The sequence below is a fragment of the Anomaloglossus baeobatrachus genome, chromosome 6, assembly GCF_048569485.1.
Source record: "Anomaloglossus baeobatrachus isolate aAnoBae1 chromosome 6, aAnoBae1.hap1, whole genome shotgun sequence".
NCBI lineage: Eukaryota > Metazoa > Chordata > Amphibia > Anura > Aromobatidae > Anomaloglossus > Anomaloglossus baeobatrachus.
The window spans coordinates 258,461,836-258,701,300 of record NC_134358.1 but is presented as its reverse complement, the minus strand read 5'-3'; the positions used below and the strand labels follow the sequence as shown (position 1 = coordinate 258,701,300).

At 47.7% G+C, this 239,465-nt stretch overlaps 2 protein-coding genes and 3 long non-coding RNA genes across 5 annotated transcripts; 3 read left to right on the top strand and 2 right to left on the bottom strand.

The window, feature by feature from the left end:
• Positions 1-20,383: 20,383 nt before the first annotated feature.
• LOC142243182 (ovalbumin-related protein Y-like) lies at positions 20,384-128,943 on the top strand. Its single transcript, XM_075314823.1, has 7 exons — positions 20,384-20,466; positions 22,126-22,301; positions 82,697-82,831; positions 106,639-106,756; positions 110,684-110,823; positions 111,639-111,797; positions 128,426-128,943. Exons 2-7 carry the CDS (start codon positions 22,134-22,136, stop codon positions 128,828-128,830), a joined length of 1,125 nt encoding a protein of 374 aa, XP_075170938.1. The 5' UTR covers positions 20,384-20,466; positions 22,126-22,133; the 3' UTR covers positions 128,831-128,943.
• A 4,008-nt stretch (positions 128,944-132,951) lies between these two features.
• Positions 132,952-133,411, bottom strand: LOC142243184 (uncharacterized). The gene is made up of 3 exons (XR_012724312.1): positions 133,306-133,411; positions 133,091-133,191; positions 132,952-132,993 (listed from the first exon to the last, which is right to left on the bottom strand). It is a non-coding gene; the product is annotated as an uncharacterized LOC142243184 (long non-coding RNA).
• Positions 133,412-133,557: 146 nt separating this feature from the next.
• Positions 133,558-134,503, bottom strand: LOC142243186 (uncharacterized). The gene is made up of 4 exons (XR_012724314.1): positions 134,288-134,503; positions 133,859-133,928; positions 133,670-133,764; positions 133,558-133,578 (listed from the first exon to the last, which is right to left on the bottom strand). It is a non-coding gene; the product is annotated as an uncharacterized LOC142243186 (long non-coding RNA).
• Positions 134,504-135,312: 809 nt separating this feature from the next.
• Positions 135,313-135,770, top strand: LOC142243185 (uncharacterized). Its single transcript, XR_012724313.1, has 3 exons — positions 135,313-135,416; positions 135,531-135,631; positions 135,729-135,770. It is a non-coding gene; the product is annotated as an uncharacterized LOC142243185 (long non-coding RNA).
• A 14,476-nt stretch (positions 135,771-150,246) lies between these two features.
• On the top strand, positions 150,247-233,406 carry LOC142243181 (serpin B4-like). The gene is made up of 8 exons (XM_075314822.1): positions 150,247-150,302; positions 182,682-182,868; positions 185,011-185,094; positions 188,547-188,666; positions 219,043-219,154; positions 221,069-221,211; positions 228,643-228,798; positions 232,637-233,406. The coding sequence occupies exons 2-8, from the start codon at positions 182,701-182,703 to the stop codon at positions 233,036-233,038; spliced, it is 1,185 nt and encodes a 394-aa protein (XP_075170937.1). The 5' UTR covers positions 150,247-150,302; positions 182,682-182,700; the 3' UTR covers positions 233,039-233,406.
• The last annotated feature ends 6,059 nt before the right edge of the window (positions 233,407-239,465 follow it).

Here is a 239,465-nt window from a genome sequence, read left to right as displayed (position 1 = left end):
CCTGTTTGAAGGTGAACCTAGGCCCCAGTGTCAAGTCATCTGCAGCCTAAAGGATTGCCCTGTATTTAGCTCCATCCACCCTGCCATTAAGTCTGACTAATTTCCCTGTCTCAGCTGAAAAAAATCATCCCCATAGCATGATACTGCCACCACCATGTTTACTGATTGGGATGTTGCTTTCAGTGTGAAGTGCAGGGTTATTTTTCTGCCTCATGGCATTTTCCATTTAGCCCCCAAAGTTCTACTTTGCTCCTATCTGACAAGAGCACCTTTTTACAAATGCTAGCTAGCTGTGTCCCCGACATGGCTTTTTGCAAACTGCAAATGGGACTTGTTATGGCTTACTTTCAAAAATTACTCTCATCTTGCTGCACTTCCATAAAGACCAGATTTGTGGAGTATTCTCCTAATAGTTGTCCTGTGGACAGATTCTTCAACCTCAGCCGTGGATCTCTGCAGCTCCTCCAGAGTGACTATGAGCCTCCAGGCTGTCCTCTCTTCTTGCTTTGAATGTCAATTTAGGTGGACGGCCGTGTCTTGGTAGGTTTGCAGTTGTGCTCTACTCCTTCCATTTCTGATGGATTGAATAGTGCTTCATGAGATGATCAGAGGTTGGGCTATTTTATTTTAAACCCTGCTTTACTGTTTTGCACAACTGTCTGCGGTGTTCCTTGGTTTGCATGATGCTGTTTGATCCCGAATGTTATCAAACAAACCTTTGAGGCCTTCACAGAACAACAGAAATTATACTGATAACAAACTACATAGTTAAACTCAATTTACTAATTAGATGATTTCTGGATGTAATTGATCACCCAGGATTTTGTTTAGACGTATCAGATTACACGGAGCTGAATACAAATGCACGTCACAATTTTCTGATTGATATTTTTAAAATATAAAAAAACCTTACAATCATAGAATGGAATGATAGAGTTGGAATGGACCTCAAGGGCCATCAGGGCCAACCCCCTGCGAGTGCAGGTTTTCCTAAATCATCCCAGCTATATGTTTATGCAGCTTCTGCTGGAAGATTTCTGTCACACTGTACTCTAAGATGTACAATAGCAGTACAGCGCAGTAATGTGGGACAGAGAGGATTCCTGAAACTACCTGAGAAGGTAGTTAGCTGGTGAACCACTAGGGGGCGTTAGAGTGGAGAAAACGTATGAGCAGAGAATCCCTAGCAGAGCTAATACTAGTCAAGCCCCCCAGATGGCAATAGAATCGTCAAAGCCGTGTCATAACATGAGGTCTTGTAAATACACAGGGGCAAAGTCTAAACATAGTCAGAGGGAAGCAAACAGTTAGTATCCGGGAAATCAGAACTCAGAAGCGAGGGAGAATGGGACGACAAGACAGAATCAATGTAAACAGATAAGGTACGAACAGGGAGACAGCAGGAGAGACACTGACAAGACGGAAACAGAGCAGAGAACAGAAGAGGTTAACAACAGGTCAGGTGAAGACGGAGGTCAGGCGGGGGGCAGGGCAGACAACAGGTCACTCACAAGCAGAACACAGCAGAGACAGAAATATCACTGGCGTAGTCCCAGAGAAACAGTGCCCTAATAAAGCAGCCTGACCTCCAGAACGAGGCAGGAAGGATAAACCCCTAACGTGACCTGTATCAGAAGTGAAAATAAAAAAAAGGCTCAGCTGCAGCTGAGCCAGGAGTGAATCATGACAATTTCCATTGATGGAAATCTCACCCCCTCCCGTGGTAGCCTGTTCCACTCCCGTACTGCTCTCACTGTCAAAGGTTTTCCTAATGTCAAATCTATATCTCCTTCCTTTTAGTTTCATCCCATTACTTCTTATACTTCCTTGTGCTAATGAGAATAGGGTGGTCCCCTCTGCACTGCGACTTCCTTTCAGATATTTGTAGACCTCTATTAAGTCTCCTCTCAGCCTTATCTTTTGCAAACTAAACATTCCTAGTTCTTTTAGCTAGTCTTCATATGACATAGTTTGCAGACCTTCTAACATATTGGTTGTGCTTCTCTAGACTTGCTGCAGTATATTGATATCTTTCTTGAATTGGGGTCCCCAGAACTGTACACAGTATTCCAGGTGGGGTCTGACCAGGGCAGAGTAATAGGGAATAATTATCTCTCTTGATGTAGATTCAATACTTATCTTGATACATACCAGAATTTTGTTGGTCTTTTTAGCTGCAGAACCAAACTGTTAGCTCATATTGAGTCTTTGATCTACTTGTCATGGTTCCGATTTGTATTGCATGTTGTGTGCCATGACGTGCTGTTATGCTTCTCTGTGCAGAGCTTTTTGCCTTCAGATGCTTGGCTGTTTTGAACTCTTGTGTATGGGTTGCTTCTCTGCACTGGGTCTGTTGCTGGTGCTAGTAAGAGCTTGTTTACATGCTCCTCATTCCTGGTAATTGCTCTGCTTTATCAGGGAGCATTCTCATCTGGAACAATGCCAGTTGTATTGCCTGGTTCAGCAGGAAGTCCTTTCAGCTCCTGTTGTGTCTGGTTCTGATCTTGGATACTCATCCCTGGACTGTTACTGACTCCGCTTTGCCCACCCCCCTGACCTTGTCATTACCTACTGGCTTCTGACAGCGGACCTCCTCCTGACCTTGTCTTTGCCTGCTTCCTGTACCTCATAGATACTCTCCTGGTATCCTCACCATTGGTCTGTATATTGACCTGCTCTTTGTGTGTTGTCATGTCCTCCTGGTTTCTGATCCTGGCCTGTCTGACTTTCTCACTGCTCACTCTGTACACTAGTGATTCCAACGTCAATTAGTGACAAACCTCATGCTACATATAGTGTCCAGTATTCCATCCAGCGCCACCTAGTGGCTAGTATCACTACTCCGTGGTGTCAAGCATCACACTACAATTATGCTCAAGTCCTTTTACCCTGTTCTATTGCTTACTTCTATTCCTCCCATGCTATATATGTTTTTTACATTTCTTTTACCCAGATGTATGACTTTCCATTTATTCCTGTTAAACACCATTCTGTTCACCTTTGCCCATTGTTCGAGAATGTCTAAATCTTTTGAAAACGCATTTCCTTTACACCTCACAAGTACTTGCTGATTAGTGTTGGTGAATCACATAAAATCCCAATAAAATACATTTATATTTGAATTAGTAATGTAAAAAAAATGTGAAAAAGTTCACAGGGTTTGCATACTATTTTCATATATTATTGCATGTGTATATCTCCTTGAGTTGTCTTAAAGACCCATTAGATATTTCAAGAGTAAATTATTTATTAAATTGCATCATCAATATAAAATTCAGTAAGTAGAAAGTGTGAGTTATATGTGCTTGTAGATAACCACTTAAAATGGTATTTCTCAAGTAGCTCTCTAGATTGAACTTTGCTACAGTGAAAGGTGTAATGGCAAAATTGTGCAAGTAAACTAAATCAGACAGGAGTGGCTAACAACTGTTCAATAGTCTGTGACTATTAGATTTAGGAAAATTGACTTAAGGTATGTGCATTGATTGTTTCTTTTAAGCTGATCCACTCTAAAATCCACCTAGAAAACACTAAAAGAATGAACATATGAACAGCAAGTCATTTTTTGATAGAAATGCATATGCACTTGAAAACACATATCTTCAGTAAAGCCTATAATCTGTAATTTTACTACCACCAAAGCAAGACCAAGCCTCCGACCTACCTTCTCCTTCCTCAATACACTGTAGATTGTAAGCCCATCAGGGTAGGGTTCTCCACCACTCTACTAGTCTATCACTGTTAGTTTATTTTCTATGATTTGTTTACTGTGTTTAATCTTCTAATATATAAAGCTGTATGTATGTGTGTGTGTGTGTGTGTGTGTGTGTGTGTGTGTCCACTAAAGGAATCCGCACCGTCGCATTTACAATCACAAAATTTTGCACAGACACCCCATGTGACTCAGGGAATGTCACAGACTATGTTGAGAGGGGAAAATTTAACCCCGCGCTTTACAGTTATGCGGGCGTCACACGAGACGAGCTATCGCGCAATGCATCATCGGGGTCACGGTTTTCGTGACGCACATCCGGCATCGCTTGCGACGCCGTTTCGTGTGACACCTCCAAGCAACGCAGAATCGCTCACAAATTGTGAGTTGTGTACTCGTCCCTTTTTTTAAAAAAATTGTTTATTTTTAACAGCGCCGGTTGTTCATCGTACCTGGAGCAGCACACATCGCTCTGTGTGACACCCCGGGAATGATGAACACAGCTTACCTGCGTCCCGCGGCTCCCGCCAGCAATGCGGAAGGAAAGAGGTGGGCGGGATCTTTACGTCCCGCTCATCTCCGCCCCTCCGCTTCTATTGGCCAGTCGCTGTGTGATGTCGCTGTGACACCGAACGTCCCTTCCCCTTCAGGAAGTGGATATTCGCCGCCCACAGCGAGGTCGCTCAGCAGGTAAGTACGTGTGATGGGGGTTTAACGACTTTGTGCGCCACAGGCAACTAATTGCCCGTGACACACAAACAACGGGGGCAGGTACGATCGCTCGTGCAATCGCATGATAGATCATACCATGTGAAGCCCGCATTACTCTCCATAAAACATGCCTCCATTAAAGTCAATGGAGCTGTGAGCTATTAGGTTATTAATAGAAGCTGTGATTGGTTGCTATAGGAACAAAATAAATTGTTAGTATAAGAAGTTTATGTGTGAGGTAATAAAGATGTCTGTAGGGAGATGGATAGAGAGACGGAAAGAGACAGTCAGACATAGGCACAGACACAGTAAGGGGCAGACAGGTAAAGAGACAGAGAGAGAGTCAGACAGTCAAAGAGACAGAGGCAGACAGACACAGACAGGGAAAAAGACAGGCACAGGCAGACAGGGAAAGAGACAGACAGAGAAACAGACAGGGAAAGAGAGACAGGTGGAGAGACAGAGACAGGGAAAAAGACCGACACGGAAAGAGACAGACAGGGAAAGAGACAAAAACAGGGAAAGAGACAGAAACAAGGAAAAAGACAGGGAAAGAGACAGAGACAAGGGAACAGACAGGGAAAGAGACAGAGACAAGGAAAGAGACAAGGAAAGAGACAAGGAAAGAGACAAGGAAAGAGACAGGGAAAGAGACAGATGGGGAAAGAGACAGACCTGTAACGAGACAGACCTCTAACGAGACAGACCTTTAATGAGACAGAAGAAAAACAAAAAGCCAGCACTAAATGTGCACTTCAGCACTAAAAATTCCAAACTGTACTTATTATAAAAATTTTGAGATTTTTGGCAAAAAATTGCAATTTCTTGAGCTGCCTCGCCACGTCACGGCAAATCTCATTTGAGGCAGTCCTACACTAAAATATTTTTATAAAATGTGCCATACGGCCTCACATATGAATAGTAGAACTGCTCTTAGCAGCAGTCACCTGGTCTATTTCAATCCCGTACCAATGACTGAGTCATGGCTGTGGGCGGGACAGGTCCAAGCAAATGCTGCATGAAGTAAATAGCCTGTGGACAAAGCCTGATGACAATGTGAACAGTCACCAACCGCTAAAATCTAGACAGATGGAATACATCCCAAATTCTTATTTTACTTTTTTGGATTTCAAAACCTAAACATCCGAGCTGACCACTAAAGGCCTGATAGTGCCAGCATAGCACTGGCTTTAGGTTATATAGGAAAATTCTGGTGATTGGTTCCCTTTAAGACTCGCTTTAGAATGTAGAAGTATGGTCTGCTACGCCCCAGCCGGCAGTGTTCAGCAAGGTGGATGCCAGTTAGAGAAACTGCCTACTAGTTGTGACAACACAATCTATGGATAATCTTGCTAGTTAAAGTTCATCCAACATGTTTTCGAGATTGTGTCCTCCAACGTCAGGGATGATTGTTAGCTGGCCAAGTCTTGGACCAGTGGTTTGTCAATGAAAAGTAAGTATTTTCAATTCATAAATGCAAACAGCATAATTTTACTATTTAATCCATGGGTTTAATGTATTACATTATGTGATAGAATGTAAGCTTGCAAGAACAGAGCTCTTTCCTGTACTAGCCTGTCATTGTTGGTTTATTCACTGTATTTTATATTTGTATTTTGGATGTATTCACTTCTCATGTAATGAATGGTGCTTTAAAACTAAGTAAATAAAATAATATTAATTCTAATAATAAACTGATGACAAATTCCAACCATTAAATTAAATTAATTCCAACCCTATTGGAAATTCATTATAAATATCGGTACACAGTACTCTCTCACATTTATTGCATCAAAGCATTGCTAACCCAAGAAAATTCTGACAATTGTTTACAAAATGATATATTATGTCTACAATCCGAGTTATACCTACAGTGACCAAAGTTAAAGGATTCATCTGACAGTTTTTTTGTTTTTATTTTACTATCGTGTTATTTACTGATCTGCTGGTTGTTACAAACTATCTACCTAATCTGTTGTGAGCCCATCTTTCCTAGCTCAGAGCTGTCATGTAACCACTCCTGCCAAGGATTTTTCTACTCCTGTGCTATAACATCGACACAGCAGGAGCTTATCTTCCGCTTTACTCTGTTTATGGGAATCACTACCAACATCATCTTGATTGATTGACAGTAAGGGGTACTTTGCACACTACGACATCGCAGGTGCGATGTCGGTGGGGTCATGTCGAAAGTGACGCACTTCCGGCGTCGCTCTCAACATCGTAGTGTGTAAATCTTAGATGATACGATTAACGAGCGCAAAAGCGTCGTAATCGTATCATCGGTGTAGCGTCGGCAAAAACCATAATTACCTTGCTGCGACGGTCCGATGTTGTTCCTCGTTCCTGTGGCTGCACACATCGCTGTGTGTGAAGTCGCAGGAGCGAGGAACATCTCCTACCTGCGTCCCGGCCGGCTATGCGGAAGGAAGTAGGTGGGCAGGATGTTTACATCCTGCTCATCTCCGCCCCTCCGCAGCTATTGGCCGCCTGCTGTGTGACGTCGCTGTGATGCCGCACGACCCGCCCCCTTAGGAAGGAGGCAGATCACCGGCCAGATCGACGTCACAGGGCAGGTGAGTGCATGTGAAGCTGGTGTAGTGATAATGTTCGCTACGCCAGCTATCACCATGATGTCGCAACTGCGACGGGGGCGGGGACTATCGCACTCGGCATCGCAGCATCGGCTTGCGATGTCGCAGTGTGCAAAGTACCCCTAAGGGTGCTGAGTTAGTGCCTAGTACATCGCTGCTCTAACGTACAGAGTGAGAGACTGCTGCTAGTTACATTAATGCCCTGAAGTCTGGGACTTGAATGCTGTACCAGTAAAATTAGTGAGTGATGATGGTGGAGTTAAAGGTATATACATTTACAATAAAATGTATTTTAAACCATAACATGTGTCTTGTTTGTCCATCACTTCTATTATTGTCAATTGAATGCTTTACAAACTATCCCAGGAGTGTATGCATGTGTGTTTGTATGTATGTGTGAAACGAAGTTTGGCTCAAAACTGTAATGGCGGCATCAGATGCTGTTCTCGTTACAGATTCTGACACTCTATACTATAGTTTCTCTGGTTCTTCTGAGTTGCACAGGCACACTCAAGCGTCAACCAGCTGTGTGCTCATTAATGGTCAGGCTAGCAAGAGTTAATCTCTGCTAGCCTGCTGGTTATCTCTAGGATCACATTTTGTTGGAAATCTATCACAGTTTCTCCCTGCTTTTATTTGATGGTGGAATCTGTCTTCCCATGCCAACTATAGTTTCTGCTAAACCAGTCCATGTGCTGTGTGTTTTAGTTTGCTGGTGTTTATACTGCGTGCTGCTTAGGGTGTTGTGGAATTCTCTTGTCATGTCGTTGTTTTCTCCCTGATCATATTTTCCTCCTTATCACTTGTTGTCTAATACCTCTGTGTGGGCTTGCTGTGTGGTTGAGTTTTTGTTTTCCCAGTTTGTCTATTTCCATGGATTTAATCACTTCTGTCCTGGCCCTCTCCTGGAGAGGAGGAGGGGGGTATTAGATCATCGCTGACCAGAAGCAGGACCAGGAAAGGGGACACAGACATCCTCACCTTTAGAGTTATCTCTGGGAACAGGGATAGTTAGGGCTCCCCTAGCTAGAGGGCCAGTCTAGGAGCCCTGGTGCCCTGTTATCTCCATACCACCCATGATAGTATACAGTGGAACCTTGGATTAAGAGTAACTTGGTTTGAGAGCAATTTGCTAGACAAGCAAAGCTTTTTACAAATTTGTAACTTGGTTTAAGAGCAATGCTTTGCAAGAAGACCAAATAATCACCATGCACACGTCCAGTTCTGTCCTTTCACCACCCTCTGACCTGCTCTGGAGGTAACTTTCTGTACATATGTACTGTATATGTGACGCCCTGGACTAGCCAGGTAGTCACAGACATAACAACACACACCCCCTCCCATGGATAGTAACACCAGTCAGACAAAAACCCTTGTTGCCTCCCTCCAGGGTCTGATGTCCACACCAGGTGGGGCGGAGCCAGGCGGTTGGCCCCACCCACCAAGGAGTTCACAGGCCTGGAGGCGGGAAAAGTGTCAGATTCGTTTTGGAGGTGAAAGTGTAAGGTGTAGAAACTGTCGGCCCCTACCCAGACACAAACAGAAAGGTTGGCAGACGGTGGTGGCTGTCTGCAGGAGTTAGTGGAACTCTGCAGAGCCATAGGACCGGGGTTGGGCGTTGGCCCGCCGGTACCAAACCGGGGAGTGGAGTGAAGCTAAGCACACAGGCAGGGCCATCGGACCCCAACTAGGCTTGGAGCCGCCGACAACAGTCAAATCCAAGTGTGACAGGAACCCCAGGGGTTTCCCAACAACCAAGACCCGACAGAAGGCAACAGTCCACACTGTGAGGATATACAGCCACCGCCATAGGCTAGAGATCCAAGGGCCAGCACCTGCGGGCAAAACGGGCTTCTTCAGTACCAATACACCGGGGAGCAGACTACCGGTGGGCAACCACAGGAGTCAGAACATTCTATTCTAACAAGGTGCAGGGAAAGGCAGCCACCATCACATTGTCCGGGGAGAGCACAAAACACTGCAGCTGGCTGCGGGACCCGTCCATCCAGCCGTTTGGTTTACCAGAGACTCTGTCATTGACTGCCTGAGTAAGTACACCAGTGCCATCCGGCACCGCACCGTGCTGCCCCTGCAACCCAGCCATCCAGCCTCCCCGTATCACCATCCGGGCCCCGGGATCACCAACCCCTACCCACAGAGGGGACAACATCCTAGCTGCTCTCTACCATCGCTCCCGGGATCCCCGTCACCAGCAGCGGTGGTGCCCATAATCACCACGACCCGTGGGTGGCGTCACAAACTATCTCCCAAAACAAACCACCCCCTTTTTACTCGTGGACGAGGAGCGCTGCTCGAGTCCCCGGGTCCAGCCCACCACTCGAGCCACCGAGCAGCAGCAGAAGCCCCGGACCCGAGTGTGGTGAGCGCGCCCCTCCGCCCGCGACATATACAGTGTACCTTTGTACAGTACAGTATATACTATATAGCATGTCTATCAATTTGCATTTATGGATATATATAGTATTGTACTTTCTTTCGACTAACCAGTACAGCACATTGCTTGTACTGTACGTCCCGCACACCAACAATTACAGTAACTGTTACAATTATTGTAAGCTAAAGTGCAGTTTAATTTGCTTTATGTTTTTTACTGTACAGTATTTTGTATTAGTAAAGTGTAATAATTTTATGAATACAGTATATTATATTGTATTACTGTAATAAGACTGTATAAATACACTAAATATGTTTGAGTTGTGGAACGAATTGTCTGTTTCAATCATTTCCTATGGAAAAATTCGCTTTGATATAAGAGTAACTTGGTTTAAGAGCACAGTGCTGGAACCAATTATGCTCGTAATCCAAGGTTCCACTGTATATATAAACACACATACATGTTTGGTCTGTGTATATGCAAATTGTCTCTTCATGGAGGAAGTAGAAGAACTCCAGTGCTATCTATTAGAAGTATAATCAACGGTGAATAGAAAAGGGTTAAAAGCTCCATGCTGCTATATGAGTGAAGTCAAGGAACAGATGAAAATGATGCCTAAATTTTGATTTAATGTCCACAAGTTTCAGTGCCGTCTAGGCTCCATCTTCAGGACAAATCATATCTATGTATACTTATTGGAAGTAGCAATCCTAAAAGTCAAAAGTGACCCTTTAACGACCCTTATCATATGACTTAGGATTTATGCCAGATCAGGCTCCATAGGTGACTCTCAGTCAGCTACAAACCCAAAATTGTGAGGAATTCCATACCTATTGCTGATCGAGGGTGACAAGCATGAGAAATTCCGGGTCTGCCACTGACCAGCAGTGACCTATAGAGTCTCGTTCTGAGAACGTTCTCAGAACGAGACTCTATAGGTCACTCTCAGACAGCTACAGACCTGGAATTTCTCACATTTGTGAGAAATTCCATACCTATCGCTGATCGGGAGTGACGCGCATGAGAAATTCTGGGCCTGCCACTGACTAGGAGTGACCGATGGAGCCTTGTTCTGAGACTTTAGTTACAAATATGATTTACTGTTATGGGAAATAAGTTAGCAGTTTTGCAAATCTGTATGTGGGTTAGTGGGAGGAGCTACTAGCAGGCGGCCTAGTGCAAAATAAGTTCTCTGAATGTTTTATTGATGGTATATTTTTATTTGGTTAAAGGGTGTAAAAATTAAAAAAATAATGTTTAATTGATATTAATTAGAATGTTTTTTTTTTAAAAACTTTACTTACTTGGAGTTTCCAAGCCATACATTTTTTAGATTTAACTATATGCATTGAAAACGGACAAATTTTATCCGAGCTACACAGGAAACCTACTGACAGGAACTGTAATATTCTTATCTCCAGTTACCATTTATCAGTAGGGCTGAATAATACAAAAGAATGGCACTTTATGAAGGTGAAAATAAACTTCATAACTATTGAGAACTTTCAAATAGAAGCATGTAATTTATTACAAAAAAAAAAAAAATATACAAAAAGGCTATGAAGAAAGAAGCTTACTAAAAATCCAAAAATAGCAAAACAATCCAGAAATTGTTACATACTGTAGTAACCAGCGAGTGGTTATTCTAACTGGCAACCAGTTTGCAAAATGTCACCGAACAGGGCGCAGGAGACCATAGTTCTACACTCTGAAGTATGACTTTAGAACACAATGATTATATCTTCCCAAGCGATCCTTATCCAGCTTCCTGAACAACATTGTGGTGAGTGTAAGGGGTGCTTCACACATAGCGACAGCGACAACGACGTCGCTGTTACGTCACCATTTTCTGTGACGTAGCAGCGACCTTGTAAGTCATTGTTATGATCGCTGCTTAGCTGTCAAACACAGCGACACAGCAGCGATCATAACATCGCTACATGTGCAGAGAGCAGGGAGCCGCGCACACTGCTTAGCGCTGGCTCCTTGCTCTCCTAGCTACAGTACACATCGGGTTAATCACCTGATGTGTACTGCAGCTACATGTGCAGAGAGCAGGAGCTGGCAGCACAGGCAGCATGAGAGCTGCGGAGGCTGGTAACTAAGGTAAATATCGGGTAACCACCTTGGTTACCCGATGTTTACCCTGGTTACAGCTTACCGCAGCTGCCTGATGCCGGCTCCTGCTCCCTGCTCGCTTCATTTCGTCGCTCTATCTCGCTGTCACACACAGCGATGTGTGCGTCACAGCGGGAGAGCGCCTTTGAAGAAAATGAACCAGGGCTGTGTGTAACGAGCAGCGATCTCGCAGCAGGGGCCAGATCGCTGCTCAGTGTCACACACAGCGAGATCGCTAATGAGGTCACTGTTGCGTCACCAAAACCGTGGCCTATCAGCGATTTCGGTAGCGATTTCGCTGTGTGTGAAGCACCCCTAACTATAAGGAGTACACCTTCCGATTCCATTCTCTCTAAAGTACTTTGACAAAGTAGGAACAATACAGCCTTATTGCAGCTATTTATCTATGTCTAGCTTTTTACAATCAGCAGCAAATTTTAGGTTATGTCAGATATTGCATCCAGTTTTTGCACCGTACCCCGCTTTTAAGATATATATATAAGCATTAAGCACACTTGTAATGTTAATAGGGCGGCACCGTGGCTCAGTGGTTAGCACTGTAGTCTTGCAGCACTGGGGTCCTGGGTTGAAATCCCACCAAGGACACCATCTGCAAGGAGTTTGTATGTACTCCCCGTGTTTGCATGGGTTTCGTCTGGGTTCTCCGGTTTCCTCCCACACTCCAAAGATATACAGATAGGGATTTTAGATTGTGAGCCCCAATGGGGACAGTGTTGCCAATGTATGTAAAGCACTGTGGAATTAATAGCGCTATATAAATGAATAAAATTATTATTATGTGTCCTAAACTACTGTTAAACAGACATGTTGAAACTTTTCATGCGTAACACATTGTGTATTCTATAAACTTGGCTAAGAATGCAAATAAAATAATAACAGGTCATGCAATATAGCGTGCTGTCGGGTACTCCTATTAAAGAGGATCATTAGTTGAGATACTGAATATTAGTTTTACACTAGTTGCGTTTGATCCAGTTTACGCTAGATTTACTTGTGCAATAAAAAGTACACACCTCACTCTCTTATTAAGTGACAGGACGTTTTTAGAGGTCCTGCCCATCTGATAGTCCCATTGAAACTATTACTAAATTATTTTTTGTCCTCAAGGGCATATAGTGATTGCATTTGCTATTGCTCAGGAATAATAAATGGGCACTTCAAGTTTTATTTGCTCTAAACACAAAACAAATCTCGGTGAGATTTTTGAAGTTGTGTACATTGCAGTACATAGTCAGTTTTAAGGCCCCATACATATTAGATTAACGTTGGCCAAACGCCAATATCAACGGGTTTGGACAACAATCAAATGTGTATGGGGGTCTCTGGCCAGTTGATTGTCAGTGAAGATGTTGACTCCCTTCTTTCTAAGGGAGCGGTTAATTCGGCATCACAGCGACGTCACTAAATGGCCGCTCAATCAAAGCGGAGGGGCAGAGATGAGCAGGATATAACATGCCGCCCACCTCCTTCCTTCCTCATTCCCGGCGGCCGCAGGTAAGGTGAGGTTCCTCATTCCTGCGGTGTCACACGCAGCGATGTGTGCTGCCGCAGGAACAAGGAACAACATCGTAGAAGCAGCAGCAACGATAATTGGGAAGAGGGGGGCCTGTCACCGATGAGCGATTTTGAACGTTTTTGCGACAATTCAAAATCGTTCATAGGTGTCACACACAACGACATCGCTAAAGCGGACGGATGTGCGTCACAAATTCCGTGACCCCAATGAGATCGCTTGAGAAATATCGTAGCGTGTAAAGCCATCCTAAGTTCACATGTCCAGTAATCAGCTGTTAGAATTGATCTAGCAGTAATCCGTTGGCATAAAAGTTGTTGAAATACAACTTTCTTGTCAGTTTTGAAAAAAATCATTTTTACAGGATCCGTTTTTTTAACATGGAAGTCTATGGAAGATGGAACCACTACGGTAATTTATTGCTATTTAGCCATTATTTTCTCTTGCATTTGTAAGGGATCTGATTTTCTTCTTATTGAATCAGTTTCAATTGGAAGATAAATAGCAATCAGCTTTCCATAGACTCATATGTTAAAAAAACAGATACTGTAAAAATCAATTGTAGTTTTCCTTCTCCTTTCATCATTCTTTACCACTCCTTTTTCTGTCACGGTTACATTCCTTCAAATAGCTTCTTCCTTCTGCCACCCAATTTCTCTTCTTCATCCCTCCCTTTCTGTTACTCCTTTTTCTTTCATTCTTGTCTATTACATTATTTTGCACTTTTAACCACTATACAATAATGCTATTTTTTTCTTATTACATATTATAGCAATATGATTCTTCTACTATTCTTTATGTCATATCACTTTTACATTAACATTAAGTCTTACATTTGAATTTATATATATAAGGAAAAAGAGAGCCCTCAAAGAGTGAGAAGCTGGGAGTAGTAGCTCCCGGAAAGCGAGACCCTAGATCAGGAGCAGGTTTTGCCGTCCTGGTAATTAACCTGGGAGGGAGAGTCTCTTTATGAACTTCCCTAAGAGCTCAGAGATTGAAGGCATCAGCACAATGCGGGGGATAGGGTTTTTCCAGAAAAGCAACCCAACTGAAATCCCAAGTGCCAGCCATCAAGAGCACAGCTGCCATACACACAGGTAGCGGGACCCCAACAGTTTCACACCAAGGGGCCACAACAGACACTAACAATTGTGCACAGAGGCAAAGGTCCGGGCTATCAAACGACACCTGCGGGAGCGGACACCTGGACGGGCTCCTCTATAGTGACTGTGATGCACAGAGACTCTGATTTATCTACAGTGTGAGTGTCTGCTTTATAATCTCCATCCTGCGCCACGACTACCGACAGTGAGTACTCTGTTCCCCTGCACCCCGTGCTCCCAATTATCCCACCAACCATCCCAGAGGCTGGGGCCTTCCCTACCTGCGGAGGGACCGACACCTTGCTGCCCCACACCATCTGCCCCAGTACTCCCTCCAGCAGCGGCGGTACTCCCATTACCGCAACCCGCAGGTGGCATCACAAACTTCTCCCCTGTAAATATCCCCTTTTCAAGAATCGGAGTGTTAGCCGAACCTGGGTCCGCACCCCTCGAGCCACGAGCATTTCGGATCCGAGCACTCCGGTCTGCGCCGGGGCGGCACAGATACTCTTGTGACGCCCTGGACTAGCCAGGTAGTCACAGATAGCGTCTCGCATAACACCAGTCCCCTCACTAGGTAACACAAGCCGACCACATTAAACCCTAGTCACCTCCCTCAGGGCTTGATGGGCACACCAGGGGGTGTGCCCAGGTGGTTGGACACGCCCACCTAGGAGTTCAGAGAGCCTGAGGCAGGAAACACAGTTCAGTTCAGTTTTTGTAGTGGAGTTGAGTGGAGGCAGGCCTGTGCCCAGGTCTGCAGCAGTCTGACAGGTGTCTGAGTTGGAGCCCGGGCACCTTTGGCTAGGAGGCCTCAGCCTGCAGGAGTCGGGAAGATGGCTCGGTGGAACCGTGGTGGACTGGGACAGGGTAGTGGCCCACCAGTACCGACCCGGGGAACTGACTGGAAACCAGAGCACAAAGGGGGTACTGAGACCCTGAAGCTAGGTCCAGAAGCTACTGGGGACTAGCTAATTAACTGATTGAGGCTAGGACTTTAGGTCCTTTCCCACCCAAAGTCCCGACTGAAGACAACAGCCCAACGAGGGGGATAGAAAGCCACAGGCAGAGAGATCCCACGGGCCAGCGTCTGCGGGCAAAGGGCTCTTCTGACATCCACAAAGGCGGGGAGCAGACTCCTGACACTGAAGCGCAGGCAGCCCAACGATACACAACACGGTGCAGGAGAAAGGCAGAGACCACCAACCGGGTGGGGGACCAGACGCAACCGACTGCGGGCACCAACCACCATCATCTTGGTTTACCAGAGACTTGTGTGTGTTACTAATCGTGAGTACAACAGTGCCCCCCGGCCGCACATCTCCCTGCACCGCCCATCACACAAAACCCAACGGGTCCCGGGGCCACCATTCCTACCCACCGAGGGGTTAACATCTTGTGATGCAACATCTCTCCCGGGTGCCCAGTAACCGCAGCGGTGGTGTCCACCTTCACCACAACTCGTGGGTGGCGTCATGAACTTAAAACACGGCTCCGGCCGTACACTTACGTCCCCTTAAAGCGCCAGTCCCCCTTCAGATCGAAGTGGACCACGGGGCCCCTGTGTCCGGAGACGTTCGAGCCACCACCCAGCGAGTCCAGACCCGAGCGGCTCGGTTGCAGCCTAGCGCAGAGCGGTACACTCTCGTAACATACTAATAGCAGCCTTGACTTCACAGTCATGTTTCTAGCTTTCCAGGCACTCACTAACCACATCAAATGGCATATTGACTAAATATTTATTGTTGACCGAGTCTGCAAAACAATCATAAGTGTCCTTCTAGACTACAACCACACTCTGTCTGGCTGCTCAGTTATCTTCCCCAGAGTCAGAATTCAAACTTCTGTGGTCTCAGTGCTTTGCCATTAAAAAAATCAATCATTCACATGACTCTTAGGGGTACTTTGCACACTACGACATCGCAGGTGCGATGTCGGTGGGGTTATTTCGAAAGTGACACACTTCCACATCGTAGTGTGTAAATTCTAGATGATACGATTAACAAGCGCAAAAGCGTCGTAATCGTATCATCGGTATAGCGTCGGCGAAAACCATAATTACCTTGCTGCGACGGTCCAATGTTGTTCCTCGTTCCTGCGGCTGCACACATCACTGTGTGTGAAGTCGCAGGAGCGAGGAACATCTCCTACCTGCGTCCCGGCCGCCAATGCGGAAGGAAGGAGGTGGGCGGGATGTTTACATCCTGCTCATCTACGCCCCTCCGCTGCTATTGGCCGCCTGCCGTGTGACATCGCTGTGACGCTGCATGACCCGCCCCCTTAGGAAGGAGGCGGATCGCCGGCCAGATCGATGTCGCAGGGCAGGTGAGTGCATGTGAAGCTGGCGTAGCGAAAATGTTCGCTACGCCAGCTATCACCATGATATCGCAGCTGCAACGGGGGTGGGGACTATTGCATTCGGCATCGTAGCATCGGCTTGCGATGTCGCAGCGTGCAAAGTACCCCTTAGTCAATCAGGTTCTACTCTGAGGTATGTTTAGCAAAGGAGAAAACCGTCGACCAGCTATAAATCTCTAGGTGAACCATATCCAGAAATGAACTGCGTTTAAATAACACAGGATAAAGCACAGCAATATTGAAAGGCGTAGTACTCTAATGGAAACATGCCTAACTGGCTTAAGTTGCAGGCTACTCAAGGAAATTCTTCATGTTTACATAACTTAGAGACATCAGCAGATATTTTATAATTTAAATTAGCTGAGTTTGCCAAATTTTCCCAATAATTTGATGGGCAGCAAATAAATTTCTCAGAAAATGCACTTGGGGGAGACAAGAGAGAACACTGCTGACCACAAGAGCTTTTACTCCACAGAAGAGAGAAAGAGAGGATCCTGCTGACCATTAGCGCTTATGTCGCGGGCGGGGAGGAGGGTGTCGGCACACTACGCTCACCCCCTTCTGCTCGGGTCCGGCGGCCGCTGCTCAGTGGTGGCTCGAGCTGTAGGCCGGATCCCGGGGGTTTCTCGAGCGGCACTCCTCGCCCGTGAGTGAAAGGGGGGTTGTTGGGTGTGGGGATGATTATTGTCCGTGACGCCACCCACGGTTGTGGTGATTTCACCACCGCTGCTCAATACGGGGATCCCGGGGATGGTGATGCGGAGCAGCCGGGTGTTGTGTTGCCCCTCCGTGGGCAGGGGTTGGTGATCCCGGGGCCCGGTGAAGGTTTGTGAGGTGCGGGACCTGATGGGCGCAGGGACGCGGGGGCAGCGCTGTGCCATGCGGCACTGTGGTACTCACTCAGCCTGAGACGTGGACACAGTTTGTACGGTAAACCAAACGGCTGGTAGGACTGTCCCACAGACGGCTGCACCTGCACTCCCGGTAGGTGACGGTGATGTCCCTCTTCCTTGCACCTATGGTTGACTTGTGGTAGCGGTGGATTCCCTCCGGTTACCCGCTCCCCGACTACAATCTGGGCCGGAGGAGCTCTACACTTTGCCCGCAGGCGCTGGCCCTGAGAAACTGGTGCCGTGGCGGTGGCGGTGTCTCTCCGATTCGGGTTGGGCTGTTGCCTTCAATCGGGACTTGGTTGTTGGGGGATCTACGTCCCCTTCACTGATGGATTCGGCAAATTTGGCGACTCCTAGCCTTGCCGGGGTCCGAGAGGCCCCTGCCCTGGTGCTGACTGTCCTTCGAAACACTGCTCCAGACCACCGGGCACACAGCCAACGGGGTCCTTCCAGGAACTTCCAAACGGTCCCCCTCCAGACAGTCACCGCCGTCGCTGACCTTGCTGATCTGGCCCTACACAAAGCTGGGTCCTTCAGGCTTTCTTTCTTTACTGTCACTTTACTTGCTTTCCTCCTTTTCCACTTTTCTACTTTCACTTCTTGTTTACTCCTCCACTTAGCTCCTCACTCCTGCTCCTCCCTGAGCTATCTCCTGACTGCACTCTAGCCCTGCCTGGGCTCATCTGCCTGGTTTCTCCCGCCTCCAGAGCTGTGACCTCCTTGGTGGGCGGAGCCAACCGCCTGGCCCACCCCCTGGTGTGAATCATCAGCCTCTGGAGGAAGGCAACAAGGATTTGTAGTTTAGCTGTGATGTGCCTACCTGGAGTGTGGGGTGTGGTGGTGTTGTGACCTGTGACCCCTGGCTTGCCCAGGGCGTCACACTTATGTGACGCCCTGGTAAAACCAGGTAGTCACAAAAGTAGTCCACCCTCCTTGATTACAACACAAAACTCACACCCAGGTACAACACACAGCCAGTAAAGCCTAGCCACCCCCCATGATAATAGGGACACACCAGTGGGCAGGAACAGGTGGATGGGAGCACCCACCTAGGGGTCCTGAGGTGTCCTGGGAGGGAACAAGACAGTCAAGTCAAGTTGAGTGGAGGAGAGCAAAGAGTGTAGTCAAACAGTTGGAGTGAAGTGGAGTGAGGGGTTGGGGCCCCTGGACTACCGGACTAGGTGGCAGACGGCAAGAAGGACCATAGGCGATGGAGATCTGGTCACAGGAGACCTTAAGTGGACCAGGGCAGGGTTGTAGCCCGCCAGTGCTGACAGTGGAAATCCGGTACAGAGGCCGTGCACAGTCGGGGTACCTGGACCCTAGGACGAGGACGGTTGCAAGCCCCCTTGTTAATTGACCAGCTGGGGACAAGGTTTCAAGCCTTGTTCCACAGAAGCCCACAGAGCGAAACAGAAGCCCAACGCGGGGGATAGGTTGTCCGTCAGAACCCACTTAGATCCCAAGGGTCAGATTTCGCGGGCCACAGCTCCCAAACATACACAGTACCGGGAATGGACTTCCCCGTTCCATGCAGAGTTGTCCCAGAGAAGACACAGACACTGCATGCAGGAGGAAAGGACCCCTGTTTGCTACACCCGGGTGTGGGACCCGAATACACCCGCCAGAGGTGACTGGTCACTGGCAACTTGGTTTACCACTGGACTTTGTGTGTGATTCTTTGAACTGTGAGTACACCTTTGATCCCGGGCCAACCCGGCACATCACCTCCAGCAGAAATTACTCCCGTGTACCTGGCCACGGGACTACACCTCCCCATACCCATGGAGGGGATCCCACCTGGCTGCCCCACTCAATCAGCCCTAGGCATCCCATCACCAGGCAGCGGAGGTGCTACCAAACCTCACCGCAACCCACAGGTGGTGTCACCAACAAATCAATCCCCTGTAAATACCCCCTTCCTACGGTTGTGAGGACGGACAGGGATGTTTACATTGCGCTCATCTCCGCCCCTCCGCTCCTATTGGCCGCCTGCCGTGTGACATCGCAGTGATGCCGCACGACCCGCCCCCTTAATAAGGAGGCGGTTCGCCGGCCAGATCGACGTCGCAGGGCAGGTGAGTCCATGTGAAGCTGCCATAGCGATAATGTTCGCTACGCCAGCAATCACAAGATATCGCTGCTGCGACAGGGGCGGGGACTATTGTGCTCGGCATCGCAAGCATCGGCTTGCAATGTCGTTGTGTGCAAAGTGCCCCTAAGTTGGGGCACCAGTTAGATCATAATAATGAAGTAGAGTATTTAAATGGCAGAGTTACAATTTAATCTGTGGTATTTACAAGGTCCTCACTGCTTCAATGCGCGTTTCGTTTCTCTTCGTCAAGAGATGCCTAACTGTTGCCCCAACTAAGTGTAATACAGTTATAGTACCTCTAGGGGGCATTTGATATAAGTATGTTCATTGTGTCTGACAATTAACTTAGTACATTTTTATGATATTGTACTGACAAATCAGGAATTAATTATGTACAACCAGCTCTGAGTATTTTGATACAAATTTGATTTTGGTATATTATGTACATGACCTTTTATTTCCAGCAACACTTGTCTTTTGTAGCCATTCAAACATTTTTGTTTTATAATTTTAAATGAATTATTTACTAAAACTTTTTAGGTTTTTAATATACTCCACTTTTGTGAATTAATTATATTCCTGTAGCTATGAACAAATGTGAGTTAATTGAGAAATTTAGGTGATGCTAAAAAAAATAAATAGCATTTTAGGGGTGCTTTTTTGAACAGCTCTGAAACTACTGTGTGCATGCTATTTGTGGCACTTATTAAGCAGAAATTCTCCCCAAGAGTTAACTGTCACCATTAGTTTCTAAGCCAATGTAAAATGTGTTACATAATTGAGGGCAGGACGTTGTAAATGAATAAGACATGTGAGATTTCTCTTGTGTAAACCTACCCATATATTGCCAAACCCTAAAGAGCACCACGGTCAGTAAGAGTGGCTCAGGCTTCAAGTGTCACTTACTTCGTTGAATCCAAGACTTCTGCTACACATTTGATACCCACAATGTAAGTATGAGCATACTTCTCTGCTTTTATTTTAATTTCTATTCTAGAACACAGATTGATTTCTTGGGGTTGTGTACAATTTTTTACAATTTTTCACTTGCTCTGTCTTGAGCCAAAATGTTGCCACCTGTTCACATGGGCTAATAAATACACTAGGTTTTTGCATGAAATCTGATATTAGGTGCTGACCACTTTTTTAAAAAAATTTTTTAGATAGAATGGAAAAGCAAATACCGTATATATTTTATTAGCAATATGTACAATCTATTACCGCCATAAACACTTGTCTAATGTTCTCATCAAAACTTGCTGCTAAATTTATTCTAACACCTTAATGAGCTACAAGTTTTGACAGAGCAAGATATAATTGTTGAATTTGTTGAAATGATTTATTTAGATACAGGCATAATAATAATTGCAATTAAGTTATGTTATAATTTTTTACACACATATATATACACACACAGTATATATATATGGTCTAATACAAGTTTTGGATAGAAATGTTTTTGCAATTTTTTGATTTTTCCCTTTTAGATATTCTCTATTTGTATGAGCTCATTTTCACTTCCAATTTTTGCATACGAGTGCTATCCATATTTTTCAATTTGTATCTTTGATAGTCTCTAGGGCCATTCCCATGTCAGTGATTTTGCACAGACCATGCAGTCTATGGAAAATCACAAAGAGATGTCTGACTTTGATCCGAGTGATCAAAATTGGAATGCAAGTCTATGGGGCACTTTGCACACTACGACATCGCAGGTGCGATGTCGGTGGGGTCAAATTGAAAGTGACGCACATCCGGCGTCGCAGGCGATATCATAGTGTGTAAAGCCTTTTTGATACGATTAACGAGCGCAAAATCGTCGTAATCGTATCATCGGTGTAGTGTTGGTCATTTCCATAATTTGGAAATGACCGATGTTACGATGTTGTTCCTCGTTCCTGCAGGAGCGAGGAACATCTCCTACCTGTGGCCTGCGGCTCACGCCAGCTATGCGGAAGGAAGGAGGTGGGTGGGATGTTTACGTCCCGCTCATCTCCGCCCCTCCGCTTATATTGGCCGCCTGCCTTGTGACGTCGCTATGACGCCGCACGACCCGCCCCCTTAATAAGGAGGCCGGTCACCGGCCAGAGCGACGTCGCAGGGCAGGTGAGTGCATGTGAAGCTGCCGTAGTGATAATATTCGCTACGGCAGCTATCACTAGATATCGCACCTGCGATGGGGGCGGGGACTATCGCGCTCGGCATCGCAAGCATCGGCTTGCGATGTCGCAGTGTGCAAAGTGCCCCTATGGGTCCATGAACAAATGGGACCGCACTTGGATGAGTACAGTCTCATTTTCACGGACTGATAAAATGGAGAAACTTTTTTTTTACCCATATATGAGAAAAAGGGATGATACTCGGACTAATTAAGGATTGTACAAAAAGACATTACTACACATCTTGGAGTTCTCTTCTACAGCTCCCTCAGCACAAGACTTAAAGACTTGACACTTTTAAATACTGTGTTCCTTCTTTCATTCCTTCATTGATGTGTTTGAGATCACCTCTTTACCAGGTGTTTCTTTCTTGCTATGTTTGATTTCACTGAAATCATCATTACCATTTAGTTACAAAATATATAAGCCCTACGTCTCATTTTTTTTTAGATAACATCATGTCTACTCTAGAGGATGTTGTTGCTGCAAATAATTATTTTACCGCGGAGCTAGCAGAAAAAATGAGCAGTGATGAGAATATTGTGATGTCCCCCCTTAGCATGCTAACTGCTCTAGCATTGGTTTGTCTTGCAGCCAAAGGTAGAACTGAAAACCAAATGAAGAAGGTAAACATTTTTGCAAAAATGCTGTGAATATTTTAGAATTCTACGAAGTTGCTATGGAAGATTGGGTATTGATGACATTTTTAAATACAGTGTTTATCCATATGGTATATATATATATATTATATTTATATACTGTATATATACATATATATATACAGTATATATATACATATACGGTATATATATACTGCTCAAAAAATAAAGGGAACACTAAAATACCATTGTGTTGTGTGTTGTTTAAGTGTTCCCTTTATTTTTGTGAGCAGTATATACCGTGTGTGTATATATATATATATATATATATATATATATATATACTTACTATATATATATTTAGTCTGTATGATTTAAAAAGCATTTCTGCAATCCGTTTTTTGTTGTCATATCTACTGACATGCTTTGTACATTTTTTAATTGCCTTATTGTGTGAAAAATTGAAAAGATATCATGTTTTTCCAAATCGGTATACTGCATTTTTCAGACAATAAAAAGCACTTGACTATAAGGCCCACCCAGGTTTTAGTGGAGGAAAATAGAAAAAATTTGGAGCAAAAAATGTGGTCATCGCGCACTGTTATGGGGTGGTGGTCTGCTGCTGATATTGTTATGGTTGTAATTTTCCCTAATTCTGGACTAATGTGCCACATCCTGTGCCCCTTTTTAGCATATATGTCCCTCATCCAGGTATATATGTTTCTCATCCTTGACCCCTTCCTGGTCTATATGTCCCTCATCCTTTATTTATGTTCCTGATCCTGGGCAGCTACCTCTTATATATGTCCCCCATCCTCGGCCTCTTCCTTGTTTATATGTCCCTCATCCTGGACCCCTTCCTGGAATATATGTCCCCTATATAGGTATATATGTTCCCCAGCATGGTATATATGTTCCCCATCCCGACATATATGTCCCCATCCAGATATGCATGTCCCTCATCTTGGTGTATATATGTCTCTCATCCTGATATATATGTTCCCAATCCTGGGCCCCTTCCTGGTATATATGTTTACCATCCTGGTATAAATGTCTCTCATCCAGGAATATACAGTTAGGTCCAGAAATATTTGGACAGTGACACAATTTTCGCGAGTTGGGCTCTGCATGCCACCACATTGGATTTGAAATGAAACCTCTACAACAGAATTCAAGTGCAGATTGTAACGTTTAATTTGAAGGTTTGAACAAAAATATCTGATAGAAATTGTAGGAATTGTACACATTTCTTTACAAACACTCCACATTTTAGGAGGTCAAAAGTAATTGGACAAATAAACCAAACCCAAACAAAATATTTTTATTTTCAATATTTTGTTGCGAATCCTATGGAGGCAATCACTGCCTTAAGTCTGGAACTCATGGACATCACCAAATGCTGGGTTTCCTCCTTCTTAATGCTTTGCCAGGCCTTTACAGCCGCAGCCTTCAGGTCTTGCTTGTTTGTGGGTCTTTCCGTCTTAAGTCTGGATTTGAGCAAGTGAAATGCATGCTCAATTGGGTTAAGATCTGGTGATTGACTTGGCCATTGCAGAATGTTCCACTTTTTTGCACTCATGAACTCCTGGGTAGCTTTGACTGTATGCTTGGGGTCATTGTCCATCTGTACTATGAAGCGCCGTCTGATCAACTTTGCGGCATTTGGCTGAATCTGGGCTGAAAGTATATCCCGGTACACTTCAGAATTCATCCGGCTACTCTTGTCTGCTGTTATGTCATCAATAACACAAGTGACCCAGTGCCATTTAAAGCCATGCATGCCCATACCATCACGTTGCCTCCACAATGTTTTACAGAGGATGTGGTGTGCCTTGGATCATGTGCCGTTCCCTTTGTTCTCCAAACTTTTTTCTTCCCATCATTCTGGTACAGGTTGATCTTTGTCTCATCTGTCCATAGAATACTTTTCCAGAACTGAGCTGGCTTCATGAGGTGTTTTTCAGCAAATTTAACTCTGGCCTGTCTATTTTTGGAATTGATGAATGGTTTGCATCTAGATGTGAACCCTTTGTATTTACTTTCATGGAGTCTTCTCTTTACTGTTGACTTAGAGACAGATACACCTACTTCACTGAGAGTGTTCTGGACTTCAGTTGATGTTGTGAACGGGTTCTTCTTCACCAAAGAAAGTATGCGGCGATCATCCACCACTGTTGTCATCCGTGGACGCCCAGGCCTTTTTGAGTTCCCAAGCTCACCAGTCAATTCCTTTTTTCTCAGAATGTACCCGACTGTTGATTTTGCTACTCCAAGCATGTCTGCTATCTCTCTGATGGATTTTTTCTTTTTTTTCAGCCTCAGGATGTTCTGCTTCACCTCAATTGAGAGTTCCTTAGACCGCATGTTGTCTGGTCACAGCAACAGCTTCCAAATGCAAAACCACACACCTGTAATCAACCCCAGACCTTTTAACTACTTCATTGATTACAGGTTAACAAGGGAGACACCTACAGAGTTAATTGCAGCCCTTAGAGTCCCTTGTCCAATTACTTTTGGTCCCTTGAAAAAGAGGAGGCTATGCATTACAGAGCTATGATTCCTAAACCCTTTCTCCGATTTGGATGTGAAAACTCTCATATTGCAGCTGGGAGTGTGCACTTTCAGCTCATATTATATATATATAATTGTATTTCTGAACATGTTTTTGTAAACAGCTAAAATAACAAAACTTGTGTCACTGTCCAAATATTTCTGGACCTAACTATATGTGTCCCATCATGAGCCAATCCTGGTATAAATGCCTCCCGTTATGCCGCACACGTAAAAAAATAAACAATTCTACTCACCTTCCCTCTACTTCCCAGGCATACAGAGCATGACATCAGTGATATGCACCTCCAGTCAAAGGCACACCGAAAGCAAGAGCAGCGTCGCTGCTGAAGGAAGCAGGCAGCCTGAGGAACAGTGAATATTAATTTCTTCATTAAAGGGAAAAGAAAAATCACTGCTATCCTTGCCCATAATCCTGCCGATCTCTTGGCATCAGCATCAGCGATAGTAAATGACTGTGAAGATTTTTACTACCACTAACTTTGGTGCCAAAAGGTGGGTGGGATTATCTGCATTGGGAGCAGTGAATTTTCATTTCCCATTAACGGGGAAATGAATATTCACTGCTCCAAATGCCGCAAGCTTCTTGCAATGGCAACTCTACTCCTACCTCTTGTGACCCTGCTCCACTGCCGCTGCTGCTCCCTATCACAGCAAGCCAGGTACATTTGGACTATAAGACACACCGCCATTTTCCTTATAAATTTGGGGGGGGGAGGAAAGGTGAATCTTATAGTTCGAAGAAATAAGGACATACATTAAGATAATGGTTGTTGCACATTGAAAGGTGACTTTGTTCAGATTGGTCTTAATACCCTTATCTGTGGATAATTAATTAATCTGAGCAGAACTGACTCTTCCTACATGTATCCCAAATTGTAAACTATATAGAAGAAAAACTGCCTAAGCATCATGCCATTTCACTGCCTACTCTCTAGTGGGGTAGGGTAATGGGTAGGGTGACAATGACAAATTCCAAGATGGGTGAATCCGATAATGTAAACTGGTATACAAAGACATGAAGAACATTCTGATTTTTGCTATGAATTTAAATAAAAATCAAGGCTGAATGAATGTTTTTTTTTGTGATACAGATACATTCTCTTCCCCTTCTTAACCAAGGGTAGAAGCATTGAGAAAAACCAACATAGACTCAATTCAAAATAATATAAAAATAGTTTACATTTTATTGAACAAAATAAATTAAAAACATACAGTGGATGTGCTTATGTGGCACCCTTGAGGCTTCAGTCGCCACAGGGTACTGCACCTTGGCCGAGGTGTCGTCATCATCCTAGGTACGGAGGAGGTCATTCACAGGTATGCACAATAAAGCACACAAGACTCTCAGTTAGCAGCTCTTCACCGGGACATGTGTGAGGTGGCATATTAATGCTAAAGATAGCCACCACTGGTGATGGCACCCTTTTCCGGCTTACCTGGGGGTGGAGTATAGTGAGTGGGAGGAGGGTGTGTCTAGAAAGTAGTGAGTCAGCCAGTTTCACACAGGCAGGCAGACAGTCTGAGGAGAGAGAAGGAAGCAGAGCTGCAGGAGAAAGGTCCTGGGGATGGGAGGCTGGAGGAATTTGTCCCAGGACCAGGAGTGAGTAAAAAAGAAGGAGAACAGAGGAGGACACGGAGAGGACAAGACTTGTGGTCGGGAGCTGCTGCAGTTCAACCCAGGTGACAGATAGAAAGTAGTCCTAGGGCCATGGGAAGTGCATGAGCCACCCACGGGACCCATTCCACGGACAGCTGACAGAAGTGGAAGGACTAGGCCGCATTCGAGGACTCAGTCCCTAGGCTAGAGAAGAATAATATAACTTCGCTAGTAACACAGAGGGTATTGCAAGTGCCTCAGGCTAACATCTGCACACATCCGGTGAAAAGGTGACCACATAGGGCCAAGAGACAAAGCTTTAAGCCACCCAACAGGGTCCGCGGACACCGGCTCAGGGCACTGTGTGCGTAGGCGCAGGACAGGCGGGAGAAAGTCAGCGCGGAGAGACAACCAGGGAGAGAACACAGCAGGGTGCACTGGCCTTGACCTCCGAACCGGGATCAGCTGGAGCCCATCACAGCAGAGCGCGGCACTCTGAGAGTGGCGTACGACCGGACATATGCTGCTGAGAACATCTGAGTGAGTAAAAGAACCTTGCCTGCATCCCTGTGTCGTCCTATTATTCGCCTCCAACCCTGCACCGCTATCTACTACTACTTTGAACATCCGAAGCTAAGCTCTGCTTGTGGAGAGCTGAACCAATCAAGCTGTGCTACCAACTGCCCCAGGGAATACCTCACACAGCGGCAGCCCCTAAATTGGCCGCAAACCACAGGTGGCTTCACAAATACAAACTCTACTCCCCCTGTAAATAACCCCCCCCCCCCAACTTTATTGACACTGCCAAGGTCACGGAACCGGGCCTGGCCGCTGTGACATCCCACCCCCTACACCGGCCCGGTGACGAGTAACCCCCCCCAGACCCCGCGGATGCGTCACTTACAGCTGAGGATAATTGATGTTTTGAATATGAAGAGCAATATTGTGACAATAAAGGAGTGTGTAAAAAATAGAGAAATAGAATGGCGACAAATAAAAGGTGTAATATGCCACTCTACTAGTCATTCAATATTCATCTGTTTAATTTACCATCCTTGTTGTGCATTTTTACTTATGAGACTACTCTATCACATATAGTAGAGCAGTCTCATAAATCTAATATATCTTTAAAGCTGAGTGTATGTTTGTGTGTTTTGTGTGTCCGCTAAAGGAATCCACACCGTCGCAATTACAATCACGAAATTTTGCACAGACACTCCATGGGACTCAGGGAACATCATAGACTATGTTTGGGCGGGAAAATTTAACCCTGCGATTTACAGTTACTCTCCAAAAATCCTGCCTCTATTAAACTGAATGGAGGTGGGAGCTACAAATATAAATAGCAACTGTCAGTGGTTGCTATAGAAACAAAATAAACTGTTAGTATAAGAAGATTGTGTGTGAGGTAATAAGATGTCGGTGGGGAGACGGATAGAGAGAGAGAGACAGAAAAAGACAGACAGACAGACAAACACAGACAGAGACAGATGGGGAAAGAGACAGACCTAGAAAGAGACAGCCATGGAAAGAGACAGCCCTGGAAAGAGACAGTATGTAAGAAAAAGTTTTTTTCAGCTCACCTGTCCCCTACTCCGCATGTACAACAGGATGTTCGCAGTTTGCCGGCTAGTCCACACCGGTATGACAGGTGTGAGAGAGGAACAAATTTGAACTCGGCACCAATTCCATAAAAAAATCTTTGGTCCTTTATTGAAAAAATATTTTCTTAAAATTCCATCCAGATACTCACAGTACAGGAGTGACTGACAGGGTAAACTTTACGCGTTTCGGACTAAATATATAAAATTTATACTATAAATATATATATAGTACAGACCAAAAGTTTGGACACACCTTCTCATTCAAAGGGTTTTCTTTATTTTCATGACTAAAAATTGTAGATTCACATTGAAGGCATCAAAACTATAAATTAAAACATGTGGAATGAAATACTTAAAAAAGTGTGAAACAACTGAAAATATGTCTTATATTCTAGGTTCTTCAAAGTAGCCACCTTTTGCTTTCATTACTACTTTGCACACTCTTGACATTCTCTTGATGAGCTTCAAGAGGTAGTCACCGGAAATGGTTTTCCAACAGTCTTGAAGGAGTTCCTAGAGATGCTTAGCACTTGTTGGCCATTTTGCCTTCACTCTGCGGTCCAGCTCACCCCAAACCATCTCGAGTGGGTTCAGGTCTGGTGACTGTGGAGACCAGGTCATGTGGCGTAGCATCCCATCACTCTCCTTCTTAGTCAAATAGCCCTTACACAGCCTGCAGGTGTGTTTGGGGTCATTGTCCTGTTGAAAAATAAATGTTGGTCCAACTAAACGCAAACCGGATGGAATAGCATGCCACTGCAAGATGCTGTGGTAGGCTTCCTGGTTCTGTATGCCTTCAATTTTGAATAAATCCCCAACAGTGTCAGCAGCAAAGCACCCCCACACCATCACACCTCCTCCTCCATGCTTCATGGTGGGAACCAGACATGTAGAGTCCATCCGTTCACCTTTTCTACAAAGACACGGTGGTTGGATCTGAAGATCTCAAATTTGGACTCATCAGACCAAAGCACAGATTTCCACTGGTCTAATGTCTATTCCTTGGTTCTTTAGCCCAAACAAGTCTCTTCTGCTTGTTGCCTGTCCTTAGCAGTGGTTTCCTAGCAGCTATTTTACCATGAAGGCCTGCTGTACAAAGTCTCTTCTTAATAGTTGTTCTAGAGATGAGAAGGTGTGTCCAAACTTTCGGTCTGTACTGTATATACAGTATATATATAATATGTCATTTATTTACAATATTGTCTAAATAGTTGTACATTTTTCGTGCTATATACTGTTGATTAATATTCCAATATATCTATTGTAAGTCTTTAATCACCCAGAAATGTAATATGCCCCATTTCCCCCTTCTATTTCCACTGAGTCTACCAACTATTTGTGTCCTATATACAGTATACGATACACATACCCCGATACTTGTCACTAGAGATGAGCGAACCGGTCCCGGTTCGGCTCGAGTTCGGTTCGCCGAACGGAGGTCTCGTTCGAGTTCGGTTCGTCGAACGTTCGACGAACCGAACTCGAACCACATAGAAAACAATGGCAGGCAATCACAAACACATAAAAACACCTAGAAAACACCCTCAAAGGTGTCCAAAAGGTGACAAACAACTCACAACACAACACAAACACATGGGAAAGTGACAAGGACATATACTCATGCGAAAACAAAAGAGCTGGACAAGGAAAAAGAGGAGGAGACACAGATATATGAGTATATGCAAGGAAACATCGATGCCATTACTGTGCAACTTGAGCTCTGCTCATTTTAGGCTTCCAATCTGGATAAATTGCCTGAGCTTGCCACGTACGCCTTGTGGATCTTGTAGTGTCCTGCAGCCAGCGTTCTCTCGGAACCTTTCTTCAGTGCTGCTGCGGTCTGCTGGCAGATAACCACACGCGTCTGTCCACTGACAATGTGGACATGGCTCTCAGAGGACTTTTCTTCCCATGGGTCAGCCAGGGGATGCGAAAGGCATGCGTATTTTTGAGAGTGCTTCATGCAAAGCATCTTTTTCATTTTGAAAAGGGGGATCAACTGATGCCAGTCAAGTGGGGTGTGTGTGGCCCAATTAGTGGCAACGAGGGAGACTGTGGTTGGAGTCCCCTCGCTTTTGAAAAAAGAACCAAGATGAACAAGTCATGGCTCCCAGAGGACTTTTCTTCCCCTGGGTCATCCAGGGGAGGTGAAAGGCATGCGTATTTTTGAGAGTGCTTCATGCAAAGCATCTTTTTCATTTTGAAAAGGGGGGTCAACTGATGCCAGTCAAGTGGGGTGTGTGTGGCCCAATTAGTGGCAACGAGGGAGACTGTGGTTGGAGTCCCCTCGCTGTGTTTCTAAAAGAACCAAGATGAACAAGTCATGGCTCTCAGAGGACTTTTCTTTCCCTGGGTCATCCAGGGGAGGTGAAAGGCATGCGTATTTTTGAGAGTGCTTCATGCAAAGCATCTTTTTCATTTTGAAAAGGGGGGTCAACTGATGCCAGTCAAGTGGGGTGTGTGTGGCCCAATTAGTGGCAACAAGGGAGACTGTGGTTGGAGTCCCCTCGCTTTTGAAAAAAGAACCAAGATGAACAAGTCATGGCTCTCAGAGGACTTTCTTCCCCTGGGTCATCCAGGGGAGGTGAAAGGCATGCGTATTTTTGAGAGTGCTTCATGCAAAGCATCTTTTTCATTTTGAAAAGGGGGGTCAACTGATGCCAGTCAAGTGGGGTGTGTGTGGCCCAATTAGTGGCAACGAGGGAGACTGTGGTTGGAGTCCCCTCGCTGTGTTTCTAAAAGAACCAAGACGAACAAGTCATGGCTCTCAGAGGACTTTTCTTCCCCTGGGTCATCCAGGGGAGGTAAAAGGCGTGCGTATTTTTGAGAGTGCTTCATGCAAAGCATCTTTTTCATTTTGAAAAGGGGGGTCAACTGATGCCAGTCAAGTGGGGTGTGTGTGGCCCAATTAGTGGCAACGAGGGAGACTGTGGTTGGAGTCCCCTCGCTGTGTTTCTAAAAGAACCAAGATGAACAAGTCATGGCTCTCAGAGGACTTTTCTTTCCCTGGGTCATCCAGGGGAGGTGAAAGGCATGCGTATTTTTGAGAGTGCTTCATGCAAAGCATCTTTTTCATTTTGAAAAGGGGGGTCAACTGATGCCAGTCAAGTGGGGTGTGTGTGGCCCAATTAGTGGCAACAAGGGAGACTGTGGTTGGAGTCCCCTCGCTTTTGAAAAAAGAACCAAGATGAACAAGTCATGGCTCTCAGAGGACTTTCTTCCCCTGGGTCATCCAGGGGAGGTGAAAGGCATGCGTATTTTTGAGAGTGCTTCATGCAAAGCATCTTTTTCATTTTGAAAAGGGGGGTCAACTGATGCCAGTCAAGTGGGGTGTGTGTGGCCCAATTAGTGGCAACGAGGGAGACTGTGGTTGGAGTCCCCTCGCTGTGTTTCTAAAAGAACCAAGATGAACAAGTCATGGCTCTCAGAGGACTTTTCTTCCCCTGGGTCATCCAGGGGAGGTAAAAGGCGTGCGTATTTTTGAGAGTGCTTCATGCAAAGCATCTTTTTCATTTTGAAAAGGGGGGTCAACTGATGCCAGTCAAGTGGGGTGTGTGTGGCCCAATTAGTGGCAACGAGGGAGACTGTGGTTGGAGTCCCCTCGTTGTGTTTCTAAAAGAACCAATATGAACAAGTCATGGCTCTCAGAGGACTTTTCTTCCCCTGGGTCATCCAGGGGAGGTGAAAGGCATGCGCATTTTTGAGAGTGCTTCATGCAAAGCATCTTTTTCATTTTGAAAAGGGGGGTCAACTGATGCCAGTCAAGTGGGGTGTGTGTGGCCCAATTAGTGGCAACGAGGGAGACTGTGGTTGGAGTCCCCTCGCTTTTGAAAAAAGAACCAAGATGAACAAGTCATGGCTCCCAGAGGACTTTTCTTCCCCTGGGTCATCCAGGGGAGGTGAAAGGCATGCGTATTTTTGAGAGTGCTTCATGCAAAGCATCTTTTTCATTTTGAAAAGGGGGGTCAACTGATGCCAGTCAAGTGGGGTGTGCGTGGCCCAATTAGTGGCAACGAGGGAGACTGTGGTTGGAGTCCCCTCGCTGTGTTTCTAAAAGAACCAAGATGAACAAGTCATGGCTCTCAGAGGACTTTTCTTTCCCTGGGTCATCCAGGGGAGGTGAAAGGCATGCGTATTTTTGAGAGTGCTTCATGCAAAGCATCTTTTTCATTTTGAAAAGGGGGGTCAACTGATGCCAGTCAAGTGGGGTGTGTGTGGCCCAATTAGTGGAAACGAGGGAGACTGTGGTTGGAGTCCCCTCGCTGTGTTTTACATGATTTTCGAAGGGCATGACATGCCTAAGAGGTTGAGTTTCAGCATCTGCAACTTGTTGGCTACAGAAAGGCTGCCTTTACACCCTTTTGAGACCAAGTATTTTCGAGACCTTATGCCCATTGCAGTGCCCCAAGAGCCGATGGCCAGTCGCCACTCCTTCTCCAAGAAAGCCGTGCCCGCGCTACCACAGCAGGTCGCACACAACATCACCGATTCCTTGAGAAACTCTATGTGTGACAGGGTGCATTTCACCACAGATACTTGGACCAGTAAGCATGGACAGGGGAGTTACATGTTGCTGACTGGGCACTGGGTAACTATGGTGAGAGATGGATAAGGGTTTGCTGTACAAGTCTTGCCGTCCCCACGAGTTATGTGTCAATCCTTCCTCTGTATGTACAAGTTCCTCCACTGCTTCTGCCTCCTCAACCTCGTGTGGGTCCTCCACCTCGGCCCAAACCCTGTGTGGTCAGGCCACCCTTCCTTGTAACTGCGCCCAAGGAATCCCACACACCTCCTTACTATGCTGGCAGCAGAGCTCAACAGCATGATGCGGTCGACTCTTTACTTAGAAATGTCTGGGAAATGTGAGTCACACCGCTGATGAGTTGTGGACGGTAAGCTCTGGAGAGTGAGACCGAGTTTCATCAATGGTTGTCTCCACTCAACCAGCAGCCAGGGAAGGCCGGGTGCGACAATGATGCAAACCAGTCTGCGACCCTTCTTCAGGGCAATGTGACACACGTGCCTTGTATGGCTCACGTGTTGAACCTGGTTGTCCAGCAATTTTTAAAACACTATCCCGGCCTACATGGCCTTCTGCAGAGGGCACGGTGTAACGCCTGCCTGGATCGACACACTCAGATGGGCTGTAAAGGATAGGCTAGAGGGAAGCCACTCACCAAGCTGGACCCCCAGAACCCTGAAACCCTTTAACCCTTATACAGTGATTTGGAATTACACAGGGCCCAAGTTGATCAATACCTGTGGAAGGCTGCAGTTCCAGAGAATGTTTCTGCCCTTTACCATCTGTTTCTCCCCTCCTTTCAATTTGTATATCATTATTGTGAATCTCTGCACTTGCACTTTAAAATTCTATTTAATAAAACTCATGAACTTTTTTCAGCAATTTTGCTCGTGTTCTCCTTTTTTGAAATGCTCTTTGAGCTGCTGTGAACCTGGGGTGGCTCCTCCACCTGGTTCATATTTCTTCTATGCCTCCTGTGGAATGTATGATAGTTCCAGAGAATAGTAGTCATGCAGGGTCAAAACATTAATTGAGGAAGAGGAACAGAATGGGATGGCCAGGACTTAATCAGAAAACAAGCAGAGGTGAAATGCGGATCGGCCAACAAGGTACATAAACAGCAAGCAGGAAAAGTAGTCAGGTAACAAGCACACAAAATCATAAAACTGAACTGGGGGTAACAGTAACAAGAGGTTCATAGCTTTGTCTGGCAGTGGTCTGCAGACAGGAGGGGCCTAAAAAAGGGTGTGGTGTATTCCCATTGGTTGTAGCTGAATGATGGTACTTCATCTGTGAGATACCCACCACCTGCATTCAGCCTGTAGTTCTGCATCTGTCAAGGTAACGCAGCCCAGTGGGTGAGCATAACCTGCGTCCACTTGCACCGCTGGCATCGACTCCTTTGCCATCATCAGCACTATGCACGAAAGGAACACGTTGTCACCTGGCGACCGGAGTACAAATTGATTGAGTGGACTACGTTGGTGACTTAACAGCCGTGTGCGGCAATGATGCAAACCTGTCTGCGGCCCCTCGTCAGGGCAATGTGACACATGTGCCTTGTATGGCTCATGTGTTGAATCTGATTCTCCAGCAATTTTTAAAATACCATCCCGGCCTACATGGCCTTGTGCAGCGGGCACGCTGCTATGTGCTCACTTTCATCCTTCGCACCCAGCAGCTCAACAACTTTCATCGCTCCGGAAGTCTTAGGGTCTGGCGGTTAAACGCCTAAAATGCGATGTTCCGACACGCAGGAATTGGAATCTGCACATGTTGCAGCGTCTGTGGCAGCACCGCAGAGCCCTGCTGAAATACGGTATGACGTATACCCTGGGCTAACTTGATCCAGAGGTGGTGCAGATCACGCTGTTGGAGTGGTGTCAGATCAAGGACCCATGCACCCTTCTACACAGTTTACAAATGTCGATGAAGATGTTTAGCACTGGCGATGCCATTCTCAGCGTGACAATTCTGGTCATCTACAAGATGGAGCACACTGTAAGCATTATTCGGAGTCAGGTGTTGGTCCAAGAGGAAGGGGAGGAAGTACAGGAGGAGTCATATGCAGAAGGGATAATAAGATCTACAAGGTCCAGACGGTGAGCGGCACCTAGGCGGAAGTCAAGGGACGCTGGGGAAGAGGGATTAACAAGGGCACATAGTATCAGCAAAAATTGTTGAGGAAGGTGCAGGAGCCCATGAAGAAATGGAGGACGAACTGGCGATGGGCATGGAAGACTCAGCAGATGAGTGAGAGCTTGCTCACATTTCGGTTGTGCGAGGTTGGGGGGAGAGGGCAGAGGAAGGAGGCACGATTCTCACGTCTCTGCCACCAACACACCAAGGACTTGGTCCTCCTGGATGCACAAGACACATGAGCGCCTTCTTGCTGCACTACCTACAACAGGACCCTCGGATTGTACGAATTCGAAGTAATGCTAACTACTGGGTTGCCACACTGTTAGATCCCAGGTACAAGACAAAATTTGGCGAAATAATTCCTGCTATAGAAAGGGACGCACGTATACAGGAGTATCTGCAGAAGGTGGTACGCAATCTTAGATCTGCTTTTCCACTAAACACCAGTGCTGCACAGAGTGAATCTCAACGCTTTGTCATGGATAGGAGGAAATGGTCTTTTACTTGTCCACATCTGAGGGACCGAGGGCTGGCTGCTGTGCTGAGATGGCGTTGAGTACGGTGTCCCTGCAGAGTTGCACTTTTGGTCATATACAAAATGAGTTGAAAAAGGACAGATGCTGGTGGAAAGGGGAACAGGTGTGTTGGAAAGGGGAAAAAAGTTTTTGTCCGTGGGTTTGGTGGTTAAGCAAAAGTAACATTTGCTGAAGAAACACCATCTGTTACGGTGGGACTGGCAGATTTGGATAAGGTGGTATATACTATGTTACCGCTATATAACGAAAATTAATAAGAAAAGAAAGAGAAAGGTATATATCCTCATCAGCAGTCAGTGTCCACCGTGCTCCCAGATGGAAAAGGAGAGATTGGCAACTGGAAGGTTAGGTGGAGGATACAGAGCTGTGTGGCTATGAAACTAATAGTAGCCTGAACCGAGTTAGACGCCACTCGGATCTGGAGACTGGGAGCCCTGTTAGCGTCACAGGGTCAACACGCCCACCCAGCCCAGGAACTCCCTGTTAACATCACAAGGGCCATTGAGTACGCTGACCGTGTGCATTGGGGCCACACCTGTGGACAGCAGGCGCATCAGCAGCAGCAGGCCTGTTAATGCCACTGGGCTGCACAAGCAGGACTGGTAGGACAGGAGCTGGTCTTAACCGTTCTGCGTTACCAACTGTGGTGGCGGCCTGCATTGACGCCCTATCACTGCCTACCTCTGGCCTAAAGCCGCAATGGGTTCAACACATGGAGGTGTGCTCTTTCGGAGCATAATAAAAGACTGCGCACCTCCTTGTTGGCTCCAGCCCCTTTTATAACCTGGGTCCGCTCCAAACCAGGGTGGACCACAATGTACCTCCTGGAGACAAAAGCAGAGTGACACATCATGAGTGGCATAACTAGCGTCCTATTTGGAACCGCAACTTCAATAATGACCTCATGGCTGCCACGACACAAATACCTCACCAGTCATCGTCTGACCATCAATAATGAGGTGACAAGTCATAGGGGCGGGCCTCTGCAAACCATTTGGGAGTGGCCTGGCCACATCGTCAGGACACCTGATGCCCTGTGGTGTATATGGGCCCCCCACATCAGGGGCAGGGCCAAAGAGTTCATTATCGGACCTAGTCTCTGATGCAGTAAGTGTCTGAGCATGCTCAGTAGCATGAAATACAGTCTCTGAAAAAAGACTATCAGCTTTAGCATGGTGTCTAGGCACAAAACAGGACTTAGACCCGGCACAGAGTGCAAGTACCTGTGCAAAGAGGCTTTTCGCACTAAGTGTGGGAGCATGCGCTGTATCCCGAAATGAAGACTTAGCCTCAGGAATGGCACAGTCAGGCTGAGCATACTCACTAGGCGAAACACTGTAGTTAGGCTGCGGATGGGGTAAATCGGCACACGCATGTGCACTAGCTGCCTCTCCACACTTAGACATGGAGGAGAAATTGCTCTTCGGGTGTGGACTTGGAGATGCTGTCTATGAACAGAAGGAAAAGCTAAAGGTGTGTGTTACAGCAAGGAGCCACCGCGGAAACACTTCGCTCAATTGTGAGGGGAGTCATTTTTGGAGTTTGGTGAGAAGTACCGTAACGCCAGTGAGCAGCATCCTGTGCCACAGACCAACATTCTTACGGTGCTGTCTATACTGCTTACCGTGAGAGGAGCGTAAAGTCTGTATTTCTGGCAACTGGACATCACAGTACCCGGGTACGGTAGGCTGTGCCCAGACAATAATGCGGGCACGCAACACTTTGTTTTATTAGCAAAACACATATCTGTTCTGGGTAGGCCGACTATTTATAGACAATAAGACTTGCTGCCTCTGCACTGTCAAATTGTCACGTACACTTTAAATCATAGAGGGACAGCGACACATGTTTGCATTGACTGTTGATTTTCAAGATTTCCATGACTGTGTTGCAGAGCTGTGTGGTTTGCATTCACACTGTTATCATCTGCCTTATCTGTGAGGCTTTAGCTAACAAGGGTATTCAGGGGGGGTAATGTGTTTTGTCTATGTTTACATAGATAACTGGGAAGCTCTTGTGATGCGCCACTGGTAAGTCGTGTTCGCACACACACACACACACACACACACACACACACGCACAAACACACAATTACTGCTACACAGAGGGATTAGCAGGTAGTAGGCAACAGAATAGATTGTTCAATTATTTAAATTGTATGCATGGTTCTTATTGTTTGTTTTGGTAAAGTTAAACAATCATTTATCAACCCAACTGACTAGAGTCCTTTTCCTGTTGCCTGGTTTTGCTGCATACTGGGAAGCCCACCCTGTACACGACTTAAAGTGAAGCATAAGTCGCAATGTGAATTTCACTGTGCTACAATGCGGCCTAGCGTGCCTGTGCAACCACCGCCTGCCCCATCAAGTGTATCTGCGTGCTCTTCATCCTCTGTGACTGGGGACAGCAGTCTCACATGGTTTTTCACACTGAACTTCCACCCCTTTACACGCAACAGGGAGTGTGATTGGCAGGTCATCACTTGTTTTGGAAGTGGAAACAGATGGTATTGTTGAGCTGTCAGACATCGAGAAAACCAATATTGGATGCAGGTTACATTATATCCACACCTGCACCTTCGTCACAGATTGCCTGGACTACCTGCATTTAATAATTGCATTCCAGAAATGGAAATGAGTGTAGAATGCACATGTGTTGTACATTGCTTGGCAGCAAAGGAACACTAACTTAGTATGACAGACAATTTTAGGAAGGCAGAAAAAGAGTCAGCTCTTTGGGCAAATTAAATAGCGTGGCAAAAGTGGACAGGTGGGTACAGTGGCTGTGTTCTGTGGGTATCAGGACAGTAAAGGAAGCCTCATTTTCTATCCCTCCGAATGATCAAATGCAGCAAGGAATTCCCAGAGTTTGCTATAAAATTAGCGTAGCAAAATGTGCATGAGGGTGTCATGCAGAGGTGCTGCAAATAGATTTGCACCAGTGGGACACTAATGAAATACAACAGCCACTTCTTGTATGCCACTAAATGGCAGCTTTTTTTGCTATCATTAAAGCTTATTAAAAACAGAGCAGGAGGGTGTCATGCAGAGGTGCTAGAAATAGCTTGGCACCAGTGGGACAATAATGAAATACAACAGCCAGTTCTTGTATGCCACTAAATGGCAGCTTTTTTTGCTATTATTATAGCTTATTAAAAACAGAGCAGGAGGGTGTCATGCAGAGGTGCTAGAAATAGCTTGGCACCAGTGGGACACTAATGAAATACAACAGCCAGTTCTTGTATGCCACTAAATGGCAGCTTTTTTTGCTATCATTATAGCTTATTAAAAACAGAGCAGGAGGGTGTCATGCAGAGGTGCTAGAAATAGCTTGGCACCAGTGGGACAATAATGAAATACAACAGCCAGTTCTTGTATGCCACTAAATGGCAGCTTTTTTTGCTATCATTATAGCTTATTAAAAACAGAGCAGGAGGGTGTCATGCAGAGGTGCTAGAAATAGCTTGGCACCAGTGGGACAATAATGAAATACAACAGCCAGTTCTTGTATGCCACTAAATGGCAGCATTTTTTGCTATTATTATAGCTTATTAAAAACAGAGCAGGAGGGTGTCATGCAGAGGTGCTAGAAATAGCTTGGCACCAGTGGGACACTAATGAAATACAACAGCCAGTTCTTGTATGCCACTAAATGGCAGCTTTTTTTGCTATCATTATAGCTTATTAAAAACAGAGCAGGTGGGTGTCATGCAGAGGTGCTAGAAATAGCTTGGCACCAGTGGGACAATAATGAAATACAACAGCCAGTTCTTGTATGCCACTAAATGGCAGCTTTTTTTGCTATCATTATAGCTTATTAAAAACAGAGCAGGAGGGTGTCATGCAGAGGTGCTAGAAATAGCTTGGCACCAGTGGGACAATAATGGAATACAACAGCCAGTTCTTGTATGCCACTAAATGGCAGCATTTTTTGCTATTATTATAGCATATTAAAAACAGAGCAGGAGGGTGTCATGCAGAGGTGCTAGAAATAGCTTGGCACCAGTGGGACACTAATGGAAGTCCAACAGCCACTTCTTGTATGCCACTAAATGACAGCATTTTTTGCTATTATTATAGCTTATTAAAAACAGAGCAGGAGGGTGTCATGCAGAGGTGCTAGAAATAGCTTGGCACCAGTGGGGCACTATTGGAAGTCCAACAGCCACTTTTAGGATGCCACTAAGTTCACTCAGTGTTTGCTAGTATAATGGCTTAGTAACAATGAGTTTGAGTGTGCAATGCAGGCAGACGTGCTGCAAATATCTTTGCACTAGTGGGACAATACAGAAGTCCAACAGCCACTTTTAGGATGCCACTAAGTTCACTCAGTGTTTGCTAGTATAATGGCTTAGTAACAATGAGTTTGAGTGTGCAATGCAGGCAGACGTGCTGCAAATATCTTTGCACTAGTGGGACAATACAGAAGTCCAACAGCCACGTTTAGGATGCCAACATGTTGACTCAGTGTTTGCTAGTATAATGGCTTAGTAACAATGAGCTTGAGTGTGCAAAGGGCAGGAGGGTACAGTGGCAGGTTTGTGGGTCTTGTTAGAGGAAAGGAAGCCTGTCTTTTTATACCTCCTAATGGGGAAATGCAGCGAGGAAATGCCTGACCTTAGCTACACAGACGCTGTCATCTTGTGTAGCTGTTAAACTCTGTTTTCACGGCCCTGACTGTCACCTATGGCTCTGACCCTGCCAGTATTAGCCCTTAAAAGGACTAATAGAAACTTCTATCCCTATTCTGTACAGCGCTGTGTATAGAGCGTACACAGCAGTATCGGAGATAGGAGCTGCGCCAGCGGTGACTGACACCAAGCTGGTCTTTTTGCTGCTAGAACCGTTCTCGAGCGTATCTAGAACTATCGAGCTTTAGCAAAAAGCTCGAGTTCTAGTTCGATCTAGAACAGCCCCCAAAATCACTCGAGCCGCGAACTGGAGAACCTCGAACCGCGAACCGCGCTCAACTCTACTTGTCACCCATCTATATATACTGTGTTTTTCATATAGAATTATTGAGTTCCTACAGACTATTGTTATCTAGCCCAGTGCTTTTTTGTGGTGGTACGGTGTACCGGAAAATCTGAAGCATGCCTCTGGCTCTGTCCACATGGCTAATTTGTAAACTAAACAAATTAGCCATGTGGAGCAGAGGCACAAGCCAGAGGCGTCTCTAGGGGGAGCTGGCGGGGCGCTGTCGGGCTGCCTGATGCGGCGGTGTGGGAATCTGCTGGGGTGGGAGCCGCTATTCTCTGAGCGTGGCTGTCACTCTGACAGCCGCACTCATAGAAAGTGCAGCGAGCAGCTCCCACTGCTCAATTGTCCTTGTATCTGTCAGACGCAAGGACAATTAAAGCAATGATCCCTGGTGCTGACTTCCGGGTCAGCACGACGGCTTTCATGTGATCAGGTCAGCTGATCAGAGTGCTGACCCGGAAGCCAGCGCTGCAGCGCAGAGGCGGCAGAGAAACGCTGATAAGTGCTCCACTGAGGAGCTGAAGAAGACACGGAGGAGAAACATTATGGGGTAAGAGGGGAGTATTTAAGAAACAGTATGGGGGAGAGAGGGTGGGGGAGGGAACTATCTGTGGACACACTATGGGGGGGCAGAGGGTGGGGAATGGGAACCATCTGTGGAAACACTTTGGGGGGGGCAGAGGATGGGGAGGGAGCAATATCTATATACACAGTATGGGGGGGAGATGGTGGGGGAGGGAACTATCTGTGGATAGAGTATGGTGGGAAGAGAGAATGGGGAGGGGGAAGTATCTTTGGACATAGTATGGGGAGAGAGAGGATGAGGTTCATGCATGGGGAGAGAGAGGATGAGGTTTCATGCATGGGGACAGAGAGGATGAGGGGGTGATTCATGGGGACAGAGAGGATGAGGGGTCATGCATGGGCACAGAGCGGATGAGGGGTCATGCATGGGGACAGAGAGGATGAGGGGTGATGCATGGAACAGAAGATGAGGGGTGATGCATGTGGACAGAGAGGATGTGGAGCGAACTGGAAAGAAATTTTGAGGACACAGAATAAAGAGTGACATGGAATGAGGAGCAAGTGGGCAGGATGGGGAGTGAGGGGAAAAGTATATGGACACACAGGAGGTAGTGAGGAGACAGTAAGGGATGAGAAGAATGTGAGGGGCACAGAATAAAAACTGGGTAGTGGAGGGGGTGGTATGGAGAGGTGGCAGAATGGGAGGACAGTGTGAGGTTATAGCAAGGAGGTGATGAGGGCACAGTATAAAGACTGTGCAGTATAAGGGGACACAGTGTAAAGGACACTGTAAACAGTAGGCTCAGTTTGGAAAGAGGGAATATGGAGGGCATGTACCATAAGAGGGACAGTGTGGGTCATATTTTGTGCAGAGAATACTGTGAGGGGCAATTATTTATTCTGGGGCACAGTGTAGGGCAGATATTTTTAAGTAAAAGTATTATAATCATTCTGCTATTTTTAGGGGCATTGTGTCGGGATGTGCTGCAGAAGACCGGAGAAGATGAAAATGTGCAGAGACGAGATGTGAATGTGAAAACTCATCATTGCGTCAGGACAAGATGAAGAATAGAAAGAAATGACTAAAGACAACATCATCTATAAGGTACCTGAATGTAAATATTTATTTGTGATACTGACAATGTCTTATCATTAGGCCTTGGTCCCACTTGCGCATTGCTTCTGATGTGAGCACAATGGGACCCCCACTGATGAGCTGATTATGGTGCAGGTGGCCGGAAATGCTTATTTCTGGATCTGCTCAGTCCTCTGATAGTGTCTGCGGCCGGGTACTGCACATCCACCTCATTGATTTTAATAGGAGACTGCTGCCACTATCACAAGACGGAGCAGATCCAGAACTGAGCACTTACGGCCACCTGCCACCACCGACACCTAGAGTAGGGAATTGACGGGGTTGCCAGGTGCCGGACCCCGACAAGCCAGACATTGGTGACCTATCCTAAGGAAAGGTCATTAATGTTAAAGTAGTGGACAATCTCTTTAATAAAGTCTTGTGCCGTCTGACAAGTTAAGGGTTACTATGTTTTTATTTATGTTGTTAGGAGCATTAAAGGGGTTGTCCAAATTTGTGATGAGTCTGCAGTCGATCCTTGTGTCACTCTGTGACTGCAGCCTTCTGAATTCTCACAATGTGCACACTGCATGCTGTCAGGATTCCCTGGTGCCGGCGGTGAGAGTGGGAGGTTATGAAGCTGCAAGTATGTGATTTACATAGATGTGGTCACATGCTGAACAGACAAGCTCAATGAAAATGAATCGACAGAGGCTGGAACATGAAATCAGAATGTGGCCACAAGTATACAACCCTCATACTTGTGCTCACATGATCGTCAATTCTCTCCACTGGCAGCGCCCCCCCCCCCCGCTCCTCAATGTCGGCCGGCGGCGCCTGACAGCAGCCCCCCTCAGAGGTGCGTACCAGCAAATATTTTTTTACAAAAAAAGCACTGATCTAACCAATTAGATTATTGTCATGCGTGGGGGTGATATGCAGTGTCTTTTAGCCCCTACACATGGTGTGTATTGTGGCATCGAAAGAGTTCAATTTTGGTCTCATCTGACCAGATTATATTGTCTCAGTATTTCACAGGTTGTCTAAATGTTGTTGAGCAAACTTTAAATGCGCTTGAACATGCTGTTTGTTCAGCAATGGAGATTTGCGTGCTTACAGGCCATGGAGCTTGAGTACTTTATTTTCATGAACTTGTAGTAACATATATGGGAAACTAGGGACTATTTCAAGACAAACACTCCTGACCCAACCAGTTCCTGTGCAGACTACTGTAAGGTTCCTAGCTAAGCAGTCCCTAGAAGCCCCTGTGCAGCCTGGAATATTAATAATAACAGGACCAGTAGATAACAACTATGACCTGGCTTCCTAATTGGTTGTCGAGTGTTCCTCGTACCTACATAGGAATTGGAGGAAAAGCGACTGCACTCTAACCTTGAAACAGGAATGCGTGCAGGATCCCTGAATGAGAAAACAAAACAAAACAAACATGAAAACAAAGTGAAAAAGTGAGGTATTACTACTGGAAAGAATTGCCTTCTACCTCCTAGCAATAAAAAGCAGAAAGGAGTAGGGCAGCTAGAAAAACAAGACATAATTAACAGCCAATCTCAATCATATTGGCAGAAATACATAGCTAGTATGGCCATAACTCTAAGTAGAATCCATGAAGCATATCACCTGCAGGAAAGATCAGCCAGTGGAAGGTTGAAATAGCCGCACGGAAAAAATGTTAGGGTAAACAAAATTAACAATTGAAAAAACATCTGTTGATCCAAAGCTATGAAACCAGGACAAAAGATAATGAGAAGCCAAAAAGCCATGGAACCCATAGGGTGGAGGGGCGACATGACTAGAGGGAAGGGAAGGAGTGATGGGGTTAAATAGGGATAGGGAGTGGAGGATTTTGTAGGATACAGAAGTGTGGATTGGAGAGAAGGAGGAGTCACAGGAGGAAGAGGGAGGGGGAATACGAGGGTATATAAGGAGAGGGGGGGGTGTCATACCTCCCTCTGTGACTTCCGGACGAAGAGTGATCCACTGGTCCACCATGGCAGATCTGGCGTCTCTGGAGCGGATGATCCGTGCAGCGATGGTGGTGCACGGGGCTCAGGCAGTGCAGTTGTGATGCCCCTGGACTAGTCAGGGCATCACAGGGTACTGCACCCTCTTTATTCTTAGTGCAGGACTCAACTTCTCTTGGATCTGGGTTCCCAACCTATAGTACTGCCTCTATCAGCATCCAAAAATCACAATCACACCTCACACTACACCATGTCAGACACACCAGTGGGGTTCTGGAATAGGGCCGCCCATCTAGGAGTCAGACAGACTGGTGGGAGGGGTCAGAGTAGTCGGCTCCAGGGGAGCAAGGTGACAGGAGGTCGAAGAGTTGGCTCCAGGGGAGCAAAGGGAGAGGAAGTGTAGGAGTAGCTCTCAAAAGGAGAGGAAACTGGGAGTTGGAGCTCCCAGGGAAGCTGAGCCAAAGGTTGAGTTGCAGATGGTGGTCTTGGCCCGGAGGAGTCGGAGACCCGGTCACGGGATATTGGGACTGGGTGTCTGGACCTAGTCTTGGAGGACGGTCAGCAGCTCGAGTTCAATAGCTGATCCTGGACCAAAACCACGGCGGGGTACTGGACCCTAGGTCGGGGAGTAGCTTCAAGCAACCCGGCAATTAACCTGCAGAGGATAGTGACTTTATGGACTGTCCCCACGAAGCTCAGAGATCAGGGGCACTAGCGCAACGAGGGGGATAGGGCTTTCAAACCCAAGCAACCCACTGAAATCCCAAGCATGAGCCCTTGAGAGCACAGCTCCATTACCCATAGTAGGGAGCGGGGCCCGGACAGCTTTATGCCTACGGGCCACTTGGACACTTCTAAAATTGTGCACGGAGGCAGGCTCCAGAGCATCAGGCAGTACTTTAGGGGACGGATACCCGGATGGGCTCCCACAAGAGGGCAGCGGCACCAAGAGACTTGGTTTACCTTGTTGTTAGAGTCTGCTTTTCATCACCGATGCTGTCTGAGTGAGTGCTTGGTCATTCCCTGCTTCCAGCAAGCTTGCGCTCCCCTGCACCCCACCATCCAGAGTCCCGGGCTTTCCCTACCTGGGGAGAGAAATGTCATCTGGCTGCCCCCCTTCCATTTCTCCCCGAGCACTCCCATTGGCAGCGGCGGTAGTCTCCGTTACCGCACACCACGGGTGGCATCATGAACTATATCTCCCCCTGTAAATAACCCACATTCTATTTGAAGTGGCTGAAAGCCCCCGGATCCAGAGACCCTCGAGCCACGAGTAACTACCCCCCAGATCCGAGTGGTTCGACTGCTGCAGGGGTGGCACACAGTCACACATACGGGCTGCTGGGCTCACCCGTTGGCACCATTTCCTCGCCCCCCTTGCAGTCGTGGGCGGCAGTCCAGGCCCCCCTGCAGGTACTCTCCAGGAGCAGGGGGGCAAGGAGGAGAAGTGATTGCCCCCTAGGGACCCTCTGTGGCAGGGCAGGCACCCGTAGCTTCAGGGTCTTGCTCTGGCCGCCTGGAGGAATCTCAGCCGCGGCCGCAGCGGCCGAGAAGATGGTGTGTCCAGTCCGAGGCCTACGTGCGGTCTGGGGCCTCGGGCTGGAGTTCGGAGGACAGCAGCGATTCCCGGCCGGGAGTGCACTCAGCAGGAGATGGAGGCCAGCGATACTCCCCGTGGTCGGCAGGGGGGCCGGGGGCTAAAGCCAGTGGGGTGAGCGGTGCCACTGCAGGAGCGCAGGTGTCTGGTGGTCCGGCTATGGATGCCCGGTAAGTGACAATGAGAGGGAGTGACAGGAGGAGGCTTGCGTCTCCTGACAGGCAGCTCAGATCCGTTGTGCAGTGCCTGGCAGCAGCAGTTTCCCCCCGAGGGGGAGGTCCCGGCAAGGGGAAGCTGATGTCAGCCCCAGGAGGCAGGAAGCTGTGGCGGTTCCGGGATGGAGCTATACTCGGCGTGGCATGGCGGACGGGACCCGCTGTGGTCGGCAAGAGGGGAATGTACCAGAAGAGAGCAAGGTCCGTGGGGACTACCAGCGAGGGAGAGTGGCCTCACGGGGTGTCGCCTCATGGGAAGAGGCAAGCCCTGGATGGCAGCGCCCGCACAGTTGCTCCGGAGAGTGGCCGTGGCAGAGGTTGCGCCTCAGCTACGGCTGCTCTAACCGGCCCGGAGCAAGATGGACCCAGTGAAGAAGAGGGACTCCTAACTTCTGGAGAAGATTCGGATGAGGAGATGGCGTAGGACGGCGTGGTTCCTATCCCAATGTCTTCTGAGTCGCGGTTGGGTGAGATAAATGTTGATTCAGGCTTGTTGGCACCAGTGGCGGCGCGGGTTGATAATGTTGAGGGGGTGGCTGTGGGTACTACAGCACCAGAGGGGATGGTAGTTTTGAGTCAGTTATTGTTTTGTTGCGACGTTTAGTGGCTGTTAGCATGGCTGCGGGGGAGATGTGAGCTCCGATGGGTGTGTGGATGGGAGCAGCGATGGCTGGTGCAGGAGCGGCGAGCATTGAGAGGGCGCTTGAGGTTGCAGTATCGGGTGACACAGTGGTGGCGGCGATTGGTGAGAAGGATAAGGAGATGGAAAAGGAAGATGAGGTGGTGCGTCTTGATGACAGGGCCAAGAGTGAGGTGTATTTTTGCTTTGAGGGTCCATTGGGGGCGCATCTTAAGAAGGAAGTGAGGGATAAGATTTGGAAATGGGAGTACGTGGAAATTTTTTCGTTGCTGCCTCTGGAAAAGTTTAATTTAGATAAAGTTAAGCCAAGTGATTCTAAAAAGGAAAGGGAGGAGAAGGAAAAGCGCCAGTACAGGCTTATTCCTCGGACATTCGTGAATTGGCTGCAGGCATATGCGATTTTAGCTAGTTTGATTGGGGAGAAAGAACCAGAGCATTGATCGTCATTGTCATTGTTCGGGTATATGGACGCGATTGGGGAGGCTCATAGGACTTATAGTGGTTTAGCCTGGTTGCAGTATGATGAGCAATTTGGGCAGAGGAAGGCTTTGAGGGCTGGCATGCGATGGGATCATAAGGACATATCCCTATGGATGCGGTTGATGGCGGCTCCTAGTCAGCCCTGTCGTAGGGGGGCAGGGGATCAGGAGTCGGTACCTCGGCGAATCAGAAGAAAAGATTTTGTTGGCAATTTAATGAAGGGCAGTGCAAATTTGGAGCTGCATGCCATTTTAAACATGAGTGTTCAGGCTGCGGAGGGGGACATAATCTGCCAACTATTTCAAGAAAGGGAGAGGAAAGGTTTGGGACGGGGATGGAAAAAGGGAAGACGGCAGTGAAGGTACAGGCGATGGTGTCATTTATAAATAGGTACCGATATAGTGCAGTGGCACCCCTTTTGTTGTCTGGGTTTTCCCGCTGTTTTCGAATCCCGTTGGTTGCTGGTTCATCTTTGCCGCCTTATTGGAATCTGTGCTCTGCGAGGGAGCACCCTGAAGTTGTCAGTGAGAAATTGAACAAAAAAGTAGAATTGGGCAGGATGGGCAGTCCGTTTAAGGTACCGCCATGTCAAAGTTTGGTTGTTTCTCCGTTAGGTGTGGTGCCAAAAAAGGAGCCGAATAAATTTAGGCTTATACAGTACATCAGTTGTCCTATCCAGAGGGTTCATCGGTGAATGATGGTATTGTACCCGAATTGTCGGCGGTGTATTATGTTCGTTTGTTAGGGCGTTGGACTTGGTTAGGGTGGCTGGTCAGGGAGCGTTGATGGCGAAAGCTGATGTGGAGGCGGCATTTAGTTTGTTGCCGGTTCATCCGGATAATCAGCATTTATTGGGTTGTTTGTGGAACGGGAGCATTTTGTTGATCAATGTTTGCCTATGGGTTGTTCAATTTCTTGTTCGTATTTTGAAGCCTTTAGTTCACTTGTTGAGTGGGATGTTTCTGGGTTGATATTGATCATTCATTACTTCGATGATTTCGTCTGTGTTGGTTCGGCGGGCACGATGATTTGTGTGGGATAGTTGTTTTCATTGTTGAAAGTTGTGGAATGCATTTGGCGCAGGACAAGACGGAGGGTCCGGCGACAGTGATGTGGTTTTAGGGATCAAAATCGGTTCAATGGCTTTGGAGTGTAGGCTTCCTGTGGAGAAGATTTTGGATTTGAGGGCCGTGGTATCGGCGGTAAGGTCAGCAAAAAAAGTGTGGCTTAAGGTGGTGCAGTCTTTGTTAGGGAAGCTGAATTTTGCATGCAGAATCATGCCGATGGGACATGTTTTTGCTAGGCGGTTGACGACGGCCATGGCAGGAGTGAAGTCAACGGCTCATTTTGTGCGTGTCATGAGGGAGATTAAGGAGGATCTCTTGGTTTGGGATGTTTTCTTGCGCAAATTTAATGTTCGAGCTTTTTGGATGGATAAAGTTGTGCCCAATGGGGCGCTGTAGCTGTATACGCATGCGGCTAGGTCAGTGGGTTTTGGTGCGATTTTTAAGAGTCATTGGTGTGCGGGGAGTTGGCCCAAAAAGTGGCAGAAGGGCGGTTTTGTGAAAAACTTGGCCTTGCTGAAGTTGTTTCTGATTGTTGTGGCGGTAGAGCTGTGGGGTCAGGAGTTTTCTGGGCGAAAGGTTTGCTTTCATTGTGACAATCAGGCGGTGGTACAAGCGATCAACAGTTTGTCAGCAAAATGTGGGCCTGTGGTTGCTTATTTGCGGCATCTGGTGCTAAAATGTTTGCAGCTGAATAATCACATGGTGGCTAAACATGTACCGGGGTTGAAAACGGGGTGGCTGATGCTTTGTCTCATCTTCAGTTTCACAGGTTCCGGGCTTTAGTACCGTGGGCAGACGAGGTCAGAGCAGTGTGTCCTGAGAGCTTGTGGAGTCTGGTGAGGCAGTAATTGCGGGCCTGATCAGATATTCAGTGAACGAGGTGACTTGGTGCCAGTATACCAGTGTATGGGTTGAATAGCAGGCGCTGTTGGGAGCAATGTTTACAGATGGGCAGGAGCATCATTTGGTGGCGTTGCTGGCATTTGTGGGTAACGATTTCGTTGCTGGTCGGTCAGCATCGGCAGTGGCGCATAGGATGGTGGCAGTGGCTTTTTGGTTGAAGGTTAAGGGCAAGCAGGATGTCTTCAAGGATTTCCGAGTGCGGCAGGCCTTTAAGGGTTTCACAAGGGAGCAAGTGACAGGGATACAAGCTGGCCGATATCTTTTGTATTGCTACAGCGGTTGGTGGGTCGCTTGCGGTTGATATGTGTGTCAGAGTATGAGCAGATTCCGTTCAAGATGGCTTTTGTGTTAATATTTTACTGGGCTATTCGAATCGGGGAGTTGGTTAGCCCGTCTAGGGTCAAAGGTGGCGGTTTGTTTTTGGAGGATGTGGCAGTAGTGAAGGAGAGGGTTGAATGTCGCCTTCGACGTTTTAAGACGGACCAGGTGGGTCGAGGAAGGTTGATGGTTATGTATGCAATTTCGGGAGATGGTTTTTGTCCTGGTGCGTGTGGTTGCAAGTTTTTGGATGCCCGGGGGGGCTGCCTGGGTCCATTATTATGCTAATCAGAAAGGTCCGTGGAGCCTCTGTTAGAAGTCTTGACACAGAAAATAGCCAGATATCCCTCCGGGAAGGACCAAGCCAAGGAGTGGCTCTTTTTATGGAGACCACCATAACCACCATATTAAGTGGCCCTTTTAGTCAATATCCAACTCTTTGACGAGTTTTAAGATATGACAAGGGAAATACCAAGGCCAGGTATCCATCCAGAGACAGCTGTTTCAGGGTATTGCCCCTCATCAGTGTGGAGTAGGATTCTGGCTAAGTGGGAGCAATGCCTAGTAGACCAGCAAGACAAAACAATCACTGATCTCGGGAAGACCAGCCAGAGAAAACACTGCCGGCAGCCTTCCAAGGTGCTCAACACAGTGAAATCCTAGGTGCATTGCCCCCTGGGAAGAATGCTAATCAAAAAAGGTCCGTGGAGCCTCTGTTAGGAGTCTCAACACAGAAAATAGCCAGATATCCCTCCGAGAAGGACTTAGCCAAGGAGTGGCTTTTTTAAGGAGACCACCATAACCACCATATTAAGTGGCCCTTTTAGTCAATATCCAACTCTTTGACGAGTTTTAAGATATGACAAGGGAAATACCAAGGCCAGGTATCCATCCACAGACAGCTCTTTCGGGGTATTGCCCCTCATCAGTGTGGAGTAGGATTCTGGCTAGGTGGGGCAATGCCTAGTAGACCAGCAAGACAAAACAACGGGTCCGTTATTATATCATGGGAATGGTTCCTTTTTGTTGGCAGTGCTGCGGAACTGCTTGCGGCAAGCGGGTGAGCGGCCGGAGGAATATGGGTCGCACTCCTTTAGAATTGAAGCGGGCACCGAGGCCTCCCGGTGGGGGCTTGGCGATGAGGTAGTGAGACAGATTGGAAGGTGGGAGTCCTCTCATTTCCGTCGGTATGTTCGGCTCCAGTTGTTATCCCAGTAAGGGACGGCGGGGGTAAGGAGGTTATGGGGGATGTGGCTGTTGGAATTTGTTAAGGGTAGTTGGCTTAGTAATTTGGTATTTCATCATAACTTGCTTCTGTTTTATTGTAGAGGTGTGCCTAATTTGGATATTAGGTCATTTGTTCGTGTTTTGGGGGCCCTTCGGGCCGATGCACGTCCGGACGGTCGTCAACTGGGTCTGGACAGGTCGGTGGCATCGGTCAAGTGGACTGGCGTGCGCATAATGGCATGGAGCAGGGTATTGCTTGAATTTGTGTACTATTGCACAGTGGACAGACCCCCTAATGTGGTAGTGCTACATGTGGGAGGTAATGATTTAGGAGTCCGGGCGTCTCGGGATCTGATACGTGACATTAAGGTTGATTTGTTGCATTTATGGAGGGCGTATTTGGGTTTAATTGTGGTGTGGTCCGACATTGTGGCCTGGTTGGTGTGGAGAGAGGCTCGATCTGTGCACTGGCTCAATCGAGTCAGGGCGAAGGTGAACAAGGTGGTGGCTCAATTTGTAAAAAGAAATGGGGGTATTGCGGTGAGGCACTTGGATTTAGAGATATCGAGTTGGCAATACCGGAGTGGTGACGGGGTGCACCCTAATGACCCAGCGTAAATAATAGGTATTAAAGTCTGCGGTGGCCAATTTGAATCAAGTCGCATGCAGTCCGTGTATTATTTACAAGTGGTTAATGGTGGGGTAACACATGGCATCACAACTGGAGAATCCTTCCTCAATGGTAATGTGGCTCAAAGGAGAAACAAGCAAATCACACAACACAGGCTTGCTTTTTCGAATCCCAAGGTATGACAATTACTTATCATTTTCTTTCAAACAATTGCATTTGTTGACTCTAGGTCAAGAAAGCCATGGAACCCTTAGGGTGGAGGGGTGACATAACTAGAGGGAAGGGAAGGAGTTATGGGGTTAATCCTAGAACGCATACCTGGGGCCTCGCAGGCCTGCTAGGTTACTTGTTTTCTATGGTAGATTTCTATGGTTGTGCGTTCTAGGGTTAAATAGGGATAGGGAGTGGAGGATTTTTGATTTTTGTAGGATACAGAAAAGTGGATTGGAGAGAAGGAGAAGTCCCAGGAGGAAGAGGGGGGGCATATGAGGGTATATAAGGGGAGGGGGGGTGTCATACCCTGTGACTTCCAGATGAAGAGTGATCCCCGCCCACCCACTTTCCCTTGTGAAATGAGTACAGTGTGGTGTATATACAGTATATACAGTGCCTACAAGTAGTATTCAACCCCCTGCAGATTTAGCAGGTTTGATAAGATGCAAATAAGTTAGAGCCTGCAAACTTCAAACAAGAGCAGGATTTATTAACAGATGCATAAATCTTACAAACCAACAAGTTATGTTGCTCAGTTAAATTTTAATAAATTTTCAACATAAAAGTGTGGGTCAATTATTATTCAACCCCTAGGTTTAATATTTTGTGGAATAACCCTTGTTTGCAATTACAGCTAATAATCGTCTTTTATAAGACCTGATCAGGCCGGCACAGGTCTCTGGAGTTATCTTGGCCCACTCCTCCATACAGATCTTCTCCAAGTTATCTAGGTTCTTTGGGTGTCTCATGTGGACTTTAATCTTGAGCTCCTTCCACAAGTTTTCAATTGGGTTAAGGTCAGGAGACTGACTAGGCCACTGCAACACCTTGATTTTTTCCCTCTTGAACCAGGCCTTGGTTTTCTTGGCTGTGTGCTTTGGGTCGTTGTCTTGTTGGAAGATGAAATGACGACCCATCTTAAGATCCTTGATGGAGGAGCGGAAGTTCTTGGCCAAAATCTCCAGGTAGGCCGTGTTATCCATCTTCCCATGGATGCGGACCAGATGGCCAGGCCCCTTGGCTGAGAAACAGCCCCACAGCATAATGCTGCCACCACCATGCTTGACTGTAGGGATGGTATTCTTGGGGTCGTATGCAGTGCCATCCAGTCTCCAAACGTCACGTGTGTGGTTGGCACCAAAGATCTCGATCTTGGTCTCATCAGACCAGAGAACCTTGAACCAGTCTGTCTCAGAGTCCTCCAAGTGATCATGAGCAAACTGTAGATGAGCCTTGACATGACGCTTTGAAAGTAAAGGTACCTTACGGGCTCGTCTGGAACGGAGACCATTGCGGTGGAGTACGTTGCTTATGGTATTGACTGAAACCAATGTCCCCACTGCCATGAGCTCCTTCCTTGCTGTCCTTGGGTTAGCCTTGACTCTTCGGACAAGCCTGGCCTCGGCATGGGTGGAAACTTTCAAAGGCTTTCCAGGCCGTGGAAGGCTAACAGTAGTTCCATAAGCCTTCCACTTCCGGATGATGCTCCCAACAGTGGAGACAGGTAGGCCCAACTCCTTGGAAAGGGTTTTGTACCCCATGCCAGCCTTTTGACCCTCCACGATCTTGTCTCTGATGGCCTTGGAATGCTCCTTTGTCTTTCCCATGTTGACCAAGTATGAGTGCTGTTCACAAGTTTGGGGAGGGTCTTAATTGTCAGAAAAGGCTGGAAAAAGAGATAATTAATCCAAACATGTGAAGCTCAGTGTTCTTTGTGCCTGAAATACTTCTTAATACTTTAGGGGAACCAAACAGAATTCTTGTGGTTTGAGGGGTTGAATAATAAATGACCCTCTGAATAAACTTTTCACAATTTAAAAAAAAAAAAAAAGAAATACCATTCTTTTTTGCTGCAGTGCATTTCACACTTCCAGGCTGATCTACAGTCCAAATGTCACAATGCCAAGTTAATTCCGAATGTGTAAACCTGCTAAATCTGCAGGGGGTTGAATACTACTTGTAGGCACTGTGTATATATATATATATATATATATATATATATATATATATATATATATATAAAAAGAGAGAGTAAAGCGGGCTTTACACGCTACAATATATTGTGAGGTAGCGTGGTCGGCTGCGTGGCAGAAGACACGGGATCCAGGCACCAATGGTCACAGCACACGGTTTATTGCACAAACAAAGTCCAAAACAGCACACAACACGTTCCGGAATGTCCTCCTCCTGGACCAACAAGCCAGGTTCCAGAAATGGCTCACATGTGTTTCTTTGGCAGAAACTCAGGGAGTTGTGTTCACTCCCTCACACTAGGGCCCACGCCCATGTTCTTGTTTCCTTTTAACCCTCCTTTCAGCCTGCAGGGAAACAGCATTAACCCTGGAGTGGAGTTGCTTTCTATACATGGAGGGAGCACAACCGGGGCGAGACGTACCGGCCGTCATAGACAACCCCGGTCACAGTCTCACAATATCTAACGATGTGTCAGCGGGGTCACGTCGTAAGTGACGCACATTCGGTATCGTAAGTAAGTATTATAGCGTGTAAAACCTACGTGCGATTGCGATTGATCGAAAAAACGTTCATCGCATACACGTCGTTCAATTGCTAAAAATTTAACGTGAGGTTCTTCAATGTTCCCGAGGTAGCACACATCGCAGTGTGTGACACCCCGGGAACGATGAACAGATCTTACCTGTGTCCCGCGGCTCCCAGCCGGCTATGCGGAAGGAAGGAGGTGGGCGGGATGTTTACGTCCCGCACATCTCCGCCCCTCCGCTTCTATTGGCCGGCTGCCATGTGACGTCGATGTGACGCTAAATGTCCCTCCCACTCCAGGAAGTGGACGTTCGCCGCCCACATCGAGGTCGTATGGAAGGTAAGTACGTGTGATGGGAAAGAATCGTTTGTGTGACACGTTCAACAAATTGCACGTGCCGCACATACGATGGGGGCGGGTACGATCGCATACGATATCGTATGCTTAATCGTAATGTGTAAAGGAGGCTTTAGAATTGTAGTGGCAGATGGTTGAGTGATGAGAAAGATGTTCTGTTGTTGTTGGTTGCGAAATGGGAATATCTGGTTTGGTGGTTTGTTTCTTGTCACAGCAGCGGGGGGGTAGGTCTGGTCCAGAGGTGGTTTGAAGGGATTGGTAACTGGACCGAGAGACACTGTCTTGGTATGGTAGCTCCGGGTTCCAGAAAGTTGCAGGCACAAGGTTCTGCAAAAGTTAGGGGTATTAATCCGTGAGGGATTAATACGTCATCTCTGGATCGGTGTTTTGCGGCCATGGATATTGGGGTAAGAACTGTTTTTTTGGACTGGGCCTACCCAGGGTTATACAGTGTGTCCACACAAATCTTGTCCACCGCAATTAACTTGAGAACGGCGGAAGCTATAGGCATAGAAGTGGTTTCTAGGTATAGTAAAGTAGCCATGCGTTACGCAATGAAACCACCTATAGCGCCACCTGGTGGAATAGAAGAAGTGGTGTCTAGGTATAGTATAGGTAAAGTAGCCATGCACTATGCAATGAAACCACCTATAGCGCCACCTGGTGGAAAACAACGGAGTTAGCATTTTTATTTCGAAAACGGAACGAGATAGAGAAAAAAAGGGAATTACAAAGTTGTAGGGCATCATCAATTCAATACGAATCGACACAGAAATGCTATGATTAGAATGTGTAAAACTCACAAGGCTGTGGACGTGAAGTGATACCTCATGGAGACCTTCCTACAAGTCATTGGGTATGGTGGCTGCGTATCACCTACCATATTGCACAACGTGCATCAAGATACAGTATGCTGTCCAGAGTCCAGATGTGCATTGCAGCTGACGGTGGCCACTTTGAGCATCAAAGTTAAATGAGCGCCATATGCGCGACCAGCATTCAATGTTTTTGGGGGATCATGGGTTTCATATCATAGCATTTCTGTATGCAAGGTGTCGATTCATATTGAATTGATGATGCCCTACAACTTTCTAATTCACTTTTTTTCTCTATCTTGTTCTGTTTTCGAGATAAAAATGCTAACTACGTTGCTTTCCACCAGGTGGCGCTATAGGTGGTTTCATTGCATAGTGCATGGCTACTTTACCTATACTATACCTAGACACCACTTCTATGCCTGTAGCTGCCGCCGTTCTCAAGTTAATGGCGGTGGACAGGATATGGGTGCACACACTGTATATACTGTATTGATATTATTGTGTTATCTATTATTATTTGTTGGGGTAGCCCGTTGGATGGCGCCCCCTTGTGTTAGAGTGTAAATAATAGGTAATAAAGGCTGCTGTGGCTAATTTGAATCAAGTCGCATGCTGTCCGTGTGTTATTTAAAAGTAGTTAATGGTGGGGTAACACAGGTATCACAACTGGAGAATCCTTCCTCAATGGTAATGTGGCTCAAAGGAGAAAGAAGCAAATCACACAACACAGGCTTGCTTTTTCGAATCCCAAGGTACGACAATCATTTATCATTTTCTTTCAAACAATTGCATCTGTTGACTCTAGCTCTTTCTGTAGTTCTCCACAGGTGGTTCTTGGCTCTTAAGGGGGCTTTACAAGTTGCGACATCGGTAACGATATATCGTCGGGGTCACATCGTTAGTGACGCACTTCTGGCGCTGTTACCGACATTGCAGCATGTTAACACTAGGAGCAACGATCACCGATCGCAAAAACGTCAAAAATCGTTGATCGGTGACACGTCGCTCTTTCCATAATATTGTTAAAGCTGCTGGTAACATGTTGTTTGTCGTTCCTGCAGCACCACACATCGCTATGTGTGACACCGCAGGAACGAAAAACATCTCCTTACCTGCGTCCCCCGGCAATGCGGAAGGAAGGAGGTCTGCGGTATGTTATGTCCCGCTCATCTCCGTCCCTCCGCTTCTATTGGCCGGCCGCTTAGTGATGTCGCAGTGACGTCACTGTGATGCCGAACGCACCTCCCCCTTCAAGGAGGGATTGTTCGGCAGTCACAGCGACGTTGCCGACCAGGTATCTGCGTGTGAAGCTGTCGTAGCGATAATGTTCGCTGACAAGTGGGCCTGGCACATACAGTGCACAGATAGCAGCGCACATGGGGCGGGGATGAGTACAGAATGTGTGAAAGGTGTGGGGGAGGTAGAAAAGGGGTGGGGGCTGCATCGCAATATACCTGGTCGGCAGTAGGATGGCAACATGACGTCGGCTGTGATGCCCATTGACAAGGTCCTGCCCCTGTTGACGTGACATCACAGGAAGCAGCAAAATCCCGGCAGAAGCAGTCACATGACCACTTGCTTGCAGTTGCTATCTACCCACCTGCCCCTATGTAGCCCAATAGTGAAATAACAAAAAATAAGCAAAATAATCCATATAAGCCCTTTAATTATTAGGACTGGCATGGGATTTCAGCAGCATTATGAGAGTATTGGTGAGGTGAATATACCGTACTTTATGGTTTTATTGTGGACAAAAATTTAGTAGTGAACAATCCATCTAAGGTGTGATGAATTTATCATGCTGACTGCCTTTCTTTAAAAGTTTTGTAATGCTCACCGCCAGAGTTGGTACTGGGTTGAGAAAAAGGGGACCCTACCCTTTCTTGGGGTTAATACTAGGACTGTGGCAGCTAACCCCAATGGCAGGGGCGGAAACAGGAGCAGACAGGGCTGAGTCTTACGTGTAGACAGGGACCACCAGGGTAGCTTGAGGCAGACAGCACAGGTAGACCGGGTAGGCAGAGTCACTAGCACCAATAAGGCATGACTGACAGCCAAAGTCACTAACACCAACAGGGCAGGACGGGTAGGCAGTCACTAGCAAGGCTGGAAATTCTGGGATAGTAGAGGGAGAGAACATGGCCAGGATGAACAGGCCAAATCATTAGCAATTCTGAGACCTCCGGCATGACAGAGGCAGAGGACATGGATAGGACATACAGGCAGAGTCACTAGCAAGACAGATAGCATGACCAGGACAGATACAGTCACTAGTACCAACAGAGGAGGACGACCTGGAACCAGTTTCCAACAGGGCAGGATGGGCTGGAACCAGGTACAGGCAGGACAGGATGGACTGGACCCAGGTATGGGCAAGACAGGACTGGAACCAGGTGCCAACAAAGCAGGACAGGCTGCAACCAGGGACAGGCAGGGCATGATGGAATGGACCCAGGTATAGGCAGCACAGGACTGGAACCAGTCACCAACAGGGCAGGATAGTCTGGAACCAGGTACAGGCAGGACAGGACAGACGGCACCCAGGTATGGGGAAACAGGACTGGAACCAGGTGACAACAGGGCAGGATGGGCTGGAACCAGGGACAGGCAGGGCAGGACGGACTGGACCCAAGTATGGGCAGCACAGGACTGGAACTAGGTACAGGCAGGACAAGATGGACTGGACCCAGGTACAAGCAGGACAGGATGAACTGGGACTAGTGTGAGAGTGCCTTAAAGTGAACCTGTCATCAGAAATTTAGCTATAAAGCTAAAAGTTCCCCCCTCTGCAGCTCCTGGGCTGCATTCTAGGAAGCTTCCTATAGTTTTTGTGGCCCCTTTTATTCCAAAATAAATACTTTACAAACTTGTACCTTTTCGTATGCAAATTTCTTAAATCTTCCATGGGGGTGGGCTGCCTGATGTACGTTGCTGTCCTCCTGCCGATTTACGCCGCCCCCGAACGCTGAATTTCAAACTTCAGGACGCCGCCCCTGGGCGCCCGTGGTCCCGTGCATGCGCTGTGCTACTGTAGCGGTGCCGTGCACTGCGTGCACGTGTGTCCGCTGGTGACGCTTTTGCGCGGGCACCGACTGCTCCGTCCGCTCCTCCCATCTATTTCCTGCTGCTGAGCAGGATGGGAAGGAGGTGACTTCGGGTCATCTGGCCAGAGAGCGTTTGTTCAGAACGCTGGAGGAACAGGGGAAAGTGCGGTCACGAGGTTATGGGCGGCACTTGCTGATGACACTCACAGCGCCGCCCATAACCTCATGCCCGCGCAAAGTGTCACTAGCGGTCACACGTGCACACAGTGCACGGCACCGCTACAGTAGCACAGCGCATGCGCGGGACCACGGGCGCCCAAGGGCGGTGTCCTGAGGTTTGAAATTCAGTGTTCGGGGGCGGCGTAAATCGGCAGGAGGACAGCAACGTACATCAGGCAGCCCGCCCCCATGGAAGATTTAAGAAATTTGCATACGAAAAGGTACAAGTTTGTAAAGTATTTATTTTGGAATAAAAGGGGCCACAAAAACTATAGGAAGCTTCCTAGAATGCAGCCCAGGAGCTGCAGAGGGGGGAACATTTAGCTTTATAGCTAAATTTCTGATGACAGGTTCCCTTTAAGTACCCAGTGACTCTCAGCGACAGGCTGTGAGGCACTTCCTAGGAGTGGTGTGCTGGCTGTTTAAGAGGAGGACCATAGTGCGCGCACGCCCTAGGAGCACTCCTGGAGGACCTGTGACGTGCACACAGGCTCCAGGAGAGGGAGGCAGAAAGAAGAAAAGTGGGAACCCGCGGGGATGCCACGTAGCGTGGAAAGAGCAGGCCACGGGGGTGAGTCAGAGTGCATCCCTGCAAGAGGGGAGAGTGAGGAGTGCAGGGATGCAGCGTTACAAGGTTAGTCTGTCACCTAAAATGTGTTTTCTAAATATCTATCTTTACACCCAAACCACATTTATAATTTGCTTTTTTACAATATACCTTGCACTTCTCCGTATCTAGCAAATCACTATATTTGGCTTTTTTTACTACATTTCTGGTGATGTTTCATTTGCGAGGTGTATTAAATGGGATTTCACAAGAGGCTGAAGCTGCCCTCACTCCTCACAGCATACATTGCTTCTCCTAAAGCAGGACATTGCCAGGAAGCAGTGCTTCAGTTATTTACTACATATGCTGGACGTCTCCCTCTGAAGATGTCCTGGATCTATGATGATAGACACTGTGATAGATGTTATGTGAATTTTTGGCATATCAGTGCATATTGTTAAAAAAAATTCAAACAAACAAGAGAGGCTTTGTCAATACGAAATATAAAGGTTATGGCTCTTGGAATGCTATACCCTAAAGGCTTAAGATTAATTCACAATATTTGTATGAACATGTATAGTGATGGGGCTCAGGCACCCTAGTCTGAGACTGAGGCAGCTCAATTGTATACTTGATTATAGGCATGGTTGGTAGTTTGGGTTGCTCCCAATCTTGGGTGCTAAAGGACCCTCATTGGTTACTGCGTATAGCAGAACTCTACATTGCATTAGCATTTTCACATCACCAATTGTATATGTCGCGGGCGGGGAGGCCGCCGCCGCTGCTGCGCTCTCGCTAACGCTCGGGTCCGGCGCTGCTACGACTGCTGCTCGGTAGCTCGAGCGGTGGGCTGGATCTGGGGACTCGAGCGGCGCTCCTCGCCCGTGAGTGAAAGGGGTGATTGGTTTGGGGGAATTAGTCCATGACGCCACCCACGGGTCGTGGTGAAGATGGATGTCGCGGGCGGAGGAGGGGAAGCTGCGCTCACCCACTGCTCAGGTCCGGCTGCTCTGCTGCTGCTGCTCGGTGATGGCTCGAGCGGTGGGCCGGATCCCAGGGACTCGAGCGTCGTTCCTCGCCCGTGAGTGAAAGGGGGGGTGGTTTGGTTTAGGGATATTGTCCTTGACGCCACCCACGGTTGTGGTGAGGTTGTGACACCACCGCTGCTCTGGACGGGGATCCCGGGAGCAGTGACAGGGAGCAGCTTGGATGTTGGTTCTCCCCTCCGTGGGTAGGGGGGTTGTCCCAGGGCCCGGTGAGGGGTAGGGATGGATGGCAGGCGGGTTACGGGGCCTGGTGAGGTGCAGGGTCGCGGGGGCAGCGCTGTGCCGCACGGCACGGAGGTACTCACTCAACCAATGATGAATGCAAAGTCTCCAGTAAAACAAATGGCTGGATGGACGGGTCCCACAGACGGCTGCGGTAGTTCTCCCGGTAGGTTGATGGTGACTGCCTCAAGAGGGACCCACTCAAGAGGTTTGCCGTGACGTGGCAGTGGGCTTAATACAATCTGATCAGAATGGTAACAAAAGAACCTCATGTTCTATTTAATTTTTTGCCTAGCGGCTTTAGATCATTGTATTTTTGGGATGTGCGATCCATGTCTTTTTCTTCATAGTGTGTTATACAACATTCTATCCCTCTCTTTTTTTGCTTGGATCTGCACTCTCCCCATTTGGCACAGGTGATTTTAATCAGCAGGAGACTGCAAGAGGGGTCAGCCTTCTTTTTGCTCCCAGTCCACATATGGGAGCCAGTGGGAGGTGAGTGCACAGCTCCTCTCACTGTGTGCTGGTGCTGTGTGGTGGCTGCTGTTGTGGTGGTGTCTTGTCAGTGGGGCGGCGCGGCCTGGAGCCTTGGGGGCTTCGCCTTGCAGCATGGGTGCTGGGAGGCACCAGGTCGCCCGCCCTGCTGGCGCTTTGTCGCTGCAGCGGTGGTCAGTGCACAGTGCCGCACAAAAAGGTCAGGTTAGGGACCCACTCAAGAGGTTTGCCGTGACGTGGCAGTGGGCTTAATACAATCTGATCAGAATGGTAACAAAAGAACCTCATGTTCTATTTAATTTTTTGCCTAGCGGCTTTAGATCATTGTATTTTTGGGATGTGCGATCCATGTCTTTTTCTTCATAGTGTGTTAAGAAAGGTACAAAGTCCTCGGTAAACCAAACGGCTGGATGGACGGGTCCCGCAGCCGGCTGCAGTGTCTCTCCCCGGACAGGTGATGGCGGCTGTCTTTCCCTGCACCTTGATGTTATCTTTCTGATTACTATGGATTCCCAACGGTAGTCCGCTCCCCAGTGTATGGGTACCGGAGGAGCCCGTTTGCCCGCAGGCGCTGGCCCTTGGGTCTCTAGCCTTAGGCAGTAGCTGTATACCCTCACGGTGTGGGCGGTTGCCTTCAATCGGGACTTTTGCTGTTGTGAAACCCCTGGGGTTCCAGTCTCATTCGGATCTGACTATTGTCGGCGGCTCCAAGCTTGGTCAGGGTCCGATGGCCCTGCCTGTGTGTGCTGGCTTCACTTCGCTCCCCGGTCGGCACCGGCGGGCCGTCGCCCGTCCCCGGTCCTACGGTTCCGCGTTGCTCCACCACTCCTGCAGACAGCCACCACCGTCTGCCAACCTTGCTGTCACTGCCTGGGCCACAAACCCAGACACCCAAGTGCTTGCTCCTCTCACTTCCACCTCCTGGACTAAAACTGTCACTTTTCCCGTCTCCAGGCCTGTGAACTCCTCGGTGGGTGGAGCCAACCACTTGACTCCGCCCTACCTGGTGTGGACATCAGACCCTGGAGGGAGGCAACAAGGATTTTTGTTTGGCTGTTGTCCCTGTCTAGTGGGGGTGGGGTGTTTGTGTGTTATCGGTGATGACCTGGCTAGGCCAGGGTGCCACATATACATCAATATTGTACAGTAAAATGTAAATGATTAAATACAGTATGTTTTGCTAATAATGACAATGTATCCATAAAAACCGAATGCTACATAGATGATCTGCATTTTTTTGCACACCCATAGACTTGTACATACACTTGGGGCGGCTTTGCACATTGCAACATCGCACGTGCGATGTCGGTGGGGTCAAATCGAAAGTGACGCACATCCGGCGTCACTTTCGACATCGTTGTGTGTAAATCCTAGATGATACGATTAACAAGCGCAAAAGCGTCTTTATCGTATCATCGTTGCAGGCTCCGACTTTTTCATAATTACGCTGCTACGACAGGTACGATAGCGCGATCAGCTGAGCTGTCACTGAGGTTACTCGCGGCCACCGCTGAATACAGCTGATCGCGCTATTCCCTTTATTAGCTACGTGGAGCTGACAGGAGAGTGTCTTCTGCAGCTCCGGTCACCTTCATGCAGCAGAGCTGGAAGCGACGCTGGACCATCCTGGAGTACGCCGGACATGGAGGGCTTTTTCGGGCTTATTAAATTGGTGAACAAGGCAATTTGTTAGTGTTTTTTTTTCTAATAAAGGATTGTTCGGGTGTGTGTGTTTATTTACTGCAATTTACAGATTAATCATGGAAGGTATCTCGGGGAGACGCCTGACATGATTAATCTAGGACTTATTGGCAGCTATGGGCTGCCAAAAACTCCTTATTACCCCGATTTGCCAACGCACCAGGGCAAATCGGGAAGAGCCGGGTACAGTCCCAGAACTGTTGCATCTAATGTATGCGGCAATTCTGGGTGACTGCTGACTGATATTGTTAGGCTGGGGGGCTCCCCATAACGTGGGGCTCCCCATCCTGAGAATACCAGCCTTCAGCCGTATGGCTTTATCTGGCTGGTATTAAAATTGCGGGGGACCGCACGCCGTTTTTTTAAATTATTTATTTATTTATTTAATTTAATGCACAGTATAGACACGCCCACCGGCTGCTGTGATTGGGTGCAATAAGACACATGTCACTCAGCGTGGGGGGCGTGTCTGACTGCAACCAATCACAGGCGCCTGTGGGTGGGGAAAGCAGGGAATATGAGATTGATTAATGAGCGGCCGGCATATTCAAAGTAATTGTTGCCGCGTATTCTCTGCACAGCTGTTCCTCGCCGCGCTGGTGATCGGGGAGCGGTAAGTATGAGAGAGGGCTTCTCACTTCAGTCACTCGGGGGATTAGCGGTCACTGGTGAATCCTTCACAGGTGACCGCTAATCAGTACGCGGCACACAGACAGAGCCGCGGCATGACAATGAAGTCGGGTGAAGTTCACCCGAGTTCATTCTCATCGCGCAACTCTGTCTGCTGTCAGCCGACATGTATCAACAACATTGTGCAACACACAAACGGACATTCCACATGGACATTCCACGTACACATACACGGGCATTTTACACACAAACATGGACATTTTACACATACACACGGCTCGCATACGCCATCACACAGATGCCATACGTACCGGAGAAACGCCCCAAAAAAACGAAACACGGATCCGAAAAATGGATCGTGTCACACGGACGTTTTTTTTGCGGAAGTGTGTTTTAGGCCTTAGAGACATAGTTAGGATACACATCATACTGACAGTCTCTTTGAAACTCACACAGAGTTTTATTTGGCACACAGCCTTCGTTGAGTGAAACCGTCAGGAGAGACAAGCCACTTGATTTATGCGTTCCTGTTCTGCTGCCGCTGTTCTATGAGATCTTTTATTTGTCCAGCCCTTGCCCTGGGTAATAGCCTTCCAGCAGCTGAATTTGACTTCTACTGTTCTCATTACTTATTTATCTTTATGGTGAGTGTGTTCCAAGCACGACCCTGAACGGCCCTCTAGCTTTCGATCAGTACAATGATTTGCCGGTGGTGCTCTACCCTGATGTCCCACCGATCCTAGGATGCTCTCTAATAGAGATGAGCCACCACCCTAGTGTTCGTGTTCGGTTCGTCGAACTTGGGGTGTGTTTGTTGACCGTTTTCTGAATGTTTGTCGAAACACTTTCGAACACCGTCGAACACCATTGAAAACAATGGCAGCCAAACACAAACACATACAAACAGATAGAAAACACCTTCTAAGGTGTCCAAAAGCCGACAAACTACTCAGAAGACACAACAAACACATGGAAAAGTGACAAGTACATATACTCATGCGAAAAGAAAAGAGCTGGATGAGTAAAAGGAGGAGGAGACACAGATAGGCATGTCATGCCCTTCTAAAATCATGTAAAACACAGCAAGGGGACTCCAACAAGAGTCTCCATTTTTTCCAAAAATTTGGGCACAGACACCACTTAAGTGGCATCAATTGTCCCACAGTTGCAAACTTAAAATGGTTATTTTCATGAAGCACATTCAAAAATCCACAAGCCTTTAGTCTCCCCAGGATGACATAGGGATAGAAAAGTCCTTGCGGATCCATGACCTGTTCATCTTGATGAATGTTAGTCTCTCCACATTGTCACTGGACAGACGCATGCGCTTATCTGTCAGCACACCACCAGCAGCACTGAAGACATGTTCCAAGAGAACGCTGGCTGTGGGACACGACAAGATCTCCAAGGCGTAAGTGGCGAGCTCAGGCCATTTTTCCATTTTGGAATCCCAAAATGAGCAAGGCTCCAGTTGCACAGTCATGGCATCGATCTTCCCTTGGAGATACTCTTGTGAGATTCACTCTGTGCACCACTGGTGTTTAGTGGACAAACCTATCTAAGATTCTGCAACATCTTCTGCTGATTCTCCTGCATATGTGCGTCCCTTTCTATGGCAGGAATTATTTTGCCAAATTTTGTCTTGTACCGGGGATCTAAGGCGGGCTTTGCACACTACAATATCGCAGGTGCAATGTCGGTGGGGTCAAATCGAAAGTGACGCATATCCGGCGTCGCAGTCGATATCGTAGTGTGCAAATCCTTTTTGATACGATTAACGAGCACAAAAGCATCGTGATCGTATCATCGGTGTAGGGTCCGACATTTTCATAATGCCGTTGCAGCGACGGTACGATGTTGTTCCTCGTTCCTGCGGCAGCACACATCGCTGTGTGTGAAGCCGCAGGAACGAGGAACATCTCCTACCTGCATCCCGGCTGCAATGCGAAGGAAGGAGGTGTGCGGGATGTTTACATCCTGTTCATCTCCGCCCCTCCTCTGCTATTGGCCGTCTGCCGTGTGACGTCGCTGTGAAGCCGCACGACCTGCCCCCTTAGGAAGGAGGTGGGTCGCCGGCCAGAGCGATGTCACAGGGCAGGTGAGTGCATGTGAAGCTGGCGTAGCGATAATGTTCGCTACGCCAGCAATCACAAGATATCGCTACTGCGACGAGGGCGGGTACTATCGCGCTCGGCATCGCAGCGTGCAAAGTACCCCTAAGAGTGTGGCAACCCAGTAGTCAGCATTACTTCAAATTCTGACAATTCGAGGGCCATGTTGTAGGTAGTGCAGCAACAAGGCGCACAGGTGTCTTGCGCATCCAGGAGGACCAAGTCCTTGTTGTGTTGGTGGCGGCGAGGTGAGAATCATGCTTCCTTCCTCTGCCCTCTCCCCCCAACCTCGCACAACAGAAACGTGATCAAGGTCTCCCTCATCTGCTGAGTGTTCCATGCCCATCGCCAGTTCGTCCTCCATTTCTTCCTGGGCTCTTGCACCTTCCTCAACAGTTTGACTGCTACTATGCGCCCTTGTTAATCCCTCTCCCCCATCGTCCCATGCCTGCCGCCTTGGTGCTGTTGACCGTCTGGACCTTGGAGATCTTTGTTATCCCTTCCGCATATGACTCCTCCTGTACTTCCTCCCCTTCCACTTGTCCCACCACCTGACTCCGAATACTGTTTAGACTGTGCTCCAGCATGTAGATGACCATAATAGTCATGCTGATAATGGCATCTTCAGCGCTAAACATCTTTGTCGCCATTTCAAAACTGTGCAGAAGGGTGCATAGGTCCTTGATCTGAGACCACTCCAGCACCGTGATCTGCCCCACCTCTGGATCTTGTTGGCCCAGGTTATACGTCATAACGTATTGCAGCAGGGCTCGGCAGTGCTGCCACAGTCGCTGCAAAATGTGAGAAGTCGAATTCCAGCATGTCGGCACATCACATTTCAGCCGGTGAACCGGCGGGCCGAAAGACTTCTGGAGCGATGCAAGTCGTTGAGCTGCGGGGTGTGAACGGCGGAGGTGAGCACACAGCGACCGTGCTGTCGGCAGAAGCCCATCTAGGCTGGGATAGTTGGTTAAAAATTGCTGGACAACCAGGTTCAACACGTGAGACTTACAAGGCACGTGTGTCACATTGCCCCGGCGAAGGGCCGCACCCAGGGTTGCACCATTGTCGCACACGGCCTTCCCTGACTGCAGGTTGAGTGGAGACAACCATTGCTGAAACTCAGTCTCCAGAGCTGACCACAATTCGTCAGCTGTGTGACTCACATTTCCCAGACATTTCAACGTAAAGACCGCCTGATGCCGTTGAGCTCTGCTGCCAGCATAGTAAGGAGGTGTGAAGGATTCCTTGTGCGCAGTTACAATGCGGGTGGCCTAACTAGACAGGCTTTGGGTGGAGGTGGAGGACCCAGACGATGTGGAAGAGGCAGAAGCAGTTGAGGAACTTCTACATACAGAGGATTGACGCACAACTCGTGGGGATAGCAAGACTTGTGCAGCAGACCCTTCTCCATCTCTCACCATAGTTACCCAGTGCCCAGTCAGCGAGATGTAAAGCCCCTGTCCATGCTTACTGCTCCAAGTATCTGTGGTGAAATGCACCCTGTCACACACAGAGTTTCTCAAGGAAGCGGTGATGTTGTGTGCAACATGCTGGTGTAGCGCAGGCACACCTTTCTTGGAGAAGTAGTGGCGACTGGGCATCTGGTACACTGCAACGGACATAAGGTCTCGATAATCCTTTGTGTCCACCAGGCGGAAAGGCAGCATTTCTGTAGCCAACAGCTTGCAGATGCTGAAAGTCAAACTCTTTGCTTTTTCATGGCTAGGAGGTAATGGTCTTTTACTTGTCCATATCTGAGGGACCGAGGGCTGGCTGCTGTGCTGAGACGGCATTGAGTAGGGTGTCCCTGGCAAACTGCTGGTCTGTGAGGAAAGTGCAGGCGGAGACATAATGTTGCCTTCGTCCAAAGGTGGTACTCTTGATGTCTGAGAGAGCTCAACACCAGCAGCTGTTTCCACTTCCAAAACAACTGACAACCTGCCAATCACACTGTCTGTTGTGGGTAAAGAGGTGAAAGGTCTGCGTCCAAGAGCATGTGTGACTGCTGTCCCCACAGTCACAGAGGATGAAGAGCACATGGATGCACTTGAAGGGGCAGACGGTGGTTGGCCCGCTCCGCTATGCTGCATTGTAGCACAGTGAGCTTCCCACTGTGACTTATTCTTCATATCCATGTGATGGTTCATGGACGAAGTGCTCAAACTAATGCATTTTTGTCCTCTACTTAGAGATTGGAGACAAATCTTACAGATGACATGAGTTGGGTGATTCTTTGCGATGTCAAAAAAGGACCAGGCTAGGTAAGGCTTAGAGTCCATGCGACCTGCAGAGCCACCACGACTTCTGCTCAGAGCCAGAGTTGTAGCTGAGGATGCAGTTGTTGACATGCTTCCAGTACTCTGTCTCTGTCCAGGAAGGCGCAACCTAACCTCATCGTCAATAGCATCCTCCTCCACCTCCTCTGCTGACCTCATCAACTGCCTGACTGTGGGTTGACAGTAAGTGGGATCTACAACCTCAACATCACCCCTCTTCCTCAGAGCCAACCTCTTCCTGCCCTGACCGAATAGTTAAGTTGTCATTTCAATCAGGTATCTGAGTCTCATCATCATCAGCATGTTCCTCATTGTCTCCACCAAGAGAGTTACAGTTTGGGAATGAGGGCCAATGAAAGATGCCCTTGCTTGTCTGGCAAAAATCCACTTTGCTGTGTGTGTGCCTCTGATTGGCTGACAGCCTGGCCCGCCCCACTGTACACGCGATTAGGAAAAAAAAAAGGTGATCGCCATTCTTTCAGCACTCAGCAGCACTGATCTACTCCCGTCCCCCCCCGCACACTATACGCTGACTTTTGATAATATCATTATTAACAGTGACTGACAGTATTACAGTGAAAAGCCAGCTAGTAACTAGCTACGCTTTTGGTGATCGAACCGTTATCGAACGGTAACTCGAACGGTCGAACGTGAAGCAAATCGTTCAAGTTCGTTGAACAACTCAAATATCACCCAAAACAACTTGAATTTGAAATTGGCGAACGCTTTGATTCGAACATCGCTCATCTCTAGTTAAGAGGTGTAAGGTGTGCATCAAAAAGCATGTGTGACTGCTGTCCCCACAGTCACAGAGGATGAAGAGCACACGGATGCACTTGAAGGGGAAGACGGTGGTTGGCCCGCCTGGCTAGGCCGCATTGTAGCACAGTGAGCTTCCCTCTGCGACTTATGTTTCATATCCATGTGACGGTTCATGGACAAAGTACTGAAACTATTGAGTTTTTGGCCTCTATTTAGAGATTGGTGAGAAATCTTACAGATGACATGAGTTGGGTGATTCTTTGCGATGTCAAAAAAGGCCCAGGCTAGGCAAGGCTTAGAGCCCATGTGACCTGCAGAGCCACCACGACTTCTGCTCAATGCCAGAGTTGTGGCTGAGGATGCAGTTGTTGACGTGCTTCCAGTACTCCGTCTCTGTCCAGGAAGGCGCAACCTAACCTCATCGTCAATAGCATCCTCCTCCACCTCCTCTGCTGACCTCATCAACTGCCTGACTGTGGGTTGACAGTAAGTGGGATCTACAACCTCAACATCACCCCTCTTCCTCAGAGCCAAACTCTTCCTGCCCTGACCGAATAGTTAAGTTGTCATTTCAATCAGGTATCTGAGTCTCATCATCATCAGCATGTTCCTCATTGTCTCCACCAAGAGGAGTTACAGTTTGGGAATGAGGGTCTACATTATGCTCAGAACCTTCTTCATCTGGGCCTGAATCTGACTCACAAAGCTTCTGGGCATCAGTGCAGATCATTTCCTTGTCTGGACTCACTGCAGCTTTGGAGCAGACCTCTGATTCCCAGGCTATAGTGTGACTGAACAGCTTTGCAGACTCAACCATCTCAATTACCCCATACTCTGCAGGGCAGGTGGAGACTTGAGAGCTGGTAGAAAGCAAGTGCGATTGGGGTGACAACTCAGAGGACTGGAGTCTTTGGCATGTTGAAGTTGAGGTGGAGGAGAGGCCACTTGATGGAGCACTTGAGATGCATTCAAGCATCTGCTGTTTTTGTGCCTCATCTACCTTTGGTAGCAATGGTCGTTTCCGTAAGAAAGGGAGCATATCAGATTGTCCACGGAAAGTAGTAGACATCTTACTTTGGCTGGAAGATGGTCTTTCTTCAGCAGATGTTACTGTTGCTTTACCACCTACTCCACAGACACAAACTTTGTTTCCCTTTCCAACACGCCTGTTCCCCTTTCTACCAGCATCTGGCCTTTTGCCACTCATTTTGTTTGTGAAGAAATTGGACACTGTAGTAGTATAGTATAGTAGAAATGGAGAGGTGGTGTAGAATGCAGAGGTGGTATAGCTTTCTTGTCAGCAGAGGAACATCACTGACTATCCCAGACAATGATACTATGTCCCAAAGAATTGCCTGCACTTCATCACATGATATCATAGGGATATAAAAATGAACAAAACAGGGTACAAGGACGTGCACATGTTAAAACTGCAAACTGCAGGGGGGGTGTCTGAATAAACAGCGTCTGATGGAAAAGTTTCATATAGCACTAATAGTGATCACAACTCTCCATTGATGGAATATCAATCCTTATGTCAATATGTAAGCATATCAATCACATGAGGGATCAGTTGTAAACATAGCACATGAACAATCAGAAAATGAAATATAGAGTTTCCAATATCAACTACATAGATGCAAGTGACCAATTCCCACATTTCAAGTGACTGCAGCAGAAGCACATAGACATATTAGATACTTGCTGACAGACCACTAAGGTACCGAAGTCTGTCATGCATGGAGGAGTGCGGAGCCACCCAGGGCCAGATACAGGTATAATAACCTACCCAGGTGTCACCTCAGACACCGTGCAGACACACCACCCTGCACCTCGACGCGTTTTGCTACCGCTTCGTCGGGAGGTGCAGGTGTGATGTGTGAGGCTGCTTTTTAACGCAGGCAAGTAAAACGTACCGTCCTATGGCGGCGCGCTCCGGTGATCAGATGTCCAACCTCCTCTGCGACCGGCGTCCAGGAAACCCGTGTGCGCATGCGCATACACTCGGCACCTGATAGGACGCCGGGCAGAGAGGAGGAGAGGAGATCAGACCGCCGTGCGCGCACAGGACAGAAGACAAAAACCGCCATTTTTGAAAAGGTATGCAAAGAGGGCAAACATGCCATTACTATAATAAGGAAAATAGACAGTAATATTTCATTATATTCTCTTCGCAGGGATGAAATACTTTTAGAATTCTCAAATCAGGCCGGATCATCTTCTATATAGTAGATTGTTATACTTTTCCATATGTCCAGGAAAACAGACAGCCATATCTAAAAAATACATTAAAATATAATATTAAAACATGTGGTAAACAGCAGGCAGCCAAAGATCCAACACTGGTAGGTCACTGACTATCACAGACACTGATACTATGCCCCAAAGAATTGCCTGGACTAGCTGCAGTTAAAAATTGTTTAGCAGAAATAGAGAGGTGGTGTAGCTTTCTTGACAGCAGTGGTACGTCACTGACTATCACAGACATTGATACTATGCCCCAAAGAATTGCCTGCACTTTTTGCAGTTAAAAATCGTGTAGCAGAAATGGAGAGGTGGTGTAGCTTTCTTAACAGCAGTGGTACGTCACTGACTATTACAGACACTGATACTATGCCCCAAAGAATTGGCTGCACTTTTTGCAGTTAAAAATTGTGTAGCAGAAATGGAGAGGCTGTGTAGCTTTCTTGACAGCAGTGGTACGTCACTGACTATCACAGACACTTATACTATGCCCCAAAGAATTGCCTGCACTTTTTGCAGTTAAAAATTGTGTAGCAGAAATGGAGAGGTAGTGTAGCTTTCTTGACAGCAGTGGTACGTCACTTACTATCACAGACACTGATACTATGCCCCAAAGAATTGCCTGAGCTGATTTAAACAGTCGCTGTGAAAAACCCTTGCACAGCGCTGGCACAGACCTCCCAGAAAAAATGGCTATGAACTGCTCTAATCTAGCCCTGAAAAGGGCTGAAATTACAACTAGTCCATACTCCCTAAACCGATGTCTCGATTGCACTTTATAGCATCCACAGCAGCAGCAGTGGGAGCGGTGACTGACACACACCCGCAACACTGAGATAATGGCGGCGATGGTGAAAATGTTCGGGTCTTATAGGGCAATGACATGTGACATGCGCAGCCAATGAAACATGCCCTTGCTTGTCTGGCAAAAATCCACTTTGCTGTGTGTGTGCCTCTGATTGGCTGACAGCCTGGCCCGCCCCACTGTACGCGCGGTTAGGAAAAAAAAAAGGTGATCGCCATTCTTTCAGCACTCAGCAGCACTGATCTAATCCCGTCCCCCCCGCACACTATACGCTGACTTTTGATAATATCATTATTAACAGTGACTGACAGTATTACAGTGAAAAGCCAGCTAGTAACTAGCTACGCTTTTGGTGATCGAACCGTTATCGAACGGTAACTCGAACGGTCGAACGTGAAGCAAATCGTTCAAATTCGTTGAACAACTCAAATATCACCCAAAACAACTTGAATTTGAAATTGGCGAACGCTTTGATTCGAACATCGCTCATCTCTAGTTAAGAGGTGTAAGGTGTGCGTCCAAAAGCATGTGTGACTGCTGTCCCCACAGTCACAGAGGATGAAGAGCGCACGGATGCACTTGAAGGGGAAGACGGTGGTTGGCCCACCTGGCTAGGCCACATTGTAGCACAGTGAGCTTCCCTCTGCGACTTATGTTTCATATCCATGTGACGGTTCATGGACAAAGTACTGAAACTATTGAGTTTTTGGCCTCTATTTAGAGATTGGTGAGAAATCTTACAGATGACATGAGTTGGGTGATTCTTTGCGATGTCAAAAAAGGCCCAGGCTAGGCAAGGCTTAGAGCCCATGTGACCTGCAGAGCCACCACGACTTCTGCTCAGTGCCAGAGTTGTGGCTGAGGATGCAGTTGTTGACGTGCCTCCAGTACTCTGTCTCTGTCCAGAAAGGCACAACCTAACCTCGTCGTCGCTACCATCCTCCTCTACCTCCTCTGCTGACCTCATTAACTGGCTGACTGTGGGTTGACAGTAAGTGGGATCTCCAACCTCATCATCACACTGTGTGTTCTCACGTCCCTCGTCCTCAGAGCCAACCTCTTCCTGCCCTGACTGAATAGTTAAGTTGTCATTCCAATCAGGTATCTGAGTCTCATTAGCATGTTCCTCATTGTCTCCAAGAGGAGTTACAGTTTGGGAATGAGGGTCTACATTATGCTCAGAACCTTCTTCATCTGGGCCTGAATCCGACTCACAAAGCTTCTGGGCATCAGTGCAGATCATTTTCTTGTCTGGACTCACTGCAGCTTTAGGGCAGACCTCTGATTCCCAGGCTATAGTGTGACTGAACAGCTCTGCAGACTCCACCATCTCTGGCTGGAGACTTGAGAGCTGGTAGGAAGCAAGTGCAATTGGGGTGACACCTCAGAGAACTGGAGTATTTGGGATGTTGAAGTTGAGGTGGAGGAGAAGCCACTTGATGGAGCACTTGAGATCCATTCAAGCACCTGCTCTTTTTGTGCCACATCTACATTTGGTAGCGATGGTCATGTCCGTAAGAAAGGGATCATATCAGATTGTCCAAGGAAAGAAGTAGACATCTTACTTTGGCTGGAAGATGGTCTTTCTTCAGCAGATGTTACTGTTGCTTTACCACCTACCCAACCGACACAAACTTTTTTTTCCCTTTCCAACACGCCTGTTCCCCTTTCCACCAGCATCTGGCCTTTTGCCACTCATTTTGTATGTGAACAAATTGGCAACTCTGCAGTTGTTGGCAAAAAAAATTAGGATGGAAATCGAGCAGAGCTGAGTAGCCGAACAGTGGTACTAGGTCCAAAGTATTGCCTGGGCTAGCTGCAGTAAAAAATCGGCTACTGGATAGACAGGCGGTGTAGCTTACTTTACAGCTGGGCTACACCGCTGACTACCAGACACTGCTACTATGCCCAAGGGATTGCTTGGGCTAGCTGCAGTAAAAAATTCGCTACTGGATAGACAGGCGATGTAGCTTATTTTACAGCTGGGCTACAACACTGACTACCAGACACTGCTACTATGCCCAAGGGATTCCCTTGGCTAGCTGCAGTAAAAAATTGGCTGCTGGATAGACAGGCGGTGTAGCTTACTTTACAGCTGGGCTACACCGCTGACTACCAGACACTGCTACTATGCCCAAGGGATTCCCTGGGCTAGCTGCAGTAAAAAAATTGGCTACTGGATAGACAGGCGGTATAGCTTTCTTCACAGAAGTGCTACACTACCTGCCCAAAAGGATTGCCTGAGCTAGATTTGGCCAGATGCTGGGAAAAACACTTGCACAGCACTGGCACAGATCTGCCTGGCAAAAATTGCTCTAACCTAGCCCTCAAAAGGGCTGAAATTACAACTAGTCCCTCCCTACTCCCTAAACCTATCTCTCTAATATTATTACACTTTATAGCGCCCACAGCAGCAGTAGCGGTGACTGACACACAACTGCAGCACTGAGTAATGGCGGAGATGGGGAAAATGGCCAGGTCTTATAGGGCAAGGACATGTGACATGCACAGCCAATGAAACATGCCCTTGCTTGTCTGGCAAAAATCCACTGTGTGCCTGTGATTGGCTGACAGCCTGGTCCGCCCCACTGTACGCGCGGTTAGGAAAAAAAAAAAGGTGATCGCCATTCTTTCAGCACTCAGCAGCACTGATCTAATCCCGTCCCCCCCACACACTATACACTGAATTTGGATATTATTATTAACATTGAATGACAGTATTACTGTGAAAAGCCAGTTACGCTTTTGGTGATCGAACCGTTATCGAATATAAATTCAAACTGTCGAAATTGAAGCTAATTCGAACGACTCGAACATCGCCTAAAACAGGTCGAATTTGAGATTGGCGGAGTGTTCGATTCGAACACTACTCATCTCTACTCTCTAACCCTATTATCCTTCTGAGTCTTAAGGCCGCTTTACACACAACGGACATCGCTAACGAGATGTCATTGGGGTCACGTAATTCGTGACGCACATCTGGCATCATTAGCGACATCGTTGCTGTGAAACGTACGAACGATCGCTAACGATCAAAAATACTCACCTTATCATTGATCGTTGACACGTTCTAATTCCAAATATCATTGCTGGTGCTGGATGCAGGTTGTTTGTCGTTCCTGAGGCAGCACACATCGCTACGTGTGACACCCCGGGAATGACGAACAACACCGTACCTGCATCCTCTGGCAACGAGGTGGGCGTCACATTCTTTCGGCTGCTCTCCGCCCCTCCGCTTCTATTGGACGGCTGCCGTGTGATGTCGATGTGACGCCGCACGAACCGCCCCCTTAGAAAGGAGGTGGTTCGCCGGCCACAGCGACGTCGCTAGGCAGGTAAGTCTGTGTGACGGGGACTAAAGAGATTGTGCACCATGGGCAGCGATTTGCCCGTGACGCACAAACGATGGGGGCGGGTGCTTTCACGAGCGACATCGCTAGCGATGTTACTGCGTGTAAAGCCCCCTTAAGGCTCTGAACACAAGAGAAGATTCCTTCCAGTTCCCGGACAGGCCGAGCTACAAGGCCCCAACCGTACTCCTAGAACCACTCTGCAGAACTCTTTACTTCCAAGCTTGTATGGTTACCAACTCTCTGTCGTTCCTCCCTCTGTCCTCTCAGTTTCCCAGGTTACCAAAACATCAATCTACCACTACACCCCCACCTGCACACTGGGTCCCTAGGTTACACTAAATTTTACCTTACAACATTACACATTATCCATATATTCTATATGCTCGGACTGCCTTGACATGGTATGTAATATAATACAATATTTCCCAGTAATAAATCCTTTACATGAGATACAGTAGGGTAAAACATACAGATATACACTTAAAGGGTATATTTACATATAAGTACAAAGCACAGAATGCACTCAGTAGGAGTGGGGCAATCTGACCAGCTTTTACACTAGGATTAGGCTATGTTCACACAGTGCATCTTTTCTAATCCCAAAGATGCAGCATCTTTGGCCCCCAAAAAATGCACAAAAAACGCACCCGTGGCAAAAACGCATTAAAAAACGCATGAATTTTTTATGTGTTTTGATGCATTTTTACTGCAATTTGCCCAATGTTTTTTTTAAAGCCTGCTTTACACCTTACAATTAAGCATACGATATCGTATGCGATGTGACCCGCCCCATCGTATGTGAGGCACACAAACAATTATTTCCCGTCACACGTACTTACCTACCATACGACCTCGATGTGGGCGGCGAACATCCACTTCCTGGAGTGGGAGGGACATTAGGCATCACAGCGACGTCACGCGGCAGCCGGCCAATAGAAGCGGATGGGCAGAGATGAGCGGGATGTAAACATCCCGCCCACCTCCTTCCTTCCGCATTGCCGGCGGGAGCCGCGGGACGCAGGTAAGCTGTGTTCATCGTTCCCGTGGTGTCACATACAGCGTTGTGTGCTACCCTCGGGAACATTGAACAACCAAACGTTCAATTTTTAGTAATTGAACGACGTGCATGCGATCAACGTTTTAACGTTCAATCGCAATTGCACAGAGGTTTCACACATTACAATGTAACTAACGATACCGGATGTGCGTCACTTACGAAGTGACCCCGCCGACACATCGTTAGATAAATTGTAGCGTGTAAAGCCCGCTTAAGTCAAATCTATTGACTGGAAGGGCTCAAAAACGCTGGAAAAATGAAAAACAAATTGACATGCTGCATCTTCAAAAATGTAGCCAAGGTGCAGCCAACAAAAGATGCCCAGTGTGGACAGCAAAATAGAAATCTCATAGACTTTGCTAGGAGAAGGAAATGCATGCATTTAGGTGCATCTTTGTAACCGCAAAAACGCACCAAAAACGCAATAAAAGATGCACTGTGTGAACTTAGCCTAAGCCCCATTGTCTAATTGTGCCGCCCCCGTGGCCAGCAGTCGCCGCTGCCGCTCGGGCCCGGGCTTTCAGGGAGTGGTGGCTCGAGGGTCCCCGGACCCAGGGGATCCTGCGGACACTCTGAATGAAAAGGTGGGGGGTTGGAAGTATATGTACGGCTGGGCCATATTAGAGTTCGTGACACCACCACGGTATGTGGTGAGGTTGGACACCACCGCTGCTGTGACAGGGCACCTGGGGGAGATGTTGTGCAGCAAGTTGTTAACCCCTCCGTGGGCAGGAATGATGGCCCCGGGACCCGGTGGGCATTGGTGCAGAGAGATGGGCGACCACAGGGTGCTGGTGTACTCACTATTGAAGGAAACACACGAGTCTCTGTAAACCAAAATGATGGTGGTCGGTGCCTGCAGCCGGCTGCGTTCTGGTCCCCCACCAGGCTGGTGATCTCTGTCTTTCTCCCGCACCTTTGTGAACATTGGGCTACCTGAGCCTGCAACTTCAGGAGTCCGCTCCCGGCTTGTGACGACCTAGGGAGCCCTTGCCCACAGATGCTGGCCCGTGGGATCCCTGAGTCGTGGCGTTGGTCTTTTATCCCTTCTCGGTGGGCTGTTGTCTTCTTTTGGGACTTTGGGTGCGACAGGACCTAGAGTCCTGGCCTCAAATAGTTAATTAACTAGTACCCAGTAGTTTCTGGACCTAGCTTCAGGGTCTGAATACCCCCCTTTGTGCTCCGGTTTCCGGGTCGGTTCCCCGAATCGGTACCGACGGGCTGCAACCCTGTCCCAGTCCACCTCGGTTCCACCTAGCCGTCTTCCCGGCTCCTGCAGACGAGACCACCGTCTGCCTCCTAGCCAAAGGTACCAGGGCTCCTACCCTGGCACCTGTCAGTTTGCTTCAGGCCTGCCACACACAGGCCTTAACTCCACTCCTGAACTCCAAACTAAACTAACTACTTTCTCCTGCCTCAGGCTATCAGGACTCCTTGGTGGGCGTCTTCCAATCGCCTGGTTCCTCCCCCTGGTGTGCCCATCAGCCCTGAGGGAGGTGACTAGGGTGTATATGGTCGGCTGTGTGTTACCTTGTGAGGGACAGGTGTAGTGCGGGGCCCTATTTGTGACTACCTGGCCCGGCCAGGGCGTCACATAATCGCCATTTACTGTTACAATATACAATGTAATTTCATACCCGATAATGATCTATTACTAAATATAAACATGTCCTGCCACATCTCTGACTTAATAATTTTCCTTAAAAAGTAAACTTGCCAGAAAGACTTGCTCAATTCCAAATATAACTGGATTTTGAAAGGACAACAGGGTTTAACGTTATCACACCCAGAGCCACACAGTCACATAGATCATTTATATAAAATGTATATATTAATATATGAATCAGTGTAACATGCTGCTGAGAAAAGCTATGTTCACACTAGTGTCATGGCCTCCTTATGGAAAGTGAACAATGCTCTCCATTGATTGAATGCTTTGTGCCAGGTTTTGAAAATATTGATAGCCATATTATGGCTGCATTCAGCACTACTCTTGAAGTGAAAAGTATGACTATTCAGCTAAAACCTCTGGATGCATATGTGAACAAAGTATAAAATCAATATGTACAGTGAATGTAAAAAGTCTACACAACCCTGTCAAAATGCCAGGAGTTTGTCATATAAAAAATGTGTTCATAGCATAAAAATCTTCAGTTTATTCTAATTGTCTCTCCAGGAAAGGAGACAAGCTAGAACGCAGCGCCACCTATTGGAAGTAGCGATCCTAAAAGTTAAATGTGGATTTTTAACAATCCTTTGCAAATGATTTAGGGCGCCTTTGCACACTACGACATCGCAGGTGCGATGTCGGAGGGGTCAAATCGAAAATGACACACATCCGGCATCACTTGCGATGTCGTAGTGTGTAAAATCTTTTTGATACGATGAATGAGCGCAAAAGCGTCGTTATCGTATCATCGGTGTATTCTCCGACATTTCCATAATGCCGGTGCAGCAACAGGTACGATGTTGTTCCTCGTTCCTGCGGCAGCACACATCGCTGTGTGTAAAGCCGCAGGAGCGAGGAACATCTCCTACCTGCCTCCCGGCTGCAATGAGAAGGAAAGAGGTGGGCGGGATGTTTACATCATGCTCATCTCCGCCCCTCCACCGCTATTGGCCGCCTGCCGTGTGACGTCGCTATGACGCCGCACGACCTGCCCCCTTAGGAAGGAGGCGGGTCGCCGGCCAGAGCGACGGTCGCAGGGCAGGTGAGTGCATGTGAAGCTGGCGTAGCGATAATTTTCGCTACGCCAGCTATCACAAGATATCGTACCTGCGACGGGGGCGGGGACTATCACACTCGACATTGCAGCATCGGCTTGCGATGTCGTAATGTGCAAAGCCCACCTTAGGATATATGCAAGATCAGAATCCCAATTTGCAGACGCGGTGTTTCGGGGTGCTTGCCCCTCGTCAGTGCAAAGTATGGGGTGTGTGATCTGGCTCATGAGAAGCTTTGTGGGGACCATGGGGGAACACTATTCTCCTTTAAGGAGACTTTGCAATCCAGTCTGGCTGCCAGTAAGGGGACTTATAGCTGCCATGCCCCTCTGGGAAATATTCAAATTGTCTCTCCAGGAAAGGAGACAAACTCTAGCACAGCACCACCTATTGGAAGTAGCGATCCTAAAAGTCAAATGTGGATTTTTAACAATCCTTTGCATATGACTTAGGGGTACTTTGCACGCTGCAACATTGCTAGCCGATGCTAGCGATGCCGAGCGCGATAGTATCCGCCCCCGTCGCACATGTGATATCTTGTGATAGCTGCCGTAGCGAACATTATCGCTACGGCAGCCTCACATGCACTTACCTGCCCTGCGACGTCGCCCTGGCCGGCGAACCGCCTCCTTCCTAAGGGTGCGGGTCGTGCGGCGTCACAGCGATGTCACACGGCAGACGGCCAATAGAAGCGGAGGGGCGGAGATGAGCGGGACGTAAACATCCCGCCCACCTCCTTCCTTCCGCATAGCCGGTGGAGGCAGGTAAGGAGATCTTACTCGCTCCTGCGGCTTCACACACAGCGATGTGTGCTGCCGCAGGAACGAGGAACAACATCGTAACAGCGGTTGATCCGACATTATGGAAATGACCGACGCTACACAGATCGCCGATTTACGACGCTTTTCCGATCGTTTATCGGTGCATCCAGGCTTTACATGTTGCGACATCGTTACTGGTGCCGGATGTGCGTCACTTTCGATTTGACCCTGACGATATCGCAGTAGCGATGTCACAGCGTGCAAAGTACCCCTTAAGATATATGCCAGATCAGAATCCCAATTTGCAGACACTAGGCATCCTTATAACCATTTTAACAGCGTCCAGGGGTCTTATTCCTTACGAATAAGTAAACAGCGCCACCCCACCAGTGGAAATCCCGCAGGTGACCGCTGTATATGATTTTGGAACCGATCAGGACCCAAAAACCTTTTAAATATCACTGTCATCGCAACAACGGTATTTAAGGGGTTAAATGGGGGTTTAAAGACCCCCTTTGAAAGGACATTACACGGTACATGGCTGCCATGTTACTGTGGAGTCATCTGATGACCCCAGAGTACAGTGGCCTGTAAGATCCAGCTATAAGCTAAACCTTACAGGCTGTGTCAGTAAGTCACTGACACAGATATCATGTGCTTCTGTAGTCCCACAGTGGGACTAAGTGAAAAACATAAAAAATGAGCTAAATAAAATGTGGAAAAAAGAAACCTAAAACAAGCGCACAGAAATCACGGAAATCTGTTTTGCCACTAAAAATGCAACTTTGGTGGTCAAACAAAAATAAACAAAGAAACATACACATAATTGGTATCACCACATTTATAACAATCCGATCTATAAAACTGTCAAGTTCTTTATTTTGTATGGTGAATACCATAAAAAAAGAAAACACCCCCAAAATGGCATTTTATCATTATACTGATACACAAAAAAGTGCATAAAAAGCAATCAAAAAGGCATATGTAAAAAAAAGTAGATATAAAAACCGCCAAACAAGCCCTGATATGGCTCATTTGTAAAAAAATAAAAATAGTTTCAACTCTCAGAATATAGCGATGCAAAAACAAATTCATATTTGTAAAATATTAATGTTAGTGTGTAAAAGAAGCAAAACCTAAAAAAGCTATATAAGTCTGGTATCGCTATAAGGCTAATGCCACATGAGTGTATGGCATCTGATGTGAGAGCACTAGATGCGATATGCTAATGATCATCAGCTCCCGCTCTTCCCTGAGGAAGTCACACGAAACACGTGTTGGGACTTGTCCCCATGTGTGTCCACATGCGACCTACTTGACTTTGGTAAGCTCCCTAGCATCGGTACCCTGTGCTGTTGTGATACCTTTTGCTCACAGGATTTTTAGCATGTAGACTTCTGACCTTGTTCAGTTTATGTACTAAAGCGTTTTCCTGCTAATCCATCCCAAGTGTATGCTTGGTTTTACCACTCAGCACTTTTTCTACCGGGGAGCTATTTGGTATACTGTTTTGCATATGGCCCCACATGGGGATTCTTTCACCTATCCTTGTCAAATTCCTGTCCTTTATGTATTGATAATTTTTATATCCCATGTACTTGTTGTCTAATAAATATCTATGTTCACTATAGAGCGTTTTTATTGCCATTTTTTGACCATGGGATATATGGATATCTAGGCAAATCTAAAGACTTCTGTCTCTCTTTGTGTGCTTCTGCTGCGAGAGTGACCCAAGTGTCATTATACTGTTAGGCGATCAGCTGCAGAGGAGAAAGAGGGATTAATTTCTCAATCTCCTCTATTGTCTCCCTGATGCGTATATCGCACTGCACTCCGCTGTCATCCAAGTGCAGTCCGATGTTTCACTCACACCCATAGACTTGTATGGATGTGAGTGAAATGTCTCTAGCTGACACACACAGCATGCTGCAATTGTTTTCTTGGTCCGATTAGGACTGAGAGAAAAAATTGCAGATCAGAATGGCCCCATAGAGTAACATTGGTCCAAGTGGAATGCAATTTTTTATCTCATTCCACTCGTCCGATTTTACTCGCCGTGTGTCCTAGACCTAACTATATTGACTCAAAGAACAAAGCAGTCTTCTCACTTTTACCAGACAGTAAACCACCCACAGATTAACTTCAATGCCCCTGCACGCAGTGTTCAGCAGTGACATGCTGCATGCAGGTGAGAATTAAAGGGCAGGCAGTCAGGAAAGTGTGACTACCAACTCGAGCACTGCAGTCGCCGACACTCAGTCCGGAGGCCGCAGGATACATCACTGCCCCTGCTGACGGCGAGTCCAGGGCCCCGAAACGTGCTCAGGTGCGCTTGGTGCTGATGCCGGCTCTGATTTGAAACTTCAAGTAAAGTTCCAATGTTGACAAGAAATTCTGAAGTGTCTGTGTATTTGTATAAGAAAGGGAACAATTATCCAGAGTCTGCCTGGTGGCCGAGGCGCGGACTAGAAACCCAGACCTGCACAGCAGCCGAGGCTAGACCTCACCTGCAACCACTAAGGCCCTACGCTGCCCCTCCAAAATACTCACAGAACATGCTGTGGTAGATAAATAATTGAAGACTCCATATGGTTTAATGTACCTTCATCTCTTTGATTTGATACCCTCATCTCTGTATTTTATAAATAAACTAGCTGTAGTACCCGGGCGTTGCCCGGGATAGTAACTGTCTCTCTGTCTCTCTCCCAGTCTCTGTCTGTGTGTCGCTGTCTGTCTGTCTCGCTGTCTGTCTCTTTCCTTGTCCGTCTGTTTCTATCTCTCTGTCTGTATTTGCATCAGTCTATCTGTCTCAACCTCTGTATCTGTCTGTGTCTCTCTCTCTCTTTGTCTTTTTGGCAGGCTGTCTTTTTGCCCGGCTGTCTCTTTGCCCGGCTGTCTCTTTGCCCGGCTGTTTGTTTCTAGGTCTGTCTCTTTCCTTGTCTGTCTCTTTCCTTGTCTGTCTCTTTCCAGGGCTGTCTCTTTTCAGGGCTGTCTCTTTCCCCAGCTGTCTCTTTCAAGGTCTGTCTCTTTCCAGGTCTGTCTCTTTGCCCATCTGTCTCTTTGGGCATTTGTCTCTTTGCCCAGCTGTCTCTTTGCCCGGCTATCTCTTTGCCCGGTTGCCTCTTTTCAGAGCTGTCTCTTTCCCGTCTGTCTCTTTGCCCTTCTGTCTCTTTGCCCGTCTGCCTCTTTTCCCGTCTGTCTCTTTGCCAGGTCTGTCTCTTTGCCCGTCTGTCTCTTTGCCAGTCTGTCTCTTTTCCAGTCTGTCTCTTTGCCCGGTCTGTCTCTTTCCAGGTCTGTCTCTTTGGGCATTTGTCTATTTGCCTGGCTGTCTCTTTGCCCGGCTGTCTCTTTGCCCGGCTGTCTCTTTGCCCGTCTGTCTCTTTCCAGGGCTGTCTCTTTGCCCGGCTGTCTCTGTCTGTGTCTCTGTCTCTCTCTATCCGTCTCACCACCGACATCTTTTTACCTCACACATAAGCTTCGTATACTAACAGTTTATTTTGTTCCTATAGCAACCACTAACAGGTGCTATTTATAGCCTGCAGCTCCCAGCTCCATTCAGTTTAATGGCTGCAGGATTTTTACAGAGTAACTGGAAAGCACGGGGTTAAATTTTCCCGCCCAAACATAGTCTATGACGTTCCCTGAGTCACATGGGGCGTCTGTGCAAAATTTTGTGATTGTAAATGCGACGGTGCAAATTCCTTTAGCGGACATACATACATACACACATACATACATACACTGAGCTTTATATATTAGATATATGCTAAATATATGCTTTTTAGTTCAAAATGTCTAAACTGTTGACATAAACTACATATGGGCATTTACCGAAAAAATTCTCCTTCAAATAAAACACATACATAAAGTCATGAATATTCATTTGCTGAAATAAAAATTATGAATGGTTTCTTTTCTAGGTTCTTCACTTTGAAAGCTGTTCTGATATACATTCTGGATTTAAAGAGCTGCTATCTACAATAACTGAGTCGGAGGAGTATATACTTAATATCGACAGTACGCTCTTTGTTGAAGAAACATTTCAAATATCTGAAGTAAGGTAGCTCTTAATTAAAAAATATATGTACTATATATACAAACAGGTGAACAGAACCTACTACTCCTAACAGTAATAAATTATATAAAGTAGACACACAGTACATTTATTTATTATTAGAGGATCTGTCACTTGTTCCAAAAATTAAGTTAAATACCTTTATAAATATCCCTTAGATACCTTGATTCCATTCCTATTTTCCATTACTCACTTTCAAAGATATTCACATTTGTTGCTATGAGAGTTCAGTTTGTGAAATCTCTACTTACAGAAAAAATGGTGGTCTCATCAGAGTCTTCTCTGAGGTGTGTGCTTTCACTCCTTGCTACCATGTGATGCCCTGGACCCCAGGGGGTCACAGAATAGCATCACACACATACACACCACCTTCCCTGGTAAGAAACACCCGTCAAACAAAACCCTTGGTCTGATGTCCACACCAGGTGGGGCAGAGCCAGGTGGTTGGCCCCACCCACCGAGGAGTTCACAGGCCTGGAGGCGGGAAAAGCAGTCAGTCTAGAGAGAGTAGTCAAGTGGAGGAGTTGAAGTGGAAGTGGAGACTGTGTGTGTCTGGGTTGGAGCCCAGGCACCGACAGCAAGGTCGGCAGACGGTGGTGGCCGTCTGTAGGAGTTAGTGGACATCTGTGGAACCGTAGGACCGGGGTCGGGCGGTGGCCCGCCGCTACCGAACCGGGGAGCGGATTGAACCAATCCAAACCCCCAATCGGGGCCCCGGGACCAACCGTCCCTACCCACGGAGGGGCCAACACCTCAGCTGCTCCCCGCCATTGCTCCCGGGAACCCCCATCACCAGCAGCGGTAGTGCCCACCATCACCACGACCCATGGGTGGCGTCACAACCGACATCCCACCACCAAACCTCCCCTTTTCACTCGTGGGCGAGGAGGCGCTGCTCGAGCCCCGGGACCAGCCCCGTGCTTGAGCCACCGAGGAGCAGAATCACCGGACCCGAGCGCCAGCGAATCCCCCAAGGCGAGCGGCGTTCCCCAAAACCCCTCTCCACCCACGACAAATTGGCGTCACGAACAGGATCCTACCCATCTACTTACTAGTAGAAGTGCGCCTTGCAGTCCCTGCCGGCGGTGTCCGGCCAAAAATGTTGAAAGTCCGCCATCTTGGGCGTGAAAAGTTCCCGCTCGAGTCGTCTTCCCCGAGCAGGGGAGGTGCGAAGAGTGAAGCCCCGCCCCCTGAAGAAGGTGCCTCATGTAACCGAAGAGATAGGAAGCGGGGACGCCAGGACTCTGCACCCGTATTGTTCCTGGAGGCCGAGCAGGCAAGATGTCCATTCCCTCAAGCAGGCCCACGCCCGGAACAGTGGGGTGGGTGGAAGCCCGGGTGGCGCAATTAAGCCACAGGCTGCAAGTCCGGCTCCAGCTCCTCGTGCAAGAATGGGAGGCTGGAATGGTGGAAGTGGTGGCGGCCGTATGGGCCCGTGAGGCGGAGGCAGAATTGGAGGAGCGGGTGAGTGACGAGTGACCCGGAGGGACCGGTCGCTGCGGCTGAGGGGCCCGGCCTGCCCTCACTCACCCTGCTGTGTCCCCCACCGCCCGTGTCGGTCATCACCGCCCCGCCAGCCGGCCCATTGCTCCCGAACCCGGCAATAGATGACATCATCCCCGCCCGCAAAGATCCGTCTGGAGACGCTGCCCGTGAATGACAGCTTGCCCGGTCAGCACCGATCCTACTCCCTTGGAAGGTGCCCGCCATCAAACTCAGGGGCGGCCACGCCCGAAGAGGCCCCGGCAGTCCGCCCGGCCAGCACGGAGGTGGGCGCCGGCCCGTCTAAGGCCCGAAAGGTAAGGCTGATCACCCCCAAGCTCCAGGCCTCGGCTGAGGCTGCGGTGGGTTGCCGCTGCAGGGCAGCAAGACAGGCCGCGTCACAGCGGTGCTCCCCGACCCAGGTGGTGCTAGTCATGGCCAGCACAGGGGAGTGCCTGCTGGGCCCAACCCCCGCACAAAAAAAGCCGCCATTCTGGGAGCGGCAGCCAAATCCGATGGGTCAGGAGATAGAGGCCCGGCAGAAGGAAAAGGCTGCAACACTGGCGCGCACTATTGAGGCGAAGGACGCCCTCTGAAAGGGCCCCCCTGAAGCCCGGGGCCCGACCTACGAAGGCCAGGTCTGGCAGTTCTGCCCCCGCCGTAGATGGGGGTTCATTTATGAGCCAAGCCTGGAAGTCGAGGCCTTCTTCTCCAGGAGGGATGTGCACAGCCAGTTGCCCCTGGGACATACGGAACATGACCTACGCGCTGGTGAGTTAGTCACGTATACCTGCCACTATGGGGAGAGAGGCTGGTTCGCCCTAGACGTCCAGAGAAGGGTGAGCCGCAGCGGTCTCGAGCGGCCCCAGTCTCCTCCCCCGCCATACAGTCCCGAGGTTGAGCTAGAGGAGGAGTATGACGACGGCGACCTCAAATGATCAGCAAAAGACCAGGAGTCCCCGTTGGGACCCACAGTTTGGTAGCCCGTTGGCTACGAAGAATTTGGCCCCCGTTGGGACCTTAAGTCACATGTCTCTTTAAATACCCATGCCACATGAGAAACTACTCATGAACACGGCCGAGAACTCGCAGGTCACCCACGGACTAGTAGGTTTGTAAATAATTGTGGGCAGGAGTCCCGTTGACCGCCTCCGGAGAGGCAGGTTGGAGGAGGGACCCGCAGCAGAGCAGGCTGGGGTCCGGTCACCACCAGGACCGGTGACCATCCTCCGGGGTCAGGGGTCTCCCTGGACGTGGGGTCCCCTGATTGACAGTCGGGTGTGAGATACTGTACCTGTTCCCGCTTGGGCACCCTGAACCAGGTTCTGTTTTCCGGACTGGGGAAAAGGGGTGCTGCCCGTTTCTTAGGAGCAGCATCAAGGTTTAGGTTGTTTGGGTGGGGAAGCAGAAAAAAATGGGATCAATCCATTATTATTAAAAATGTTTTTTATTATTCATGTTTGCAACGTTTAAGTGACATGCCTCCCGTAAGGGAAGATTTGAAATGCATACCATTTGTTTTTTATATTTTTCAGAAAAATAAAAACCGGTGGTGGACGGGCAGCCCAAGGCCGGTCTGCGTTTTACCAAGGGGGAGTGTGACGCCCTGGACCCCAGGGGGTCACAGAATAACATCACACACATACACACCCCCTTCCCTGGTAGGAAACACCCGTCAAACAAAACCCTTGTTGCCCCCTCCAGGGTCTGATGTCCACACCAGGTGGGGCGGAGCCAGGCGGTTGGCCCCACCCACCGAGGAGTTCACAGGCCTGGAGGCGGGAAAAGCAGTCAGTCTAGAGAGAGTGGTCAAGTGGAGGAGTTGAAGTGGAAGTGGAGACTGTGTGTGTCTGGGTTGGAGCCCAGGCACCGACAGCAAGGTCGGCAGACGGTGGTGGCCGTCTGCAGGAGTTAGTGGACGTCTGCGGAACCGTAGGACCGGGGTCGGGCGGTGGCCCGCCGCTACCGAACCGGGGAGCGGATTGAAGCTAAGCACCAAGGCAGGGTACTCAGACTCTGACTAGGCTCCGAAGCCGCCGTAACGGTCAAATTCTCTGATTGCGGTCTGGACCTCAGGGGTTCATTCCCACCCAAGTCCCGTCAGAAGGCAACAGCCCAACCCGTCCAGATAAGAGCCACCGCCAACGGCCAGAGATCCAAGGGCCAGCGCCTGCAGGTAAAACGGGCTCTCCCGACACGTACAAGCCGGGGAGCGGACCACCCGTGGGAATCCATAGAGGTCAAACACTTACACACAGGTGCAGGGAAAGACAGCCGCCATCAACCCGTCCGGGGAGAGTGAAGACGCCGCAGCCGACTGCGGGCCCCGTCCATCCAGCCGTTTGGTTTACCAGAGACTCTGTTATTGACTACCTGAGTGACTACACCAGTGCCATCCAGCACAGCGCTGCACCGTATCGCTGCCCCGCTGCCGCGCTGCCTCCCCTCGTCGGCTCCTGCACCTAGCCCCTACCCACCAACATCCATCCAACCAATCCAAACCCCCAACCGGGGCCCCGGGACCAACAATCCCTATCCACGGAGGGGCCAACATCTCAGCTGCTCCCCGCCATCGCTCCCAGGAACCCCCGTCACCAGCAGCGGTGGTGCCCACTATCACCACAACCCCGTGGGTGGTGGCACAACTGACATCCTACCATCAAGCCTCCCCCTTTTCACTCGTGGGCGAGGAGGTGCTGCTCGAGCCACCGGGTCCGGCCCCGTGCTTGAGCCACCGAGGAGCAGAAGCACCGGACCCGAGCGCCAGAGATCCCCCAAGCGAGCGGCATTCCCAAAACCCCTCTCCGCCCGCGACAATCACATGCTGCCAATCACAGCTTATGACATGCCCGCCCCAAGGCCGTGGGACTCAGAACCCGGCTGGACTAGTCCAGGGACGTCAGCGGTGGTGGGGTCCGGTTCCGTGACCCTGGCAGTGTCTTTTGGTGTAAATAATAAAGAGGGTTTTAAATAAAAGAAAATAAAAATAAAAGAGTTTTGTCGACTACGCCACTTGCGGTTTGCGGCCAGGTTATTTGGGGCCGCCGCTGCAGGTTTCTGTTGGAGCTGATGGAGTGATGCAGCCTGGATTGTTAGAGCCCTCCGCAAGCAGGGACAGGCCCCAACAGTGAATGATGGGGGTTGTAGTGGGAAAACAGTCTATGTGGGTGCACATCATCAAGGAAACAGTCCACACCAGTGTTGTGGTTTAACTTGCCTTGTTTACTTTGCTGTGATGGTACCTGAACCCACGGGTGCAGGTCCCAGGTGTATCCGCTCCCCTTGTTCCCCGTGCCAGCTGTGACCTGGGATCGCTGACCTCCGTGCACACTTGTTGTTGATGGGCTCCCGTGGCCTAGAGCTACTTGTGAACCCCTCTGTTTCTCTTGGTCCTATTGCAGGCAGCCTGGACTGTTTAAGGGGTTCAGTCCCCGGTCCCCTCTTTGCTGCTGACGCCCCAGACTCTTTTGGTGGTGAAGAACCCTGGAAATTCCTTCACCTGGCAGAATTGACAATGTCCATAAAGGGTCTCACTGTCCTAGGTATCTGCACCCTGCCTTGTGCTGAGGTCTGTGACCTTGGTTCTGTCCTTCTGTGCCGCCCCTTCAGCGGTCGAACCGCTCTGATCGGGGGTCGCTGTGGCTCGAGTGTCTCCGGACCCGGGGGCTCATGGACACTTCAAATGAAAAGGGGATATTTATAGGGGATAAAGGTTTGTGACGCCACCCATGGTTCACGGTAAGGGGAGTACCTCCGCTGCCGATGGGAGTACCCGGGGGAGATGGAGTGGGGCAGCCAGATGACGTTCCCTCCACGGGTAGGGGAGGCCTCTAGACTTTGGGTGATGGAGGTGGTGTAGGGGAGCTTGGTGCAGATTGGAAGCAGGGGAGGACAGTGTACTCACTCAGGCAATGTTGGTAGTGATGCGACCGCAAAGCAGACTCTGACACAAAAGTAAACCAAGTCTGGATGCCGCTGCCACTTCAGGGGAGCCCGTCCGGGACTCCGCTCCCTTTGGTATTGCTGATGATCTGCACCTTGCCTCCATGCACTGTATTTTAGTGTTCACTTTGACCCCTATGCTTGAAGCTGTCAGGGTCCCGCTCCCCACTGTTAAGTAGTGAAGCTGTGCTCTCGATGGCTGATGTGACGACATGGACTCTCATGGGTTAAAGTTTCTTAACATTCAGCCAGACGTATTGTTCTTTTGTGCTAACCCATGTTTGCTAAACTATTGTTAGGGACCAGACCCTTCGGAGCATTCATTGTATTGTAGTTGTGTATTGCTAATGTGATTACCTTAGTAGCCATTGTCTAGTCTGTGACTTGCAAACTCCATGTAGATAGCTTCAGTCTTTCTATGCAGACCATTTAAATGAACATTATCCATGCAGCTTGAGATTCATCCAATGGGAGAGGCGATCTTGTCCAACCAATCGATGAGGACGCAGTGTATCCAAGTGGAAGGCTGTGGCTATAAAAAGGGACTTCTTTAAGCCACCAGGTTGTTGTTGGTTGCTGATGGATCCAGTCTAAGCTCTCAGGAGCTGACTAGAGGATCAGGATATCTTATGGCTTCAATCTAGGGACTCCGGTTCCGGTTGGAGACCATATCCACAGCCTAGGGATTTCGACTCCGGCTGCCAGGATTGTAACATCATACCAGGACTACCTAAGGAGGACACTCAGGTTGGGACAGTTCAGTCACCTGGTACAGACTTTGCAGACCTCACACAGCTTCCTAAATCTGACATTATTCCTTTCTCGGTGGGTGCCCACCAAAAGTGGGGTGCTGCTGGATTAGAGTAAATAGCCCTGAAACCTCTGAGGCATTGCCTGTTACATTTGTGTGTTTTGCTGGTTATGTGTTATGTGCCGTTAATTGTTTGGGGATCCAATAAAGTCTAATTATTCTGGTTCCCTCACCCTGTGTTTTCTGAGTAGTGTTACGCCCACGGTTAAGGAGGCCGGCGTTCAGTTGGGATGAGCCCTGAGCCACGCTGTCTTTCTAGAGGCGGTGGGTTTCAGTGGACGAGAGCACCCATTGAGCCCCGTGTCTCCACAGCTGACACTTGGGATTTCTGGTGGGTCACATAAGTTGGAAAGCCCTATCCCCCTCTTTGTGTTGATGCCTTCAATCTCTGAGCTCTTGGGGAAAGTTCATAAAGAGTCTTTCCTCCACAGGTTAATTATCAGGTTGCATGAAGCTACTTCCTGATCTAGGGTCCAATACCCTGCCGTGCTCGGTACCGGATCGGTTACTAGGTACTCTGGTGCCCGCCGTTCTCCCAAACTAAGCCTGGCACCCTTCTCCAGTACCCTGCGACCGGGTCTCCAACTCCTTCGGTCCCAAACCACTATCTGCAACCTAGCCAAAAGTCCCCAGGGAGCTGCTACTCCCAACTCCTCACTCTTTGGGAGCTACTACTTGACTGACTAAGCTTTGCTCTCCACTTCCTCTCTCTGACTTCCTCCCTCCTACCAGTCTGCCTGACCCCTAGGCAAGTGGCCCTTTTCCAGCTAGACCACCCACTGGTGTGCCTGACAGGGTGTGGTGCGAGGTGTGACTAGGATTTGCATGCTGATGGAGCAATACCAAAAGTTAGGATTCCAGAACCATGGGGGGGTTGAGTCCTGCACCAGAAGTGAAAGCGGTGCAGTACCCTGTGACACCCTGATTAGTTCAGGGGCGTCACATTCCCCCTTGGTTAAACATAGCTCGTCCCTGAGCTACAGGACACCCAGAGGTTTGTTTTGTTTTTAACTGAAAAAGAAAAAAGTAAAATTTTTAGCTTAACAATTTCTCCTCCCACACAGGAGAGGCACATCACTTAAACGTTGCATAAAAACTCTCAGAGTTCACATTGATAAGAACCATGGGAACGCTACCGATTGTAGCGGTCGTTGGTGGCTCATCCTACTCTATCCCTATCCCCCGGTTCCTTGTGACGGCATTGAAGTCTTGGAGGTTTAAAATACGACTCTGGTGGGCGCACGAGGTGCAACTATATACAATAGCACAAGTTCGTGCTGGCTGCTGCCAGTCCCGCAGCCATGGTCCATGTTAATTAGCAACAAGATGAAACAGGGTTCATGCACTAAATCAGGTGAGGTACTCAGGTAATTGGCATTTGGTAATTAATCAACATTTTTCAACATTTCACATCAACATTAGCAGCATTGAAACTTTAACTTTATACATGGGGTAGCCGGATTCCGCTACCATTACTGCCCATAATTTACTGCAGAGGCCGGCATGGCTTTCCCATCTAGTAGGACAAGCCTCTTTACCTCCAGGGCATACCATCCCCGCTCACCGCAGTAGAAGACCACTTCTCCTGGCTCCAGGTCACAACCTAGGTGCCCTCTAGGGAGGTGCTCCTCCACATCCCTCCATGAAATGAATACCCCAGCCATCAGGCCCGCTTCCGTAATAAACCCCCGTCCTTTAACGGGGTCAAATCGCTCTACTAGGCCACGGTACCGTGGCACTCTGACCCGGTAGGTGGCGTTCCTCAGGTGCTGTTTCTCTTTGTTAATGCGGGCAGCTATCTCCCACCGTTGCTGTTCTCTGGTGGTGATCTCTAGATGCAGTCGTTGCTGCTCTCTTTCCCAGTAGGGGGCGTCGGCGTCTGGTCTCGCCTCCCTTACAGGTACTGGTTGCAAATGGACTACTGTGGCTCTGGCGGCCACCGGGATGCCGCGCGGCGGTGGATCTGGCATCTCCACAGGCTTCGCCTCCGCTGTGGTGGGTACAGAAACCGGCTGGTCCGCAGCCGGGATTGCAGAGTCCGGGTGCTCCATACCGGGGTACGGGCCAGGTGATGTGGCCAGGTCTGGTTGGGCCGTTGCTGGGACTAGATGCGCCGTGGCCTTGTCTGGTCTGGCCGGTGGTGAGGCTGGAGGCATTGCAGCCTGCGCTCTGTAAACTGGGGCTGGAGGTTCCGCTGCCGGTATTGGGGGGTAGCGGCTCGGTGTCCGCCGAGGGCGAAGGTGGCGGTGGTTGGGTGCTTGCGGTGGCCGGGGGCAGACTGGATCCCGCAGCTGGGTAGGCCAGGTCAACCGGGACTAGGTAGCTGCTTATGTGCCGCCCCCGTGCTAGCAGCTAGCGCTGCTCGAGTCCAAACCTTCAGGGGTGGTGGCTCGAGGGTCTCTGGACCCGGGGGTCTCGCGGACACGCCGAATAAAAGGGGGGACGTATATGAACGGGCTGGGCCGTATTAAGTTTGTGACGCCACCCACGGTGCGTGGTGAGTTGGGACACCACCGCTGCAGTTATGGGGCACCCAGGGGAGATGTTGTGCAGCAAGTTGTTAACCCCTCTTTGGGCAGGGATGGTGGCCCCGGGACCCGGTGGCTGAAGTGCAGGGGGATAATGACCGCAAGGTGGTGCTGGTGTACTCACTGTTAGTAAAACACACAAGTCTCTGGTAAACTAAGGTGATGATGGCCGGGGCCGCGGCCGGTTGCATTCAGGGTCCCCCACCCGGCTGGTGGTCTCTATCTCTGTCCTCTGCACTATTTTAAGTAGAAATGACTTCCAAGTCTGAAACGTAGGAGTCCACTCCCAGCTGGATGTGGCCTAAGGAGCCGTGCCCGCAGACGCTGGCCCATGGGATCTATGGGCCCTGGCGGTGACCTCTTATCCCTAATCGGTGGGCTGTTGTCTTCTATGAGGGACTTTGGGTGGGACAGGACCTCTAGTCCTGGCCTTAATTGGTTAATTAGCCAGTCTGCTTGTTTCTGGTTTCTGGCTTCAGGGTCCGAGTACCCCCCTTGTGCTACGGTTTCCGGGTCGGTTCCCCGTGTTGGAACCGGTGGGCCACTACCCTGTCCCGGTCCACCTCAGTTCCACCGAGCCGTCTTCCCGTCTCCTGCTGATGGAGACCAGCCCCTACCCTGGTACCGTTCAACTTGACCTCCCTTGCTGGAGCCGCACACAGCTCCCGCACACCTCCTCTCAACTAGAACTACAGACAAGAACTCTTTGTTTTCTCACCCTGGGCTGTCTAGACCTCTAGGTGGGCCTGCACCAACCGCCTGGTCACGCCCACTGGTGTGTCTATCTTTCCCTAAGGGGGGTGAGTAGGGTTTCAGGTCGGCTGTATGTTGCCTAGTGTGGGAACGGTGCAATGCAGGGGCCTAACTGTGATTACCTGGGTTCTCCAGGGCATCACACTTACCCGCTCCACGCGTGGGACCTCCATCTCACGGGCCTACACCGCCATAGCCAGGCTCCTCATCTCTTACCTCCAATGGTCCAGGATGTAGAGGAACTGCGTCCACATCTTCCTGCAGAGCTGCTCGGTCTCTTGTTCAATCCAGGTCGCGGTCCCAGGAGCAGCGCGCTCTGGTGACCAGTCCCTTTCTACCGCCATCTTGCCTCTGCGGTGCCCAGGAACTTTATGTGCAGAGTCCTGGTGTCCCTGCTCCACTTCCGCTGCTACATCCCGTTACGCCCCTTGGTTTTCGGTAGCCAGCAATCCAGCTTCCGGCTGCACTCTCTCGACAAGGGGCGGAGCTTCAGTTTCGCGCTCTTTTGGTCGGGAAGATGGCATTTTGGCGCCAAAGATGATGGAAAATGGCGGGAATGGAATTTTGACACCGCAGCTTGGATTTTCAAGGCGCACGTCACCCAGGTTGGTGGGCCCAGTCCGAATCCTGATCATGAAGCCAGAGGTTTGAGGTATGCCGCCTCTGCAGTGGTCGAACTGCTCGGACCCAGGGATTGCTGTGGCTCGAGGCTCTCTGGACCCGGGGGCTCATGGCCACTTCAAATGAAAAGGGGGTATTTATATGGGATAAGAGTTTGTGACGCCACTTGTGGTTTGCGGTAAGGGGAGTACCGCCGCTGCCGATGGGAGTATTTGGGGGAGATGGAGTGGGGCACCCAGATGACGTTCCCTCCATGGGTAGGGGAGGCCCCAGGACTCTGGATGATGGAGGTGGTGTAGGGGAGCGTGGTGCAGATTGGAAGCAGGGGATGACAGCGTACTCACTCAAGCAGTGTTGGTAGTGATGCGACCGCAAAGCAGACTCTGACACACCAAGTCTCTTGGTGCCGCTGCCACTTCAGGGGAGCTCGTCCGGGACTCCGCTCCCTTTGGTATTGCTGATGATCTGCACCTTGCCTCCATGCACTGTATTTTAGTGTTCGTTGTGAGCCCTATGCTTGAAGCTGTCGGGGTCCCGCTCCCCACTGTTAAGTAGTGAAGCTGTGCTCTCGACGGCTGACACTTGGGATGTCAGTGGGCCGTATAAGCTGGAAAGCCCTATCCCCCTCTTTGTGTCAATGCCTTCGAACACTGAGATCTTGGGGAAAGTTCATAAAGAGATTTTCCACCACAGGTTAATTATCAGGTTGCATGAAGCTACTCCCTGATCTAGGGTCCAGTACCCCGCTGTGCTCGGTACCGATTCGGTTACTAGGTACTCCGGTGCCCGCCGTTCTTCCAAATTAAGCCTGGCACCCTTCTCCAGTACCCTGTGACCAGGTCTCCGACTCCTTCGGCCCCAGACCACTGTCTGCAAAATAGCCAAAAGTCCCCAGGGAACTCCAACTCCTAGCTCCTCACTCTTTGGGAGCTACTACTACTCTTCTCCAGGGAGCTGCTACTCCCAGCTCCTCACTCTTTGGGAGCTACAATTTGACTGACTAAGCTTTGCTCTCCACTTCCTCTCTCTGACTTCCTCCCTCCCACCTGTCTGCCTGACCCGCAGGCAAGTGACCCTTTTCCAGCTAGACCACCCACTGGTGTGCCTGACAGGGTGTGGTGCGAGGTGTGACTAGGATTTGCATGCTGATGGAGCAATACCAAAAGTTAGGATCCCAGAACCATGGGGGGTTGAGTCCTGCATCAGAAGTGAAAGGGGATGCAGTACCCTGTGACACCCTGACTAGTTCAGGGGCATCACACTTCCACGGACACGCTGCGGTTCCTGGAGTCTCATACTTTCACAGGGGCCCACAGGTCCTGGAATTCCCAGTTCCTCACCTCACGGTCCTCTTTCCTTATTACAGCACTCCGTTCTCAATGCAGGTCTTTTCTGTCTTTCCACTGTCACTTCAGTCCTTCTCTACTCCACCAACTTTCTCGTTAGACTTCTCCTCACAGCCTCTCCTCACCGACTTCCTAACCGACTCTACACCCCTTCCTCCCGCCTTTTCCAACTGACCACTGGCCCCTCCCCCTCACTGGATCTCTCCCTACAGGCAGGGTGGTACTATCCAAACAGTTTCCTCCCATTTTACCTGTTACTAGGCAGTCTCCCAGTCTGGTGTTGGGGTTGTGTGTGTGGCCTGAAGGTGCTGGTGTGTTTGCTCTGGCACAGATATTCCGGGGTTTAGATTCCCACGGGTTACATTTGTGGCACCTGGTACCTCAGGGGTGCTACACTTAGTAGCATCTGAGACTGGTAGATCAGTTCCTGAGCAGTGATTGTCAGCATCTAGGAGGGAGGGATGAGAGTATACACCACAAGAAAAGACTAAAAAAATGTTCTAATGGACTGCAAGTGGAGATTTCACATACTGTGCTCAAAAAGTAACAAATGCAGATATCTCTACAGTGGAGTGACGCAGAGGAAAACTGATAAGAGCAGCAAGATCAGAGGAACTCAGGGATTTTTACAAGGTTTTTAACTCACTTTTCTAAGCAAGTGACAGTTCCTCTTTAAGAGTATAAGGCTCTGTTCACGCTTTTTTTTTTTTTTGTTTTTTGTTTTCCTTCAGTATTTCCATTATTTTTGATCCAATGATATGACTATATAATGTTATACAGTCTGGTAAAAGACTTGTGAACAAAACATAAAACATGCAAAGAAATAGTAAATGTAAAATGTAAATTAATAGTTAAAAATAACATGCATTTTACACAAAAAATATACACTGTTTAGTTAAATTAAAGCTCTACCTTTTACAATGTGAGTGGCTGCAAAACTGATTTGTTCTGTTACAAACCAAATACATTTCAATTTTAGAGCTATATACTATATATCCAGTTGACAGTTTGACATATATTTTATTCCCTGCTGTTTTCCTTTGTTACCAAAATCTTAAAGTTGACCTGTCAGGTAATCAAAGTTGCATGAAGAATAAATTAAGGAAAGGCAGCATGATTGCCAATATATGTTTTACTCTGAAATGCTCCAATACTGTAAAAAAAAAAACAGTTTTAAAAGCTGCAGGGACCAAGGAGAATAGTCTTCTTGGTGGGACCCCACTATCTTCTCCCTGCTTGGCTTTGCTAGATTGGTTTATCTTTGTTGCCTGGTCTCCTGCGGTATGTGGACGAGGTTGTGCTTCCTATCAGGGCTGGCCTTAGCCTGAATGTCGCCCTGTGCAAAACTGCCCTTTGGTGCCCCCCTACTGATTTTTTACCCAGTTTCCCAGGAATCAAACGAGGACAGGAGGCCATTTTTTTATATCCTAAGAAAATTGATCTCTTCAAATGTATAATAAATTACAAAATTGTGCTGGAGAATCTACACCTCAAATCCACCACGTCTGATCTCGTTTTTTCAGAGGTCTTCCGATTTCAACCATTTATGCCGTATCCATGGATATTACACCCCACCCCAGCTCCGACTTCACCCCTCAAGCCCTCCACACTCACCACCTGTTACGGGGGGCTGTCTGATATTAAAACCTAAAGGAATATCAGACAGTCAGGGTCCACCGTGCAAAGACTCTGCTGCAGTCTATGGCAGAGTGCAATACCTCTGTTAAACTCACAGAGGAATATAATTAGTAAATAAGGTAATTCCTCCCTTAGTTGGAGGGTGTGTGGAATGATCTCTGTTAATGATCACAGAGACAAAAGCAGTGAGTGTGAAATGGCACCTACCTAGGTCCGCTCTTCTAGTGGTGCAAAAGAGACGGACAGCAGCGTAAGCTGCACAAAGCTCCTACCTGCGTTCGCTCCACTAGTGTGTGAGGACACGAACCACTAGATATGGCACCTGCCTAGGTCCGCTCTTCTAGTGGTGCAAAAGAGACGGACAGCAGCATAAGCCGCACAAAGCTCCTACCTCTGTTCGCTCCCCTAGTGTGCGAGGATACGAACAACTGCCAGACGCAGTATATGGAACGTTACCCTAGCGGCAACGTCCACCTACGAGTAGAATCACAAGGCCCAGCCGGACCATGTGCCTCAGGCACCTGCCTATGTCCGCTCCACTAAAAGGTAAGGATACGGACTCCAGCCGAAGCTGTAAGGTATAAGAATGCTACCCTTCCGGTAGCGCTCACCTAACATAGACAGAGAGATGCCTAGAGGGACGTGCACAGGGCGTCTACCCTCATGCATGAACCAAGAGGACTGAACGCCGGGCAGCGTGCGTCAGGGTCTTATATAGACTTTGTGCCTCATCCAAGATGGAGGACACCAGAGCCAATCCGCTGCCAGAACGACAGGAATGACATCACGCTGGCCTATCACCGAGCAAAGCGTCACAAGCACATGACCAGCGACCAATCGGCATAGAAGGTGTCAGAGACATGTGACCACGTGTCACAAGCACATGACCAGCGACCAATCGGCATAGAAGGTGTCAGAGACATGTGACCACATGTCACAAGCACATGACCAGCGGCCAATCAGCTTAGAAGGTGTCAGAGACATGTGACCTCGTGTCAGCGATTATGTCACCCGCACATGTGCAATGGCTCCAAGAAAGGACTTAGTCTCCAGCGCTTGCACATGTGCAGTAGCAAGAAATCCGAAGATAGTCCCCAGAGCCACAGCAACCGTAACAGTACCTCCCCCTCAAGGACCCCCCTCCCGGCGACGCAGGTAATCGGCAACTAAGTCGGGAGCATGGACAGCCTCCTCAGGCTCCCAAGAGCGATGTTCCGGGCCGTAGCCCTCCCAATCTATCAAGAAGAACCTGCGCCCTCTAACCATCTTAGAACCAACTATGGCTCGTACCTCATAGCTAGAGCGAGAGGAATCAGAGGCAGGAGAGTGCACTTCACGAGCGTGAGGTAAAATAGCCGGCTTTAGCAGTGAAACATGGAATTTGTCATGGATCCTAAGATGGACGGGTAACTTCAATTGGTAGACTACAGGATTTACCTGTTGAAGAACCTCATAAGGACCCAGGAAGCGAGGAGCAAATTTGACAGAGCTCACTCTAAGTTTCACGTGTTTTGCAGAGAGCCACACAAAGTCCCATGGAGAAAAAACAGGAGCCGGGCGACGAAACCGATCGGACACCGTCTTCATACGGTCCTTAGCTGCTTGGATCGACTCTTGAGTCCGATCCCAAACCTCTCTGGCATTAGTTGCCCAGTCGGCCACAAGAGGAGGAGGTGCAGCAGCGGGAAACGGTACCGGTACCCTAGGGTGTTGCCCATTATTGAGTATGAACGGTGTCTGCCCAGTGGCCTCAGCCAGCGAATTGTTAAGGGCAAATTCTGCCCAGGGTAGGAGGGAGGACCAGTTGTCGTGGTTCTCAGCAACAAAGTGTCGAAGGTATATAATCATGGATTGATTGGTACGCTCAACCAAACCATTGGTCTCCGGATGGTATGCCGAAGAGAGATTCAATTCAATTTGCAGAAGGCTACAAAGATCTCGCCAGAAACGAGAAGCAAATTGCGGGCCTCTATCACAAATGATACGATCTGGCATCCCGTGAAGACTAAAGACATGCTAGAGGAATAGTTTGGCTAGTACCCTGGAAGATGGGATTCTCGATAACGGTACGAGATGAACCATCCGGGAGAAATGGTCCGTAATGACCCACACAAATCTATGTCCCTGTGAACACGGAAGATCACCCACAAAGTCCATGTCTACCACCTCCCATGGTCTATCTGGCACTGGTAAAGGATGCAAGAGCCCAGCCGGTCTCTGCCGTAACGGGCGGTTGCGAGCACACGAGTAGCAGGAACCGACATATCTCTTGATGTGGCTGGCTAAGTGTGGCCACCAATACCACCTCTCGAGTAACTCTCGTGTCCGTCTAATACCAAAATGCCCACCCACCTTTGAGGTGTGGGCCCACGACAGTATATCATTCTGTCGATCCGGCGGAACAAAGGTCTTGCCCGGTGGGATTTGGTCTAACGTCAAAGGGGAGAGCGTATGAAAAACCCTGGAGGGAAGAATAAGACGAGGTTCGTCAATCTGTTCCTGGGTAGAAACCATAGAGCGAGACAGGGCATCTGCCTTGTTATTCTTACTCCCAGACAGATAGTTGATGGAGAAGTGAAAGCGGGAGAAAAACAAGGACCAGCGGGCTTGGCGAGGATTCAGACGCTGAGCGGTTTGTAAGTACGTCAGATTCTTATGGTCTGTATAGACCTGGAAAGGATGTTTCGCTCCTTCCAGCAAGTGACGCCACCTCCTCCAAGGCTAGTCTCAGGGCAAGCAGTTCCCTATCCCCAATAGTATAGTTTCTCTCTGCTGGTGAAAAGGTTTTAGCAAAGAAGAAACACGGCCTTTTTCTACCTGCACCGTTCTTTTGATACAAGACCGCACCAGCACCCACTGAAGAGGCATCAACCTCCAAGAGGAAGGGCTTATTCTCATCGGGTCTTTGAAGAACGGGAGCAGTTGAAAAGTGTCTTTTTACTGCCTCAAAAGCCTGGGATGTCTCAGTAGACCAGACGTTTGGACTAGCACCTTTTGTTAGTCAAGGCCACCAAAGGGGCCACCAAAGTAGAGAAATGGGGTATGAACTGCCTGTAATAATTTATGAATCCTAGGAAGCGTTGCACTGCCTTCAAGGAATGAGGTTCGGACCATTCCAGGACAGCAGAGAGCTTCGCAGGATCCATAGCCAGACCCTCTTGTGAGATAATGTAACCCAAAAAAGGCAACGATGACTGCTTGAATACACATTTTTCGAGTTTAGCAAACAATGAGTGCTCCCTTAAACGGGAAAGGACACGAACGACATCCTGACGATGAGTCTCTAGATCAGGAGAAAAAATCAGGATGTCGTCCAGATACACCACGACGGAGGATAACAGTAAATCCCTGAACACATCGTTTACGAAGTCCTGAAATACTGCGGGTGCATTACATAAACCAAAAGGCATGACGAGGTAGTCATAGTGACCGTCTCGGGTGTTAAAACCGGTCTTCCATTCGTCACCCTCTCGAATTCGTACCAAGTTATACGCACCCCGCAGATCTAACTTCGTAAAAACCTGAGCTCCCCTCAGTCTGTCAAAGAGCTCCGAAATTAAAGGTAACGGGTATTTGTTCTTTATTGTGATTGCGTTGAGACCCCTGTAATCTATGCAGGGACGCAAATCACCCTCTTTCTTCCGAACAAAGAAAAACCCAGCTCCCGCGGGAGAGACAGACTTCCGTATGAACCCCTTCTCTAAACTCTCTCTTATATAGGTCGACATGGCCTCTGACTCAGGTATTGACAGGGGGTAAACCCTGCCCTTAGGTGGAACTGAACCTGGGATAAGGTCTATGGCGCAGTCATATGGCCTATGGGGTGGAAGAACCTCAGCACCCTGTTTGGAGAACACGTCAGCGAAATCCAAATAGGGTGTAGGTATGGGAGAGAGATCAGTTGATGCAACCGCAACGACCTTAGGTGGTAAGGGAAGACATCGGGATTGACATTTCGAACCCCAACTAATAATGCTGTCGGACTCCCAGTCAATTAGAGGAGCATGAGTCCGAAGCCATGGGAGACCCAGAAGTACGTCGTCTATACCCTCAGGTAAAACAAGAAAAGAAATCTCCTCTATGTGACCCTGAGACAGGGAAAGGCGCAAGGGAACTGTCCTCAATGTAATGGAGTCAGATAACATAGTCCCATTAACAACACGGACAGGAATAGGCGCCTCTAACATTATAGAGGGAATTTTGTGTCTCTTTACAAATCCTGAAGACACAAAAGTCCCGTCAGCTCCGGAATCCACAAAAGCCATAATAGGCCATGTATTCTCAGAGAATGAGAGCTGACCTGGGATACTACACTTAGAGGGTGCAGAAGGCGTCTCTAGTAACCCCCCTCTAATGGTTACTAGGCCTGGGAGTTTCCCTGACGGTTAGGACACTTATTAGCATAGTGCCCAGCCTGACGACATACGTAACATATAGGAGGACCAGACTTGCATAGTGTGGAGGACGTATGACCTAACTCCATAGGAGTGGGAGATGGTTCAGATGCTGAGGAAGATGGTAGTTGACCCTCAACAACTGGAATAGCCCGATGCTTAGGGCGTGAGGAAGAGACCTCGAGTCTATGTTCCCTATGTCGTACGCCGATCCTCGTTGCTACTGTGATCAAGTCCTCCAGAGAAGCAGGGACCTCACGAGTAGCAAGAGCATCCTTGACATAGCCTGCCAACCCTCTCCAGAAGATAGGAATCAACACCTTCTCTGGCCAATCTAGTTCTGCCACCAGAGTTCTAAAAGCAATGGCATAAGAACTAGTGGATAACAAACCCTGAGATAGATCTAACAGTCTCAGGGCCGCATCATGGGTAACCTGCGGACGCATGAATACCGCCTTAAGAGCATCAAGAAAGTCTTGATGTCTCAGAGTAACCACATCAGAGCGCTCCCATAGGGGAGTCGCCCATTCTAAGGCTTTGTCCTGAAGTAAGGAGTTGATAAAGCCTACTCTGGACCTCTCCGTAGAGAAGCGAGAAGAGTTGACCTCTAGGTGTATCTGACACTGACTAATGAAACCACGACATGATCTGGCATCGCCAGAATATCTGTTTGGCAGAGCAAGTCGAGGATCATGTGCAGATGTCACCATGGTCTGAGGTTTATCCTCTATACTCTTGAGCCGCGACTCAAGTACTTGTATGTAACGGTGTAACTGCTGATATTCTGCCATAACTGCCAGACCCTTGGTTCAGTCCTAATGTTACGGGGGGCTGTCTGATATTAAAACCTAAAGGAATATCAGACAGTCAGGGTCCACCGTGCAAAGACTCTGCTGCAGACTATGGCAGAGTGCAATACCTCTGTTAAACTCACAGATGAATATAATTAGTAAATAAGGTAATTCCTCCCTTACTTGGAGGGTGTGTGGAATGATCTCTGTTAATGATCACAGAGACAAAAGCAGTGAGTGTGAAATGGCACCTACCTAGGTCCGCTCTTCTAGTGGTGCAAAAGAGACGGACAGCAGCGTAAGCCGCACAAAGCTCCTACCTGCGTTCGCTCCACTAGTGTGCGAGGACACATTATCCTCTGTATAATATCCCACCACACACTGCTCCTCTGTTTAGTATACCTCACACACTGTTTATCAATATAATAGCCCCCACACACTGTTCCTCTGTATAATATCCTCCCACACACACACTACTCCTCTGTATAATATCCTCCCACACACTGCTCCTCTGTATAATATCTCCCCACAAACACTGCTCCTCAATATATCCCCCTCCACACACAGCTCCTCTGTATAATGTCCCCACACGTACACTGCTCCTCTGTAAATACCAACACACAATGCCCATTTGTATAATATCCCACACACTGCTCTTCTGTGTAGCATCCTCCACACACACATACACTGCCCCTCTATATATCCCCCACACACTGCAACTCTGTAAAATATACACACACACCATGACCCTCTGTGTAATATCCCTTATGTACGCTGCCCCTTTGTACACTATCCCCCACACAAGCTGCCCCTCTTTCTATATCCTCAACACACACACAATGCTCCTCTGTATATCACCCCACACACACTACCCCTATGTATACTATCCCCCCACACACATTGTCTCTCTGTATAATATCCTCCTAGTATATATGTCCAAATCCTGGTATATATGTCTGCATCCTGGGCTCTTACTGGTATGCATGTCCCCATTCTGGTTTATTGTTCCCTTCCTAGCATAAATGTCCTCTTCCAGGTATATATGTCCCCATCCAGGGACCCTCCTGGTATGCATGTCCCCATCCCAGTTTATTTGTCCCTATCCTGGTATATATGTCCAATCCTGGGTACCTCCTGGTATGCATATCCCACTCCTGGGCACATTCTGGTATATATGTTCTCATCCTGGTTTCTGTCCCCTTCTTGGTATATATGTCCTCCTTCTGGTATATATGTTCCCATCCTGGTTTATTTGTCCCTTTCCCAGCATAAATATCCACATCCTAGGCTCCTCCTGATGTATATATATTCCCCTCCTGGGCACATTCTGGTATATATGTCCCCATCCTGGTTTTTGTCCCCTTCCTGGTATATATCTGCTCCTTCTTGTGTATATGTGCCTTTCCTGGGTCTCTCCTAGTATATTTGTCTACTGCAAAAAGAAAAAAAAACAAACATTTTACTCACCCTCCCCAGCTCCCACGTCCTGCAACGTCCTCTCTGAGCAGCGATGCATTTCCACACATACAGCTAAAGCAAGGCAGGGGCTGCAGTCAACGAGTGCCCCCACGACTGGAACAGCGCCCCCCCACCACCCGCGGCTGGAGTCAGTGCCCCCCTGCCCCACGCGGCTTGAGTCAACGGCCCCCCGCCCCCAGCGGCTTGAGTCAGCGCCCCCCGCAGCTGGATTCACAACCTCACCCCCTGCCCGTGGAGTCAGTGGCACCCCCCCACCACCTGTGGCTTCAGTCAGTGGCCACCTTCACCCCCCGCGGCTGGAGTCAGCGGCTCCCATCGCGGCTGGAGTCAGCGGCCACCACGACCCCCCGCGGCTGGAGTCAGCATCCACCGGCCCCTGGAGTCAGTGGCTCCCCCCCACCACCCACGGTTGGAGTCAACGGCCCCCCCACCATCCGCGGCTTGAGTCAGCGGCCCCACCACCCCCCGCAGCTAGAGTACGCACCCCCCTGCCCCTGGAGTCAGTGGCTCCCCCCACCACCCGCGGTTGGAGTTAGGGGCCACCACCACCCCCTGTGGCTGGAGTCAGCACCCCCCTGCCCCTGGAGTCAGTGGCTCCCCCCCACCACCCACGGTTGGAGTCAGCGCCCCCCCACCATCTGCGGTTGGAGTCAGCAGCCACCCCACCACCCACGTCTGGAGTCAGTGGCCGCCCCCGCCCCTGGAGTCAGCGCCCCCCCGTGGCTGGAGTCAGCGCACCCCCGCAGCTTGAGTCAGCGGCCCCCCACCATCCGTGGCTTGAGTCAGCGGCCCCACCACCCCCCGCAGCTGGAGTACGCACCCCCCCTGCCCCTGGAGTCAGTGGCTCCCCCCACCACCCGCGGCTGGAGTTAGGGGCCACCACCACCCCCTGTGGCTGGAGTCAGCACCCCCCTGCCCCTGGAGTCAGTGGCTCCCCCCCACCACCCGCGGTTGGAGTCAGTGGCCACCCCACCACCCACGTCTGGAGTCAGTGGCCGCCCCCCACCCCTGGAGTCAGCGCCCCTCCGTGGCTGGAGTCAGCGCCCCCCCACCCCCCACAGCTTGAGTCAGCAGCCCCCCCCCACCCACCGCGGCTCGAGTCAACACCCCCCCGCCCCTGGAGTCAGTGGCTCACCCCCACCACCCGTGGCTGGAGTTAGCGGCCACCCCTACCCCCTGCGGCTGGAGTCAGCGGCCACCACCACCCCCCGCAGCTGTAGTCAGCACCCCCCTATCCCGGGAGTCAGTGGCTCCCCCCATCACCCTCGGCTTCAGTCAGCGGTCCCCCCCACAACCCGTGGCTTGAGTCAGCGGCCCCTTCATCCCCGCGGCTCGAGTCAGCACCCCCCTGCCCCTGGAGTCAGTGGCTCACCCCCACCACCCGCGGCTGGAGTTAGCACAGCCACCCCTACCCCCCGCGGCTGGAGTCAGCGGCCACCACCACCCCCCGCGGCTGGAGTCAGCACCCCCCCATCCCTGGAGTCAGTGGCTCCCCCCATCACCCTCGGCTTCAATCAGCGGCCCCCCCACAACCCGTGGCTGGAGTCAGCGGCCCCCCCACCAACAGCGGCTGGAGTCAGCGCCCCCCCGCCCCCCGCAGCTGGAGTCAGAGGCCCTCCCGCCCCCTGCAGCTGGAGTCAGAGGCCCCCCCGCCCCCTGCGGCTCGAGTCATCACCCTCCCCGCCCCCCGTGGCTGGAGTCAGCGCCCCCCGCTTCCCACGGCTGGAGTCAGCGGGTCCCCCACCACCCCCGGCAATCTTCAGCTCATAGAGCGCCTACCTCTCCCTGCTAGATGCCGCGCGCTCGCCAGCTTCGTGTTGCCCACAGCACTGTGATGAGGTGCAGAGTGATGACCTCATCACATTGGGCTGCGGGAGGACGCACCACCTTTCTGCTCTGCTGCATTAGCAGTGCCTCCCCCACCACATGGCTAATTTGCATGCAATGCCCTAGAAGGACTTTGCATGCACCTTAGTCATGTGCAGACTGCAGTTGTGGCTGAAGCGTTACCGCTGGATCCCTCTGCTGCAGCTGTGACTGGGGCTCGGTGAAGATGGTCGGCCTGGCTGGCCAGGGGCTACATAAAGCTAAGTAATTAACCGGCTAAGTAAGTAACCGGCGGCGGTTACAGTAAAGACACAGTGCTGGGACTGGAGGAGCCAGGCAATTTACAACTTCTTACCTCTCTGCTGCGCCCCCCCTGAAGCATGGCCGTCGGCGCCCTGTGCGACCGCACAACTCGCACATGCCTAAAGCCGGCCATGCTTCCTATTACTAGATTATAATAGCATTCCTACATTAAACCATTAATGAGTAAAACCCTGTCAGTTGGATAGCTGTGGACAGACATAATGCTATTGGGTGGGTTAGTGAGAACATAAGGACAAGCCTGTTTTGGTGGAGAGAACTGTGACAGTCATGAAAAAAGCAAAGGAGCAACTCTGGGCGTGAGGCCCCCTTCACACGTCAGTGATTCTAGTATGCATGTGCTTTTTTTTTTATACGTACCAGAATCACTGACATACGCAGACACATTATAATCAATGGGTCTGCTCACACATCAGTGATTTTTCACTGAATGTGTCTCCATGCAGCGTACACCCGTGGCCGTCATTCTGCAAGGAGACAAGTCAGTTTTTTTCTGGCATCACTGATGACCCACGGACCACACTATGGTGAGATCCGTGTGTGATCCGTAAAACACGTGCCAGAAAATCACAGACATATTAAATATTAAATATTTTCAACTTACCTTGCCTGCGATTCTCTCTGTAGCCTCCGCTCTCGGCAGCTCCTGCCCGGCTCATGAGTATTCATGAGAGCAGGAATAGCCGACCCGGAAGTAGCTGCTGAGAACGGTGGGCGGACGCTGGAGAGCCGAGGAATTCAGCACCATGGACAGCAGTAGTGAAGGCAGGTGAGTAATGTCCATATGCAATCATGGATCACGGATTGCACATAGACAGCCCACGTGTGCCATGAATCATGGAACACGGAGGGACATAGGCGTGTTTTACATGTCAGTGAAGAACGTCAGAGTTTTTTCACTGATGTGTGAAACGGGCGTTAATGAAACATACCAGTATGTAGAGAGTTTTCAATGTAGTCAAAGAAAAGCAAGCCTGTAGGAAAGCTCTGTATCCCAATCCGAGTACAGTGACATACTCCGAGAGCTCCAACAATGGAGTCAAGTATCACATGGAGGCTAAGTTCATATGAAAGTATAATAAAATCCTCTGTTCATATTCATCTAGAAAAAATGAATATTTTTTATATGTACTGTCATCCATATGCCATCTATATGCATTCCAATCCGTAAATATAATTTACAAAATCAAAAACAGTTTCTTACGATAATAATGGCAATGTAGCCATAACAATTAAAAAATATACAGTTGATCTGTATCGAGTCCATTTTGTTTCCTTGCAAACCCACAGACTTAAATAGGCTAGAGCCAGAGCTGGTCTACAGACTAAGGAACCCTAATACATGCTTCATAAATTAAGCACTGGCGCCCTAGTTAAATTTCTCTCCAAAAAGTGGGCTGGCCTTGAGCTACAGGTTAAATAAGTAAATTTGCTGGTACCCTGGTGCTGATAACCTGGTGAGCGGATGCCATGCTGTTGGTTTGATGCTGTGGCTATACATTGTATATTCTAATGTTGAATGCCACATTTTGTTAAAATTCATAATGGCAGTGTGCAGTAAAATAAACTATCAAACGTATGGCTTTTTTTCTGGTAAATATGAAGTAGCTGTTTGTTTGCAAAAAGAAAGAGGCAATCAGCAATATTCTTGCAAATTGCACTTTTACTGCCACTAGCAGTCATTGCACTGGTAATACTGAGAGTGAAAGGATGTGGCTAATGCAAGAGAAAAATAGCAACCAGGTTAATTAACTTTAAGCTGTACAGTAAGAGGAAAATATGTATAAAAATGATTATTTATGTTCATGGTATAATTATTATTTTTTATTATTATTATTATTATTATTTTTATAGGAATTCATCAATGTTTCTAAAATATACTACAACTCAAAACCAGAAATAGTTGACTTTAAAAGTAATCCAAGAGGTGCATGGGAATATATAGTTAATTACCTGAAAGGAAAGACTGAAGGTAAGGCATAAAATCCTGTCTGATGCTATATAAATGAATATACGGTACTTTGAATTGCTTTACTGTTAGCATTTAAAAGGGAACATGACTGTAAGATAGACATTGATGCACTAATTACATGGCTGCATGCCTCTTTTACAAAACATTATATGGGACTTGTGCCCAGTATATACTGATACTCAAAAATAGTAACACTGCAGATTGCCAAATTACTGAAATATTCCAAGCACCTTAATTGGAGTACTTCAGATAATCCTAGGTTTACCATTTTATTACTTTATTGGCCACATTACCAACTCTTAAGACCCACAGTGTTACATTTGTGTTGTTGTTTTTATGATTTACATTATAGGATGATATCCTCTTCATAGTACTTCTCCAATAGTTATACCTTTAGAAACAAAATTGGTATTTATGCAAAAAATGGGAAATAAACCTTAAAGGGAACCTCTCACCTTGGAAAACCCTATTTAACTACAGATATAACGTTATAGGGGCTATCCATAACTTATAATTTTTTCCTATTGGGCTAAGAAATTACATGCAGTTATTTGCTAACTAACAGTCTGTTCTGCCCTGTGACAATCTGAGCTGACCACTCCGATGGGGATTCTCCTTCTTTTGGTGACTTCACATCAACAAAGCAGCATCTTCTCTTTGGCTATGCTCTGTTGACGGGGCATTACTGCTGATGTAATACTGATAGATAGCTGTTTGTGTACCGGCACCGTAACAGCAGCCGAGCCGCTCGGATGCAGAACCACGGTGGCTCGAGGGGTCTCCGGACCCGTGGGGCCCACACGGACACTCGAATAAAAAAGGAGGGAGGAGTATATACACAGGATTAGGAAAGTTCGTGACGCCACCCACAGTGCGTGTTAAGTTAGGGTACCACCGCTGCTGTTGGGGATGCCCGGTGGTGATAGTGTGGCAGCAAGGTATTTTAACCCCTCCGTGGGTAGAAGGTGTTTGCCCCGGGAGCCCGGTGATGGTGATGTAGGGGTGCCGTTGGGGTAGGAAAAGGATCTTTTCAGTGTACTCAGTCCAGAAATAATCACACCGACAGCTTGTAAACCAGAGTTCTTAGCACCACCGCAGCTGAGAGGGAGCACGCTTGGGTCCATGCCCTTGGTGTTGCAGTTGGTCTGTGACCCTCTCCTTGGCACCTGTGTTTCCTTCTTTGGACCCAAAAGCCTGAAACTTTTCGGGTCCCGCTCACCTGTATGGCTAATGGAGTGAGCTTGCTCTCAGGGTTTACGTGTAGGATTTCTTTGAACTGTATAGGGAAAGTCCTATCCCATCGGTGCGCTAGTACCCTGATTTTGGAGCGGGTTGGGGATGACACTTGAAGTCTTCACCCCCGTCGGGTTAATTGCCAGGACACGTGAAACTACTTCCTGGCCTAGGGTCCACGTACCCCGTTGTGCCCTGGACCCTGCGCGGTGATAGCTCAAGTCCCTCCCCAGCAGTCTGTGCCCCCTGACATTATCCCCTGCAGCCTCAAAAGACATTTTTTCCCATTTTGAAGGAGTGAGATGCCTAGACTGGGAAAAACTATGTACTAAGTGCTAGGACTGAAAAACATTTACCCATGCTGGGTATACATCTATATTTGTAAGAGAATTGTAGAAGTAGGCGCCAAATATACATCTTGAAAACATTATGAAGGAAGACATTAAGAGCAATGGCTGTGCAATGGCATAAGGTGAAGGAGAAGGAAGAAAAGAAAAAGAAGAAACCATGTGCCTTACACCATTTTTTAGGTGGAAGGGGTGCATGGAAATACAATATAAAAAAGGAACATTTCAATTGGCTTTAGGTTCCGCTGCTGTCATCCACTGTGGTTGGGGATTCTGGACCAATCCAGGCCTTGTTCATGTTGATAATAATTAGCCTGTCATCATTTTCAGTTGACAGGTAGATGTGCCTACCAGTTATTATGCCCCTGGCAACACTAAAAAAACCACTCTGTCAAAATGCTAACATCAGGGCAAGCCATCACCTCCAAGGTGTAGAGGGACCGTTCATGCCACATGTCCAGCTTAGATACCCAATGGTTGTATGGCACAGAGGAATAATGAAAGATGCTGGTTCAGTCAGCTATGCACTCCTTCACCACCTTCTAAAATGTTTCCCTCCTTTTCAAGGAACTATGACCTCTGTCTCTAGGCAGCCTTGTCAGATGTGAAATGTTTTACAAATTGTTCTACTAGAGCCTTCTGATATTGCACCATTTTATTAGCCCTCTCTGCCACATGACCGAGAGATGGAAAGTTCTTCTTGTAGAATGGGTCAAGAAAGGTGAACAACCAGTAATTAGTGTTGGCCAAAATGTGTATAACGCGATGGTCATGGGAAAAGCAGCGAGACATAGAGTCAGCCATGTGTGCCAGACTCCCAACAGGCAATACTTACCTGTACCCACCAGGAGGATGATTTTCCATCTCCTCCTCCCTCTCCTCCTCCTCTTCAGCCCATCCACACTGAACAGATGGGATGAAGCTGGTGTCAGTAGTACCGTCTGTAGTGTAGGTAACCATTTCCTGTTCCTCATCCACCTCCTCCACCTCAGTCTCCTCCTCCTCATTATCAGAAAGTCCACTCTGAAAATATGAAATGAGGCTGAGGTAGGGTAGTATCACCCTGTGTATTTTCTTACTCCATTTCCTCCTGGTCCACATGCAAAGCTTCCTCTTTATTTGTCCGCAGCAGGCATTTAAGTAGACACAGAAGCGGGATGATTACACTAATTATGGCATCATCACTACTCGGCATCTTGGTTGATTCCTCAAAGTTTTGTGGAACTTCAAAGATGCTAGACATCCCTTGCCACTCGTCAGTTCCAATATGAGGACAGGCATGTTGTAGCTAGCATTCAACTACTGCCCTTTGCTGCTCCCAAAGCCTTGCCAAAATTTGTAGGGTGGAGTTCCAGCACGTGAGCATGTTGCACACCAGTCAGTAAGATGGCACTTGCATGCACTGATGCAGCACTGCCAGACTGGCAATAGCTGTAACTGACTTGCAAAAATGGGCATACCTTCACAAGCAGCTTAGGCAAATCTGGGTAGGTTTTTTCGAGACCGCTGACCCACTAAGTTTAGCTTGTGGGCCAGACATGGTATATGTGAGAGCTTGCCAAGCTTCAGAGCCGCCACAGATATGGCCATATCACACACAACCATGCCTGGTTGTAGGTTCAGCGACAAGAGCCCTGTGATATATTGTGATAGCTTTCCACAACTCTGTGTGCTGCTTTTCACCTAAATAAATTAGTTTCAGCTGAGCCTGTTGCCACTTCACTGAGGCAGTACTGCAATGCTTACAGCTTGCAACTGGTATGGACAACGTGCTCTGAGTTGACAATTGCTATATGGAAGTTGAGGAGGAGGCGGTGCAAGAACTGGTGTATGAGGTGGAGGAAACCCTGATGGGACTAAGGCCCAAAGTCCTCTGCGTCAGTAGCACGTGGGCAATCCTAGAGTCTGACTCGGTCCCGACTTCCATAAGGTTCACCCAGTGTGCCGTCAAGGAAATGTAGCATTCCTGGCCACAAGCAAAGGTGTAATGACAGGTGCAGGATGAGAGGCATCTGTGTCTGCGTCCTGGACAGGGGACTGGCAAGCACATATCACTGATTGTGTACCCAGGCGTTCAGCCCACTTAGTTGAGTGCTTTAATGACATGTGTCTAAATATGCTGGTGGGGGTCACACTGCTAGTGTTCAGGTCCCTGGTAATCTTGGTATGGCACAGGTTGAAAATTACCATTCTTTTCTGTCCACATTTTCTTAAAAAAAAGTGCCAGACTAGGGAACATCTAACCCTTGGCTTGAGAACTTGCTACGTGTGGGTACTATGGTGAACAGTAAACCGCCTTCTGTATTACATGTAAGAGGCATAAACTATATGCATGTTTTCTTTTTAGGTACATTTCAAACCTTTCCTGACAATTCCATTAATAATGATACAAAGCTTATAGTTATTAATACAGCTTATTTATCAGCCAACTGGACACAGAGCTTTCCGTGGGTCAAAACTGAGAATGAATCATTTACTCTGAGCACTGTGAGTAATATCCGATAATATCTGTAAACTGCACCTGTTTCAATGGGGACACACTGTATATTCTGCTGTTGGAGGAAAGTACAGAAGGGGAAATTGTATCAATTCAACTATATTTTTGTATTTTCAGTATTTTTTTAACTCTCAGATTTCAGACTTTTCTATAATCTTAAAGAGGACCAACTACCAGGACTGTCTGAAATATAGGCAAATAAAGTTTGTGAAATGCACTGTTATTTGATGAGAGGTGCAATGAAATATCTAATAGGTGGTGTGGTTTTGCTCATTATTCCCGCCCCTGTCTGCTGCCTGTACTTCCTCCCCCTGTCCTTCTTCCCTCCCTCCTCCCCTCTAAAAACAGAGACAGGGGGAGGAAGGACAGGCAGGCAGACGGGGGCAGGAATAACTATCAAAACCCGTCCCACCTATTAGATATTCTGTAGCTGCTATCAATCAAATAACAATGCATTTCACAAATTTACTTGCCTGTATTTCAGAAAGTATACATCCGATCTCACAACTAAAGGTATGTATAGAATCAGCATGATAGCTCCAGTATAGCACTGGCTTTAGGTTATATATGAAAATCCTGGTGATTGGTTCTCTTTAACCGGTTAACCTATTTGTAGAGAAGTAAAGTCTTCTAAACAAACACTCAAGTAAAATATACAGACAGAACTGAAAAAAGAAACAAGTGTCTCTACTATATTTATTAATACAATAAAAATTCCTTTTTTATACTTTTGAACTTATGACAGAACCTGACAGTGTACTGTAAATATACTCTATATTCACCTGTCTATATCTATCCCTTTTAGAATGAAACAGTGTATACACAGCTGATGTGTGTAGAAGGCAGTTTTAACATCCGTGAAATAAAGGATGAAATGCTAAGCATTATTGAGCTTCCATATGGAAAAAATAAAAATCTGCGTATGTATGTCATACTACCAGATACTTACGATGGTATAGAAAAGGTAAGCGAATATATGATGTATCAATATGAAACCACTGACAGATAAAGTGCATATCATTGATTATTTGGTTGAATGCGGCTCGCTACCATTTCTCAGAGCTGAATGTGGCTCACAACTGTCTCTCAGAGTTGAATGTAGCTCACGACCATCTCTCAGACCTGAATATGGCTCGCAACTGTCTCTCAAACCGGATTGTGGCTTTCACAGTAAGGGGTACTTTACATGCTGCGACATCGCTGCCGAAATATCGTAGGGGTCACGTCGTTAGTGATGCACATCCGGCGCCGGTAGCGACATCGTAGCGTGTAATACAAATGAGCGACTATCAACGAGCGCAAAAAGGTGAAAAATCGTTGCTCGTTGACACGTCGTTCATTTCCATAATATCGGTGCTACTGCATGTACGATGTTGTTTGTCGTTCCTGCGGCATGTGACGCTGCTGGAACGACAAACATCTCCTTAACTCTGGCAATGAGAGAGAAAGCAGGTGGGCGGCATGTTCCAGCCGCTCATCTCCTCCCCTCCTTTTCTATTGGGCGGCGATTCAGTGACGCTGCTGTGACGTCGCTGTGATGCTGAATGAACTGCCCCCTTAGAAAGGAGGCGGTTCGCCGGTCACAGCGATGTCGCAGAACAGGTATGTGCGTGTAAAGCTGCCGTAGCAATAATGGTTGCTACGGCAGCTATCACCACATATCGCATGTGCGGCGGGGGCGGGTGCTATCGCGCTCGACATCGCTAGCAATCGCTACAATGTCGCAGCGTGTAAAGCCCGCCTTATACTGGTTGGGAACCACTGGGTTAGACTATGCCCAAAACTGTAAGGGGTACAAGCCGATGCTGCGATGCCGAGCGCGATAGTCCCCGCCCCCGTCGCAGCTGCGATATCCTTGTGATAGATGCCGTAGCAAACATTATCGCTACGGCAGCTTCACATGGACTCACCCGCCCTGCGACGTCGCTCTGGCCGGCGACCCGCCTCCTTATTAAGGGGGCGGGTCGTGCGGCGTCACTGCGACGTCACACGGCAGGCGGCCAATAGGAGCGGAGGGGCGGAGATGAGCGGGAAGTAAACATCCCGCCCACCTCCTTCCTTCCGCATATCCTACGGAAGCCGCGGTGATGCCGGTAGGAGATGTTCCTCGCTCCTGCGACTTCACACACAGCGATGTGTGCTGCTGCAGGAGCGAGGAACAACATAGGACCGTCGCGTCAACATAATTATGGATTACGCCGACGCTGCACCGATGATACGATTGCGACGCTTTTGCGCTCGTTAATCGTATCATCTAGGCTTTACACACTACGATGTTGCCTGCGATGCCGGATGTGCGTCACTTTCAATTTGACCCCACCGACATCGCACCTGCAATATCGTAGTGTGCAAAGTACCCCTAAGTCTCATGTGATATTCCTTGCATGCTGTCATTAGCACTTACAAAAAGGGGTTCAAGGAAGGAGAACTTATGAAGAAGTGACAGGGTCATGGCACCCAAGGCTCAGTGAAGCACAGGAAAATCAAAGGCAACTGTTTCTGATATAATCCCATAGAAATTCTGTTGTAGCACAAATTGAAAAATGTAATGCAGGTTATGATAAAAAGGTGTCAACACACAGCATATTACAGCCTGCTATATATGGGTCGGTGTATGTGCAGACTGGTCAGTGTGCCCATGTTTATCCTGAAAAGCAAAATTACAACAATGTTTTGAATTTTTGACTTTCAGGCTCCATATCTCACTATCCGCTATATCTTTCAGCGTGAGACTGCCTTCATTTTAAAGACAATCATCTTGACTATCTCATACATAAATTGAATTTCAACTATTTAGCATATTTGTTACTGTAGCATTGTTACTGTTTTGCTTCTAAAAATCTAAATTTAAATTTTTTATTATTTTGTTAGCATTTTGTAAATCCACCTTTGGCTCTTAGGCTATGTGCGCACGTAGCGATTGTCCCTGCAGAAATTTCAGCAGCGATTTGAACAGCACATGTGCGCTTCAAATCGCTGCAGAAAGAGTCTGTAATGAAAAAAAAAAAAGCCGATTTCATGTGCTCTGCCTGCAGCCCCTCCCATAGACAGAGCGGGGTCTGCATGCAGAGCGCATGAAAGAAGTGACATGTCACTTCTTAGAACGCGCACTTCGGGCAGCAGCCGAAGCGCTGCGCTCTAATACGCCACATGCGCACGGCTCCTGCATAATCTTCATAGATTATGCTGGGGACGCAGGATGCATACAGTTACGCTGCGGTGCAGATCGCAGCGTAACTGCATGCAAATACGCAATGTGCGCACATAGCCTAAACACTGCTTGAATCTTTCTGGGCATACTCTCGATCAGATTTAAGCATGTTTTGACCCAAATCTTATCTCAGGTCTCTTCTACATGTTCCCAATGTTGGTGCATATTAGTCAACACACTTAATTATGTATACAGCTTTTTTTTTTTATCTCTACCAACAAGTGTGCGATTGGGTTGAGGTCAGGGGACTGTGGGGGCCAATCCAGCACCTCTACTTCATTGTCATTAAACCATTCCATTGCCAATCTTTACATATGCTTAAGCTGGGTTCACACTAAGCGACAGCGACAACGACGTCGCTGTTACGTCACCATTTTCGGTGACATAACAGCGACCTTGTAAGTCGCTGTTATGATCGCTGCTTAGCTGTCAAACACAGCAGAAGCAGCGATCATAATGTCGCTGTGCTACATGTGCAGAGAGCAGGGAGCCGCGCTTAGCGCTGGCTCCTTGCTCTCCTAGGTACAGTACACATCGGGTTAATTAACCCGATGTGTGCTGCAGCTACATGTCACAGTGCAGAGAGCAGGGAGCCGCGCGCACTGCTTAGCGCTGGCTCCTTGCTCTCCTTGCTACAGTATACATCGGGTTAATTACCCGATGTGTGCTGCAGCCACATGTGCACAGAGCAGGAGCCGGCACTGGCAGCAAGAGCGGAGGCTGGTAACGAAGGTAAATATCGGGTAACCAGGGAAAGGTCTTCCCTTGGTTACCCGATGTTTACGCTGGTTACAGCTTACCGCAGCTGCCAGTGCCGGCTCCTGCTCGCTTCATTTCGTCGCTCTCTCGCTGTCACACACAGCGATGTGTGTGTCACAGCGGGAGAGTGACGACCAAAAAATGAAGCTGGACATTCAGCAACGACCGGCGACCTCACAGCAGGGGCCAGGTCATTGCTGGATGTCACCCACGGGACGTCGCTGCAACGTCACAGTAAATGGTGACGTAGCAGCGACGTCGTTGTCGTTGTCGCTGTGTGTGACACCAGCTTTAGGATCATTGTCCTGCTGGAACACTATGTTGTCCTTTTCATACCCATTGTACTTGAGTGTACAAAGCAACTCATCTTGTAGGATAATTACTCACATAGTCTATTGACTTTCATCTTATCTCTTCAGATAACCCATTTCCAATCTTCTACTGTTCACTTTTAAATGCCTTTTATGACAATATTGGAGTCGAGGCTTCTTCACTTTTTTTCAGGCCACCATTCCAGACTTAAGTAACGTGTGTTGCATGGTACTTGCATGGACATCTGTGATCTCACTATTTTGAAGCATAGGAGCTACCTTTACTGCCATGTTTCTTGCACCAGAAAGGATAGCCTGGATGTCCACCTGTTGGCTTTTAAATAGCTGGCCAAACTTAATTTCATATTCTTCCAACTGTCATAGCACTCACATGATGCAGTTTGGCAATTTTCTTGGCCAAGAAACCACTATCGATGAGCTGGATGAAGCTGTTTCTCATTTCTTGGGAAATCTTCTTCATGGCTGCTCAAATCGAACCAGTATCATTTCACTCGGGTATCAACCGAACAACACACTGAGTTCTTAGGGAATGTGAGAACATGTTGTAATTTAAAGTATACAGAAAAAAAAAGATTTTTCAAACCCCAGGAGCAAAAAAGTAACAATGCAGTGACATGACCATAATCTGCATAACTAATGATATGCTATATAGTTGCAAGTCAAATTTATGTGATAGCCAAGATGATTGTCTATAAAATTAAAGTAGTTTCACATACAAAGCAGTAGTCAATGGTGAAAGATATACTGACAGAACGCCTTTTAGTCCATGCTCCTGGCAAGATCTAGCAGGCCACCATAGCTGGCAAACCCAGAAGTCATTGTTTAACGTCCGGTTGCCATGACTTCCCTCAACAGTCTGCCATGTAATTGTGTAATTAGGTGGCAGATGGAGCCCTCTTCCACTCCTAGCTTTCTATATGCTGCAATCACTATTGATTGCAACATTTAGGCAGTTAAACAAAGAGAACCTGACAGCAGAAATTTCGCCCAAAACCTAAAAGATTCCAACTCTGCAGCTCCTGGGCTGCATTTTAGCAAGGGTCTGTTATTATTGTACCCCCTGTGAGACCAAAATAAAGACTTTATAAAGTCTTACCTTTTCGTATGGCAATCTTTTTTTATAATCACGAGGGCGGGCTTTCTGGCGTCCATTATTCTCCCTCCTGGTCCTTATTGCTGTCCCCCATCACTCCTTTGCATAGCTGATGATGCCACCCACTGCTCCAGAGGTCCCCGCGCATGCCCATTGCCAGTCTCACGGGACTAAGCACAGTGTGACCGCTGGTGACGTGTGCGCGGGCACGACATTTTGGGCGGCGCTGTGATTTTCATCAGCAAGTACCCGTCCATAATGTTGTGCCCGCGCTTTCCCCTCTGCCTCCACCGTTCTGCACAAGCGCTGGCCATATGACCCCACGTCACCTCTTACCCATCTTTCCCTGGAGCAGGAAATAGATGGGAGGTGACGTGGGCCATATGGCCAGCGCTTGTGCAGAACGGTGGATGCAGAGGGGAAAGCGCGGGCACGACATTATGGGCAGGTACTTGCTGATGAAAATCACAGCGCTGCCCATAATCTCTTGCCTGTGCACACGTCACCAGCGGTCACACTGCTCAGTCCCGTGAGACTGGCACTTGGCATACGCGGGGACCGCTGGAGCAGTGGGCGGAGTCATCAGCTATGCAAAGAAGCGATGGGGGACGGCAATAAGGACCAGAAGGGAGAATAACGGACGCCAGAAGGCCCGCCTCCGTGACTATAAAAAAAGATTGCCATACGAAAAGGTAAGACTTTATAAAGTCTTTATTTTGGTCTCACAGGGGACACAATAATAACAGGAACCTTGCTACAATGCAGCCCAAGAGCTGCAGAGGAGGAATCTTTTAGGTTTTGGGCGAAATTTCTGCTGACAGGTTCCCTTTAAACAACCGGGGGTAGTTTTGGCATTGTCCCTGGCTGTGACACCCGGAGCTTGACTATCACTTAAAGGGAACCTGTCAGCAGAAATTTCCCCTAAAACCTAAAAGATTCACCCCTCTGCAGCTCCTGGGCTGCATTCTAGAAAGGTCCCTGTTATTATTGTGCCCCCTTTCTGACCAAAATACAGAGTTTATAAAGTGGTACCTTTTTGGATTTGGATTCTGTAAATGTGACACGGGGGCGGGCTGCCTGGCGTCCATTATTCTGCCTCCTGCCGCTTTAGGCCGTCCCCCATCACTCCTTTCCATAGCTGTGGACGCATGCCCAGTGCTCATCTCTCGTGGATGAGCACTGTGCCCAGCGTCACCGCTGGTGACGTGCGCGCAGGCTTTAGATTATGGGTGGTGCTGTGATGTTTATTACCAAGCAACCGCCCATAATCGCGGGACCGCGCTTTCCCCCTCGGCGTCCTTCGTTCTGCGCAAGCGCGGTGCTGCTGACCCCACGTCACCTCCTTCCCATCTTGCCCTGAGGCAGGAAATAGATGGGAAGGAGGTGACGTGGGATCGCTGGAGCGTCGCTACACGAGTTGCTGGTGAGCTCACCAGCAACCAGTGACCAGCCCCCAGCGCCGCGTGGCAGATGCTGCGATTGGTAACTAAGGTAAATATCGGGTAACCAACCCGATATTTACCTTGGTTACCAGCGCACGGAGCTACACGTGCAGAGAGCAGGGAGCAGCGCACACTGAGCGTTGGCTCCCTGCTCTCCTAGTTACAGCACACATCGGGTTAATTACCTGATGTGTGCTGCAGCTACATGTGCACAGAGCAGGAGCCGGCACTGACAGTGAGAGCGGCGGAGGCTGGTAACAAAGGTAAATATCGGGTAACCAAGGACAGGGCTTCTTGGTTACCCGATGTTTACTGTGGTTACCAGCCTCCGCAGAAGCCGGCTCCTGCTGCCTGCACATTCAGTTGTTGCTGTCTCGCTGTCACACACAGCGATCTGTGCTTCACAGCGGGACAGCAACAACTAAAAAATGGCCCAGGACATTCAGCAACAACCAACGACCTCACAGCAGGGGCCAGGTTGTTGCTGGATGTCACACACAGCGACATCACTAGCAACATCGCTGCTACGTCACAAAAGTTGTTCGTTAGCAGCGATGTTGCTAGCGATGTTGCTTAGTGTGACGGGGCCTTAAGTCTACATGATCGCAATGACGTAACTATACATTAACTTGTGAGAACCCCTTCTCGTTCATGAAATACAGTTACATTGAAAGTCATAAAGGGGTTAATACAGTATATAGTGCATTTTCTTGTTATATATAGCAAGGTACCGCACCATACATAAGAAGCAGATAGGATGCTAATTAATAAGGGATCAAGCTGTAAATAACTAATGAGGATGCTAAGTAATAAAAGACTGTGCTAAACATAATAGAGGAAACTATGTAATATATATATACAGTGCCTTGCGAAAGTATTCGGCTCCCTTGAAATTTTTAACCTTTTCCCACATTTCAGGCTTCAAACATAAAGACAAAAATTTTAATGTTATGGTGAAGAATCAACAACAAGTGGAACACAATTGTGAAGTTGAACGAAATGTATTGCTTATTTTAAACTTTAGACTTGATTACACACAGGTGGATTATATCTATCATCATCAGTCATTTAGGACAACATTGGATCATTCAGAGATCCTCAATGAACGTCTGGAGTGAATTTGCTGCACTGAAAGTAAAGGGGACCAATAATATTGCATGCCCCAATTTTCAGTTAATTATTTTTTAAAAAAGTTTAAAATAAGCAATAAATTTCGTTCAACTTCACAATTGTGTCCCACTTGTTGTTGATTCTTCACCATAACAATAAAATTTTTATCTTTATGATTGAAGTCTGAAATGTGGGAGAAGGTTGAAAAATTCAAGGGAGCCGAATACTTTCGCAAGGCACTGTATACAGACTCACACAGTAAATATAGTTTCTTGCTTTATCACTATAAAAAGGAGAGGCCCATATAAACTTTTTGCATTGGGGACTCAGCCACCGCTGACTGTGCCAAGAGCACCCACAATGGCATGTAAACATCAAAACTGGACCATGGAGCAATGGTAGAAGTTGACCTGGCTCGATGAACTATCTTTCCAACCATCATTCCTTTTACCTTTGTGAACAGCTGGGTATGTGTGAGTTATAGATGGAAGAGATGGTTTCCTGATGTTAAGTAGAAAGAATACAAACCAGCAGTGATAGTGTTATGATGTTCTATTATTTATTTTGATATTGATCATCTACCTAAACATTGTACAGACCAGAATTCCCAAATCACAATGCACATATTGTTCACAATGGTTTGAATCAGAACCATAGGCCTGTTAATATTGAAAAGTTATGTTAGTAGATAGGAACATGGAGATTTATGGTTTATAATAAAATTAGGTATTGATGTGTAAGTAATTGATATATTGGATTTGTGCCTTCTTTGTCTTAAAATGCACACGCCTTTTGCTACAGTATTAAGTATATACTTTTAAGAACTGTATACACCTTTTTCTGCAGTATGGAGTTTTGTCTAACCATGTAAAAAAGCCTCTACACTATAATTTGGGGCCAGATAGCTAGACCACTCACTGCCTTCTTATCTGGACACCTTCGCATGTCTAGTGCTTTGTAACCAGTTACATGGATTTGCGCTGATGCTTTCTTAAATAAATCCTAACCCCATGCTCCATGAAGAATCGACTACACAGTCTTCTTGTTTGGTAAACGTACTTATTTTCTTACATGGCGAGCCAGCCAGGAGGAACAAAATTTCTAAGACTGCTTCCCAAAGGACCTAAAAAGAAATTTTAGACAAGGAGTCAGGGGCTGGAAATGAAAAAGTGTGGAGCTACGTGGAAGTCACTCAAAAGAAGCCGGCCAGAAAGACAACATATCACGAAGGGCCTCCCAGTCTGCTCAATTTATTATATATACAAAAAACTAAAGACTATAAAAATATATGTGCAACCAAGAAGAAACCTATGTCACTTATCTACAAAAATGTAGAAAAGGAAAAGAGTTGCCACGGTAGGAAAGAGGCTTTAGAAGATGAAACAGAGCAAGCTGGCAAGCATAACGAGAAGGGCTGGGGTGCAATCACACCTGCTACCCTGGGCTATTTATTATACTGTGGTCAGTATATTCTCTTTGTTTGTGGGATCCACTTGGATTTTTATTTATTTATTAAATATTTTATGTATCTCCATTTTCTTATGCCGCCATTTTACAACTTTAGGAGCACTAATTGTGTTATATGCTTATAAATTAAAGGGATTATCTGGCTTATTTTGACTTTTTTATTATTTCCCTATTGGGCTACATTGGGGCAGGTAAGTAGATAGTGACCACTTACCTGCCCTGCTGTCAGCCCCTCTCCCCCGGCTCAGAGCGGTCATGTGACTGCTCCTGCCGCGATTTTGCTGCTTCCGGTCATTTTATGTCAACATGGGCAGGACCATGTTGACATGCAAATCTGGGAACAGCATGTCGCCGCCCTGCTGAGCGGGTACAGTATGTAGAGTCCCCGCCCCCTTTCCTGCAGCCTCCCACACATTCCCCCGCACCCTGTACTCTCCCCGCAACCTCCCGCGGCACTGCTGTGAGGTCCGTGAGTTGAGGGGAGGGGGCTGGCGGGGGCTGTCACGGTATCACCGCCAGCATCGGGCACCGTGCTCGGGATCGCACATTCAAATGTATCGGCATCACAGATGCCGATTGCCGATACATTTGAAAGCACTGATGAGAGGGAGCGCAGCGCTGCTACTCATCACTTCCCATGCAGTCTGTGTCCTGCTCCAGCACCGCGGCTGCCCACACTGCAATGTGTCAGTGTTTGCCAGCCCTCCTGTATCAGCAGCTTCTCGCACTGCAGTGCATGTAGCCGTGGGGATGACGAGCGCTGCTGTCAGGAAGTTAGATGAGATCATTACCTGCTGTGACGATCTCCTGATGTCAGCGCTGTCATTGCCTTCTATGCCCGCCGCTTTCTCACATCACTTCTCGCGGGTGGCCCGAGACTGTCACTAGTGGTGACGTCACGGGCTCCTGTGATTCTTCGCTGAGAACGCGGTGGGCATAGAAGTCAGTGACGGCGCTGACGTCAAGAGATCGTCACAGCAGGTAATGATCTCATCTAACCTCCTGACAGCAGCGCTCGTCATCCCCTGCAGTGACCTGGGCAGTCCTATTGATGTTAGCTCAGGTCACTGCACTGCTCTCCCAGCCAATGGGGAACATTCTGTTCTTCATTGACTGGGACATTGACTATGGTATGGATCGTCGTGGGACCCCCTTATTGGATTACGCCGGACCCAGATTTGATTGTACTTTTCAATAAATTGGTGAAAGAGGGAATGTGTTGGGGAGTGTTTTTTCAAATAAAACTTTTTTTGTTTTCAATTTTTTTTTTTTTTATTACTGACTGGGTTAGTGATGTTGGGTATCTGATAGACGCTTGACATCACTAATCCCAGGGCTTGATGCCAGGTGACATTACACATCTGGCATGAACCCCATATATTACCCCATTTGCCACCACACCAGGGCAATGGGATGAGTTGGGGCAAAGTGCCAGGATTGACACATCTAATGGATGCGCCACTTCTGGGGCAGCTGTAGCCTGCTATTTTTAGGCTTGGGAGTGTTCAATAACAGGGGACCTCCCTAGTCTGAGAATACCAGACCACAGAAGTCTGCTTTACCTTGGCTGGTGATCCAATTTTGTTTTAAATTATTTATTTAATTTAAAATAACAGTGTGGGGTGCCCTCTGTTTTGGATTACCAGCCAAGGTGAAGCTGCCATCTGTGGTTTGCAGGCTGCAGCCATCTGCTTTACCCTAGCTGGCTACAAAAGATAGGGGGGGACCCCACATGTTTTTTTTTAATTATTTATTTATTTTTTAGCTAAATACAATGCTAAGCACCCTTTAGTGTCACATGAAAGTCACTAAAGGGTGCCAGCTTAGAATATGCAGGAAGGTGGGACATTATATATGTCTTTCTCATCTATCTATCTATCTATCTCTCTATCTATCTATCTACCTATCTATTTGTTCATTCATTCATTCATTCATCCCTCTATCTCTCTGTCTATATCTATCTATCTCTATATCTACTCATCTATTTATTTTTCTTGCTGCTTCCATTTTTTGCGGTCCACAAAAAAAACGGAAGGCACACGGATGACACACGGACCGTATACAGAACAGAACGGATGTCACACTGATGCCACACAGATGCATCCGTGAAAAAAACGGACTGTTTTTTGCGGACCGCAAAAACGGAAAGGTCATGTGAATGTTGCCTACATGTGTTCCCTATGGGGCTAGGGGTCGGTACAGAACGATGGTGGGGGGGGGGTTGGTACAGTACAGAGCGCCGTGTGTGTGTGTGTGGGTGTGCAGAGCCCTGTATGGTGTGGGGTGTATAGCCCTATGTCTGTGTGTGGGCTGTTATTTCCAATGCTGTAGTGATGAGAGGTCAGGTGCTGGGCAGAATGCTGACAGGGAATGTGTGTGCAGAGGGCGGGCAGGGGAAGGGGCTGGACACTGAGGCTGGGCGGTGCCAGCTCTGACTGTGAGGTTTTGCACAGGAAGTTATCATGTTTGCTGGAGCTGAATGTAAACAAAGAGCTGCAGATAATAAAGGGATAATTCAAGAGGAACAAAAGTTAGTAGACAAAAAGTAACAATGTAGAGATGTTTTATATGACAATACTGCACAGATTAGCTTACCAAAATTTTTTGAGTTCGTCGGACAACTCCTTTAAATTATTTTGCACATTAGTTCTTTGTACTATTTATAAGCATAGCTATACACTGCTACCATCTAGTGGAGGAACACAGAATTACATTGTGAAAGTTGGCTTTATTTTTGCTAGTGTTTATTTTGTTGTTACTTTGTTTAAATATAGTACAGGGTTATCCAGTTTATTCTGTCAATGTCTCCTGGTATTTTATTTAAAAAAAATAACTAATAAAATTTACTATTTGTTCAAGTAAAGTTTTTTTCATTTTCTTTTGGGATTTATGTTCACAGATACCTTTTTGCTGTGATTTTGCACTTGTTTATTGCTTTTAGTGTTGAAAACATGCTGCAAAAACGCTGAAAGCACTGACATGTTCCTTCTTTCAAAAAGGCAGCATTTTCCAGTTCAGTCAGAAAAAAACGGAATCATGTATATGAGATTTCACAATTTTCTTGTTTTCCAATTTGTAAGGAGTGGGACTCCTAGACTGGTGAAGCCTATGCACTAAGTGCAAGGCCAATCAAAAATTGAAAGGAGGTATTGCAATACACCCTGGAATATATGAGACTGTCTTAAAAATATATTTTATTTAAATTATTAGTCAAAAAAATTTAAAACATACATAAAAGCATGTGTGGTAGGTCAGAATAAACACAGTGGATACAGGGCTTAATATTGGACACAAAATGCAAAACATACAAAAATCAGCTAAAAGTGTAAATATATAGGAAAATCTACTTATTAGATTACAAAAAAAATCAGCTGTATTTAAATTATGGTTGGTTCAATAAATAAACAAGAGTAACCACAATGAATTAAATTATTAAAGTCACATGCATAATGATTACAAAAATCGCTGATTAATTTTTTTTAAAGACAAAGTGTCTTGTGCATAGTAATTAATGGGCACAAAAATGCTAATCTAAAGTGGCATATGCTTGCTTATACAGACAAAATATATAAAAGGGTTTATGATCTGAAGGTGTCGGGTGCGCAAGATATCCCCAGACCGATGTAAAAAATATATATTCAATACTACTAAAGTGCCAACTTAAAACTTTATACAATAGATGAGCAAATAGCTTCAAAGTTAATAAAGTGCTTAAATATAAGGATTAAATGATTGGTTTGGGAAATACCGCAAACCTAACACTACAAATCACAGAATTCCCCCTTAGAAAAACACATGTAAAATTACTCCCAAAAAACAAGCCTTCTCACAAAATAGCAGAGCATATGTGAATTAAATTCCAACCATTCTTTGCATAAAAGATAAAGGCATAATTACCCATGTCAATACAGCCACTGTACAGAGTCTCACTGACGCGTTTCGCTACAGCTTCATCATGAAGTTATTAACTATTAAAATTTGCTATTTGTTCAATTAAAGTTTTTTTCATTTTCTTTTGGGATTTATGTTCACAGATAGCTTTTTGCTGTAAGTTTGCACTTGTTCATTGCTTTCAGTGTTGAAAAAATGCTGCAAAAATGCTGAAAGCGCTGGCATGCTCCTTCTTTCAAAAAGGCAGCACTTTCCAGTTCAGTCAGAAAAAAATGGAATCATGTATATGAGATTTCACTTTTTTTTCCAATTTGTAAGGAGTGGGACTCCTAGACTGGTGAAGCCTATGCACTAAGTGCAAGGATAATCAAAAATTGAAAGGAGGTATTGCAATACACCCTGGAATACATGTAGATGATGGCCTCAGAGGATGGAATAAAGACATTGAAATACTTGGAAATAGAAGTGACATGAACTATTATCAATACTGTTCTATTTCAAATTGTGAGAGAATCATATATGAAGAGTTATTTGGACTTCTTGTATTTTGATCTGGACAAAAGAAAGACATTCCTGGAGTGCTGTTAATTATTTTTGATCTTGTTATATTTGGATCTTTATAGTAGTGGGTACAATTTGGATTAGGACGTTTTAATTTTTTATTTATTTTACAAAAGGTTTCTAAGTTTTTTGCCATTGAACTTTCCCCCAACATGGAGTCGATCTGTATTAAGAAACCATCAAGATCCTCCCGAAGGAATATAGGACAGTTATTTGTCTGTTGTTTATTGTTCATTTTGTATATACGAGTTATAGTATTATAGTACTATAGTATTATAGTATTTATAAATACTCGTAGTTATAGTATTAGTTAATCTTTTTTCCTTTCACAGGTACATACTGATGGACATTGGCAGTTTTTATTACAGACAATACTTTCCACTTATTGCACTATACTTGGAATTTTAAAGTTGCATTTTTTTAATGTAAATGACTTTGAATTTTATGTCATATAATGTCAGGGAGCTAAATAGCTCACAACAGCTTTATATGATCTGGAAACTTATTAATGATGCTAATGTTGATATAATGGGTTTACAGGAGGCAAGGTCTCGTCAATTAACCCTCCAAATTTTAGTAACAAAAACTTCCCACACAAATTTTCATCTAATGTAAAGAAAAAAGCAGGGGTAATCATACTTATTACAGACAGGATTAGTTTTGAACTTATTTGTGAAATAGGAGATAAAGAAGGGTAATACTGTATTATAGTTAAAATTAACAACTCTATATTCACATTATGCAATAGTTACACCCCTAATGGAGCTCAGATTCAATTTTTGAATAAGTTAATGAAGATAATTATAGAAAACCAAAGATGGAGCTTAATTATTTTTGGGGACTTTAACCCATTCACAACCAGGTGATTTTATGTGTTTCGTTTTTGTTTTTGACTCCCCTTTTGTAACTTTTTTATTTTTCCATCAATCTTGCCATCTGAGGGCTTTCTGCGAGATGAATTGTACTTTTAAATGAAACCAGAAGTTTTGCCATGTAGTGTACTGGAAAATGTCGAAAAAATTCCAAGTGTGGAAAATTTGCAAAAAAAAGTACGATTGCACAATTGTTTGGGGGATATTTTATTCACTGTGTTCATTATATGGTAAAATGATGTGTTGTTGTGATGCCTCAGTTCGGTATGAGTTCGTAGATACCAAACATGTTTAGGTTTACTTTTATCTAAGGGGTTAAAAAAATTCAGAAGTTTGTCCAAAAAAAAGGCACACTCTTTGTGCCATTCTCCACAACCCCGTAGTCTTCTCATTTTTCAGGATATGGGGCTCAGTAATGGCTTATTTTTGCATCTTAAGCTGATGTTTTTAATGGTACTATTTTTGCGCAAATTTTACGCTTTGATCGCCTGTTATTGCATTTTGTACAAAATTTGTGACTACCAAAAACGTAGTTTCGGCATTTGGAATTTTTTTGCTGCTACTCCTTTAACCCATCAGATTAATTGATTTTTTTGTGATACATCGGGCATTTCTGAACATGGCAATACCAAATATGTGTATATATATATTTTTGTTTAACCCATTAATTTTCAATGGTGCAAATGGGGGTGATTTGAACTTTTAGGTTTTTTTCTTTTTTTAATTTTTTAAACTTTTTTTTTTACTTTTTTCTTATTTTACTAGTCCCTTTAGGGGACTATAAGTAACAGCAGTCTGATCGCTGATTTATTTCTGTTGATTAGAGCTGTTCAGCTGCTGCTATGCCGGCTGTCATAGGAACTACACCGTGTGCAGAAGTATTAGGCAAGTTGTATTTTAGAGGATTTTTTTTATTATTGATCAACAACTATGTTCTCAATCAACCCAAAAGACTCATAAATATCAAAGCTTAATATTTTTGGAAGTTTGAGTGGGGGATTTTTTAGATTTGGCTATCTTAGGAGTATATCTGTTTTTGCAGGTAACTATTACTGTGCAGAATTATTAGGCAACTTAATAAAAAACAAATATATTCCCATCTCACTTGTTTACTGCACAACATTTAGAAATAAACATTTCTGACATGCAAAAACAAAACCTAAAAAAAAATAGTGACCAATATAGCCACCTTTCTTTATGATGACACTCAACAGCATACCATCCATAGATTCTGTCAGTTGCTTGATCTGTTTACGATCAATATTTTGTGAAGCAGCCACCACAGCCTCCCAGACACTGTTCCGAAAGGAGTACTGTTTTCCCTCCCTGTAGATCTCACATTTTGAGGGACCACAGGTTCTTTATGGGGTTCAGGTCAGGTGAACAAGGGGGCCATGTCATTATTTTTTCATCTTTTAGACCTTTACTGGCCAGCCACTTTATGGAGTAGTTGGATGCATGTGATGGAGCATTGTGCTGCATGAAAATCATGTTTTTCTTGAACGATACCGACTTCTTCCTGTACCACTGTTTGAAGAAGTTGTCTTCCAGAAACTGGCAGTAGGTCTGGGAGTTGAGCTTCACTCCATCCTCAACCTGAAAAGGTCCCACAAGTTCATCTTTGATGATACCAGCCCATACCAGTACCCCACCTCCACCTTGCTGATGTCTGAGTTGGAGTGGAGCTCTCTGCCCTTTACTGATCCAGCCTCTGGCCCATCCATCTGGCTCACCAAGAGTCACTCTCATTTCATCAGTCCATAAAACCTTTGAAAAATCAGTCTTAAGATGTTTCTTGGCCCCGTCTTGACGTTTTATTTTATGTTTCTCGTTCAAAGGTGGTAGTTTTTTAGCCTTCTTTTCCTTAGTCATGTCCCTGAGTATGGCACACCTTGTGGTTTTTGATATTCCAGTAACGTCGCAGCTCTGAAATATGGCCAAACTGGTGGTAGCAAATGGCATCTTGGCAGCTTCACACTTAATTTTCCTCAATTCATGGGCAGTTATTTTGCGTCTTTTTTGCCCAACACGCTTCCTGCAACCCTGTTGGCTATTTGCCATCAAATGCTTGATTGTTCAGTGATCATGCTTCAAAGGTTTGGCAATTTCAAGACTACTGCATCCCTCTGCAAGACATCTCACAATTTTGGACTTTTCAGAGCCCGTCAAATCTCTCTTCTGACCCATTTTGCCAAAGAAAAGGAAGTTGCCTAATAATTAAGCACACCTTATATAGGGCATTGATGTCATTACACCACACCCCTCCTCATTACAGAGATGCACATCACCTGATTTACTTAATTGGTAGTTGGCTCTCAAGCCTATACAGCTTGGAGTAGGACAACATGTATAAAAAGTATCATGTGATCAAAATACTCATTTGCCTAATAATTCTGCACACAGTGTACATCATGATAGTGACCTGTCGCTACCATGGTAACCATTGGCTCCCCGTGATCGCGTCACAGGGCCTCTGTTGGTGGCAGGGAAAGGTGATTTCCTTGCCGCTGCCATTTATATCTTGACAGCGCGATCTATGGGGTTAACAGGCATGGGTGAATTGCGCAGCCACCCTCACCTGATAGCTTCACATGTTGCTGTTCAAATCAGCAAACATGCACAGGGATTGCTGCGGTGAGCTAGCAGTGAGCTTGTGGTGATCACCCCTTCATTATTTATACGTACTGGTACATCCTCGGTCGTAAAGGGATTATTTGATCCTAAGTGGAAGTTTAGACTCCTCATCTCAGTTTAGTCACTTTATACAGACATTAGACATGCCAGGCACCTTTAAAGATTTATCTCAGCAATCTATTTATTATTTCTCATTATTGTCAAACCATTTATATTACAGATAAAGCAAAACATATCATATGAGCAACTGGAAGACTGGACCAACCCTGACAAGATGAAGAATTTGTTCACCGAAGTTTATCTCCCCTACTTTAAGATAGATAGTAGCTATTCAATTAAAAATGTCCTGCGACAAATGGGGATGACTGACGTTTTCAGTGGCACAAAATCAAACCTGTCTGAAATATCCCAGGATAATCTTCATATTTCAGATATCATTAATCTGGTGACTATGGAGGCAGATGAGGATGGTACAGAAGAGTCAACTAATGCTGAAGATCATCTTGGATTTCTGGCGTTAAGGCTTCCGCAAATTAGCTTTAAAGCAAATCATCCATTCATTTTTACTATACGGGATATGCTGAGCAAGTGTGTTCTCTTTTATGGACTGTTTCAAAAGCCATGATGTAAAAACCCCCCTGGGCTATAACATGTTAAAAGTTCAGATGACAAAGTGTACCAAAATTTACAGTACTATGATTCCAACCTTAAATTTCACAATTTCTAATGATACGAGTACAGGATGTCCACACAATAAATTTCTTATTGTGAGGCAGTGGGTCTGATTACTAGGACCCCTATATGTCGACTATTTTGCAATAACTATGTATAAATAAAGGTGAGAAAAGGAACAATGTTAACATTCATCCTGAATAATAAGATTCAATCTATAAAGAAAAGCTCTGTTCTATCTTAAAGAATTTCATAGTATCATAGTATCATAGTATCATAGTTTTTAAGGTTGAAGGGAGACTCTAAGTCCATCTAGTTCAACCCGTAGCCTAACATGTTGATCCAGAGGAAGGCAAAAAACCCCCCAATGTGGCAAACAAGTTCCAATGGGGAAAAAATGTCCTTCCTGACTCCACATCCGGCAATCAGACTAGTTCCCTGGATCAATACCCTGTCATAAAATCTAATATACATAACTGGTAATATTAAATTTTTCAAGAAAGGCATCCAGGCTCTGCTTAAATGTTAGTAGTGAATCACTCATTACAACATCATGCGGCAGAGAGTTCCATAGTCTCACTGCTCGTACAGTAAAGAATCCTCGTCTGTGATTATGATTAAACCTTCTTTCCTCAAGACGTAGCGGATGCCCCCGTGTTCCAGTCGCAGGCCTAGGTGTAAAAAGATCTTTGGAAAGGTCTCTGTACTGTCCCCTCATATATTTATACATTGTGATTAGATCCCCCTAAGCCTTCGTTTTTCCAAACTAAATAACCCCAAGTTTAATAACCTGTCTTGGTATTGCAGCCCACCCATTCCTCTAATAATCTTGGTCGCTCTTCTCTGCACCCTCTCCAGTTCAGCTATGTCCTTCTTATATATCGGTGACCAGAATTGTACACAGTATTCTAAGTGCGGTCGCACTAGTGACTTGTACAGAGGTAGAACTATATTTTTTTCATGAACACTTATACCTCTTTTAATACATCCCATTATTTTATTAGCCCTGGCAGCAGTTGCCTGACACTGGCCACTAAAGTGAAGTTTACCATCCACCCATACACCCAAGTCTTTTTCTGTGTCTGTTTTACCCAGTGTTCTACAATTAAGTACATAATCATAAATGTTATTTCCTCTACCCAAGTGCATGACCTTACATTTATCTACATTAAACTTCAATTGCCACTTCTCAGCCCAATCCTCCAATTTACATAAATCTCCCTGTAATATAAAATTATCCTCCTCTGTATTGATTACCCTGCAGAGTTTAGTATCATCTGCAAATATTGAAATTCTACTCCGCATGCCCCCAACAAGGTCATTTATAAATATGTTGAAAAGAAGCGGGCCCAATACTGACCCCTGTGGTACCCCACTATGAACTGAGACCCAGTCCGAGTATGTACCATTAATAACCACCCTTTGTTTCCTATCACTGAGCCAGTTTTTAACCCAGTTACACATATTTTCCCCTATCCCCATTATTCTCATTTTATGTACCAACCTTCTCAATTTGTTTGAGAATTTTACATTGATGGCATATCCTATATAGCAAAGGTCATCAATATCTGATTGGTGGGTGTACGACACACTGAACACCCACTGATCAGCTGTACCTGGCCCCGGGGGCCCAACGTGCTCAGATGCCGAGCTCCACAGCTCTGTGAGCAGTATAGTGGCCATGACTAGGTACTGCACATCCACCCCCCTATTCAAATGAATAGGAGGCAGAAGGGCATTACCCAGCCCCGGCCACTACACTGGTGAAAGAGCTCTGTTTTGCAACTTTGCAACTGAGCACTTCTGGCTGCAGCCAAACAGTTCTGCATTGTTGTATAATATCCTCCATTATATGTTTGCTTGTCTCTGTGTTCTAAAAACACAAATGAAAAGTACAAATCCCTGTGTGCTGTACTGTGTGCTGTATGACAGAAATCACAGAAGTAAAGGCTGCTTTACACCAGACAATCTATCGTGCGATAGATCGTCGGGGTCACGGATTTTGTGACGCACATCCGGCATCGCTGGCGATGCCGGCCTGTGTGACACCTCCTAGCAACGCAGTATCGCTCACAAATCGTGAGTCGGGTACTGCTCGCTAGGTTCCATAATATCGTTTAATTTAGTTGACCATCGTTTCCGTGGTAGCACACGCCGCTCCGTGTGACACCACGGGAACGATGAGCAGCTCACCTGCCTCCCGAGGCCGCCGCCGGCCCTATGTGGAAGGAAGGAGGTGGGCGGGATGTTTACGTCCCGCTCATCTCCGCCCCTCCGCTTCTATTGGCCGGCGGCCGTGTGACGTCGCTGTGACGCCGAACGTCCCTCCCACTCCAGGAAGTGGACGTTCGCCGCCCACAGCGAGGTCGCACGAGAGGTAAGTATGTGTGACGGGGGTTACTAACTTTGTGCGACACGGGCAGCGATTTGCCCGTGACGCAAAAAGGACGGGGGCGGGTACGATCGATTGTGAAATCGCACAATCGGTCGTACCGTGTAAAGCAGGCTTTAGTCTTTTCCCACTAGCCGCCATTGGATTGCAAATTAAAGGAAATTTTAACATAAAATTTGGCAGCCGATATGTAACCTTGTAATCTGACAGCAGCATGATGTAGGGACACCCTGATTCCATTAATGGATCACATCATTTACTGGGTGCAGCAGATGAGATAGAGTCCTAGTTTTCTCTGCTGCAGATCTAGCAGAGATCAGCTGTTGCGGTATGTGTAACCCCACCCATACCACAGCTTTCTGTATAGATTGTATGGCGACAAAGTACAGCTAATCACTAGTATGCAGGAAGCCAGTTGTCCTCTAATAATAATCTCTTGCTGATAAAACACTGATTGTATTGAAATAGCAAAATACAGCAAGGTAAGTGACCCATTTCTGTAAGTAGGGTCTCTGCTCCTACATTATGGTGCTTTTAGATTACATAACAGAAATCTCCTGATAGATTCCCTTTAATGGAAGAGCTTGCAGAGGGGAAATGTTAAGAAACTGCAGGATACAAGTTATACAATAACTAGAAATGTTGTTATTCCTCATGTACACAGACAGGACACCTTATAGTGTACCACCCCGCGCTCGGCTGCAGCCGAGCCACTCGGATCCGGGCTCGTGTGTCGGTGGCTCGAGCACCTCCGGACCGGGGGTCACGTCGCTTTTCAAGGGGGGGGGGGGCTGGCGCTCTGAAGGGGGGTTTGTTTTAGATTTAAAGTTTGTGACGCCACCCACGGGTTGTGGTGAATGTAGGCACCACCGCTGCCATTGACTAGGCTCCCGGGGACGGTGTTACGCAGCTTGGCGTTGACCCCTCCGTGGGTAAGGGTTGATGGTCCCGGGGGGCCCGAGGGAGGTACTGAGGCGAGGGGATGGATGCGTGCTGGCATGTCGGTGTGGTGCAGCGTGGTGCGCGGCCCGAGGACACTGCTGTACTCACTATTACAGACAAACTGGAGTCTCTGGTAAACCAAACAAGATATCTGAACCACTAAAAAATGTTGTATAGAGTAGTAGTTATCCAAAACACCACTATTAGATCTACTCTTAAAAATCGTTTATTATTATTGGTTAAAACAGAACAAACATTTTGTTCTACTCATAAATAGGCATAGAAACATAAAACAAAAAAATCAGGTGCAAGTGCAGGTGTCAGACAAACAGTGCCCTCGCCTAGGGACAGCCCCAGACCATGTGGCTAGGTGAGTTAGGGGTATAGATTCGTCACTGTCAGAATGATACTGCTTAGTATGTGCTGTGACTCTCCCTCATAAGTTAGCTTACTTCACTTAAATGAGCCTAAGTTAGCATAGTCAGACTCGCCGTCCTTGCTCATCTCTAGCGGGGGTAACCACCACCAAATAAACGTGATTAACATGTAGTACAAATATATACAGAACCATAGACAACAGAGACAATAGGCGTTAGGTGTCCAGGGTTCTACTGTTACATAGATTTCCCTAGTTTGACAATACTGGAAGGTTAGATTAGAGTCTAGGATGCCACTTAGCTTGTGGATCTCCTAGCTCTCCCGACGCGTTTCACCCCCCTAACGCTGTATAGGGGGATCATCAGGGGAAAAATGGAGGAATCACTCCTTGGAAAGAATGACACCTGCAGATAAATGATGCATAAATAAGTAAATGGGTATTAATATAAATATTCTTTAGACTGCAATCTTTATGAGGTCATAGCCCTCAAGATAACTTACAAGGTAGTAGATCCCTGTGATAGAGTACTTGTGTTCTTAAAAGATGCCAGGGAGACTATCTCCAAACCAAATAGTGATTGCAACTTCCCATCGGATAGTGCCTGTATGTCAAAGAATGCAATGAATATCCACTGTGTGATGCATAATGTATCATAACTCATACTCATGATAGAGTTGGGAAGGGTCTTGTCGGCATAAGGCTATCTATCTTTTACCTTGACTCTCCGGGGATGAAAGTACAGGTATAGCGGATTTGTCTATTGTAGCCAGGAAGTTAGATCCATTCCTGATGTTCAGGTTGTCACTGAGTTTCTAGGTCAAAATATAGCTCCTGTGAACAGATATAGGATAAGTATGAACCTATATTTCATCTATCAGATTCTACATGAACTGGGTAGCAAATACCTTTTGTCGGGCAGTCAGACAAAATAATCTATAGGATTTGGAGAATACAGCTCCTCCGGATGTGGCTGATCACTGATTTTTTCCTATAGGAAAGGTATACTACATTACTGGATGTTCTCATAAATCTCACCCACACAGCTCTGTGAGAAGCAAAAAAATGGCAGGGCATTTTACCTGTAGGGAACAGTTCATATATGGATGTGGACAAACGGGTGCAAAGGTCCCTAGTCGCCTGCGTTCGGACCGTGTGTAAGGTATATTCTTATCTCCTGTAACCAATTATTACATCATACAATTAGGCTCTCTGAATAATGCTCAATACATGCATAAATTAAGATACAGTGGTACAAGTGCTAGGTCTACCTGTAAGGAGGCAAAGAAGGGAGGTCTGTCATGGGATTATGGCTACCTGTAGACCCCGAGTATATATACCCTGTAACAGAAAAAATGATGATAATAATAATATATCGTATTCTTGGAATCCAGTGATACAGGTACAAGGGGCACAGTGCATACTCCAGTACATATTATGTATGTCTTATAGATAAACTCACATCATAGTGCTCAGTACATACATTGATGACAGTGTGTTTACCTCACAAGTCCCATAGACATTGCCAGACAGGGAGCATGAGAAATGAATTGCATAATGGGCCTGAACACTGGGTTTGGAGTTAATTTGTAGTTATATAGGGTCCTGTCCCATACAAACTAGGGACAGGATTATTATCTATACTCATAAAGCCCTGAAAATTTGTATGAAAATGAATCTTATGCAGGCAGATCACTTACCATCCTATGGGCTCAACCAGCAAGGACTGTCAGTCCCGAGTGGAAACACTCTATGTACGCTGGGAGCCCACGGTCCAATAGATGCCAGGGAGGATGCAAGGGGAGGATGTCCGGGAGACCACCACGTCTGATTGTTCCTGTCCGATTCCCCACTCCCGGATAAGGTATTTAAACCTTTTCCGGGCAGGATAAAAAGTCCCGCCCGCCAACCGGAAGTGCCCCGTTGGCCGGAAGTGACGCATCGCTATGTGCCGAGGCATCGTCGGCCGGAAGTGATGTATCCCTGTGTGTCACATGCATAGCAGGTCAGGTGACTGGCCGGGGGCGGTGCTGAGGGATGTACTAGATCGTATATGTAAACAGCATCGCAATAACCTAAATATTCATAGTGGTGATATGGTGACCATATCATACACCCCAGTAAAGCACACCGGCAGGTCACTTAACCTATGAATATTTAGGTTATTGCGATGCTGTTTACATATACGATCTAGTACATCCCTCAGCACCGCCCCCGGCCAGTCACCTGACCTGCTATGCATGTGACACACAGGGATACATCACTTCCGGCCGACGATGCCTCGGCACATAGCGATGCGTCACTTCCGGCCAACGGGGCACTTCCGGTTGGCGGGCGGGACTTTTTATCCTGCCCGGAAAAGGTTTAAATACCTTATCCGGGAGTGGGGAATCGGACAGGAACAATCAGACGTGGTGGTCTCCCGGACCGTTTGTCCACATCCATATATGAACTGTTCCCTACAGGTAAAATGCCCTGCCATTTTTTTGCTTCTCACAGAGCTGTGTGGGTGAGATTTATGAGAACATCCAGTAATGTAGTATACCTTTCCTATAGGAAAAAATCAGTGATCAGCCACATCCGGAGGAGCTGTATTCTCCAAATCCTATAGATTATTTTGTCTGACTGCCCGACAAAAGGTATTTGCTACCCAGTTCATGTAGAATCTGATAGATGAAATATAGGTTCATACTTATCCTATATCTGTTCACAGGAGCTATATTTTGACCTAGAAACTCAGTGACAACCTGAACATCAGGAATGGATCTAACTTCCTGGCTACAATAGACAAATCCGCTATACCTGTACTTTCATCCCCGGAGAGTCAAGGTAAAAGATAGATAGCCTTATGCCGACAAGACCCTTCCCAACTCTATCATGAGTATGAGTTATGATACATTATGCATCACACAGTGGATATTCATTGCATTCTTTGACATACAGGCACTATCCGATGGGAAGTTGCAATCACTATTTGGTTTGGAGATAGTCTCCCTGGCATCTTTTAAGAACACAAGTACTCTATCACAGGGATCTACTACCTTGTAAGTTATCTTGAGGGCTATGACCTCATAAAGATTGCAGTCTAAAGAATATTTATATTAATACCCATTTACTTATTTATGCATCATTTATCTGCAGGTGTCATTCTTTCCAAGGAGTGATTCCTCCATTTTTCCCCTGATGATCCCCCTATACAGCGTTAGGGGGGTGAAACGCGTCGGGAGAGCTAGGAGATCCACAAGCTAAGTGGCATCCTAGACTCTAATCTAACCTTCCAGTATTGTCAAACTAGGGAAATCTATGTAACAGTAGAACCCTGGACACCTAACGCCTATTGTCTCTGTTGTCTATGGTTCTGTATATATTTGTACTACATGTTAATCACGTTTATTTGGTGGTGGTTACCCCCGCTAGAGATGAGCAAGGACGGCGAGTCTGACTATGCTAACTTAGGCTCATTTAAGTGAAGTAAGCTAACTTATGAGGGAGAGTCACAGCACATACTAAGCAGTATCATTCTGACAGTGACGAATCTATACCCCTAACTCACCTAGCCACATGGTCTGGGGCTGTCCCTAGGCGAGGGCACTGTTTGTCTGACACCTGCACTTGCACCTGATTTTTTTGTTTTATGTTTCTATGCCTATTTATGAGTAGAACAAAATGTTTGTTCTGTTTTAACCAATAATAATAAACGATTTTTAAGAGTAGATCTAATAGTGGTGTTTTAAACCAAACAAGATGGAGGACGGTGCCCGCAGCCGGCTGCACTTTTCCCCTTTTCAGGTTGATGGTTTCTGCTTTTCTCCTGCACCTCACTTTTAGTAGAATGGTGACTCCTATGCCTGAGCAACGGTAGTCTGCTCCCCAGCTTTGTGTGTGCCAGTAGAGCCCGCTTGCCCGCAGACACTGGCCCATGGGATCTCGATGCCTGGGAGGTTGCTTTCTATCCCTCTGGTTGGGCTCTTGTCTTCCTTCGGGTCTTGGGTGGGGAAAGGACGTAGAGTCCAGACCCCAATCAGTGAATTCGACTCGGTCCAGTGGCTTCTGGGCCTCGTACGGGGTCTGAGTACCCATAAACTGGTGCTTCGATTTCCAAGCGGTTCCCCGGTTCGGTACCGGTGGGCCACTACCCTGCCTCGGTCCCTTACGGTTCCACCGGCTGTAATCCCAGCTCCTGCAGGCGGCCACCACCGTCTGCCTCCTAGCCAAAGTGCCCGGGCTCCAACCCAGGGCACTGGACAGATTTACTCCTCTTAACAGCTCTCCTCCAACTACTCCACACTCCACTCCACTCTCTGTCAAAACTAGACTAGACTCACTGTGTTTTCCTGAGGAACTTCTCGGTGGGCGTGACCAACCACCTGGCTCCGCCCCACCTGCTGTGAACATCAAACCCTGAGGGAGGTGACTAGGGTTTAGTAGGTTGGCTGCTGTTACCTTATTAGGGGGGTTGGTGTTGTGCAAGGGCCTGTCTGTGACTACCTGGCTAGTCCAGGGCGTCACATCCCCCCTTGGTTTAATGCAGACCGTCCGTGGGCTGCCCGTCCACCACCGGTTTATTTTGTTGCTTCAAACTGAAAAAGATAAAACATTTTTACAACTATAATAACCTTTGTACAATCAAACATGTTGTTAAATCTTCCCATATGGGAGGCAAGTTACTTTAACCGTTTCAAACAGTAGAACATTTTTATTAAACGGGAACGGGTCCTTTCTCGTGCCCACCCAAACAAACCTGCACCTTGATGCTGCCTCTAAAAACAGTTCAGCACCCCTTTTCCCCAGTCCAGGAAACAGGCCCAGGTACAGGTATTGCCCTCAACGGGCCGGGTACAAAGTTCCATACCCGGCAGTCTCTCAGAGGTCCCACGTCCATGGGACCCCTGGCCCCGGAGGATCGCCACCGGTTGCAGTAGTGGCGGGCATCGGCCATCATTTTCCCACAGGCCCATCCTCCAATCATCCTCTCCGGAGACTGTGGAACGGGAAAGGAGGGTCCATTTAAAACACTTTAACACAGCCGCCGACGCAGCCTTCTCCAGCCACTTTCCCACAGTCCACCACAGGGCAGCACGGGTCCCCAATGCCACTTCACTCACGGTTGACACTGTCCATAAAGACCCCGTTCTCACTGCCTGTGGTGCAGGTACGATGAACCAGGCTCTGATACGGGATCTGTCCTCACTCCTTCAACTCCCTGCCGTCCTCCACCAGGGGCTCCGACCCCTGATGGCGCCCACTGGGACTCCAACCGCAGCGGCGTTCAACAAGTCAGGCAGGGTCCTCCTCCTTCCACCCGTGTGCCGGATGGCGTCTCCCGGGAACATGGGGACGTTCAACAAAGGCAGGAGGTTATTGCAGAAGTGGGTCCTTTAAAACGTGCAACTTTAAAACTTTAAAACGTTGGAACTGAAGGGGTTAACTTGCGGTGCGGCTCCTTAAGGACGGCCATTCTCAGGGCACATGCCTGTGAAGTGCCCTAGCTGCTGACAGTACCTGCAGATCACCATCATCATGTTCCCAAAGAAGCCGATGACGAGCAGGGCCTCATCTCTGGAAATGGACTCCGTGTCATCCCCTGAGCTGCTGCTATCCGTTGCCTCCGACTCTGGGCTGGCGATCTGGGGGGCCTCCGAACCGGGCACCGCTCACACCGTGGCCGGGTGGACTGCTGGAGCCGACATTCTTCCCGCGGCAGGCGGATCACCGCCAGCTGCCGCACGGGGAGTTACCACCGGTACTTCAGGGTCCACCACTCCTGCGTCCGGAGCGGGAGCTGTAGCCTCCTCCTCGCCGGCGGCAGTCTCTGTGGGCGCCGCTGCTCCAGCGGTTGGTGCGGGGCCGGCATCAGGCCCGGGAGCAGACATCCTCCATCCGTTCCCCTCTGGTCTTTTCGGGGCACTCCGCTTGCTGTCTGCAGAGCGCTGTTCTCTGGGGGCCAGGCTTCACTCTCCTGCTCTTTTCTTGGAGAAGACGGCGTTGGCGGGAAACTTCAAGCCGAAAGATGGCGGATTCTGCAATTTTTCAACAGGACTCCGCTGACTGTAGCTTCAAGGCGCACTTCCACCGGTAAGTCGATGGGTTCAATCCTGTTAGTGACGCCAGAAGAGTCGATGTGTACCGCCCCGTGCTCGGCTGCAGCCGAGCCGCTCGGATCTGGGCTCGTGTGTCGGTGGCACGAGTGCCTCCAGACCGGGGGTCACGTCGTTCTGCAAGGGGGGGGGCTGGCGCTCTGAAGGGGGGTTTGTTTTAGATTTAAAGTTCGTGACGCCACCCATGGGTTGTGGTGAATGTAGACACCACCGCTGCCATTGACTAGGCTCCCGGGGACGGTGTTACGCAGCTTGGTGTTGACCCCTCCGTGGGTAAGGGTTGATGGTCCCGGGGGGCCCGAGGGAATTGTTGAGGCGAGGGGATGGATGCGTGCTAGCGTGTCGGTGTGGTGCGGTGCACGGCCCGAGGGCACTGCTGTACTCACTATTACAGACACACTGGAGTCTCTGGTAAACCAAACAAGATGGTGGATGGTGCCCGCAGCCGGCTGCACTTTTTCCCTTTTCAGGTTGGTGGTTTCCGCCTTTCTCCTGCATCTCACTTTTAGTAGAATGGTGACTCCTATGCCTGAGCAACGGTAGTCTGCTCCCCAGCTTTGTGTGTGCCAGTAGAGCCCGCTTGCCCGCAGACACTGGCCCGTGGGATCTTGATGCCTGGGAGGTGGCTTTCTATCCCTCTGGTTGGGCTGTTGTCTTCCTTCGGGTCTTGGGTGCGGAAAGGACCTAGAGTCCAGACCCCAATCAGTGAATTCGACTTGGTCCAGTGGCTTCTCAGCCTCGTACGGGGTCTGAGTACCCCTAAACTGGTGCTCCAGTTTCCAAGCGGTTCCCCGGTTCGGTACCGGCGGGCCACTACCCTGGACCGGTCTCTTACGGTTCCACCGGCTGTAATCCCAGCTCCTGCAGTCGGCCACCACCGTCTGCCTCCTAGCCAAAGTGCCTGGGCTCCAACCCAGGGCACTGGACAGGTTTACTCCTCTTAACAGCTCTCCTCCAACTACTCCACACTCCACTCTACTCTCTGTCAAAACTAGACTAGACTCACTGTATTTTCCTGCCTCAGGGCATGTGAACTCCTCGTGGGCGTGGCCAACTGCCTGGCTCCGCCCCCCTGATGTGAACATCAAATTTTGAGGGAGGTGACTAGGGTTTAGTAGGTTGGCTGCTGTTACCTTATTAGGGGGGTTGGTGTTGTGCAAGGGCCTGTCTGTGACTACCTGGCTAGTTCAGGGCGTCACAATAGCTTATTCTGAAAAGTTAATTGAAAGTATGATTACCCTTTAGAGGTGGGACTAAGGCAAGTCTAATCCACATTCAAGCTGTATGCAGCCCACAAATGGAGTTATTGCGGCCCACAGAGTTGTCTAGGAGATGCCGACTTCCTTTTTACATTGAAATGTATTTGTGTCTTTCAGAAGCAAGTACATTTGAGTACTTGGACTGAGGCAGAAGAGTGCTTGTCAGCCCTTGCCTCGATGTCCAGCAGCATGATGCAATTTACTCACCTTGACCTCATCACAGTGCAGCTGGCACCTCAGCACAGCAGCACCACACAGGCAGCAGAGATGGCAGACAACAGTAAGCACTCTATGAGAAGCTGAAGATTAAATGTCCTATCACTTTGGATGAGAGGGGGAGTGTCACAATGACTATGGGAATGTGGGGAACCAGTGCATGAGGACAAGGATAGGCACATTACTACAGCATGGGGACAAGGATGGGCATATTACTACAGGATGGGGACTAGGATGGGGAAATTACTACAGTATGGGAACAAGGATGGGTACATTATTACAAGGGGACAAGGATGGACACATTATTACAGCATGGGGACAAGGATGGGCAAATTATTACCGGATGGAGGCTAGGATGGTGCACATTACTACAAGTGGACTAGGATGGGCACATTACTACAGGATGGGCATAATGATGGGGACATTACTACAGGATGAGGACAAGGATGGGGACATTACTACAAGATGCGTACAAGGATGGGCACACTACTACAGGATGAGAACAAGGATTAGCACACTATGACAGGATGAGAACCAGGATGGGCATATTACTACAGGATGGGGACAAGGATGGCACACATTACTACAAGGGACAAGGATGGCACACATTACTACAAGGGACAAGGATGGGCACATTACTACAGGATGGAGACAGGGATGGGCAGATTACTTCAAGGGGACAAGAAAAGGCACATTACTACAGGATGGGCACAAGGTTGCACACATGACTACAAAATGGGAACTAGGATGAGCACATTACTACAGTATGTGGACTAGGATGGGTCACATTACTTCAGTATGGGGATAAGGATGGGTACATTACTACAGGATGGGGACAAGGATGGTGCACATTACTACAGGAGGGGGACCAGGATGGGCTCATTACTACAGAATAAAGTATAGGATGGGACATTACCACAGAATGCGGACAAGGATGATGACACTACTAGAGGATGGGGACAAAGATGGACACATTACTATAAGATGGGAACAAGGATGGGCACATTATTACAGGATGGGGACAAAGATGGGGCACATGACTACAGAATGAAGAACAAGATGGAGACATTACTACAGGATGGGGTCAAGGATTGGGTAAATTACTACACTATGAGGACAAGGATGGGGACATTACTACAGGATGAGGACAATGATAAGGTCATTTCTACAGGATGGGGACAAGGATTGTTACATTACTACAGCATAGGGACAAGGATGGGCACTTTACTACAGGATGGCGACTAGGATGAGCACATTACTACAGGATGGGGACAAGGATGGGCAGTTTGGCACATTACTGCATCATATGGACAAGTGCACATTACTACAGGATGGGGACTGGGATGTGCACATTACTATAGGATAGGCACATTACTACAGCATGGGAACAAGTATGGGCATGTAGTGCCCCTGAGACTGATCGCTACAGGGTATATCATTATATCCTTCCCGGGCAGGAAGAGGTTAACCCGGTAAGTTTACACACACTTCACATAGCTCATCTAAAACACACTCAGGAAGTGACTCAGCCAGTTTCTAGCAGACCCAGGCACTGGGGAAACTCCAAGTCACCATAACAACGATCTGGATCCTTGCAAAGGTGGAGGGGCAGGAGTAGGAGTAAGTTACAAAGCAGACAGGAAGTCAAGGCAGTTCCAGTCAGACAGAGACAGAGCAGAGACGCTGTGGAGTAGCTCCCTGAGGGGTTGTTGCCAGACACCCCTCAGGGAGGCAGAACAGAACCGTCTGAGATGTAATACCGCAACAACCTCAGCAGGAGTCTCCTGCAGAGAGGGAGCCAGCCAGACCAGGGCTGGTAACACCTGAAGGGACAGAACCTGGTACCAGTAATCGTGGGCTAAAGGAGTACAGTTGCCAGGGAGAGTACTGAGTGAGTACTCACAGGCTCAGGCACAGGTGGGGTACAGAGCCCTAGTTCAAGAGAATGCTACAAGCTGACCTGATAACAATCTGCACGGTGAGGGGGCCATCAAGGACCTCACCGATGTTAGTGTCCGGGGCACAGCAGCAAAGAGGGAACCTGGGAACGGGGACAGAGGTCCGACTCAAGAGAGGTTCAAGCTGTTCGCCGAATGGGCCCAGATAAAGAGTGAGAGAGAGAGCAGGAGGGGATCCCACGACACTTCAGGCCGCAGGGACCCACCAAGTACCGAGTTGTGCAAGGAGGAAAAAGCCCACTGATTACCAGACCAGACTGGACCTCTGACCTGCCTGGGATTGACCGGAGTCTCTGACGGTGAGGACCAGCACCTGGGGTGCAATACCAGCTTAACAAAGAGAATAAAAAGCATCTGGAACCCGCACCCAGTGACTCTGTGAGTAAATGTCGCCACCCTGCACTCCGGCGCTCCTGTGGACTGCCGTCCTGTTCTCACCAATCTCACAGGGTAATCTCGCTCTGCCTGTGGGGAGCGATACCATCTTGGCTGCACCCAACATCTGCCCCGGAGAGAGACTCTGAGGCGGCGGCTAATTCCTTGCTGCACCACGGGTGGCGCTGCCAAGCATCCCCGTTCCCCGTCCAGTACTGCTCCTGGGAGAGGAAAAGTCACAGGAAGGGTCTGCAGCGGAGGAGGCCGAGACTCCAGTCACCATTGCAACTGGCGACAAGCTTCCCAGAAGGACCCTTCGTCCTCCTTCTATCCCCATTTACACTGGACATTTATTTGTTTGTCTTTTTCATGTAGCCGACAGGGCCACAGAACTGGGTCAGGTCAGTCACAGCATACCCCAAGAAACCACTGGCCGAGTGACGAGTACTCTAAGGCCCCGAGGGGTGCTACAGGCACATTACTAATTTATTGGGACAAGGATTGAGAAATTACTATAGCATTGGGCAAGGATGGGCACATTACTACAGCATGGGGACAAGAATTGGCACATTACTACAGGATGGGGTGTTATGAACTGGTAACCATGGATGATCACAAAAAATCCCATCAATCAGGAAAAAACAAATCCACAAGAGTAGTTGGATATTAAGCTGACCGCAATCCCCTATCTATCAAACAACACTAGAAGTAGCACTGGAATGTTCCTAATACACCTAAAGACCTCGTCACTGCTGGTGAAACTTGCTACACCTCAAAGATAGAAATGAGGAATCCTAACTTACCTCAGAGCAGTCCCCAAAGAAATAGCAAGCCCCCAACATGCAACAACAGTGATGTAAGAAAACACAATACAGATAGAAAATATAGATTAGCAAAGGTGAGGCCTGACTTACTAGATACAACAGAACAGGACATATAACTGATTGTGGCCAGCAAAAAACCCTGCAAAAAAATACCAAACTCCTGATAGGAAAAAAATACTAAGACCACTCGGTCTTCCCCCGCTATATCAGGTACTCTTGTGTTAGACACTTTAAAAAGAACTGCAGATACAATGGGAAGAAACAAAATCACAGAACAAACAATATTCTAAAGTGCAAATAAACCCAACATGAACAGGGAGCAAGTTCCCTTTCTTGCTGGAGGAACTGCCCTGCTCATAAAAGCAGAGAGACAGATTCTCCCATACAAGAAACCAAACAGAGAACCAAATGGAATAAGCAGAAACACCCTTCAGTGCAATTTCAGCAATTAAGCACAGAAACTAGCAAACTTATCTGGAGTAGATTCAGGAACAGAAAAAAATGGGAGAAACTGAAGGGAAAACTCCCAGCCATCATCAGAAGCAGCCGGAAAACAGTTATTACCGGCGGCTGCCAGGCAGAAACTGCTCTCCTAAATACAGTAGGCTGATCTGCAATAGCACTTCCTGGATTCCCAATTAACTCAAACACCTGTTTGAGTCACAGATTCAGACTCAGCTTCATTACAATTCCTGGCCACCAGAGGGAGCTCAAAATCAGTACCCACTCAGATTACATTCACAACAATGGGGACTAGGATGGGCACATTACTACAGGATGAGCACAATACTACAGCATGGGGACAAGGATAGACACATTACTACAGGATGGGGACTAGGATGGGCACATTACTACAGGATGAGGACAAGTATGGGCACATTACTAATTTATTGGGACAAGGATAGACAAATTACTACAGCATTGGGCAAGGATGGGCATATTACTACAGCATGGGGAGAAGGATTGGCACATTACAGGATATGGACTAGGATGGGCACATTACTACAAGATGGGGACAAGGATGTGCAAAATATAACAGTTTGGATACAAACATGGGCACATTATTACAGAACGGGGACTAGAATGAGAACATTACTACAGGATGGGTACCAGGGTGGGCACATTACTACAGTATGGGGACAAGTATGGGCACATTACTAAAGTATGGGACAAGGATGGGCAAATTACTACAGCACTCGGCAAGGATGGGCACATTACTACAGGATGAGGACAAGGATAGAGACATTTCTGCAGGATGGGTACAAGGATGGACACATTACTACAGTATAGGAACAATGATGGGCACATTACTACAAGGGTACTAGGATGGGCACATTAATACAGCATGGGAACAAGAATGGGCACATTACTACAGGAGGGAAAAATGATGGGCACTTTACTACACCATGGAGACAAGGATGGGTACATTACTGAAAGATGGGTACTAGGATGGGCACGTTACTACAGGATGGGGACAAGGATGGGCACACTACTACAACATTGAGACAAGGATTGGCACATTACTACAGCATGGGGAAAAGGATGGGCACATTACTACATGATCGGGACTAGGATGGGCACATTACTACAGGATGGGGACTAGGATGGACACATTACTACAGGATGGGGACTAGGATGGGCACATTACTACAGGATGGGGACAAAGATGGGCACATTACTACAATGTTTAAAACCTACAAGATTTAAGGTTGAGGGATTTGATGTCCCTATTAGAGATGAGCGAACCCAAGGTTTGGTGTTCATACCAAACACAGACATTATAAAAAAAAAGAGTTCTGATTCGGTGTTTGTGTGCTTTACATATGAATACCACTTCTGCGAGCATTGTTGTACTTGGGTACTCTCAGTCCTCAGCCCAGTGCAAGCCACTTATGGTGTTTGAACAGCGCACACTGGTTGTAGCAACATCATGATCGGATGTAGTGTGCACCAAACAAAAAAATGAACAATTCCTCCTACCTGTCCCCGGAAGTGATCTGTTTATTGCTGGCTGCCTGTGGGCAGAGACCTGAACTGCCCAATTAGTGACTTCCATTCGGGTTCAGGTCAAGTCCAGGTCCCAAACCGAACTTTATCTAAAGTCCGGCTGAACCTGCTGAACCGAACTTCCACAGGGGGTTCACTCATCTCATCTCTAGTATTATTTCTGGATAGTGGTTGCAGGGAAAACATAATTGTTCAACAGTTTACTTAATTCTGGGCTAAAGGTGAAGCAGTTATCAAATTCAGTACGGATTTTTGCCATTGATTTGTCACATACACATTACTGGGGTCAGTAAGGGCATACACATTACTGGGGCCAGTGGGGGTCATACGCATTACTGGAGTCAATAAGGCCATACACAATACTTAGGCCAGTGGGAAGCATACACATTACTGGGGTCAGTGGGGGGCATACACATTATTGGGGCCAGTGGGGGGCATACACATTACTGGGGCCAGTGGGGGGCATTCACATTACTTGTGTAAGTAGGGGACATACCCGTTACTGGGGTCGCTAGGGGGCATGCACATTACTAGGGTTAGTGGGAGGCATACACATTACTGGGACTAGTGAGGGGCATACACATTACTGGGTGAATGCTGGGAGCCTGGCGGGCATACATACTAGCCCTAGGGGGCATACATACTGGCCCTGGGGGACACACATACTGGCGCTGGGGTCCTGAGGGCCATACATACTAGCCTTGGGGGCATACCCTTCGGGGCATAAATACTGGCCCTGGGGACCTGTATGGATCTCTTAGTCTGGTTCACTAGTCTACACAATCATGGGGAAGACTGGTGACTTGACAGATGTCCAGAAGGCAGTCATTGATACACTCCGCAAGGAGGGTAAGCCACAAAGGGTAATTCCTAAAGAAGTTGGCTGTTCACAGAGTGCTGTATCCAAGCATATTAATGGAAAGTTGAGTAGAAAGAAAAAGTGTGGTAGAAAAAAGGTGCACAAGCAACCAGGATAACTGCAGCCTTGATAGGATTGTTAAAAAATGGCCATTCAAAAAGTTGGGGGAGATTCACAAGGAGTGGACTGCTGCTGGAGTCAGTGCTTCAACAGCCATCACACACAGTTGCATCCAGGACATGGGCTACAAGTGTCGCATTCCTTGTGTCAAGCCACTCATGACCAAATAACAACGCCAGAAGTGTCTTTCCTGGGCCAAGAAGAAAAAGAACTGGACTGTTGCTCAGTGGTCCAAAGTGTTGTTTTTAGATTAAAGTAAATTTTGCATTTCATTTGGAAATCAAGGTCCCAGAGTCTGGATGAAGAGTGGAGAGTCCACAATCCAAGCTGCTTGAGGTCTAGTGTGAAGTTTTCACAATCAGTGACGGTTTGGGGAGCCATGTTATCTGCTGGTGTAGCTTCACGGTATTTTATCAAGACCATAGTCAGTGCAGCTGTCTACCAGGAAATTTTAGAGCACTTCATGCTTCCCTCTGCTGACAAGCTTTTTGGAGATGGAAATTTCATTTTCCAGCAGGACTTGGCACCTGTCCATACTGCCAAAAATACCAATACCTTGTTTAATAACCTCAGTATCACTGTGCTTAATTGGCCAGCAAACTCACCTGACCTAAACCCCATAGAGAATCAATGGGGTATTGTCAAGAGGAAGATGAGAGACACCAGACCCAACAATGCAGATGAGCTGAAGGCTGCTTTCAAACAACCTGGGCTTCCATAACACCTCAGCAGTTCCACAGGCTGATCACCTCCATGCCACGCCGCATTGATGCAGTAATTCATGCAAAAGGAGCCTGACCAAGTATTGAGTGCACTTACTGTACAGACTTTTCAGTAGGCCAATATTTCTGAGTGTAAAATCATTTTTTCAGTTGGTCTTATATAATATTCTAATTTTCTGAGATAATGACTTTTGGGTTTTCATTGGCTGTAAGCCATAATCATCAACAATAACAGAAATAAACACTTGAAATAGATCCCTCTGTTTGTAATGACTCTATATAATATATGCATTTTCCTTTTGTATTGAATTACTGAAGTAAATTAACTTTTTGATGATATTCTAATTTATTGAGATGCACCTGTATATCTGTGACAGGTATCTGTCGTACACATTTCTTATATTTTTGACACTGCCACTATCTCTGTTGCCCTCTTGTGGCCATTCTGCATCTTTTCATCTAGTTTACTAAATTTATTAAACACTGCATAGTGATTTTTGCAATAGGCATGCCTTTTGTACAGCTATTAATATTTTTTTATTGTACTTGTATGCTTTTTTCAGTGTGACTGATTTGCCAGCAGTTAGGGGTACTTTGCACGTTGTGACATCGCTACTGCGATATCGTTGGGGTCAAATCGAAAGTGACGCACATCCGGCGCCAGTAACGATGTCGCAACATGTAAAGCCTAGATGCGCCAATTTACGATCGCAAAAGCGTCGTAAATCGGCGATCTGTGTAGCGTCGGTCATTTCCATAATTTCCGGACGAGTGATGTTACGATGTTGTTCCTCGTTCCTGCGGCAGCACACATCGCTGTTTGTGAAGCCGCAGGAGCGAGGAACATCTCCTTACCTGCCTCCACTGGCTATGCGGAAGGAAGGAGGTGGGAGGGATGTTTACTTCCCGCTCATCTCCACCCTTCCGCTTCTATTGGCCACCTGCCGTGTGACGTCGCTATCACGCTGCATGACCCGCCCCCTTAGGAAGGAGGCGGGTCGCCGGCCAGAGCGATGTCGCAGGGCAGGTAAGTGCGTGTGAAGCTGCCGTAGCGATAATGTTCACTACTGCAGCTATCACCAGATATCGCATGTGCGACGGGGGCGGTGACTATTGTGCTCAGCATCGCTAGCATCGGCTAGCGATGTCGCAGTGTGCAAAGTACCCCTTAGTGTAGCCACAATTCTTACATTATATATTTTGTGTATATGTCACCGGCAATGTGTAAAAACATGCATTCTATAGAATACCTAGGCAATGTATACAATGCTGGAAATGGGTCGGGAAACTATGAAATACATCAGACATTCATACATTTCTTAGTCATTCTATAGAATACCTAAGTGACAAACAGCCGGAATGTAGAATACTACAGGGGTGGTCCGTCCAAAAGTAGGTGGACATGTGGCACCCTGGACAAGCCAGGACGTCACAGGTACTACAACAACACACCCCACACCCCGGCTAGGCACACCAAAGCCAAACACAAATCCTTGTTGCCTCCATCCAGGGGCTGATGTCCACACCAGGGGGTGGTCCAGGTGGTTGTCCCTGCCCACCGAGCAGTTCACAGTCCTGGAGGCGGGAAAAAGGTTCAGTTGAGTTAGGGAGTTGGAGAAGTGAAGTGGCAGTGGAGGAGACTGACTGTGTCCGGGTGTGTGGCCCGGGCACATACAGCAAGGTTGGCAGACGGTGGTGACAGTCTGCAGGAGAGGCTGATTTGAGTGAACCGTAAGGACCGGGGACGGGCGGTGGCCCGCCGGTACCGGATCGGGGAATGAAGAGAAGCCAGCACCATCCGGCAGGCTAGGAGTCGCCTTAAAACTGGTCAAATCCGTTAGCGAAGGGAACCTCCGGGGTTTCCCAGCAGTCAAGACCCGATTGAAGGCAACAGCTCACACCGTAGAGGGAAATACAGTCACCGCCAAGGCTACAGTTCCCAGGGCCAGAGCCTGCGGGCAAAAGGGGCTCCCTCAGCATTCACCCAAGCTGGGGAGCGGGTTACCGGTGGGAAGCCATTGGAACCGTAAACACAACGCAGGTGCAGGGAAAGGCAGTCATCATCAACCTACCGGGAGGAAAAACACCGCAGCCGTCTGTGGGACCCGTCCATCCAGCCGTTTGTTTCACCGGAGACTCTGCATTATTCATTGGCTGAGTGAGTACCACTATGCCGTGCTGCACCGCGCTGCCCCCGCGACCCTGCACCTCACCAGGCCCTGTAACCCGCCTGCCATCCCTAACCCTCACCGGGGCCCCGGGACAACCAACCCCCCTACCCACGGAGGGGAGAAACAACATCCAAGCTGCTCCCTGTCATCGCTCCCGGGATCCCCGTCCAGAGCAGCGGTGGTGTCACAACCTCACCACAACCGTGGGTGGCGTCACGGACAATATCTCCAAACCACACCACCCCCTTTCACTCACGGGCGAGGAACGCCGCACGAGTCCCCGGGATCCAGCCCACCGCTCGAGCCACCACTGAGCAGCAGCAGTAGCAGCCGGACCCGAGCAGTGGGTGAGCACAGTGTCCCCTCCTCCGCCCACGACAGACAGAGCAGGCAGCAGCAGATCTGTGAAACTGGCTCAGTTGCCCTTAGCATTAGCAACCAATCAGATTTCACCTTTCATTTTCCAAAGAGTCTGTGAATGAATGCTGTGAATGAAACGTGGAATCTGATTGGCTGCTAAGGGCTGAAAAGTGGAATCTTATTGGTTGCTAAGGGCAACTAAAATGAAGTGCAATTCAAAATTCCATTGTAGCCTCCTGTGCTGCCACAAATAGTCAGGAATGATACTTATGATTCCTTTTTTTTTTCCCAGCAAAGATTTGTTTACCAATAGGTTTTCTGCATGGCCACAATTGGGTCCTTGTTACCCGGCACTCATAACACTATATATTCACTAATTCTTTTATGTGAATGGCATCTAACTTTAATTGTGTGCCTGTGCCTTTCTCTGTCCTCTCTCATAAGGGACACTGCAGAGCCACTTTTTTGGAATGAATGGGCATCTCAGTAGTAGGACTCTCAGTATTCAGCAAGCTAAACTGAAAACTTGTCACACAACTTTTACCATTATATTACACACTGGAAAATTAAAGAATTCTGAATTTGCAAAGAATTGACATGTCCTCAGCTTGAGGGCATTTTCATTTTAATTGTGGTTAAGCTGGCATAAAAAACATTCAATGGGTGTGGTGTAGATGGCTATATATTGTACAGCTTGCGCTGTCTTGTTCATCTGGATCATTCTGTAGTCAGCATTTTGAGAGAAGGTAAATAACATTTTCATGTTTTTCATTGTAACGAAATTTATTTTAAGTTTGTGGATCTAAAAAGACAAAGTATGGGTGAACTTTGTCAATTTATAACTGTAATATAGCTAAATATTAGTTAATGAGGCACACTGCCCAATTTTTTTTATTCAAATTACATATATATATATATATATATATATATTAAATACACACAGCATATGTCAGTATAATACACTGATCTGAACGAGCCCTTAGACAGGGGTAAGATGATTTTCAGCCAGAAAATGTGTGTGAGTTTCACCCTTATTATTATTATTACACAATGAGTGACAGTTTGTTGCACTTTGCATCAGGGCAGTCTGTTTGGTGAATAACAGCTTAGTTGTCCAGTGTGGTGTTGGGGGAGTGCTGAGCTGTTGGTGTGTCGATTGATAGCTCAGCCTTTAAATTGGAGACTGGGAGGTGCTAGACTTCTTCAGGTATTACCTGTTCTCTGTGATTGTGTAGCCCCCATGGGGCAAGGGAGTTAAACGTATTCGTCGCCGTGCAGGTGATGTCGGATCTGGGTTGCCCTGCTCGGCTTCGTGGCCCCGAGGTGTACAATAAAAGGAGATGAGGAATGGAGAATGGGAGTTGTGGTTTGTCTCGTGACGCCACCTGTGGTACGCGGCCAGGGATTAGCCGCCACTGCGGGTGATGTCCTCCGGGGGCTGATGATGTCGCAGCAAGGATGGTTCTGCTCCCCACAGCTGGAGCGGGCCTCGGGAAGGATGATGAGAGAGATGGTGGCCATTGGCGCCAAAGAGCGGGGCGATGGCAATGGCAATAAAGGAGTTACATGGCAATTGCGGGTCCAGGTCTTTTACTCACAGTTCGTAGATTGCCCGGGAGGCACCTGTCACCGCTGCGATTAAGCTCCAGCGATCCTGGGTAAGTCAAACGTCAGAATCAGTGTGATAGTCTGTGGGCCCTTCCTCCTTTTTAGTGTGGATCCCCGTGACCTGAAGTGCTTGGGGACCCCGGTGTAGTGTTAAAGTTCCTGTCCCGTCTGCAGGTGCCACGGGTCTTTGGTGGGGCCTGACTTAGATCCCGACCCAGGACTCTGTGTAGCACTATGCTTCAGGAACTGTGGTGGCTAGAGTGACATGCAATTCCTGCAGATTCTGGTGATCCAACGTGAAGTCTGCTCCACCTTAGGGCTCTGCACCCTGATTAGCGCCGGTTCCAAGGGAGCAATGAAGCTCTCCCTCGGCAACTGTGTTTCTCCTTCATCCCACAAAAGCTATCGGTCAGCCAGCTCCTCCATTGTCGTCTCCTGCTCCTTCCAGTCGGGCCGGTCCAGCTGGAGAAACTCTTAAGCACTCTCTCCAGCGACTATGTTCTTCTGTGTCCCAGACAATTCTGATCTAAAAACTGTGTGCTCTCTCACTTCCCCTGTGCTGCACCCACCTTCCTGATGACTCACTGGTGGCTGGGAAAAACCCGTTGTTATGGTAACCACCTTTAGCCACGTTTCAGCGGGAAAGCACCTGGCTGTGTGTTTGTTGTGTAAGTGAAAACCAGTGGTTAACCTCTTCCTTACCCAAGATGAGCATTGCACCTTAAGTCAGATTCAATACCCTGTGGCGACTGAAGCCTCAGGGGCGCGCAATTGCCCAGCTACTTAGCTGAGCAGTTGGTCCCAGATCACTGCTAGTTATAGCATCTTGCTTATTGGTACATGTTGACCTTGCTTACTTGTGCACTGTGTTTTGATTTATTTTTGCCAGACCTGTGAACTGTTCTGACCATCTATTTGTATTATCCATCTATTTGTCTTGACCCTCTACTAGTATAACACACTGATCTGAATGAGCCCTTAGACAGGGGTAAGATGATTTTCAGCCAGAAAATGTGTGTGATTTTCCACTATCCTCCTGGTATTGTAACGCGGACCATGACCTGACTATGCCTTTGTCTATCACCTTAGCTCTCAACGTGCTTCCTGGTATCTGACCCCAGAATGTTTGACTACTCTTCCTCAGGGCTTGTCCATGCAGTGACTAGTGTCACATTACCGGCAGGCCTTATACTTTTTTTCCCTACACCAATGGACCAGTTCATAAACTCTGTGATCAAGTGGCGAATCTGATCTAGATGGTTCAGGATCTGGCCATGGAACATCAGAAGCTGGAATCCTCACAGTTTCAGCTGCAGGGTCAGTTTTCTACTATTTTGGGTGCTTCCCAAAGTCCTTCACTTCCGACAATAGTTAAGAATTTTGAACCTTTTGACTAGAGAAGAGCGAACCGGTCGTGGTTCGGCTCAAGTTTGGTTCGCCGACGGAGGTCTCGTTCGAGATCGGTTTGGCGAACCGGTTCGGCGAACCACTTGAACCGCATAGGAAACAGTGGGAGGCAATCACAAACACATAAAAACACCTATAAAACACCCTCAAAGGTGTCCAAAAGGTGACAAACAACTCACAACACAACACAAACACATGGGGAAAGTGACAAGAACAAATTCTCATGCGAAAACAAAACAGCGTTACGAGGAAAAAGAGGAGGAGACACAGATATATGAGTATATGCAAGGGAACATCGATGCCATTACTGTGCAACTTGAGCCTTGCTCATTTTAGGCTTCCAATCTGGATAAATTGCCTGAGCTAGCCACGTACGCCTTGGGGATCTTGTCGTGTCCTGCAGCCAGCGTTCTCTCGGAACCTGTCTTCAGTGCTGCTGGGGGTCTGCTGACAGATAAGCACACGCGTCTGTCCACTGACAATGTGGACATGGCTTTCAGAGGACTTTTCTTCCCCTGGGTCAGCCAGGGGAGGTGAAAGGTACGCGTATTTTTGAGAGTGCTTCATGCAAAGCATCTTTTTCATTTTGAAAAGGGGGGTCAACTGATGACAGTCAAGTGGGGTGTGTGTGGCCCAATTAGTGGAAACGAGGGAGACTGTGGTTGGAGTCCCCTCGCTGTGTTTCTCAAAGAACCAAGATGAACAAGTCATGGCTCTCAGAGGACTTTTCTTCCCCTGGGTCAGCCAGGGGAGGCGAAAGGCACGCGTATTTTTGAGAGTGCTTCATGCAAAGCATCTTTTTCATTTTGAAAAGGGGGGTCAACTGATGACAGTCAAGTGGGGTGTGTGTGGCCCAATTAGTGGCAATGAGGGGGACTGTGGTTGGAGTCCCCTCGCTGTTTTTTACATGATTTTCGAAGTGCATGACATGCCTAAGAGGTTTAGTTTCAGCATCTTAAACGTGTTGGCTACAGAAAGGCTGCCTTTACACCCTTTTGTCACTGAGGATTTTCGAGACCTTATGCCCATTGCAGTGCCCCAAGAGCCGATGGCCATTTGCCACTCCTTCTCCAAGAAAGGGGTGCCCGCGCTAACACAGCAGGTTGCACACAACATCACCGCTTCCTTGAGAAACTCTGTGTGTGACAGGGTGCATTTCACCACAGATACTTGGAACAGTAAGCATGGACAGGGGCGTTACATGTCGCTGACTGGGCACTGGGTAACTATGGTGATAGATGGAGAAGTGTCTGCTGTACAAGTCTTTCCGTCCCCACGAGTTGTGTGTTTCAATCCTTCCTCTGTATGTAGAAGTTCCTCCACTGCTTCTGCCTCATCAACCTATTGTTGTTACTGCACCTCAGCCCAAACCCTGTGTGGTCAGGCCACCCTTCCTTGTAACTGCGCCCAATGAATCCCACACACCTCCTTACTATGCTGGCAGCAGAGCTCAAGGCCATCAGGCGGTCAAATGTTTACTTTGAAATGTAGGGGAAATGTGAGACACCGCTGAGGAGTTGTGGACGGTTAGCTCTGTAGAGTGAGACCGAGTTTCATCAATGGTTGTCTCCACTCGACCAGCAGCCAGGGAATGCTGGGTGCAACAATGATGCTAAACAGTCTGCAGCCCTTCTTCAGGGCAATGTGACACACGTGCCTTGTATGGCTCACGTGTTGAATCCAAATCTCCAGCAATTTTTAAAGCACTATCCCGGCCTACATGTCCTTCTGTCGAGGGCACGGTGTAACGTCTGCCTGGATCGACACACTCAGATGGGCTGTAAAGGATAGGCTAGAGGTAACCCACTCACCAAGGTGGACCCCCAGAACCCTGAAACCCTTTAACCCCTATACAGTGATTTTGAATGACACAGGGCCCAAGTTGATCAATACCTGTGGAAGGCTGCAGTTCCAAAGAATAGTAGTCATGCAGGGTCAAAACATTAATTGAGGAAGAGGAACAGAATGGGAGGGACAGGACTTAATCAGAAAAACAAGCAGAGGTGAAATGCAAATTGGCCAACGAGGGTACCTAAACAGCAAGCAGGAAAAGTAGTCAGGTAACAAGCACACAAACTCATAAAACTAAACTGGGGGGTAACAGTAACCAGAGGTTCATAGCTATGTCTGGCAGTGGTCTACAGACAGGAGGGGCCTAAAAAGGGTGTTGTGTCTTCCCATTGGTTTGTAGCTGAATGATGGTACTTCATCTGTGAGATACCCACCACCTGCATTCAGCCATTGGTTCTGCATATGTCAAGGTAACGCAGCCCAGTGGGGTGAGCATAACCTGCGTCCACCTGCGCCGCTGGCGTCGACTCCTCTCCCATCATCAGCACTATGCACGAAAGGAACACATTGTCACCTTGCGACAGGAGTACAAATTGACGTAGCGGACTACGGTGGTGACTTAACAGCCGTGTGCAGCAATGATGCAAACATGGCAGCGTGCCTTCGTCAGGCCAATGGGACACATGGGACTTGTATGGCTCATGTGTTTAATCTGATTCTCCAGCAATTTTTAAAAACATCCCGGCCTACATGGCCTTGTACAGCGGGCATGCTCGCTATGTGCTCACTTCCATCGTTCGCACCCCAGTAGCTCAACAACTTTCATCGCTCCTGAAGTCTTAAGGTCTGGCGATTAAACGTCTGAAATGTGATGTTCCGACATGCAGGAATTTGAATCTGCACATGTTGCAGCGTCTGTGGCAGCACCACCGAGCCCAGCTGAAATAGCTATGATGTATACCCTGGGCTAACTTGATCCAGAGGTGGTGCAGATCACGCTGCTGGAGTGGTGTCAGATCAAGGACATATGCACCGTTCTACACAGTTTACAAATGTCGACGCAGATGTTTAACACTGGCGATGACATTTTCAGCGTGACAATTTTGGTCATCTACATGATGGAGCACACTGTAAGCATTATTCGGAGCCAGGTGTTGGTCCAAGAGGAAGGGGAGGAAGTACTGAAAGAGTCATATGCGGAAGGGGATAACAAGATCTACAAAGTCCAGACTATCAGCGGCACCTTGGCGGCAGTCATGGTACGGTGGGGGAGAAGGATTATCAAGGGGCATAGTATCAGCAAAACAGTTGAGGAAGGTGCAGGAGCCCAGGAAGAAATGGAGGACGAACTGGCGATGGGCATGGAAGACTCAGCAGATTAGTGAGAGCTTGCTCACATTTCAGTTGTGCGAGGTTGTGGGGAGAGGGCAGAGGAAGGAGGCACGATTCTCACCTCTCAGCCACCAACACACCAAGGACTTGGTCCTCCTGGATGCTCAAGACACATGAGCGCCTTCTTGCTGCACTACCTACAACATGACCCTCGGATTGTACGAATTCCAAGTCATGCTGACTACTGGGTTGCCACACTGTTAGATCCCCGGTGCAACACAAAATTTTGCGAAATAAATCCTGCCATAGAAAGGGGACGCACGTATGCAGGAGTATCAGCAGAAGGTGTTACGCAATCTTACATCTGCTTTTCCACTAAACACCAATGGTGCACAGAGTGAATCTCAACGCTTTTTCATCGATAGGAGGAAATCGTCTTACTTGTCCACATCTGAGGGACCGAGGGCTGGCTGCTGTGCTCAGATGGCGTTGACTACGGTGTCTCTGCAGAGTTGCATTTTTGGTCATATACAAACTGAGTTGAAAAAGGACAGATGCTGGTGGAAAGGGGAACAGGTGTGTTGGAAAGGGTAAAAAAGTTTGTGTCCGTGGGTTTGGTGGTTAAGCAACATTAACATTTTGCTGAAGAAACAACATCTGGTATGGTGGGACTGGCAGATTTGGATAAGGTGGTATATACTATGTTACTGCTATATAAAAAAAATATTAAGAAGAAAAGAAAGAGAAAGGTAGATATCCCAATCGCCATTCGGTGTCCACCGTGCTCACAGATGGAAAAGGAGAGGTTGGCAACTGGAAGGTTAGGTGGAGGATCCAGAGCAGGTTGACTCTCAAACAAATAGTAGCCTGAACCGAGTTAGACGCCACTCGGATCTGGAGACTGGGAGCCACTGTTAGCGTGACAGGGTCCACACGACCACCCAGCCCCGGAACTCCCTGTTAACAACACAGGGGCCATTAGTTACGCTGTCCGTGGGCGTAGGGGACACACCTGTGGACAGCAGGCACATCAGCAGCAGCAGGCCTGTTTATGCCACTGGGCTGCACTAGCAGGACTGGTAGGACAGGAGCTGTTCTTAAACGTTCTCCGTTACCAACTGTGGTGGCGGCCTGCATCGATGACCTATCCCAGCCTACCTCTTGCCTAAAGCCGCAATGGGTTCAACACATGGAGGTGTGCTCTTTCGGAGCATAATAGAAGACTGAGCACCTTCTTGTTGGCTCCAGCCCCTTTTATAACCTGGGTCTGCCCCAAACCAGGGTGGACCACAATGCACCTCCTGGAGACAAAAGTAGAGTGACACGTCATGAGTGGCATAACTAGTGTCCTATTTTGAACCGCCACTTGAATGATGACCTCATGGCTGCCACCAGCGCCGGATTATAGGCGGGGGCAGGCGGAGCTCCAGCCCAGGGGCCCCCACCAAAAGAGCTTCTAAGGGGGCCCCCACCATACTTGGCACTAGGCACCTGTCAGCATTTTTTTTCTTCACACCCTCTCCCCCTCCATAAAGACAGTCTAATAAATCAGCTGTGTTTTCGGGGGGGCGGGGTGTTGGAGCACCGCTATTTATTTGCATCTGCGTATTTAAGAAGCAAAAACAAACTGCGGGCACAGGACGCTGATTGACCCCGGAAGTACCAGCGGCCGCTTGTACTTCCGGGGTCAGAGGTGTGCTAATGCTCCCTGCTATGTGCTGCGGCCGTACCCAGCGAGGGGCAGGGGGGGCATGCACCCAGTGCAGAGGAGCGCTGCAGAGCCGATGACCGCAGCTTCCTCTTTCCATTCCTATTCAAATGTATTTGCGTCTTTCAGACGTAAATACATTTGAACAGCGCGCCGGCCCGGGACTGGGCCCCGCCCCTGACATGCAGCAACATGATGAGATCAGCACCTTGCTGATGCTGACGTCATCACAGTGCTGCGGGCGCCACACAGGGGACATGAGGAAGCGAGCGCTCCATGAAGGAGCTGAAGAGACAGGTTTATTTAATGGGGATGAGTGAGGAGGGGCTGAGGACACATAACGGGGAACATTTGTGAAGGACCACAGCTCTCTGACAGGCAGAGGAGGAGCACTGTATTACGAGGGAGGCAGGAGTGTGTAGGGATGGGGCTGTGTAATTTGTGTGTGTAGGGGGTGATGAGGGTTGTATTGTGTGTGGGGGGAGGGGTAATGGAGGGTGCATTGTATTGTGTGTGGTGGGAGGGGTAATGGAGGGTGCATTGTATGGTGTGTGGGGGGAGGGGTAATGGAGGGTGCACTGTATTGTGTGTGGGGGGAGGGGTAATGGAGGGTGTATTGTGTGTGGGGGCGAGAGGTAATGAGGGGTGCATTGTATTGTGTGTGGGGAGAGAGGTAATGAGGGGTGCATTGTATTGTGTGTGGGGGGAGAGGTAATGAGGGGTGCATTGTATTGTGTGTGGGGGGAGAGGTAATGAGGGGTGCATTGTATTGTGTGTGTGTGGGGGGAGGGGTAATGGTGGGTGCATTGTATTGTGTGTGTGTGTGTGGGGAGGAGTAATGGGGGTTGCATTGTATTGTGTGTGGGGGGAGGGGTAATGGGGGGTGCATTGCATTGTGTGTGGGGGGAGGGGTAATGGGGGGTGCATTGCATTGTGTGTCGGGGAGGGGTGATGGGGGTGCATTGTATTGTCTGTGTGCGTGTGTGTGTGTGTAGGAGGTGATGGGGGGTGCATTGTGTGTGTGTGTGTGTGTGTGTGTGTGTAGGGGGTGCATTGTAGTGTGTGTGTGTGTGTGTGTGTATGTGTGTGTGTGTCAGAGCTGTGTGTGTAAGAAGCAGTACTGTGTGTGTGTATAAATGAATTAGAGCAGTCTGTGCGGCCCCCCCAGAACTATATGGGTCCCCCAGAGTGCTATGTCACCCACCCCAGTAATGAGTACACCACCAGAGCTGTTTGCCACTCCGGTAACGTCTATGCCCCCTGCCCCTCCTGTAATGTATATATTGTAGCCCCCAGCCCCTCCTGTGATGTATATACAGCAGTGCTGTCAGTGTGCAGTCACATCTGTTAGTGACAGCCATCGTGAAACACAGCCACAAGTCCTGAAGGAGCTGGACGGAAACAAGCAGGAGAGGTGAGTGAGGCTGCTGGTGACTTCCCCATATTAATACCTGTAAGGGCTCATGCTCACGTAACTGCTGAATATTCTGCAGCGATTTGACAGCACATGTGCGCGTCAAATCGCTGCAGAAACACTGCATAATGGATGCAGTTTTTCTGTAAAAAAAAAAAGCCGATTTCATGCGCTACGGCTGCTTCCCCCACCATAGACAGAGTGGGAGCTGCATCCATAGCGCACGGAATAATTGACATGCTCATTTTATGAACGCACGGATTTGGGTCAACATTTTAGCACCCAAATCGCTGCGTTCATAAAAGCAACGTGTGCATGTATCATGCACAATCTACATAGATTGTGCAGGGGACACAGGACGCATGCATTTACACTGCAGTGCAATAGGCAGCGTAAATGCATGGAATTACGCAACGTGCGCACGAGCCCTAATGCGTCTGTGTCTGCATATATGTCAGTGTATATGACCGTGCATATATTTGTCTGTTTATATGTATTTTTCTGAATTTGTCTTCAAATATGTATATGTATTTATGCCTAGGAAAAAAACAAGTAGAAAATTGTAGAAAAAATACCCTGACTATAAATAAATAAATTGCAAGTGCTTAATAAACAGGGTACTTAGTATATACATTTTTGCAAAAAGGTAAGAAGCTGTCTCACCTCGTCACGGTGTACCCATCTGAGACAGTCCCTAACCTACTAAAGTTAAAAACATATTCTGTACCTGACTTGAGAAAGCCATGGACCCCATAGGGGGGAGGGGCGACATGACCAAAGGGAAGGGAGGGAGTGAGGGGGTTAATAAAGTGAAATAAGGGGATTATGGGACATCATATGGGATTGGTGGAAAAGGGTCCCTATAGGGGGGTGGTATATAAGCTATAAGTTTGGTGATGTCCATGAGTTCCAGACTTAAGGCAGTGATTGCCTCCAAAGGATTCGTAACAAAATATTGAAAATAAAAATATTTTGTTTGGGTTTGGTTTATTTGTCCAATTACTTTTGACCTCCTAAAATGTGGAGTGTTTGTAAAGAAATGTGTACAATTCCTACAATTTCTATCAGATATTTTTGTTCAAACCTTCAAATTAAACGTTACAATCTGCACTTGAATTCTGTTGTAGAGGTTTCATTTCAAATCCAATGTGGTGGCATGCAGAGCCCAACTCGCGAAAATTGTGTCACTGTCCAAATATTTCTGGACCTAACTGTATCTTATCCTGTTCTGCCACATTCAGATTTACAGTACTACAATACAGACACAGTCCAGGATCACTCACAGCCGTCACTTATACACACAAAGTAGAGTTAAGGCTGCTTTACACGTTTCAATTACATATGCGATCTCGTATGCAATCGCACACGCCCCCATCGTATGTGCGGAACAGGCAATTTGTTGCCCATGTCGCACAAACGATTTACCCTCTGTCACACGTACTTACCTTCCAAACGACCTCGCTGTGGGCGGCGAACATCCACTTCCTGAAGAGGGAGGGACGTTCAGCGTCACAGCGGCGCCACACAGCAGCCGGTCAATAGAAGCGGAGGGGCGGAGATGAGCGGGATGTAACATCCCGCCCACCTCTTTCCTTCCGCATTGCCGGCGGGACGCAGGTAAGCTGTGTTCAGACGTGCGCTGCCTCAAGAACGATGAACAACCAGACGTTCAATTTTTAGAAAATGAACGACGTGTATGCATTCAACGTTTTAACGCACAATCAGGGTCGCACGTACCTGCCACACACTACAAAATCACTAACGATGCCGGATGTGCGTCACTTATGACGTGACCCTGCCGACACATCGTTAGAAATATTGTAGCGTGTAAAGCCCGCTTTAGTCACATATTTTTTATTGATCCCAATGTTAAGGCAGCCAGGGCCAGCTCCAGGTTTTTGTGGCCTCCGGGTGAAAGAGTCTCAGTGGACCCCATCCACACACAGAAACGCACATACACATACAGGCATACATACATATAAAAAAAACACCAAAAAACTGAGCTGTGACAAATGTTCAATAAACATGCAACATTACAAGCATGTGAATTGCAGCCTCAAGACTAGAAAAAAAACAAGGAGAAAATTGTAGAAAAAATACCCTGACTATAAATAAATAAATTGCAAGTGCTTAATAAACAGGGTACTTAGTATATACATTTTTGCAAAAAGGTAAGAAGCCGTCCCACCTCGTCACGGTGTACCCATCTGAGACAGTCCCTAACCTACTAAAGTTAAAAACATATTCTGTACCTGACTTGAGAAAGCCATGGACCCCATAGGGGGGAGGGGCGACATGACCAAAGGGAAGGGAGGGAGTGAGGGGGTTAATAAAGTGAAATAAGGGGATTATGGGACATCATATGGGATTGGTGGAAAAGGGTCCCTATAGGGATGGGGGGTATATAAGCTATAAGGGAGGGGTCTTACCTTCCTCTGTGATTCCGGACAGCGAAGGATTCAGACCCAGCACCCAGAATGGCGGACCTCCAGGAGCTCGATAGGCTCCTCAAAGCGGTGATGGCGGTGCACGGGGCTCAGGCAGTGCAGTCCCACGTCAGGGCTGCCTGGGCTTCCCCGTCGGCACCTGCCCCTTGCTCCCCCCCTAGACGCGGGCGGCGTTCCAGGCCCCCCATCCGATATTCCCCAGGTGCAGGGGGGGCAAGGAGGCATAGCGAGAGCCCCCCTCGGGACCCTCCGCGGCGGGGCGGGCAGCGGCAGCTCCCTGCGTCTGCCCCGACCGCCGGGAGGAATCTCCGGCGAGGCCGCGGCGGCCGAGAAGGGGGCGTGGCCAGCCCGGGGCCTTCTTCCGCTCTCCGGCCTCGGACTGGAGTCCGAACCCCTGCGGCGTCTCCCGGCCGGGAGCGAGCCCGGCGACGATGTGAGGCCAGCGGCGGCCTGGATGGAGGCGGGCCCGGCCTGGGGCCTACTTCCGGTCCCAGGCCTCAGGCTCAATTTTCCAGGCCGGCGGCAGCCCGGGATCGGGGGCGTGCCCAGCGCGGGACGGAGGCCCGGGGAGGGGGCGTGTCCAGCCTGGGGCCCGCTCTGGGCGCCAGGCCCCCGGCGGTGGGGCACGTCCCGGCGGCAGCAAATACACAGGAGCGTGCCCGGCAGAGGAATGAGGCCGGCAGTACCCCCCCAAGGACCGTGGGGGAGCCGGGCGCAGGCAGCCAGCAGGGGGACCGGTGTGGGCAGGCGCCACCCGGATACCTGCGAGGCTGGGGAGAGTAGGGGGGACGGCGGGAGCCCGGCGGTGACTGCCAGGTCCCTCAGATCAGCTGCACTGCGCCCGGCGGCCGCGGTCTCCCCCGGGCGGGGGAGGACCCAGCGGGGGTTCCGGTCAGAGGCCCTGGAGGGCGAGGAACGATGGTGGGGAGCCCCCTGAGTCCGGGGAGCGGCTCCTCCAGGAAGAGGCCTCGGTCAGCGGCGGCCCAGGGGACAGGACGGTCTCGTGGGCTGTCGCCGCACAACAAGCGACGGATGTCGACCACCAGTGCCCACGCGGCGGCCCAGGAGGGTGGCCGTGGTGGAGGGGACGCATCGGCTGCGTCCTCTGGAGCGGGACCGGTAGGGGACGACTACAGTGAGGAAGAAGAGGGAGCCATCCGGTCGAGTGACGAATCAGAGGAGCAGCTGGCGGCTGACATCGCGGAACCGTTTTTCCATCTCTACGTCACGGTCGGGTGAGCTGGCCGTGGATTCGGCATTGATTGCGGCGCGGGGCGCTGGTGTTGGGGAGGCGGCTGCGGGCACGGCAGCGCCGGAGGGGTCAGCTTTGCTTAGTCAGTTGTTGGGGCTGCGGCAGGGACTAGCGCGAGCACCGGCGGCTGCGGCGGCCTGGACGGGGTCGGCGGTTGATAGCGCGGCGGCGGTCGGCAGCGAGGCGGCGCCGGTGGGGGCAGCGGCAGTTAGCGGAGTAGTTGAGTCTGTAGGTGAGAAAGTGGTAGAGAAGGAAAAGGAGGATGAGGTGGTGCGGCTGGATGACAGGGCTAAGAGCGAGGTGTATGTGTGCTTTGAGGGGCCGCTGGGGGCGCCCTTCAAAAAAGAAGTGAGGGACAAAATTTGGAAAGGGGAGTATGTGGAGATATTTTCCCTGCTACCCCTGGAAAAATTTAACCTGGACAAGGTCAGGCCGAGCGATTCCAAGAAAGAAAAGGAGGAGGAAGAAAAGCGCCGTTATAGGCTCATTCCTCGTTCCTTTTCTAATTGGTTGCAGGCATTTGCAATTTTGGCTAGCGTGATAGGGGAAAAGGAGTCAGAGCACTGCTCGGCCCTTTTCGGCTATATGGATGCTATTGGGGAGGCGTATCGCACGTACGGGGGTTTGGCGTGGCTGCGGTATGACGAGCAGTTTAGGCAGAGGAAGGCGTTGCGGCCCAATATGCGGTGGGACCACAAGGATATTTCCTTGTGGATGCGTCTAATGGCGGCCCCGAGTCAGCCCTTTCGTGGCGCTGTCAGGGGAACGGGAACCGGGCCCTCAGGTACACAGAAAAAGGGATTGTGCTGGCAATTTAATGAAGGCCAGTGCAAATTTGGTGCAGCGTGTAGGTTTAAGCATGAGTGCTCCGACTGCGGGGGGGGACATAGTTTGTCCAAGTGTTTTAAAAAAGGGAGGGGCAAGGCCGGGGACGGATCTGGTAAAAGGGAGGACGCCAGTGAAAATATAGAGGCGATGGCGCCGTTTTTAAATAGGTATCCAGACGGGGCAGCGGCGTCATTTTTGCGTGGTGGTTTTTTGTATGGTTTTCAGATTCCGTCAGCGGTTGAGGCACTGCCTCCGGTGTGTCGTAATTTGCGGTCGGCGAGGGACCACCCTGAGGTGGTGGGTGAGAAATTGGGAAAAGAGGTTGAGCTGGGTGGGATGGGGGGCCCATTTGTGAGCCCGCCGTGCAGTAATCTGGTGGTATCTCCATTGGGGGTGGTGCCGAAGAAGGAGCCGAACAAATTTCGGCTCATTCACCATCTTTCATTTCCGGAAGGGTCGTCTGTGAATGACGGCATTGAGCCGGCATTGTCGGCAGTGTATTACGTCTCGTTTGACAAGGTGCTAGACTTGGTGCGGGCGGCGGGGCGTGGTGCGTTGATGGCAAAGGCGGATGTGGAATCGGCGTTTCGTTTGTTGCCGGTGTATCCGGAGAGCCAGCATATTCTGGGTTGCTGGTGGGGGGGAAGTTTTATGTTGATCGTTGTTTGCCTATGGGTTGTTCAATTTCTTGTTTGTATTTTGAGGCGTTTAGTTCCTTTGTCGAGTGGGTGGTGCGGGACGTGTCCGGCTTGTCCTCTATTATCCATTGCTTGGATGACTTTCTTTGTGTTGGGCCGGCGGGTTCCATGGTTTGCGCTGGTTTGTTGTTTACCTTGCAGAAGGTGGCGGATCGTTTTGGGATACCTTTGGCGTGGGAAAAAACTGAGGGGCCGGCGCCGGTTATGCGATTCCTGGGGATTGAAATTGACTCTTTGGCGATGGAGTGTAGGTTGCCGGGAAAGAAAAAAAAAAAAAATTGCGGATTTGCGGAGCGCAGTAGCAGCAATGCTGGCGGCAAAGAAAGTGCGGCTTAAGGTGGTGCAGTCGTTGCTGGGGAAGCTGAATTTTGCGTGCAGGATTATGCCGATGGGGCGTGTGTTCGCCAGGAGGTTGGCTACTGCTACAGCGGGTGTACGTTCCCCAGGGCACTTTGTGCGGGTCACGCGGGAGATCAAGGAAGATTTGGTGGTTTGGGATGTCTTCTTGCGGCGTTTTAACGGCCAGCTTTGTGGTTGAAGAAGGTGGTGCCCAACGGTGCGCTGGAACTGTATACGGATGCGGCCAGGTCGGCGGGTTTCGGCGCAATTTTTTCAAGGGCACTGGTGTGTCGGGAGGTGGCCTGAGGAATGGCGGCGGGGTGGCCTGGTTACAAATCTGGCTCTGCTGGAGTTGTTCCAAATCGTGGTGGCGGTGGAGTTGTGGGGGTCACAATTTTCTGGACGGAAAGTGTGTTTTCATTGCGACATTCAGGCGGTCGTGCATGCAATTAACAGCTTGTCAGCAAAGTCTGGGCCTGTGGTAGCGTATCTGCGGCATTTGGTGCTCAAATGCTTACTGTGGAACATTCATGTGGTGGCAAAACATGTACCGGGGGTTGACAACGGGGTGGCTGACGCTTTATCTCAGTTTCGCAGGTTTCGGGAGTTGATGCCGGGGGCGGACGAGATCGGAGCGGTGTGTCCAGAGGACTTGTGGAGCCTGGTGAGGCAGTGATTATGGGTTTGATTCGGAATTCGGTGACTGAGGTGACTTGGTGCCGTTATGCTAAAGTGTGGGTTGAGTGACAGGTAGTGTTAGGTGAGATGTTTGGTAATGGGCGAGCGGATTATTTATTGGCACTACTGGCGTTGGTGAGTGAGGATTTTAGGGCCGGGAGATCGGCATCGGCGGTAGCCCTTAGGGTGGCGGCTGTTGCCTTTTGGTTGAAGGTCAGGGGCGAGCGAGACATGTCGCGGGATTTTCGGGTGCGGCAGGCCTTGAAAGGTTTTCAAAAAGGGGTGAAGGAACGGGACACTAGGCGGCCCATTTCATTTGAGTTGTTACAGCGGTTGGTGGATGGTTTGAGGGTAATTTGTGTCTCAGGGTATGAGAGGGTGCTTTTTGGAACTGCTTTTGTGTTAGCCTTTTTTGGGGCTTTTAGAATCGGGGAATTGGTAAGCCCGTCCAGGGAAAAAGGGGGTGGTTTGCTGTCTGAGGACGTGGCAGTAGTGGGACGGAGAGTGGAGTGTCGGCTTCGGCGGTCAAAACCGGACCAGATTGGTCGAGGCAGGTTGGTTGTGCTGTATGCGGTGCCGGGGGAGGAGTTGTGCCCGGTGCAGGTGTTGAGCAAGTTTTGCAGTTTGCTGGGCGGTCTTCCGGGCCCGCTGTTACGGCACGAGGATGGTAGGTGGTTGTCTCGTTACCAGTTTGTGGCAGTGTTGCGAAGTTGTTTGCACTGGGCGGGGGAGTGCCCGGAGGATTTTGGGTCCCATTCCTTCAGGATCGGGGCAGCTACGGAGGCTTCGCGTTGGGGCCTGGGAGATGACATGGTGAGACGGATTGGTCGTTGGGAGTCCTCTCGTTTTAAGGGTTATGTGCGCCCACAGTTGTTGTCTCGTTGAGGGATGTGATTGAGTCGGTTGGTTTGCCGTTGGTTGATTGTTCCTTTGCGTGTATTGGGGAGTGGTGATATTTTGTTTATTAAAATTGTTTCCTTTATTGTAGGAAGTTGCCTGATATGGATTCTAGGGCACTCTTTCGTGTTCTGGGGGGCTCGTCGGGCCGACGCTCGCCCGAATGGTCGGCAGCTGGGCCTGGACAGATCGGTGGCGTCGGTCAAGTGGATCGGCATGCGGGGCATGGAATGGAGCCGGGTCGTGCCGGAGTTTGAGTATTATTGTAGGGTAGATAGACCTCCGAACGTGTTGGTTTTACACGTGGGGGGGAATGACTTGGGTGCGCGGGCGTCCCGGGACTTGATCAGGGACATTAAGATTGATTTATTACGTTTCTGGACTAAGTATCCGGGTTTGATAGTGGTGTGGTCAGATATTGTGGCCAGATTGGTGTGGAGGGGGGCGCGGTCAGTTGAGAAGCTGAATCGCGCCCGGGCTCAAGTGAACAGGGTGATTGCTCGTTTTGTGAGAAGAAACGGCGGTGTTGTGGTACGGCATGTAGATCTGGAGTCGCCGAAGTGGCAGTTTAGGAGGGGTGATGGGGTTCACCTTAATGACATTGGTTCAGATCTATGGGCCTTGGGTTTGCGTGAGGGTGTGGAGCAAGCCTTGGGTGTGTGGCGGGTCCAGGCCACGTAAGGTGTCACGTGTCCTGTCCTGTGGCGGGGGTAGGTCTGGTCCAGAGGCGGTTGTAAGGGATTGGTGACTGGACCGAGAGGCACTGTCTTGGTATGGTGTCTCCGGGTTCCGGTAAATTGCAGGCACGGGGTTCTGCAAAGTTTGGGGGGTATTAATCCGTGGGGTGATTAATACCTCATCTCTGGGTCGCAGTGTTGCGGCCAGGGATTTGGTGTAGGAAAGGGTTTCTGGACCGGGCCTACATAGGGTACTTGTACAGTGTATTATTTATGTGTTACCTATTATTATTTGTTTGGGGTCGCCCGTTGGACGGCGCCCCCTGGTGTTAGAATGTTAATAATAGGTAATAAAGGCTGCTGTGGCCAATTTGTTTAACCAAAGTCGCATGCAGTCGGTGTGTTATTTATTAGGTTAAGTTGGGGGGATATGGTAAACCATCACGACCGGAGAATCCTTCCTCAGTGGTCAAGAAAGCCATGGACCCCATAGGGGGGAGGGGCGACATGACCAAAGGGAAGGGAGGGAGTGAGGGGGTTAATAAAGTGAAATAAGGGGATTATGGGACATCATATGGGATTGGTGGAAAAGGGTCCCTATAGGGGAGGGGGGGGTATATAAGCTATAAGGGAGGGGTCTTACCTTCCTCTGTGATTCCGGACAGCGAAGGATTCCCGCCCACCCTCCCTTGTGTTTTGTGGGTGTTTTACGGCTATGTCGTTTTAACAATAAAACATTAATTCAATGGATAAACTGTTTGAAGAAAGTTAAAAAAAAAAAACAAACAAAAAAAAAACAAAAAACAAAAACGAATAAAAACAGAAAACAAAAGGAAGACTAAGTTGGTGGGGTCATATGTTCTGTCGCAGCAGCGGGGGTAGGTCTGGTCCAGAGGCGGTTGTAAGGGATTGGTGACTGGACCGAGAGGCACTGTCTTGGTATGGTGTCTCCGGGTTCCGGTAAATTGCAGGCACGGGGTTCTGCAAAGTTTGGGGGGTATTAATCCGTGGGGTGATTAATACCTCATCTCTGGGTCGGAGTGTTGCGGCCAGGGATTTGGTGTAGGAAAGGGTTTCTGGACCGGGCCTACATAGGGTACTTGTACAGTGTATTATTTATGTGTTACCTATTATTATTTGTTTGGGGTCGCCCGTTGGACGGCGCCCCCTGGTGTTAGAATGTTAATAATAGGTAATAAAGGCTGCTGTGGCCAATTTGTTTAACCAAAGTCGCATGCAGTCGGTGTGTTATTTATTAGGTTAAGTTGGGGGGATATGGTAAACCATCACGACCGGAGAATCCTTCCTCAGTGGTCATGTCATGTCAAAACTTCAATATGGATGGTAAAGTGGTTAGCTGGGTCCCAGATTAAATACACAGCAAAAAGTGAGAAGCTGGTAATTGTTCAGCCTCAGTATCAGGAGGGCTGCACCCCCAACTTGCATTAAAGCAAGATAACAGACAAAAAAACACCAAAAAACTGAGCTGTGACAAATGTTCAATAAACATGCAACATTACAAGCATGTGATTTTTTTTGTCTGTTATCTTGCTTTAATGCAAGTTGGGGGTGCAGCCCTCCGGATACTGAGGCTGAACAATTACCTGCTTCTCACTTTTTGCTGTGTATTTAATCTGGGACCCAGCTACCCACTTTACCATTCATATTGAAGTTTTGACATGACACAAGTCAGGTACAGAATATGTTTTTAACTTTAGTAGGTTAGGGACTGTCTCAGATGGGTACACCGTGACCAGGTGAGACAGCTTCTTACCTTTTTGCAAAAATGTATATACTAAGTACCCTGTTTATTAAGCACTTGCAATTTATTTATTTATAGTCAGGGTATTTTTTCTACAATTTTCTCCTTGTTTTTTTTCTAGTCTTGAGGCTGCAATTCACATGCTTGTAATGTTGCATGTTTATTGAACATTTGTCACAGCTCAGTTTTTTGGTGTTTTTTTTATATGTATGTATGCCTGTATGTGTATGTGCGTTTCTGCGTGTGGATGGGGTCCACTGAGACTCTTTCACCCGGAGGCCACAAAAACCTGGAGCCGGCCCTGGCTGCCTTAACATTGGGATCAATAAAAAATATGTAACTAAAGCGGGCTTTACACGCTACAATATTTCTAACGATGTGTCGGCAGGGTCACGTCATAAGTGACGCACATCCGGCATCGTTAGTGATTTTGTAGTGTGTGACAGGTACGTGCGACCCTGATTGTGCGTTAAAACGTTGAATGCATACACGTCGTTCATTTTCTAAAAATTGAACGTCTGGTTGTTCATCGTTCTTGAGGCAGCGCACGTCTGAACACAGCTTACCTGCGTCCCGCCGGCAATGCGGAAGGAAGGAGGTGGGCGGGATGTTACATCCCGCTCATCTCCGCCCCTCCGCTTCTATTGACCGGCTGCTGTGTGGCGTCGGTCGCTGTGACGCTGAACGTCCCTCCCTCTTCAGGAAGTGGATGTTCGCCGCCCACAGCGAGGTCGTTTGGAAGGTAAGTACGTGTGACAGAGGGTAAATCGTTTGTGCGACATGGGCAACAAATTGCCTGTTCCGCACATACGATGGGGGCGTGTGCGATTGCATACGAGATCGCATATGTAATTGAAACGTGTAAAGCAGCCTTAACTCTACTTTGTGTGTATAAGTGACGGCTGTGAGTGATCCTGGACTGTGTCTGTATTGTAGTACTGTAAATCTGAATGTGGCAGAACAGGATAAGATACAGTTAGGTCCAGAAATATTTGGACAGTGACACAATTTTCGCGAGTTGGGCTCTGCATGCCACCACATTGGATTTGAAATGAAACCTCTACAACAGAATTCAAGTGCAGATTGTAACGTTTAATTTGAAGGTTTGAACAAAAATATCTGATAGAAATTGTAGGAATTGTACACATTTCTTTACAAACACTCCACATTTTAGGAGGTCAAAAGTAATTGGACAAATAAACCAAACCCAAACAAAATATTTTTATTTTCAATATTTTGTTACGAATCCTTTGGAGGCAATCACTGCCTTAAGTCTGGAACTCATGGACATCACCAAACGCTGGGTTTCCTCCTTCTTAATGCTTTGCCAGGCCTTTACAGCCGCAGCCTTCAGGTCTTGCTTGTTTGTGGGTCTTTCCGTCTTAAGTCTGGATTTGAGCAAGTGAAATGCATGCTCAATTGGGTTAAGATCTGGTGATTGACTTGGCCATTGCAGAATGTTCCACTTTTTTACACTCTTGAACTCCTGGGTAGCTTTGCCTGTATGCTTGGGGTCATTGTCCAGCTGTCCGATCAACTTTGCGGCATTTGGCTGAATCTGGGCTGAAAGTATATCCCGGTACACTTCAGAATTCATCCGGCTACTCTTGTCTGCTGTTATGTCATCAATAAACACAAGTGACCCAGTGCCATTGAAAGCCATGCATGCCCATGCCATCACGTTGCCTCCACCATGTTTTACAGAGGATGTGGTGTGCCTTGGATCATGTGCCGTTCCCTTTCTTCTCCAAACTTTTTTCTTCTCATCATTCTGGTACAGGTTAATCTTTGTCTCATCTGTCCATAGAATACTTTTCCAGAACTGAGCTGGCTTCATGAGGTGTTTTTCAGCAAATTTAACTCTGGCCTGTTTATTTTTGGAATTGATGAATGGTTTGCATCTAGATGTGAACCCTTTGTATTTACTTTCATGGAGTCTTCTCTTTACTGTTGACTTAGAGACAGATACACCTACTTCACTGAGAGTGTTCTGGACTTCAGTTGATGTTGTGAACGGGTTCTTCTTCACCAAAGAAAGTATGCGGCGATCATCCACCACTGTTGTCATCCGTGGACGCCCAGGCCTTTTTGAGTTCCCAAGCTCACCAGTCAATTCCTTTTTTCTCAGAATGTACCCGACTGCTGATTTTGCTACTTCAAGCATGTCTGCTATCTCTCTGATGGATTTTTTCTTTTTTTTCAGCCTCAGGATGTTCTGCTTCACCTCAATTGAGAGTTCCTTAGACCGCATGTTGTCTGGTCACAGCAACAGCTTCCAAATGCAAAACCACACACCTGTAATCAACCCCAGACCTTTTAACTACTTCATTGATTACAGGTTAACGAGGGAGACGCCTTCAGAGTTAATTGCAGCCCTTAGAGTCCCTTGTCCAATTACTTTTGGTCCCTTGAAAAAGAGGAGGCTATGCATTACAGAGATATGATTCCTAAACCCTTTCTCCGATTTGGATGTGAAAACTCTCATATTGCAGCTGGGAGTGTGCATTTTCAGCCCATATTATATATATAATTGTATTTCTGAACATGTTTTTGTAAACAGCTAAAATAACAAAACTTGTGTCACTGTCCAAATATTTCTGGACCTAACTGTAACTGTTCATTGGATTTATATCTAAATGCTACAGTTCGTGCTCTACTGTTATGGCTAAAAATGTTAACATTATGGGGCCCCCACCAGATTTTCTACCCAGGGGCCCCCACCAACCTTAATCTGGCCCTGGCTGCCACAACCAAAACACCTCAACAGTCATCGTCTGACCAACAACAATGAGGTGACAAGTCATAGGGGCGGGCCTCTGCAAGCCTGTTGGGAGTGGCCTGGCCAAATTGTCAGGACACCTGATGCCTTGTGGTCTATATGGGCCCCCCACATCAGGGGCAGGGCCAAAGAGTTCATTACCCGACCTAGCCTCTGATGCAGTAAGTGCCTGAGCATGCTCAGTAGCATGAAATACAGTTTCTGAAAAAAAGACTATCCGCTTTAGCATGCTGTCTAGGCACAACACAGGACTTAGACCTGGCACGGTGTGCACGTACCTGTGCAAAGAGGCTTTTCTCAGTCAGTGTGAAGCTCCACAGGTGTTGTGTTGGTGCATTACCTTCAGGGACTCCACGTGGAGGAAGAGTCTGGTCACACTTAGGTTGCTTCTTTATATGTATTTTCGTGATGCCACTCTCGGTATTGCGGTCAGTGGGGACCGCCACTACAGTGTAAGGGGACACCTGGGGCTGATGTTGGGTGCAGTTAGTTTTAGTGGCCTCCCGAGAGTGAGTCAAGCCCCAGGGCCCTGTGTAAGTGTGTTGAGCCGCAGGTCGCAGAATGACTCAGGCACAGTCCAAACGAGCATGCGCTGTAGCCCAAAATTAAGACTTTGCCTCAGGAATGACACAGTCAGGCAGAGCATACTCAGTTGGCGAAACACTGGAGTTAGGCTGCGGCTGGGGTAAAATGGCACACAGGAAGGAGCAACCGTGGAAACACTTCGTTCAATTGTGAGGGGAGTCATTTTGGAGTTTGGTGAGGAGTACCATAACGCCAGTGAGCAGCATCCTGTGCCACAGACCAACATTCTTCCGGTGCTGTCTATACTGTTAACCATGATAGAAGCGTAAAGTCTGTATTTATGGCAACTGGACATCACAGTACCCGGGTACGGTAGGCTGTGCCCAGACAGTAATGCGTGCAGGCAACACTTTGTTTTATTATGAAAACACATATCGGTTCTGGGTAGGATGACTTTATAGACAATCACACTTGCTGCCTCTGCACTGTCAAATTGTCACATACAGTTTAAATCATAGAGGGACAGCGACACATGTTTGCATTAAATGTTGCTTTTCAGGATTTACATGACTGTGTTGCAGAGCTGTGTGGTTTGCATTCACACTGTTATCATCTGCCTTTTCTGTGAGGCTTCAGCTAACAAGGGTATTCAGGGTGGGTGATGTGTTTTTTCTATGTTTCGGTAGATAACTGGGAAGCTCTTGTGATGCGCCACTAGTAAGTTGTCTTTGCGCACACAAACACACACACACACAAACACACAATTACAGCTGCTACGCAGAGGGCTTAGCAAGCAGTAGGCAACTGAATAGATTGTTCTATTATTTCAATTTAATGCATGGTTCTTATTGTTTGTTTTGGGAAAGTGAAACAATCATTTATGAACCCAACTGCAAACAGTGCTTTTCATGTTGCGTGGTTTTGCTGCATATACTGTGGATCCCACCAAATACAAGACTTAAAATGAAGCATAAGTCGCAAAGGGAATTTCACTGTGCTACAATGCGGCCTAGCGGGGCTGTGCATCCACCGCTTGCCCCATCACGTGCATTTGCGTGCTCTTCATCCTCTGTGACTGTGGGGACAGCAGTCACACATGCTTTTTCACACTGAACTTCCACCCCGTTACCCGTAAGCGGGATTGTGATTGGCAGGTCGTCACTTGTTTTTTAAGTGCAAACAGATGGTATTGTTGAGCTGTCAGACATCGAGAGAACCACCATTGGATGAAGGAAACATTATATCTACGCCTGCACCTTCGTGAAAGATTGGCTGGACTACCTGCAGTTAATTATTGCGTTCCACAAATGGAAAGGAGTGTAGAATGCACATGTGTTGTACCTTACTTGGCAGCAAAGGAACAATAACTTAGTATTCCAGACAATTTTAGGATGGCAGAAAAAGTGTCAGCTCTTTGGGCAAATTAAATAGCGTGGCAAAAGTGGGCAGGTGGGTACAGTGGCCGTGTTCTGTGTGTACCAGGACAGTAAAGGAAGCCTCACTTTCTATCCCTCCTAATGATGAAATGCAGCAAGGAATTCCCTGAGTTTGCTATAAAAATAGCATACCAAAATGTGCATGAGGGTTGAATGCAGAGGTGCTAGAAATAGCTTGGCACCAGTGGGGCACAAATGGAGTACAACAGCCACTTTTTGGATGCCACTAACTGGCAGCATTTTTTGCTATTATTATAGCTTATTAAAAACAGAGCAGGAGGGTGTAATGCAAAGGTGCTAGAAATAGCTTGGCACCAATGGGGCACAAATGGAGTACAACAGCCACTTTTTGGATGCCACTAACTGGCAGCATTTTTTGCTATTATTATAGCTTATTAAAAACAGAGCAGGAGGGTGTAATGCAAAGGTGCTAGAAATAGCTTGGCACCAATGGGGCACAAATGGAGTACAACAGCCACTTTTTGGATGCCACTAACTGGCAGCATTTTTTGCTATTAAAGCTTATTAAAAACAGAGCAGGAGGGTGTAATGCAGAGGTGCTAGAAATAGCTTGGCACCAGTGGGGCACAAATGGAGTACAACAGCCACTTTTTGGATGCCACTAACTGGCAGCATTTTTTGCTATTATTATAGCTTATTAAAAACAGAGCAGGAGGGTGTAATGCAGAGGTGCTAGAAATAGCTTGGCACCAGTGGGGCACAAATGGAGTACAACAGCCACTTTTTGGATGCCACTAACTGGCAGCATTTTTTGCTATTAAAGCTTATTAAAAACAGAGCAGGAGGGTGTAATGCAGTGCTGCTAGAAATAGCTTGGCACCAGTGGGGCACAAATGGAGTACAACAGCCACTTTTTGGATGCCACTAACTGGCAGCATTTTTTAATATTATTATAGCTTATTAAAAACAGAGCAGGAGGGTGTAATGCAGAGGTGCTAGAAATAGCTTGGCACCAGTGGGGCACAAATGGAGTACAACAGCCACTTTTTGGATGCCACTAACTGGCAGCATTTTTTGCTATTATTATAGCTTATTAAAAACAGAGCAGGAGGGTGTAATGCAGAGGTGCTAGAAATAGCTTGGCACCAGTGGGGCACAAATGGAGTACAACAGCCACTTTTAGGATGCCACTAACTGGCAGCATTTTTTGCTATTATTATAGCTTATTAAAAACAGAGCAGGAGGGTGTAATGCAAAGGTGCTAGAAATAGCTTGGCACCAGTGGGGCACAAATGGAGTACAACAGCCACTTTTTGGATGCCACTAACTGGCAGCATTTTTTGATATTACTATAGCTTATTAAAAACAGAGCAGGAGGGTGTCATGCAGAGGTGCTAGAAATAGCTTGGCACCAGTGGGGCACAAATGGAGTACAACAGCCACTTTTAGGATGCCACTAAGTTTCCTCAGTGTTTGCTATTATAATGGCTTAGTAACAATGAGCTTGAGTGTGCAATGCAGTGCTGCTGCAAACAGATTTGCACTAGTGGGACACTAATGGAAGTCCAACAGCCACTTTTAGGATGCCACTAAGTTTCCTCAGTGTTTGCTAGTATAATGGCTTAGTAACAATGACCTTGAGTGTGCAAAGGGCAGGAGGGTACAGTGGCCGTGTTGTTGGTCAGTGTACAGGAAAGGAAGCCTCACTTTCTATCCCTCCTAATAGTGAAATGCAGCAAGGAACTCCCTGACCTTAGCTACACAGATGCTCTTATCTGTAGCTGTTAAAACCTCTTTCCACTGACCTGACTGTCACCTATGGCTCTCAGCCTGCTGTTATTAGCCCTTACTAGGGCTGAAAGAAACTTCTATCCCTATTCTGTATAGCGCTGTGTGTAGAGCGTACACAGCAGTATCGGAGACAGGAGCTGCACCAGTGGTGACTGACACCCAGACGCAGAAGGCAGATAATGGCGTCCAGATGGGCAGATACCCATATTTATAATGCAGGGACATGTGACATGGACATCCTATCACACATGCCGTTGCAGCAGTGATCTGAACGCGCTGTTCCCGCAGACTATACGCTGAAATTTCATAATAGTGTGAGTCACAGAGTGACTTACAGTATTACAGCGGAAAGCCAGCTAGTAATTAGCTTGGCTTTTTGCTGCTAGAACCATTCTCGAACGTAACTAGAACTATCGAGCTTTAGCAAAAAGCTTGAGTTCTAGTTCGATCTAGAACAGCCCCCAAAATCACTCGAACCGTGAACTGGAGAACCACGAACCACGAACCGCGCTCAACTCCACTTTTGATGTGCAATTGGTTTCTGCTGGACCAGTTTTTGCACTTTCTGATACATTTTCAAGGAGAAAGACCAGTTTAGAGTTATTAGGGAGAGCTGTAAGCTATTTTTTACCTTGCAAACCCAGTCTTCAGGGCATAAGTCCCAGTGGGTGGGAATAATCTTGTCCTTATTAGAGATGAGTGGAACCATTGAAGCTCAGTTCAGCAGCTTCAGCCGAACTTTAGATAACATTTGGTTTGAGACCCTAACTTGACCTGTACCCCAATTGACATCCCTAATTGGGCAGTTCAGGTCTCTGCCTACATGCAGCCAGCTATAAACAGATCACTTCCGGCTGCAGGTAAGTGGGATTTTTATAATTTTTTTTCTGCACACTACAACCAATTACGCTTTTGCTACCACCCAGTGCGAGCCGTTCAAACACTGCAAGTGGCTCGCACCGGGTTGAGCACCGAGCATACCTGAATGCAGCGATCCTCGTGCAAGTGGTGTTCATACGTAAAGCACCCAAACTTTGAATCCAAAATCTGTTTTTTCGGTAAAGTCTTATGTTTGTTACTAACACTGAACCTTGGGTTCGCTCATCTCTAGTCCCTATTGCGAAGGGGCTCTCAGACTTGGGCATTTTCTGTGTCTTCACTAGCCTCAGAACAGTCTTCTGATGAAACCTTTTTTGATGCATTAGAGATGATCTGTGATGCAAAGATTATGAATCTGATTCAGGGATTTCGCACAGCTGAGGACCAAAGTTTATAGCTTCGACAATTGAAGTGTTGTGTAGTGATGCAGGTCTCAAATGCCAGTTCCACAGTCCTTCTGGATACTCTTAAGGATGCTCTCACTCTGCATATTCCACCTTGTTCCTCGAGGGAGGCCATGACTCTGGCCATTCAAATGGATTAAAGAATTAGGGAGAAACATAATGAATGACAGGGAGTTTTGGTCTTTGTTCCAGAGTTGGTCCACTTACCTGTGGCGAAACCCTTGAAGGTAGGAAAAGCGCGCTCAAAGGCCATAGAGAAGAGACGTCAACGTGGTTTCAGACTCTGCCTTTATTGTGATTGAGCTGGACATTTCTTATTTTTTGCGTCTTGAGCTGGAGTTTTTAATTGTACCATTTTTGTGTAGATGTCATGTTTTGATCGCCTGTTATTGCATTTTAATGCAATGTTGCAGTGGCCAAAAAATGTAATTTTGGAATTTAGAATTTTTTTAAACGTGCTCTCCTAGGATCTGATCCCAGATTGTTTGATTACCCTACCTCACAGCTTGCAGTCATAGACTTCAGTAGGTGAGTCTCTTTCAATATATAGAACAAAATAGTGAATGATACAATATTGTTCACATTCACAATTATTAAATGTGAGAAAACTGCTATCTGAACAGCCCTATTGAATTACATTGGTCAGTGTGCTGTCAGATTATTACTTGGACAGGACACATCTATATAATAAGCTCATCTGAATAATCCCTTAGTCCCATAGGAATCAATAAAATCCAATTCAAATAAATTTAAATAAAATAATTCTTTATCTAAAATGTGTGAACAAAACACAGAAAACAAAGAAAAAAATTGAAAACTATGTAAAGCAATATGATGAGGTTATTAGCAATAATTATTGTTATATTATATTGTTCATTAATTATTATTATTATTATTACTAATAAAACTAGGAACTGGTAGATTTAGATGTAGTGCAAGTGTCACCTGGGTAGTAGGGGCAGGAGTCTCTATTAGGCTTAGACGTAGTTGCTGAGCAGTGGTATGGCTTTTCTGCTCTGTTGGGCAGTTTGGGGTGTCACGGTGCTCCTACCTGGTTCCTTGCGCTCCAGACCTGTTCCAAGGGTACAGCTAGATGATTTACAGGTACGTAGAAAGGAAGACGGCTACTGGAAAACAGATAAATGATTCAAAATTTCTTCAGCATTTAGCCACAACACTGGATTTCCATAGAGGTTCCAGCTGGATGGCATTTGGACTGTTTGTCACATCCTCACCGAAGTACGCTCCTGTGACTTCTGCTTTGGTCACCAGGCGCCGCCGTATTCCCGCCATGGACTCTGCTGGTGATAGGAGAGGAGTCAGTGCCAGTGGCTCTGGTGGGCCAAGACTCCGCTCATCCACTAAGCTGGGTTTCCCTTGGACCTGCAGTACCACTGACTGACTGTAGGTGGCGTGCGTCTTCCAGCTGAAGTTACCACAATTCAGCTACAGCCAATGGGAAGACACCACACCCTCCTAATTCCCCCTCTTGTCTGCTGGTCACTGCCAGAGATAGTTTTGTATTCCTGCTAGTGTCTGGTTCCTCTTCTTTTCTGACTAGTGATCCCTCTGTTTTGACCTCTGCCTGCTCATTGACTGCTCTCCTGCCTATTGTTTTTGCACCTCACTGCCATCTCCGGTTTTGACCTCGGACTGATTTCCTGACTATGCTCCTGCCTGCCGATTTTGTTCTTTTTTGCGCCTCCTGGTTTGGACCCTGCCTGACAACCACTCTTTCCTGGAATGCAGCTTTCCATGAGCAGCAATCTCCTGGACCTTGTGTAATTCCAAATCCCTGTACAGGGGTTAAAGGGTTTTAGGGTTCTTGAGATCCTGCCGACTTGGTGGCTAGCCCTAGTTTGTTTGTGACAGTCATCCTGAGTCTGTGGTCAAGGGCAGCACTGTTTCTCTGATATGCCTAACTATAATTGAGGGTTGGCTTTGCTGCAATAGGCTCTGTAGCTTTAGTGTCTTTAGGGTTATATCCTTGGTATCTTGGGCTACCTACTATAGCTGTCAGGATGCTGAGTGTTACTCGCCAGTGTCTAGACCTGGCTGGGATTTTGTATTTAGTCAAAAAAATGGTCTGCATTCAGACTGAAAATGATGGTGGTACAAGTGAAAAATGCGTCAGCGAACCTGTGGCAATATATCAGAAAAAATTCACTGCACTCATTGGTTGTAATGCAATAAGGTGAGGGGTTTATTAATACAAAGAAAAAGCGACTGTGAAATCATTCGACGTTTCGACCCGCCCGAGTCTTAAGGGGGCTTTACACGCAAGCGACATCACTAGCGATGTCGCTCATGCAAGCCCCCGTTGTTTGTGCGTCACGGGCAAATCGTTGCCCATGGCGCACAATATCGTTAGTCCCCGTCACACATACTTACATGCCTAGCGACATCGCTGTGGGCGGCAAACTGCCTCTTTTCTAAATGTGCGGTTCGTGCGGCGTCACAGCGACATCACACGGCAGCCATCCAATTGAAGCGGAGGGGCGGAGAGCTGCCGCAGGAAAGTGGCGTCCACCTCGTTGCCGGAGGACGCAGGTACGGTGTTGTTCGTCGTTCCTGGGGTGTCACACGTAGCGATGTGTGCTGCCTCAGTAACGACAAACAACCTGCGTCCAGCATCATCAACGATATTTGGATTTTGAACGACATGTCAACGATCAACGATAAGGTGAGTATTTTTGATCATTATCACTCGCTTGGAGCTGTTACACGCAACGACGTCGCTAACGACGCCGGATGTGCGTCATGAATTCCGTGACCCCGACGACATATCGTTAGATATGTCGTTGTGTGTAACGGGGCCTTTAGTCAAAAGTCAATGGAGGATGGGTAGCTGGAGTGTGGAAATGAAAAGTGCAATGGCGCTGGTGTGTATGGGATTGCCTTGAGGATAGATAGAGATGGGTTTGCCAGCGCAGTGGTGCTGTTGTTGTTTGTAATGCATTACATCGTGATGCATTACAGTCGCTTTTCCTTTGTATTAATAAACCTCTCACCTTATTGCATTACAACGAATGAGTACAGGATTCTGTATTTAGATTCCCTGCATAAAACAGGAACCATCTTTTATATTTCTTCTTTTGTTGGCTCTTAGTTGTCAGGGCTCTAAAAAGGCTGTCTGGCAATGAACTCGATCCTAGCAGCCCTTGTACACTGCTCCTCACCTCTAGCTGTCAGGCCTGTCTCAACTGCCGTCGGTCAACTGCCAACTCTTTCTGGTTTTCATAGTGACCAGACAAGATAGGATGTTGTTCAGACATCCTTCAATACAATCCCTGTTGACTCTTATACTGCCATCTGCTGGTCTCCAGTGGTATTACAGAGCAATAATACAATTAATTTGACACAATGAAACAAGGCAATACATCAAAGCAGAAATTATTCCACAGGCTGCTTTTAATTTCGAAACATTTGTAATGGCCTTTTCTTGGTCATTACACAAAACATGTAGTTTGTTGCAGTTTTTAATAAAGCTGCAGTCTTAGACCTTTCTGTAAAGAAACTGGCCCTGATTCATTCAAGTAATTTTGCCAAAATTCTGGTTAATTGCTTTGAAAAATTGCAAAATGTTTGCTCATTAGAGTTGCGACTTGTGCAGGACTTCACACCTTGTCTAATTCCCGATGTGCTGTGGCTTTCTTTATGCCAGAAATCTTACTCTAGTCTGGGACGAGAGAATCGACCCACACCGCTATATCATGCCTTGCCTGATTTATTAAGAGGAGTGCGCTTCTTAATTAATCAGAAGCCTCACACTTCATCCCACCCTCATCCAAACTTGTGTGAAAAATGCTGGTTTCGATGAATCAGCCCCTGATACTTTTCCACTTTTTATATCCACTCCAGTATTGATGAATCACGGCCTAATACTTTTGGAGATTCAGTTACACTTTTTAAATCCAGTTTTAGTCCAAATATTTAAATTTTAGTCTAGAGGAAAGCAATGTGAAATGTAAAGCACTATCTCTAAGATTTCATATCAAAAAACAAATAGATTACATGTTTTACATGTCTAAAAATAACGAGGAAGGCAAAAATGAAAATGCCATAAAGCATACATTACCATTAGAACTTATTTCTTGTTTTTATTGAAGACTTTCTTGTGTACAGGTCGTACTTTCTTATTACTATATCATTGGTACATTATTTCTTGACAATCACTTGAAATAAAAGCATAAAATCCCTCCCATACCTTTGCCTCAATATGTAAGCTCTATTTGTACACTTTGTCTTGCACGTCTTGATGAGTCAAATAAAGGGGAATAATTTACATTATTATCTGTATTGTCTCTGTACCAGTTTTTAATGAATCCTGTCTTAGGTGTTCACATGTTTACATAGGTTGCTCTTTGATACATTTTTCTTCCTCCCTTACAAAAGGCTTCTTTTAAGTCTGCAGGTGATGATTGCATAACAGGTGAGACATTGATGTATGGTTGAGCACATTTCTGACACACCCGTTCTGGATAAGCCTGTTTTATTCTTCTACTTCTGTTATACTAGGGAAACAGCAACCCGGCTGCTGACAGAAACCAATAAGCTAAAAAAGAAATGACAAAATATAATAATAAAATAGTCTTCTTTGTTTCTGAAGATTTTGCTAAGGCGCATTGACATTAAGAAACCTTGAATTTAATTGGAAATGTCCCTTTAAATAATAAACTAATTGCCTTGTGGCTGTGTTCAATCCAAGAGTCGATGCCCTTTAACTCCAATTTAAAAACCAATGCATGCCATAAACTGTAACAAAAAGAAATTAAAATTGCCAAAAAACTGGAGCAGGCAACAAAAAATGGATTTTAGATTTGGAATCAGCAATGCAGATTTTATATACATACATATAAATATAAATATCTATATATATATATATATATATATATATATATAAAGTTCTAAAACCTCATGCAGCAGAAAATGAAAAAAAAAAAAAAAAGTTGCTCAGTGAAATAAAAAAATCTATTTACATTACCTATATTAGGGTAGACTCACACTAGCGTATAAAACAGACGATTCCAATCTGATAAAAAAAATGCAATGCACTAGAACCAATGTCATTCAATGAGGCAGTGCCATTGCGCGATTTTTTTTTTCCCCTCAGCTCTATTTGGTGAAAAAACTGCAGTATGCTGCGAGTGGAAGTATAAATTGGGCGAGACTCACCTATTTAGATTCTGTAGCATAGAACACTGTCCTATGGTCCTGTAGATGATTGCAAATAATAGCTGCTGAGAAAAGAAAACTTATTGCATATGGACACTAGGCAAGAAAGAAATCACACACTCACATAGCACTCACATTACATACGGAGTGCCAAACGGATTTCACTCATCCTACTTTTCTGATTTTTTTTTTATACATTAGTGGTAGCATACCCTTCGGTGATGTTGTCTCTCCCATTTCTGCCTAATATTGTAATGTGGTGAGGTTTTATTTTGCAATTTTACTCATTTAATCTCTGGGATTGAAGGACTCAACCCTAAAATGGCATCAGCTCTATTGTGATTTTGCTGGGATTTGATCTTATATTGATTCTGCACTCACTGCATAGTTCATCAATATAAAAGTAGTGGATGACACCTTTAAAAAGGTTAATCTCGTTGGCATAATATACAAGTAGCCCTTTTAAAAGCAAAACTCCTTAAACTAATAAATGAAACATGCACCCACTCATTATATAAGGCAGGGTACTATAATTTATTGTGCGTGGTTTTGACTCATTTGTATTTTGCTGAACATTTGTAAATCACTGCACTATTTAAGTCCACCACTAGATGGAGCTATAACAATGGGGGAGTATTGTATCATGTTTGCTCATATTAACCAACTTAGGTTGCTTAGCACTGTGTATAACAGGTAAGCGTGGGTAATATTACATGAGTTTTACCAAAAACAAAAGTGATAAATTGTAAATCAGCGGCAGAGAAGTGTACATAAACGTCAAATGGATCCCACCTCTAAAATAAACATGTCAATAATATATTATTAAGTAATTGTCCACATTATATATATATATATATATATATATATATATATATATATATATATATATATATATATATATTACATATATACATATACACATATCTGAGAAAGACAGTGGTATATGGGTATATGTGCCTCACAAAGTGATATAATGACTCTGTTTCAATATATTTAATACTAAGATGATAAAATTATCCAGCAGAATGTCAGATCTCCTCCTTCCATTCACATAGCAGATGATAAAACTTTGATTGCCTGCAGTCACCACTAGAGGACACTCAGCACATGTGGATTAATAGCAGCTGGAGAATTCTTTACGCCCGGGGCTCCCTCTAGTGGAAGTTGTAGGAAATATTATAACCACATGGAAGATTTAGGAGAACCTTCAGGTTCATAACACCACCCTGTCCTACTGGTGTCAGAACTTGGAGTATGCTACAATCTAAACATGGAAATAATAATATAGAGTACGTCTAATATAATAGCTATATATCACTATCATATCATTTTCATAGGTTGTTTGTTAAGAACACAATGGATTCCATCAGCAAAAGCATCAATGAATTTTCATTTGATCTTATCAAAAAGTTAAAGAACTCAGGGAGTGATAAAAACATTGCGATATCACCACCAAGTATCTCTGCAATCCTGTCCTTAGTGTTGCTTGGATCCAATGGAGACACATCGGCTCAAATTCAAAAGGTAAGGCAGTCCTAAAATGGAAAAACAAAATGTATATAACAATATAACTTGATTGTGCAAGGCATCAATTAAAAAAGTGTATATTGGACCACCCTCCATGTGTATTGGAAATGTGTTGGACTCCCCACTGGCGGACAAAGAAAGAAAATGTCCCCTGCCAGAACAATATATGAGGCCAATAGCTCATCATAATACACTTGTTTTGGAGGGGACAGTGGCCCACTTAGCTCTTGGGCCCCAGTGCGACTGCACAGGTTGCACCAATGATGTGTCCGCTGCTGGACTCCCCTCCAAAGTGGAATAGCCATGCACTTACGTGTGTGTATTTAGGAAAGGAAGCTTAGTTGGTAAACCATTCATCATTCATTTTAAAACAGGTTGTCAAGGAATATTTTTTATTTCAGCAAAGGCTTGCATAAGAAGAAAATAACAAACACAGCTATATTCACCCTATTCAGGTCTTGTGCTGTCTCTCTACTGATCACAGGCTATAGCGGTGATATCCCAAATACATAACACATGACCAGTAAAGCCAATCACAGGCCCAAGCGGCTACAGTGGCATCACCGAAACAGCGATTGATGGCGGTGGATCTGCGGAGGGTGAATATAGCTGTGTTTGTTATTTTCTACTTCGGCAAGCTTATGGTGAAGTAAAAATAGTTGTGTAAGCATACATTTGTGCACATTCTTAGTAGCAAGACCCCATCATGCCAAGATCATCAGTTTCCTGGAGGCAATCCCTTTCATAGGCTGTACCTCACCCCCGGACAATTTTCCGTTTTTCGTGGGGGGGGGGGTTTGCTCCCCTTCTTCTAAGAGCCGTAACTTTTTTATTTTTCCATCAATCTTGCCATATAAGGGCCGGTTTTTTGCAGGATGAGTTGTACTTTTAAATGAAACCATAAGTTTGTGGAAAAATTGCAAAAAAAAAAATGCAATTGCAGGATTAGTTTTGGGATATTTTATTCACCGTGTTCACTATATAGTAAAACTGATGTGTCATTGTGATTCCTTAGGTTGGTACGAGTTAGATACCAAACATGTATGTTTAGGTTTATCTAAGGGGTTTAAAAAAATTCACACACTTCGCACACTTTTTGCGCCATTTTCCGCGACTGATATCGTTCCCATCTTTTGGATCTATGGCTCTGTGGTGGCTTATTTTTTGCATCTCAAGCTGATATTTTTAATGGTACCATTTTTGCGCAGATGCTATGTTTTGATCGCCTGTTAGTGCATTTTGCGCAAAATTCACAGCGACCAAAAAATTTAATTTTGGCCTTTGGAGTTTTTTGCTGCTATTGCACTTACTGATCAGATTAATTGATTTTTTATTTTGATAGATTGAGCATTTCTGAAAGCGGCAATACCAAATGTTTGTATATTTTTTATTTTTTTAACTATTTAATTTTCAATGGGACGAATGGGGGTTGATTTGAACTTTAAGGTTTTTTTTAAAAACTTTTTTTTTTACTTTTTTTTATTTTTCTACTCTTTGTAGTGAACTATAAGAATCAGCAGTCTGATCGCTCATTAATTTCTGTTGATCAGAGCTACACAGCTGAGATCACCAGAAATACTCACCTCTGTTTAGTGGCAGCCCTTGGCCGGGTGAAACAGGAAGTGAGTCATGGTAGCTACAGGAGTCATCACATGACCCTGTGTTACCACGACAACCATCGGCTCACAGTGATCACAGGGGCCAGGTAAGTGAAGATTTACCATAGTGGAGATCTAAATAGCAATGTCACATTTTGACATTGTGATTTAAGGGGTTAACAGGTGAGGGTGGATAGCGGATCCACCTATGCCTGCAAGGCACATGATAGCTGTTCAAATAAGCTGACATGTGCGCAGATAACTGGCAGCTGCCCACAGCAGCCGTCGGTGAGTACAATTATAAGGGTTAGGACATAATTTTCCTGCCCGCGGTTGTTAATGGGTTAAGCTCTCCATTCTAAATACTCCCAAACCCATCATTTCTGGTCTAAGTGACATCTCTAGTGATCTCCTGGTTGGAAGCTTGAATTGTCACTCAAGTTCAGAAGGTCACAAATCTTGTGATGACTTGTCAGCAATTTAGAAGGTCCAAAACTGCTGGCAGAATACCTAACCAAACTACTGCTTGTTTTATGCTCAGGTTCTTCACTTACCGGACGTCAAAACAACTATTGAAAAAAAAACACCTGGAAAAGTATGTGCAAAAAAAGTAAAGACAGAGAAGGTATTGTACATGAGAGATCTAGGTATAGATACCTTTTCAAATGGCAGTAAAATCACGAAAAATGAATACATATTACTGTAAACCGGTGCATTTTTGTTTTAGATAAACCAAAAAGGATTTGTACTCCAATTTTTACTAAGGCCTTGAAATGTAAGGCCCTGTGCCCACACTGTGTATTTGATGCAGATTTTCAGACATCTGCAACAAAAGCCAGCCAAGTCTATAAGAATTCAGAATTGCTGTGCCCACATTGCTTACTTTTCCCTTGCGGATTTGGTGCAGATTTAGGCTATGTGCGCACTGGGAAATGGAATTTTCTTGAGAAAATTCCGCATGCTCTCAAAGATTACCTCACCCGCGGTAAAAAAAACGCGGCAAACCGCACCCGAAAACCGCATGCGGTTTGCCGCGGTTTGCTGCGGTTTCACCGCGGTATTGTTCGCGGTATTGCCGCGGTTTTGCCGCGTGCGGGTTGGGATGTGCTTTATTGCATTCAATGCAATAAAGCACATTGAAAAAAAAAAAAAAAAAAAGTCATTTAATTCTGAGATAGTAGATAGATAGACAGAAGAATAGATAGAGGGATAGATAGATAGAAGGATAGATAGAGGGATAGATAGATAGATAGATAGATAGATAGAGGACAGATCGCTTCATTTCCCACGGTCGGCAGTGAGTTCACATTACCGGCCGTGGGAAATGACCGGTAATTACCTCTGCTGTCTGCTGCATTCATTCAGCGCTGTGTCTGTGACAGTCGCGGCTGGATGTAAGCAGCGCAGGACGTCGGACCTGTGGATTACGCCGGAGCTTTGATGCGGGAGGGGTTAATAAAATGGTGAATGAGGCTTGTTTGTTTTATTTAAAATAAAGGATTTTTCGGTGTCTGTGTGTTTTCACTTTACTTACGGGTTGATCATGTCAGCTGTCTCATAGACGCTGCCATGATCAAGCCTGGAGTTAATGGCGGTGATCCACCACCATTAACCCCTTGTATTACTGCTGCCACTGCTACATGGCGGCAGGAAGAGCCGGGGACACGCCGGTGCTGCCGCATAATGCATGCGACAGTCCCGGGGCAGCTGCAGCTGATATTCTCGGCTGCGGGAGGGGGAGTGAGGCGGGGGACATTAACCCTGCCCCTCGCCCTCCCCAGCCTGAGAATACCGGGCCACCGCTGTGTGCTTACCTCGGCTGGACGGTAACTATGCAGCGGAGCCCACTTTCTTTTTTTTCTATATTTCCGTTTTCTTTCTATGTGTGTTCTATGTGTCTGTGTCCTGTGTCTGTGATGTCTGTGTCTGTGATCTGTGTGTGTTTACTCTCTGCTCCGCTTCCTCTTCCTGTAATGACATCACTTCCCTGCAAAACCGCAGACAGGCGATGTACATTACCGGAGGTAAACCGCGAAATACCGCAGGGAATAACGCAGGAAAACGCAGTGAACCGCACAGAATTTGCTTCCTGCGTTATTCCCTGCGGGATTTCACGATTACATTGGAGTCAATGGAGTGAAATCCCGCAGCGATGTGCGGAAAAGAATTGACATGCAATTGTTTTTGCTGCGGAAATCCCGCAGCAAAACATGCAGCTGTCAAATTCCGCCTAGTGCGCACAGGATTTTTTTTGCCCATAGGTTTTGCTGGTGATTCACTGCAGAGATGTTATGAACATTTTCTGCAGCGAAACATGCAGCAAAACCGCAAAAAATCCGCGGCAAAATCCGGTAAGTGCGCACATAGCGTTAGTGCAGAAAAAAAGAAATCTGAGCCAAATACTCAAGGGAAAAATACGCAACGTGGGCACAGCACTTCTGAATTCTCATAGACTTTGCTGACTTCACAATGGACATGCAGATTTTGCTACCAATTTCTGAAAATCTGCATCAAAATCCGCGTCAACATACGCAGGGTGGGCACAGGGCCTTAGGCGGGCTTTGCACGTTGCGACATCGCAGGCCGATGCTGCGATGTCGCACGCGATGGTGCCCGCCCCCGCCGCAGGTACGATATCGTGTGATAGCTGGCGTAGCGAAAACTATGGCTACGCCAGCTTCACACGCACTCACCTGCCCTGCGACCGTCGCTCTGGCCGGCGACTCGCCTCCTTCCTAAGGGGGCGGGTCGTGCGGCGTCACAGCGACGTCACACGGCAGGCGGCCAATAGGAGCGGAGGGGCGGAGATGAGCAGGATGTAAACATCCTGCCCAGCTCCTTCCTTCCGCATATCCTACGGAAGCCGCAGTGATGCCGGTGGGAGATGTTCCTTGCTCCTGCGGCTTCACACACAGCGATGTGTGCTGCCGCAGGAGCGAGGAACAACATCGGACCGTCGCGTCAGCGTAATTATGAATTACGCCGATACTGCAACGATGATACAATTACGACGATTTTTCGTTCGTTAATCGTATCATCAAGGCTTTACACACTACGATATCGCATGCGATGCCGGATGTGCGTCACTTTCAATTTGACCCCACCGACATCGCACCTGCGATGTCGTAGTGTACAAAGCCGCCCTTAGTCTATCAATAATGTCCACTATAAGTAAAAAAAAAAAAAAGAAACCAGTGAGAAATAAATACTTGCCTATCTCCTGGAGTTCAATAGACTATAGGGTGCTTTACACGCTGCGACATCGCTAGTGATTGCTAGCGATGTTGGGAGCGATAGCACCCATCCCCGTCATTGGTGCGATATGTGGTGATCGCTGCCATAGGGAACATTATCACTATGGCAGCGTCACACGCACATACCTGAACAGCGACGTCGCTGTTGCTGCCGAACAATCCTACCTTCAAGGGGGAGGTGTTTTCTGCGTCACAGCGACATCACAAAACGGCCGTCCAATAGCAGAGGAGGGGCGGAGATGAGCGGCCGGAACATGCTGCCCACCTCCTTCCTTCCTCATTGCCGGTGGAGGCAGGTAAGGAGATGTTCGTCGTTCCTGCGGTGTCACACACAGAAATGTGTGATGCCGCAGGAACGACGAACAACCAGCGGCATGCACCACCACCGATATTATGAAAAGGAGCGACATGTCAATGATCAACGATTTTTGCCGTTTTTGCAATCGTTCATCGTCGCTCCTAGCTGTCACCGCTGCGATATCGCTAACGAATCCGGATGTGCGTCACAAACACCGTGACCCTGACAACATATCGTTAGCAATGTCGCAGCGTGTAAAGCACCCTTTAGAATGCAGTGGTATGGTGCATGAAGAACCACTACTCCATTCTATGTAGGACTTTAGACACCCGTTCTTTGGATTCGTGGGGGTCTCAGAGATTGAATCCTTGAGATCATTAACTTTTTACTTTGTTCTGTGTATAGGCGTGAAATAACATTTTGATTGTGTACTGTCTTTATTTATGTGATAATATTGTTAGAATGCTGACATTTATACTGTACTAATATCTTCCACCTTTGTCACCAAAAATTGGAAATAACTAGGTTGCTGAAGTGCATAACCAGTTCCATCAACTGCTACTCCAATTAAAATCCTCAAAGAGTGACATGGTGCTGACCATCGCCAATGCAGCATTTACTCAACTGAATTTTCATTTGTCAAAGGTAAGTTTTCTATCACAGTTTGCTGAATGTATGGACCAGTTAGACAATTGTGAAGGTAGAAATTTTGCCCTTTGCAATTTATAGTTAATGTCATAACTATTTTAGTTTGTAAATAAAAAGATGTACCGTACATTTCTTTTCTCTAATACTATCACTGATATATAGTCATGGCCGACAGTGTTGGCACCCTTGATATTGTTCCAGAAAATAAAGTATTTCCTCCAGAAAATGATTGCAAATACATGTTTTCTCATACTCATGTTTATTTCCTTTGGAACAAAACAAGGAAACAGAAAAAAAAGCAAATTGGATATAATTTCACACAAAAAAAACAAAATCGGCCAGACAAAAGTGTTGACAACCTAAACTGAATATTTGGCTGCACTCCCTTTGGAATAGATAACTGCAATCATTTGCTTCCTACAACCATCACCAAGTTTCTTACACCTCTCTACTGGATTTTTGGACCACTCTTTTTTTGCAAACTGCTCCAGGTCTTTCATATTTGAAAGGCGCTTTCACCCAACAGCAATTTTAAGACCTTTCCACAAGTGTTCAATTCGATTTAGATCCGGTTTCATTGCTGGCCACTTTAGAACTCTCCAGCACTTTGTTTCCATCCATTTCTGTGTGCTTCTTGAGATATATTTGGGGTCATTGTTCAGACTTTTTTGCTTCCCAAAATCCTTTGGTAGTTTTCAGATCTCATGATGCCTTGCACACAGTCAGGACCCCCAGTGCCAAATGGAGCAAAACAACCCCAAAATATTTTTGAACCTCCACTATATTTGACTGTAGCTACGGTGCTCTTGTCTTTGTAGGCCTCATTCCATTTCTGTACATTGTAAAATGATGTGCTTTACCGAAAAGTTCTATCTTGGTCTTCTCTGTCCACAAGATGAGACCAGAAGAATTCCTAGAAGAATTTTGGCTTACTCATGCACATTTTCCCAAACTACAGTCTAGATTTTTTTTTTATGTCTCTGACAGCAGTGGGGTCATCCTGGGTCTCCTGCCATAACGTTTCATTTCATTCAAATTTTGATGGATAGTTCACACTGACACTGATACACCCTGAGCCTGCAGGACAGCTTGAATTTCTTTGGAACTTTATTAGGTCTACTTATCCCCCATTCGGACTATCCTGCATTGCAACCTTTCATCAATTTTTCTCTGCCTTCCTTTCTGTACTCCAGATTCAGTGTGGCACACACAGACACAATGTAAAGGTTGAGTCAACTTCTTCTCTTTTTATCTGGTTTCAGGTGTGATTTTCATGTTGTTCACACCTGTTATTTGCCACAGATGAGTTTGAACGAGTATCACATGCTTGAAACAAAGCTGTTTACTCACCATTTTCAAACAGTGACAACAATCTTGTCCAAACCACTTTGGGGTTTTGTGTGAAATTATGTATAATTTGCCTTTTTTTCACTGTTTTTTGTAATGTTACAATACACAGAAAGGAAATAAACATGTGTATGACAAAATGTGTAATTGCAATGATTTTTTGGGAGAAATACTTAATTTTCTGGAACAATTTGTACCCTGTCAACACTTTCAGCCATGAATGTTTACATGTCCATTATCCATTATTAATTATATTGTTTGGAAATGGTATTTATTATTAACTAGAAGGTGGCCCGATTCTACGCATCGGGTATTCTAGAATTTACGTATTGTGTAGTTCATGTATGATTTTTGTTATATATATATATAGATGTTGTTGTGTGTAGTTACCAAGTGTTTGTGTAGGGCGCTGTACATGTTCTGGGTGTTGTCTGGGAGTGACGGGGGGTGAGAGCGGTGTTGTTTGTGTGTTGTGTTGTGTGTGTTGCGTTGTTTGTGGAGCGCTGTGTGTCTGTAGCATTGTGTGTGTGTTGCGTGGTTTGTGTGTGTTTTGGGGAGGTATGTTTTGTGCAGTGTGTGTGTTGCGCGGTATGTGCGTATATTTATGTATGTCGCGGTGTTTGTGTGTTGGGTGTTGTGTGTGTGCAGCGTTGTCTGTGTGTGGGTGTCTGTGTAGGGCGGTGTTTGTGTTTCCCAGTGTGTGTGTGTTGTGCAGTGCGCGTGTGTGTGTGTGTTGGGGGGAGGTGTGCACCTCCTATTGTGCTCCATCCCCCATGCTGCGCACCCCCCATCGTGCTCCATCCCCCATGCTGCGCACCCCCCATCGTGCTCCATAACCTAAGCTGCGCACCCCCCATCATGCTCCATCCCCCATGCTGCGCACCCCCCATCGTGCTCCATCCCCCATGCTGCGCATTCCCCATTGTGCTCCATCCCCTACGATGCACATTCCCCATCGTGCTCCATCTCCCATGCTGCGCACTCCCAAACGTGCTCCATCCGCCATGCTGCGCACTCCCAAACGTGCGCCATCCGCCATGCTGCACACTCCCAAACGTGCTCCATCCGCCATGCTGCGCACTCCCAAATGTGCTCCATCCGCCATGCTGCGCACTCCCAAACGTGCTGCATCCCCCATGCTGCGCACTCCCAAACGTGCTCCATCTCCCATGCTGCGCTATCCCCATCGTGCTCCATCCGCCATGCTGCGCACTCCCAAACGTGCTCCATCTCCCATGCTGCGCACTCCCCATCGTGCTCCATCCGCCATGCTGCGCACTCCCAAACGTGCTCCATCCGCCATGCTGCGCACTCCCAAACGTGCTCCATCCGCCATGCTGCGCACTCCCAAACGTGCTCCATCCGCCATGCTGCGCACTCCCAAACGTGCTCCATCCGCCATGCTGCGCACTCCCAAACGTGCTCCATCCGCCATGCTGCACACTCCCAAACGTGCTCCATCTGCCATGCTGCGCACTCCCAAACGTGCTCCATCCGCCATGCTGCGCACTCCCAAACGTGCTCCATCCGCCATGCTGCGCACTCCCAAACGTGCTCCATCCGCCATGCTGCGCACTCCCAAACGTGGTCCATCCGCCATGCTGCGCACTCCCAAACGTGCTCCATCCGCCATGCTGCGCACTCCCAAACGTGGTCCATCCCCCATGCTGCGCACTCCCAAACGTGCTCCATCCGACATGCTGCGCACTCCCAAACGTGCTCCATCCGCCATGCTGCGCACTCCCAAACTTGCTCCATCCGCCATGCTAAGCACTCCCAAACGTGCTCCATCCGCCATGCTGCGCACTCCCAAACGTGCTCCATCAGCCATGTTGCGCACTCCCAAACGTGCTCCATCCGCCATGCTGCGCACTCCCAAACGTGCGCCATCCGCCATGCTGCGCACTCCCAAACGTGCTCCATCCGCCATGCTGCGCACTCCCAAATGTGCTCCATCCGCCATGCTGCGCACTCCCAAACGTGCTGCATCCCCCATGCTGCGCACTCACCATCGTGCTCCATCCGCCATGCTGCGCACCCCCCATCGTGCTCCATCTCCCAAGCTGCGCACTCCCAAACGTGCTCCATCTCCCATGCTGCGCTATCCCCATCGTGCTCCATCCGCCATGCTGCGCACTCCCAAACGTGCTCCATCTCCCATGCTGCGCACTCCCCATCGTGCTCCATCCGCCATGCTGCGCACTCCCAAATGTGCTCCATCCGCCATGCTGCGCACTCCCAAACGTGCTCCATCCGCCATGCTGCGCACTCCCAAACGTGCTCCATCCGCCATGCTGCGCACTCCCAAACGTGCTCCATCCGCCATGCTGCGCACTCCCAAACGTGCTCCATCCGCCATGCTGCACACTCCCAAACGTGCTCCATCTGCCATGCTGCGCACTCCCAAACGTGCTCCATCCGCCATGCTGCGCACTCCCAAACGGGCTCCATCCGCCATGCTGCGCACTCCCAAACGTGCTCCATCCGCCATGCTGCGCACTCCCAAACGTGGTCCATCCGCCATGCTGCGCACTCCCAAACGTGCTCAATCCGCCATGCTGCGCACTCCCAAACGTGGTCCATCTCCCATGCTGCGCACTCCCAAACGTGCTCCATCCGACATGCTGCGCACTCCCAAACGTGCTCCATCCGCCATGCTGCGCACTCCCAAACGTGCTCCATCCGCCATGCTAAGCACTCCCAAACGTGCTCCATCCGCCATGCTGCGCACTCCCAAACGTGCTCCATCAGCCATGCTGCGCACTCCCAAACGTGGTCCATCCGCCATACTGCGCACTCCCAAACGTGCTCCATCCGTCATGCTGCGCACTCCCAAACGTGCTCCATCCGACATGCTGCGCACTCCCAAACGTGCTCCATCCGACATGCTGCGCACTCCCAAACGTGCTCCATCCGACATGCTGCGCACTCCCAAACGTGGTCCATCCGCCATGCTGCGCACTCCCCATCGTGCTCCATCCCCCATGCTGCGCACTCCCCATCGTGCTCCATCCCCTGTGCTGTGCACCCCCCATCGTGCTCCATCCCCCATGCTGGCCGCAGCATCAGCCTCTGTGCCCGCAGCATCAGCCTCTGTGCCCGCAGCATCAGCCTCTGTGCCTCCAGCATCAGCCTCTCTGCCCGCAGCATCAGCTTCTGTGCCCGCAGCATCAGCCTCTCGGCCCGCAGCATCAGCCTCTCTGCCCGCAGCATCAGCCTCTGTGCCCGCAGCATCAGCCTCTCTGCCCGCAGCATCAGCCTCTGTGCCCGCAGCATCAGCCTCTCTGCCCGCAGCATCAGCCTCTCTGTCCGCAGCATCAGCCTCTGTGCCCGCAGCATCAGCCTCTCTGCCCGCAGCATCAGCCTCTGTGCCCGCAGCATCAGCCTCTCTGCCCGCAGCATCAGCCTCTCTGGCCGCAGCATCAGCCTCTCTGGCCGCAGCATCAGCCTCTCTGGCCGCAGCATCAGCCTCTCTGCCCGCAGCATCAGCCTCTGTGCCCGCAGCATCAGCCTCTCTGGCCGCAGCATCAGCCTCTCTGGCCGCAGCATCAGCCTCTATGCCCACAGCATCAGCCTTTTCTGTCCCCAGCATCAGCCTCTCTCCTCCCAGCCTACCCCAGCCTCAGCCTCCCCCAACATCAGCCTCTCTCCTCTCAGCCTCCCCCCTCCCAGCCTTCCCCAGGATCAGCCTCTCTCCTCCCAGCCTCCTCCAGCACGCCGTGCTCCTCTGCCGACACTCACAGATCCGATCGTATACACTCACACACCCACCCACCCGATCGCATACACTCACACCCACCCACCCGATCGCATACACTCACACCCACCCGATCGCATACACTCACACCCACCCGATCGCATACACTCACGCACACACACATTGACGATATTACACATACGCGCTCATACTCACAACATCCGGAGATACCACATGCTTCTGGCCATGTGATCCTCCGGCAGGTCCTGGAAGGTCACAGCACAGTATCGCCGCCGAGAAGCAAGCGATATCCCAGGATGTTGTGAGTGTGTGGATGTGATGTGTGTGTGAGGTGTGTGTGAGAGTGAGTGTGATCTGATGTGTGTGTGTGTACTCAACTGGGGCTCTGTGTCAGTTGGGGGAATGCGTGCGGGGCCAGAGCGAGCGTGCATTGCGTGAGGGGGGCGGGGCCTGCAGAGAGCCGGGGCGAGAGGCCAATCCGTGTGGGGGGGGCCATGGCGAGCCCAGCGGCCAATCAGCTTTGTGTCACCGTAAGGACACAATTTTGGAGCATGACAGACAGACAGAATAAGGCAATTATATATATAGACTAGAAGGTGGCCCGATTCTACGCATCGGGTATTCTAGAATTTACGTATTGTGTAGTTAATGTATGATTTTTGTTATATATATCTATATATATATATAGATGTTGTCGTGTGTAGTTACCAAGTGTTTGTGTAGGAGCTGTACATGTTCTGGGTGTTGTCTGGGTGTGGCGGGGGGTGAGAGCGGTGTTGTGTGTGTGTTGCGTTGTTTGTGGAGCGCTGTGTGTCTGTAGCGTTGTGTGTGTATGTGTTGCACGGTTTGTGTGGGTGTGGTGTGTTTTGGGGGGAGGTATGTTTTGTGCAATGTGTGTGTTGCATGATATGTGCGTATATTTATGTATGGCGCGGTGTTTGTGTGTTGGGTGTTGTGTGTGTGCAGCGTTGTCTGTGTGTGTGGGTGTCTGTGTAGGGCGGTGTTTGTGGTTCCCAGTGTGTGTGTGGTGTGTTGTGTGTGTTGGGGGAGGTGTGCACCTCCCATCGTGCTCCATCCGCCATGCTGCGCACCCCCCATCGTGCTCCATCCGCCATGCTGCGCACTCCCAAACGTGCTCCATCCGCCATGCTGCGCACTCCCAAACGTGTTCCATCCGCCATGCTGCGCACTCCCAAACGTGCTCCATCCCCCATGCTGCGCACTCCCAAACGTGCTCCATCCACCATGCTGCGCACTCCCAAACGTGCTCCATCCGCCATGCTGCGCACTCCCAAACGTGGTCCAATCGCCATGCTGCGCACTCCCAAACATGCTCCATCCGCCATGCTGCGCACTCCCAAACGTGGTCCATCCGCAATGCTGCGCACTCCCAAACGTGCTCCATCCCCAATGCTGCGCACTCCTCATCGTGCTCCATCCCCCATGCTGCGCACCCCCCATCGTGCACCATCCCCCATGCTGCACCAGCATCAGCCTCTCTGCCCTCAGCATCAGCCTCTCTCCTCCCAGCATCAGCCTCTCTCCTCCCAGCATCAGCTTCTCTCCTCCCAGCATCAGCCTCTCTCCTCCCAGCCTCAGCCTCCCCCAGCATCAGCCTCCCTCTCCCAGCCTTCCCCAGGATCAGCCTCTCTCCTCCCAGCCTCCGTCTTCCCAGCCTTCCCCAGCATCAGCTTTCCCCTCCCAGCCTCCCTCAGCATCAGCCTTCCCCAGCATCAGCCTCTCTCCTCCCAGCCTCAGCCTCTCTCCTTCCAGCCTCCCCCAGCATCAGCCTCTCTCCTTCCAGCCTCCCTCAGCATCAGCCTCCCCTTCCCAGCCTTCCCCAGGATCAGCCTCTCTCCTCCCAGCCTCCTTCCTCCCAGCCTCCCCCTCCCAGCCTCCCTCAGCATCAGCCTTCCCCTCCCAGTCTCCCCCAGCATCAGCCTCCCCAAGCATCAGCCTCCACCAGCATCAGCCTCTCTCCTTCCAGCCTCCCCCAGCATCAGCCTCCCCAAGCATCAGCCTCCCTCGTCCCAGCCTCCCCCAGCATCAGCCTCCCCCTCCCAGCCTCCCCCAGCATCAGCCTCTCTCCTCCCAGCATCAGCCTCTCTCCTCCCAGCATCAGCCTCTCCTCTCTGTCCCCAGCATCAGCCTCTCTCCTCATACACTCACACACACCCGATCGCATACACTCACACACACCCGATCGCATACACTCACACACACAGACACTGACGATATCGCACATACGCGCTCACATTCACAACATCCGGAGATACCACATGCTTCTGGCCATGTGATCCTCCGTCAGGTCCTGGAAGGTAACAACAGCACAGTATCGAGGCCGAGAAGCAAGCGATATCGCCGGATGCTGTGAGTATGTGGATGCGATGTGTGTGTGAGGTGTGTGTGAGGTGTTTGTGAGAGTGAGTGTGATCTGAGGTGTGTGTATGTGTGTGTGTGTGCTGTTATGTGCGTGCGTGTGGATCTTCCGCCGCTGCAGGACCTTGATGTGCTGGTAACTATGCTAGGATGGTTACCAGCGCATCACGTCCCCCACTCGCACGGGAGCCCACACCAGCATACGGCGGCAAGGCCAGCAATGCGAGGGTAAGTGTCGGCTGGGTTGGCGGCGTACGCTGATGTGGGCTCCCATGGGGAGGGGGGGGGGGTTGTACAGTACTCACCTGGGAGCCGTGACCGTGTCAGTTCGGGGAATGCGCGGAAGGGGGGGGGGCAGAGCTAACGTCCATTGCGTGAGGGGGGCGGGGCGTGGCCGAGTTGCCAATGCCTGCAGGGTGCCGGGGCGAGAGGCCAATCTGTGGGGGGGCGGAGCCTGGGCGAGCGGCTGGCCAATCCGTGTGGGGGCGCAGCCTGGGCGAGCGGCCAATCGGTGTGGGGGGGGCGGGGCCATGGCGAGCCCAGCGGCCAATCAGCTTTGTGTCACCGTAAGGACACAATGTCACCGGAAGGACACAATTTTGAAGCATGACAGACAGACAGACAGACAGAATAAGGCAATTATATATATAGATGTTATACGATGCTTGAATATTGTAAAAGAAGAAGCAAATTGCACCAAATTTATAAGACTTTAGGTGGCATGATGGATTTTGCACAATGAAGTAGGCATGTTTTGCACAATTTTAAACCTTCTTGAAGATATTGCCACCCTTTCTTTTGCCACCTTCCTGCTTTCATGAGTCAAAGCAGCTGCTATATTTTTGTGCCATTTGGCATTGTAGCTCAGTAAAGCTGATCTAATAGTTTGCTTTCTATGACCAGAGCAACATATTTTAATGACAGATCCATTATAACCCCTTAAGGCTACTTTACACACTGCGATATCGGTCCCGATATCGCTAGTGTGGGTACCCGCCCCCATCTGTTGCGCGACACGGGCATATCGCTGCCCGTGCCGCACAACATCGCCCAGAGCCGTCACACATACTTACCTGTCCGGCGACGTCGCTGTGACGGGCGAACCGCCTCCTTTCTAAGGGGGCGGTCCATGCGGCGTCACAGCGACGTCACTGAAATGTCACTGAACCGCCGCCCAATCGCAGCGGAGGGGCGGAGATGAGCGGGACGTAACATCCCGCCCACCTCCTTCCTTCCTCATAGCGGCCGGGAGGCAGGTAGGGAGAGCTTCCTCGCTCCTGCGGCGTCACACGCAGCGATGTGTGCTGCCGCAGGAACGAGGAACAACCTCGTTACTGCTGAAGTAACGATAATTGGGAATGGACCCCCGTGTCGCCGATTAGCGATTTTTCACTGTTTTGCAACGATGCAAAATCGCTAATCGATGTCACACGCAACGGCATCGCTAATGCGGCCGGATGTGCGTCACGAATTCCGTGACCCCAACGACTCCGCATTAGCGATGTCGTAGCGTGTAAAGCCCGCTTTAGAGTCCCTTATGGACATACCAGTAGGTCTATGCTGAGATTTGCGAGTGTGGAATAGCTCAGCATCTGCTGCTGTTAATCATTTAGATGTTGTTGTCAATTCTAAGGGGTACTTTGCACACTATGACATCGCAGGCCGATGCTGCGATGCTGCGATGCCAAGCGCGATAGTCCCCGCCCCCGTCGCAGCTGCGATATCATTGTGATAGCTGCCGTAGCGAATATTATCGCTACGGCTGCTTCACATGCACTCACCTGTCGTGCGACGTCGCTCTGGCCGGTGAACTGCCTCCTTATTAAGGGGGCGGTTCGTGCGGCGTCACTGCGACGTTACACGGCAGGCGGCCAATAGGAGCAGAGGTGCGGAGATGAGCGGGATGTAAACATCCCGCCCACCTCCTTCCTTCCACATTGCAGCCGGGACGCTGGTTGGAGATATTCCTCGCTCCTGTGACTTCACACACAGAGATGTGTGCTGCCGCTGGAGCCAGGAACAACATCGGACCGTCATGCCAGCGTAATTATGGAATTTGCCGACGCTACACCGATGATACGATTACGACGCTTTTGCGCTCGTTAATCTTATCATCTAGGATTTACACACTACGATGTCGAGAGCGACGCAGGAATGTTCGTCACTTTCGACATGACCCCACCGACATCGCACCTGCGATATCGTAGTGTGCAAAGTACCCCTAACAGTTATATTTTAATGAAATGCTCTCCTGCTCCCATTGACCCACCATAACAGGATAATGGAGTATCGATGGATAACCATAACAGCTGGGAACCTGATGAAGACCCCCATCTTGATACTCCTTAAGCCAAGCCACAGGCTAAGTTTCATAGAAGACCATATTTTACACAAAATACTTCAATAATAATGTGGTATTTCAGTATATAGAACAAATGATCAACGCAATTTTTAGTACATTGCATGTAGTGATGGGCTATCCCGAAATGTAAAGATCGGGGATTGTACTTAACACATTATGGTCGTGTATATGATCCCGATGACGAGCTTTCCAGTTTGGGTCCAGATTGGGTCCAGGGGCCGTAAAAAAAAGCACATTATTAAAAAACATTATGATCATGCTTACAAGTCCCGCGACGCGTCCTGCAGACTCTGGCTCCCGGTGCTTCTGCTTCCGCATCCGATCATTACTGTGCTCCCCCGATAAGCACCACTACCGAAAGGACCTTCAATGGCATCATAGCCATGTGACCAGTCTAGTGTGAATGTTGTACAGACATTGGCTTACAGACTGGTCACATGACTATCATGTCATCAAAGGTCCTGTTAGCTGAACTTTGATTGTCACTGTGCAAGTGTCGCCTCGCATCACGGCGCACAATCTCCCAACAGGAGCAGTCGCCTGCATGTATTTCCATGCAGCTGAGGCGCTCCTGTCTGGAGAGCATCAGGCTTTGCGGGGTGATGCAATGCGAGACGCAAGTGCAATCATCCCCTCACTGTCAGTCTGCTTCATTGCTCTGTACAGAGCGCTGTAGCAGAGCTGACAATGCTCTCTCTGCTTCTCACTTTGACTATAGACTGTGTCTGTGCAGCGTGATGAAATAGAGCTGACATTGCTCTACCTGTGGATTATGTCGGACTAAGGATTTTTTTATAATAAAGATAGAGTCTGTAAATGGTTTTTTTTTTTATTTCTAATAAAAAAAATGTTTCTCTCTTTTGTGTTTTTTTTTTACTGTTTACTATAAATTCATGGTGGCCATGTCAAATTTGGCGTGACACCATGAATTTTGGGCTTAGTACCATCTGAGAATACAAAGCTGGTAACCCCTTTATTACCCAGCCTGCCACCGCCATCAGGCCCACTGGACAAACCGGGTAAAGTGCCTGAAAATGGTGCTAAGAAACAATGAGCCATTTCCAGGGGCGGCTGTGGGCTGCCGAGAATCCCAGCCGCCAGCTGCCTAGTTTTACCTGACTGGCGATCAAAATACGACGGGAGCCCAAGCATTTTTTTTTTTTTTATTTTTTTTTTTTAATAAATTAAAAAAAAAAAAAATCTTAATGGCTTCCCTGTATTTTCATTGCCAGCAAGGTAAAGCCAGGCAGATGGGGGTGGCAGTCCGTAGCCGTCTGCTTTATCTGCGCTGAGAATCAAAAATACCATATAGCGCTGCGTCACAAAAATTAAGGGACCACTACAAAATTTTCAGTTTTTCTGATTTTTCTCTTTATAGGCATATTTTTGAGTAAAATGTAAATTGTTGTTTAATTATATAAATTATAAAAACTAGTATTTTCAGAAAATAAATACAAAATTTTTTCCTTGGAAATTCGGAGACATGTTGTCAGTAGTTTATAGAATAAAAGAACAATTTACATTGTACTCAAAAATATACCTACAGTGCTGGCCAAAAGTATTGGCACCCTTAGCCTAAGGGGTACTTTGCACGTTGCAACATCGCAACTGCGATATCGTCGGGGTCAAATCGAAAGTGACGCACATCCAGCGCCGTTAACGACGTCGCAACGTGTAAAGCCTAGATGCGCTGATAAACGATCGCAAAAGCGTTGTAAATCGGTAATCTGTGTAACGTTGGTCATTTTCATAATGTCGCACCAATAGGAGATACGATGTTGTTTCTCATTCCTGCGGCAGCACACATCGCTGTGTGTGAAGCCGCAGGAGCGAGGAACATCTCCTTACCTGCCTCCACCAGCTATGTGGAAGGAAGGAGGTGGGCGGGATGTTTACGTCCCGCTCATCTCCGCCCTTCCGCTTCTATTGGATGCCTGCCGTGTGATGTCACTATGACGCCGCACGACCCGCCCCCTTAGGAAGGAGGCGGGTCGCCGGCCAGAGCGATGTCGCAGGGCAGGTAAGTGCGTGTGTAGCTGTCGTAGCGATAATGTTCGCTATGGCAGCTATCAAAAGATATCGCATGTGCAACGGGGGCGGGTACTATCGCGCTCATCATCGCTAGCATCGGCTAGCAATGTCGCAGCTTGCAAAGTACCCCTAATGCTTGGTTGCACAATGTTTAGCCAAAATAACTGTGAACAACTGCTTCCGGTAACCATCAATGAGTTTCTTACAATGCTCTGCTGGAATTTTAGACTATTCTTCTTTGGAAAACTGCTCCAGGTCCCTGAGATTTGAAGGGTGCCTTCTCCAAACTGCCATTTTGAGATCTCTCCACAGGTGTTCTATGGGATTCAGGTCTGGACTCATTGCTGGCCACTTTAGTAGTCTCCAGTGCTTTCTCTCAAACCATTTTCTAGTGCTTTTTGAAGTGTGTTTTGGGTCATTGTCCTGCTGGAAGACCCATGACCTCTGAGGGAGACCCAGCTTTCTCACACTGGGCCCTATATTATGCTGCAGAATTTGTTGGTGGTCTTCAGACTTCATAATGCCATGCACATGGTCAAGCAGTCCAGTGCCAGAGGCAGCAAAGCAACCCCAAAACATCAGGGAACCTCCGCCATGTTTGACTGTAGGGACTGTGTTCTTTTCTTTGAATGCCTCTTTTTTTTTCCTGTAAACTCTATGTTGATGGCTTTTCTTAAAAAGCTCTACTTTTGTCTCATCTGACCAGAGAACATTCTTCCAAAATGTTTTAGGCTTTCTCAGGTAAGTTTTGGCAAACTCCAGCCTGGCTTTTTTATGTCTCGGGGTAAGAAGTGGGGTCTTCCTAGGTATCCAGTCCCATTTCATTCAGACGCCGACGGATAGTACGGGTTGACACTGTTGTACCCTCAGACTGCAGGGCAGCTTGAACTTGTTTGGATGTTAGTCGAGGTTCTTTATCTACCATCCGCACAATCTTGCGTTGAAATCTCTCGTCAATTTTTCTTTTCCTTCCACATCTAGGGAGGTTAGCCACAGTGCCATGGGCTTTAAACTTCTGACACTGCGCACCGTAGACACAGGAACTTTCAGGTCTTTGGAGATGGACTTGTAGCCTTGAGATTGCTCATGCTTCCTCACAATTTGGATTCTCAAGTCCTCAGACAGTTCTTTGGCCTTCTTTCTTTTCTCCATTTTCAATGTGGTACACACAAGGACACCGGACAGAGGTTGAGTCAACTTTAATCCATGTCAACTGGCTGCAAGTATGATTTAGTTATTGCCAACACCTGTTAGGTGCCACAGGTAAGTTACAGGTGCTGTTAATTACACAAATTAGAGAAGCATCACATGATTTTCAAACAGTGCCAATACTTTTGTCCACCCCCTTTTTTATGTTTGGTGTGGAATTATATCCAATTTGGCTTTTTGACATATTTAATTTGTCTTCAATGAAAAAAAAAAAGATGAAGATAATAATACCAAATAATTTCTGATTGCAATCATTTTATGGAAGAAACTGAGTATTCTCTGACAAAACTGCAGGGGTGCCAATACTTTTGGCCAGCACTGTATAAAGAGAAAAATCAGAAAAACTGAAAATTTTGCAATTGTCTCTTAATTTTTGCCAGAGCTGTGTGTATATATATATGTTGTTATTATTATTATTATTATTAATATTATTATTAATATTATTTATGATTATAGCGCCATTTATTCCATTTACAAGTGAAAGAGGGTATACATACAACAATCATTAACAGTACAAAACAGACTGGTATAGGAGGAGAGAGGACCCTGCCCGCGAGGGCTCACAGTCTACAGGGAATGGGTTAAACAAAAAAGAATACCTAGATCCATAATATAACCACATCTAATTTTGACCAAAGTCACCAGGGCAAAGATTAATTTTTAGAATATTTACACAAATATTTACAATACCTTGTTTTGTTGCCATTGTGCAATCGCCTTCTGGTCTCTCAGGCATTAACCCTTTCAGCAACTGCTGAGTCTAATAATTTTTTGTACTTCAAATCTTTCCTGACACGCACGGCTGCCCTGCTGTTTTTTGTGTGTATTGATTTTAAGTTTCACTTATTGCACTGTCTGTGTGTTTTCAAATCGCATTGTTTAATAAAATATTTATATATTTATAAATAATAATTTTGGCATTTGCCTTGATTTATTAATCTTGTATCATGTACTGGGAATGGGTGATGGTACGATAGGTGAGGACAGAGCTGGTTGCGCTGTGGTCTACTGGACTGAGGGCTATTGTTGGTTGTAGGCTTGTTGGAAGAGGTATATATATATATATATATATATATATATATATATATACATATATATATATATTTACAGTATATATGCACATATATGTACATATATACAGTACAGACCAAAAGTTTGGACACACCCTCTCATCTCTAGAACAACTGTTAAGAGGAGACTTTGTGCAGCATGCCTTCATGGTAAAATAGCTGCTAGGAAACCACTGCTAAGGACAGGCAACAAGCAGAAGAGACTTGTTTGGGCTAAAGAACACACGGAATGGACATTAGACTAGTGAAAATCTGTGCTGTGGTCTGATGAGTCCAAATTTGAGATCTTCGGATCCAACCACCGTGTCTTTGTAGAATAGGTGAACGGATGGACTCTACCTACATGGCTGGTTCCCACTGTGAAGCATGGAGGAGGAGGTGTGATGGTGTGGGGGTGCTTTGCTGGTGACACTGTTGGGGATTTATTCAAAATCGAAGGCATACTAAACAGCATGCCTACCACAGCATCTTGCAGCGGCGTGCTATTCTATCCAATTTGCGTTTAGTTGGACCATCATTTATTTTTCAACAGGACAATGACCCCAAGCACACCTCCAGGCTGTGTAAGGGCTATTTGACTAAGAAGGAGAGTGATGGAGTGCTATGCCAGATGACCTGGTCTCCACAGTCACCAGACCTGAACCCAATCGAGATGGTTTCGGGTGAGCTGGACCGCAGAGTGAAGGCAAAAGGGCCAAGAAGTGCTAACTAGCTCTGGGAACTCCTTCAAGACTGTTGGAAAACCATTTCCGGTGACTACCTCTTGAAGCTCATCAAGAGAATGCCAAGAGTGTGCAAAGTAGTAATGAAAGCAAAAGGTGGCTACTTTGAAGAATCTAGAATATAAGACATATTTTCAGTTGTTTCACACTTTTTTAAGTATTTCATTCCACATGTTTTAATTCATAGTTTTGATGCCTGCAATGGGAATCTACAATTTTCAGAGTCCTGAAAATAAAGAAAACTCTTTGAATGAGAAGGTGTGTCCAAACTTTTGGTCTGTTCTGTGTGTATATATATATATATATATATATATGTGCACAATATATAGTTGTATAAAAAATAAATGGATAATTTAAAAAAATTCTCAGCACAGATGAAGTAGACAGCTATGGGCTGCCACCCCCATCTGTCTGGCTTTACATTGGCTGGCAATCAAAATATAGAGAAGCTCATTTTTTTTTTAATTATTTAGAAAAAGAATAAAAAAAAAAAATGTGGTCTCCCGCCGTATTTTGATCGTCAGTCAGGTAATGCCAGGCAGCTAGGGGCTGGAATTCTCTGCAGCCCGCAGCCGCCCCTGGAAATAGTGCATTGTTTCTTAGCGCCATTTCCAGGCGCTCTACCCGGCTCCTCCAGCGGCCCTGAAGGCGGTGGCATGCTGAGAAATTAAGGGTTTATTACCAACTTTGTATTTTCAGATGGTACTAAAATTCATGGTGTCACACCAAATTAAACATGGCCACTATGAATTTCTAATAAACAGTAAAAAAACACACATAGAATTTTTTTTTATTAGTAATAAAACAAAAAAAAACATTTAGAGACTCCATCTTTATTATAAGAAAATCCTTATTCCGACGTAGTCCACAGGTAGAGCAATGTCAGCTGTGCTTCATCACTCTGTACAGACACAGTCTATAGTCAAAGTGAGAAGCAGAGAGAGCATTGTCAGCTCTGCTACTCTGTACAGAGCGATGAAGCAGGTTGACAGTGAGGGGATGATTGCACTTGCGTCTCGCATTGCATCACCCCACAAAGCTTGACGCTCTCCAGACAGGAGCGCCTCAGCTGCATGGAAATACATGCAGGCGACTGCTCCATTCGGGAGATTGTGCGCCGTGATGCGAGGCGACACGCGCACAGTGACAATCAAAGTTCAGCTAACAGGACCTTTGATGACATGATAGTCATGTGACCAGTCTATAAGCCAATGTCTGTACAACATTCACACCAGACTGGTCACATGGCTATGACGCCATGGAAGGTCCTTTCAGTAGTGGTGGTTATCGAAGGGCACAGTCTATACAAAGTGAGAAGCAGAGAGAGCATTGTCAGCTCTGCTACATTGCTCTGTACAGAGCGATGAACCAGGCTGACAATGAGGACCTTTGATGATGTCATAGTCATGTGACCAGTCTCTAAACTAATGTCTGTACGACATTTCCACCAGACTGGTCACATGGCTATTATGTCACAGAAGGTCCTTGTAACCCAGAGGCACAACAATGATTACGATTCAGAAGCTGAAGCAGCCGGGACACAGAGTCTGCAGGACGCGTCTCGGGACCTGTAAGTATAATGACAATGTTTATTGTTAACTATATTCTTTATTTTACAGCTCACCTCGCCCCATCCCATAATTGTAAAGCCCGAGATCGGTGATCGAGACGCAAGATCGTGTTATCTCTATCCCGATCTCGATCACAATCTCAATATTTACTAAACGATCGGGCGAGGCTCCCGATCCCAACCCTTGGGGGATCGCCCATCACTAATTGTATGTTAATATACTAAGTCATTCCATAGACTACAATTCTTCCCAAAAGGAATATATAGCTTTTATAAGTGGAGGAGAAAACTAAAATTGTCTCCCATGGGAAGGGGATAAAGATGTACTATGTATTAAAATATTGTACAAATGGCAATATACAAAAGTGTAAAAATAAAAAAAAGCCCAGTACTTAATGGAGTTCAGCAAGAATTAAATAAAATGGAGTCCCTGATATAATTCAAACTACAGCCCATTCTAGTCGAGTGTCAATACGGGCTGCAGACTAAAGATATTTAGCTACCAAGACCTGTGTTTAAACTCAAAAATGTATATCACATATACATAAGTCAGAAGCTAGATCATGGTCTCATATGTGAAGAAATATTTAAAATCTTGTTATGCTTGACTTGAGCTTTGTCCTCCATCAGTCTGACAACTTTACAGCATTGCACAGAGACTGAATGAGCTTGACCACTGAGGAAGGATTTTCCGGTCGTGATGGTTACTATACCCCTTAAAACTTAACCTAAAAATAATACACCGACTGCATGCGACTTGGTTAAACAAATTGGCCACAGCAGCCTTTATTACCTATTATTAACATACTACCACAAAGGGGGCGCCGTCCAACGGGCGACCCCCAAACACACAATAATAGGTAACACATAATAATAAACGGTACATGAAACCCTATGTAGGCCCGGTCCAGAAACCCTTTCCTACACCAAATCCCTGGCCGCAACACTCCGACCCAGAGATGAGGTATTAATCACCCCAAGGATTAATGTGGCGCCCCTGACCTGGTCAGGCACCACTGAGTACTGCACCCATGCTGGGGACAGTACAATACAGGTAATCCAGAAGGCTGACCGGGGTGTGGAACACAGGCGCATAGTGATCAGGTCTCACACATGTACCCATGAGAGGACCCCTGGGGATCCGAGGAGGGGGAAAAGCCTTCACCTTCACTGGAATAGTGGAGGGGGCCAAAAGCCTCCATCTCCTCTCAAGGGGTGTGGTAAGAGAGTCTGGTTGCTAGGTGGCGTAGGCAGGCACAAAAAGGGAAAAGAGAAGGAGGAGTAAACAGTCTAGAGTCTGCAGCAGAGTGTGGAGGAGTGAGGAGCAGGAAAGTGAAGCTCAGACAGGAGCAGCAGTGAAGGTCCCAGATGTGAGCCGGTTCAGAGCAGAGTCCAGGGAGCTCCGAGGAGAGCTGACCCCTTCCCCTGGGCTGCTGTAGTCTGACAGCGTCCGCGCAGTGGCTACCGACGGGGGAGAACGGTCAACTAGGAGTGCTACCCGAAACCCATCTCAGCTAGAGAGAAGAGCACGGAGTGGGAAGTAAGGAGACTGCTAGGGAGAACCAGGCCCAAACGGGCGGCAGATCCCGGAGCGGGGATAGATCCACCTTTCCCTGCTAAACCTGCCGGTGTGGGGCCCTCAAAGCCCACACCACAACACCTAAAAGCCGCAGCCACGTAGCCACAGTTAGGGCCCACAGTTCACAGGAGGCAAGCAGCTGGAGTGATCTGGCCCAGGCAACAAGCAAACGGCAATCGAAGGGGAGAGAAGCTTCAGCAACTTCCCTGGGTGACCCCCATAGGGACTAAAAGTCGGGGTTACCCCAAACCACCAAGGGCTAAGGAAGGCGAGTTGGTAGTCACCATCAGAAGTCAGCCTGAAGGATACCTGGTTCCAGCCTGGTTCATCCCAGCTACGCCCGGGTTACTCACCCTGCCATCTGAAGTGAGTAAAACCCCTGAAAGACATTCTGCGTGTGTGGAGTTATTCTGCGCCTTGTGGTACTACGCACCTACACAGGGCCCTGGGGCTTGCCTCACTCTCAGGAGGCTATTCCAACTAACTGCACTCACCATCAGCCCCAGGCGTCCCTCAACCTGCAGTGGCGGTCCCCACTGACCGCAATTCTGAGAGTGGCGTCACGACAAGAAGAAGATCTCCTACCTGTGACAAGATCCAGCCGAGTGGAGTCCCTGAAGGTAATGCACCGGCACAGCACCTGTGGGGTTTCACATCTGGCGTCACGAACAGGATAAGGACTAGACCTGTTCAGACAGGTGACCATGTGCCTGGGCGGTCCGCTTGAAAAATTGGAAGCGCCGCCATATTGCCACCATGAAAAGCGCGCCGAAAAACAACAGCAGCCCGCGCTGGGAGAAGTTACCGCCCACGAAGAGGTGTGGCTACCCAGAGATCCCCTGCAGAGTTCTGACCTTGCCAGCTATGAGAGTGGAAGCGTCCAGAGACGGCGGGAAGGAAAGAGAGCCACAAGCCTGCTGCTGGGAGAGGAGCTGCTGAAAGAAGCAGAGCAAAAACTGAACAGCTTGTTATCAGAGGCAACGGCGAGTCCACAGCTGGAGAGTCGTGCAGAAGACGGCGCAGAAGAAATGGCGTCTGACCGCAGAAATCCAGAACCGGGCTCCGCTGCCTGGTGGTATCGGGAGCTGGCCCAGTTCTGCGACCGACTGGAGAACCGGGTTGTGGAGCAGATCCGGGAAGAACGAATGGAACTGCTGGAGATGGCTGCCGCGGTTCGGGCCTATGAAAGGAGAGCCGCGCGCCGAGTGCCAGACAGGACGGCGATGACGCAGACCCCGATGCTGCCACCGGTGGGTGAGTCGAGTGATGCCCCGGCCAGTGCAAGTGCCCCGACCCCTGCTGCCACGTCCGCGGTCCCCGAAAAGGCGTCCGGTGCGGCGACGCTGAAGCAGGCCGCAGCCACGCCAGGTGCGGCCCGCCAAGCCCCGGCCGCCGCAGCGATGCCCTGCTCGGCCCACCGAGACCCGGTCCCTGCAGCAACGCCCAGTCCGGCCCGCAAAGAACCGGCTGCCACCGCGACCCTCATCCGCGTCGCAGGCGTAACGCTGACCCAGGCCGCCGCCCTGCTAGGCCCGGCCCGCCGAGACCCCACCGCCGCAGCAACGCTCGTCCGCGCCGCAAGTGAGGTGCTGAACCAGGCCGCCGCCACGCCAGGCGCGGCCCGCCAAGCCCAGACTGCTGCAGCGACGTCCAGCCCAGCCTGCACAGATCCTATCGCAGCTGAGACGCCCATCCAGGCCGCCGCCATCCAGGGCGCGGCCCGCCAAGACCAGGCCGCCGCCATGCCGGGCGCGGCCCGCCAAGACCAGGCCGCCGCCATGCCGGGCGCGGCCCGCCAAGATCAGGCCGCCGCCATCCAGGGCGCGGCCCGCCAAGACCAGGCCGCCGCCATCCAGGGCGCGGCCCGCCAAGACCAGGCCGCCACCATGCCGGGCGCGGCCCGCCAAGAGACTGCATCACTATTTTCCCCGGCCCGCAAGGCCAGAGCAGACACCGCTCCCCAGTCCAAAGAGGTCCCTGCTAGGAAGACCCTGATAGGAGAGGACCCCGAATACTGGAAGCTGAAGGCTGACCTAGAGGCCCAGTTCCCGCAAGAGATGGTGGATCGGTATCTGCTCCCTCCGCATACCCCAAGGAGATTCAGGCAACCCCTGCAGCCGCGCCGGAGAGTCCACCGCCCAGACCAGCTGAAGAAAGCCCATCCCAAGCACTGCCACAACCAGAGTGCAGCGAAGAACTAAGGGGGAGAGGAGGCCAGGAAGCTGAGGAGCTGACTCCGGAGCCACCAGCAGTGGATCTATACTCAGAACCGGAGATGTTGCCCTATTCCCGCTGGGATGAAGAGGATTTGACACCGTCTGCAGATGAAGAACTGCCCAAAAGCCTTACCTGGGAGTTTGTGAGCTGCACCCAGCAGAACCCAGCCCGCAAGACACGGCGCAGCAGAGCAGAGTATCCTCCAACACCACAGTCTCCAGAGCAGAGAGAGGTCACAGCCAGAGACCTGCAGGAGAAAAGATTACTGAGAAGGTCTAGAGCCCAGGTCAGAGGACCCCTTTACAGAGGAGTAGTAGAGGACTTCAATTTGAAAAGCGGATACGGCTTTATTGTAGCAAGAGGAATAAAAGAGGGCATATTTGTGAATCGGAGAGATGTTCAAGCCCACCTGCCCAGAGGACATTCAGGCAGAAATTTGAAAATTGGAGACTCCGTACAGTTTACCCTGCATCGAGGCGAAAGAGGCTGGTACGCGCTAGATGTAGCACCATGTCCCAAAGAAGAAAGGAAAGACAGTAATAAAGAAAGAAAAGACCAAAGACCTAATGATGAGACCACTACAGATGAGGAAAAAGGTCAAGAAACCAACAGGTGCCGCAGCCCTACAGGCCCAAGCCCTGGTGAAGAGGAGTCTGCATAAGTTCAAGTAAAGTACAGCAAGTTTTGACCAGTTGGAAAGTTTGTTTTGCAACGTTTTAAAAGTTCAAGTATGTGCCCACATAAACTTGTGTGAGAAAACCATAAACCTTAAGGCTATGAACTGGCTATAGCCACAAACTCTCGCAGTGTAAATAGTTACACCAGAGGGCACCACCACCACCAGAGTCAGCCTGTTTAGGGGCTTGGCTCGTCTGCAACCAGGAGGAGCCCGTCCGTATATAGGGCCTTGGCTCGCCTGCGACCAGAGAGCATGCCTGTTTATGGGGCCTGGCTCTCCACCACAAAGAGGGTACCTGGTCAGCACCAACTGTGGAGGCCGCCTCTACATCCTGCCAGAAGAGGCTGAAGGCGCGGATCCACCAAGCCAGGTATACCCTGAAACCACCAGCCCATGAAAGCCGCCTCTACATCCTGCCAGAAGTGGCTGAAGGCGCGGCCAACGGGAGAGGCAGATTGGAGGAAAGGTCTGGGGAAGTAGATGGCCCAGATCTGGTTACCAAAAGGACCGGTGACCTGCCTCCTGAAAGGGTTTGGGTGGGTTAACGGACTTGTGGGTGGAGGGTGGTGATGTATGGTACCTGGTGCTTTTAAAATGTTTTACATGTTTTAATGTTTTATGCATTTTTAAAATGTTGTCTTGCAGCCCGAGGACGTGCTGGTGATAACTAAGGGGGAATGTGGCGCCCCTGACCTGGTCAGGCACCACTGAGTACTGCACCCATGCTGGGGACAGTACAATACAGGTAATCCAGAAGGCTGACCGGGGTGTGGAACACAGGCGCATAGTGATCAGGTCTCACACATGTACCCATGAGAGGACCCCTGGGGATCCGAGGAGGGGGAAAAGCCTTCACCTTCACTGGAATAGTGGAGGGGGCCAAAAGCCTCCATCTCCTCTCAAGGGGTGTGGTAAGAGAGTCTGGTTGCTAGGTGGCGTAGGCAGGCACAAAAAGGGAAAAGAGAAGGAGGAGTAAACAGTCTAGAGTCTGCAGCAGAGTGTGGAGGAGTGAGGAGCAGGAAAGTGAAGCTCAGACAGGAGCAGCAGTGAAGGTCCCAGATGTGAGCCGGTTCAGAGCAGAGTCCAGGGAGCTCCGAGGAGAGCTGACCCCTTCCCCTGGGCTGCTGTAGTCTGACAGCGTCCGCGCAGTGGCTACCGACGGGGGAGAACGGTCAACTAGGAGTGCTACCCGAAACCCATCTCAGCTAGAGAGAAGAGCACGGAGTGGGAAGTAAGGAGACTGCTAGGGAGAACCAGGCCCAAACGGGCGGCAGATCCCGGAGCGGGGATAGATCCACCTTTCCCTGCTAAACCTGCCGGTGTGGGGCCCTCAAAGCCCACACCACAACACCTAAAAGCCGCAGCCACGTAGCCACGGTTAGGGCCCACAGTTCACAGGAGGCAAGCAGCTGGAGTGATCTGGCCCAGGCAACAAGCAAACGGCAATCGAAGGGGAGAGAGGCTTCAGCAACTTCCCTGGGTGACCCCCATAGGGACTAAAAGTCGGGGTTACCCCAAACCACCAAGGGCTAAGGAAGGCGAGTTGGTAGTCACCATCAGAAGTCAGCCTGAAGGATACCTGGTTCCAGCCTGGTTCATCCCAGCTACGCCCGGGTTACTCACCCTGCCATCTGAAGTGAGTAAAACCCCTGAAAGACATTCTGCGAGTGTGGAGTTATTCTGCGCCTTGTGGTACTACGCACCTACACAGGGCCCTGGGGCTTGCCTCACTCTCAGGAGGCTATTCCAACTAACTGCACTCACCATCAGCCCCAGGCGTCCCTCAACCTGCAGTGGCGGTCCCCCACTGACCGCAATTCTGAGAGTGGCGTCACGACAAGAAGAAGATCTCCTACCTGTGACAAGATCCAGCCGAGTGGAGTCCCTGAAGGTAATGCACCGGCACAGCACCTGTGGGGTTTCACATTAATACCCCCCAAACTTTGCAGAACCCCGTGCCTGCAATTTCCCGGAACCCAGAGACACCATACCAAGACAGTGCCTCTCGGTCCAGCTACAAATCCCTTCCAACCGCTTCTGGACCAGACCTACCCCCGCTGCTGCGACAAAACATACATTCCTTTTATAATAATTCCTTTTTTTTTTTTTTGAACATAGTTAAACAAACTCACAAACGCAAAAAAGGGAGGGTGGGCGGGAATCTGTCGCCGTCCGGAGTCCAAAAGGGGAGGTAAGACCCTCCCTCATCGCTTTTATACTCCCCCCCCTCCCCTACAGGGATCCTTTTCTCCACCAATCCCCTATACCTTCCCATAATGCCCCTCATTATACCTTTATTAACCCCTCACTCCCTCCCTTCCCTCTGGTCATGTCGCCCCTCCCCCCTATGGGGTCCATGGCTTTCTTGACCACTGAGGAAGGATTTTCCGGTCGTGATGGTTACTATACCCCTTAAAACTTAACCTAAAAATAATACACCGACTGCATGCGACTTGGTTAAACAAATTGGCCACAGCAGCCTTTATTACCTATTATTAACATACTACCACAAAGGGGGCGCCGTCCAACGGGCGACCCCCAAACACACAATAATAGGTAACACATAATAATAAACGGTACATGAAACCCTATGTAGGCCCGGTCCAGAAACCCTTTCCTACACCAAATCCCTGGCCGCAACACTCCGACCCAGAGATGAGGTATTAATCACCCCACGGATTAATACCCCCCAAACTTTGCAGAACCCCGTGCCTGCAATTTCCCGGAACCCAGAGACACCATACCAAGACAGTGCCTCTCGGTCCAGCTACAAATCCCTTCCAACCGCTTCTGGACCAGACCTACCCCCGCCACAGGACAGGACACGTGACACTTACGTGGCCTGGACCCGCCACACGCCCAAGGCTTGCTCCACGCCATCCCGCAAACCCAGGGCCCATAAATCAGAACCAATGTCATTAAGATGAACCCCATCACCTCTCCGAAACTGCCACTTCGCCGATTCCAGGTCCACATGCCTCACCACCACGCCGCCGTTTCTCCGCACGAAACGCGCAACCACCCTGTTCACTTGTGCCCGGGCGCGATTAATCTTCTCAACCGACCGGGCCCCCCTCCACCATAATCTGGCCACAATATCCGACCACACCACTACCAGGCCCGGATACCTTGCCCATAACCGCAGTAGGTCGATCTTAATGTCCCGAATCAGATCGCGGGATGCCCGCGAACCCAGGTCATTACCCCCCACGTGCAAAACCAACACGTTCGGGGGTCTGTCCATCCTACAATAGTACTCGAATTCCGGCACGACCCTGCTCCATTCCATGCCCCGCACTCCAATCCACTTGACCGACGCCAGCGACCTGTCCAGACCCAACTGCCGACCATTCGGGCGAGCGTCGGCCCGACGGGCCCCCCAAAAAACGAACGAGTGCCCCAGGATCCAGACCAGACACACTCCTACAATAAAGGAAACAATTTTAACAACAACACCAGCACTCCAGATTGCAACAAAGAACAACAAAACCTAACGGCAAACAAACAACTCCCCATCAGAACCCTCAACGAGATAATAACTGCGGGCGCACATAACCACGAAAACGAGAGGACTCCCACCGACCAATCCGTCTCACCATGTCATCTCCAAGACCCCAACGAGAAGCCTCGGTAGCCGCCCCAATCCTGAACGAATGGGACCCATAATCCTCTGGGCGCTCACCCGCCCAGCGCAAACAACTCCTCAGCACTGCCACAAACTGATAACGAGACAACCAAGCCCCGTCCTCGTGACGTAGCAGCGGGCCCGGAAGACCGCCCCGCAGACCACAAAACCGACTCACCACCTGCACCGGGCACAAGCCATCCCCTTGCACCGCATACAACACTACCAACCTGCCCCGACCCATCTGGTCCGTCTTGGACCGCCGAAGCCGACACTCCACTCTCCGTCCCTCTACCGACACATCCTCGAATAGCACACCACCCCCAATCACCCTTGACGGGCTCACCAATTCTCCTATCCGAAAAGCCCCGAAAAAAGCCAACACGAAAGCAGTTTTAAACAACACCGTCTCATACACTGAGACACAAATCCCCTGCAAACCATCCACCAAACGCCGTAACAAGTCCAATGAAATGGGCCGCCTAGTGTCCCGCACCTTCACCCCTTTCCGAAAACCTTTCAATGCTTGCCGTACCCGAAAGTCCCTTGAAACGTCCTGCACACCCCTAACCTTTAACCAGAAGGCCACGGCCGCCACCCTAATCGCCACCGCCGACGCTGACCTCCCAGCCCTAAAATCCTCACTCACCAATGCCAAGAGCGCCAGTAAATAATCCGCTCGCCCGTTACCAAACATCTCGCCCAGCACTGCCTGCCACTCAACCCACACCTTAGCATAACGGCACCAAGTCACCTCGGTCACCGAATTCCTAATCAAACCCGCAATCACTGCCTCACCAGGCTCCACAATTCCTCTGGGCACACCGCTCCGACCTCGTCCGCCCCCGGCAGTAACTCCCGAAACCTGTGGAACTGAAAACGAGATAAAGCGTCAGCCACCCCGTTATCCACCCCCGGCACATGTTTTGCAACCACATGAATATTCCACAGCAAACACTTGAGCACCAAATGCCGCAAATATGCTACTACAGGTCCAGATTTCGCTGACAAGCTGTTGATTGCATGTACAACTGCCTGATTATCGCAATGGAAGCACACCTTTCGTCCCGAAAATTGCGACCCCCACAACTCCACCGCCACCACGATTGGAAACAACTCGAGCAGGGCCAGATTTTTGACAAGGCCACCCTGTCGCCAATCCTCGGGCCACCTTCCCACACACCAATGACCCTGAAAAATGGCGCCGAAACCCGCCGACCCGGCCGCATCCGTATATAGTTCCAGAGCATCATTGGGCACCACCTTCTTCAACCACAAAGTGCGGCCGTTAAAATGTCGCAAGAAGACGTCCCAAACCAACAAGTCTGCCTTGATCTCCCGCGTGACCCGCACAAAATGCGCCGATGACCGTACGCCTGCCGTAGCTGCCGCCAACCTCCTGGCGAAAACACGCCCCATCGGCATAATCCTGCATGCAAAATTCAGCTTTCCAAGCAAAGACTGCACCACCTTAAGCCGCACTTTTTTTGCTGCCAGCATTGCTGCAACCGCACTCCGCAAATCCACAATCTTGTCCTCTGGCAACCTACATTCCATGGCCAGCGAGTCGATCTCAATCCCCAGGAACCGCATAACCGGCGCCGGCCCCTCCGTTTTTTCCTGCGCCAAAGGGATCCCGAACCGATCCGCCACTCTCTGCAAGGCGAACAACAAACCAGCGCAAACCATGGAACCCGCCGGACCAACACACAGAAAATCATCCAAATAATGAATAATGGACGACAAGCCGGACACGTCCCGCACCACCCACTCAACAAAGGAGCTAAACGCCTCAAAATATGAACAAGAAATCGAACAGCCCATGGGCAAACAACGATCAACATAAAACTTCCCGTTCCACCAGCAACCCAAAAGGTGCTGACTCTCCGGATGCACCGGCAACAAACGAAACGCCGATTCTACATCCGCCTTTGCCATCAATGCACCGCGTCCTGCCGCCCGTACCAAGTCCAACGCTTTGTCAAACGAGACGTAGTACACTGCCGACAATTCCGGCGCAATGCCGTCATTCACAGACGACCCCTCCGGAAATGAAAGATGATGAATGAGCCGAAATTTATTCGGCTCCTTCTTTGGCACCACCCCCAGCGGGGACACCACCAAATTACTGCACGGAGGGCTCTCAAATGGCCCCCCCATCCTGCCCAGCTCAACCTCTTTACCCAACTTCTCACCCACAACCATAGGGTGGTCCCTCGCCGACCGTAAGTTGCGACAAACCGGAGGCAACGCCTCAACCGCCGACGGAATCCGAAAACCGTACAAAAAACCAAACCGCAAAAGCGACGCCGCTGCCCCGTCCGGGTACCTACTTAAAAACGGCGCCATCGCCTCTATTTTCACCGGCGTCCTCCCTTTTTCCAGACCCGTCCCCAGCCTTGCCTCTCCCTTTTTTAAAGCATTTGGACAAGCTATGTCCCCCCCCGCAGCCGGAGCACTCATGCTTGAACCTACACGCTGCGCCAAATTTGCACTGGCCTTCGTTAAATTGCCAGCACAATCCCTTTTTCTGAATCCCCGAGGGCCCGGCGCCCGGTCCCCCGGCACCGCCACGAAAGGGCTGGCTCGGGGCCGCCATTAAGCGCATCCATAAGGAAATGTCCTTATGGTCCCATCGCATGCCGGGCCGCAACGCCTTCCGCTGCCTAAACTGCTCATCATACCGCAGCCATGCCAAACCCCCGTACGTGCGATACGCCTCCCCGACTGCATCCATATAGCCAAATAGAGCCGAGCAGTGCTCCGGCTCCTTTTCCCCCACCACGCTAGCCAAAATTGCGAACGCCTGCAACCAATTGGAAAAGGAACGAGGAATGAGCCTATAACGGCGTTTTTCTTCCTCCTCCTTTTCCTTCTTGGAATCGCTCGGCTTCACCTTGTCTAGGTTAAATTTCTCCAGGGGCAGCAGGGAAAATATCTCCACATACTCCCCTTTCCAAATTTTTTCCCTCACCTCTTTTTTGAGGTGCGCCCCTAGCGGTCCCTCAAAGCACACATACACCTCGCTCTTAGCCCTATCATCCAGCCGCACCACCTCATCTTCCTTTTCCTTTTCCTTTTCTCCCGCTTTTTCGCCTGCAGTCTCCACTACTCCGCTACCTACACCCGCCCCCACCGACACCTTCTCGCCGCTAGCCGCCGCCGCGCCATCCACCGCCGACCCTGTCCAGGCCGTCGCCGCCGCCGGCGCGCGCGCTAAACCCTGCAAAAGCCCCAGCAACTGGCTAAGTAAAACTGACCCCTCTGGCACTGCCGTGCCCGCAGCCACCTCCCCAGCACCCGCACCCCGCGCCGCAAGCAATGCCGAATCCACGGCTAGCTCACCCGACCGTGACGCGGAGACGGAATTCGATACTGCGATGTCGTCCGCCAGCGGCTCCTCGAATTCATCCCCCGACCTGAGGGCTCCTTCTTCTTCTTCGCTGTAGCCGTCCTCCACCGTCCCAGCTCCAGAGGACGCAGCCGATGCGTCCCCTCCACCACAGCCACCCTCCTGGGCAGCCGCGTGGGCACTGGCGGTGGGCGTCCGCTGCTTTCTTTGCGGCGACAGCCCACAAGACCGTCCTGTCCCCTGGGCCGCCGCCGACCGAGTCCTCTTCCTGGAGGAGCCTCTCCCCGAGCTCAGGGGGCTCCCCACCGCCGGTTCCCGCCCTCCCGGGCCTCCAACCGAGACCTCCCGCTGGGTCCTCCCCCCCCCGAGGGAGACCGCGTCCGCCGGGCGCAGAGCTGATGACCCGAGGGACCTGGCGCGCCCTGCGGGGGTCCCACCGTCCCTCCTCTCCTCTGCAGCCGTGCAGGTATCCGGGTGGCGCCTGCCCACACCGGTCCCCCTGCTGGCTGCCTGCGCCCGGCCCCCCCAACGTCCCCGGGGGGTATTGCTGGCCTCCATCAGCCGGGCACGCTCCTGATCAGGAGCAGCCGCCGGGACGTGCCCCACCGCCGGGGGCCCGGCGTCCAGAGCAGGCCCCAGGCTGGACACGCCCCCTCTCCGTGCCTCCGATTCATGCAGGGCTCGGCCCGGTCCCCGGGCTGCCGCCGGCCTGGTCACTCGAGCCCGCGGCCTGGGACCGGAAGTAGGCCCCAGGCCGGGCCCGCCTCCATCCAGGCCACCGCTGGCCTCATTCAAGCGCCGGGCTCGCTCCCGGCCGGGAGACGCCGCTGGGCTCTGCACTCCAGCCCGAGGCCTGAGACAGGAAGAAGGCCCCGGGCTGGCCACGCCCCCTTCTCGGCCGTCGCGGCCGCGTCGGAGATTCCTCCCGGCGGCCGGAGCGGACGCAGGGAGCTGCCGCTGCCCGCCCCGCCGCGGAGGGTCCCGGAGGGGGCTCTCACTTGGCCTCCTTGCTCCCCCCGCACCCGGAGAGTACCGCACAGGGGGCCTGGAACGCCGCCCACGGCGAGGGGGGGAACAAGGGGCAGGTGCCGACGGGGACACACAGGCAGCCCTGACGTGGGATTGCACTGCCTGGGCCCCGTGCACCGCCATCGCCGCTCTAATCAGCCGATTCAGCTCCTGGAGGTCCGCCATGCTGGTCCTTGTGGTCCTGGTCCTGGGTCTCTCAATCTGTCGCCGTCCGGAGTCCAAAAGGGGAGGTAAGACCCTCCCTCATCGCTTTTATACTCCCCCCCCTCCCCTACAGGGATCCTTTTCTCCACCAATCCCCTATACCTTCCCATAATGCCCCTCATTATACCTTTATTAACCCCTCACTCCCTCCCTTCCCTCTGGTCATGTCGCCCCTCCCCCCTATGGGGTCCATGGCTTTCTCAACAGGAAAGTAAATAAGCACTAAGGAGGATGAAGTTGGGTATCCTTAACCTCATTGTGCTAAGTGGAGAAGAGATACTGTATACTTCATATATGACAGCCTGCGATTCAAGCAGCTGACTGATTTATGTGTGATACAGCTCACGCACAGCTCTTAAGAGCTATATATCTTCAGTCTGTACAGACATGCGATTAGGATGAGCTATAATTTGAGTTACACCAGGGACTTCACTTTAACTCATTCTCAGAGAACCCTTTTAAGGGGTTAAATAGATTCTGACTGCAGGTTTTTGCTATGTTATGTGAAGACAGCATGCTGTACAGGTTAAAACATAGAATTCAGGGTCAATGTCAGAGCTGTTGTTTTCCTAGAATGTTTGTTTATCATTACTCAGACTATATGGTCACATGCATGGCGGTCCGAAGGAGCCCCTACTCTGCCACCTCACTACCAATGTTCAATCTTTATTGATAGCCTGGTGTCAGCGGGGGCAGCTTTCTCAGCTCACTCAGTAATCTAAGGCTGTGCGCACACGCTGAGTGTTTTGTTGCAGATTTGGTGCAGTTTATTGTGCAGATTGTTGCCCAAATTGTTATGCCAGCAAAGTCAATGAGAATTTTGAAGTGTTGTGCGCATATTGCTTCTGTTTCCTTGCAGTTTTATGTGGAGAAAAAAATCTGCAGCATATAAAATATTGGTGCATTTTTCCTGCAGTTTTTTGCCCTTCCAGGCATTGAGTTAACAAAAAATACATGGCAAAAAAAAGTACCCAAAAATGCATGCATTTTTCTTGACGTGTTTTTCTGACACAAGGTGTGTTTTTTGGTGCATAAAATTTCTGCACTAATTCTGCAGAGTGCGCACATATCCTAAGTAATACACTGTTGGATTCAGGATCTCTTTGCCTACATCATGCTGTTTTCAGATGAGAGCAAAAAGCTGCTGACAGATTCCCTTTAAAAACTTGAAATTCTTTGACATATTTATTCTGCATTAGCAAATGAATCCTATCATTTACCAAAGAGTCTGTCTAGGAATAAAGTTAATTACTTTGATTTTTTTACCTCATTCTCTTCAGGATTATTTGAAATCTGCTGAGACACTTTATGAGGCAAAAGTTGAAGCAGTTGATTTTCAAGATGAAAAAACAAGGCAAAAAATAAACTCATGGGTGGATGAGAAGACAGGAGGTATGCGTTATATTTATGATATGGCAAGCTCCAAACCAACGCAAAACTGTTTCAACAAAAATTGATGATATTAAATTTTAAACCTGATTAATCAAGTTGGTGCTGTTAACATTGGACATAAAGTGGAGACTTGCTGGAGTCTGAGGTGCCTGATTTAAGCGGAGCATGCCATGACTCCAGGACTATGACTGAAATAAGATTTGTGGTGTAAAGTTCGCTCCAGATCCTCATTAATTAGAGGTGTCACCATACTCTGTCCTGCGCCAGCTTTTCCCAACTTGGCAGAGCTTGCCAACACTGGTGTAAAGACATTAAAATTGCACCATTTTTGCGCAACCTCACTTTTGGCAAATATTTTGCTTCTCTTCAGACTATTTTATGCCAGATTTTTGGCATAAGCATTCTGATGAATCAAGGCCTAAGTTTCATATTTTAACCCTATACAAAGAATAGAAATACTTTACCCAGAAATTGCTTTATTTTTCTTGCAGTAGGATGCATTAGTATGTATAGTGGTTGGCACGGGCACAGGAACATTCTACTTTAACAGCTGTGATCCCAGTCATTCATACCCTTAACACTAGAGGTCCCAGAGAGGGGTCATTTAACATTTCTACCTTTGGAACCCAGAGACGGGTCGAATGACCTGAAGGATTTTAGCTAACCACCTATAATCACCGTCTTTTGTTCTGTAATTAAGGCCATTAATGTCGCACCACAGGAGGTTGTTGTTTTCCAACCTCCTGTGGTGCGACAGTAATGGCCTTAATTACAGTTTGGACTAAGGGTCATTTGACCCTTTTTCGGGACTTCAGGGGGGAGCTCGATATTTCTGGGACTTCTAGTGTTAATAGCCTCAGTTACAAACCACTGCAACAGCTAAGAGACTTGCTGGATGGATGGAGCTACCATTTTTAGTAATCAGAAAACAGTTGATTTTCATTGGAAAAGGTAGCTTGCCAAAAGCCCTAGGTCTGCCAAAGGCCCCAATGAAGTAAATTAAAGAAATATAACATTGAAAAAAAAATGTAGCTTTTTTTGACCACCATTACATCATCATGTAAAAAAATGTTTTTAAACCAGATTGCACAAAGTGTTAAAATTATGTTAAATGCAGTTGTGCTCAAACGTTTACATACCCTGGCAGATTTTTTGCTTTCTTGACCATTCTTCATATTCTGGTGATTTTGGCCTGATAACGTGCACAGACATTGATACAAATGAGTTTGAATGGCCAAAAACATCCAGATGACCCTGATCAAAGGTTCACATACCCCAATTCTTAATACCATGTATTGCCCCCACTAACATCAATAACAGGTTGAAGTGTTTTGTGGTAGTTGTGGATGAGGCTCTTTATTTTCTCAGATGGTAAAGCTACCCATTCTTCTTGGCAAAAAGCCTCCAGCTCCTGTAAATTCCTTGGCTTTCTTGCATGAACTGCACACTTAAGTTCTCCTCAAAGTGGCTTAACGATATTGAGGTCAGGAGACTGAGGTGGCCACTCCAGAACCTTCCCTTTGTTCTGCTGTAGCCAATTACAGGTTGACTTGGCCTTGGTTTTTGGTTGTCATGATTTAAAAAGAGAAAACATCTACTGCGGTATGTAAAATTACTGTCCAAGTTGTAAAACATAACACAAAGTTGTATTCTTTGATGGCTACAACTAGTTAAGCCACCAAAAAGACAGTTTGTCAGGTATCCTCACTCTAGGTGCTATTTAATATGTTTTAATTCAGTATATGAAAACAAATATGGTAATATGTGACACTATCCCATCAGCCAACGTCGTATTGCATGAACATTTGGACCATTGGACCATTAGCCCATTCAATGAAAATCCTTCTTTAAAAAAATATGCTTTGTACAAGTATGAGCAAATGTGCTACATACATTTTCTATATTTTCTTACAGGTAAAATTAAAGAACTATTTCCTGAAGGTTCACTGGACAAATCAGCCTCATTAGTCTTAACAAATGCTGTTTATTTTAAATGTCAATGGCAGAAAAAGTTTGATAAGGAAAATACAAAAAATGCTCCATTTTATACCACAAAGGTAAACAAACAGCTGTATATAATATTATATAAAATAATAACACTTAATTGATTTTGGTGGATCAGCTGGTTAATTATTGTTTTATTGTATTTGGTGATCTTCTAAATCTTCCTCAATGGTAGATGATGGGAAGAAAAAAACTTAAATGGTGTCTGTTATTAAGTTTGATGCCCCACCCAAAAATAAATGTTTATATGCAGGTGCAGCCCAGTGAAAAAATAATTGATTGATAGCTGATGTATTTTTGACATTGTGGACTAGCCATGAAATAGCGTGCCTGGACAGATCAACGGTCTCTTCCCTTCTGTGCCCTAATTTGCTCCTATAAAGGCACAGTCTTCAATATTCTAGTGCACATGAGCTGCAGAATACTGACACCTCAGAAGGGCAAGTTAGTTCACAAAAGTGAGGAGACCACTGATCTCCACAGGCAAGCGATTTCCATTGGTCAACAGAGAGAGGCGCCAAAAATGTTACTGACCCACAGAGAAAGAATTTAGTTAAGTGTAGTGATGGGCGATCCCAATCTGTAAAGGTCGGAGATTGTACCGATCACATAGTGATTGTGTACACGATCCCGATCACAAGCTTTCCAGGGAAGTTCGTCTTACAGATCGGGTCCAGGGGCTGTAACAAAAAACAACACATTATCAAAAAACATTATGATCATTCTTACAGGTCCCGCGACACGTCCTGCAGACCCACTATCTCCCGGCCGCTGCTTCCGAGTCCGATCATTGCTGTTCCACTGGTAACCAGCACTGCCTTACAGGACCTTCAATGACGTCATAGCCATGTGACCAGTCTGGTGTGAATGTTGTACAGACATTGGCTTACAGACTGGTCACATGACTGTGATGTCATCGAAGGTCCTGATAACTGTACTTTGACTGTCACTGTGCAAGTGTTGCATCACGGCGCACAATCTCCCCACAGGAGCGGGTCAGCTGCATATATTTCCACGCAGCTGAGGCACTCCTGTCCAGAGATTGTCAGGCCGTGTGGAGTGATGCCAATGCGAGACTGCACGAGTCATACCCTCAATGTCAGCTCTGCTACATCACTCTGTACAGAGCGATGTAGCAGAGCTGACAATGATCTCTTCTCACTATGTATAGACTGTGTCTTTACAGAGTGATGAAGCAGAGTTGACATTGCTGTCCCTGTGGATTACGTGTGACTAAGATTTTTTTTATAATAAAGATGCAGTCTCTACATTTTTTTTGTTTTATTTCTAATAATAAAAAAAAATTCTCTGTGTTGTGTTTTTTTTTTTTACTGTTCACTAGAAATTCATGGTGGCCATGTCTAATTTAGCGTGACACCATGAATTTCGGGTTTAGTACCATCTGAGAATACAAAGCTAGTATTAACCCTTTTATTACCCAGCATGCCAGCGCCATCAATGCCACTGGACGAGCCAGATAAAGCGCCTGGAAATGGTGCTAAGAAACAATTTTCAGGGGCGGCTGCGCAGAATCCCAGTCCCCAGCTGCCTGGCTTTCCCTGACTGGCAATCAAAATATGGCGGGAGCAGATGAGGGTGGTAGCCATCCGCATTCCCTGTGCTGAGAATCAAAAATACTGCGGAGCGCTACGTCATTTTTTTTAATGATTTATTTTTATACAACTATGTATATCGGGTACATTTTATATATATATATATATATATATATATATATATATATATATATATATATATATATATATATATGTGCGGCTATAATTAGGTATATTTTTGGGTAAACTGTAAATTGTTGTTTTATTCTATAAACTCCTATTTTCAGAAAATAAATACAAAATGTATTGCTTGGAAATTCGGGGACATGTTTTCAGTAGTTTATAGAATAAAAGAACAATTTACATTCTACTCAAACATATACCTACAAAAAGAAAAATCAGAAAAACTTACAATTTTGCAGTGGTATATATAATGTGCACAATATATAGTTGTATAAAAATAAATCATTAGAAAAAATAACGTAGTACTCCGCGGTATTTTTGATTCTCAGCACAGATAATGTGGACGGCTACGGGCTGCCACCCCCATCTGCCTGTCATTTCCTCAGCTGGCAAGCAAAATACAGGGAAGCCCATTCATTTTTTTTTTATTTATTTAAAAAAATAATAAAAAAAAAATGTGTGGGCTCCTGCCGTATTTTGATCACCAGTCAGGTAAAGCCACGCAGCAGGGGGCTGGGATTCTCCACAGCCCACAGCCGCCCCTGGAACTGGCACATTGTTTCTTAGTGCCATTTCCAGGCGCTTTACCTGGCTTGTCCAGTGGCTCTGGTGGCGCTGGCACGCTCGGTAATAAAGGGGTTAATACCAGCTTTGTATTCTCAGATAGTACTAAGCCCGAAATTCATGGCGTTAAATTAGACATGGCAACCATGAATTTCTTGTAAACAGTAAAACAATAAAAAACACAGAATTTTTTTTTTATTAGAAATAAAACAAAAAAAAAACATTTAGAGACTCCATCTTTATTATAAAAAAAATTCTTAGTCCGACGTAATTCACAGGGACAGCAATGTCAAGTCTGCTTCATCACTCTGTAAAGACACAGTCTATACACAGTGAGAAGCAGAGACCATTGTCATCTCTGGTACATCGCTCTGTACAGCACAATGTAGCAAAGTTAACACTGAGGGTAGGACTCGTGTAGTCTCGTATTGGCATCACCCCGCATGGCCTGACAATCTCTGGACAGGAGTGCCTCAGCTGCATGGAAATATATGCAGCTGATCCGCTCCTGTGGGGAGATTGTGCGCCGTGATGTGACACTCGCCTAGTGACAGTCATAGTTCAATTAAAAGGACCTTCGATGATGTCATAGTCATGTGACCAGTCTGTAAGCCAATGTCTGTTCAACATTCATACCAGACTCGTCACATGGCTATGACGTCATTGAAGGTCCTGTAAGTCAGTGCTGGTTACCGGTGGCACAGCAATGATTGGACGTGGAAGCAGCAGCCGGGAGACAGTCTGCAGGACGCATTACGAGACCTGTATGCATAATGACAATGTTTATTATTAACTATATTCTTTATTTTACAGCCCGCCCCACCCCATCCCATAACTGTAAAGCCTGAGATCGGTGATCGGACACAAGATCCTGTTATCTCGAATCCAATCTCGATCTTTACAAAACGATCGGGCGAGGCTCCCGATCCCAACCATCGGGGGGATCGCCCATCACTATTTAATTGCATTCGGCCTCCCCATAGCACTTAAAACATCATTTACATGCTGCTAAAAATGTGTGGGGGGTGGGGGTTCAAGAGTCAGGCAACAGATTGACAATATAAAGACACAAATGAGTTTATCTTTATCTGGGCTACATGTGCAAATAAATGGTTTAGGAAGTCAAACTTACCAACAAATTCCATTTAAGCATATTGGATTTCAACATACTTAATGCTGTATTCCCTCAAAAAATATTCTAGCAGTGCTGTATTACCCTCTTCACAAAAGTTAAATTTTACAGACAAATATCATTTGTAAAATCGTCAATACAGAATATGACTAGAGATGAGTGAAACCATGAAAGTTCGGCTTCTTCGGGTTCAGCCGAAGTTTAGATAAATTTCTGTTCTCGACCTGGACTTTACCCGAACCCCATTGGAAGTCACTGATTGGGCAGTTTGGGTCTCCTGCCTGCATGCAGCCAGCCATAAACAGAGCTTTTCTGGGGAGGGAAGACGGAGTTTTATTTTTTGGGTTTTTTTGGACGCACAACATCCGAAAACATTGTTTATACCCCCCATGAGAGCCATTCAGATACTGTAAGCGTCTTGCACTAGGCTGAACACCAAACTTACCCGAGCACAGCAATGCTTGATCAAAGGGTTAGCATACGTACAGCGCCAGTGCTTTTTTTGCAAAAAAATATTTCCTGGTACGCATCTCTGAGGCAAGGAGCGGGGGGGGGGTGCTGTCAGGCGCTGCTGGCCGACATTGAGGAGTTGAGGAGCGGGGGGGGTTTGGGGGGTACGAGCACAAGGGAGTGTCCACTACTTTAACCATTATTGACCTTTCCTTAGGATAGGTCATGATCGGGGTCCGGCACCTGGCAACCCCGCCAATTCCCTACTCTAGGTGTCGGTGGTGACAGGTGGCCGGAAGTGCTCAGTTCTGGATCTGCTCCGTCTTCTGATAGTGGCAGCAGTCTCCTATTAAGATCAATGAGGCAGATGTGCAGTACCCGGCCGCGGACACTATCTGAGGACGAAGCAGATCCAGAAATAAGCATTTCCGGACACCTGCACCATAATCAGCTGATCAGTGGTGGTCCCATTGTGCTCACATCAGAAACAATGCACAAGTGGGACCAAGGCCTTAATGATAGGACATTGTCAGTATCACAAATAAACATTTACATTAAGGTACCTTATAGATGATGTTGTCTCTAGTCATTTCTTTCTATTCTTCATCTTGTCCTGACGCAATGATGACTTTTCACATTCACATCTCGTCTCTGCAGATTTCCATCTTCTCCGGTCTTCTGTAACACATCCCGACACGATGCCCCTAAAAATAGCAGAATGATTATAATACTTCTACTTAAAAATATCTGCCCTACACTGTGCCCCAGAATAAATAATGGCCCCTCACAGTATTCTCTGCACAAAATATGACCCACACTGTCCCTCTTATGGTACATGGCCTACATATTCCCTTTTCCAAGCTGAGCCTACTGTTTACAGTGTCCTTTACACTGTGTCCCCTTATACTGTCCAGTCTTTATACTGTGCCTTCATCACACTCCCCCTCCTTGCTATAACCTCACACTGTCCTCCCATTCTGCCCCCTCTCCATACCACCCCCTCCACTACCCAGTCTTTATTCTGTGCCCCTCACATTCTTCTCATCCCTTACTGTCTCCTCACTACCTCCTGTGTGTCCATATACTTTTCCCCTCACTCCCCATCCTGCCCACTTGCTCCTCATACCATGTCACTCTTTATTCTGTGTCCTCACAATTTCTTTCCAGTTTTCTCCACGTCCTCTCTGCATGAAACCTCATCCTCTCTGTCCCCATGCATGAAATCTCATCCTCTCTCTCCCCATGCTTTACCCCTCATCCTCTCTCTCCCCATGCATGAAACCTCATCCTCTCTCTCCCCATACTGTGTCCAAAGATACTTCCCCCTCCCCCTCCTCTCTTCCCACCATACTCTGTGCACAGATAGTTCCCTCCCCCAGCCATACTGTGTATATACATATTGCCCCCTCCCCACCCTCTGTCCCCCCCAAAGTATGTCCACAGATGGTTCCCATTCCCCACCCTCTATTCCCCCCCATAGTGTGTCCACAGATGGTTCCCATTCCCCACCCTCTGTCCCCCCCATAGTGTGTCCACAGATGGTTCGCATTCCCCACCCTCTGTCCCCCCCATAGTGTGTCCACAGATGGTTCCCATTCCCCACCCTCTGTCCCCCCATAGTGTGTCCACAGATGGTTCCCATTCCCCACCCTCTGTCCCCCCCATAGTGTGTCCACAGATGGTTCCCATTCCGCACCCTCTGTCCTCCCCATAGTGTGTCCACAGATAGTTTGCATTCCCCACCCTCTGTCCCCCCCATAGTGTGTGCACAGATGGTTCCCTCCCCCACCCTCTGTCCTCCCAATAGTGTGTGCATCGATAGTTCGCATTTCCCACCCTCTGTCCCCCCCATAGTGTGTCCACAGATGGTTCCCATTCCCCACCCTCTGTCCCCCCCATAGTGTGTCCACAGATGGTTCCCATTCCGCACCCTCTGTCCCCCCCATAGTGTGTCCACAGATAGTTTACATTCCCCACCCTCTGTCCCCCCCATAGTGTGTGCACAGATGGTTCCCTCCCCACCCTCTGTCCTCCCAATAGTGTGTGCACCGATAGTTCGCATTCCCCACCCTCTGTCCCCCCCATAGTATGTCCACAGATGGTTCCCATTCCCCACCCTCTGTCCCCCCCCATAGTGTGTCCACAGATGGTTCGCATTCCCCACCTTCTGTCCCCTCGATAGTGTGTCCACAGATGGTTCGCATTCCCCACCCTGTGTCCCCCCCAAAGTGTGTGCACAGATGGTTCCCTCCCCACCCTCTGTCCTCCCAATAGTGTGTGCACCGATAGTTCGCATTCCCCACCCTCTGTCCCCCCCATAGTGTGTCCACAGATGGTTCCCATTCCCCACCCTCTGTCCCCCCCAGTGTGTCCACAGATGGTTCGCATTCCCCACCCTTTGTCCCCCCCATAGTGTGTCCACAGATGGTTCCCTCCCCCACCCTCTGTCCTCCCCATAGTGTGTGCACAGATGGTTCCCATTCCCCACCCTCTGTCCTCCCCATAGTGTGTGCACAGATAGTTCCCTCCCCTCACCCTCTCTCCCCCATACTGTTTCATAAATACTCCCCTCTTACCCCATAATGTTCCTCCGTCCGTGTCCTCTTCAGCTCCACAGTGGAGCACTTCTCAGCGTTTCTCTGCCTCCTCCGCGCTGCAGTACTGGCTTCCGGGTCAGCAGTCTGATCAGCTGACCTGATCACATGACCGCCGTCGCGCTGACCCGGACGTCAGCGCCAGGGATCACCGCTTCAATTGTCCTCGCGTCTGACAGATGCAAGGACAATTGAGCAGTGGAAGCTGCACGCTGCACTTTCTATGAGTTCGGCTGTCAGCGTGACAATCACGCTCAGAGAATAGCGGCTCCCACCCGGCAGACTTCCACACCGCCGCATCAGGCAGCCCACCAGCGCCCCCTAGAGACGCCTCTGGCTTGTGCCTTCGCTCCACATGGCTAATTTGTATAGTTTACAAATTAGCCATGTGGACAGAGCCAGAGGCGCTCTTCATATTTTCCAGTACGCCATACCGGCGCGTACCACCACAAAAAAAGCACTGCGTACAGCACATAATTCTAACACTGAGATTTTTTAAAAGCCCTTGTTCGGTATGAACCCCAAACTTTAAAGTTCAGATTCACTCATCTCCAAATACTACACAAAAGTAATTAATAGCATAGATCAATAATAGTGCAAGTTGTTCAAAAGTGAATAATATCTGTAAGCAACATAATTGATTATATTTTTAATTGTTTTAATGTTATTCTGTAATAACGTCAATTTTAAATTTTGCTCCAAGCATCACCACATTCAAGCTAATTAGGCTCTAGTAGTAAAAAAAAGGTTGAAAAGCAATCGTTTGGATCAATCTTAAAATCTTGGTAACAATGATTTCTTACAGAGATTTGAAAGATTTCTTAATCAACTTTTTTTTTAAATGTTATTTAGATTATAATAACAAGATAATGAAATATTAGCAGATTAAAACAATAACAGATTTACTGAAAAAAGATGTGAAATTATTGTCTTTATTTATCTTATATTCATACCATTTGAATTTTTATTACAAAAAAATTGGTAAGAAATGTCTCTTTTTACTTTTAGGAGTCAGAAATATCAGTTCCAATGATGAGCCAAACTGGAAGATTTAATTTAGGTACAATCGAGGAGATTGGTGCACAAATTATTGAACTACCCTATGCAACTGGAGATCTATCCATGATCATACTACTCACAGAGGAAATTGATGGCTTAGAAAAGGTGAGAAGGCATATTATCAAAAATAATTAAATTCTGTCCTGTCCCTAATTTCGTAGAGACCTGTATTATATGATTTTATATATATCTATATATATATATTTTTATATATATATATATATATATATATATATATACATATCTATGTATATATACAGTATATACTGTGTGTGTGTATATATATTTTTATATATATATATATATATATATATATATATATATATATACATATATATGTATATATACAGTATATGCTGTGTGTGTATATATATATATATATTTTTTTTTTATATATATATATATATATATATATATATATATACACATAATTAATTTTTATTTATAGAGCACTATGACATGACATGCCATGATTTCATGACAAGGGGCTACATACAAAATACATATTCAAGTTACAATAGTAACAGACTAGTACAGACAGAAAAGGGCCCTGCCCTTGCGAGGGGGCGGCGGTGAGGTGGCAGCTCTGGCGGTGGTGAGGTGGCAGTTCTGGCAGTGGTGAGGCAGTAGCTTCTGTGGTTGGGAGGCGGCAGCTTCAGCAGTGGTGAGTCGGTGGGATCATTGGAGACTGTAGGCATGCTAGAACAGATAATATTTCAAGGTTCATTTTAAGCTTACAAGTGTAGCAGATAATCTGATGTGTTGAGTCAACGAATTCCAAAGGACAGGAGATACTCGGGAGAAGTCTTGGAGGCAGTTGGATGAGGAACAAATAAGTGTGGAGGAGAGAAGGAGAGTTTAGGAGGACTGGAGATTACATGTTGGAGTACATTGGGAGATTAGTTTGGAGATATACGGAGGAGACAGATTATGGACAGCTTTGTAGGTTAGTGTTAATAGTTTGAATTGGATACGGTGAGGAATTGGAAGCCAGTGAAGGGATTTACATAGGGGAGAAGCAGTGAAGTAGCGAGGAGTAAGGTGGATTTGTCGGGCAGCAGAGTTAAGGATGGACTGGAGGTGTGCGAGAGAATTAACAGGGAGGCCACAGAGGATGATGTTGCAGTAATTGAGGTGGGAGATTATGAGGGCATGTACTAGCATTTTTATTAATTGTGAGTTGAGGAAAGGACAGATTCTAGAAATATTTTTGAGCTGGAGATGGCGGGGGGGGTGAAGATTGGATTTATAGTATAAAGGACAAGGCATATGGGTACTGGGTAGAGCATGATATTATTTATTGTAATAGAGAGATCAAGTAAGGAAAAGAGGTGAGATGGTTGAAAGATGATTAGTTCAGTTTTGGTCACATTGGGTGTTAGGAAGCGAGAGGAGAAGGAGGATATGGCTGATTGAAAAATCCGGGATTCTGGACAGCACATCGGTGACATCTGGGCCCAAGAGGTAGATCTGAGTGTCATCAGCATATAGATGGTACTGAAAGCCATGGGACTATATACATTCAGATACATTGCCTGGCAAAAATAAAAAACTTTATAATATTCAAATAACCAAAGCAGCACTATATAAGCATGGAAAACTAGAATTCTCAGTCCTGAAGTTTAAAGAGTAAAGTCTATAGAACTGTGAAACAGCTCTCTCTTAAAATACAAGTCATTTATCTGGGCCACAAAGTCATAAGTTTTGAGACCAACACAAGTTTTGGTTTTCACAAATTTTGCTTCAGTCTTCAATTATTCTTCTAAAGGCGGCGTTACACGGTACGATATATCGTGGGATATGTCGTCGGGGTCACGGATTGCGTGAAGCACATCCGGCATCGTTAGACATATCGTACCATGTGACACCTCCGAACGACTGTGAGCGAGCAAAAATACTCACCTTATCGTTGCTCGTTGACACATCGTTTATTTTCATAAAGTTGTTCCTCCTTTTGCGCGCCGGTTGTTCATCGTTCCCATGGCAGCACACATCGCTCCGTGTGACACCCCGGGAACAACAAACACAGCATCCCTGCGGCCGCCGGCAATGCGGAAGGAAGGAGGTGGGCAGGATGTTACGTCCCTCTCATCTCCACCCCTCCGCTTCTATTGGATGGCCACTGTGTGACGTCGCTGTGACGCCGAACGTCCCTCCCCCTTCAGGAAGAGGATGTTCGCCGCTCACAGCGAGGTCGTTCGGGAGGTAAGTACGTGTGATGGGGTTAAACGACTTTGTGCACCACGGGCAACAAATTGCCCGTGACGCACAAACGACGGGGGCGGGTGCGATCGCTCATGCGATCGCACGATAAATTGGTGCGTGTGATGCCGGCCTAAGCCTCTGCAGTCTAATTTCTTTAGTTCCTAATAACTGACGTTCTTCAGGAAGTATACAGATTGGACTGTAGATGTCTGGTTTAAAGTTATTTCTCTGTTGAAATCCGCTGTTTGGGATGTCTGGGAGAATAACTGTCTGAGAAGAAGTAAGTGCTACCATGAGTCTTATGACTTGCCAACAGTAAAAGTATCCTGAGACCATTTATTTGTGGTGTTCCTTCATCCAAGGCAATTGGCTCAGTTATAGTTTGCAAAAAAAAACTCTGCCATGAATAAAGAATGTCTAACATCCTCCAACAGCAACATCTCTATAATCCAGGAGCAACTTGGTGCTGAACAATGCTGTTTCCTGCAAGATGAAATATCATGTCACAAAGCAAATGTTATCGCTTAGTGGTTTGATGAACAAAACATTGAAATTTTAGGCAACAAAATTCTATAGATCTCAATCTCATTAAGAAGCTTTGGTTAATCCTCAAAAGAAGGAAGAAAAACAAAAACCCATAAATTGTGATAAAGTCCAAACACTGACTAGCAAGATTGGGTTCCCATCACCCAGGATCTGGCTCTGATGCTCATATCCAGCTGCCAGGGAGAAGTGCAGAAGCCTTGAAAAATAAGGGTCTACACTGTAAATATTGAGTCTTTGCATAAAGGTAATGTATTGGTCTACAAACATTTAAATACTTTTGAAATGCTTATAATTGCACGTCAGTAACTATAAACTAAAAGCAGCAAACTTTTAAAAATCTAAATTTTTGTCAATCTCAAAATTTTTGAGGACGAGGGCCAGGAACATTGTAGGGGCACTAAGAGAGGGTTAGATGTGGTCTGCCCTTGTAAGGGCGGAAGCTATTGGGGTAACAGACATTATCAGTTTTCCTCAGGGATATTATAGGGTCAGCTGGATGCTGTGAGGACCCATACAGAGGAAGTTCTGTATACCCCAAGCTGCGATGAATGGGTGAGACTGTTTACAACTCATTCTTTAAATAAGCTTTTACATTGGTGGATTCCTCTTTGAGGACCACCTCAAATTATATGGTTTTTTGTATTGAGTGAAGTTTGATAATTTTTTTGGCACTCATATATGGGACCACTGTCTCTTCCCTGAGTGAGACTATCACACTCAATTTTTCGTTATGTATGTTGGTTTTTTTTGTTTATTTTGTTATATATCATAGGCTCCCTGGACGTTGTACTTGAAGCTGATGGTATCCGCAGTCCAGTGAGCTTTTGGGTTACTAGTTTGTCAAAAAGCTTTTAATATAACTAGATTAAACGTTACATTTTATGCCTCTTAATATTGCTTGATTATTCTAATTCTAAGTGGTACCCCTCTTTGGAGGATTGCTGTATTCACAACTACATATTGGATTAAGAATTTATAAAGTTATCAGAATCTGGACATGAATTAATGTAAAAGAGGCTGTTTGCTGACTTTTGCTATCATAATAACTATGGCAAAGCAGGATCGATTTTAACCTATTTTTTTTCATTCTTTGCCTAGATGTGACTGAACGTCCTCTAAATAACATATACTCTTACTTAAACCCTTACCCTTAATACTATTGTAACACATTTACTATTGCATTTTTTCTTAGATTGAAGAGCAAATCACAGCTGAATCTTTAATACAATGGACAAATGCCCAAAATTTGTCACCAACAAGAGTAAACGTACAAATTCCACGTTTCACGCAAGAGATGAGCTACGATTTAGTTCCATTCTTAACAAACTTGGGAATGGTGGATGCCTTCAGTCAACAGAAGGCTAATCTCTCCGGCATATCTGACATAGGCTTATATGTGTCCCAATTGATTCATAAATGCTTTTTTGAAGTTAATGAAGAAGGCACAGAAGCTGCTGCTGGAACTGGTGCCACCATTGTCCCAAAGTCTCTAACTCCACCCAGTACATTTAAAGCTAACCACCCATTTCTCTGCTTTATCAAACATATTGCTACAGACACTATTATTTTTCATGTGAAGGTTCATTCTCCATAAATATACGTATTTAAAATTGTATGGGATTAGGAAAACTTGTCTTTCAACCATGGAACAGCATTACATTTGGGGCCACAATTTATGTCCCGTAGTGTAGCTCAGCTCTATTGATATAAATGGCATCGAGCTGCGACACCGCACACATCGGTCGAGTGTTAGGTTGTGTTTGGAAAAAAGCCACAATGTTTTTTTAATCCTGTACTTGATCTATAACCTTCATCTAACTTGTGCATGTGTTAAATTTTAATTGTACTATCATTTTATCTAAATAATTACCATACTCTATGACAGATTCAAATGTTACTAATTGTGGAGAAGGCTAATGGTATGCACATTTATTTCAATAAAGGTAAAATGTGTTTGCTTTACATATGACTACAATGATGTATTTCCTTAAACTGTCACATAAGTCTATTTCAGCTCATTACTCACAACATGAATATGCTAGAGAAGAATAAAGACCTAAATAAGTAATGATCAAATGACTTTCACATATATTCTATCCCTGCATACATTCAGATACAATAGTAACCACTTCCACAATAGATGTAAATTGTCCCTCCAATTATACAACTGTCCATAAATCATATGTACAAGCAAATATAATAAACTTTGTAATATATCTTATTACAGAAAAAAACATATTTCGACACTTATCAGACTCTTCTCCTCCATCCTCCTTCCATTGATCACTTTAAATGCATCCTATAAATATATGCCCTTCAGACAGAGAAGAGATGGATTATGAGCTCAATGAGAAATTAGCAGTTCCCTCCTCCTCCTTCTCTATAGAAAGGATAAAGCGGAAGATACAGCTGTAGGAAAACCTAAACCTCAAAGATGCTGCTACAGCTTCTAGTAAGTGTTTTGTCTCCTCCTAGTGTAGCTCATAGTATAGTATGATGTCCTCCATTCTGCTGCTACCTTACAATTAAGGGATAGAAATAGGAGAGCAGGTCCTCCTCTTCTCCCTTTGAGCAGTGTATTAGATATCATAGCACTTAGGTTCCTATGTGATTACCAAATGAGGCATAGGCAATGGAGAGAAGTCTGAGAAATAAAGAAATAAATATTTCGCTGTAATAAAATTTATATCACAAAGTTGATTTTTTTTTTTAATCTTAGCTTGTACTATTAATTTATGTAAAGATGTTTTGGAAAAGGAGGCACTTTTTCATTTACAGGGAGACATTGGCGCAGGGAGCAAGGTAGATAGAATTGGGAATATTAATTGCCAAAAATAGAGATGTTTTGGCTTTGATGCTGATTTTTTAAACAGTTTACACTGGAAAACTGTCATTATAAAATCATTTTTTTTTTTTTGCATCACACATCATTTTTACACTAGCTAATAACTTTTGGAAAAGTAAGCAGAACTTATCAGCAAGGAGCAGGACAAGGTGTAGCCCAACAGATTCACTATGATTTATAACACAAAAGTGTGACAAATAATCAGAAAAATGTGTGTCTAAAATTTATAGGCTTCTGAGGGTATATATGTGCCGCCCCCGTGGAAGCAGGCAAGCTTCTCGTATCCGGGTTCGCTGTGGCTCGAGGGTTTCCGGACCCGAGGGTCGTGCGGCCACTGAAATGAAAGAGGGGGAATATTTACAGGGAATTCGTATGTAGTTCATGACACCACCCGTGGTGTATGGTAATTTGGGAAGTACCGCCGATGCCGTTGGGAGTACCCGGGGTGATGAAGTGGGGCAGCAAGGTGTTGTAACCCTCCACGGGTAGGGGGATGCCCCAGGACTCGATCAGGGGTGCCGTGGGGTGCAGGGGTCACTCTCATACTCACTCAGTTCATAAGCAGACACTGACAACTGGGTAAACCAAGTCTCTGGGTATCGCTGCCACTGAGGGGAGCTCGTCCGGGTCCCGTCCCCAATGGTGCTGCCTGGTGATCTGTGACCTGCCTCCTGGCACTTAGTTTGAATTAAACTTGTGGGTCCGGTAGCATGGAACTAGCCGGACCCCACTTCCTACTATGGCTAAGTATGGGAGCTTGCTCTCACGGCTCATGCTTGGGATTTTCTGGACCATTTTGGATTTGGAAAGTCCTATCCACTCTATTCTGGAGCGGATGGGAAAGGATCATAAAGGCTCCGTTCTCCTCAGGTGAATTGTCGGGTTGCCTGAAGCTACTCCCCGACCTAGGGTCCGTGTACCCGGTCGTGCCTTCGGTCCTGGACCGGTGATAGTGCTTGGCTGCCAGCAGTCCTCCTCGACAGATCCAGGCCCATTTCCACAATCTCCTGCAACTGGGGGTCTGACGGCCCAGACCACCGTCTGCAAACTAGACAGCTTTTCTAGGAGCCACCGCTCCCAACCTCCTCTCACTCTCGCTCTCTGACTAACCACTCATTACAGTCCTCACCTGCCCTCCCTGACCCCCCAGGTGGGCGACTCTATTCCACTCAAGCCGCCCACTGGTGTGTCCTGTGGGTGTGGTGCAGGGTGTATCTAGGATTTGATTTGCTGTTGGAGGCAACGTCATTTAATTAGGGACCCAAAACCAAGAGGGAGGCGGAATACCGCATGGGAGGGCAGTTTGTGCAGTACCCTGTGACGACCTGATAGTCCAGGGGCATCACATATATATATTATATATATATATAATATCACAAATGTATGGGCTACTAGTGGTATATATGTTTAGAATTAATAGGCTCCTCGTGGTAAGAAATATATATATATATATATATATATATATATATATATATATGTCTAAAACGTATGGGCTTCTGGTGGTATATATATATGTCGGGAATGAATGGGATTCCACTGCTTATACCTTATTCGGTTTCTGGGAAGTATAGCTGCCAAATATGGCTATCTGTTATGCTTTATTTCTAGAAATGAGCGGACTTGGAGATATTTGGGTTTGTCTGGTTCAGTCGGAGTTTAAAAGAAAAAAAGAAGTCCAGTTCGGAACCAAACTTGACCCGAAAATGACCTCGAATGCCGAACTCCATATAAGTCAATAGAGACTCACACTTGTGTGCTGTAAAATAGTCATAGTAAGGGCCAGGGGGCTGCAAAAGGAAGCAAAAGGAGGTAAGAGAGGGATAATTATACATACCATTTTTTTTCGGAAGATAACACAGCAGTCAGTCTCTTTTATGGCCTATTCATTAAACTTCATGAATATTCACTGCTTTTTTCGATCACCATCTGTGCCAGCATCTGTGATTGGTTGCAGTCAGAATGTTATATATGCCCCAAACCCTGTGTCGGTATTTGTGATTGATTGAAGTCAGTCTGCTGTATTGTACTGTAAAAATAAATAATTATTTTTATTTAAAAAAAAATTACGTCGGTCCTCTCCATGTTTTGCTAACCAGCCAAGATAAAGCAGCAGATGGGGTCTGCTATTAGGCTGGAAAGGGGACAATATCCATGGCTCTTTCCACCCTAATAATAGCAGCAGCCCACATTTTTGATAACCAGCAAAGGTAAAGCTGTAGGCTGATGTTTTCAGGCAGGGAAGGGCCATGGTTATTGGCCAGTCCCAACCAAAAAATCTCAGCTCACAGCCTGCCGCAGAAGTGGTGCTTCACATTCGATGTACCAATTCTGGTGATTTACATGCCTCATCCCAATTGCCCTGGTGGGTTGGCAATCAGGATAATATATATGAGATTCATGATAGCTGTGATTTATAAAAAAATCACAGCTGCCATTAAGCCCTGGGTTAGTCTAGGAGACACCCCCATTACCAACCCTGTAAGTCAAAACAAATAAACACAAATACAGAATAATCCTATATTTGAAATAAAAAAACTCAGACACCCTCTTTCACCTATTTATTATCCCTGCCCTAAATACTGCCCTCAAGCTCTGTGTAAGTAATGAAGAGGTGTCTATGAGACACCTCATTACTAACCCTGTAGTCAAAAGAAATAAACACAGAAAAATCTGAAATTTGAAATGAAAAACACAGACACCCTTTTTCGCCAATTTATTAACCTCCAATGCACCCCTGTAGGTCCGATGTAATCCATAAGGAAGTCCCACAATAATCCTTGGCTCTGTTACATCCGCTGACCACAGTGACCTGTGACATTAAAAAATGGAACCACTTACTAAAGCCTTCAGAATATCCTGAGGGCAGCATGGGAGCCACTGGCTGTGAGAAGCGGGGACATTAGTGAGGTCACTGGAGTTTACAGCTAGCGGATATCACAGTTCCAACTGTGACTGCATATTGAATCACTGCCTGACTGCATGACGCGGCATCAGAGCAGTTCGGCAGTGAGTTCACCTGTGGTCACAGAAGGTACCATGAGAGCTGCCAACTGTGAAAAGTATCATAGTATCATAGTTTTTAAGGTTGAAGGGAGACTCTAAGTCCATCTAGTTCAACCCGTAGCCTAACATGTTGATCCAGAGGAAGGCAAAAAAAAACCCAATGTGGCAAACAAGTTCCAATGGGGAACAAATTTCCTTCCTGACTCCACATCCGGCAATCAGACTAGTTCCCTGGATCAATACCCTGTCATAAAATCTAATATACATAACTGGTAATATTAAATTTTTCAAGAAAGGCGTCCAGGCTCTGCTTAAATGTTAGTAGTGAATCACTCAATACAACATCATGCGGCAGAGAGTTCCATAGTCTCACTGCTCGTACAGTAAAGAATCCTCGTCTGTGATTATGATTAAACCTTCTTTCCTCAAGACGTAGCGGATGCCCCCGTGTTCCAGTCGCAGGCCTAGGTGTAAAAAGATCTTTGGAAAGGTCTCTGTACTGTCCCCTCATATATTTATACATTGTGATTAGATCCCCCCTAAGCCTTCGTTTTGGTATTGCAGCCCACCCATTCCTCTAATAATCTTGGTCGCTCTTCTCTGCACCCTCTCCAGTTCAGCTATGTCCTTCTTATATATCGGTGACCAGAATTGTACACAGTATTCTAAGTGCGGTCGCACTAGTGACTTGTACAGAGGTAGAACTATATTTTTTTCATGAACACTTATACCTCTTTTAATACATCCCATTATTTTATTAGCCCTGGCAGCAGTTGCCTGACACTGTCCACTAAAGTGAAGTTTACCATCCACCCATACACCCAAGTCTTTTTCTGTGTCTGTTTTACCCAGTGTTCTACAATTAAGTACATAATCATAAATGTTATTTCCTCTACCCAAGTGCATGACCTTACATTTATCTACATTAAACTTCAGTTGCCACTTCAGCCCAATCCTCCAATTTACATAAATCTCCCTGTAATATAAAATTATCCTCCTCTGTATTGATTACCCTGCAGAGTTTAGTATCATCTGCAAATATTGAAATTCTACTCCGCATGCCCCCAACAAGGTTATTTATAAATATGTTCAAAAGAAGCGGGCCCAATACTGACCCCTGTGGTACCCCACTATGAACTGAGACCCAGTCCGAGTACGTACCATTAATAACCACCCTTTGTTTCCTATCACTGAGCCAGTTTTTAAACTAGTTACACATATTTTCCCCTATCCCCATTATTCTCATTTTATGTACCAACCTTTTGTGTGGCACCGTATCAAAAGCTTTTGAAAAGTCCATATACACAACATCCACTGCATTTCCCTGGTCCAGACTTGAACTTACCTCTTCATAGAAGCTGATCAAATTAGTTTGACAGGATCGATCCCTCATAAACCCATGTTGATACTCTGTCATAAGGTTATTTTTCTTGAGATACTCCAGTATAGCATCTCTCAAGAAACCCTCAAGGATTTTACCAACCGTAGAGGTTAAACTTACCGGCCTATAATTTCCCGGCTCAGTTTTTGTCCCCTTTTTGAATATTGGCACCACATTTGCTATGCGCCAGTCCTGCGGTACCGACCCTGTTATTAAGGAATCTGAGAAGATTAAAAATAATGGTCTATCTATCACAGAACTCAATTCCTGTAGTACTCTGGGGTGTATGCCATACGGGCCCGGAGATTTGTCAACCTTAGTGATTTCGAGGCGGCGGCGTACTTCCTGCTGGGTTAAGCAGGTAATATTCAAGGGTGAATTTATGGTATCACTGGTCATGTCATCTGCCATGGCATTTTCTTGTATAAAAACCGTAGAAAAAAAGTCATTCAGCAGGTTGGCTTTACCCTCATCCCCTTCCACCATTTCACCAAGACTATTTTTAAGGGGGCCAACACTATCGCTTTTCAGTTTTTTACTGTTTATGTAGTTAAAGAATATTTTAGGATTATTTTTACTTTCTCTCGCAATGAGTCTCTCTGTCTCAAACTTAGCTAACTTAATTTGCTTTTTACATATTTTATTTAATTTTCTATAATTATATAATGCCTCATCACTACCTACCCTCTTTAATTCTTTTAAGGCTTTCTGTTTTTCTTTTATTGCTTCCCTTACAGCTCTATTTAGCCATAGGGGTTTCCTCCTATTTCTAGCATGTTTGTTCCCATAGGG

Excerpts from the sequence above, each read along its gene's own strand:
- LOC142243182 (XM_075314823.1), top strand. The coding sequence starts at position 22,134 with ATGTCTACTCTAGAGGATGTTGTTGCTGCAAATAATTATTTTACCGCG. Across the intron at positions 22,302-82,696 it reads CTGAAAACCAAATGAAGAAG|GTTCTTCACTTTGAAAGCTG; the intron begins GTAAACATTTTT and ends TTTCTTTTCTAG. Across the intron at positions 82,832-106,638 it reads AAACATTTCAAATATCTGAA|GAATTCATCAATGTTTCTAA; the intron begins GTAAGGTAGCTC and ends TTATTTTTATAG.
- LOC142243181 (XM_075314822.1), top strand. The coding sequence starts at position 182,701 with ATGGATTCCATCAGCAAAAGCATCAATGAATTTTCATTTGATCTTATC. Across the intron at positions 182,869-185,010 it reads CATCGGCTCAAATTCAAAAG|GTTCTTCACTTACCGGACGT; the intron begins GTAAGGCAGTCC and ends TTTTATGCTCAG. Across the intron at positions 185,095-188,546 it reads AAAAAGTAAAGACAGAGAAG|GTTGCTGAAGTGCATAACCA; the intron begins GTATTGTACATG and ends GGAAATAACTAG.